Below are 280,620 nucleotides of genomic sequence, written 5' to 3'. Positions count from 1 at the left end.
TCCCAAAAGAAGCTTTTGTACTTTTTCAACCAACAAGCCTCAAGTGACACTGTGCTCAGGTGTTACAGACTGGATATAATGCCTGAATCACTGAATATAATGCCTGATGTGTGTGTGATAGCACTGGAAAGATAAAGAGAAAGTAGGTACAGATGGATCTACCCTAAAGTGATTTTTCTTTCAAATGATCAGATGCATGGTTGAAAAATAGTATACGCAGACCCCGTTCTGGTCTGTGGCTGCTGCCTCTCTGATAGTGGCAAAGGATACGCTCGTCAGATAGTAAATTCTTGGATGTGTAATGAGGAATGCCTGGTACAAAAGTTCATCTCATTTAAAGGACTTCATGGAACATTTAGTGGTTAAAAGTATCAAATACAGCCAACGCATTTTGGTGTAACAATGTCTCCTCCTTATTCAGGACCTGAACAGTTGATGGTAATAAAATCATGACAGAATACACTAGGGAACCTACAGTATGTTAAGTGTCAGCTCTGTGCCATACCTGCGTGATCCCAATGGAAGCTTGAAAAATACCGTAGCAGGCAATGCTGCTAAAGTCATCGCCACTTCCAGGTCCTGTGCTGAGCAGCTGCACTTCTGCTTACTAAACACAAGAGATAACCCTGATTTTCATATGAACAACCAATATGATTTGCATATGAATGGGTCATGAGATTTGCACCCACAATTAATTGATATGCATTTATCACCACTGGTAGGCTCTGATAGAGGGGCATTCTGACCTCAGAACTCATGTCACCCTGATTCTACTGCAACACTGATTTTAAAAGGAGGCTTTACAGGGACCTGTGTGGGAGGAAATATTTGTGGCCTCTGTGCAGTGATATGTATAATTACCTTTGATCCTGACATCACCATCTTAACAACTGACAGCAGTGCTAGGGGTTTTTACTGCAAACAGTGATGCTAATGCTGGAGTTATTACTGCACTCAATGACACAAATGCTGGGGGTAATTACTGCACCTACTGATACCAATGCTATGGTTTATTACTGCACCCACCAACACTGGTAGGTATTAATTCAACCACTGACACCAACGTTGGAGGTTATTACTGCGCCCACTGATATTAATGCTTTGGTTAGTACACCCACAGACACCATGCTGGGAGTTATTACTGCACCCACTGACACCAATGCTGGGGGTTATTAATGCACCCATGTACACCAAAGCAGGGGGTTATTACTACATCCACTGACACCAATGCTGGGGTTATTACTGAACCCACTGACAGCAATGCTGGAGTTATTTCTGAACCCACTGACACTAATACTATTGGCTATTGCTGCACCCACTGACACCAATGATAGGGGTTATTACTGAACCCACTGACAGCAATGCTGGAGTTATTTCTGCACCCACTGAAACTAATGCTGTTGGCTATTGCTGCACCCACTGACACCAATTCTAGGAGTTATTACTGTACTCATTGACAGCAATGCTGGGTGATACTACCACACTCTTTGGCACCAATGCTGGGAACTATTACTGCACCCACTGACATAAATACTATGGTTATTGTCAAACCCACTGACATAAATGCTATAGATATTACTACCCCCATTCACACCAATGCTATGGTATGACAGCAGTCACCAACACCAATGTCGTGGGTTATTACTGCTTCCACTGAAACCAAAGATTTGGTTATTACTTCACTTATTGGCACTAATACTGGGGATTATTACATCACCTATGAACACAAAGGCTGGGAATTATTACTGCACCCACTGAAACCAATGCTGTGAGTTTTTAGGGCACCCACTGCAACCAATGCTGGGAGTTATCACTGCACCCACTGAAACCAATGCTGTGAGTTTTTACGGCACCCACTGAAACCAATGCTGGGAGTTATCACTGCACCCACTGAAACCAATGCTGTGAGTTTTTACGGCACCCACTGAAACCAATGCTGGGAGTTATCACTGCACCCACTGAAACCAATGCTGGGAGTTATCACTGCACCCACTGAAACCAATGCTGTGAGTTTTTACGGCACCCACTGAAACCAATGCTGGGAGTTATCACTGCACCCACTGAAACCAATGCTGGGAGTTATCACTGCACCCACTGAAACCAATGCTGGGAGTTATCACTGCACCCACTGAAACCAATGCTGAGAGTTTTTATTGCACCCACTGACACCAATGCTGGGAGTTAATACTGCACCCATTGAAACCAATACTAGGAGTTATTACTGAACCCATGAACACTAGTGCTGGGGGTTATTATTGCACCCATGACACTAAATCTGAGGGGTTTTTAAAGCAGATGCTGGGGGTATTAGTGATGCCTGAAAAAGAATAAGGGTGAGAAAGAGACAAGTATTGAGAGAAACACTTTATAGGTAGATGCAAAACATCTATTATGATTTTCTTAACTGATGATATAAATGTGATGTCTTAGTGTTGTAGTGGGTTAGATGCATGGTGTACTGCATTGCATCACCTTCACAATAAAATTTTATTAAATTCCCACAATAAGACATGCATTTATCAAAAACGATTGAGGACAGTGTGCAGTAATCATTTTAAATGGAGGCTCAGAGGGCTGGAGGTGTGGCAGAGGCCTTGTCAGGTAGGCAGTACAGACTTATTATTTCTAATGAAAGTCCTGCTTAAGAACTTGGGGTGGTATCAGAAACATGTAGCATGGCCAAAGCATCTGCTGTTTGTGCTGTAGTTCATAGGCAGGAATGGTGCAGTCCCAATGTCACCCAGCGCCTTCCCCAGTGGCTAAGTGGCCAAGGCCAAGTGTGGCTCCTGTCTACCAGGCATACGAGTTGTACCACTTCATGGCAATATCTACCCTAGGACATTACAAAGGCTCTGGGAAGTTTGGGGGTACTGCTAGTTCTGAGGAGTTGTAGGAATGTTGACTGCACTGTAACCACCAGAGAAAACACGTGGTGGCACCATCAACTCCAGTGTTCTTTTCCATCCTGTATGTTTCCCAGGCAGGGATAGACTTCACAGCAATACAATGGTGGCTAGGGTACCTAGCACTATGGTGTAGCACAGGTCAAAAATGTATGGAAGAGGGCTGATTCCATAAGCCTGAATGATTGCAGTGACAAAGCCAGCAGTTCTGCCAAGCTCACATTAAGAACTGGGCATAGGGTTGATATAGGAACTTTTTTTCTTCAGCTCCATCAGCCCAACTGCAGGAATAGGAAAAGGTACGAAGGCTTGGTTAACACTTGTGCAGGTGCTAGAGCACACGTGTGTTTCCACCCATTTTCACATTCCTGTGCATCCTGCATAGGGCAGCCCATTTATTTTGCACTTCACCAAAATAAATGGTGCTGCAGCACAATGCATTTTAGCACATGGAAAACACACGATCAAATGTGTGTGCGCATTCCCAACCTGCATTAGTGTGAACCTAGCCTAACGGGCAGCACAGTGGCTAAATGGTTAGCACTTCTGCCTGGCAGTACTAGCGTCGTTGGTTCGAATCCCAGCCACGACACCACCTGCCTGGAGTTTGCATGTTCTCCCTGTGCCTGCGTGGGATTCCTCCAGGTACTCCGGTTTCCTCCCACTCTCCAAACACATGCTGGTAGGTTAATTGGATCCTGTCTAAATTGTCCCTAGTATGTGTATGTATGAATGTGAGTTAGGGACCTTAGATTGTACACCCCTAGAGGGTTAGGGACTGATGTGAATGTATAATATATATGTAAAGCGCTGCGTAAATCGACAGCACTATATAATACTTGAAATAAATAAATAAGTTTCTCAAAGAGACTAATAACTGTAGCTGACATGAGATGGCAGATGCCAGGAAAAAAAAAACATGCACCAATTGAAGGAGTGCAAGGCCAAATGATAAGTCTAAATTAATTTATTGGTTTACACTAAAAAAAATCCAACACGTTTTGGGGGCCAGAAAAAAAATCCAAATTTATCAGGGCTTCAGTTAAATAAGTCCAAATTAATTTATTGGTTTAAACTGAAAAACATCAAGCATGTTTCATTGGAAATAAAAAAAAACTCCCCCTTCATGAGGGCTTCAGTTAAAAAAAGAAACTGGAATGAACTCAAAATAGAGCTCTGCTGTGAAGATTTCTGTTGCAGATGCTGCTGGCTAATACCTTCTCTTATTCAGTAATTAACTTCCCCTCATGGATTCAAACAGGAAAGCCATATTTTGAGTCCATTCAAGCTTCTTATTTTAACTGAAACCCTGATGAAGTGGGATTTTTGTTCAAGCCCCCAAAACGTGTTGGATTTATTTGTAGTGTAAACCAATAAATCAGTTTGGTCTCTTTTATCATTTGGTCTGGCACTTCTTCCATGGGTGCATGTTTTTTCTCTGGTAACCTGCTGGGTATTCATAGTAGGGTAGCCATGTCTGTTGTGCATTTATTTACCGTGTATATTTTGTAAACCTATGTAAGTGTATCTAAACCTATAACAAAAATGTAATGTATTGCAGCTTACCAACCATTTCTTTTGCTTTTATTTTCACCTGGTGATCAAGACAGTAACGTACTTCACCTTAGTCTGCTTGCTCCTGATTTGGACTACAGAGAACCTTCCCATCTCCTCATCATCTCCATATAATACCGGAAAGTGATCTGTAATCCACAGAGGAGAGCAGGACAGGACAGTAACGGTGACTGGTATTTTAGTGCAGCAGAAGCAGAGAGCACAGGATGTTAGGAGCTCACTGAAATTCTGGCAGGATCAACAAGTATTTATTTTTTAGATCCTCCTCTTCTCGAGTTCCCCACTGGAGCTCCTGGCTCTTCCTTTCTGTCGGGTGCCCCCATAGCAAGTAGTTTTCTATGGGGCACCCAAGCAGTCATGTTACCGAGCCGCTGCTCTGTGTGTCCATTCACACTCCACTCCATGTGATTTTCAGTGAAGTTTATCACTGATATTCTTTTTTTGTTATATGCTTTATTTGAATGTCTCAGGTTTTTGACAGGTTTGCTTATAAGACGTGATCAGGAACAATTTTTTTGTGTGTTCTCAGTGCACTTCTGAGCTCCAGAGGTGAGAATCCATTAACCACTTGCCCTACTGAGGATTTACCCCCTTCCTGACCAGGCCATTTTTTGTGTTACGGAACTGCGTTACTTTAACTGACAATTGCGCAGTCATGCAACGCTGCACCCAAATGAAATTTGTGTCCATTTTTTTCCGCACTAATTGAGCTTTCTTTCAGTGGTATTTTATTGCCTCTGCGGTTTTTATTTTTTGCACTATAACAATAAAAGACCGACAATTTTGAGAAAAAAACAATATTTTTTACTTTTTGCTATTAAACATCAAATTTTGTCATAAATTTAGGCCAAACTGTATTCTGCTACATGTCTGCTAAAAAAAATCCCAATACGTGTGAATTAATTGGCGTTTGTGAAAGTTATAGCATCTACAAATGGCGGTACATATATAGAGATTTTTACAATTTTTTTTTACATTTTTGCTAGTAATGGCGGCAATCAGTGACTTATAGCGGGACTGCGGCGGGCATTCTGATACTGGGGGGAACTGACTTGGTGTCACTGACATCCCCAGTGACACCAATACAGTGATCAGTGCTAATAAAAATCACTGACACTGTACTAATGGCACTGGGCAGGAAGGGGTTAACATGTGTGGCGATCAAAGGGTTAACTGTGTGCTGTTTTACTCTGGGCTGTGTCCGTGTGCTTCACTGTAAGCACACTGCTTTGGATGGCTGTGTTGTGCACAGCCAACCAAAGCAGTGTGTACAAGCTGACAGGGAAGATAACTGTATTGTTTACATACAGTTCTCCTCCACGTCGGAAATGCTCATGAATCACCAGGTGCTGGCGACCCGGTAATTTACAGTAGCGGCTGCGATTGGCGGTAGGGATAGGGCATGCGCGCCTCCTATCCGGAAATGCATAATCACATATATATACGTGATTCTGCACACCCGTGCCGCCCTATAGCAGTGTATCTGCTATAGGGTGGTCACGTACAATGTTATTGTTTTTTATATATATATATATATATATATATATATATTTTTTATTTTTTTTTTGTTTAACCACCCTAGCGGTATTCTCGAGTGTAGCTCGGGGTAAAATGTCAGTGCCAAAAGCGGTAACCCCGAGCTACACTCGGGCTTACCATGTGGCGCTGCATAGGGAGTCCCTGCAGAGCTTACCTTGTCCTTCACTCCTGCGATGTGTCCCCTGCAGCTTCCCCGACCATCTCCTCCGGCTGATGCCGGCATTCGGCTTCTGTGTTCCGGTCCCTGTGACGTCGGGACGTACGGGCGCCCCCGGCGGTGGGAAATTTGAAAACTTTAAAAAATGTTATTTTTTTAAAAACAAATTTTTCATAGTAAAACATTGCTGTTTCAACCCATTTCACATACATATTGTCCCTAGTGCTTTGTCCTGTGCCCTGCCTGCATTTTGTCTGTTCTTTCTGCCTGGAAACTGAGAAACGTCCATGGCGTCCAAAAAGTGTCCCTTTAGGTCAAAAGCGGGTTTAGATCAGCTAGAGATCAGCGATAGTAAATCAGAACCACTTGCAGAATTGAGTGATAATGATTCGTGGGGAAATTCGTCATCAGACACTGAAAACGATTTTGCGACTTTGCTCAGCAATGTACGAACTTGGCGCTATATTTCAAATTTCAGTGTTTTCGGTTTGATTATATTATTGAATTAAATGTATTATTATTATATTATTATTTTTTATGATTATTTATTAAATTATAATTTATGATTTTGTGTTTCAAATTTTATCATACCCGGGATGTTTAATAGACTCTTGTTCGGACAGATTTCAGTGAGTTATTCCTAAAAATTACAGCCTACAATAAAAAAACTACATATTTCCATGCAAAATAATGGTACTGCTTTCAGCACCAAAAATCTGAAATAATCAGACCGCTAGGGAGGTTAATATAGTTATTGAAATGTTATGGTAAATTTGTTTCATAAAAATAATTCTGCTCCTTTTCAGCACAAACTTGCAATGCGGCATAGATAATAAATCCCCCCCCATTGTCATGACTAGACGGAAAGCTGGCGTGCTCTTTGAGGAAGGGAGGTAACTGTTCCTGGAGAAATTAGTGCATTTCAGTGACCTGTGCCAAAAAGATTGTATTTAACATCAACAATGATTATCAAAACTTCTATTCATTCTTAATTTTAATATTTCTTTGTTCTGTTTAAATTATATACTGTTTTCATAATATGAGGACAATGGTGGGTGTGGGCTCTGTTTTCAAATGAACCCAAATCATAGGTGCAAACAATCTATGCTGGATCTGTATTTTGTTTCCTTCAGAAACATACTATAAAAACTGAAGTAAAGTGGATGATACACTGGGAAATGTATTATCTTCTAATTACCCCTGCATGTGTAAAGTTCACTTGAAGAATAAGTGCCTGATGTGTGTGTGATAGCACTGGACAGATAAAAGAAAAAAACGGTTCTGGTGGATCTACTGTAAAGTGATTCTTCCTTCAAAGAAGCAGATCCATGTTTGCAGTATAGCTGGGGTGGACCCTGTTCTGGTCCTAGGATGATATCAGTCTGATAAATGGAGTTCTCGCCAACTGCTCAAACCCTAAAAAAGGGAAAATCATTATTCTCCTGAAATGTGTTGGCTGCATTTGTTGCTCTTAAACATTAAATGTTTCAAAAAGTCCGTCAACTGAGATGAACTTTGAAGTATGTAGCCATCCTACCTAAAGCAGGAATGTCTATTTAAATTTAGTGGTGCTAAACTGTCAGTTTAGCTGAATTAATTATAACAACTAGTAACCTGCGCTAGGATTACACCCTTGAGTGCGAAACGAATGCCTTCTCCTATTATTAATAATAAACCAATGTGCTTTTCCATGTACCTGGCTGCTGCTTCTACATAGGGTTTTGACCCTTAAATATGCTTGAGGTGACTGCAGCCGTATTAGTGCACTTGCAACAGAAACAATTGAGTACTGTACAGAATACTTTTTTTTATTTGCACTAACATAACATTTTCAGGACAAGCTTTCAGGGTATGTCCCCTTCTTCAAGGTCCAAGCAATACCACTTCACAAAGTTATAAATTCACAAACTGTATGGAAAAAGGGTAACGATCAGGAAACAAAAGCAGTGGTTGTTTGAAACCCTAACATCATTGGACCATTAACCATTGGAGCATTAACCAAATTAGGAATGAATTAGAAACTCTACAACGACAACTACGAAAACTTGCCGTGAATGGGAAGCAAAAAAACCTTCAGAAGCTACACCAAGAGCAGATCTTTTGGATACAACCTAAATGTAAAAGCAGCTCAACATCTATACCTTCTACTATCAGTGACCTGGAATCCAATCCAGAATCCAAGGTATCCCTTGTGTAAGTGCTGACCTGACCTAAAACTTTGTGAAGTAGTTCTGCTTGGACCTTGAAGAAGGGGACATACCCCGAAAGCTTGTCCTGAAAATTGTATGTTAGTGCAAATAAAAAAAGTATCACGTCAGTACTCAATGGTTTCTGACCCTTAAATATAATATTAAGGAAGCGCTGTCTGTTAAATCATAATTGAATCATTATAATCATATATATTTGAATCACACTCTGATGTGCTATACAATATAAACAAATTAAATCATTTTTTTTAAATATAAGTATTCTTATTGTGCTCCCCGTCCATACAAAATCGAAATAATGTGCCAAGTATCACAACATAAATTCCATGTGCACATTAATCTGTTAAAAAACAGTCTCTCAGTGTGCAAACGGGCCATCCTAAATAACGTGCAGAATTCTTGGTGCTCCCCACCAGCGGTCCCACTTACACACCGTATTACTGTGACCACTGAGCTGTTACCTGTGGATCAGGAAAGGAAATACACGTTGAGGAGGACTACAAAACCCAGCTGAATCTCCATAAGTCCATAAGCGTGATAGACTCTTATATAACATTAAGAGTCCATGTGAGTCGGCGAGTAAATGGGACCACTGGAGGGGAGTACCTAGAATTCTGTACTGTATTAAGAAGAACGGCACGTTTGCACACGAGAGACTGTTTTTTAACAGATTAATATGCACCTGGAATTTATGTTGTGATATTTGGATGGGGAGCACAATAAGAATATTTGTGTTTTTAAAAAAAGTAATTTAATTTGTTTATATTGTATAGCACATCGAAGTGTGATTCATATGTGTATGATTATAATGATTCAATTATGATTTAACAGGCAGCACTTCCTTAATATCCTTAGAATTAAAGTGGTAGTAAATAATTCTCCTCATCCTCCTCCCTCCTCCAATCTATAAAGATATTATCCCTTTTTGATTGCCGGTGCATGCACTCTGAAGGAACAGCATACCCGTGCCGTTCTTTCAGAGCACTGTGCTGTGGCCTGGGACGTCATCGTGGCTCAACCAGCCAGAGCTTGTGAACCTGGAAGGAAGATCCGGTGAAGATAGAAGCCCCGGGGAGCTGTGCCAGCGCTCTGCTGGAGGGCTTCGTTTCAAGGTAAGTCCTTCATAATGTGCTAGTATGCAATGCAATGCATACTAGCACATTATGCCTTTACCTTGCAGGGTTTTTTTTCTTTTTCCTTGGATGTGGTTTACTACCACTTTAATAGTTCAGCTTCTTTGGGTTTCTCCTGGGTCTTGGTTACTGTATGCATCCTTCTGTTGTCAGTAGACATTCCTGCCTTTGGAAATAATATGAGTGATTCATTAATAAGGGTTATGAATATTTATTTCTCCCTGGCCAACCAGTAGGGGTTTCCTGGCCACTGGTGTGTGCTGGGAGAGAGTTTAAGTGTTCAGGGAGTTACCTTGAGAAGTCTGTTCTCCCCTGGACCTCCTGCCTGCTGATACCCCTTAGGCCCTGCTGCCTGAGAAGGTGACCATGTGGCTGGACAGAGGCCTGGATTTGGGGCCTAGCCTGTAAAGCCTGGGGACTGAGGAGCCATGGATGACCTCTAGATGTCTTGAGCGCCCAAAAGAAGCTCGAGAGTGGACCTCACTGGAGTATGGTGTCTTCTACCCTTTTTTGTACCTGTCTACATGTTCCGCTATGCCTAAGTGATCTACCCATGAGAAAAATGTGAGCCTGCCTTGTCTCTGGGGGTTATCGTTATGGTTCCAGGGGTCAGGGGGTACTACAAGTATAAGAGCAGTATTCACAGAGGCAGCTAGCACTGGTGTGAATGACAGTGGCTGTAATCTGCCAAATTCTGCTGCTGAATCTGCCACATGTGAGCAGCTAACTCCAACCACTGAGCCCTGTACACTTCAATGACAGGTCTCCAGCAGTCGCAGCTATTTATGGCTATCCACACAGCCAGTGATTACCTGAGGTGATTGCTGCTGGACGCACTTTGTGACCATTCCTAGGCTTCCTTAGGCTATGGCACCTATGGCATGTACTGAAGGCATATCTGCAGTTTCCTATACCATGCCATTAATCTGATTATTGCCTGTAACATGTCCACAATCTTTGACCATCTCCTTTAGGCCTGGTTAACACTAGTGTGATTTCAGATGCGACTTGAGTAGTACAGAATCTTATGACAATGGAAATCACATTATTTTCAATGGTGCCCATTCTCATCAATGCGACTTCACGTGGAGAGATTTTGGAAAATGTTCCTGTGCTACTTTGGTGAGATTTACAGTGTGATTTGGGCCCATGGAATATGCAAACTAAATCCAAAATGCAGCCAATGTCACATCAAAGTTGCACTACATAATCGCATTGCAAATCATGTCAAAATTGCATAACAGTAGTGTGAACCAAGCCTTAAAGCTGAAGTGGCAATGTTTACATAGCTACACACATTGGTTCAACTTTGACCAATGTTAGCATGTTTTTGAACCTATGGAATCCCTGTGGAAGCTGGAAATCACTGTAGTAGGCACTGCAATACCAGTGATGTCCAGTAGCTTCAGGGTCCCATGCCAAGAATCTGTGCCAACTTCAGCATCTGACCAGTTTTTGACAGTTTCCTTTGAGTCCTCATGCCCACTGGACGTTTTTACAGCGGCTGTTTTTGGCTTTTGATGTTTTTTTCTACAGCCAGTAAACCCCCCAGCATGTTATCCTATGTGTCCATGCACACAAAGACTGTAATCAGCTTTTTTTGGCTGGAAAAAACCCCAGAACTAGTGGGTTGCTAGAGGAGTTTTTTAGCTGTAAAAACGTTCTAACGCTGAAAAATGCGGCAAAACGTGGTAAATCATGGTAAACTGGTGTGTTTGGACTTTTTATAAACAAAAAACTTTTTTTTTTCAGTAAAAAAAAACACTAAAAAACGCAAATGCAAAAAACGAGGCTAAACGCTAATGCAAAACGCTAAAAAATGCTGATAAACTCACGTTTTTGACATGACTTTACACAGCTAATGTTACCAGTGTTATTAAAACGCCCAGCGTGCATGGAGCCTGATAGTATGTGTGCAGTCCTGACGATTTTCTGTAGCCTTTCTGAAGTATCTTTCTTTGGACTAACTGGGAATCTTTCATTTCAGTCCACATATGGCTGTTCCTGTTCATAGAAGTTGATCTACCGATCAACTTCTCACAAGTGGGACTGCTGATTGGTGTATTTTGACAGCGGGGAGGCCAGGTGAATGAACTAAACTGATCCATGTATTGGCAGCTTAACACATCCAATTGAGAGGATTATGACCCCTTTCTGCTCCATGCAGGTTGACTCATCTCCTTAACACCCATTCACAATTCAAAGCAGTGCTTAAATCACTTTTTAAAAACAAAATTTCAACAGATAGCTTTTTGTGGGGAAAGTGATGCTGTATGTATCTTCTGCAATAAATGTTTCTTCTTTGCCTGCTAGCATTTTTAAAATAACTATGCAGCTTAGTGCACAATCTCAGTGGTGTGGATGATAAGTACATATAAATGGCGCCACAGAAAAGATCCTAATCTTATTAGCCAAATGGCCAATGCCTATTCTACCAGCTGCAAAATCCGCCCTATAATCATAAGGTGTTCAAACAAAAAAAACAAACAATTTGCGCTAGTAAAAAATCTAAATACAAATATATGTAAATAAATGTTCCAAACAAATATATATATAAAAAATAAAATGTTCAATAGTGTGAAAAAATGCATTGGAAAAAAAACGTGACAATCCACCACCAGATATACTAAATTAACTCACCAGAGCTAAATGCTGATAATATTTTAAATCAGCATAAAGCGCTATTTGCTCTGGGAGCAATGGTCAGCAGGCTGATGAAACAATACTTGGCTTTAAAACTTGATCTCCAGGGGGCAATACTCTGCAAAAACCAGTACTTGGCTAGCAAATCGATATCCAGGGAACAATACGCTGCAATCGGATGTGTCACTAGGAAAATTCACTTCTTATAGACACCACCATATCCATATCCATAGGGTATTAGACCAGGCACTCGGGAAAAAAACAATAGCTCATAGTGCAGTACCTTTTAAAAATGATTTGTTTAATATGCACACATCGCACTTACAACAAATGGTGTCCTATCTGACACCAGCATCAATAGCATGTAAAACACAATAGACGAATCCAGCCGCCCAGCACATGCGTCGTGGACCACCGGGAAACGTAATGACGTCACATCAATCAAGCCCCTCCCTACGCGTTTCGTCATCGACGTCCTCACGGTGGTGCAGGTGCCATGAGGAAGTATGCATGCATGGGAAAAATGTCATCTCTTGTCAGCCAATCAAAAATTACTGAAGACTCCAAACCTTGAGATAACAGGGAGAAGATGAGGAAAGTTAGGACGAAGCAACTAAAGGTAGGGTAGGCACTATAAGATGGGTACTGTACATGCACATTATGGTGAGAGCTCTGCAGGCTCATTGTAAAGTTCCGCTTTAAGTTCAGGTAGCCTGGTAGTCAGGTGGCAGGTCATCAGGAGGCATTTGCAGCCATTCAAATGAATAAGTTGCCTGTTACATACTCCCCTCCCCCACAAAACAGTGGTGGTAGTGGGGGGTGCAACACATTGGCACTGTGTCACTATGGAATGATGCAGTTGATGCCTGGCTCAGCAGTGAAAGGGTGATGGTCAAATGTAAAACTTAGGCCTCACGCATGCAGGACATTTTGCTATCTCTCCTAGAAGCCTTTCCTCCTGGCACCAGCAGAAAAAACACTGGATACTTGTAAAAGTGTGTAAGGTGTTTGGGTACATTTAGACATGCCAAGCACTTGGGCATAAATTCATTTAATTGCCCAGAATAATAATTTATTCTTGCCACTGAAATGAATTAACGTTCAAGCACTTAGGGCCAGTTCACACTACATGTGTTTCAGTTGCTTTTTTTCTGCATCCAAAGTGCACAGAAAGTAGGTTTTATGGTTGTCATATAACCTCACTGACAAAGTTCCTACCTCACTGACAACAACCTTCTTGACCCTTTACAGTCTGGCTTTCGCTCACTCCACTCCACTGAAACTGCCCTACTAAAACTCAATAATAACCTACTAACTACTAAAACCAATGGCCACTACTCTGTACTCTTACTACTTGACCTCTCTGCGGCTTTTGATACGGTTGACCATCCCCTCCTCCTCAAAAAACTCCACTCTCTTGGCCTCAGAGACTCTGCTCTTTCCTGGTTCTCCTCTTACTTATCGCAGCGCTCCTTCAGCATTACCTATAACTCTGTCTCCTCCTCTCCACTTCCTCTTTCTGTAGGGGTCCCTCAAGGTTCTGTCCTTGGACCCCTACTCTTCTCCATCTACACCTCCTCCCTTGGTCGCTTGATAAACTCCCATGACTTTATGTACCATCTCTATGCTGATGACACACAAATCTATCTTTCTACTCCTCACCTCACCCCTTCAGTCTCCTCTCTCATTACTAACCTACTAAGTGACATATCGGCATGTCACTCCACTTCCTCAAACTCAGTCTTTCCAAAACTGAGCTCTTAGTATTCCCCCAGCCCGTGCCCCCTCCCCTGGCTTCTCCATTAAGACCAATAATACAATCATCAGTCCCTCCCCTCATGCAAGGGTACTAGGTGTAATCCTAGACTCCCATCTGTCCTTTCAGTCCCAAATCCAATCGCTGTCCAAATCTTGTAGACTTCACCCCCACAACATTTTCAAGATATGCCCGTTCCTAACCTCTGAAACTACAAAGCAACTTATTCACTCCCTGGTTATCTCTGACCTTGACTATTGTAACTCCCTCCTCACTGGCCTACCTCATCGCAGGCTATCCCCTCTTCAGTCTATCGTGAATGCTGCTGCCAGACTCATCCACCTTACTAACAGTTCTATATCAGCCACCCCTCTCTGCCAAGCCCTCCACTGGCTTCCCATTGCCCAACGGATAAAATTCAAAACATTAACAACAACATATAAAGCCATTTATAGCTCTGCCCCAAATTACATCACCAATCTTGTCTCCAAATATCACCCAAACCGTACTCTCCGCTCCTCTCATGACCTCCAGCTCTCTAGCTCCCTTGTCTCCTCCTTCCATGCTCATCTCCAGGACTTCTCCAGAGCTTCCCCCATCCTCTGGAACTCTCTACCCCAATTTATCAGACTATCGCCTACTCTGCTCACTTTCAGGCGACCTCTGAAAACCTCTTCAGGGAAGCCTATCCTGCCCTCAGCTAATAATGGAATCTTCTATTCCTCCTACCAGTCCATCCCCCACAGTTATTACCTCTTGTACCACTAGCCCCTCCCTCTTAGATTGTAAGCTCCAAAGTGGCAGGGCCATCCTATCCCTCTTGTATTGAACTGTATTGTTGCGGTATTGTCTCCTGTTATATTGTAAAGCGCTGAGCAAACTGTTGGCGCCATATAAATCCTGTATAATAATAATACTAATAATAATTGTCAATGTCATAGTTCACGCCAGTGCTTGCAGTTCCAGTTGCAGAAAAAAGTAGAGCATGCTGCATTTTTTCTGCACAGAACTGTACTGGAATGCAGTAAAACGCATCAAAAATGCACCAGAACGCACCAAAAACTCACTGGAACGCACATGTCCCTATTTAAATTGAAGAAAAATAGAGGGGAAGAACGAACTGGAATGGATAAAAAACGCACTGGAACATGACAAAAACGCACATGCAAAAACACATCCGGACTGCCTTTCTATAGTGTGACCCGGCCCTAGCTTTAAAGACTGTTTACTGGCATCAAACATTTTTTCTGCCATGACGCCGTTGTTCCTGTATGCATTGGCAGTGTATTTTTTTGTCCCTCTAAATTCCCCTTCCTTTTAACGCCTTTGTGTGCATGGACACATAGGCTAATGCAGGCCATACATGGGTCGAATTCCGAACGATTTTTCATCCCAAAATCGAAAACGTCATTCACTCGGTGCCATCAATGATTTCGAAAATCGGCTGACCAAGTCATAAAGTTCCCCCCATATAAGAGGTGAAACTTCTGTTCCTTCCAGGTCACGGCTCATGCGCATATTCTTTTAGGAAAAACGATCGTACGATTTGACCATCATTGAATGGAAAATGGGTAATTTTTCATGAATTTTCCAACGTGGCCGATCACCGAAAAGGGGAGGAACCACAAAAATCGGCCAGTGCCATTGACCCACTAACAGAGCGAAAATCGGCCGATTATTCTTAGGTTGAAAAATCGGTCGAATTTCGACCCATGTATGGCCGGCATTACATGTAGGGGTATTTAGAGGCAGGAAAAAAACACGCCAGATGCCCCTAGGAGTAGCATCCAGTGTGCATGAGACCTTAGTGGAGGTAGTTGCTTGTGGACCTAAAAAAAGGGAAGTAGTATAGCCAGACATGGCTCCTTCTTAACTAAAACGGTTGTACCGCAAGAGGCAGTGCGTGTGTACAGAGATATAGCAGCATGTGTGTATTGTTGTTCTGGTCTGACGGCTGTAATGATAGGTAACTTTTCCAGAACTTCGCCTGAGAGTTTTGTGCATCCGTGCAGAAGCAGACTGGGGGTCGAAGTAGTCCATATAGCCTGAAGGCTAAGGTATTGCAGTCTGTTGGATGATATTTGTGTTTACTGCGCAAGCCGACTGGCAGCACCGATGGGCGGCATTGGTAGGCACTGATGGGTGGCACTGCTGGGCAGCACCGCTGGGCACTCATGGGTGGCACTGATAATCAGGGCCCTGATCAGTGCAGATCTGCTCTGTAACATTTGCTGTTACAGTGTGAGGAAAGTGCAGCTGATAACTGGCAACTGTATTTACTTTGTGATCAGTTGTGTCATTGGACACAGCTGATCACGTGGTAAAAGGCCGCTGTGATTGGCCTTTTACCTAGTCGCGTGATTAGCTGTGTCCATAGGACAGACCAATCACTTACAGCGCCGGGTGTGTGTGACTGGGGGTGCGTGGAGGGCATGTTCTGGGAGGACACCCTCCCAGAACTGGACAACCACGCTGTAGCCGATTTCTGGCTATAGAGCAGTTGTAAAGTGGTTAATTGAACAAGCTGAAATTAAAAGCTGATTAGCTACCATGCACAGCTGCACCACATTTTGCACTCTCTAGTTTTGGTAAATTAATCCCCATCTGTCTGATTACCTGTCAGGCAAAGTGACAGGCTGTCTTTAACCTCCCTGGCGGTATTCCCCAGTGTAGCTCGGGGTAAAGTCTCCGTACCACAAGCGGTAACCCCGAGCTACACTCGGGCTAACCATGCGGCGCTGCTCCGGGATCTGGCAGATGCCGGCATCTGTCATCTGTCATCTGGGTTCCGTCCCCTGCGAGCGTCGGGACGTACGGGGGACAGAACAGTGGGAAATTTGAAAATGACAAAAAGTGACATTCACTAAAATCACTTAAATCACATAGTAATACATTACTGTATCAAACCATTTCACATACATTTTGTCTCGAGTGCTTTGTCCTGTGTCCTGAGTGCATTTTTACTGTTCTTTCTGCCTGGAAACTGAGAAACGTCCATGGCGTCCAAAAAGCGTCCTTTTAGGTCAAAAGTGGTTTTAGACCAGCTAGAGAACAGCGATAGTAAATTACTATCAGACTTGCAGAATTGAGTGATAATGATTCGTGGGGAAATTTTCATCAGGCACTGAAAACGATTTTGCGACTTTGCTCTGCGACTTTGATGTGCGAACTTGGCGCTATATTTCAAATTTCAGTGTTTTTGGTTTGATTATATTATTGAATTAAATTTATTATTAATATATTATTATTTTTTATGATTATTTATTAAATTATAATTTATGATTTCATGTTTCAAGTTTTATCATACCCGGGATGTTTACTAGACTCTTGTTTGGACAGATTTCAGTGAGCTATTTCTAAAAATTACAGGCCTACAATATAAAACGCCAAATTTCCATGCAAAATAATGATACCGCTTTCAGCACCAAAAATCTGAAATAATCATACCTCCAGGGAGGTTAAAGAAACCCTGTACTGATAAAAAACATTGAGAATCCCATTGCTGATCTGAAAATACTTATTGTGTGTCTGTCTCTAGCTTCAATACTTCTGAGACATCACACAGACCTGGAACCAGCATTTAGCCAACAAAGTCAGAATTTCTCATCTACATATCAGGGGCGGCCTGACAACTCATGGGGCACCCTGGCAATAGGGGATCATGGGGCCCCTGTGTCCTCACCCACACCCAAAAACGCCTATGAAAAAGCCAATGAAAGGTACCAGGTGCATCTCATGAGGCCCCCTACTGACCCCGGGCCCTCGGGCAGTGCCCAAGTGCTCAAATAGTCAGTCCGCCCCTGCTACATACCCATTCTGGGTCAGTGATTTAGAAAGTAGTGAAACAATTGGATCAGAATGACAGTGAGGCACCTATGTTTTTCAGCAGCAGGAGTCAGTAATGGCAGGTGCCATGTTTCTCTTATTCGGTTTTTATTGACAGGTAATACTAATCTGTCTCTCTGATTTATATCATAATGTGTACATGTACTGGAATACAGATTACCAATGATCAGATTGTCCAGCAGCACTTCCACAACTCTGACACTAGATGGCAGGATTGGACATTTAGAAACATGCCTAAGAAATGGCTTCTAAAGGCTAAATGTGCATTTTGTAGGTACTGGCTGGCAAGTAAAGATTTGCATTGAAATGTATAACAACTCTTTACCTCTTACACCATAATGTTTCTGCCCACGTTGTAGGCCTTGTTGTCATTTTTCAAAGTTACATCTATGTGTCAGGTTAGACATTGCAAGCACATTGTAAGGTTGCCATCTTTTCTGGAAAAAAACTTTATGAATTATTCCCTATTTATAACACTGGCAACAAGTCCCATTTTTTTTACTGGCTACATGCCCTCACTATGTGGCACACCTGGTGCTTTATTGCATGCTTAGGTCTGGATTCATAAAGGGGCAAAGTGATCCAGGCCCCCCATCATAAGGGCCCCACCCATACAAAATGGACTGTGTTAAAACTAACTGCTCAGGTGACAAGGATCTGGAACTTAAAGAGGAACTTCAGTCCCCTTAAAGTAGCCTTTCTCAACCAGGGTGCCCAAACACCCTGGGGTGCCTTGAGGTTTCTTCAGGGGTGCCTTGGCAAATTGTCTAAAAATTGCCCAAAACTTGTATGCAAGCCAGCAGGTGGAACAATCGTGACATTTAGGTACACAAAGCCACAGGTTTTCATTGTGCACCATTATGACCTTCTAGCCACCGGCGTCCTAACAACCAATGACATCATCAGGCGATAAGAAGGATGTCAGCTGCATGCACAGCACCCTAGTTTTTTGACCCTCCCCTACCCTTCTCCATCAGTGCTGGGGTCACATTAGCTCAGTGAGGGAGAAAAATGGAGCAAGAAGAGAAATAGTGGAATACTAGTCAGTACAAGTGTGCACATGTGTATTTGCTTTGGAAGAATAAATCACCTCTAACGTTGGGTGTCCTACATGTATGGATGTTGCTGCATTATATAAAACTATTAGAATAGGTTTTCACATTTTAGAAAGGGGTGCCCTTTTAAAATTATGGACAGTCTAAAGGCACCCCATTTTAGAATGGAGTGCCTCAAGACTGTCTATAATTTTCAAGGGTACCTCAGGACTGAACATAATTGTAAAGGATGCCTCGACTGAAAAAAAAACACTGCCTTAAAGGATAGGTTCACCTTTTGACCAAAAATAATAAATGCACATTTTTTTGCAGGTTAAAATGTGTATTTAGTATTTTTGGTTGCAGAATCCTGCATACCATTGCACCAGTGATCAGCAGATCAATGGTTCCATGCAGGTCTCCTGCAGACCTGTCAGTATATCTGCTTACGGGATGTACAGGCAAGCAGATATACTGATAGGAAGACTCAATGAACTACCACAGCACCAAGGGCGGACTGACCATTTGGAAACTTGGGCATTGCCCGAGGGCCCGGGGTCAGTAGGGGCCCCATGAGATGCCCCTGGTACCTTTTCCATAGGCTTTTTTGAGTTTGGGCAAGGACACAGGGGCCCCATGATCCCCTATTGCTGGGGGCTCCATGAGTTGTCAGTCCACCCCTGCACAGCACTGTGGTAAGGCTGTCGGGACTTGTAGTTCATTCATTCACAGAATGCTATGACAGAATGACGTGGCTGTGTGGGTGGAGCCCCATGTGGCCGCACGGTTTTAAAAAGTGACAGCTAGTACAGGAAACTTCTCCCAGTACTTCTTTCACAGGGGATTGGGGGGGGGGGGGGAGCGTATCGGGCAGTGGCTGCAGCATTGGGAATATGTTACATGTTCCACCCAAGGTGAACTTATCCTTTCAATTTTAGCCCTGGCCCTCAACCCTGCACCACCATCTTTGAGTGTCTGGCAGGTGAGCAGATGTGCCAAAGGGCTTTGCCACATCCTGAAGACCAGGCCTTTTGAGTGAGGTTTCCTGCACATGCGCATGCAACACCAGTATCTGTGATCTTAGTACCTTTGGTACTTTGCTGTGATGCAACATTATGGTGAAAATCCAACACCAGTCTCCAAGGAAGCTGTTTCCTTTCCTCAACATAAGAATTCAGATGTGGACCTTTTGGTGTGTGACAGGTTCAAAGTCATAGTCACAGTGGCTAAATGGTTAGCACTTCCACCTGGCAGTACTCTGGTCGTTGGTTTGAATCCCAACCATGGCACCACCTGCCTGGAGTTTGCATGTTCTCCCTGTGCCTGCGTGGGTTTCCTCCCACACTCCAAAGACATGCTGGTAGGTTAATTGGATCCTGTCTAAATTGGCCCTAGTATGTATGCATGTGAGCTAGGGACCTTAGATTGTACACCCCTTGAGGGTTAGGGACTGATGTGAATGTATAATATATATGTAAAGCGCTGTGTAAATTGACAGTGCTATATAAGTACCTGAAATAAATAAATACAAATAGTCAACTTATGCTGCCTACCTAATGCAGAGATGAGAAATGAAGCTGAGAAACCTATCACTGCTTTACCTTTTGGTTTCAATATGGTGTTTATAGATGATATTGGCCTTTGCCAAACTCGGGCCATGTCTCACTCTCAGCCGGTGCTTTTACTCCATGATGAAGAACTTGATGATACCTTTCCAAGTGTTATTGTAGCTCTTAGAATACACTTAAAGCACTCTGGGCAAGAACTTCATTACATGTCCTTGTTGCTGATCTCCTACCTTCACTGAATATATCATCCATCTTCTGGTTCACCCAGTAGTTCCTCTGAAATAGACTATTCATTAAAAAAAAAAAACTTTAATTCTCTTTGGTTTCCTGTTTGTAAGACCAGTGGCTGCTATGCCTCTTCTTCCCCCAGGCACTGTCTTGGTAGTTCTCCAGGAAGCAGTGATGTACAATAATTTAGCCCCACTTGCAGTGGTGGGAGGAACGAGACTCCCAGACACATTCAACATGTACAGGCCTAGTGTACCCACCCACATACACTACAATTCCCTGTGGTTGATGGGAACTGTAGTTTCCTTTTACAGCAGAGAGAGAGGAGAGGATATGATGTAATCCCTTCTGTTACGCCTCCTCCTTGGCAGAGCAGATGTTGTTATCTTTTGAATTGCAGAGATGAGGTTATGAAAATTCAATTAGACTTTTCACTAAAATGGTAAGGATTTTCAAAATTTTATTAACTTAGTGTTGTTGAATCAGTAATGTTATCTATGGAAATGAAAGAGTACATAGCACAGCAAAGCTATATTCTTTATAATCTGTTTTACCTAAATTTTACTGGAGTTTTGCTGGCATGTATTTTCATGTTTACATGTATTTACTTTACATATATATTTAACTTGTCAGTTCCAATTATGTGCAATAGGTGGACTTTGATGTGTAAATTTGGTGATTTACAGTATATTTGAATTTCTGTGTATGAGGAGCCCATCGAATCTGAAGTTCCCAAGGTCCAGTTCCAGTCCTGGAGCAGCTTCATTAATTTTAAAGCAATTCCACACTATTAAAATGATGGCAATAACTCTCATTGTTAAGGCGCAGAAATGTATACTTTTAGTGTTAGCAGGACTTAGAACATGGGTACCTTGGTTGCCTGCTCACTCTAGGATTTGTATGCACTTTGCACTCTGCTTAGTCTTGCAAAGAAGTGACCTATTTAGTGGACCTTCACACAGTCCTTCAATTGGCACATTGTAGCAATGCCTCCAGCAGGGGCGGACTGACAACTCATGGGGCCCCCGGGCAATAGGGGATCATGGGGCCCCTGTGTCCTTGCCCACACCCAAAAAAGCCTATGAAACAGTCAATGAAAGGTACCAGGGGCATCTCATGGGGCCCCCTGTTGACCCCGGGCCCTCGGGCAGTGCCCGAGTGCTCAAATGGCCAGTCCGCCCCTGGCCTCCAGGAATATGTAGCCCCTGGAGGGAAATACAGAGAGCATAAAAGTGATGACTTTGAATAACAAATCTGCTGCAAAGGTGCACCGGTCTGCTACTCAAAAAAATGGAAACTCTATATTTGGTAATGTTGATGAGTGTATTACCAATTCATCAGAGGGGATGTTTGATGATAGGTCAACATTAAGAGGGTGAGAACACTATCACTGCAGAAATGTGTCCAGGGCCATCCTAATACCATCATGGGCCCCTGGGCAAAGTAATGCACTGTGGCCCCTACCAGTCTGCATCAGGTCCCTATCACAGTACCCCCATACATCAGGTGTCCCCATCACAGTGTCCCCACTACAGTGTCCATACACATCAGGTTCCCCATCACAGTATCCCCACACATCAGGTGTCACCATCGCAGTGTCCCCACACATCAGGTATCCCCATCCGTCAGGTGTCCCCTTTGCAGTGTCCCCACCCATCAGGTATCCCCATCGATCAGGTGTTCCCCATCACAGTGTCCCTGTACATCAGGTGTCACCATTACAGTGTTCCCGATTATAGTGTCCCCATGCATCAGATGTCCCCATAACAGTGTCCCCATACACTAGGTGTCCCCTATCACAGTGTCCCCTTAACAGTATCCCCATACATCAGGTGTCACCATCACAGTGTCCCCATACATCAGGTTTTCTCATCACAGTGTCCCCATACATCAGGTGCCCCAATCACAGTATCCCCATACATCAGGTGTCACCATCACAGTATCCCCATACATCAGGTGTCCCCATATTTCAGGTTTTCTCATCACAGTGTCCCCATACATCAGGTGCCCCAATCACAGTATCCCCATACATCAGGTGTATCCTTTACAGTGTCCCCCATCACAGTGTCCCCATACATCAGGTGTCCCCATTACAGTGTCCCCCATCATAGTGTCCCCATGCATCAGATGTCCTCATAACAGTGTCCCCATACCCTAGGTGTCCCCTATCACAGTGTCCCCTTCACAGTAGCCCCATACATCAGGTGTCACCATCACAGTGTTCCCATACATCAGGTTTCCTCATCACAGTGTCCCCATACATCAGGAGTCCTTATCACAGTCTCTCTATACATCAGCAGTCCCCCATCACAGTTTCCCCATACATCAGTTGTCCCCATCACAGTATCCCCATACATCAGGTGTCCCCATTACAATGTCCCCATACATCAGGTGTATCCATTACAGTGTTCCCAGACATCAGGGTTCCCCATCACAGTGTCCCCATCACAGTGTCCCCAGACATCAGGGTTCCCCATCACAGTATTCCCATAAATCAGGTGTTCCCATTTCAATGTCCCCATACATCACGTCTATCCATTACAGTGTCCCCATCACAGTGTCCCCAGACATCAGGGTTCCCCATCACAGTATTCCCATCACAGTGTCCCCATCACAGTATTCCCATACATCAGGGTTCCCCATCACAGTATTCCCATATATCAGGTATCTCATCACAGTATTCCCATACATCAGGTGTTCCCTTCACAGTATCCCCAGACATCACGTGTCACCATTACAGTGCCCAAATACATCAGAGTGTGCCTCCCCCCTTCCCTCTTGTACTAACAGATTACAAAGGTGTTCCCACTTTCCATGAACTCAGCTCTTCCTTCCTCTCCCTGCTGAGACTGAGGTGAGTTCTCAGTCTCAGCTCTGACTCTTTTCCACCCCCTGCAGGAAGGAGGAGAAAGCTGAATGCTCTCTCAAGCATTAGCCAGCCGCTGCTTCTTCTGACAGGTGTGACATCGCAGTTACTCCTGTCAAAAAGAGGGGCACCCCCCTAACATAGCGCCCGATCACCCCTGATCATGGTTGCCCTCCTGCACCTGGAGCCCCTGGTCATTGCCCAGGTGTGCCCGCTCATTAAGACAGCCCTGTCCGGGGAGTTAACCCTTATCAGGCAATCACCAATAATTATTCATATATCTTAGGCTTCTCCACTGATGAAAGGTACAGTATATACTAATAGGGAACATTGAGTAAGACTGAAAAATATCTCTAAGCCACATAGTACAAGCCATGTATCATTGAACAATAAAAAGAAGTCACAATGGAGTAGATTTACTAAAATTGGTGCACTCAGAATCTGGTGTAGCTGTTCGTGGTAGCCAATCAGCTTCTAACGTCCGCTTGTTCAATTAAGCTTTGGCAAAAAAAACCTGGAAGCTGATTGGTTTCTATGCAGAGTGGCACCAGATTTTGCACACTTCAGTTTTAGTAAATAACCCCCAGTGTGTCATCATGTCTGATACATTTGATGCTCTTTTCAATATGATTTTTGATGAGGAAGGGCTGCCAGGTTGTTACTCAACCCTTTCCATTAACATGAGCTTGGGACTGACATGCAGAATGTGATCACACACGTGCTTGTACACACATACTAGGGCCAATTTGGACAGGAACTAATTAACCCTCCAGCATGTGTTTGAAATGTGGGAGGAAATTGATAAGGGACAGGGACAACCTGCAAACTCCATGCAGAGTTGTCCTGGCCAATATTCAAACCAAGAATCCCAGTGTTCAGTGCATAAGTGCTAACCACTAACTCACTGTGCTGCCCTCATTTGCTGTTACCCATAGGTGTGCACAGCCTATTGCATTAGGTTGTGCATCCCAAACCTCAAAGCCCAAAGCTGCAGCGAAAAGTGGGTGTGGCCAAATTGCATTTACAGTGGGAGCTGCTCTCAGCACAGCCCCGCCCTCAGGATTTACTGAGGACATATCACTCCATTAGCCAGGGATGCCAGTGGCTGCAGAGGGTGGCAGCCAGGACTACAATCATAGTATTGGCAAATGCGGCCCATCCGCTGCCTGCACCCTGAAAATGAAAAAAAAAAAACAATTCAGTGGATGCAGGTTATGCCACATGGGTCCAGAGCCCAGGAAACTGTTTTTGACTTATTTTTATTTACTCCATGTAGGCAGTGTGTGTCAGGGCACAGTAGGCCCTGCACACCTTGCACATATGAATGATAGGTCACTGGCACATGGAGTGATTAGGGTGTGCCCAGGCACACCCCCTGCACATGCCTATGCTGTTACCTAAAATAGTGTTTATTATCAGAACTACAGTAGAGCCACTGGAATCAATTTTGTTCTTCCAGCATACCTTCTCTTTATACAGACCCCCTTCCCTTTTTTCCTTTCTTTTTATTCTGCCACGTTCAGCTGGCATTGTACTGTGGCAGCACCCAAATATTGCAGAGTTCCCCTTTAGGCCTTAACATTTCTAGTTTGCAAAAGTAAAGAACTAACTTTTAGCTCACTCCCTCCCCCACACATCCTGTGGAAATATCGCCAGTTAGTAAAATGAAACTGTTTAACCGCAAAATGCTAAATGTTATATGTTGTACTGTTTAGCACATATCTTAATGAGGACAAAGAGAAAATATATGCATTGTAACGTAATTGTTGGTATATACTGTATACCATGTAAGATGTTTTTGAACCTACCTAGCTTGTAGGCACAAGTCCTTGCTGGGTCCCAGCACTGGTAAAATAAACAGCATGTTTTCCTCAAGTTGGTGTCCGGAGTTTTACCTGGAATTCCCAAAATTGCTACTACAGTACTATGCACGCCATTTTTAGCAAAGTAACATCAAGGATGGCATGTAGTATTCCAATATTTTTCCATGCTATACTCAGCATAAAAAGTCTATTGTGGTGACAGGGTCTCTTTGAACAGCAGCAGTACATGCACTGAAGGTTACCAGTCGATTTCTCACAAGTGAGGTCTTTGGTAGTTGAAAGAAAGGTCACCAACTGGTGCAACTTCATAGCGAGTTGGAGTGTGGGACACTCAGAAACAGGCTTTTATTTTCTGTTGCAGATTAGGGGTATCATATCAATCAAAGATTAATTATCATTGGATGTTATGAGTTATGCAGGCCATAGACGGGTCGAAAATCAGCTGTTTCGTCCGGAAAAAAAATCGGCTGATTTTTGCACTGTTAATGGGTTTATTGGTCAGCCGTTTTTTGGGGTTTTGGCACATTTTTTTTATCGGTGAAGTTGGAAAAAAATCTGCCCATTTTTCCGATTGGCCGATTTTCCCGGCAATGATGAGCAAATCAGCCGATCTTTTTACCGATAAAAAATCTGCGCATGAGCCGTAGCCTGCAAGAAGAAGAAAAAGAAGAAGAAAAAGAAGAATTCCAGTCTGCTACTATATTTGACATGAAAAAGTATTGCGGTTGCAACAATGTATCTATTTGTATCCAAATAAAAACATCTGTATTCAAAATGGATACAAACAGATACATTGTTGCAACCGCAATACTTTTTCATGTCAAATATAATAGCGGAGCTCTCTGCAAGGAACAGAATTAAATACCTGCCGTAGACGGGACGAAAATCGGCCAATTTTTTTACTGTTGGTGGTAACATCGGCCTATTGAACGACCGATTTTTCTTTTTTTTAAAAAAAAACGGCCGGTTTTCGACCCGTCTATGGCCTGCATTACTTTGCAAATTGATTCTGGTGGTATTGAATTTCTGGTTAGTGACTTTGTTAGGTGGCTTTGCTTCCACTAGATGGCGTATTACTCAAACATATTATATATTCTGTACTAGGTAATCCATGGAAGAGGAAATGCAATAACATGATGTGGAAGCAAACCATATTAAATATACATTTGAGAACCTATAAACACAGATGGGTTAGAAATCCATCTTATTTATGTAGTGTGTTTGCTTTAATATGCACATCTTATCTAACAATATCTGGGTGAAATGCATACTTCTCAAGGTAATAGGATATATGTGTAATTGATATTATCTGAAAGGTTTATTATACTATGTGATATTGCTCTAGACATATTTACTCTGGCGCAATGCTTAAGAGTTCTACATTTACCTCAACTGAAGACAAAGAAATCTTTATTATTTTAGATAATATAAATACCGCATGATTTTAGATTCTGAGCAGATGTTTGCCATGAAAGAATATATCTATACATAACAATTCCCAACTCTGCATAATTCCAGTTGGCTTGTGTTTGTTGAGGTCACCTGAATGAACCGGTGTAAGCAACATGAATAAAAGTAGCAGAGTTGGTTCCTGGGCTATATACTGTCATATATATATATATATACACAGTCATGTGAAAAAAAGAAGTATAATCCATGGAAACTGTTGAATTTTTCAGCATATAGCATTTGAAGAGGCAGACATTAGAGCTTTATTCAGTGTCTACAGATAAAGTTGATGCACATACGACACACAAATTTGACATGCTTTATTCATTTGTATGTAGCACCCTCCTAGATAGGTGCTAGGAGTAGATAAATTTAGTTCTGGCTCACTGTATCCAGTGGAGCTGAATTTTTGTTGTTAGGCAAATTTAGTTTGACTCACTGTAATCAGTGTGGCTGCAATTCTGAGTTAGGCAAATTTAGCTCTAGCTCACTGTAGTCAGTGAATATGTATGTGATTGTTTAGAGTTTACTCTGTCTTACAGGTGCAGATTTGGTTGCTCTCACTATGTATTTTCAGATCCTTGTGGACAGTTTTGGAACATAGGTGTGGAGTAATGTAAATAGGCAGTATGGATATTTATACTGTCCCAGCCAATTATTGTGGGGCACTGCACAGGTGGCTGCTGGGAAATGGGTATAACTAGACTGAGACCTGTGACATTCTTGTCTTGTCCTGGAGAGAGGCGGTCCAGCCTGGAGGGCCTGCTACCCTCCAGGCAGTTCTGCCACGTGCTTGCTGGTTGTGAGGCCTCAGCTGGGCTACCTAAGGCTGAATTGAGGTTGTCATTTGAGGATATAGTCATAGGTCAGTGGTGTCAAACTGGCAGCCCCCCAGCTGCTGTGAAACTACAAGTCCCGTCATGCCTCTGCTTTTGGGAGTCATGCTTGTAACTGTCAATCTTGCAGTGCCTCATGGGGCTTGTAGTTTGGCAACAGCTGGAGGGCCGCTAGTTTGACACCTGTGTCTTAGGTTATTAGTAGAGGTGTCTGGAAGACTTTGAAAGGAGGCATCCATTCGTCTGAGGACATTTTTGAGTACAGTCTGGTGTGAGAGATCCTGTGGGCTACTGCCATCCCTCTGGTGCTAAAATGTCAGCTGTGTGCAAAGGGGATACCGGCAGGGATCCTGAAGAGCTTAGTCCAGCTTGCTTTGTGTCAAAGGGACTCTGCTCAAGTTGCTTAAAGAAGAAAGTTTGTTCCATCATCTGCTTCAACTAAGCCAAGTCCATTACTGACCCCTACAAGGACTGTGCTTAAAGTGCTGCAGAAGAAAGTTAGTGTTCTCATCTTGTACATAGTACCTATTGGAGCATCCCACTCATCCTCATCCAAGTTATTCCAAAAGAATAAAAACACTAAAAAAAAAAAACAAAACACCCCTGGGCTCTTTACTCAGCCAAAGAGTGACTGTGTTCGTGTGCCTGGTTATGGGGCAAACTTAGGGAAAATACCTAGGGACCTATCAAACTGCTGGCACCTACAGGGGTACTGCTACACGTGTTATCTAAATTAACAAAAATGCAGATTTGTCATGTAGAAAAAAGTATTTACCTCCACTTCAAATCCATGAAATTAGAAGAATGTGCTTCAGATTAGGTGCTAAAACCTCCTATGTAGGTGGAAACAATAAATAAGGCACTGGTGCTCTTTTTGTCATCATTTCAAGATGAAAGAGCTCTTTAGGGCCCTCAGAAAGAAGATTATGGACGTCCTTGAAGCTGGCATAGAGTTTAAAAAGATTATGAAATGATTTGAAAGTATTTTCAAGTATTTCACTGGGAGGAAAATAATCTACAAGTGGCATAGATTTGAAAGGACTGCTAATTTGCCCCGGATGGGATAGCCCAGCAAATTCAGCCCAAGATTCTCAGGCAACTCTTACAATAGTTTGTGTCAAAGTGCATCCATCTACAATCAGAAAGAGATTGCAACAATTGTACCAACCTTTGCTGTCCAAGAACATTATAGCCAGACTACAGTTTGGCAATGAACATATAGGCAAAGACCTTGCCTTTTGGAAGGCTGTGGACTGACAGACCAATGATAAAGTTGATTGACCAAAGTAACAGTGGATGTGTTGGGTGTAAACTGAAGACCGCATTTCAGGAGAAGAACCACATACCAACTGTGAAGCATAGTGGTGGAAATGTTTGTCTGTGGTTGCTTTGTGGCTTTTATGCATCGGCAACTTACAGTCATAGAGTCAAATATTAATTCTGTATCATATCAAAGTGTATTTGATGAGAAACTGATGCCATCTGTCTGAAAGTTGAATTTGAAGCAGATCTCAGTGGGATAATGATTTGAAGCACACTAGGAAACATACAAAAGAAAGGCTCAAATGAAAGAATGGATAGTTGTAGACTAACTTGTTTTAAGCCCCAATTTGAACCTTGTGCATTGAAATGGACAGTTTATATAAGGAATCCACAAACATCATGTGAACGAAGGAATTTTACATGAAGAAGTAGTCAAGCATTTCACCGAGTTCATGTCAGAGATTGGTGGGTAGTTATTCAAAACACCTTTCAGAAGTAATTTCTGCTATAGGGGGGCAGTAGCAGCCTATATATCAGCTATATATAGAAAATATATGGCCAAATGTTTGTGGAAACCTGACCATCAATGACACCTAACTATATGGGCAAAAGTATGTGACAACCCCACTAAGTTATCGAGTTCAGGTATTTCCAGTAATGGGTTCTGGTATGGATATAGTATACATACAGTTGTGTTCAAAATAATAGCAGTCAGACATCACTAACCTGATCAGTCACTGTTTTTGGTAGAAATGATATTTCTACATGGCAAATAATTTACTAGCAGGTGTAGTAGAGTAATAGAAATCCAACAGACCCAACAGTCAGGACATGCATGCTGCTGATTCTGTGTAACTGAATCGCTAATTGAAAGGGGCATGTTCACAATAATAGCAGTGTGGAGTTCTATTAATGAGGTCATTCAGTCTTTGAAAAACAGGTGGCAATTATTGCCCTTATTTAAGGAAGGAAGGCAGCAAATGTTGTACATGCTGGTTACAGTGCATTTCTCTCTGAAATTCTGAGGAAAATGGGTCATTCCAGACATTGTTCAAAAGAACAGCATACCTTGATTAAAAAGTTGATTGGAGAGGGGAAAACATATAAAGAAGTGCAGAAAATGATAGGCTGCTCAGCTAAAATGATTGCAAATGCTTTAATATGGCAACCAAAACCTGAAAGACGTGGAAGAAAGCAAAAAACCACCATTCAAATGGATAGAAGAATAGCCAAAATGGCAAGGACTCAGCCAACAATCAGCTCCAGGAAGATCAAAGAAGGCCTAAAGTTACCTGTGAGTACTGTTACAATTAGAAGACGCCTATGTGAAGCCAAGCTATCTGCAAGAAGTCCCCGCAAAGTCCCACTGTTGAAGAAAAGACATGTGCTGAAGAGGTTACAGTTTGCCAAAGAGCACATTGACTGGCCTAAAGAGAAATGACGCAACATTTTGTGGACTGATGAAAGTAAGATTGTTCTTTTTGGGTCTAGTGGCCGGAGACAGTTTGTCAGACGACCCCCAAACACTGAATTCAAGCCACAGTACACTGTGAAGACAGTGAAGCATGGTTGCGCAAGCATCATGATATGCGGATGTTTCTCATACTACGGTGTTGGGCCTATTTATCGCATACCAGGGATCATGGATCAGTTTGAATACATCAGAATACTTGAAGGGGTCATGCTGCCTTATGCTGAAGGGAAATGCCCTTGAAATGGGTGTTCCAACAAGACAACGACCCCAAACACACCAGTAAACGTGCAACATTTTGGTTCCAGACCAACAAGATTGACGTTATGGAGTGGCCAGCCCAATCCCCGGATCTTAATCCAATAGAAAACATCAAAAATGCAGTTTCTGAGGCAAAACCAAGAAATAGAGAAGGACTGTGGAATGTAGTCCAATCATCCTGGGCTGGAATACCTGTTCACAGGTGCCAGAAGTTGGTTGACTCCATGCAACACAGATGTACAGCAGTTCTCAGAAACAGTGCTTATACAACTAAATATTAATTAAGTGATTCAAAGGAAAGCAAAATCTTCAAACATTTTTCAGTTTATATAGTGAATGTTTGAGTTTGTAAAGAATACAAACACTGCTATTTTTTTGAACAGTCTAATATTCACTTTTCTTCAATTTTTTTTAGAGGAACAACACAAATGTGATATATTTTTCTTCATGTTTTGATTTGGAATAGAATGTGTAGTGTTCCCAATGCATTTGTGTGTATGGAAATAAAAGCTATTAGGATTTTGAGCTTTATTCACTTTTTTCAACACACTGCTATTATTTTGAACACAACTGTATATTGTGCCCTTCCAACCTTGTGATAACAGTTTGAAGAAGGCTCTTTTCTTTTCCAGCATGATTTTACACCTGTGCATAAAGTGAGCTCTAAAAAGACATGGTCTGGCAAGTTTGGTTTGGAGTATCTCAAGCAACCCAAACAAAGCCATGACTTCAAACTTTTGGGAGGAGTTTGAATGTTGCTTGCAAGGCAAATTTCTTATTCAACACTGGTACCTGACCACACAAATGCTCTGTTGACTGAATGAGCACAGAATGCCACATGCACACTCCAAACCCTTGTGGAAAGCCCTTCCAAGAAGAGGGGAGGGTTGCTCCATAATAATGGCCATGATTTGGAAATTGAATGACCAGCACATTCATATAGGTGTGATGGATCCTTTTGGCAGTAAATATTACTTTATATATAACTAACTAACTAGACTAGATTGTACATTTCAGCCCTGTTAAGAGTCAACAATGTAATGACATTATCTCACTCATGTAGATCTTCTGTTGCCAAGTTGTGTGGATGTCAGGTAACTACCAGACACACAACTTGTGGGTCTGATTTCCAAATTTTTTAAAGCATACTCATTTCATATGGTTCTACAGAGAAACATATTCTGTAGGTCCCAAAACAAAGCAATAGGTTTGCTTAACTACCCTGACACTGCTTAGATTTACTTTCCCTTTGCTTACTAGAGCAAAGAGAAAAAGCTAGATGTAAATTCCAAGTCATTGTGCCTGGGGAATACATAGGGCTAAGGACTTTCTCCCTATCCAAATTATTGACTACTCTGCACTGCATTAAAGCGGAACTTCATTCTCTCAATCAACATTAACTACTTTTAATCCCTATGCTGCTACCATTCGTAAATAGATAGGAAAGTATATTATATTTATTTGCTTTAAACTTTTTTTTTTATATATATTTGTTCAGTTACTTCCTGGTTTCCATGCCTAGTCAAATGATGTCATACATCCCAGGAGTCTTCAGGAGGGGAGAAGGGGCTTTCTCAGCTAAGGCAGATGGACTACATTTTCCAGGAATTAAATTAATCTGCCCTTACTTAAGATGGGTGTGGCCAGAAAGGCTAGGGGGCTGTTTTTCAAAGTGTTTTCTCAGCAAAATAAAGCATGAAGACATGGATGACTTTTGCTTTTAATATTAAAAATGAATTAAGTTGTGTTTTTGGTTTATGCTGCTCAGATGCAGTGTAGATTCTCTTTCAGGGATCAATAGAGTTTTCACATCCTTCCACATACCTGGATGTATTGGGTATTTCACCACCTCTGCAGCCAACAAATGGATCAGCAGGTGAGCACTGGTGTGGGACAGTTGTCACCAAGGTAGGATGTGAAGGATAATCACCAAAGGCTCAAAGCAATAAAAAAAAAACCCTTCTCCACTCTATATATAAAATGTGTATTTATTTCTCTCTTTTTTACTATTGGACAATTCCCCCACTTTCTGTTCTGATACTGTCTGATACTCCCAAATGAGCCACCAACAGCAGTAAAAACCTGACAGCGACATGATCCATGCTTACAGAATGGTAACACTTAAATGGGTTTCCAAAATGGCCCCATACACTGGGAGGGTGTATTATAGAACTCAAACTTATTGCATACAGCATGTAAAAATCACATACAGTATGAGCAGTAAGGGGTATTACAAAAATAGTCACGGAGCTATAGATTCTGAATGTGTGACAACTGAAAAATTTTCAATATTGAAATTCTGAAGGGTTCCCGAACATCCTGATATTATTACTGTCTCATTACATGCCACTTATTTACTAATCTGCTTGTCACTAAAACAGCCATAGATGGTCTCATTCCCAGTTCAATATATGTGACAGAACCAGCATACAGCACAAAATATAATTCATTTTTGGCAGTTGACAGTGTACAGAAAAATTATGGGAGTGTAAAAGAAAGAGTATGACCTCATTCAATGCCATGGTGAAAAATAATACATATCTCATAACACTAAACTATGATATTAAATTTGAAGTGGTTTGTGAATTTCTCATATGAACTCAGATCACAAAATGCATTGAGAAAAATGTTGAATGAACAGGAAATTGGAAATATGATGCTTGCTTGCTGTTAATTTTGTATAGGAAGAAAAGATAATGGATAGGAGTGAGAAACAATATCTATATACGATTTGTATAAGTAAGAAAAACCTAAATTGAGGACTTCCAATGGTGATGACATGCTGTCATAGATCTACAGGGGGTGTGACACATATATGTATAGATTTTTTTTTGAAAGTGCATAAAAACAATAAATTATTCCAATAGGCCAGACATACGCATTACATCTGCCTCCAGCTTAGTAGTGCTTCACAGTTGTGTTTTGTTGATCATCTTAGTATAGATGGGGTCTGCCTGTGTTAGTGTTTAAGACCAAGACATGCAGTCAGTTTTTAAAGGAGCAAACATAATGATTTTTGAACATTTGTTATTTAATTTTGGGAAAGAATCAATATATTTAATAAATAATAAAGGTGATAAGAACAAAGAACACATGTTTGAAATGAATAAAAAATGAAAAAAAACCCCCTTGCTTAAATAATTAAATCGGGGATCAGTGGGAAGAATGCCCCTTATACATTGGTGGTGATCGGCCATGAACGCCACCTTTACATAGAGTGAAAAAGATCATTAACTACAAATGGCTCTGCCAAGTGGTGCTGGACCTGAAAGTGTTCAGGCACCATCAGATGGGAGGTCAATGAGACAGCTTAAGGATCCTCTTACAACTACTGGAGCAGCCCTAGTTAGGAATGGCATACACTGGTATACATTAAACTATTTTCATTGTTTGATATAACTTGCTTAATAAATCCTTCTGTTGTGCTCCTCCACAGTCTGGCACCCAATATGTGAACCATTATTGCCAGGTCTTGGAAGTTGGGGTTTAGTGCACAATATGATCATTTCTAATATGCTTTACCTGGATTTCTGAGGCCAGTAAATAGCACACAGTGCTGCCTGAGTGTTTAAATAGGATTTAGACTCATGAAATGGGATGGAGACTCACATGAACAGTTTTTAATGAGAAAGAAGCTGCAGGAAGTCATGTTGCTTATGTTTCCTGGACCACAACCATTTAAATATACACTGCTTAATTGGGCAATCATGTGACAAATGAGGTTTAATGTTGATAAATGTAAAGTTATGCACTTGGGGGCTAAGAATATGCATGAATCATACATACTAAAGGGGGTACAACTGGGGGAATCAATGGTGGAGAAGGATCTGGGAGTTCTGGTAGATCACAAGCTTAATAATGGCATGCAATGCCAAGCTGCGGTTTCTAAAGCGAGCAAAATTCTCTCTTGTATTAAAAGAGGTATAGACTCCAGAGAGAGAGAGATCATATTACCCCTGTACAAATCATTAGTAATACCTCATCTGGAATATGCAGTTCAGTTTTGGGCACCAATTCACAAAAATGGACATTGGGGAACTGGAGAAAGTGCACAGAAGGGCAACCAAACTGATAAGAGGCATGGAGGAGCTCAGCTATGAGGAAAAATTAGGGGAACTGCACTTCTGTCTTGAGAAGAGGAGATTAAGGGGGGGATAAGGTTGACATGTATAAATACATAGGTGGTTCATATAGTGAAATTGGTGTAGAGTTATTCACTTTAAGGTCATCACAAAGGAGAAGGGGCACTCTTTACGTCTGGAGGGAAAGAGTTTTAATCTCCAAATATGGAAAGGTTTTTTTCACACTAAAGGCTGTGAAAATGTGGAATCGACTCCCTCAAGAGCTGGTTCTGGCCAGCTCAGTAGATTGCTTTAAAAAGGGCCTGGGTTCTTTTTTAAATGCACAGAATATAACTGGATACTAACATTTATAGGTAAAGTTGATCCAGGGAATATCCAATTGGCTCAGGTGATCAGGATGTATTTTATTCCCCTGCTGAAATATGATCATGTTGGATCATGATTTATTGTTTTTTTTTGCCGACCTCTGGATCAACTGTGGGTATAGGATTGTATACATTTTATCCCTTTTTATTGGCTGAACTAGATGGACTTGTGTCTTTTTTTCAACCAGACTAACTATGTAAAAAGTGAAGTAGTATTATGTTTTAAAGGTAACCTGTATCATGCAGATTTAATGGCTTTAAAATTTCCAGAGTCATTGAACTTGAACAACTATGTAGGTTATAAGTTTTGACTTTAGTCTGATGTGCTGCATATTTGTTCCAAGTCAGCAATGATGAGAAATTGAAAATCTGCATTAAAAAAAATGTATCAATATTCAATTCAATTGTTACATTTTTTGAAAAGCATTTTGAATACCCAATCAGACACTAATGCTTTTCATATGATTGAATAATTTTCAAATCAGCCTCAAAGTATTGAAATTGCGGGTCAGCATGACTCTCAGGCAAATGGCAGGTGGTTAGTAAAGGAAGCCTCCCTGTTTCTCTCAACACAGATTTTCTTTAAAGGAAATCATTTTGTCATGTGGCAACTGCCCATGCTCAGACTGGCCTGACCTGTCTTGTGGATCCCCGCTCCATATAAATACAGCACTTATTAGGCTGTCAATTACAAATCCTGGCCTGTGTCCCTGGACCCACAGTCCACCCAGCTCCATGACATTTCAGAGAGGCCTACTGATGTCACTGAGGTGCTGGCCCTCCTCTGAGTACCAGAGCAGACTGCCGATGTTAAAATTAGGGAACAGCCAAACACACCTGGGTTTGGTTTGTCCCAACATATCAAAAGTTTAGTTGCCGAACCTAGACAAAGACATTGAGATTTTTTTGGTTTGTTATTTATTTTAAAGTGAAACCCTGCACACAAAAAATGACCCTCTATACCAGATCCTTAATCTAAGCTTGGAAGGCCAAAAAAGGTATTGGAGTAAGGGGTACTCATTCACAAAAAGACAGTTGCAAATAACACATAAGGACACACAAGTCCTTTATTAACCCCCCCCCCCCCAGACCCAGACACACACACACACACACAACTCAAGTAATGACATTGTTCACATGTGTACTAACAACCCGTAAAAATCTGCTTACAGTGCCCCTCTTCCACTACCCTTGACTTCAGAGAAAGGAAGCTAATGCAGATAAGATATATTCATGAACATATAAACCAACTAGATAATAGTTGGAAGCTTAAATCCTTAACCCTTAACATTAGGACAAAGGAGGTCTATAATATGAGAGATATTCCCAGACAGGAAGTAATCTATAAAATACATATGATATGTGAGTTCTCGAATAGAAAATTAAAAGGAAGAGAGTATGAATGGAAGACGAAAAGAAACTCACAATCCTTAAAAAAGGAAAGACTGGAATGATAAACAACACCTATGGTAGGCGGTGTGAAGTTACATTTAAACACAAAAAGGTGAAACAAAATAGCTGCAAGATGAGAAAGAATTTATGCTAATTATACCCAAAAGAGTTTGAGAGTATGATAGCTACATTAAGCCCTGCCCATTAAAGTACAAAATATATAATTCTAGGAATTAATTGCAGGACTTCAATAAAACTCTAGATGTCACTTCTCTGATGATTTGGCCTTTTAAAATGGCCTGCAGCAGATTAAAATATCCCTGATGTCCATTTTAGTAGCTTTTCGGGCATGGGTGGCAGATTCAGGTAAATAGTGGTGCTGTTATTGCACCAGAGTTAAATTATTTTCTGCTGCGTAGCAGGCGGCATGTTTAACACCACTGCCCCCTCCTGATCTGTCACTGGTTGTTAAGGGCACTTTTCTCTTAGCAATCAATAAAGCTGGATGGATCACTAATACCCCATCAGGTCCAGTCTTTTCTTGTGATTGACAGCAGGCAGTGGCTGAAAAGTACAGCCAATAGATGTCTATTGGCTATGGATCCATCCACTAACTGCGCTCAATCACAAGGGGAAAGGACCTGAGAGAGAACTAGTGTCTGGAATGTGTATAGAAACTCTGCACCCAACAGGTACATTAATCTGTTGTCTGCACCAACATTTGCTGTGCTGAGACAAGATGGGAATTTAAAGAGTGTCTATGATACTCTTTATGAACTCTTCTGAATATATTTTGGTTTGTCAGTAGCAGAATCCACCACAGACAAATTAAGGTTAGAAATCTGTTTAGGAGTACAAGTAAAACGGTGAACGATGGAGAAGAAATCAGGTGCCATTATGGCTACTGGTTTACAATATCCCACCAAGGAAAAGGACCGTGGGATAATAATGTTATTTGTTGACCTTTCATAGAGATACAGCAGAGTTGGTAAATGAGGTTTCCTTGTAAAGAAGGACATATTATCAGGATAAGGAATCCCAATGCTCAAATTAAAACATTTTATTCAAGGAGATGAAAATGGGCTGCTTTGAAAAGAAGGTCAAGTATTATTCCCAGAGGGAGGTAAGGAATAATCCTTAATATGAGGAAAGACCAAAAATATTATTGGGAAATATGGAAAAAGGGTTTCCAAATTATGCCATATATCTTTTCAAGAAGGCAATGGAATTGGATACAGGAAGTTTAAATACTAGCTCCCTGTTGCAGGAAACTGTTAGGGTGTAGGACATGGACTATTCAGTGAAAATATGTAGAAAATTCCACTGAATGGAATAAAAAAATAGACACTAGGGAAAACAGTGTTCTGTGTCATGGTAAGAAGTATAAATTAGCGAAGTATAGCAAGATGATTCCTGTAGATTAGGAATTTAGGAAATCCTTAAAAAGATGGATAGGACTTGAAAAGAATCAAGCATCATACGGAGTAGAAACCCAATAACAGTTAAGAATTCCACAGTAGAGAGGAGTGCAGGAGTAAGTGAGATAGCACTCTCAAGGTCAGATTTCTATCCAGGAACAAATTTACCCAAGCAGTACTAGCAAAAAAGACACAAAGGAGTTCAAGAAAAGTTGTCGAAAAAATAAAATTAGGGTTTTCCACAGCACAGCTCAGCAAAAGGCATTCAACTTCCTAGAACACTAAGAAAGGTTCTAACTATACAAAGGTATAATGGTTGGAGATAGGGGTTATACGAGGTCTGACCTAACTTTTATTTTGTTTTAAAAGAAAGATACACTATATTGCCAAAAGTATTGGGAAGCCTGCCTTTACACACACATGAACTTTAATGGTATCCCAGTCTTAGTCTTTTAGGTTCAATATTGAGTTGGCCCACCCTTTGTAGCTATGACAGCTTCAACTCTTCTGGGAAGGCTGTCCACGAGGTTTAGGAGTGTGTCTATGGGAATGTTTGACCATTCTTCCAGAAGCGCATTTGTGAGGTCAGGCAATGATGTTAGACGAGAAGGCCTGGCTCACAGTCTCCGCTCTAATTCATCCCAAAGCTGTTCTATCGGGTTGAAGTCAGGACTCTGTGCATGCCAGTCATGTTCCTCCACCCCAAACTCGCTCATCCATGTCTTTATGGACCTTGCTTGTGCACTGGTGCGCAGTCATGTTGGAACAGAAAGGGGCCATCCCCAATCTGTTCCCACAAAGTTGGGAGCATCAAATTGTCCAAAATGTATTGGTATGTTGATGCCTTAAGAGTTCCTTTCAGTAGACCTAAGAGGCCAAGCCCAGCCCCTGAAAGACAATCCAACACCATAATCCTTCCTCCACCTTTCTTACACTTGGCACAATGCCGTTCTCCTGGCAAACTTCAAACCCAGACACGTCCATCAGATTACCAGACATAGAAGTGCGATTCATCACTCCAGAAAACACGTCTCCATTGCTCTAGAGTCCAGTGGTGGCGTGCTGTACACCACTGCATCCGACGCTTTGCATTGCACTTGGTGATGTAAGGCTTGGATGCAGCTGCTTGGCCAGTGAAAACCATTCCGTGAAGCTCTCTATGCACTGTTGTTGTACTAATCTGAAGGCCACACGAAGTTTGGAGGTCTTTAGCTATTAAGTCTGCAGCCAGTTGGCGACTTCTGTGCACTGTGCGCTTCAGCATGCGCTGACCCTGCTCTGTCATTATACGTAGCCTACCACTTTGTGGCTGAGTTGCTGTTGTTCCCAGTTGCTTCCACTTTGTTATAATACCACTAACAGTTGACCGTGGAATATTTAGAAGCAAGGAATATTTCACAAATGGATTTATTGCACAGGTGGCAAACTATCACGGTACCACACTTGCATTCACTGAGCTTCTGAGAGCGACCCATTCTTTCACAAATGCTTGTAGAAGTAGTCTACATGCCTAGGTGCTTGATTTTATACACCTGTGGCCATGGAGGTGATTGGAACACCTAAATCCAATGATTTGGAAGGGTGCCCCAATACTTTTGGCAATATAGTGTATGTTTGTAATGCATTAGAGTTGGGGTTGTGGAACCAGAGACCTTCAATCAGTCCAAGATCTTTTATAAGATTTATCAGTGGACGATTTACAGACTTTGATCAACTTATCGAAGATCCTGCAGTCCCTCGAAGAAGTGATACTTCATACACTGAGTCTGCTGAATCACCACAATAGCCAGCTACTCCCAACTCATTCCCTAGTAAATTTACAGATCCTGTTTAAGACGAGAAACATATAGATAGCAAAGTAGTTGACTCAAAGTGGAAGAGGGACCAAATCAAGAAAAACAAAACCAAGGCCTCACGAATTGTATGGATGCCTTGAATGTTGGCCAGAAATTGTATGAAGTTTCTGGGACTTCTTACATTTACCATTTTGGCAGTGCCCTGGGCCAGTTAGTATTGCCAGGTATTTCAGTTTAACTTACTTCAGCTTCTGTCAAGGATGGTCAGCAAATTGCTAACATGATGGACAGTGGAACAGAATTTGTTGTTAAGAAGGCTCTAAAATTCTGGGGGCACATTTTTACAGTTTTTATGCCCAAGGTTGTTGGCCTCGGCATGCACATGCTAGCTGCAATCATTTAAAGTTGAGGGCGGTACTTTCGGGTACAAGTAAGGGGCACATGAAACCTTACAAGTATTTAGAGATTTCTCATTGGGCAGAGAATTATCTGGAATATCTATCAGCCTGTTATCTGCTGGGGGACCATAATATTCCCCACCCCACCACTGCAGTATACCTGCTGATTCTCCTTTTCCCAGTCTGAGCTGCTGAGCTGTGCTGTACAGTCAACTGCAAGAAGCTAATACCATGTCATATTCAGGTAGTTACACTGCTTGCATTACAAAAAAATACATTTATGTATTAATGGTTCCATAACTGCATTCATTTGTACGTCTCATATCTGCCTGGAGTTAAAATTTTAAAAAGTTTCACAAGCCACAGTTTGAATCAATATAAGCATTTGGCTGCAATGTGTCAACATTCCTTGTTATTAAAAACAACACTCAAAGGAAAAAAATATCCACCACTTTGATAATATAACCTTACACTGGTAAGCAATATGTAAAATGCAGCAACTTGTTACAGCCAATCAGAAAAAATCTTTCAGTGTTCTGTACTATGAACCGATAAGCTCCAAAACCCAACTGGTTGCCAAGGGCTATAACTAATCTTTCAGTTATTTAATTCATGTCTTTGTGTCTGGTCAAAAAAGTGTTAATACACATTAATAATAAGTTACATATGTACAATTCAGTACTTTTAGTTGCTATGCTGTACCACATCAAAAGCACCTATTTCCATATTATATCAGCGCTGCTAGTGGTTTTTCAGCTACACAAAACGGCCACAGGTTGCTGCCATCCAGATGATCTCATCTCTTAAATATTTGTGCTGTTCAGATCCATATAGTTTATAAGTAAAATCTGTTAATAATTATTCAAATAATGAAATAGGAATATGCCAGAAAGTATACAGGATAGGAAAGTAACCCATGGCTATTTAGTTACAGAACTACAAGTTTCAGCAACTATTATGAACTTCTAGTACATATGTAGCACAATATGCTGCAAAGAAAAAAGGCTGACCATAGGCGTAAGAAAGTGGACATGCGGTCCTTGGCTATAAGGGGCACAAGCATGCAAGCTGGTCTCAGTCATATATAAAGTGTATAGAGAGGGGAGGGTCCCCGATACATTTTCTCCGATGTTGGTTTAGCTGCAAGGAAACAATGGTGATTGCACAAGGTTTTCAAACATGTCTTACCAACCCTGCTACCTGCAGTTGCTGGGGGACGTCTGAGTACCACACAAATGAAACAGCCACTAGATATAGGCATTTTTATCAAAACTAGGAATACTTGTTTTGTTCTTTATGTTTACTTAACTATGAACATTTTTACATATTTTGTAGACAAGCTTCTTCCATGCCAGCACATGCAAGCAAACACAATACTACCATTCAATTTTTTTTTCAATTTATTCTGAATGATTGAGCAGATCTGGATAATTTCCTTTTAAACAATCAATGTAATAACCCTTTTTAGTGCTTATAGTGCAAAAACATATAATCCCCCCAAAAAATGTAATTAAAGTCCACAAACTATACAATCTTTTGTAAATCGCCTTTTTGCGATTTACAAAAGATTGTATAGTTTGTGGACTTTAAGTAAATTTTTTGGGGGGATTATATGTTTTTGCACTATAAGAGCACTAAAAAGGGTTATTACATTGATTTTTATTTTCAAGGGTGAAAGGAAGACCTTTTAGTATAGGTTTCACAGGGTTTTATGTTTTTTGGATACCGATTTATAATTATTAATTTTTTTTTAAACAATACTTTCTTTAAAAAAAAAAAATCTAATTAAAATATTTAAATTAAATCAGTGTTACCAGATATCTTATCTGATAGACTGTAGATATGATTACAAACAAATCAAACTAAATAGGAAAAAAAAACTCTGATACACCACACACTTAAAAAAAACAGAACTCATGTAGGATCTTTTTTTTCTAATGAAACTGAGAAAAAAGTTTCAATACTATGATGGTTTTATTGCCATTTTTATCAACCTCAAAGAGAATATCGAATGATTGCCTGATCACTCCTTCAGTCTATGGCAACATAAACAGCCGAGAGACATAGGGGTTGATTTACTGTAACTGCCAAATCTGGTGCAGCTCCGCATAGAAACCAATCTGCTTCCAGGTTTATTTTCCAACCTTTACCCCCCGGTCACATCAAAGCTGATTTTGAAATTGTGCGACTTACAGTGAAGTCGGGTGAGCTGCCGATTTCAGTTGCGATTTGCAGATGTCTATGCAAAGCGCAACAAAAGTAGTGCATGCACTACTTTAGAAATTGGTGCGCCTCCGACCAAGTCGGAACCTCACCAATATGACTGCTCTACTAGCAAACAATAGGGTGCAACTTGGCATACGATTTGCAAGTCGCATGGCATGCAAATTGCATGCCAAGTCACATCCGTTGTGACCAGGAGGCTTAACTGAATAAGCTGAAGTTAGAGGCTGAGTGGCTGCCATGCACAGCTGCACCAGATTTTGCACTCTTCAGTTTTAGTAAATGAAATCCATACAGTTCTTGCATAGAGCTTAAACATGATATTTGAATTGCGCTTAAACACAATACTTACACAATTTATGTATACATTCTTCACCCTACTTCCCAGCATTAAATTGATTACTAAAGTAGGAGCGATCTTTATTGCTCAGCAACAGCGGGATAAGCAGATTTTATTTAAGCTTGTTGTAAATAATACTTAAATATTTAGAACTGCCACTGTTGATATTTTTATAGGCTGTCACCTTCAAGGCTGGTTTGATATTTTAAAGAAAGCCAGTGTAAAAATCAACCTTTTGTTTTTACTTATAAATTCCTCAATAACACATTTGGGCTGGTTTGCTAATGGAGTTGAAAATCTTTACAATAAATTATGTGACAATTAATCGAAGTTATCCTAATGTGCAGGTGAAAACAGTAAACATGAATTTGCTTTTCAAATTATTGGATAATTTAAATTAATATTCACAGTTTATTGTGTGAAGAGTCTCAGCTCCTTTAGCAAGTTAGCCTTAAAGTGCTACTAAACCCAGGACCCTGCATTCACTATATCTGGTCTCCCAGGACCCTGCATTCACTATATCTGGTCTCCCAGGACCCTGCATTCACTATATCTGGTCTCCCAGGACCCTGCATTCACTATATCTGGTCTCCCAGGACCCTGCATTCACTATATCTGGTCTCCCAGGACCCTGCATTCACTATATCTGGTCTCCCCGAACCCTGCATTCACTATATCTGGTCTCCCAGGACCCTGCATTCACTATATCTGGTCTCCCCGGACCCTGCATTCACTATATCTGGTCTCCCCGGACCCTGCATTCACTATATCTGGTCTCCCCGGACCCTGCATTCACTATATCTGGTCTCCCAGGACTCCGCATTCACTATATGCGGTCTCCCAGGACTCCGCATTCACTATATGCGGTCTCCCAGGACCCTGCATTCACTATATCCGGTCTCCCCGGACCCTGCATTCACTATATCCAGTCTCCCAGGACTCTGCATTCACTATATCCAGTCTCCCAGGACCCTGCATTCACTATATCTGGTCTCCCAGGACCCTGCATTCACTATATCCAGTCTCCCAGGACCCTGCATTCACTATATCTGGTCTCCCCGGACCCTGCACTCACTATATCTGGTCTCCCCGGACCCTGCATTCACTATATCTGGTCTCCCCGGACCCTGCATTCACTATATCTGGTCTCCCCGGACCCTGCATTCACTATATCTGGTCTCCCCGGACCCTGCATTCACTATATCTGGTCTCCCCGGACCCTGCATTCACTATATCTGGTCTCCCCGGACCCTGCATTCACTATATCTGGTCTCCCTGGACCCTGCATTCACTATATCTGGTCTCCCACAGTACACAGTGCAATTATTTCAGTAAATATAAACTGCTAAATACCTTTTCTCATCAGCAGTTAGAGCAGTCTTGTGACTTCTCTCAGTGTCCAGCATGCTTGTAGGTGGAGTTTTCATTTTGGTCTAGGAGGATGCAGAATCCCTGACCTCTGTCTGGACAGTGCTGATTGGCCCCGTGCTGATCACATGCACTCCCCCCCCCCCAAAAAAAAAAAAAAACCTCTCTAGCAAAACACCAAACTGATCATGTGCAGAGTGACTCCACACAATATGACTTATCAGGAGAAAAGATGGTAACACTGGAGAAGGGGAGGATCAGAGAAGTCAGGATCAAACAGCCTTTTTACAAAATGCAGAGGATTAACCCCTTAGGTTCCACATTGAGTAGAACAAGCATGCTTTACTGAATATACAGACTGATTTTACTGTTGTGGGTTTAGTAACATTTTAATGTATTTGTCCTCAGGTTTTCATGTCAATATCCCCACACAAGTTCAATAATCTACCATGCTGTAAGACCAACCTGTTCTCTTCTCACCACCTGCAACTCCCACAAGACCACCCTTGTACTGTACAACTGGGTCATCCTTTACCATTCCAGCTGGCTAAAACTGGTCCTCAGGGCTTGCGAACGTTGCTGATTCTACAACTCATTTTACAACATATAATAAAAATAATTATTATTATTTCATAACGTTTCTATAGGATTCTCAATATCCAATTTTCTTAGCTTATGTTCCCCGTTTACATCTTGGAACAGGAGGTGCAAAAAATACTGTGAATACATCATAGAAAACTGAATATAATGGGATATATATGTATGTAGACCCTGCATTTAGCAAAATGACAATTTGTTTTCTGTTTGCTATTTGAATACCTAGAATATTTAATGAGAAATAAAATAGTATTGCAACTTGGCAAAGAAAAAGACTTCATTCCAAAGTTTTTCTATTACATGAAAAAAACAACCACGAAGATGGATTTTTTTTGTGATAATCACTTTTCTTCGTGAGAAAGGATTAAAAACATTAGCTTTCAGCAACTCTCCTACAGTATACTGTTGCAGTACACATGCATTTGAATAGTAACTAAAATTTACTGTATGAATGTAAATAAAATGACTAACACCAATACAACAATCTTCCATTAATTTTTAAAATGTTTATTTCAATGTACATATGTGCTTGTCTCCTAGACAGATCATAAAGACGTCTTGTAAACAATGAAAATACAGTAACAGAATAATAAAGATTAATAAAAATAAAAACAATTTGAATAATGTTTTATTATACTTTATACATAATTTATTCATGCAAACTGTACTAAAATGAAACAGTACAGTTTGTGAAATGCTGAATCCAAACATTAGAAATAGTTACATACAGACGTGGTGACAAGTGAAATGGATTAAGAACAAAATCATTTACTTATTTACTTGCCGAACACAAATGCACATGATTTTTTTTTCTAATATTAGAACTAACACCATTCACCAAATACATTTTCTCTCCATACTTGCACAAAGTTTAATTTACAGCTGGATAAATTTATAATACAAAGAAAATAAGAAATGTATAAATAACATGAGAGTTTTCTCTTTCACAACCAGTAATTCACAAATGAACTATTATTTCAACAACAAATAAAAGATAAAGCTTTTCTGCAGAATTCACATTTTATGCAGCTGAAGTTAATTGGCATTAGACAAAGAAGAATGTACGGTATGCCCCTTCAGCTTAAAAATTAAAAAAGAAAATAAAAACAATAAAAAAAAGGTAGTGCATTGTCCTCAGCTTGGATTACTACAGTTTCATCCAGTGATTAATTTATGCTGACTCGCAGCAGTCCTAAAATATGACAGATGCAATTTGATTTAAATCTAGTTTGCATTTAGAACTCAATCTAAAACATCATATAAATTACTTCATCTAGATTAAAATATTTAATTCAGACAGGGTACATGACATTTACCATTTTGAGGAACGTAAGAAAGAAGTGATCACTGTTGCAGGTAGGCTGCAAAAGTTTTGATTATATACAAGAGAATTTTGCAAAGTGATCTGAAGTCACTTAAACACACTTTTAGTGATTCTTGTGAGATATTGCATTGTGAATCAAGATCGATAATGGCACATTGAGAGATAGGATTGCCAACGTTCCTACATGAAAATAAAGTGTTGAAGTTTGTTGGGTTATCAGCCTGTAGGAGTAAATAAATATCAGCATTTGTTTTTTTTTATTGTTATTTGGGGACTGCAAACTAAACAGAACTTGGTTAATGGATAATATGAATTGAAGCAAAGTATACAATTAGGACCTTTATTGTAACATCCATTCATTGACAAATAAAAAGTCAAATAATTTATGTAATAATTATGTAAAAATAATAATTTATGTAATAATTCTAATTCTGTTTTCTTCCAGTGCCTGGTCATATGAGCAGTGTTGGAGCACTAGTGATGTGGTCTCTACCAAGAGATCTTAAAGTCCGATTCTAGCCAAAACTCAAAAAAACAAAAAACTCAACCCCCCCCCAAAAAAAAGTGCCCCGGCAGTTTAAAGAAAGAGAAAAAAACTCTTCTTCAATTACCTGCTCTCTAGAACGGTTTTCACAGTAATTAATTTTTGCTTCTAGATTTACTCCGTCAATCCGGAAGACTGAGGACATCCTGTGAGTGGAGAAGGTCATGGACCCACCCTCTGAGAGGGCGACACCACGGCGCCCTACACTTACATACAATAGTGTAGAGAGATTATTCATTGAAGAGTGCCCACATTTAAGAAAAAAAAAAATACAATACAGCTGGGGGAAGGGGGCTTACAAGAGAAGAACTGGGGCAGACAGGAGGGAGACTAGAGTTTGGCTTTAAGGGAACTTGACCAGGCACTTAATGGATAGACACTATTACCGGATAAACATTTTTGTGTTCATTTACCTTTTCATAGTACGATGAATATTAAAATAAAGGTTGGTTATTGTATAGGTCTGCTAAAGAAAAACAAGGCTGTCCCTGTTGCAGAAAAAAAAAAAAGAAAAAAAAAAAAAAAAAAAAAAGGACAGTTGGCAACCCTTCAGAGAGGACTCAGTATCCTGCAGGCAACATTTATCATGAGAATGTGGAACTTACAATCGTCATTTTCCCCAACACAAGCTACGTTATGGAATGTTTGTTAATAAACGTATCTGAAATTGCAGTTTTAAGCCAGCATCACATCGAAGGCATCTCAGAACATTCAAGAATAGTTTGCTGGCTTAATCTAAGGGCTTCATTCTCTCTTCTGTAACCCCCCCCCCACCCCCCTTGCACTACTAACGCACACACTCACAACAAAAAAATTAACATTTCCAAGATACCGATTTGTTTATCCACAAGAAATGTATCAAGAGTTTGCTACAGAAAGATGATAGTGTTTACACAAGAATTAAGTACAAGTCAGCTTGCAAACACAGTGAGGAAAATATGTCCCAAGTTGTCTAATGTACCGTTGTTTTTTCAGGTTCTTTTTCTGGCAGTTACACTCATAGTAAACATACGTTGAGCCAGTGAAGCACATAAAGATGTGAATTTCCATAAACTATTCTACTGGTTACTAATAAACTAGCACTCCATGGTATGAAATATATTCACGATTTTCAATGCTTTCTCCAAAATAAAGTAAAAAAAAAAGGCAATGAAACTAAAGAATTGCACTTAGACTAGAACTTTTTAAAGTTAAAGAGCCAAGCATCTTTCATTTCCAGAGAAATATAAAATAAAGCAATGACTGTCCCAATCAAGAAGTTTGTAACTGTCATTAGGTCACAAACCATGTGCAATTAAAACAAAAACATTTAAAAAAAACATACATTTTTGTGCAAAAAACAATAAAAGTAAGCAATTTTCTTTTTTTTTTTTTTTTTTTATATCAGGCCCAGTGCCCAAAAACATTGATTAAAGATTAAAAGGGACTGTGCAGAACTTTGGTATAAATATCACATACAATTAGTATTACCATAACGCCTGCACTAGGTCTCAAAGGATGATCTCGATCCCTTTTTAAGAGTATAAATTAACAGTTTTAGCCCCATTTTAAAAAAATATTTTTGATGAGACAGGGACAGGTAAATTGTATGAGAACATAAAAAAAATCTTGTTCCATTGTGGCTAATGTGTAAAATGATCGGCTTTTATACCTTTAAGTCTGGCCTTTCATACATTTGTCATCTATGAGACAATGGTGACTCCTAGCATGGGAGATGCACTTGGGAGGGGCATTTCACTGCAAGTGCATTAAAAAATAGGTTCCTCTGCAAAGGAACCTGCCAGCCAGAACTACCCAATTAAAACTTTAAATGAAAGCAGAGGTCTCAGATGAAAAATTCTGAAAATATACCAGGAAGCCACAAACCACTTACAAAGTGCCTCTGCAAAAGTGTGGCCTCACTAGTGGAGTACAAACACCAGGACTTGTATAGGAGTGACCAAATTAAGAACAGACTAGCCTGGAAGGTACCCCAGCACTTCTTAAAAGGTACAGCAGGCACAAGAATACCAGGATCACCCCTCACAGCTGAAGACCTCTCACGTGCATGTACCAAATAGGCAGAAAGAGAACATGGCAAACAGCTCATCAATTTATAACTAGCAGGAGAGGTGCATGTAAAAGGGCAGTTAACAAGTGCATTTAAAAAGAGAGACAGTAAAAAGAGCCCATTAAAACCTTCTTCTATGGAGGTTTTAATTTGCCCTATTGCTGGCTCACAGGCCTGAGTGCTGGGGAACCTTTTTCTATAATGCACTTCTCTTCTCTCATCATCACCAATGGTTACAAAGGGTTGGTGCAATTGATAGGTTTGCGATCAGCTTCCTGAAGGCTGAGGAGGATTAGAAGGTGGCGCCACAGCAACATGTGAGGCAGCTGGTTCGGTGCTCTGGTCTGCCATTTGGGTGAGAACCGATGTTGCTATTGCTTCTGCCACTGAGGTGGAACTCACACCGTTGGAAGTGCTTACTGAACTATGTTGAATTGCTTCGGTCTGTGGGCTGCAGGGCATTGAAATGTCTTCGGAACTCTCATCTTTTTCGGCATCTAGTTCAGAAAAGGACAAACAAAATTAAATCAGCTTGGTCCAAGGAAGCAGACATCTAAAAAGGAAAAACTGTTTATTTAAAGAGACAAATTAAAGGAATATTTAGGCCCAAAAAACAAAAAGGAAATATATTTCAGCTTACCAGTCCTTAGATGTGGTGGCTGAATTTGTTTAAATTTTTAGGCTAACAGCATTTTCAGCAAGTACAAAACATGTCTGTTGATCTTGCCAGAAATGCAATGTCCTCATCACTTCCAGTGAGATGAACTGAAAGCAAAAACAAAGTTATGTTTCCATAAATACAGGGGAGAAAGTGAGCACAACATGGGACAGAAGTGTATTATTCACAGAATTAAAAGGTAAAAATTCAGGAAAAAGAAAAGAAAAGAAGGCTAATGCAACCACATCATCTAAGGATTGATAAGCTGAAATATATTACAGTTTTGTTGTGCGTTTAGATACACATTAAGCAATATGTGATGCACACTAGTATAAGCTTCATTTTACCATATTTGCATGGGTTAAGGATGACCATGAAAAATAGTGAGGGATCAGCCCAGAACTATGGGAGGAGCTTCTGAATGATCTCAAGGTAGTTGGGACCACAGTCACCAAACAAACCATTGGTAACACAATACGCCACTATGGCTTGAAATCCTACAGCACCTGCAAGAAGGCACATGTACAGACCCGTCTGGAGTTGGCCAATGAACATCTAAATGATTCAAAGAAGGATTGAGAGAAACACTTTGGTCAGATCAGACCAGAATTGGTATTAACTCGACTCGCCCTGTTTTGAGGAAGAAAAATGCTGACTATGACCATAAGAACACCATCCCTACAGTCAATCACGGTGGTGGAAACATTATGCTTTGGAGCTATTTCTGTGCTAAAGGTACAGGCCCACTTTACCGCATTGAGGGGCTAATGGACGGGAACATATACTGTAAAATCTTGGATGAGAACCTTCTTCCCTCACCCAGAACACTGAATATGGGTTGTGGTTGAGTCTTCCAGCATGACAAATGACCCAAAACATACCGCCAAGGTAACAAAAGGAGTGGCTCAAGAAGAAGCACGGCCAAGCCAGTCTCCAGACCTTAAGCCTACAGAACATTTATGGAGGGAGCTGAAACTTTGCGTTGCCAAGCGACAGCCAAGAAACCTTAAGAATTTAGAGAAGATCTGTAAAGAAGGGTGGACCAAAATTCCTCCTGAGATGTGTGCAGACCTGGGAACCAACTACAAGAAACGTCTTACCTCTGTGCTTGCCAACAAGGGTTTCTCCACCAAGTACTAAGTCATGTTTTCCTTGGGGATTAAATGCTTATTTTACTCACTGAACTGCAACTCAATTTTTAACATTTGTATCGTGTTTTTTTCCTGGATTTTTGGTTGATATTCAGTCTCTATCATTTAAAATACACCTATTATAAAAAATGAAAGACCCTTTATTTCTTTGTAAGTGGGCCAACTTACAAAATCTGCAGGGGATTAAAAAATAATTTTCCCCATTGTATAACTCTACAATCAGCAAAGCTCATGTTCCCTGCTGATTGGAGACCTTTCTCTCTGACCTGGCACACAGGGTGCATGCTTCTACACAGGGCAAGGGACAAGCTCTTGATCTTTTTAAAACTCTATATTTGTAGATTTCCTATGAATTTATGTCTCAATGATAATGGTCACCGAGACAAACAGAAAGAGTAAATCTCCCCCAGTGGGAACACAGACAACAACATAAACTCTACAAGAAATCAAACAAAAAAGTATTGGCTATATTTTTGGCTATACACTTTCAAGTGTATTTATAATTTTACAGTGAAATTGGAATAATACAGCTTTATATGTGTTACATGTTCCCATTAACATATCATAAATAGCATATTTAAAAGTTGCTGGTTACCTTTTTAAGTGCTTTTCACTTGCTTCAAAATTATTACATGCTCTCCCTACTTTGTAATGTTTAGGAGGGGGCTGTGGAGTAATGTTTAACAGAATTAACCCTGTCTGTACTGTGATCTTCATTATCAGCTACAAACTAGAAACTGTCTGCCCTAAGAAAGGATTAAACTGTTAGACTCCATGAACACTGGCTTAAAAAAAACTCCAGTGCTCTTGACAGAAAAAAAACACTTTTTTTTTGTACTAGGGTTTAAGAACATTTAGCATTTTTTTCTGCCAGGCAAATGCTCTCAAAAACGCAAAACAAAGGTTTTTTTTTCTGCCTCTAAACGCTGAGCTAAAAAATGCCTCTAGACTACCTAATGTGCATGGACACACAGGATAACATTAGTTGCTTCTACTCGTACTCCTCTACGAGGAGTGTGCATGGAGCCTTAGAACCTGCAATCTAAAAGAGAAAACAAATATATTTTTTTAAGGAATGCTGTGTAACTGGGAACACAAACATATAGTGGGGTTTTCTCAAATCTGACAGCAAAAGTAGAGATATGCTTTAAGCTTTTTTTGTACTTATGTAAGTAGTCATTTTATATGAAATAGGCATACAGAACATTAAATTGGTAGGGTAATAAGATAATAAATACTGCCCGGAACCCACTGAAAGGGAGGTAAAAGCATGACGATTACAGCCGGCAATATTACAAAATACCAAAGTGCCTGGAGAAGACCAGATCTGTAACAGAATCTACTGCATACTATTGAATGACATACAGACCAGCCAATAGTGCCTAAGGCCTCATGCATGCAGATCTGAGCTCAGAAACGGCAACTGACTTTTTTTTTCTACCTCTAAACACCCCTCTATGTTAACGTATGTGTCCATATACACATAGGAGTTTAGAGGCATGAAAAAAAGCCATAACTTGCGTATTCTGAAGAGGAGTTTTTGGGCTGAAAAACACGCAAACCTGCATAAACGCATGTTAATGCCAGGCCTGTTTATGCGCATTCTGCTGTTAATACATTCCAATGCCTAGAATAAATTAATATTCTGGCCAAAAGAATGCATTAGAGCCAAACTTGTGAATGCGCATAAAGACGCATTTAAAATCGCAGCTTACCATGTTTTTTCTGATGCTATTCTCCCTTAAGTCAAAAAGAAGTGTCTAAAAGAATACAATGTACATATGGCCTAAGATTGTTGTTTATAGGCTAAAGCACAGAAAGATCAACTTTTTTAAAAACTTGCTTGCAATTTTTTTTTCTTTTCATAAATTAATTTTTATTTGATTGCTGTAAATTATTCATTATAATTCCCTATCATAGCTTCCTCCCTCCTTGCCTGTGATAGCCCCCTCCTCTTCTGAGAGCCTTTCCTTACTCTCTTCATTAGCCAAGGCCCTCTACCCCTCTCTTTGAAACCTTTTATGTAGCTTTAGAGTGTGTCCTGAGTGACAGTTCTAAACCTGCTGACAAAACATCCAAGATGGTGCGCCCCACAGCAGTCTCAGGGCTTTTGGATGTCTACACAAGGGAGGCTTTTACAGATAATAACATGGGAAAAAATATATTAAATGCACATAATCATTCATTTTTTGTTGAAATGAATGGGGTGGTAAAAGGGACTCTGAGAATATGAAAGATTTGTCAATGAGAATGACTGCTGCTGAGAAATCTGCCTGCTCTCTACTGAACTATGTTTTGCTAAAACCAACTGATGTACACATGATGATGTGGCTCTTCTACATACCGTTATTAAAATATGACAATACAGGATGCTTGTTTCTTTTTCATGCCTGAACTGCAGGCTGAAAAAAGACAAGTATATCAAGTTCAACCAACAGCATAAACAATGAACAAATAAATAATTTGAAAATCTCAATATGCAGCACCCTATTCTCAGCTGATTGAGAGGAAGAAATAAAAATAAAGCATGGTCCAATTTACTGCAACAGGGGAAAAACATCCTTCCTAATCCCCTAGGGAAATCAGAGATTCCCTGGATCAACTATCCCTGGTGTTATTACGTATATACATTAACAGCCAGGTATATTCTGTGCATTTAGGAATGTACCATTTCATATATTAAGTTTAAACCACTTTTCTTCAGAATGCAGAATGCCCCCATGACCTTAAAGTGAATAGCTTTGCACCAAGTTCAATATATAGACCATTTATATACAGTATTTATACATGGTGGGCATGTTACTGTGTGTGTGAAAGTGATCAGGTGGCTTTACAAATGCCTAAATCACTTTCACTAAAAAGCTGACAAGTGGAAACTGACTCCCAGGTGTTATAGTAGCCAGGAGTCAGTTTACAGGTCAGTGCTCCCATTTATGTAAGCCTTATGCCAGTGGCAGAAAAGGGGTTAAATACCTATTCTCAAGGGAGAATAAAATCAGTTCAGTTACCCATTCTTCAAAGCTGAGCTCCTCCATGCTTCCTATTACTTTAGTTGCCCTTCTTGCACTCTCTCCAGTTTCCCAACATCCTTTTTGTAAACTGGTGCCCAAAATTAAACTGCATATTCCAGATGAGGTGTTACTAATGCTTTCAAGAAGGACAAGATTATATCTGTTCCCTTGAATCAATATCTCTTTTAACACAAAGCAATATTTGTCTTGCTTTGGAAATTGCAGCTTGGCATTGCATTTTATTAAGTATATGATCTACAAGATCCCCCCACCCTTGTACTCAACCTAGAATGCATGACTCATACATGTTTTTAGCTCCCAAGTGCATAACTGTACATTTATCAACATTAAACCTCATTTGCCACATAGATACCCAATCAAACAGTGCATTCAGGTCTGCTTGTAAGTTGGTGTCATCTTTTAAAGACTTTATTCTATTACATAGCTTGGTGTTATATGCAAACACTGAAATGGTATTTTTAAGCCCAAACTCTATATAATGTATAAATATAGTTACATAGGCTGAAAAAAAGACAAAAGTCCATCCAGTTCAACCATAAAAAAAAAAAAAGTTAAAATCCTACACCCACAGTTGATCCAGAGGAAGGCAAAAAACCCAGCAAAGCATGATCCAATTTGCTCCTGCAGGGAAAAAAATTCCTTCTGGATCCTCAAAGAGGCAATCGGATATTCCCTGGATCAACTTTACCTATAAATGTTAGTAACTAGTTATATTCTGTGTATCTAAGAAAGAATCCAGGCCTTTTTCAAAGTAATTCACTGAGCTGGCCAGAACCAGCTCTTGAGGGAGTCTATTGTACATTTTCACAGCTCTTACTGTAAAGGAACCTTTCCATATTTGGAGATTAAATCTCTTTTCCTCCAGACGTAAATAGAGCACCCTTGTCCTCTGTGATGACCTCAGGGTGAACAACTCTACACCGAGTTCACTATATGAACCACTGATGTATTTCTACATGCTTATTTATTATTTATTTATTTCAGGTACTTATATAGCGCCGACAATTTACGCAGCGCTTTACATATATATTGTACATTCACATCGGTCCCTAACCCTCAAGGGGTGTACAATCTAAGGTGTTGATCATATCCCACCTTAATCTCCTCTTCTCAAGAGAGAATAAATTCAGTTCCTCTAATCTTTCCTCAAAGCTGAGCTCCTCCATGCCTCGTATCAGTTTGGTTGCCCTTCTCTGTACTTTTTCCAGTTTCCCAATGTTCTTTTTGTGAATTGGTGCCTAAAATTGAACTGCATATTCCAGATGAGGTCTTACTAATGATTTGTAGAGGGGTAATATGATATCTCTCTCTCTGGAGTCTATACCTCTTTTAATACAAGAGAGGATTTTGCCCGTGGGTTAAAAAGGTTAAAAAGTAAGAGTCCCAACATTAAACCCTGGAGCACACCACTAATAACCATTCCAAATATGAATCAATAGTTACTACTCTCTGAATATGGTCAAATCAGGTTTTCTATCCATTTACAGTCTGATTTTTCTAAGATTACAGACTTCAATTTATACATTAGCCATCTGTGGGGAATTCTGTCAAATGCTTCTGCAAAGTCCAAGTATTCTATAGCCACAGTCACTCATTTGTCTATGGTTTGCTTACTTCCTCATAGAAAGAAAGTAGATTTGTTTGGCAGCTTGTCTTTCGTGAAAACATGCTATAACATTGTTTTCTAGCAAAAATTCTAAGTGGTCCTTTATCAAACTCTCAAGTATCTTCCCGACTATACAAATTAAACTTGCAGGTCTGTAGTTACTTGGTAAAGATTTTGATCCGTTTTTAAATATAGTCATCAAATTGGCCTTGTGCCAATCCATTGGTACCAAGCCTTGAAATGAAAGAAATAACTCCTTGAGGACATGTGGATGTATGCCATCTGGTCCAGGTGACTTATCCACCTTTATTTTGTCTATATGTTTTTGGACTATATCAGTTTTGAGCCCTTGTGGTTCATTAGAGGCTGTGGCAATACTATCTCCATTGTGGACTTGAGCAATCTCTACAAAGGAAACCTTTTGTCTTTCGCAACTCAACCTTTTTAAAATAAAGTACGCACTCAATATAAATATACTATAAAAGGGCTCTCCAGGTCTTCTCATGTATTTTTCCTTCTCTGCTTTTTTTGTAAAAACATTATTTATAGATTTGTAGATTACTTATATAAGTAATATCATGTAGCTGTAAGCTGTGATGCTATTTTAAAATGACCCTTGCTATTTCTGAAGGTATGCCATCTAAGGTTGGGTGCACATTGACGATTTTTGCTATAGCGATCATCACCTGTGATCACTAATCACTAGTGATTGCTATACATGCCAAAATGGAGTCTAGCATCTAGAAGCAATCAATCACTCAATTTTGGAGCACTCAGCTACTAATAGCTTTTAATTGTTACTAGGTGCTGCACTTCATTGTTGTCTATATGTAGCAATCACTATCAATCAGCAACTACCTGATAATCAGACCTTAATCCAAATTCATGTGTGTGCACCCAGCCTAAAGACTGTTACAAGCAATGAGACTATTGGACGAATGATCGTCTTTTTTTTGCATGCTAGTCTCTATATCAAAAATGAAGAGATTACTAAAGTTACAAAAAACTTGTACAACAGAATAAAAATTTGGATGTAATGTATTGTATTGTATTGTATTTTTGGATGGAAACTGTACTGCTTAAACAAAAATTGTGCGATCTGATATCGTATGAGAAAAAATGTTGTGCTTGTCCCACTAGATAATTTCGCACGACCTGCCCTGATTGGCTCTCGAAAGCTGTATACTAACAATCAGATTATTGTACAATTGCTTTGAAAGTGTTATTTTTTGTACAATTTTCTGATCGTGTGTATGGGCCTTCAGACTGCTTTCACACTCATTCATTTTTCTTCTGCTTTGTGTTAAAAAAAGCAGAAGAAAAACACGTGACCATGTAATCCTATGGAGCTCATCACAGTGATCTGTTGCGGCTTTGCTGCGTTTAGTAAAATCCTGCTTGCGGCATTTTTGGTGTAGATTTCATTCAGTAAAAAAATAAAAAACACACCTCCCCATTGAAATGCATGGAAAATGTGGCAAAGACCTGTGTTGCATTTTTGATGCATTTTTTGAGTCACGTGCCCTAAGTAAAACGCACCGCAAACATGGTAAAAATTAGGCAAAGACGCAGCAAAACGCATACCGTATATACTCGAGTATAAGCCGAGTTTTTCAGCACATTTTTTGTGCTGAAAAACGGCCCCCTTGGCTTATACTCGAGTCAACGTCTGCAGGTGTGGGCGGGATGACATGCCGTCCCTGTCATCTGGACACACCCCCGGGATCAATCCTCGCCGGTGATTGGCCGCCGGAACTGTAGCTCAGGAGAGGCACACAGGCGCCCAATCACCGGTGAGGAGGTGGAGCTTGGAGAGGAGGAGCCGAGCGGCACCGCGAAGATCGAGCGAGTGAAGAGGAGGAGAGCGGCCGGAGAAGGAAGACATCTGACCGGTAAGTGTGTACCATGGGAGAGGGAGGGAGGGAGCGAGCGAGCCCAGGCTGGAGCAGGGGTCAGCAAGGTAAGTATCATTCCTCCCCCCACTGACACCAACGATGGGGCACTATTCCTCCCCCCACTGACACCAACGATGGGGCACTATTCCTCCCCCCACTGACACCAACGATGGGGCACTATTCCTCCCCCCACTGACACCACCGGCTTATACTCGAGTCAATAGTTTTTCCCAGTTTTTTGTGGTAAAATTAGGTACCTCGGCTCATATTCGGGTCGGCTTATACTCGAGTATATACGGTATGTATTTTTAGCGTGTTTTTGCTACTAAGCAGTGTGAACGTTGCCTAACATTTTCCATAAATGAATACTATTGTAAGCTTCTTTTTGTGAAAATTCAGTGTAAAAAAATGACTTTTTTAGAAGCATTGCATTATTTTTTAGATCCTATTGGCAGTGCTGTAAAAAAAAAAATTCATCCAACCTGGCGAAAAGCAGTGATGTAATTGCATTTGTGCAGACTTCACTTTCCAGCTATGGACATCTGACTTCGGAAGGCAAAGTGGATTTTTACATTAAGCTTTCAGAGCTGCTATCTGGGAATTGCCGGAGAGTGTTGGCATGAGAGAAGGAGCAGTAAAAAGCTTACACCAGCCTATATATAGAGAAGTCTTTAGATAGGCTAGCATAATTAATGGCAAGGGACACTTTAAGTATATATGTTTTGCTGAAATATGACAGATAAGAGTGAAGCATTTAGCATTTTCACCAGCAGTTTGCAAAGCTGATACTTTTAAGGCAAACTGTTGTTAGCTGAGCAGTGTGCTGCACAACGTGCAAATGGGCATATGCATGATAGATTCAACTTAGGGTTTGTGTAGATAGGCGAATGCTCTCAGCTGCATTTAGCTTGCATTCGAGATTTGCTTAAGATGCTTCTGAATCCATACATTGAATCTTCTGACCACTGTCTAAGGACCTGTGTCAACGAGCTCTTTTTCGCTTCACAACTGCTTCTTTTCGCATAAAAGACAATAAGGTTGCAAAAGCAGCTCGAAGCAGGTTGATGGAGCTTAGGAGGTCACCCGCAGGTTAAATGGACCTGTTAATGATTACAGATGCATCCAAAACTGATATCAAATGCTGGGGAATAGGTGCATTTGCTCAACAACACATGCCCAAAGCCCATCAACATAGGTTGCATCAAGCTGCTTTTAAAATCGTGTTGACTTATTGCAAAGCAGTTCTGACACAACCAAAAGCTTGTCTACACAGGTATTTATTGGCCAGTTCTGCCTGCTTTAATGCAAACGGTGTATTAATTCAGTATAATTTTGCTTTTAAATTGGTTTAAGTAGAAAATCTATTTTTAAAGCAGGTCCCTCTAAAAGAAAGTGCCTTTAGATTTGATCTTATTGATAAAAGTATTCACAATGAGGACAAGAGAAAGGCTTAAAAAAAAATATTGCAACTGCAAATAAGGTTCTAAAAGCTTTGCCTTCAATAACAACATAAGATTTCTGAATCGGTAATATCTCTTACAGTACAGGTCTCTTTTTGGTTATTTAGAAATGTGAGAAACTGCTAGATAAAGTACTAGGAGGTTTATTAAAGTGATTCTAAAAGAAGGATAAAAAAAAAAAATGTTATACTCACCTGCTCTGTGCAATGGTTTTGCACAGAGCAGCCCCGATCCTCTTCTTTTTTGGGTCCCCCGCTATCGGTCCTAGCTTCTCCTCCCTGCCGAGTGCCCCCAATAGCAAGCCTCTTGCTATGGGGGCACTCAAGCAGGGTTGCTCCCAAGCCATGCATTGTGTATCCATTCACACGTGGAGCATGGCTTGGCCCCGCCCTCCGCTCTATCCTTTTTAACTGGCTGTGATTGACAGGAGCCAATTGCTCTAGGTGCTGCGTGAGCCAATGAGGAGAGAGAGAGAGAGAGAACCCAGAGAGCTGCTGCACTGAGGAAAAAAAACTTAAGGCTAGGTTCACATATATGCGGGTGGTGCCACTGTGGATCCGCACAAAACACTGTGCAGCCACACCACCCATGTGGAATGTGGACTCGCGGGCGGGTGCCATTTATTCTAATGGCATGCCATCCGCACTGGAAATCGCAACTTCACTGGGAACCGAGGCTCCCGTGCAGGCTGTGGTTTCCAAAGAAGTGCAGGGACTTCTTCCCTGCATGTCCCAGGGCACAGGAATCCAATCAAATGAATGGGCTCTCATGCCCGTGCAAAACATGGCCCACAGGAATGCACATATGTGAACCAGGGCTCACACTTTACAACCACTTTAAATTCTTGACTAACTGAACTGTTACAGCTTTCAAGTAAACAATTATGTGATCAATTTCACCTGCCTAAGACAGAATTCAAAAGAGAACTTGACATGATTTAAAAACTGTAAATGGCAGGAAAAAAAAATGTAATTATTTATCAAACTGTTGTTTTATCAAGTAGGCAAACCTATTACACCCTGTTCCAAACTATTATGCAAATTCTATTTAAGTGTCAAAAAGATTAAATATTTTGTTTTTCAGTTTAACTCATGGATGGCATTGTGTGTCAGGGCTCTTTTAATCACTGAAAACAATCTCGGACACCTGTGATAATTAGATTGGCCGGTGAGCCCAATTTAAGGAAAAACTACTAAAGGACAGTGTTCCACATTATTAAGCAGAGCACCATTTTCAAGCAATATGGGGAAGAAAAAGGATCTCTCTGCTGCTGAAAAGAGTGAAATAGTTCAATGCCTTGAAATAAGGAACAATCAATAAAATGCAGCGCTAATTGCCAGAATGAAAATCCAAATATATGACATAAATAAAGGTGCCCCCCAACTACTACAACATACCGCATGGCCTGTGTAGGACGGCCAGCGGTCATCTTTTGAATTTCAATGCTGTAAGTGTGTTTTTGTTTTTACTGTTATATTCATCAATAAAAACTTACTACACTATCAAAGCTTCTTGCCTGGGGCTCTTTTTATTATGGGAGCCCCGGCCTTTTGAAGGTCCTCATCTTTCCTGTCCATTGCTGTCTGATGATTGGGATGATCCCCCTGGTGGCTGATGCTGATACCCACTGAGCTCATCCACTGATTTGAGATACATGACATCTAGTGGCGAGATTTAAGATGACGACTACCCTTCCAGTGTCTCACATCCAGAGCACCAGGAGTATGTCTTAAATACTCCATGCATAATCTCCTTATGTATCCGGTTAGTGCAATCTACACCCAGTCTCACTACCATATGAGTCACAAATATTCTGCTTTATCAACTTTTGACGCATCACAGAAGTCACGTTTATCCTGCATTAATTTTTATGAACTTTTATATATTTATCTGTCTTAGTCCATACTTTATTTATGTCATATATTTGGATTTTCATTCTGGCAATTAGCGCTGCATTTTATTGATTGTTCCTTATTTCAAGGGGTTTCAGAGGTTTATTTTCATGCCAGCGGCTAGCCTTTCCTTCTTGTTGACATCTAGCGCTTGTTTTATCGTTTTTCTTTTATCAGTTCAATGCCTTGGACGAGGTATGAAAACATTAGATATTTCATGAAAACTTAAGCGTGATCATCGCACGCACTATTAAGAGATTTGTGGCTGATTCAGAGCACAGACGGTTCGTGCAGATAAAGGCACATTGAGGAAGATTTCTGCCAGATCCATGCATCGGATCAAGAGAGCAGTTGCTAAAATACCATTACATAGCAGCAAACAGATATTTGAAGTTGCTGGTGCCTCTGGAGTCCCACGGACATCAAGGTGTAGAGTCCTCCAGAGTCTTGCAACTGTGCATAAACCTTCTATTCGGCCACCAATAACCAATGCTCACAAGCAGAAACGGCTGCATTGGGCAGAAAAATACATGAAGACTAATTTTCAAACAGTCCTGTTCACTGATGAGAGGTGTGCAACCCTGGATGGTCCAGATGGATAGAGTAGTGGATGGTTGATAGACGGCCACCCTGTTCCAACAAGGCTGCGACGTCAGCAAGGCGGTGGTGGAGTCATGTTTTGGGCCAGAATCATGGGAACAGAGCTGGTCAGCCCCTTTAGGGGCCCCGAAGGTGTAAAAATGACCTCTGCAAAGTATGTGGAGTTTCTGACTGACCACTTTCTTCCCTGGTACAGAAGGAAGAACTATGCTTTCCGTAATAAAATCATCTTCATGCATGACAATGCACCATCTCATGCTGTAAAGAATACCTCTGCATCAATGGCTGTTATGGGGATAAAAGGAGAGAAAGTCATGGTGTGGCCTCTATCCTCCCCTCACCTCAATCCTATTGAGAACCTTTGGAGCATCCTCAAGCAAAAGATCTATGAGGGTGGGAGGCAGTTTACATCCAAACAGCAGCTCTGGGAGGCTATTCTGACATCTTGCAAACAAATTCAAGCAGAAACTGTCCAAAAACTCACAAGTTCAATGGATGCAAGACTTGTGAAGCTGCTATCAAATAAGAGGTCCTATGTTACAATGTAACGTGACCTGTTAAAATGTTTAAAAAGTTAAAATGTTGTTAAAAGTTTGATTGAAATAACTTTTGATTTCAGTAAATATGCTGCAAACACAGCAAATGACAATTTTCAGTTCTTTGCAACCTATAAAGTGTTTTGAAACTTACAGTACGTAATAATTTGGAACAGTGCATTGTAAGTTTTTTATGTTTAAAAAAAATCCTGTTATCATTAGGAGGTTTGTTCAATAAAATGTGAATTGTACTCTTAATAGTTGATAACATGAGAATAATGCTGACTGTTATTTACATCAATTATTTAGGTAACTGAGAAAAATATCATTTGCATAATAATTTGGAACACGGTGTAAAGCGGTAGTAAACTGCAAGTAAAATAAATAAATAAATAAATAAAAAATCCCCTACCAGGTAATGTTGTAATGTGCATCGCATCCTAGCACATTATGAAGGACTTACCTTAAAACAAAGCCCTCCAGCGGCGGACTGTCACTGCTGCAGAGGCTTCCATTTTCACCCGGCCTTCCTTCTGGGTTTGCAAGCTCCGGCCGCCTGATTGGCCAAGCCGCGATGACGTTACTCCCGCGCATGCAAGCAGGAGTCCCATGCTACGGCACAGTGCTCTGAAGGACCGGAACGAGTATGCTGTCCCTTCAGAGCACAAGAGTGAACATCTCCTAAATGGTGCATGTTTAGGAGATATTCATTTTACCTACAGGTAAGCTTTAATATAGGCTTGCCTGTAGGTAAAAGTATTAAAAAAAAGAGTTTACTACCACTTTCATGTTAAGCATTACACGTTTTCAGTTTATATATGCAGAGAGAAATCTAGTATTCCAGCCAACACTACATGACCACTGTACAATATCCACTGTGTATCAGAATTAGGTCTTTACTATTGTCTGCGATAGAAAATCCATTCATTTAGAGTTGTCACCAGAACAGGAGTTGAAGGGAAATCTTCCAATGGGGACATCTGCGTGAATAGAGATTTACTTATCCATCTTCATAACGCAGACAGCAGAAAAGAAGCTGCTCGAGGTCTGAAGAAGGAGCCTACTGACCATGCTCAGAAACGCATTACCACCCCCTTCACCTCCTACATCCGACGCTACGCTCCAAGCCTCATCTTTGTACGCAGACATATCCTAGCTCACACTTCTTGATCCCACGGACTGAGCTGCCGCTGGACGCCTCACCTGGATCTTAACACACCACACGATGAGTCTTTTTACCTATTTATCTTGTAAGTGCAATTCATCTATTGTTCAATAATAAATTGTCTATACTGCACTTAGAGGCGCCTTTCTCTCTTTTTCATGTTTACTGCATTAAAGCCTTGCTTCCACTCTAAGAAGAACTGCCTCAGTGTTAGTGCTCCCATCCATCCATCTCTGTTATCCATCTGGCACCTTTATCCTACAGCTACAGAGGTTGGGCTCTAACAAGCATGCCTATATAATATACATTTTTTGGGTATGCATACACTTTAGAGGCAAACTTCAGGATTAGGTTAAAGGGGGAGGATGAATGCTAATTTTAATAGGTTAAATCAGAATTCCAGCCTGCCCGTCAGTTCTATGCAGTTGTACATGCTCCCCTCCCGTATAAAATTACTTAGTCTAATTTCACAGTGAGAAGATCATAGTGTGCATTAGAAGCTGCAGCGAGTCCAATAGAACCCACCTCATTTCCTGTCTGGAGAGCCTCCAGCATCATCTAACCCTTTTCATCTCCAGCCAGCTGACCCTGGGCCACCCCTTTTATTCACTGGATTTCATTTATTTGAGTCATAGAAGCTCAGCATTACATGTCAACATTTTCTTGGACAGTCTGTGTACAAATCCACCCATCAAGACATACTGAAATTTGCATAACTCCTCTCAAGAGCCAAACCACAGCTTGCATCGGGACTGAAGTCTCTCAAGAGAAGTACTGAGGCAGGGTGCTGCAATGTTTTTACAAAGCCATTCTCACCAGTCATGACCTGATGCAATGCATGGGGAATGAAATCATTTTGGGCGGCACAGTGGCTTAGTGGTTAGCACGTCTGCCTTGCAGTAAATGGGTCATGGGTTCGATTCCCGACCATGGTCCCTCCTTCATGGAGTTTGCATGTTCTCTCTGTGCTTGCGTGGGTTTCCTCCGGGTACTCCGGTTTCCTCCCACACTCCAAAGACATGCTGTTAGGTTAATTGGATCCTGTCTAAATTGGCCCTATTATATGTATGTGAGTTAGGGACCTTAGATTGTACACCCCTTGAGGATTAGGGACTGATGTGAATGTTCAATATATATGTGTAAAGCGCTGTGTAAATTGACAGCGCTATATAAGTACCTGAAATAAATAAATACATTTTATTTAGAACATGAATTAGCATGCTGATGAGGGGGAAGAGAGGAAGCAGGAAGACAAAATATAAGCAGATTAAACTTTGGCTTTAAGGTTAGGAAGAAGGATAGTATTAACCACTTGTCTACCGGGCACTTATACCCCCTTCCTGCCCAGGCAAATCTTCAGCTTTCAGTGCTGTCACACTTTGAATGACAACTGCGCAGTCATGCAACACTGTACCCAAACAAAATGTTTATAATTTTTTTGAGACAGATAGAGCTTTCTTTTGGTGGTATTTAATCACCACTGGGTGTTTTATTATTTTGATAAACTAAAAAAGACTGAAAGTTTTTTTTAAAAAAATTTTTTCCTTAGTTTCTGTTATAAAATTTAGTAAATAAGTAATTTTTCTCCTTCACTGATGTGCGCTTATGAGTCTGCAGTGATGGGCACTGACAGGCATCAATTGTGGGCATTGAGAGGCATCATTGATGGGCACTGAAAGGCAGCACTCATATATGGCACTGATAGGCGACACTGATTGGAACTGTTAGGCGGCACTGATAGGCGGCACTGACAGTTGGCACTGAAAGGTAGCTCTGATGGGCACTGATATGTGGCATTGAAATGCACTGATGGGCACTGATATATGGCATTGATATGCATGGATGGGCACTGGTATGTGGCACTGATGTGCACTGACAGGTGGCATTGATGGGCACTGACAGGTGGCACTAATGGGGCTACACTGATCATCAGGGCATTGATCATCAGTGCCCTGATGATCAGTGTAGATGTGCTCTCTGAGGAATACCGCTTGCCAAATCAGCACAAGGAGAGGACTGCCGATAACCGGAAATTCCTTGTTTACATGCGATAAGCTGTGATTGGACACAACTGATCACATGACAGAGCCGACGTCATCAGCTCTTTACTCTGATCAGTGATCCACTGTGTCCCAGGGACACAGCGCACCACCAATCACCACGTGGCACGCCCCCGGGGGCATGCATGCGCAGTTAGAGTGGGAGGAGTCATATGACGTCCTCCCAGAATGAGAACCGCCGTCCGGCTGTCATTTCCTTATATGGCGGGCAGGAGGCGGTTAAAATGGTTGTAAACCTCAGATATGAAATATGAAAAAACATCCTTCTATACGGTGTACTTGTCTCTATCCAAAGCAACGAGTGTGATTTCTCTCTGCTGTCTTGTTGCTCTGTTATCTGCTTGAGTCACTTTTGGACAGGTGACAAGAGGGGAGCTCCAGCACAGAGCCTGTGATTGACAGCCACAGCTGTACATGTTTCCCATGTACTGTGAGAAGGGGGTGGGGGTGTCCCTTCCCTCGAATAAGGACTCTTTTCACTGACTTCTGCAATGTGAGACAACAGATCCCCATCCCCTGCTTTTCAGAGGTGAAAGATGATGTGTAAAATGTGTGTTTTGGAAGACTGTGGAGGAGAGAGGGCTGCAGATAAACATACACAACTTTTATAGGAAGATTTGATTAATATTTGTACATCACCTGATGCTAGTCACTTCAATGGGTATATGTAAGGGTTTAAATTACTTTAAGCATATCATAGAGGACAAGGGTAAGGGTGCTAATTTTTTTTTTCATCCACCAGTTGAAATCGCCACATCAACTGGGCTAGGCTCCTGTTGCCAAAAACCAAAGTACCAGTCTGTGCATAGCTTTTTTTCCTACGGTTTCAGGAAGCTCCAAAATAATTTAGTTTCACACAGGAACAACGTGGTAGATCTGTAGATGGAAGCCAAGTAGATGGCATCATGTAGTGAATATGCTAGAGCAAGATTTTTATTTTTTTATCAAAATGGGCTGGCCAATACAATAAAAATAATTGAGCTATGTATAGATTTTTTATGTATTTTCACAATTTCAATAATAGCCTCCTTTAAATATTAACATATTTCCTGCACAGGCTGAACTATAAACATATGGCACAGCTAGGCCACACACCATCAAAGTAAATATATGTACTAAATTGGTACACCTCCCGCATTTCTGCTTTCCATCCTAGATGGAAACTAGACTGAAATTGTAATAAACGGTCTTCTCTGTGATCTCTATTATATATTAACAGGCGCAGTGTTGTTCTTGAAATTTTCTAGTGTAAACAGTTTTTAATTCAACTAATGCAATATAATTATAGATGTGATGTAAACACGCATTGCAATGATTCTGTGGCAAATAAAGATGATTTTTCACATTTATGGGGCTGCCTTTCCATTAAATAGCTCATGCGATGTTTCCAACACCTGACTGTAATGGTGTGCACTCAGGAGAATAAGCACTATTTAGAGTCTAAATGCCACCAGCTGTTCCAGAGATGTACAAATTAATTGGGCTCAGGACACGAAAAACATCCACTATTGCATACACTGAATCTAATAATTTAGCAATTCCGAACAGATCCTAAAAAGATAATTAAGACAAGGAAGAAAATACATCACTGTAAATTGTACATGGCAAATGTGCAAATTGCTCTGCCAACCAACAAACATACTGGAATAGTAAGATAATGATGATGATGTTTTAACACATAGAAGAGTTAAGGCCGATCGCTATGTTCTGAAGAGACTGGCAATCATGATCGGAGAGGTTATTAGTGAACATGTTTTCTACTAATGTCCTGTGTAAAGGTGGTTATAAGGACACCCCAACTTTTACAGCAGATGTTTTGATCTAGCCATTAGCACAGAAGATTGATGCTGAATAAATGGAAAATCACCATACTGGCTACGCGTTATGGCTGCTTTCATTTAAAGAGCACTTGTAGGTTTGGACAAAATTATTTACAGGAGGCTAGGAAAAACAGGCACTGTCATTCTTTTTCATCTATGAAGGTTTTAGTGAATTTTAAAAGGGCAATATTAAAGTGATTCTAAAGGTTGTAATAAAAAAACAAACACAAAAAAAACAAACAAACATGTTATAATTACCTGCTTTATGCAATGAATTTGCATAGAGCAGCCCTGATTCTCTTCTTTTTGGGTCCCCCACCAGCGGTCCTTGCTCCTTTCCCCTGTCGAGTGCCCTCAATAGCAAGCCTCTTATGGGGGTACTCAATCAGCCTCACTGCTCTCCTGTGAATGGACATTGTCCACTCACACACAGAGCATGGCTTGGCCCCACCTCCCGCTCTCTCCTCATTGGCTCACTTGTTGTGATTGACAGTGGTGGGAGGCGATGGCTCCCACCGCTGTGTGAGCCAATGAGGAGAGAGAAACCTGGGAGAGCCGTGGCTCCCATACACATCACTGGCTTGAGATGAGGCTCAGGTATGTATAAGGGGGGCTGAAGGGGGAGCTGCACCCATAAAGTTTTTTTTTTTACCTTAATGCATAGAATACATTAAGGTAAAAAACCTTATGGGTGCAGCCCTCCCCAATATATACCTGAGCCAAATCTTGATCCAGCGATATGCATGAGAGCAATGGCTCTCTGGGGTCTCTCTCTCCTCATTGGTTCACACAGCAGCAAGAGCCACTGGCTCCTGCTGCTGTCAAACACAGCCAGTGAGTCAATGAGGAGAGAGCGGAGGGTGGGGCCAGGCCATGCTCCGTGTATGAATAGACACACAGCGCATGGTTTGGGTGCAAGCCTGCTTGAGTGCCCCCATAGCAAGAGGCTTGCTATTGGGGGCACTTGGCAGGGAGGAGGAGCCAGGACCACCAGCGGGCGACCAAAAAAGAAGAGGATCAGGGCTGCTCTGTGCAAAACCATTGCACAAAGTAGGTGAGTATAACATTTTTTTTTTTTTTTCACTCATTCCTTTAGAATTGCTCTAATAAACCTAGTACTCTTACAATTTTCCACATTTCTCCATAACCAAAAAGATATGTCAGAGCTATTACTGATACTGGTTTTCTTTATTCTATTTTCATGTGGTGATTCAGCCTGTAAGTCTGTTGTTTTTCAAAAGAACAAGTGCTCCAGCAGAACGTATCAGTTACAGAGATGAGACAAACCATTTAACATTAACAGGGGTGCTTGCAGTGATCAGCTTTTATCCCAAAAGGAAAAAAAAACTGCTTGTGGTTAATGATTATAAAGTATTAGCTAGGGTTTGGTTTAAACGTGTCAGTGTATTTAAATCTGCTAGCACATCTAACACTCTACGTCTCCTATATTCAAAATGCTGCTGTCCAAAGGTGCCTTCTGTGCTCATTCATCTAGTATGGGGGCACTCTAATATAGAATGTGTGTTACTGGCCAGGTCACCAGGTGAAAACAGAGGGGAAAAAAAGGCCTAAGATAAGCAAATGAATGCAGCCACCACATATAGTGATTGGTAAGCTGCAATATATTACATTTTTGGTTTTGGGTTCAATACCACTTTAATTAGATACTGTACCTCTCAAGTCTACCAAAGTGTAAAAACTAGCATTAATGGCCGAGAACAGTGCTTGTCTTTACTTTCTCCATGCCTGGGAAGGTCCTTGTATCTTCTTTCTGAGCCATGATTAAAGGATAAGTTCACCTTTCAGAACATGTTACCTATTCCACCGGTTCAAAGGGTGAAACATGTAACATGTTCCAGCTCTTGCAGCCTATCCCCCCCAATCCCTGCCTCAGTGCGACAGTAGGCGGGGGATTCTCTTTCTGCACCCACTGTCACAATTTAGCATGGCATTGTGGGATTTCACCCACCCGTCCACGTTTATGGACAGCTTTAGTATCTAGGACTGGACATATTCACTCCTATGTTAGATGCAAACACATTGCTAAGCCAAAAGGAGCAAGTCCTGTGACATGATAAATGAAGTCTGTAAAGGCAATTTTAAAATGACCAGAATCTTACAATAAAAGAATTATGGAAAATTTAGGATGACAATATGGTTGAAACTGAGTTTTCTGGGCAGGGGTCATTTCCTTAGCTTATTTTAATTATCTATTTGTGTTGTCAGCTATAAATTATATCAGGTTGTGCACGCCAATCCTTAGACAACATATTAAAAAAAATGAGATTGGATTGGGATGTGGCCACTTTATCTGCCATCAAAAGTCAACTATATATAATTGTAAAGTATGTGCTGGGCCTGACTGATAAACACTGTATTGTGTGGGCAAATATCAGCATACAGTAATTATTCCATGCAACCCAATTCCACAATATGACAGTGCGTTTAGCTATAATAATTGCACAATGCCACAAACACATTCACGGCCGGATTAATATACATGCGGCTTGTTTACAAGGATATGGGAAGCACATCAAAGACAAACAGAGCGTACAATGCCAGATCTCGGGAACGTCTCTCTGACATTATGTGGGTTTATCAGATGTAAAGGATAATAGCCTCATCCTCCCTGCAATCATTGTTAATACCAATCTCCAACATATGCCTATACCCATCCAATTTACTGCAAAATGTTATTCTGCAGCCCTGTCAAATGACTGCGCATCCATGGAGTAAGATTTATCAGCTCAGAAATGACAAAATCAGCTCTCTCAATATATATGGCAAATGGAAAGTTGCCTTTACCGCTCAATTCTTTTAAATTAAAAAATATTGCCTGCTCTGATAAAACAGCTTAAAATGACTACAAGTAAAGATGGAGGCTATTAAGTTTTATCGCGAGCACCTGAGGAACTGTTTGCATGCAATACAAAATGTTTCTTTATCCTCCTGAATTACTGACACTAGCAAATTAAAATGAAGTGCTTGCATATGGCAGGGACAATCTTCACATTTACAAATATCCCGGAATATCATTAAATCATAAAGGAGAAAGCTGTGGGTTATATATTATGAGTGTTGCCTAATGCATTCCCAGCTTTGTTATTTGTTAAAAATTTGTGTACCAGGGACAAAAATTGGCCATTTATTCAGCAGCAGCAGCTGGTTGGAACATTGTACATCACAGCCAAAAACACGAGAGAAAAAGAAATGGGAAGACTCAATTAACCTTCCAAATGTCACTGAGGTGACTAGTCACATCTTGATGTTAAGACATGTGACAACTATTTATGCACTGTGTATACATGAGGATTATGTAGGGATAATCATGCATTGGATAATGGTACCATTATGAAGGTAAATTAGACAACAGGAAAAACTCTAAAATTAAGCGGATTCATTTTCCATGTCTGGTCAACTGCTGTGTTGCTATGGCTATTTTAGTGATTGGTATAGCATAAATATAAGTAGAAGCAGGGTTTCCTCTATTCATAAACTAATGAACTCGCTGGACTGGTTCATGAAGCTCAGGACAGGAAATGAGGTTGACAGGAAGTAAGGGGAAGGAAAAAGACTTGAACACAGTCATGTGGTGAACAAAGGAAGCACTAGTAGTTTTGCAGGACTCCAAGAAGCATGGAGCAGTCTGTCAAGATTCTGCATAAAAGGAAGAAGATTCCAAAACTAGGAAAAGCCAAACTAAGTAACTTTTTAGTGTTTGCCTATCACATACATTGTGAATGCTTATTTGCTAGGAAGGATAGATAGCTCGTGCATGTTGTAGGCATATTTTGTAATACTTTGTATGCCCTGAATAGTTTTATCTACAACTGTATGTGCAGCATTTTTGTTTACGAAAACACCTTAATATACTACAGAGGTTTTTACTGTTGCTTTTACTGCAAAGAACCTTAAAAACCACAAAACAAAATAACTGCAACTTAGGCCTTTGTATTATAGCATATACACAGACAAAGGCTGAGCTTGCCCACACAGGGATGAACAGGTGTTCTGTGCATCCCCATGCAGGCAGTCCCAATAATTTAAATTGGGATGCAGAGACTGCATGGACACAGCTACTGCTTGCCTTTTAACAGCTGTGTGGGTGCAGGTGCACAGTCCCAAACGCACACCCACCTCAAATGAATAAGACCGCCTGCATGTGGATGAACAGAACACGTACGATATAGTATACCCGTGTAAAAGAGGCCTTAAACACAAATGTAACTAATGAAAAAAAATCATTATATTGGATACCCAATTAGATACGAAACTGCAACAGTGTGAATCCAGACGTCAATGCACCTGAGCTGCCCAACGCAAAAAACACATAAGTAGCTCAGCGCATCACAAGCATGAGTGTGAATGAAAAGTCTTAAAGGTAAAAGGTGTTCAGAAGCACAAGGAGGTGGTGGATATGAACGTATTGCACAGCGGCATGTTTAGCAGCTGGGTATCCTCGAAATATCTATGCTTACCCAAGCATACATAATTAAATGAACTGAGAGGGAGAAACAACCCTACCCAGACAGATGCATACAATCATTTATTTTTTAGGGAATAGAAATGATTGGACAAAGTGTTCAAACTTGTCCTGTCCATCTTTCCTTTCCCTAATACAGCTGGTCCTTTCCTTAATGCAGTTGATGAGAAGCATCAATTAGCATAAAAAAACCCAAACTTTAACATTTACCTTGCACCATTAATCCATTATTTAAAAAAGTTTAAAAAAAAACAAAATATATTTACCATATAATGGAAAGAATTTGGCACAATGGCAGCCCTGTAACCAAAATCTAATCTAGAGACCAACTATCCAAGGGACAATTGTAAATCAGATTCATGACAAAAGTTTATTTTTCTATGGATTTTTTTTTTTTTTAGAAGAATGACAAGAGGAGAGCTATTAATGAAAAAAAGAACATATCAAACCCTATCCGGATATTATTAAAAGGCACGCAGGAAACACAGAAAACCTATGGAAATAAATTGTCCTGATCTAAAAAGGCCAAAATAACATTTTGGGCATGGCACAAAGTCTTTAGACAAGATGAATAAACCCAAATACATGGCATTTCTAAGGCAATCCTCTTCCAGTCTTTAAGAGACCTAAATGTGGGCTGAATTTAAGCTTCCAGTATGAAAAAAATTGACACGGGTATAAAATATTTGATAATTTCCCCAGGGGTAGCACTTTCCCCTGTTTAAATCTGTGCTACAGTTCCTAAACAGCATTGCCGGATAGCTGGCCAATCCTCGCTCAATTTTTATCCAACAACATTGGAGGAAGGAGATGCCACCAGGGGCTTGTGTAGTGTTTTATGTACACGTAAGGTAGCAGAGGAGGCATAGACAGAGCAATATTACATGGAGGGCTGCAGAATATAGAGGATGAGGGCTTTAATGCTGGTGTACTCTCCCATAAGAACACCCATGATTTGGGCTTCAGTCTAGGAAAGAGCTACAGCCAGCCCTGACATTAAAAAAAAATGTCATTTTTATACCTAACCACTTTTCAGATGAGAACGGCGAGAAGTGCGATGTGCACTGGACCCCCTGGGGGATTTAACAAGCATTTTATACTTGTGGCAATACCCTAAAAATAAACCTGAACACATAGCCAAATCTACACCAGAGTGGCTAAAAAACAGAACCTAGATGTCTTTTAATGGTAAGCCAGGATCCATTCCAATCTAACTTCTATGGCAAGATTAGAAAATTAATGTTCACCAACAGCTCCATTCAAACCCAAATGCAAAATAAATTTTTACAACCAAGAAGGGGCAAAAGTTGATTGCAGTATCCAAATATGCAAAGCTGGGAAAGAGCCCAAAACACTTGCAGCTATAATTGCAGGCAAAGGTGGTTCTACCAAATTTTACCTATTTGGGTGAATGCTTATACAACCAACAAATGTTTTAATTTTTTTCAAAATTAACTTGCTGTATCACATTAAAACGTTGTTACCAGTTTAAAATGTTAAAGTGTAACTATAGGCAAAACTGCTTTTTTCCATTTTGGATAGAGTAAGGAGAGGGGGGGGGGTTATAACCCTCGTCATTTTTTTTTTGTCATCTGTGTCCCATAGGGGAGATTTCCCTTCACTTCCTGTCCCATAGCCAAAACTGGAAGTGAGAGGAAATCCCTCCAAAGTGAGGCAATCCCAGTGTGTCACCAAGGTCACCAGAACAAGTATCTCTATTAGAAGATTTCCCCTCTATTAGTGTTCTGGTGTCAACCCAAAATTTGGGATTTTCTTTTACTTTCAATAACAGTAAAGAGGACAACTAGAGAGAGTGAACCTACCTAACAGGGACACAGACAGCAATAAAATATATCAGGTGTTCTAATCCCTCTCCACTCTATTCAAAACAAGAAAACTGGAGACAGACTGCCAGTTACAGTACCAGAAAAACAGATGTGGAGGAACTTGTTTATTATTTTTTCTCACAGCTTAAAAATTCAAACTTTAGTCAAAAAAATAAAAGAAATATGGATTTAAAAGAAAAAAAAAAAAAAAAACACCTTATACTCACCTAGGTGGATGCAGCATTGATCCGTTGCTGCATCTCTCCCCACTGGCTCTTGTCAAAGACTGTAATTGCTCAGTTCTCCACCTTCGCTCTGAGAAGAGTGGGGGCTGTCAGTCTCCGGCTCTCTGCTCTGCCCCTCCGGCACTCCACCAGGCTGTGGTAGCGGGGAACGGGGGCTGGCTAAGGCTCTCAGCGGCTTACTGAGAAGCTGAGCCAGGTGCCAGTCTAGGGTTCAGGGTGGATCCCATCCATATGGTTGGGATCTTTCCAAAGCCTGGACCGGCTCTGTGACCTCAGCCAGCAGCCCACTGTTGGCTGAAAACAGGTCACAAGACTGCACTCCTGTGATCCATAGAAGAAGTATAGACAAAAGAGCTTTGGCTATACTTCACCTTTAAGTCCTGCTAGATCACTTCAGGCTGGTCCGTTTTGCGGGTATAGCTATGTAAAACATTAAAAATAAGTGCCTATACGGTTTAAAATCCAGTAATACACTGTCTCATCCTGCTCTGCACATGCTCAGTTACTCTCTATTTTTCGTCACTGTGCCAAAAATGTAGTGGCCGATCTGCTGACATCCTAAAGATTTAATGCTGCTCAGGGGTTCTGGGCTTCAGCAAAATGCCAGCCTCCAGTAAGAAGAAACAGGAACAATGCTGGAGGAAATTTACAGCACACACTTATTTTCGTAGCATAACTATTAATGTGAAATGTATGTTCCTAGCTAAAGAACATTATTTTTTTTTATCAAGTTGCTATGAGAAAGTTCCGCTTCAAGTCATACTTGGATCCATCAAAACTCCACTCAGATCCACCCAACAATGCCTATATTTGGGCTATACTTTAACAAATTTTCCGTAGTAAGCAAGAATTAAAACAGCTGTAAGCTATGACATCAGTTACCTCCATACCAGCCATACATCAAGATTCTGTTCACGTATAACTGAAATATTACATTTTTAATTTAAGGCGTGGGAATAAATTTCTTGTTCAAGCAGCCTGAATCCAAAACCAATGAAAATAAACTTTCAAAATCCACATTCATATATTTTTATGCATCTTTTTCCAGACACTGGAGAGGTTTTTGAGTGTGTTCTGCATATGTTAATCATACTGTACATCCCATAGCTGAAACACAATAGCTTAAGGGATTTTCCACATACAGTACTAATTAAACCGCATTCATTGAAAAAAAAAATGTTTAAGAGCTTAAAGTGCTAGAGACATACAGTGGAGTTAATCAAGTGCAGCAAAAAAAATTACTCAGAGGACAGTGGAAATTAATTCTGTTTAAACAGCATCTAAATGTAGCAAGCAATAACCTTCCCCTATTTCCAATATTTAATGTTAAACACTAGAAGTGTATGTGTACCTCCCTGTATTAATAGAAGCGTGGTTCATTTTGGCAGTATTTCACCGACGTAGCCCAAGGCCATGGGTAATGGAACATTACTCACTATGATAGCCAGATTTCTTCTGCATGGCGGTTACAGGGCAATCTTTATGAGCCAGAAGAAGCTGTTTCAGCTGTGCCACTTCATTTCTCAGCAGGGTGACTTCATTCTAGAGGTAAAGGGGAAAACTTTCTCTTTAGAAGCGAATGGAAGAAGTTCTCAAAGTTCACAGAAAAGTGCTAACATCCATGCAGCGAGCTGATGCTTTTCAAAAGAACTTTGCAGTATTCCATATAACTTTATTAGAGCAGTTACAGAATAGGACTTCACAAAATGTACATATTTCTTTACAGACAGAAAGTCAATCTACATTTAGACTGAATCACCTTCTACTCGTGAAAAAATGAGCGCTAAGATTGATGCAACTCCACCCATCTACCAAAGCTTTTTTGAGGGTGACCTGTTGTCCCTGTTATTTTTACTTTTATTTTAAGGGCTTGTCCAAACCAGAACACAGTGTGGGAAACCCATGTTCCAATACCACATTCAAAATGCACTGTTTGTGCGACTGCTGCAGGTGTCAATGTAATCCTAACGACGCCCCATATGCAGATCGCAAAAGCAATGCGCTTGCCTATACCAGATCACATGATACTGCAGTACCATATGATCCAGTGCAAGTGCGTTTTTGAAAGGTAGTGCATGCACTACTTTTGGTGCAATCCAGTGCGATTTCAACCCATTCAAGTGAAAATCGCAAACCGCTGAATCACACAGGAATGCAGACTGTATTCCTGTGTGATTCACGTGTAAACTGGCCCTAAACGTGAACAAAACTTTCAGTTGAAATCAGCTAAACTGTTTCCAGGTGCATCAAAACAAAGGGGGTGTAAAGTCTCAAGCTAGGTTCATACCTGTGTGGGTGGTTGTCGCTGGGGGACCCGCACCTTGTACCACAGCTGCAACTGCCCTCACAGTGAAACACAATCTGCAGGTGGGTGCCATTATTCCTAATGGTACACAGCCTGCACTGGAAATTGCACCCGCGCTTGGATCTGCACTGTACTTGCGGTTCCTGTGGCTGTGATTTGAAAAATTGCAGGAACTTTTTCCTGCATTTCATGAGGCACGGCAGACAGTGGTGTATTTAGGTTTTGTGCTGCCCTAGGCAACACAAAATTCACCCCCACCCGGAGAGAGCCTCAAACAAACAACACCACTGACCCCCCCAGAGAGCCTTCCACTACCATCGCCCCCATACACCGGCCACTCCCCTCCCAGCGAGAGAGAGAGAGAAAGACACTCGCCTTCACAGCATTGGACATCCCTGGGAGTGAGAATCAAGCAGCCCGCAGCCTCTCTCAGATCCCACCTGGTCCCCAAGCCGCATGTTTCCCCTTTTCTGGAGGGGCGGTGCTGCCCCTCTGAAAAATGCCGCCCTAGGCAAATGCCTTGTTTGCCCTGTGGTAAATACGCCCCTGACGGCAGCCCATTCAAATGAATAAGCTGCGGTGCCAACGCAAACTGCGGCTGCACGGGCCACATAGATATGCCTTAGAGTTTGTTTTCTTTAGAAAACAACCACAGCCTGAATCGGAAAAACTGTCCTCTGCCACCAAACTGCAGAGAAACACCCTTGCCTTATGTGTGAAAGCAGTGGTCTCTCTGCAGAGATCTGATTCGCTATCTGCCCAGTCAATTTTATAGCTCTCCCTGCTAATTGGAGAGCTCTTGCTGTGACTGAACAGGTGGCATCAGATCTCTGCACAGAGACCAATGCTGCCATGCTAATAGCAAGGGTCCTACTCTTCTGCATGCCAACAAGGCATTGGCTTTACTACTCAGGCTGTACTGCTTTCTTTAGAAAACTGTAAGACTTTGTATAACTTTTGTTTTGTTGCACTTAGAATGTATTGAGCCGATTTAAATTACTAGTTCAGTTGGGCTTTACATTATAAGAAATAAAGGATCTCCTCTTATTACTCTAGAAGAGAGAGAAAGACCTGTGGTGGCAAGATACAAAGCTAAAACTCAAGGGGATGTCATGCCAGTTTTATAAGATTCAGCCCACTTGCATCCATTGATAACGGAGATATCAGTTTTGCACAGACTGACCCTTTAGGAATACATAATGTTAATACATAATAGAGCTGCAAAATTGTCAGCAGTCAAAAATCCAGTGTGTCCAAAACAATTGCTTTGCTTGATTATTTTGAGCCATTCCTATAAGCAGTGAAAGGATATGATGGCTATTTAAGGTAAACGGTTTTCTCCTAGATTAGACAAACCGACCCTGTAATCTACATCCATTTTTACTATCCTGCAGCAAGGCATACTTCTTAATATCACCTGAAATTAAAGCATATGGAAAACAGAATGTAATGCAAAAATACATTATAATTCATAATCATGTACAGTATTTGCTCATTTCACATGGTACTAAACTGATATACAGTATACAACCTGAAAACCAGCGACAGCAAATAAATAACAATAAATAAAAAGAAGAAAAAACAATAGTAATACTATCATTGATAAAATTAATAATATAAAGAAAAGTATTTTATATCTGCAGTAAAAAAAATTACACCTGCACCCAACACCTTCACTTTCTCTAAAGTTAATTGTTATAAATGATACCTGTTGTGTCTGAGAAACACATATTTACCATTCCAAAATAAGATGCGGATAGTTGCTTTCAAACTTGCTTTTTGCTAATAATAGGGATAAAGCATGAGGCAAGAATCTTACAAAAGCTGTAAGAGATGACACTTCAGACTTGCAGAGCCGAGTACACCAATAAGACTGTATGGTAGTCAAGAGTGGAGTAATCCCCTCCCATAAAATGACCATAATTAAAGACCGAAGAGGAAAGCCCTTTTAACTCTCCTGATATTGAATCATAATATTACTCAGCAGTTTCTATTTTTTCACGTTCTAAAATATTATCCGTGCTTTAGTTCTTTTTTCCCTATGATTTAAAAACATATACATCAGAGGTCTCCAAACTGCGGCCCGGGGGCCGGATGTGACCCTTTGCCTGCTCTTGCCCTTGGAGCACTATTTAATCAACTGACACCAACTAATTCCTCCCAATGATTCCAACAATGGAGCGCAATTCCCACCAATGATGGGGCACAGTTGATCCCAATGATACCAAGAATGGGGCCCAATGACACCAAAGATGGGGCACAATTTCTCCCAATGACACCATCGATGGGGCACAATTCCTCTTACTAACACCAAAGATGGGGTATTGTTTAATACCACTGATGCCGGGACATTTTCCGGTCCGGCCCCCCTAAAGTCTGCAGGATGGTAAACTGGCCCTTTGCTTAGAAAGTTTGGAGACCCCAGATATACAGTAAAAAAAATGCCTTTTCCTTTCCCAGAAGGTGCCTATTATAGGGAGACGTGTCGGGTGGAGCTGGATTGGTGATGTCAACATGCACTGGTGCACTAGAATGTTCCGCGGCCGTGCTTTGTGTATCTGTACACTGCTTGTTACTTCTCATACACTGTAAGTGCAATAGCCATTCAATAAATGGTATTTAATGATGCTACACTATGAAGCTTTTCCTTTCTTCTGGTTTTAAATATTCCTTGGTCTGAACTGTGTGGAGTCTGAGGGTTGCTGAAGTGATTCCTGTGTGGGGATACCTTTGCTGCAATACACTGACAGGGTCACAGATCCCCCTGGAGTATACACAGTGAAAACTGGTTTCCGTGGATTGAAAAAGCGTGCTTGATCTCTTTTATTTAAAGAGCAAAAGGATGAAAACTGACCACACAGGCAAAGGTTGGCTTCTGTACTTTGTGTGTTCCATTCAGAACAAAGAAGAAAGGTGACTGTCAGGATCAACCAGGTACTTCAGATGGAATAAGTACATGGAAGCGATAGAGACTATGACTTATAAGATACACATGTTAACACAAACAGGAAAATAAAAATTAAGAGTAGCATACACTTTAATACCTTCCTGCCTGGCCTATAGCAGACTGATGGCCAGGCGGGACTCTCGCCGTTGTGAGTGGGCGTCATGACGTCCTGTCAAAACGAGCCGCTCACGCGGCATGGGGCCGCGCAGCACACGGGACACAGCCGATGACATATCACTACACTGGCCCGTTGCCAGTGTCATGTGACCGCTGTGACCAATCACAGCAGATCACATGTCAACTGTATACAATGGATGGCTTCATGCCATGCCATTCATTGTATACAATTGTGTTGTTAGCTGTGACTGGTCAAGGCAGTCACATGATAAAGACAGGACCAATAACAGCCCATCTGTATCATGTGATCAGCTTTGCCCAATCACAGCTAATCACAACAAAAGACTGGATGAATCAGTTTCATTCAGTAACAATGATTACAAATATCAATGAAATACATTGGTATTAGCAATCAGAATGTGTTAAAAAAATAAAATCCTGACCACTTGCCCAGAGTAGTTCAATGTTAATATTTTAATATGGTAACATAAAATTTTATAACAGAAATAAAGAAAAGTGCGTTTGTTCTCAAAAGTTTCAGATGTTTTTGTGTGATTAAATACCACCAAAGGAAAGCTCTATTTGTGTGAAAAAAAATGATACAAATTTCATATGGGTACAGTGTTGCATGACCGCGCAATTGTCATTCAAAGTGCGACAGCTCTGTAAGCTGAAAATTGGCCCGGGCAGGAAAGGGCTATAAGTGCCTGGTATTGAAGTGGTAAAGCAGAGAAAGCATAGCTTAGTGTTCTGGGATTAGCTAATTACATTTGTTCTTATCCCATGTGCATACTTAGGCCTTCTGGGCTTCAATATGTATAACAGCAGTGTGTACAGAAAGCACTTGCAAAGCTTTCCATAAGATTCAGCAGCTTTGTTCAATAAGCAACCTTCAGCTCCCATCTGAGGTTGTTAAAACACGGATCGGAATAGGAGAGCTGGCTGTCACTTTAAGGAAGCTGCTAGCAGGCTTTATCAAGCTTCAGCTCTTCTTGAAGCTTGATAGTGACCTCCTAGCAGCATGTTTAAACTAACAGCTATCACTTCAAATTAGATCTGTTTAAAATCCTCAAACCAAAGCTGAAGTGTACATGAGTTTTCATGCGCATTTCAGTGAGATTTATACACCTGTGCAGAAAAAATCTGAACGTGATACTAGTGTTGTAGTGTGAACAGGGCACATAGAGAACAATTGATTTTGCTGTGTCCTTCCAGAATGCATGCAGAAAAACTGACATCTCTGCAGCATGGTGTGAACAAGCCCTGAACCTTGAAGCTTGCTGAAAGCTTTGCAAAAAGTTCATAATAGATTTATGTACACACTGCTTTTATAAAAGTTGCAGCCCTTGTGAACATGGACTTTTTTTTTTTTTAACTAAACAACCTTACCAGGGAAAGCTACACAAAGGGGGAGATTTACTAAAACTGGTGCACTCAGATTCTGGTGCAGTAGTGCATGATAGCCAATCACCTTCTAACTTCAGCTCGTTCAGTTAGGCTTTGACAATAAAACCTGGTGGCTGATTGGTTTCTGTGCACAGCTGCAACAGTTTTTGCACTCTCCAGTTTTAGTAAATAACACTCAAAGTGTCCATCATTACTTTAACTAGCCAAAAAAGGCTCCTCTTTATTACAGTTAGGTCCATATATATTTGGACACAGGCACAATTTTCATACTTTTGGCTCTGTATGCCACCAGACTAAATTAAAACAAAACAATCCAAATTAATTTGAAGTGCAGACTTTCAGCTTTAATTCAAGGAGTTGAACATAAATATTAAGTACAAATTTTAGGAACTGCAACCATTTTTATACACAGTCCTTCCATTTTCAGGGGCCCAAATGTAACTGGACAAATGAATATAATCATAAATAAAATGTTCTGGGTTTCCTCCTTTATGATACTTTGCCAGGCTCTAATTGAAGCTCTCTTCAGTTGTTTGTGGGTCTTTCTGCCTTTAGCAAGTGAATGGCATGCTCATTTGGGTTGAGATCAGGTGATTGACACGGCCATTGCAGAATATTCCACTTCTTTTCCTTCAAAAGCTCCTGAGTTTTTGCAGTGTGTTTTGGATCATTGTCCATCTGTAACGTGAAGTGCCATCCAATCAACTTTGCTGCATTTGGCTGAATCTGGGCTGATAGTATCTTTCTAAACACTGCAGAATTCATCCGGCAGCTTCTGCCTTCCGTCATGTCATCAATAAACACTAATAACCCATGCATTGCCATGCCATCACACTGCCTCCACCATGTTTTACAGATGACGTTGTGTGCTTTGGATCACGAGCTGTTCCAAGCCTTCTCCACACTTTTCTTCCCGTCATTCTGGTACGGATTAACTACTTGCCGTCTGCCTGCTGTTTATAAACGGCAGGACGGTGGCACTCCAGGGGCGGGTTGCTGTTCGTAAACGGCACCTGCCATTTCTAGCTGTGCGTGCTCCCTGGGAGCGTGCAGCACCGCAATCCGGTGCCCGCTGTGTCCTCCGGACACAGTGAAACACCGATCGTCGGACAGGACCTCTGTATGAGGTCCCGATCATGTGATCACTGATAGGCCAAGCAGTGATCACATGCAAAGTAGTGAGCAAGATGTCACTTGTGACATCATTGCTTACTACATGTGAAATCTGTGAATGATCACAGAGGTCACGTGGTACAAGGCTATTCACAACAGCCTTGTACCATGTGACAAGCTGTGACCAATCACAGCTCACTCAGTATTTCTCAATGGCTGCAAGAATGCAGACAGAGAGAAAGAGAAATGATTGCTTTTACATCCTATATGGGTGTAAAAGCAATCACTGTAAAAAGAAAAAAAAAAAATCTTCATCACCCCCCACAAGTAGTACAGTGTCAGCATGGTGACACTGTACTGCTAGGGTGACAGTATGTAAAAAAAAACAAAAAAAAAAACCCATAAATAATAACAGAAAAAAATAAAAATTAAAAGAAAATGTTTAAAAATTAAAATTTTTGGTTATAAACTAATTTGGCTTATTTTTTTTATTACTAAAAAGATAACGGAATACATTTTGGCCAAGATTTATGATGAAAGATTATTTGCAAAATTTTATAAGAAAAACACTTTTTTTCAAAATTTTTGAACATTTTCATTTACATGGCAAAAAAAAATAAAAATCCCAGCGGTGAATAAATACCACCAAAATAAAGCTTTATCTGTCTCAAAAAAATGGTAAAAAATTCATATGGGTACAGTGTTGCATAACCGCGCAATTGTAATTCAAAGTGTGATAGCGCTGAAAGCTGAAAATTGCCCTGGACAGGAAGGGGGTAAAAGTGTCCGGACAGGAAGTGGTTAATCTTAGTTTCATCCGTCCAAAGAATGCTTTTCCAGAACTGGTCTGGTTTTTTAAATGTTTTTTGGGAAAGTCTATTCTGGCTTTTCTATTCTTCAGGCTTATGAATGGTTTGCACCTTGTGGTGAACCCTCTGTATTTGCTCTCATGAAGTCTTCTCTTGATTGTAGAATTTGACAATGATACACCCACCTCCTGTAGAGTGTCCTTCACTTGTCTGGATGTTGTGAATTTTTCTTTACCATAGAGAGGATCCTGCGATCATCCACCACTGTTGTCTTCCATGGATGTCCATGCCTTTTTATGTTGTTGAGCTCACCAGTGCATTCTTCTTTCCTCAGAATGTACCAAACTGTTGATTTGGCCACTCCTAATGTTGCTAACTCTCAGATGGATTTGTTCAGTTTTTAAAGCCTTACAATGGCCTGTTTCACTTCCATGGACAGCTCCTTTGAACGCATGATGTAGGTTCACAGCAATGGATTCCAAATGCAAATACCACACTTTGAATCAATTCCAGACCTTTTACCTGCTTAATTGATGAAGAAATAACGAACGAGTAGCCCACACCTGGCCATGAAACAGCTTTTGATTCAATTGTCCAATTACTTGTGGTCCCTTAAAAAGGGGGGGATTTCTATACTCTTAAGAGCTGTAATTCCTAAACCCTTCCTTCAATTTGGATGTACATACCCTCAAATTAAACCTGAGAGTGTGCACTTTCAGCCCATGTTCATTATATAACTATAGCTTGAACATGTTTTGATAAATACCTTAAATATATAAAATTGTGCCTGTGTCCATACATATATGGACCTAACTATCTTCACTTTTTTGCCAGTAACCTGTTTTTCCTGCCTGATTCCTGATTAATAAGGGGGTTCTTTTTTGCCACCAAAGTGCTCTTTTATAAGGCCATTTTGCAGTGCTTAGCCCAAACGTTATCTGAGTCAGACGCCTATAGCAAAGTGAAGGGGCCGTAAAGGATAAAATAGTATTAACAGACACCCTGCTGTCCCTACTGCTTAATATCCAACTTTGAATCCCCCCTACCTCTTCCTTAACTGGCCCCCACCAGCAATATATTGTGCTTTTACTAAAGCTGGAAAATCTGGTGCAGCTCTGCATAGAAACCAATCAGCTTCCATCAAGCTGATTAGCTGCTATGCACAGCTGCACCAAATTCTGAGTGCTTCCATTTTAGTAAATCTACCCCACTGAGTCCTCATCCTCCTCACAACGAGATGTCATGATGTCAGTGACCCTTTGTGCGCCATTACACAGCGAGTGCAGAGAGCCATGGCGATTCCCGCTAACGGGGACGATCCATGATACCCTACAAGCCTGTCTCCCAGGTTGAATGACACTGGCCACTATTTAACCTAGAAGATGAAAGACCTCTTGTGGCAAAAAGCAGAACTGTCAGAAACAGTGCTGAAGAGGAGGTGGGTATTGCAGCTGCCTTAAAATTTTAATCCTGGCCTGAGGGACATTAAAAAAAAGCCTGGAGCTGTTTTTTAAGTGGGACTTTTAGTTTTAAATGTTTAAAATGAAGAAAAACATGCATAAAGTAAATGTATTTTACTTTAATTGCCCGTATTGAAGAAAACTCATACAGAAATACAGTATAATATTTTAAAAGTGTATTTATGGCCTAAATGACAAGCACACAATGAGGTTACTGCCTTCAGTCTGACTAAATTTGTACTAAACATAGCCATATAGCCACTACTTTCAATGCCTACTTTAGTTTTTTCTAAGTAGTAATTTTAACTAAGAATCCTGAACTAAAGATCACCCATAAATTCCAAGTTGGTTAACACCTTCTGAGCCTGCACAGCACACATTGCAATGCAATTAATACACTGGATTTCAAAGAATACAGATTTTTAATAGGCTTAGCTCCAATGGGTTAACTTTCACATAAAATCTTTATGAGCTGTTGAGAACTGGCTGCAAAGTGAAGGTAAATCATTGCAGAATATGGCAAATGCATTGAAAGTGGAATAGACTGTATAGGCTGAGCAGTAAAACTAATGTATTAAATAATTCAGTATAACCATGGACAGAAACTATTTAATTTACATTTTTGTTTTTTTGCACACATTTTAAAGTCCAACTATTTGCACCTTTCTGGCTGCTTTTGCTGTGTAAAACAGAAGAGCAAGTTTCTAGATACTTGATTATGATTTTTTAATTTATTTGTGGTTGCAAAGGCTCTTGATCACTTGATTATATTTTGTTTGTGACCATGCGCTATTTGTAGAATTGATGTAAATATTAGTGTATTCACAACTGAATGTGGGCAATGGGATACAGATTTTTGACAGACAAACTTTAACCTCCCCCCCTTCCCCCAGCCCCCTCTAACTAACCACTGGTATGAAAAAAAAAATATCCAAACTTACATTTTACTTTCCTGAAGCCACGGTGGAATGAAAGTCCATCTCTCTTCTTCAACCTACTTCATGGGGTCCTTCTTTATGCTATGGTAATTTCCTATTGGTAGAGGCAACACTTCCAGCAGCCAGATCCTCTCTCATAGGCTCCAGAGGCACCAGACCTCACAGGGGAGGTTAGTGGAAGTGCCCAAGGGCATGGTCCACAGGGAAGGAAAATAGCTTGGTTCATACAGGAAACTGCGACTTTGATCCATGACACTGACGGATGACTTAAGCTAAGGTGTTTGGAATCAAGATTGAGGAGTAAGGTAACTCATGCACAATGCACGATTTAAAATTCATTTTTGCTTGGAATTTGGCTTTAAACATTGCCTATTTGTTACAACAAACAGTATATTAGAGATTGTAGGTTTGAGATGCCAGATTCATCGATGGTCTACGTTGCAGTGTACTGTGACTTTGGTTAGGCAGCTATCACACACTGAATGGCATCAGAAAGGCACTTCAGATCAAATCCATTGGCTACCAAGAAAAATAAAAGACCACCACACCAATAGCTGTCCAGGAGTATTTATCAGGGTTCATGGTGTAGGTTAAACTAATTAAAAATTAAGAATAGCTTTGGTTAAATGGAGGTTTCAACAGCTGTTTTCTTCTATGGCTTCTGGACATACACAATAAATATTAAAAATTTGCTGTTTAGTTGACTGGGCCAACAACAGTACCTAAAAACAGTTGTCGTCTGTTGGATTTATTTTAATCTGAAGAATCCTAAAAGCACAGAACTTAAATCCCACACATGAGCCTTTTCATTTTGTCAAGTAGTACAGTCACAAGCAAATAAACATTAATTTAAATTTGATTTAATTCAGATTCATATCTTGGATTGTGCAAAGCAGATCCACTTTTTCACCATGGCTTCTGATGTTTCCTATTGAGGTCCAAAGTTCCTCATATTGTTTGGGGTAGGGGGCTAGTAACAAAGTATATATATTATATTATGACACCATGGCCATGGCTATTTAACTGGTGAGAAGAAATGTGGTAGAGTAAGGTAAGAGCAAAAGAAGATTGTTACACAATGTAGAGTGAACCTATGCCTTGGCCATGAAGGGCAAAAATCAGCAGTCTCATTTTAACCTCTCTATCAAAAGGGATGAGTGGAAAGCCCTGTCTATGCAATGAGCTGATGAGGTTATAGCATGCACAGGGCTATGGACTCCCCATGTGACTGTACTGACTGGTCCAGCACTCACATGGAGTGGGTCACATTCTCTGCCATACCAGATTCTTACTTCAGCTCCTAGCACTCAGTGTAATGACAGGGGAGTGAAGACAAATAAGTATATGCTGAGGAAGGGTAGGCAATTAAAGTAAAACCTGTTGCTTTTCCCTAAATGAGCAACAAGTTTTCAAGCCTACAAACCTGATAAAGATACTGTATCTTTAAAATAGAGAATCTCTACAAAAACATAAGACTGTTAAAACCTAAACCTCTTACAACAAGATCAAGCCACCAAGCTTATAATATTAAGCCTATATTTTTTGTTTCCACCTGGTAACGTGTGGCATAGATGAACTGCCTTTCACCCACGCCAAGCACAATTATAACATTAAGCACAATGTGAGCCAGTCGAAAACTGTTTGTGGTCTCAACTGGCACACGAAAGGCAGACCTCCAAACGTATTACTTTTACTATCAAATGCAACGTAAAAGTAATCATGGGTCATTACTGCCCACTATGCTGATCAGCTCTGCCAGCATGTCAAGTGAAGAGTTATTAAGGAAAGCACAGGATTGATTAATGTGCGCACATAAAGAACGCTTTAATTATTTCTGTGACATTCAATTTTCTTTACAAGTCATTCTGTTCTTCACAGCCGACGGTTTTGCTGTTGGCAGACAAAGACTTTGTTCTCTTGAAATCACCGCCAACGTGGGCATTTTAACCCTTGGTGGCTTGCTAGTTAGACAAAAAACAGAAAATGCTTTATTCAGTAACATTGCTTCCATAAATATTCTATAGCCAGTGTGTGTGCTGTATGCATGAAGAATAGAACTGGAGCTATTCATAAAAGCTGGAAAATAGAGATAATAGGCCTTTTGCTCCTGGGAACCAGTCAGATGTTTGCTTACTTTTTCTAACCTAAAGAAGGTATCTAGTTGGTTGCTAACAGAAATGTCTCAGCTTTCCATTTCTTGGGTTTTTAAAAATCAAGCATTTATGGGTGTAGGGCACTCAGCACACAGATGTCAAGGTAGCACCATTTATTGCAGTAAATGACCATAAATAAGGGCCTCAAATAAGTCATTAGTTATGCTCATCCTGCTTGCTTTCCCACGAGTGCTGCTATGAAGGGAAGGACAGAAGGTGGACATCAAGACACATTCAGGAATGGTTTTACTGTATGTAAAGATAAATGTAATTTGTAAAAGCAATATTCAGCTGCACATCTTTTATATATCTTCCTGGAATTCAGCTTTAAAAGAGTTGATAGGTCTTAAAAGTACAGTTATCCTTAAAAGTACAGTTGGTTATGCACAATATTATTATAGTCTATTACTAGCAGAAGGCATTGGAGGCCATGAGGCTAAATAAATACTTCACACACTTTTCAACACTGCTCCCAAAAACACTTCCCTTTACTTCCTTTGCTCTTTTTTCTGGACTGAATGAAGTCAACAGGAAAACGCCACTCAGGACCCACTGCTGTGGGATTCTAAAAGCCTGAGTGCTGTGGTGATCATTAGTTGTGCCTATGCACATAGGCACAGCGTATGATCACTACATTGCCTGTATTAGGATTATCTCTTATTATCATCTGCTCTAGCAATCTAGCAGCCATAATGCGATATTTTCTGAAATACCTCAATCAAAAAATACCACATTATGGCCATTAGATGGATCATAGATAATAATAATAATAATAATAATAATACAGACAATTTGGTTTTGTTGTATCTGTACAAACGCCAAAGAAATTGGCTCGACAATTTTTTAAATTTATAGAGCCCTTAATGTCCTTAATTGTTTAGATGTCAGTGTTGGCCGGATGCGTTTTTCATGATTTGAACAGGACTCTGGCTACTGACAGTGGTGAACTGTTGTAATAGAAAGGAGTTTTCTTTCCCAGAGCAATGCAGTACAATCCTTCCTCAAGATCAAGAAGAAGCTGTTTAGTAGCTAATGTTCCAACCCCCATCAGACACTGCCATTATCAATGACAAAATGTCCCACAGCAGTGTTTGGGTAACTGGCAGAGGATCTAAGGTAGTTTTCTAAAACTGTCCTTGAGTGCCACCAACACTTCATGCTTTACACATATCTACGGTATGCTGATAATTAAAGTATATTACCGAGACACTCATTACTTTACGTGTTCGAGGACACCTAAAATTCACACTGCCGGAGGATCTTCACAGGTTTGGGAAACACTGATGTGAGACATTATCATTGTGTTTTACCAACTCATTCAACTTTTTAGATTATATCTTTACTGAATAAATGATTTAAACTAGAACTCTAGACAAGAATTTTTTAAAGTTCTGGGAAGCATAAGGAGGGGTTAGAATCTCTTTTGCATTTTTATTCTTGTGTCCTACCAGAATTCCGAATTCCCCTCCCAAAAATTCAAAATTTTTTCAAACTTCAATATTCAGTAACTGTGAATCCTCCTTTTTGTCAATAACCTCAGCTAAATTTTACATTACAAATACCTTGATACTGTGCTGTAGAATATATAGATATACAGTACCTCTATTACCCTAGAGGTTCACATGCCTTTTCAATCAATTATCTTCATTAGATATACCCTTTGTTTTCGGTAAAATGATGTGCAATTAGCTTGTTTAATGAGACTGAATTTTTTGATACGTCATAAATGATATAGATAACACTTTAGAAGCTGTTCTCTCATACAGAAATCTACAAATGTCTTAGGGGTTCACAAATTTTTTTTTTTTCAAACTATACTATAAACTGGTGCTTACATGTTTAACTTCTTGTGACACGTATATTATTAAGCAATGTTTATTTCGTATTAGAAGATAAAAAGCGAGAATATAAAATGTTCATTTGATTGAACATTTGTTTACAGATCTGGGCTAATTAAATAATCTGCCCGTCCCAACTCCCCATCCTTCAAAGAAAAAGTCAAAGTAAAACAAAACTCTTACACAGCTGCAAAAAAATAAAGTATATATAGATGCAAGCCAATGACTTTGTATGTAAGACAAATCTTAATAAAAACATATCAGCATATGGAGAAAGGGGGGAGATTTTTGGTAAACAGAGCCCTTCTGGCAGCCATGTAAAAGAAAGACATGCCAGCTCACTGCCTATTACAACACATTAAGAATACTTTTTCCAGCTTTAGTTCCAGTAAGCGATTTCTCACACATAAGGTGAGCATTGTTTAAATGTGAACACCTGTAGAAATACACACTATACTCAAAAGGGTACATCAGTGTATGGTTTCCATAAGGGTTCTCCAATAAATAAATATCTGGAATGCATACCCCATTACAGCAATTCCACCCAAGTGACCTCAGTACAAGGCGATCACTACAAATCAAACTAATTCAAATTCCTAATTGTAGCATCTTATATCAAATATAATTACATATTTAACTGATTATTAGGTAAAATGAACCAATGAGTCATATAACTTGCCTTGCTGCAAAATAAGAAAGAGACTAAACAAGGCATATATGCCAGATTAGGAATGACAGGGTTAATATAAGGCAGTCTCTTAAGTAACCATATGGCTCTTACATGATTTCCACATTGTGCTAGAATTTTTATTGGCAACAGCTTGTCTGTGTTTCTCCTTAAGGTTTGTTCTGCCTGAAAACCGCAAGGTTTAAATTAAAAGTCCTAAGTTCTCTTAAGAATTTACCAGCCTCCCAAGATGATCATGTGTTATGAGAACAGATTTCTATGTCTCCTGAGCTATATCCTTAGAGTCTAATACTCAAGGTCTGGTATATACTGTCCTAATGTTCCTATAATGGGTGATGCTGCAGGAACCAACTGATGAAACTGGAAAATGATAAAGCTAGAAGGGGCTCTGGCACTATTGAATATTTATATTTAGGCCTCATTCACAAAGGTCTATTGTTCCATACAACCATGCAAAAGGCCGTCTTTACCTGCACAGGAGGAACCGGTGTTCCCTGCAGCTGTGTGTCAGCAGCCTGTACGAATCAATGACAGGCAGACAGTTGCGTGGATCTCCAACTGCATTCCTGACTATGGGTATTTATGAAAGATGAATGCACAGATCTGCCATTGATTTGAACAGGATACCTGCACATTGTTGCTCGGAACACCTGTGCCTCCTCTGCAGGTACAGGTGATATATAATCTATAATCTTAAAGTGTAAGTTCAGTCAAAATTTAAGGCTAAACCTACTTCCACCCCCATTCTAAGACTATTCTATCTACCCCGTAAAAGAATAGATGCCTATACTTCCCTATTCTGAAGCCTCCGGTCACATGATCGGCTGTCAGTGGCGGCTTCAGCTGCTGCTGGAGAGATCATGTGACCGAACTGGAGCGGTTTCAGAATAGGTAAGTATACTCTTTTCTTTTATGGGGTAGTTAGAATAGTCTTAGAATGGAGGTGGGAGTAGGTTTAGCCTTAGGTAGAGTTTCATTGAACTTACACTTTAAGGCTGCATTCACACCTAGGCGTCACATTGCGGTTTTTTTTAAGCGTTTATCTTAGCAGAATTGCACATTTTTGCAGCTTTTGTCAGTAATTTTTAGAGGCGTTTTCAACTAGGCATTTGGAGTGCTGCTGAAAAAGGGGCAAAGAGCTGCTCTTTGAGCAGAAACCGCGCAACAAAGTACTTAAAAAACCGTTACAAAGCGCTCATGACGTGCTTTTCAGACGTTTCCACTGAAGTCTATAAGCACAAAAACGCTTAATTCTGCCTGAAAAGTAGCTTTTTTATTTTTTTGAGCAACATGTATTCTGCTACAAGCAACAGGACGCTCAGATGTGAACAAGAGCTATTGATAACTACAGGTTTTTGCTTGTTGAGTGTTTTTGAGCTTCGAGCTACGAAATGCTCAAGTGTGAACAGGGTCTTAAGTTTTAGCTTTATAAATGTAAGCTATTTTTTAAATGCACCTGCTGTCAGCAAAATTCCTATTTTTTTGTACAAAATAGCCTCATTTAATAAATTATCTCACAAACCTTATGACCTATGCAAGAATCATATGCATCCCAATTTAACAACAGTAATTAGTATAGAAGCTGGAACCCCCCAATTGGTAATATATATATATATATATATATATATATATATATATATATATATACACATACACACACATTTACAGTGCTCAGCATAAATTAGTGCACCCCTTTTGAAAAGTAAGATTTTAATCAATATCTCAATGAACAATTTCCAAAATTGACAAAACTATAGTTTTTGAGTTCTATAGCTCATTACATGAAAGTAAGGTTAATAATATAACTTAGATTACAAAATCTTCAGTTTTACTCAAATTAGTTGATGCAAAAATGAATCCACCCCACAACAAAAACTACTACATCTAGTATTTTGTATGACTTCCATGATTTGTAAGGACAGCACCAGGTTTTCTTTGTAAAGTAACACCCTTTTATAACCAACTGTCTGCTGGACACCTGTTTAATGAATAAATAGACTCACCTGTAGTTGAATTCTTGTTAATTAGGATTTTGTTGCGTAAAATTTAGTTTTGCCCCTAAGGGCTCGTTCACACTAGGCTGTTTTACCAACGCTTGCCAAAGGCCCCTATAGCGTTTGGCAAGCGTTGGTCCGGCGTTTGTGGAGCAATTTATAACGCTTGGCAAACGCTCGGCAAATGCCGCATGCGTGGTTTAGCGGCGGTTGCTAGGCGTTTGCCGAGCATTAATAACGCCCCACAAACGCCTATAATGCAGTTTGAGTGGTGTTACCGCTCCGCAAACGCCCCTCAACCGCGTCGCAACCGCACTGCAAACGCCGGCCGGGCGTTTGCGAAGCGGCACCATAGACGAGAATAGGAGGCTTCAACGCCTCCTGACTCGACCAGAGGCGTCCGTTTTGCCGCGACGCAAACGCTCCCGTTAGAACAGCACCATGTGCTGTAATGTGCAGAATTGGCAGAGGCATTTGGGAAGCGGTAAAAACGCTTCCCAAACGCCTCTCTGCCGCCTGCACACAACGCTAGTGTGAACGTAGCCTAAGACTTTCATTGGGGTGTATTTATTTTTGCAACATGGTCTTGAATGAATTTGTTAGGAAATATACTTTTTTGTGTGTGCAAATTTACAAATCTTGTTTGCAATCAATGGCCTGCATTTGTGGGAGTATTTTGTAGTATAGTGTCCCCTAGAAAATGTAGATTCTGAGAGTAAAGTAAAGGTCTTCTGACAAATCTGTTGGGGTGTATGTATGTATGTATGTATGTATGTATGTATGTATGTATGTGTATATATATATATATATATATATGTGTATATATATATATATATATATATATATATATATATATATATATATATATATATAAATAAATAAAACTATTGCCTGCAAAAAAGATTTGTAATTATATTCAGCCACTACTGGTATTCCGGTACCACTGTCAGACCGCAATTCTGACATAGCAAGGTCAGACCTCAATTCTCTCTTGTTATGGTTAAATATTACAACTTAATTATTGATCTTTCCCCAGTCTTTTCATTAGTCTGTGAAGCAACATCAGGAGATTTGAGCCATCAGTCTGCTTTCTCCTCATGTCAGCAAGCCCCCAATCTAAGATTTACAGCACTGTGCAATGAAGTAGCACAGCTTACTTGCTTAAATTGTTGTTCCTCTGTCTTCTAGTCCTATTAGCACCATTCAGGGAATTAGAGCTAATATGTAGAAAGATTTAGGAACTTATACTAGCTTTTTTTTTTTAATGACTTTTAATGCATATATAACTGGACAAAATGATGATCTTTATAACTGTCTAGAGCAGCCTTTCTCAACCAGGGTGCCCAGACATCCTGGGTGCCTTGATTTTTCTTCAGGGGTGCCTTGGCAAAATTTCTAAAAATTGCCCAAAACATGTATACAAGCCAGGGGGTGGAACAAGCCTGCCTTTTAGTTACACAAAGCCACAGGTTTTCATTGTGCACCATTACAACCTTTTACCTGCCAACGTCCTAACAACCAATGACATCAGCAGTTGATAAGAAGGATGTCAGCTGCCTGCACAGTATCCTAGTTTGACCCTCCCCTGCTCCTCTCCATCAGTGCTGGGGTCACATTAGCTCAGTGATGGAGAAAAACAGAGAGAGAAGAGAAACATTGGAATACTAGTCAGTACCAGTGTGCAAAAGTGTATTTGCTTTGGAAGAATAAATCCCCTCTAACGTTGGGTGTCCTACATGTGTGGATTTTGCTGTCTTATATAAAACTATTAGAATGGTTTTTCACATTTTAGAATAGGGTGCCTCAAGACTCTCTATAATTTTAAAGGGTGCCTCAGGACTGTCCATAATTTTAAAGGGTGCCTTCACTGAAAAAAGGTTGAAAAACACTGGTCTAGCGTACAGCTTTCAGTTTTACATCTGTATTCTAGGAAGATATAAAAGCCACAAATGAACATGTTGCAGTGCTTGTACAGCAAAACTCAGAGAGGGGGACACTAAAGCAGCAGAAGAAGTTTGCAGGGTGTGTGCAGTGTAAGGAGAATGCTGACAGAAGCTGGGATCAGAGCAACGGCAACAAGAGTTCATCAGTGTGCTGCTTCTTGTTTTACTGTCCAGTCACAAGGTGGGGAATAGGGAAGAGACCTGTAAGCGACTGTTAATATGCAGCAGAGAAAGAGAAGGTCTCCTCTGCCAGGCTGTACTGTGCTGTGTAGCAAAGTTGTGTAAACCTAAGGACTGAATGGCCAAAAATATAAATCTATTGACAGGTAAAACAGCTCTCATATATTGTATGTATGTCGTGTATTTTGCAGTTTGTCTCGAGTTCAGCTTTAATGCAAGGACTTCTGGATCTTACATTTAATTAAAAAAAATTGTTCCTGGACATTGTTGGATATTATGCAACTCATTCTTTCTCAATTCAATTCAATTTCCCCTTTAATATTTTAATACGTTTTTTTCTCTTTTAGCTGTCAAAACTATATATAAAGTTTGTTGATGCAAGACCATGTTATAAAAGAGAAAAAAGACTGTTTAATGAACCAAAGATGTCTTTGATTATAAATCTGGCTATCGTAACTTCAGAAACGTTCAATTATATTTATCTGCACAAGAAACAATAGAATAAAAGTGTGAATTATTCAAATAAAATTCATACAAAAAAAAATCCAAATGGTTATATTTCCCTTCTTTGCGTACAAACGTCTGCGATAACACAGCAGCATGACGGCACAATGAATTCCATGAAATGATTAAAGCATCAGTGTTTTATAGCATCCCTAAGAGGCATCTCTCTGTTTGCTTTCAGGATTGGAATATGTTTCATTTAATGAATGGAATAAACTACGCGGGTTTTAATTGCCTTGAAAAATCCTTTCAAGTACACTTGTCACTATCTGTGTGTGAAGATGTTGTTCCTTCCTTGGCAATGCCCCAAAATAAGTTGCAGCTGGTTATGGCTTGAATTAACATAATGATCCCCTATCCAAACTACAGCTTGGGGAACACAGAAGGCTACAAATACACATACAGCTGAAATGACAACTGTCATCAGCACTGCCGTCTAATTGTAAGATTCATCATGTAAGGCATTTCATGAAACTGCAGACCATTTAGGTAATGCAAACTTTTGCAATAAAGTTTATAGTTCCAAAATGTCACTAGATAACATTAAATCTGTTTTTTTCTTCTTCGATGTATCTGGTGATTTTACAGCTAACCTTAAAAGATGGGTATGATTTTAATACAATATTATAGGGCTACTATACTTAAAGTAGAACTATAGGCACATTTTGTTTTTCATTCTGGACTGAGTAAAGGAGGGCTATAACCCCCGTAAGGTTTTTCTTTGCCATTTTTGTCCCATTGGGGAGCTTTACAATCACTTCCTGTCTCAAAGTCAAACAGGAAGTGAGAGGAAATCCCTGCAAATTAAGGTAATTTCTTGGGGACCCCAATGTCACCAGAACTAGTGTACTTATTGGAACATTTCACCTCTACTACTTTCTTTTCTGGGGACAACCCAAAATCTTGGATTTTATTTTTTTTTCACGTTTGATGATGATGGTAAACAGGACAAACAGAGAGGGTGAATTTCCCTAACGGGGGCACAGACAGCAATAAAAACTGACAGGTATTCTAGTCCATCTCCCCTTTAGCCAAAACTAACAAAACAAATTACATGTAGTTATGCTTTAAATTACATAATATTCATTAATGTTCAGTTCTTAAAAGTTAATGGAAACCCATACTCAACTATTAATATAAAGCTCTGATAAATAAAAAGTAATAAAAGAGGTGAAACACTTATGTTTCCTAGCAAAATGTTGCTCCAGACAGATCCCCGTGCTGGTCATGTGGCCAGGAACCTAGGCTTGATTACATGATCTCTGTGGAAGAGAAGAGCCTAAACTTTGACCATGTATTTAAACAGAGATCACATTAAGTAGGCCTAGGCTTTTTGTCATTTGAACAACCTTTCAATCATTGTTTGAGTATCTCTCCCAGCTAGGTGTTTTTTGGCCAAAAATAAAAAAAAATCCCCCCTCCAACTCCACTTTTACCCGTTCACATAAAAAGCCCCTTCCTAAGTCCCTTTAAACGTACCTAAATTCACAATCATATGATCCTCTGCTAAACCTTATTTTTCAGGAGTGAAGACTGGTGATCTACTACTGCAGTTTGTCCCCTCTTCTGACTGTGCTTTATGTGACATCACATCACCAACCTGCCACTAAACTATAGAGGACCTTGTGCCAATGGACTGAATGGCAAGTGTCCTCCTCTCTCATCAACATACTAATTACATTTTTAAATAAAACCTGAATTACATATGTTATTTCAAATCCAGTGATCCTCCTTAGGTCTCTGTATGTCTTGTTGCAATGAAAGAAGCTCATGGCTGGTGGTAGAGGACAACAGGGAGCTATACAAAGCTTCCTGAAAATAGAAAGCTATGGCAGCACCCACATGTGATGGTGAACATTGTTGAAGGAACTGAAATACAATAAATGAAAGGGGTGAGCCAGGGACAGTCAAGCTGGAGAGGAAAACTAGTCGGAAGATGCTGGACATTGTCCAGCCAGGAAATTAAGGCTCCATTTACATCTGTGAGCTGTTAATGGCACCTCAAATGCAGCCTGTGTTTTTTTGAGTGTGACAAATGCAGTATAAAGAGGAGTAAAAAAACACATTCAAATGAATCAGTTGCCCTATGCGTGTTGCCCAAAAACATGCTAAAAAAAAAAAAACCACAGTCAGGTTTGGAGGTTTGAAGGGGCCTGAGAAGACTGTCTGACTTCCTGCAGCTTCTAACGTACATTGTGAGATGTTTAAAGTGTCCAGTGCAGTAAGTCATTTCAGTACAGAAGAGTTTGCACAACTGTGCAAGACTAAAAAGGTAAGACTAAAGAAGTTCAGCTCTAACTCAGCTATAAGTTAACTGATAATAAGCAAAGATTTCCACTAACTTTTTACCCATGACACCAGGACATGAGGGTCAATAGGAAAGGAAGAGGTAGACAGTAGAGATGAGACTGGGCAAACTTCACACGCATCTCTACCTGAACTTCTTTTTAACTATAATGAGCTGCGGGCCAGGTCATTCCAACCCAACAGCTCTTTGTTTGCATGAGCTGCAGGGTGGGAAAGACAAATTACCTAACCCGCAGTTCATTGGACTAAAAAAAATAAAGCACGAGTTCGGGTAGATATGAGTTCAGAGAATGCCTATACTCGTCTCTAGCTGACCCAATAAAGCCTTTTCAAATGCTGCTATAAAAAAAGTATTTTTGTTGCGGTTTCTGTCCCCACTGGAATGATTTTCCATCACTTCCTGTTCGCCTGACCCCTTGTCACAGCACCCTTTTCCCATTTATACAATCAGTATTGGGGCTGGGACTGACATTGTGACTTTGACTGCTGACACACAGGTGATTAGACTCCTAGCCAGCAGCACAATTGCTGAAAAAATCTGCCTGTGTGTTTCTATGAAAAAGCTCCCTCCGTAGCTATACGCTGCAAGATGCTAAATCTTCCCTAAAACATTAGGGAGCAACATCTCACTGCCTCAGCTTCAGAAGGAGCAATTCCATAAGGACAATATAGGCAGCCTCCTAGCAATCATGCCACTGTTGATTTTGACAAATTGTCAGCAGCAGGATTGTTAGCAGCAGAGTTACCCATATGTCATAAGCCTAAGTATTACCAAAAAAATTACACTTTGTAGTTACATTGTTTATGGTTATACACTTTGTATTTGTTTTATTGTACAGATGGGGAAATGGAGTGCTATTTAGCCATTACACATCTAAATATGTGCACTGTTAATATTTATAAACAGCAGCTTTGGTGTTATCGTCATATGATAACTTGAGTCTCTGTCTATTCAGATCTTATTGAAGGTAGGATTAGAGAACATTGAACTGTGGAAGTTGTCAGAAGCGCCTACACCAGTCAGCCACAACATTATGACCACTGAGAGGTAAAGTGAATAACATTGATTATCTCATTACAATGGTATCTGAAAGTCATTGGGATTTATTAGGCAGAAAATAAATATGTTTTCCCTGATGCTGATGCGTTGAATACAGAAAAAATCACAGTCTGTCGTGTATGGGGCTGAGTAGCCGCAGAGCACTCACAGTGCCCATACTGACCTGTGTCCATGGCCAAAAGCACCTACAATGGGCATACGAGCATCAGAGCTGGACCAGGGAGCAATGTAAGAAAGTTCCCGTCTGATGAATCATGTTTTTTTTTTTTTTAACATCATGTGGATGGCCAGGTGTGTGCGCATCTCTAACCTGGGGAAGAGAAGAAGGTAAGCCGAAGGAGGCAGTGTGATGCTTTGAGTAATGTTCTGTTGACATGTACCACCTACCTAAATATTGTTGCTGACAAAGTACACCATTTTATGAAAATGGTATTCCCTGACGGCAGTGGCTTCTTTCAGCAGCATAATGTGCCCTGCCACACTGCAAAAATGCTTTAAGAATGGTTTGAGGAACACAACAATGAGTTTGAGGTGTTTACTTGACCCCATAGTCTCCAGATCTCAATCCAATCGAGAATTAGTGGTATATGCTGGGAAAACAAGTCTGATCCATGGAATACCCACCTTTCAACTTACGGAACTTAAAGGATCTGCTATTGCCGGCTTGCTGACAGATACCACAGCAAGCCTTCAGAGGTCTAGTGACATCCATGCTTCGACAGGTCACAGCCGTTTCAAAGGCAAAAGGGGGACCTACTTATTATTAGATGGGTAGTCACAAAGTTATGGCTGATCAGTGTATATTTTTACATATCAGACCAAAATTTAGAAACTTGCAGGTCTTATAAGATTAAAAAACAGCCAAGGCAAAAAATCCAAATATTTCACCTTACAAAATTTTGAAATATACCCGTTCCTACTATTATTCTACAACACCATAGTTACATTGTCCATCATAGCTGTGTGCTATCGAGAACCGGTGTGTAAATATTAGTTATTGTCATCACACTTCATACATGATATTGTCTCATTTTTGGGGCTCACAAGTTATGATACTGCCTAAAACACTTTTATTTAAGTCTGTTACCTGTAGCTGTACATTAAATGAACTTAGGTCCTCTGCTTTCTTTTCCAAGGACTGCACCCACACTTTCCTCTTCTGCCTGCACCTGGAAGCGGCTGCACGGTTCCGTTCTAGAAATTTCCTCCTCTTCTCATCTGGGTCATCGCTTGCTGCTTTTCTCCGGCGCCCCCCTGTGCTTTGTGTTTGTGGTGCAGGGGGAGCTGGAGATGCCTAGAAAAACAAGGGCAAAGTAGTTGATCTCTCACTGATCTGTATCAAAAACTTATCCAAACAGCAAACTGACTGAGACGCTGTAAAGAGAAAAGGAAACTTTAAACAAGTTCTACAACAGCTGGTGAAGTAATCTCCCAGAACAGCCTTCTGTTCAGTAAATGCAGAGGAAGTACACGGAACAGAAGTATAAAATCGCTCTTTCATTGCTGAAAAGCAGCATGTGCCATTTCAGACACCATAAAGCAACAGTAACACATACGAATCACAATTGTTCCAATACATCTCAACAACATGTACTGTAACTACTAAAAAAATATTTTAGAAACTCTCAAAGGAAATATGATATCCATATATTAAACCAACAATCAAAACACAGTTATTAAAGGAATGCATAATCTTTTTCAATTATTTGTAGACATAATAAAGGTAAATTAATGGATATCCATTTGTGGTAAATTGTTTTATCAACGTATTTTTTTTTTCTTAATGGCTCAACTCCTGGCTAAACAAATATAGTCTAAATATAGAGGCATGTGAGACTTCGCGCGATTTATGTATTTCTTCCAGATCTGTGCAATAATCCAGTTTCCTGTAATGCAGACCAGTCACTGCAGCTCTCTCTCCTTGTGCAGGGTGACTGGGCTTTTATCTGCCCCCGTTGTTTTCTGCAGGCAGACTGCATTAGGAGGTTCAAATAGACATGTAGAGAAATGTCATTTTCCCAAGCCTGTATAAAATATCCCCCCCCCACACACCCGCCGCCTGTAGAATATTCCTTCACCTCTGGAACGCCAGGTGCTGACCAGAAGGAGTCCAACTATGCTCCAAAAATTCAGCAGGAAAGCAGGAAGTCACAAACCAATGATGTCAGACCACTGCTCAGCATGGGACCTGACAGTTAATGATCACTATATTGGCGGTGCCTACTACATCAATTTCCAGTTTATAGGGAGATCCCACAGGTATGGTACATGCAAACTTACGTTGATCCAAGCTAGACTATGCAAAAAATTTTTTGGTGGCTTTTGCAAAACTTCCAAAACCAAGTTCAAGTCCCAAGGACACAAAGGCAACCTGACAGGAGGAGCCATACTCATAACTCCTTGTAAAAAAGTGTGGACTGAACAGTGAGACACAATGGGCCTCGGGAAAAAAATATGTAATGCTGAAATCTGGTTCTTAATGGTACCAACAGCTAAATTCTGCCAATCACATACTTTCATGGGTGCCATTTGTGAACATCACACCAGGCAAAGTAAGCCTTCCAGGTTCTGTAATAAATGTTCCTAGAAAGTTTCTTTCTAGCACCCAACATGATGGGGATGAAAGAATCTTACACTCCCCTGTCCTTTAGGATATGGGTTTCAATAGCCACGCCATCAAATTTAGCGACCGTAAAGCTGAGTGCAATATAAGACCTTGAGGCAACATGTCTGGCCAATACGGCAGGGCTCATGGCCCATCTACTGCCATCTTCACTATGTCTGTGTACCAGGCCCTCCTGGGCCAGGCCAGAGCAATCAGTATCACCGGAATAGACTCCTCCTGAAACCTGCATGAGAGACGTGGCAGCAGCTGGATCACAGGAAAGGCATAAATCAGTGAGAAATGGTTCCCCGGAATCACTAAGGCATCTACCCTTGCCTTGTGAGGGTCCCTTACCCTGGACACAAAAGACCAACCTTGTTGTTGAACCTGGATGCCAATAGATCTACATCTGGGCAACCTCATCACAGGCACATTTCCTTGAAAACATTGGGATGCAAAGCCCATTCCCCTGGAATCAACTGCCGACAACTGAGATGATCTACCTGACAATTTTCCACACCTGGAATGAACACTGCTGACAGACTTGGAACATATCTCTCTGCCCAGGTCAGAATGTAGTTCACCTCCTTCTGAGCACCTTGACTCCTGGTACCGCCCAAGTGGTTGATATTTGCAACTGCTGTGACATTGTCGGACTGTATCCTTACAGGCCAACCCTGAAGCCTGGATGTCCAGCCTCACTGCTCAAAGACCCAGGACATTGATGGGTAGAACCCTTTCCCACGGAAGCCATGTTCCCTGAACTGTGGCCTCCTCAACCTGATAGGCTTGCATAAGTGGTTACCTACTTCCACACCAGTGGCCGAAAGGATCTTCCCTTCTCCAAATTGTGAGTTATCAACCACCAATTCAGGCTCTGCTGCACCTCTAGAGACAGAAATATGCAGTAACCCAGGGTCGGAATTTTTTTGTTCCAAACAGACAGAATGCACCTTTGCAGTGGTCTGGAGTGGAATTGAGCTTAGGGAATAGCCTCGAACGAGGACATCATTTTCCCCAGCTACCTCATACAGAGGTGAATTGAAGGATACCTTTTGGCCTTCAAACTGTAAACCTCACTCCTCAGGACGCAACGTTTCCCTGGAGGCAGAAAGAGTTTTGCCTTAACTATGTCTAGGACCATCACCAAATACTCCAGGCTCTGCACTGGTTCCAGGGCCGACTTCTTAAGGTTGAGCACCCAGCCCAGCTGTTCCAGGATCTGTATCGTAAGGACCACATCCTGCTTCAGATCTAGCACCGACCAATTTCTGAGCAAGAGATCGTCTAGATAACCTGTGACCGAGACTCCCCGGGTTCTGAGTAGCCCCAACATTGGAGCAAGAATTTATGTGAAAACTCTGGGAACTGTGGCCAGCCCAAACGGTAGTGCTTTAAACTGGAAATGCTGAGCCCCTACTGCAAACCGCAGAAATCTTTGGTGTGGAATGAATATTGATACATGCAAGTAACTGATTTAGCCCCTTGAGGTCCCAAATGGGCCTTACATCCCCGTTTGGTTTTGGGACTTTAAACAGGTTTGAATAAAACTCCTGAAATCTTTTGCCTGCTGGAACCTCCGTGATTACGCCTTGAGCCAATAGGCAAACAAGTGCCTGAAATAAAGCTCTTCTTTTCTCTGGATTCATTGGTACATTGGATCTTAGAAACTGGGAATAGGGAAATACCCCAAATTCTAGTCTGTACACTAGAGTAATTGTGGAAATGACCCATTTGTCTTGGATTAGAGCCCTCCATGCAGCCACAAAACTCAAAAACCTCCCCCACACCTGAACAAGTGGGGCACCCCTTCATGAGGAGGTGGACTTTGGATCTGTGTTAGACAACCTATGCACCAAGGGCCTCCGTGGGTTTTGATTCTGAGATCTACCCCTCGAAGCTGGGACTTATGTGTATATGAAGCCCCTGGCACCTCAAAAGAGTGGCGTTTGGATTTCCTCAGAGGGTAGAAGAGTACTTTTACCCCCTGAAATCTTTTGGATATTATTGTCCAAAACTTCCCCAAACAGCTGTTCCCTATGAAAAGGAAAACCTGTCAACAATTTTTTGCATGGCAGTTCTGCTGATCTATTCTTCAGCCACAAAACCCTGCGCATGTGCACTGATAAGAGGGCCAAGCGAGAAATTTGCTGAATTGAATCCTTAAGAGCATCAACTGTGAAACACAAAGCACACAGAACATCCTCCAAATCCTCGGCCTAGCATCCCCCCTGCACTGATTGTCTTCCAATCCGCTGCTTGACATGGTCAAAAAGACTCTGGCAAATGCCAATAGCTGCCACAGATGGCTGTGCGGCAGAACCTGCCAGGGAGAAGGAGGCCTTAAGGAGAAACTCCAGCTTCTTATCTGCTGGGTCCTTGAAAACCTGTACATTTTCCACAGGACATGTTAAAGATTTATTCAGGGATGAAACAGCTGCATCCATTACAGGCAACCCCCATTTCTTAAACTTTTGTTCCATGGGGTACAAAACAGAAATATCTTTGGTGGAACAAAAACCCTGTGTGGGTGATCCCAGTCAGCATACATAATTTGCTTCAGAAGAGGATGCATCAGGAAAGCCTGAGCACTCTGTGAAGGCTTCAAAGAGCCCAGGGAAGGCTCTGGATGCAGCTGTTCGGCCATGGAAACCCATTCCATGATGATCTCTATGCACTGTTATGCTAATCTGAAGGCCACACAAAGTCTTTAGTTATTGACTCTGCAGACAGTTGGCGACTTCTGCACACTTCAGCATGCGCTGACCACGCTCTGTCATTTTACGTGGCCTATCACTTTGTGGCTGAGTTGCTTCCACTTTGTTATAATACCACTAACCTAACAGTTGACCGTGGAATATTTAGTAGCAAGAAAATTTCATGGATGGATTTATTGCACAGGTGGCAACCTATCACAGTACCACGCTTGAACTCACTGAGCTCCTGAGAGCAACCCATTCTTTCACAAATGTTTGTAGAAGCAGTCTGCATGCCTAGGTGCTTGATTTTATACACCTATGGCCATGGAGGTGATTGTAACACCTTAATCCAATGATTTGGAGGGGGGTCCCAATACTTTTGGCAATATAGTGTATATTTTATGAGAGCAGAGTTCCTGGAGAATAATAAAATAGTGGTAGTTCCAATTTATTTCCTTCAAACCATTTTTTATTGAACAAACTTTTCTTAAACAAAAGAATAAAGCATACATGTTTTCATACAAATGCATAGTTTTCCAATACCCCCCCTTACCAAAAAAAACCCCACCCAAAATAACCAAAAATAACGCAATGCACTTTATTTAATATTCCCAACTGCAAGTACCAGTACAGGAGATCCAACCCATGATTTCTAAATTTCAACTTAACCCACACATCCCCGTCTTTCATAGGCAGCCTTTTTTCTTATTAACATATTAACCACTCTCAGCCAGTCAGCTTAAGAATGCGGTGAAGAGGCTATCCATTTCTGGGCAAGTAATTTTCTGGCTTGGTAGAGACATATCAGTACCACGTTCTGCTATCTGTGTTCGGGAAGGAGTTGCCAGATGCTCCATATACCCCAGCACACACAGGTTGCAGCTGAGGCTGTCAGTGGAAACCGTTATTCCAACACAACTGCCATTGTTTGAACAGAAAAAGAATGTTTTTTTCTGTCGTGAAGCAGAGAAGAAAGGCCAAGAGGAATTGCACAACTATTGTGATTTCAGAGATTTAGTGGGACATTACCAGTGCTTTAGTGGTGTGACCCTCCTGCGCTCCAAATGTGTGTTTAAACAATTAAACAAAATAAATTTATGTATGAACCCCAAACAGCTGCTAGCATTAAATCATATACCAGTGATCAAGTGAATATAAACCATATAGAATGCTGCGCTACATTCAAACTAATTTAAGTGAATGTGGAATCCAATATCTCAAATCAAAATAGTGACAATAATAATAAAAATATATACGTGCTTACTGATATCAAAATTATCAAATAAAAACACCCAAAATGATGAAAAACACAAACTTAAATCTATACGCATGTGCATGAGAAATACACATACATATAATTACATCACACGTGCAAAATGTGAAGTGAAATGTTGACTAAATAATAAACGCAAACTCAAAGTCCAATATTGGAATGTTGAAGGTGAACAAAACTGTAAACAGTGTTTCCAATAATACTATAAAGTGACCACAGGTGAAACAAATCGTGCAGGTATCTGGGTGTAGATAGAGCTTATAAATCCAACCACCTTCTGGATTAGCCTCTCACCTCATCACTTCGACCCTTGCGGATCAAAGAGCAGTAATGGATCCCTCTCACAGATCCTCCAGGCACCAAAGCACTCCAAAAACGCTTTTCAGGATTTAATATTCCCACTCAAGCTCTTCTCCAGGTATAGGTGAAATATCAATCTCTCAAAACAAAACAGAGGAATCCTCCCATAGTGTAGTATATTTATTATACCATAGGAACATAAAATCTTTGGTAAAATTGAACTTACGTAGCAGCCAGCCAACATTAGACCCTCATGCTCTCAGATGAGGATATATCTATGTTTGTTGGGTGTACAGCTGAATACACAGGTGTACCAAGATAGGCGTAGCGCGGTGACGTATTTCCGGCGTGGCGGCCATCTTGGTACACCTGTGTATTCAGCTGTACACCCAACAAACATAGATATATCCTCATCTGAGAGCATGAGGGTCTAATGTGGACTGGCTGCTACGTAAGTTCAATTTTACCAAAGATTTTATGTTCCTATGGTATAATAAATATACTACACTATGGGAGGATTCCTCTGTTTTGTTCTGAGAGATTGATATTTCACCTATACCTGGAGAAGAGCTTGAGTGGGAATATTAAATCCTGAAAAGTGTTTTTGGAGTGCTTTGGTGCCTGGAGGATCTGTGAGAGGGATCCATTACTGCTCTTTGATCCGCAAGGGTCGAAGTGATGAGGTGAGAGGCTAATCCAGAAGGTGGTTGGATTTATAAGCTCTATCTACACCCAGATACCTGCACGATTTGTTTCACCTGTGGTCACTTTATAGTATTATTGGAAACACTGTTTACAGTTTTGTTCACCTTCAACATTCCAATATTGGACTTTGAGTTTGCGTTTATTATTTAGTCAACATTTCACTTCACATTTTGCACGTGTGATGTAATTATATGTATGTGTATTTCTCATGCACATGCGTATAGATTTAAGTTTGTGTTTTTCATCATTTTGGGTGTTTTTATTTGATAATTTTGATATCAGTAAGCACGTATATATTTTTATTATTATTGTCACTATTTTGATTTGAGATATTGGATTCCACATTCACTTAAATTAGTTTGAATGTAGCGCAGCATTCTATATGGTTTATTACCAGTGCTTGCTGACATGGATACAGAAGGAGAGCCTGTTGCTGGTCCTCAATACTCATGATAAGGCATTACTTGACCTTAACTGAGGTAAATTTTTTTCTGGTGAGCGATTAATTCACTTATTGTCTGCATGTGGTGAAAGAGCATATTTTTTGGTCTACGGGACTACATCTTCATTGGACTGTCACCATAATATAATATGTTCACCATTTATCACATTTTGTTTAGGAATATCATCTGTTAGATGTTATTGAGAGTTCACTTTATTATTTGTTTTAATTTTTTTGACACATAATTATTGCTGCGCCTACCTATTCACGTATTCATTTGTTCAAGTGTACTTCACTTTTTAGGGACAGCTGTCAACCTTTTTGCCGGCTTAATGCGGGCAACATATATTATTGTTTGGACATTCAGTCACCCTATATTTGCTGTAACTGAGCCACCAAGAAATAACTCCAAGGATGTGGAACCGCCAGACCCCCCCCCCGTCTCTTGGCAACTGCAGTGCATGAAAACGTATCCTGGTGATCAGGGGCGGACTGACCATTTGGAAACTCGGGCACTGCCCAAGGGCCCAGGGTCAGTAGGGGGCCCCATGAGATGCCCCTGGTACCTTTTTCATAGGCTTTTTTGAGTTTTGGCAAGGACATAGGGGCCCCATGATCCCCTATTGCCCGGGGGCCCCATGAGTTGTCAGTCTGCCCCTGCAACAATATCATCTTAATCAAGCTACAGCATCCCACTACTGATAAAGGAAGATGTGACCTCATCTTACATCTTTCTTTAAATATTGCCAGTAAAGGCACTAGGTCATTCATTATATTTCATTTATGGCTTACGGTTATATTTATTCCCAGATATTTAAAGCTTTCCATCACCTGTAAGTGCCTAGCATTATCAGGTAGTGCTTCTTCTAATTCATCCACTAGAAGTAGAGTATATTTATCCCAATTAATGGACAAGCCAGAAAAAGAGCCAGACCTCTTCATAGTATCCATTACTGTAGTCATCGATTGGCCTGTACCCCCCAAGAACAAGAGGATATCCTCTGCATATATCGAGATTGTTACCTCATCTACTCCTCTTTGAAAGTCTTTTATGTTTCCAGCTGCTCTAATGGCTATAGCCAGGGGTTCCATAGCCAGGGACAAAAGCAAGGGCAACAAGGGGCACCCCTGCTTTGTTCCCCGAGCCAATGAAAAAGTCTGATAATCCCTCAATTATCCTCACCCTAGCTTTAGGGACTGTGTAACATAATCTCACCCACTTCACAAATTGTGGGGCAAATTCAAACGCTGAAAAAGACCACTACAGATAATGCCACTTGATGCTGTCAGATGCTTTGGCAGCATCAAAGGTAATTTAAAAATATTTGCAGACATTGATCTTCCTGGGATAAACCCAGATTGATCCGGACGAATCGGGGTATGTATTATTTTGCTCAATTTAGAGGCCAAGACTTTCGCCAGTAACTTAACATCCGTGCAAAGCAGAGAGATGGGTCTATACGATGAGGGCTTAAGGGGGTCTTTCCCCTCTTTATGTAGCATTATAATTGTAGCTTCAGTCATGGATAGAGGTAGGTGGCACTTATCAATTGCCCAATTTAGCACTTGCAACAGCTCTGGTATTTGTATTTCCTCATAATACTTCAGTTGGCAACCCATCAGGCCCTGATGTTTTATGACTAGCTGAGTTTAACAGTGCACATTAAAGTTCCTCAATAGTATTAGAAGCTTCCAACATATCTCTGTCTATATCTGAGAGGGATGGGTATTCTAGGCCACGGAAGGAGTCCCCCACCTCTATCCTCCTCCCCTACTTTTGATATATGCAAGTCTAAGTAGTAGTTTTTAAAAGACATCCATTATATCATCAGGACACCTAGTGATTCTTCCAGATCCAGTCTCAACAGATGTTATGGAGGAAGAGGAACTATTCTGAGACCTGACCAAAAGAGCCAACATGTGTCCTGAACCTTCCCCCTCTTCATAAAAAAACCTTTAATTTTCAGCCTTCATCAAGGAAATTATGCTGCATTTCAGACTATTCATCTGAGGTATCTGGGGATGGATCTTCTATATACTTTTTTTCCTGCCTCAGCCACCTCTTTCATAACTGACAACTCTCAATCCTTAGTAGATTTTTTTCCCTAGAAATTTTCTGGATTATAAACCCCCTAAAATAGGCCTTACATGCATCCTACACCATTCCCTGAAACGCTGATGCTTTATTATGCACTATAAATTCTCCCAGGGTATCTATCACATTCTTCTGAGATACAATCAACAGTAAACAATAAGGATTGACCCTTCCATGCCCTGTGTTGATGACACCCTTCCAACCCCATGGTCAAGACCAGGTAAGAGTGATCCGACAATCCTCTGGCCATATACCTTATATCTTTTACTAAAAGTAATAGACCATCGTTTCCAATCATCAGATCTATTCTAGAAAGTGAAGAATAAGTACCATAGCAACACAAAAAATTTAGTCTGCCGAATGCCGCTTGTGCCAAATATCCTCAGTCCTGCCTCTAACAATACCTTTTATAATAGAGTATATGAGCCTTGTCCAGCTCTCTTCCCTGGGGAGAATTTATCCATCTGCACATCACCATATTGAAATCCGCTACCACCAAAACTGGTATCCTTGGCTTGTCGGCTATAAATTCTAACAGATACCTAATTACCTCCATCTTAAAAAGAGGAGGCACATACACATTTATCAATATACATGGAGTCTCTGCTAATGAGCAATACATAAATATATACTGTCCTCCACTATCCATCTTTACCTGTCTGCAGGAAAAGGGCACTGATCTATGTACCAAGATATACTTGAAAAAGAAGTGTACACCGAGTGATACTGATGGGAAAATCCCTTATGTTTCAATCCCGTCACGGTTTCTTTAAAAAGGTGTGTTTCCTGCAGGAAAAGGACAGAAGCCGTGAGAGTGGAGACCGTCTTAAATGTAGCTATTTTTTTAATGGATCTCCCAATCCCCTTACATTCCAACAGACTGTCACAACTCTACTCATCTGAAAATATACAGTACAAGAAAAACATGTACTCAAAATTATAATCACCCCTATACAAGGCAAACCACAAGTATTTGACTCGCTACCTCCCCATACCACCAAATATATCTCAAAAGTGTTATCCTTATCTTTTGTTGTGCCATCATGTTTAAATCTCTCCTTATTCCACACCAAACTATTTTCTTCCCAGTCAAGGTTAGTGTGTCTATATTTCATCACTCCCTACCCAAAAAAAAAAGGCCCTCCATGCGGCCTTGGAAGTGAGCCCAGTGTCTACTTTCTGTAAAGAGCAAATATTTGTTAGTTCCTATAATTTGTGCCAGTGCACAAAACTGACTATCTAAATAATTATGTTACGTTAACCTTTACCACTACATTGCTGCTCCTAAAGAAAAAAAAACAAAACAAAAAAAAAAACGGGGGTGGGGTGAGATGTGGGGGAAGGGAGAGATGTGACGGAAGAGGTGGAAGGGAGGAATGTGGGGGGAATAATCCTGGTATGTCCCCTGTCAAACTCCATCTGTAGGCATGAGAAGGGGCCAACAGCGTTAGTCTTCACATACCAGTAGAGCAGGTGAAATATTTTCCAGTAAAGCCATATGCGCCTGAAATTTTCATCCTTCCCCAGTAATATTTTACATATGATGGATTTCAGGAATCTTGAAGATGCACAGTGTGAGTGACGGTGGAAGTAATAGTTATAGGGCAGTAATACACGAGGTCACTCAGCATTGTTTTCTCGTATCTATATCTAGGAAGGTGTGAAATATGTAACAAATATTTGGTTGGATCAGTCCTCAGATCCCAGTCCATCAATTGTTTAATAAAGGTCCTCACCTGGGCCAAGAAGCCTCGAAGTTTGTTGCATGTCCAAAATACATAAAGAAGCATGGCCACTGCTTTCCCACAATGCCAGCACAGGTTGTATGACTGGGGGAACATTTTACATAGGACTGATGGGACTTTGTATCATCTGGTCAGGACCTTAGTTCCTGGACTTTTTTTTGCTATAGAGGAGTATTGATTGATATGAGCAGAAGAAAATGTGTTTTCTAGGTCCCTTTCCTATTCTAGCAAAAATAGGGGTCATAAAACTATCTGATGGCTGAATCAATAGTTTAAATTTGGTCGAGACTGTATGTGAAGATGGACCAGCGGCCACAGGATTTCACGCTCAAGGCTGTCCCTCTCCTAATGATGGAGGTCAGGTAATGGCACAATTTCTGAAAGCGCCACATATCCAAAGGAGAGTCAAATAACTGTTGGAGAGCGGAGTTGGAATTCAGGCCCAAAGCACAGTGAAAGCCTCTAAGTCTATAGGTATCAGACTTCAAGAAGTATCTGAAGCATCTGACACACCTGGTGAAAATGCTGGGTTTCCTAGCATTGTCCAGAATGAGGCTAGTTGGTCATTGAGCCATTAAAAAAGGACTTGGAGTTTTGAGCCTATAAGGGGGTGACTCCTGAGATCTGATATTAAATTCTGGTCAGACCCAGGGTAAGCAGTATAGAAGGCTATCAGAATAAGTGTGTTCCAACGATGTCCATTGTTTAAACTCATAAGCTCTACACCAAGCTATCACCCTGGATTGGTGCATTGTCTAAGAATATTTTATGGGGTCAGGGAGTGCTATTCCCTCTCGCAATTTAGGTGTGATAAGGTAAGTATATGACAAACGCTGACATGAACTGGCCCAGACAAAGTGGAGGAACTCCCTGCTCAAGTGTTGTGGCATGAGTGTCGGGAGTTGGGTTTCAATGATCTTCTGTCATTTTGGAATGGAATATTTTAAAGGAAGCATAAGCATAAACAATTTTCTTTGTTTCTTACCATGTTTACACTCTCAACTCACAATCTGTTCTTGAATAATAGCAAAAATCCTCCCAGAACCATCCTGTCAGTCTTTTCTATCTCTGATAATTACTAACAAAACTGACTGTGGCACAGCCTAAAATAAAGAGGTGGGTATAATAGATAATTGACCAGGGAAATGTTCCTAAGTGAAATATGATTATTAAACATTGCACAGCAAACATGAAACAATGTGAAGCAGTGTCAAAAATGTATTTAATAAATGTAGCAATAATTTACAATTAAAATCACGGAAGACATACATTATTTTACGGTTATTCTGTATGAGGAAATAACAGCTGATGTAAGACATAAACCATAGTACTCTTAACACTCACACTTACCGGTGTTTCAGTAGTTGAAGTGGCAGGCTGCTGTAGTGACTGTGGATGGGCTTCTTCTGCCTGAATTTTTGCTACTCCGCTACTCTGTCCCTTGGTAGTTTCACCATTCGTTACCTGAGGATGCTGCTGGGTTAAAGCAGCTTTTAATCTCTGAATAAAAAAAACAAATTAATAACCAAAGGAAGCCAAAGTCAATCACATTTTAAATACACAATTTCAATCAAACATAATAAAACTACACACCAATAAGTGCTGGGGGGGGGGGGGCAGTATTACACGCCTGCCTCTAGTGCAGAGGCTGATCCATTCTGACCAGTGTGTAACTAAAGCTCTCTTCAATCAAGACATAGTTGGAAGATTGTTCTTTAGAAGTATCCATATTATTAGAGTATCCATACACACCAAAAACTGTGCAATTTTCATGCTTTTTTACATGCGCATTTACAGTTTAATTAGATTAACCCAATAGTTTGGGGTTTTTTTCAATTGTGATTATAGTATACGGTTCTGTTAATTTTATAAATTTATTCAATAAATAAAATTGAAAATACTCAGCAAATGGACCAAGCATAAGTCCATGAGGGCATGCACTTATAAAAGTCAATATTTGTATACGGAATATATATATAATGTTCATACTGTGCTGATGTCAAGGTTTAAGAAAGACCAGGAACATCTTTTCCACCATAAGCCAGAGGTCTTCTTTTATTAAGACACTCTCACTAGAGATATGGGGTTATTTCTCTATGACCTTTCTCTCATTATTCCTATTAGCTGACATACAGGTTTTCCTGTGTTAGGAAGACACATTAATCTTATAAATGGTCATTAAGTTCAAGTTATGCTAGTACAGGTACGTGTACAATGAACAACTTCCTACAGGATCTCTAATGCCCATCATACAATGGCAATTAGGGCAACCACATCCTTCTACAATACCAAAAACTGAAGGCCAAGTGAATAATTGGCGCTGTTCTACAGAACTGCCATACACACACACGATCACAATGCATCATCTTCTAAAATTAGTTCATGCAGTTCTGTAAAGCATTTTAAGGAGGAAGGACTGATGATAACTGTGTGGAAAAAACAACTGCCATTTGTAATTATGGTATCTATTAATATTAGTACATCATATTATGGGAAAATGAAATATATCGCAAACCTAAGCAGGGAAAATAAATGCCCATTTGTGCATACTGTCCCTTCTCTCCACAGCATTTAGAAGATTGCAGCCCCAGGTGATGCCAAGGTCAAGAGTAGACACTGTGGACAAGACCAGGCTGACAGGGACAGAAGAGGTACCTGCCTGGGAAGAGGCAGCAGGACAGAAGAGGATGACACAGTTTGCAACTCTGAGCCTGTTCTCATAGTATAACTTACAGGGCTAAGTTGTCAGTTTGACAGTCACGTTCTGTGCTGTTTTTAGAGCATTGAACAGTGGTTCCTATATGAATTGTTACAGCATATTAACTATTACGTATCCTCAGCTTGAGGGGAAAGAGATGGGGTTGGGGACACATCACATCCTGAATGCTAAAATATTGTGGCTCAACATTGCATGGGTCAAATTAAAAACCACATCATTTTGGCAGATTTTTCTTTACCTTATTATTGATCATTACTAAAGTCATGTGCTTTATAAGTCCACTTACCCTACTAGGTTGTAGCACTATGCTCTGACCGGTCTGCCTATAATTTTAGGAACTGTGTACCCATATGTCTTATGATAGGTTACATTGTAGATTGTTTTCTACCATTAAGTCTACTGTATGTTATAAATCTTGGAGATATAAACATTTTTATTTCCTCTCCACTGCACATTGTCTACACTACAGGTTCTGTACACCTCAGTACTACTGACATCATGTTTGTTTGTTTTTAAATGTTTTATCTTATCCTGACTTTTGTACGAATTAGAAATGTTGCAATAAACAAAGATTATGAATAAAACTACATATAAGCTTGTTGATTAGGCAAGTACTTGTATTACAATGTATTTAATTGATTTGTGGTCTTAAATTGGTTGTAAACCCTCACATACAGTTAGGTCAGTGTTTCTCAACTCCAGTCCTCATGGACCCCCAACAGGTCATGTTTTCAGGATTTCCCTCAGATGAAACAGCTGTGGTAATTACTAAGGCAGTGAAACTGATCAAATCACCTGTGCAAAATAATGAAAATCCTGAAAACATGACCTGTTGGGGGTCCATGAGGACTGGAGTTGAGAAACACTGAGTTAGGTCCATATATACAGTCAGGTCCATAAATATTGGGACACGGACACAATTCTAACATGTTTGGCTCTATACACCACCACAATGAATTTGAAATGAAACAAACAAGATGTGCTTTAACTGCACACTGTCAGCTTTAATTGGAGGGTATTTACATCCAATTCAGGTGAACGGTGTAGGAATTACAACAGTTTGCATATGTACCTCCCACTTGTTAAGGGACCAAAAGTAATGGGACAATTGGCTTCTCAGCTGTTCCATGGCCAGGTGTGTGTTATTCCTTCATTATCCCAATTACAGTGAGCAGATAAAAGGTCCAGAGTTCATTTCAAGTGTGCTATTTGCATTTGGAATCTGTTGCTGTCAACTGTCAAGATGAGATCCAAAGAGCTGTCACTATCAGTGAAGCAAGCCATCATTAGGCTGAAAAAACAAAACAAACCCATCAGAGAGATAGCAAAAACATTAGGCGTGGCCAAAACAACTGTTTGGAACATTCTTAAAAAGAAGGAACGCACCGGTGAGCTCAGCAACACCAAAAGACCCGGAAAACCACGGAAAACAACTGTGGTGGATGACTGAAGAATTCTTTCCCTGGTGAAGAAAACACCCTTCACAACAGTTGGACAAATCAAGAACACTCTCCAGGAGGTAGGTGTATGTGTGTCAAAGTCAACAATCAAGAGAAGACTTCACCAGAGTGAATACAGAGGGTTCACCACAAGATGGAAACCATTGGTGAGCCTCAAAAACAGGAAGGCCAGATTAGAGTTTGCCAAACGACATCTAAAAAAGCCTTCACAGTTCTGGAACAACATCCTATGGACAGATGAGACCAAGATCAACTTGTACCAGAGTGATGGGAAGAGAAGAGTATGGAGAAGGAAAGGAACTGCTCATGATCCTAAGCATACCACCTCATCAGTGAAGCATGGTGGTGGTGGTAGTGTCATGGCGTGGGCATGTATGGCTGCCAATGGAACTGCTTCTCTTGTATTTATTGATGATGTGACTGCTGACAAAAGCAGCAGGATGAATTCTGAAGTGTTGCGGGAATATTATCTGCTCATATTTAGAGATGAGCGAATCGAAGTAGCCGAAGTGGAATTCGAGTCGAATATCGGAAAAATTTCGATTCGCGCCGAATCCGAAAAATAGCCTACTTCGGACGCGCGAATCGAAATTTTTCCGAAAATGGCGGCGGACATGTGCGGCGACGGAGCGGGGATGTCTGGGAAGGCGCGCAGACAAGGCGCGCTGACCCATAATGCATTCCTCAATGACATGTGATCGCATCAGCCAATCAGCAGCCAGCCAGCCAGCACTGTGTAATGGTCGAGCTATAAATAGCGGCCATTTTGGAATTCTTCATTTGCCTGCAGTCATTGAACAGAGGCAGACCGCTCTGTATTAGGGACAGAGTTAGGGCCACAGAAACGATACTTGGGGACAGAAAAACGTTACTTAGGGACAGAGAACCATTACTCAGGGACACAGAATTGTTAGTGAGGGCCACAGAATCGTTACTTAGGGACAAAGAAACGCTAATTAGGGCCACAGAATTCTTACTCAGGGACAGACAGAATTGTTACTGAGTGCCAGAGAATTGTTACTTAGGGCCACAGAAACGTTATTAGGGCCACAGAATTGTTACTCAGGGACAGACAGAATTGTTACTGAGTGCCAGAGAATTGTTACTTAGGGCCACAGAAACTTTAGTTAGGGCCACAGAATTGTTACTCAGGGACAGACACAGAATTGTTACTGAGGGCCACAGAACTGTTACTTAGGGCCACAGAATTGTTACTCGCACAGACACAGAATTGTTACTCAGGGACACAGAATTGTTACTGAGGGCCACAGAACCGTTACTTAGGGCCACAGAATTGTTACTCGCACAGACACAGAATTGTTACACAGGGACACAGAATTGTTACTGAGGGCCACAGAACCGTTACTTAGGGCCACAGAATTGTTACTCAGGGACACAGAATTGTTACTGAGGGCCACAGAACTGTTACTTAGGTCCACAGAATTGTTACTCGCACAGACACAGAATTGTTACTCAGGGCCACAGAACTGTTACTGAGGGCCACAGAACTGTTACTTAGGGCCACAGAATTGTTACTCGCACAGACACAGAATTGTTACTCAGGGACACAGAATTGTTACTGAGAGCCACAGAATTGTTACTCAGGGACACAGAATTGTTACTGAGGGCCACAGAACTGTTACTTAGGGCCACAGAATTGTTACTCGCACAGACACAGAATTGTTACTCAGGGACACCGAATTGTTACTGAGGGCCACAGAACCGTTACTTAGGGCCACAGAATTGTTACTCGCACAGACACAGAATTGTTACACAGGGACACAGAATTGTTACTGAGGGCCACAGAACCGTTACTTAGGGCCACAGAATTGTTACTCAGGGACACAGAATTGTTACTGAGGGCCACAGAACTGTTACTTAGGGCCACAGAATTGTTACTCGCACAGACACAGAATTGTTACTCAGGGACACAGAATTGTTACTGAGGGCCACAGAACTGTTACTTAGGGCCACAGAATTGTTACTCGCACAGACACAGAATTGTTACACAGGGACACAGAATTGTTACTGAGGGCCACAGAACCGTTACTTAGGGCCACAGAATTGTTACTCAGGGACACAGAATTGTTACTGAGGGCCACAGAACTGTTACTTAGGGCCACAGAATTGTTACTTGCACAGACACAGAATTGTTACTCAGGGACACAGAACTGTTACTGAGGGCCACAGAACTGTTACTTAGGGCCACAGAATTGTTACTCAGGGACACAGAATTGTTACTGAGGGCCACAGAACTGTTACTTAGGGCCACAGAATTGTTACTCGCACAGACACAGAATTGTAACTCAGGGACACAGAACTGTTACTGAGGGCCACAGAACTGTTACTTAGGGCCACAGAATTGTTACTCGCACAGACACAGAATTGTTACACAGGGACACAGAATTGTTACTGAGGGCCACAGAACCGTTACTTAGGGCCACAGAATTGTTACTCAGGGACACAGAATTGTTACTGAGGGCCACAGAACCGTTACTTAGGGCCACGTAAACGTTAATCAGGGACAGACACAGAATTGTTACTGAGGTACACAGAATTGTTACTGAGGGCCACAGAACCGTTACTTAGGGCCACGTAAACGTTAATCAGGGACAGACACAGAATTGTTACTGAGGTACACAGAATTGTTACTGAGGGCCACAGAACCGTTACTTAGGGCCACATAAACGTTAATCAGGGACACAGAATTGTTACTGAGGGCCACAGAACCGTTACTTAGGGCCACATAAACGTTAATCAGGGACACAGAATTGTTACTTAGGGCCACAGAACCGTTACTTAGGGCCACAGAATTGTTACTCACGGACAGACACAGAATTGTTTCTTGAGGGACACAGAATTTTTACTGAGGGCCACAGAACCGTTACTTAGGGCCACAGAAACGTTAATCAGGGACACAGAATTGTTACTGAGGGCCACAGAACCGTTACTTAGGGCCATGTAAACGTTAATCAGGGACACACAGAATTGTTACTGAGGGCCACAGAAACGTTACTTAGGGCCACATAATTGTTACTCAGGGACAGACACAGAATTGTTACTGAGGGACACAGAATTGTTACTGAGGGACACAGAACCGTTACTTAGGGCCACAGAATTGTTACTCAGGGACAGACACAGAATTGTTACTCAGGGACACAGAATTGTTACTCAGGGACACAGAATCGTTGAATTAAAGAGTATGTCAGACAACATGCAGAGGAGTGGCAGAGGAGGCAATGTTTTAGGAGCGAGCAGACGTGGCAGCAGAGGAAGGGGTCGAGGCAGCACTATTCGCAGCCAGAGGCCAGTGCTCCCGGTGTCATCCAGCGGTCGTGTCTCCACCGACAACCCTGCCGTCATCGATTGGTTGGCTCGGTCGTCTTCCTCTTCCCAGGTCACCTCTGACACCTACAGCCAACGGTCGGTGGGTACGTCAGACACAACCGTTAGTTGGCATGGCCCGGGAGCAAGCCCACTGAAATCACGTGTCCTCTACCTGCCCCTGTCCTTTGGTGTTCCCTCACCAAGCGAAGTATCGCATGCTGTGGGCTCAGCCCCACTGTACAGTGAGGAAGAGCTAACAGAGGGCGGTCAGGAACGGGGGGAGACATCCGCCTTTTCAGCAGCCAGGCAAAGAAGTAGTGGCGAGGAGAGTGGCCCGCTAGCCGGTCTAGAGACAGGTCTGTCTCCTGACCCAGACGCAGCCGAGGGGGCTAGTAGTGAGGCGGAGACCCTACTTGATGATGAGGAGGTTGATCGCACTTGGCAGCCTCGTCGTCATCAGGCAATTTCTTCCGCATCATCAGGAGAAGAGGGTGGCAGCTTGGCAGTGAGCGAAACAGTCGGTGGGTTGCCCAGGAGACAGCAGCAGGGTCGCAGCAGTGTCAGTGGAAGCAGTGTCAGTGGAGCCAAACGGCCACGGAGTAGAGCACCAGCTCCACTGCAGCCTACCACCACGGCCAGTAGTGGTGCCGGTGTGCACGGAGGAAGCAGCAGTCAGCCAGTGAGGAGTATCGGGGGCAAAGTTTCCTACTCGGCGGTGTGGCAATTTTTCGTCAAGCCGCCCGAGGAAGTAAACGTAGCCGTATGTCGACTATGTGGCCAGAAAGTCAAGCGTGGCCAGGGGGCCCATGTTGGGACTACAGCGTTGCGGCAGCATATGCAGCGTCGCCATTTGGTGGCCTGGGAAAACCGTGATAAAGATACGGCGGTTCTGCCCGCCCCAGCCCCCGCTCCATCACCCGCTCCGTTACTTGCTCCGTCACCCGACGTCAATCGCCCTCCATCAGCCAGTCAAGGCTCCAACACCTCTGCTGAGGGGAGTTGTCGCTCGTTGGCATCTTCCGCTCGTTCAGATGCTCCTTCTCCTGCTACTCCTCTTCACGGATTCCGTCAGCAGTCTTTCTTGGAATCCGTTTCCAAGAGACAACAGTTTGCGAGCACGCACCCGACGGTGCAAAAGCTGAACGTCCTCCTGTCCAAGTTGCTGGTGCTGCAGTCCCTCCCTTTCCAAGTGGTGGACTCAGCACCTTTCAGAGAAATGATGGCTTGTGCCGCGCCGCGGTGGAGAGTGCCAAGCCGTCATTTCTTCGCCAAAAAGGCAGTGCCAGCCCTGCATTCACATGTAGAAGACATGGTGGGCCAGTCTTTGAGCATGTCGGTCTCTGCCAAAGTGCACGGCAGCGCCGACGTGTGGAGCTGTAACTACGGTCAGGGACAGTACATGTCATTTACGGCCCACTGGGTGAACGTGGTGCCGGCACAGCCGCACCAGCAACTTGGACAGGTCACGCCGCTTTTGCCTCCACGTTTGCACGTCCTTGGTCCGGCAAAGATGTCCGCCTCTACCACCTCTTCTTCCGCCGTGTCCTCAGCCGCCACCCCCGTGCCAAGTCCCATTACCCGACCGGCATATCACATGTGCAGGGCGCAACGGTGTCACGCTGTTCTGCACCTGGTATGCCTTGGCGAACGTAGTCACACAGGGGAGGAACTTCTGAGTGTAATGAACAGAGAAATCGACAGATGGCTGTCTCCGCGCAAACTGAAAATCGGAACCATGTTGACCGACAACGGAAAGAACATGGTGTCTGCTCTGCGTCAAGGAAGGTTGTGCCATGCGCCATGCATGGCTCACGTGTTCAGTCTGGTTGTCAAGCGGTTCCTAAAATCCACCATCCCACTGCAAGACATCCTTAAAATGTCACGTAAACTTTGCATGCATTTCAGCCATTCCTACACCGCAAAGCACACCCTCCTTGAGCTGCAGCGGCAGAACGGAATTCCACATCATCGCCTGATCTGCGACGTTGCAACAAGGTGGAATTCAACCCTACACATGTTAGACCGCCTTTACGAGCAGCGAAAGGCCATCACCGATTTCCTGATGTTACAAGCGGATAAAGGTACTCCCCTGTGTAACTTTGATGTCAGCCATTGGCAGCTCATGCGTGACACCTGCCGCTTGCTCAGGCCCTTTGAGGAGGCCACGCTATTCGTGAGTCGGCAGGACTATGGGATGAACGACGTCATTCCTCTGTTGCACGTCCTTAAACAAATGCTGTTAACAATGGCTGGTCAGGGTGCGGTAGACGTGGCGCACAGATCTCAACGCCACATGACCCCTGTGGGGGCAGGACAGGAAGAAGAGGAGGAGGTAGAGGAGGACATTTGTGCTCAGGAATTATTGAGTGAAATGGGTGGTTTTTCCACTCAGCAGACAGGAGTGGAGGAGCAGGAGCATCTGGTAGAGGAGGAGGAGGAGGAGACAGAGGACCCAGACGCACCGTGGCAGTATGCTGTGGAGATGGAGGCAGGGAGTCCCTCGCATTCCTTGGCACAAATGGCCCATAGCATGCTCGCTTGCTTGTGTAGCGACAGCCGAATAATAACCATCAGACAGAGGGATGACTTTTGGCTGTCCACCTTGTTGGACCCTTGCTACCGTTCAAAAATGGTGGCCTTTTTCACACCTGCTGAGAGGGAGGCCAAAATAACGTACTATAAAAACCACCTATGTAGTCAGTTGGTCTCTGCCTTTGTGCGCCAACGTCCATCCTCAGACACTGTGGGCCCTGTGCGCTCGCGTTCCGCTGCCATGGCAGCAGGGGAGGGGTGGGGTGGTAGGAGCAGTGGCAGCTCCACCAGCAGCGGCTGCCTCAGTCTGCAGTCGATGATGAGTAGCTTTCTTCACCAGCGCAGTGAGGAAACTACTAACCAGCCGCAGCAGCAGCAGCATCAGGTGGACCTGGAGCAGGACCTCAAACAACAGGCTTGGGCCTACTTGGACAGCACCCTGCCAACCGAGGTAGACAATCCCCTTGACTACTGGGCAACGAAACTTGACCTTTGGCCCCAACTAGCTGAATTTGCCCTTGAAAGGCTGTCATGCCCGGCCAGTAGCGTGGCATCGGAGCGCGTGTTTAGTGCGGCAGGAGGTATTGTAACTCCGCGGAGGACACGACTGTCCACCCAAAGTGTGGAGAGACTCACGTTTGTGAAAATGAATCAGGCGTGGATTAGTCTGGATTTCAAACCACCAGTTCCTGACACAACTGACTAAATCCGCCATGAATCATGCCTCAAACATGTGCCACTTTCAGGTCTCCTCACACACTGCTGGTGTGTTCCATTTTTTGTCATAGGGTGCTGGCAGATTACGGGCCTCCCATAGCTGCTGCCAGGCCCCTAATCTGCCATGGGCCCCTATATACCGCCTCCTCATGCTGCTGCCAGGTCCAGAGTCTCTCATGGGTCCCTATATGGCCTCCCATTGCTGCTGTCTCCATCGCCACACTCTGCCATGTGCCACATTCAGGTCTCTTCACACTGCTTGTGTTTTCAATTTTTTGACATAGGGTGCTGGCAGATTACGGGCCTCCCATAGCTGCTGCCAGGCCCCTAATCTGCCATGGGCCCCTATATACCGCCTCCTCATGCTGCTGCCAAGTCCAGAGTCTCTCATGGGTCCCTGTACGGCCTCCCATTGCTGCTGTCTCCATCGCCACACTCTGCCATGTGCCACTTTCAGGTCTCCTCACACTGCTGGTGTGTAAAATTTTTTGACATAGGGTGCTGGCAGATTACGGGCCTCCTATAGCTGCTGCCAGGCCCCTAATCTTCCATAGGCCCCTATATACCGCCTCCTCATGCTGCTGCCAGGTCCAGAGTCTCTCATGGGTCCCTGTACGGCCTCCCATTGCTGCTGTCTCCATCGCCACACTCTGCCATGTGCCACTTTCAGGTCTCCTCACACACTGCTGGTGTGTAGAATTTTTTGACATAGGGTGCTGGCAGATTACGGGCCTCCTATAGCTGCTGCCAGGCCCCTAATCTGCCATGGGCCCCTATATACCGCCTCCTCATGCTGCTGCCAAGTCCAGAGTCTCTCATGGGTCCCTATACGGCCTCCCATTGCTGCTGCCTCCATCGCCACACTCTGCCATGTGCCACTTTCAGGTCTCCTCACACACTGCTGGTGTGTAGAATTTTTTGACATAGGGTGCTGGCAGATTACGGGCCTCCTAAAGCTGCTGCCAGGCCCCTAATCTGCCATAGGCCCCTATATACCGCCTCCTCATGCTGCTGCCAAGTCCAGAGTCTCTCATGGGTCCCTATACGGCCTCCCATTGCTGCTGTCTCCATCGCCACACTCTGCCATGTGCCACATTCAGGTCTCTTCACACTGCTTGTGTTTTCAATTTTTTGACATAGGGTGCTGGCAGATTACGGGCCTCCCATAGCTGCTGCCAGGCCCCTAATCTGCCATGGGTCCCTATATACCGCCTCCTCATGCTGCTGCCAAGTCCAGAGTCTCTCATGGGTCCCTGTACGGCCTCCCATTGCTGCTGTCTCCATCGCCACACTCTGCCATGTGCCACTTTCAGGTCTCCTCACACTGCTGGTGTGTAAAATTTTTTGACATAGGGTGCTGGCAGATTACGGGCCTCCTATAGCTGCTGCCAGGCCCCTAATCTGCCATAGGCCCCTATATACCGCCTCCTCATGCTGCTGCCAGGTCCAGAGTCTCTCATGGGTCCCTGTACGGCCTCCCATTGCTGCTGTCTCCATCGCCACACTCTGCCATGTGCCACTTTCAGGTCTCCTCACACACTGCTGGTGTGTAGAATTTTTTGACATAGGGTGCTGGCAGATTACGGGCCTCCTATAGCTGCTGCCAGGCCCCTAATCTGCCATGGGCCCCTATATACCGCCTCCTCATGCTGCTGCCAAGTCCAGAGTCTCTCATGGGTCCCTGTACGGCCTCCCATTGCTGCTGTCTCCATCGCCACACTCTGCCATGTGCCACTTTCAGGTCTCCTCACACTGCTGGTGTGTAAAATTTTTTGACATAGGGTGCTGGCAGATTACGGGCCTCCTATAGCTGCTGCCAGGCCCCTAATCTGCCATAGGCCCCTATATACCGCCTCCTCATGCTGCTGCCAGGTCCAGAGTCTCTCATGGGTCCCTATACGTCCTCCCATTGCTGCTGTCTCCATCGCCACACTCTGCCATGTGCCACATTATGGTCTCTTCACACTGCTTGTGTTTTCAATTTTTTGACATAGGGTGCTGGCAGATTACGGGCCTCCCATAGCTGCTGCCAGGCCCCTAATCTGCCATGGGCCCCTATATACCGCCTCCTCATGCTGCTGCCAAGTCCAGAGTCTCTCATGGGTCCCTATACGGCCTCCCATTGCTGCTGTCTCCATCGCCACACTCTGCCATGTGCCACTTTCAGGTCTCCTCACACACTGCTGGTGTGTAGAATTTTTTGACATAGGGTGCTGGCAGATTACGGGCCTCCTATAGCTGCTGCCAGGCCCCTAATCTGCCATGGGCCCCTATATACCGCCTCCTCATGCTGCTGCCAGGTCCAGAGTCTCTCATGGGTCCCTGTACGGCCTCCCATTGCTGCTGTCTCCATCGCCACACTCTGCCATGTGCCACTTTCAGGTCTCCTCACACACTGCTGGTGTGTAGAATTTTTTGACATAGGGTGCTGGCAGATTACGGGCCTCCTATAGCTGCTGCCAGGCCCCTAATCTGCCATGGGCCCCTATATACCGCCTCCTCATGCTGCTGCCAGGTCCAGAGTCTCTCATGGGTCCCTGTACGGCCTCCCATTGCTGCTGTCTCCATCGCCACACTCTGCCATGTGCCACTTTCAGGTCTCCTCACACACTGCTGGTGTGTAGAATTTTTTGACATAGGGTGCTGGCAGATTACGGGCCTACTATAGCTGCTGCCAGGCCCCTAATCTGCCATGGGCCCCTATATACCGCCTCATGCTGCTGCCAGGTCCAGAGTCTCTCATGGGTCCCTGTACGGCCTCCCATTGCTGCTGTCTCCATCACCACACTCTGCCATGTGCCACTTTCAGGTCTCCTCACACACTACTGGTGTGTAGAATTTTTTGACATAGGGTGCTGGCAGATTACGGGCCTCCTATAGCTGCTGCCAGGCCCCTAATCTGCCATAGGCCCCTATATACCGCCTCCTCATGCTGCTGCCAAGTCCAGAGTCTCTCATGGGTCCCTATACGGCCTCCCATTGCTGCTGTCTCCATCGCCACACTCTGCCATGTGCCACATTCAGGTCTCTTCACACTGCTTGTGTTTTCAATTTGTTGACATAGGGTGCTGGCAGATTACGGGCCTCCTATAGCTGCTGCCAGGCCCCTAATCTGCCATGGGCCCCTATATACCGCCTCCTCATGCTGCTGCCAAGTCCAGAGTCTCTCATGGGTCCCTGTACGGCCTCCCATTGCTGCTGTCTCCATCACCACACTCTGCCATGTGCCACTTTCAGGTCTCCTCACACTGCTGGTGTGTAAAATTTTTTGACATAGGGTGCTGGCAGATTACGGGCCTCCTATAGCTGCTGCCAGGCCCCTAATCTGCCATAGGCCCCTATATACCGCCTCCTCATGCTGCTGCCAGGTCCAGAGTCTCTCATGGGTCCCTGTACGGCCTCCCATTGCTGCTGTCTCCATCGCCACACTCTGCCATGTGCCACTTTCAGGTCTCCTCACACACTGCTGGTGTGTAGAATTTTTTGACATAGGGTGCTGGCAGATTACGGGCCTCCTATAGCTGCTGCCAGGCCCCTAATCTGCCATGGGTCCCTATATACCGCCTCCTCATGCTGCTGCCAAGTCCAGAGTCTCTCATGGGTCCCTGTACGGCCTCCCATTGCTGCTGTCTCCATCGCCACACTCTGCCATGTGCCACTTTCAGGTCTCCTCACACTGCTGGTGTGTAAAATTTTTTGACATAGGGTGCTGGCAGATTACGGGCCTCCTATAACTGCTGCCAGGCCCCTAATCTGCCATAGGCCTCTATATACTGCCTCCTCATGCTGCTGCCAAGTCCAGAGTCTGTCATGGGCCCCTATACCGCCTCCTCATGCTGCTGCCAGGTCCACAGTCTCTCATGCCATGTGCCACTTTCAGGTCTCCTCACACTGCTGGTGTGTTGAATTTTTTGACATAGGGTGCTGGCAGATTACGGGCCTCCCATAGCTGCTGCCAGGCCCCTAATCTGCCATGGGCCCCTATACCGACTCCTCATGCTGTGACGTTGCAACAAGGTGGAATTCAACCCTACATATGTTAGACCGCCTTTACGAACAGCAAAAGGCCATCACAGATTTCCTGATGTTAAAAGCGGATAAAGGTACTCCCTGTGTAACTTAGATGTCAGCCATTGGCAGCTCATGCGTGACACCTGCGCTTGCTCAGGCCCTTTGAGGAGGCCACGCTATTCGTGAGTCGGCAGGACTATGGGATGAACGACGTCATTCCTCTGTTGCACGTCCTGGAACAAATGCTGTTAACAATGGCTGGTCAGGGGGTGGTAGACGTGGCGCACAGATCTCAACGCCACATGACCCCTGTGTGGGCAGGACAGGAAGAAGAGGAGGAGGTAGAGGAGGACATTGGTGCTCAGGAATTATTGAGTGAAATGGGTGGTTTTTCCACTCAGCGGACAGGAGTGGAGGAGCAGGAGCATCTGGTAGAGGAGGAGGAAGAGGAGACAGAGGACCCAGACGCACCGTGGCAGTATGCTGTGGAGATGGAGGCAGGGAGTCCCTCGCATTCCTTGGCACAAATGGCCCATAGCATGCTCGCTTGCTTGCGTAGCGACAGCCGAATAATAACCATCAGACAGAGGGATGACTTTTGGCTGTCCACCTTGTTGGACCCTCGCTACCGTTCAAAAATGGTGGCCTTTTTCACACCTGCTGAGAGGGAGGCCAAAATAACGTACTATAAAAACCACCTATGTAGTCAGCTGGTCTCTGCCTTTGTGCGCCAACGTCCATCCTCAGACACTGTGGGCCCTGTGCGCTCGCGTTCCGCTGCCATGGCAGCAGGGGAGGGGTGGGGTGGTAGGAGCAGTGGCAGCTCCACCAGCAGCGGCTGCCTCAGTCTGCAGTCGATGATGAGTAGCTTTCTTCACCAGCGCAGTGAGGAAACTACTAACCAGCCGCAGCAGCAGCAGCAGCAGCATCAGGTGGACCTGGAGCAGGACCTCAAACAACAGGCTTAGGCCTACTTGGACAGCACCCTGCCAACCGAGGTAGACAATCCCCTTGACTACTGGGCAACGAAACTTGACCTTTGGCCCCAACTAGCTGAATTTGCCTTTGAAAGGCTGTCATGCCCGGCCAGTAGCGTGGCATCGGAGCGCGTGTTTAGTGCGGCAGGAGGTATTGCAACTCCGCGGAGGACACGACTGTCCACCCAAAGTGTGGAGAGACTCACGTTTGTGAAAATGAATCAGGCGTGGATTAGTCTGGATTTCAAACCACCAGTTCCTGACACAACTGACTAAATCCGCCATGAATCATGCTCCAAACATGTGCCACTTTCAGGTCTCCTCACACTGCTGGTGTGTTCCATTTTTTGTCATAGGGTGCTGGCAGATTACGGGCCTCCCATAGCTGCTGCCAGGCCCCTAATCTGCCATGGGCCCCTATACCGCCTCCTCATGCTGCTGCCAAGTCCAGAGTCTCTCATGGGTCCCTGTACGGCCTCCCATTGCTGCTGTCTCCATCGCCACACTCTGCCATGTGCCACTTTCAGGTCTCCTCACACTGCTGGTGTGTTCCATTTTTTGTCATAGGGTGCTGGCAGATTACGGGCCTCCCATAGCTGCTGCCAGGCCCCTAATCTGCCATGGGCCCCTATATACCGCCTCCTCATGCTGCTGCCAAGTCCAGAGTCTCTCATGGGTCCCTATACGGCCTCCAATTGCTGCTGTCTCCATCGCCACACTCTGCCATGTGCCACTTTCAGGTCTCCTCACACTGCTGGTGGGTTCCATTTTTTGTCATAGGGTGCTGGCAGATTACGGGCCTCCCATAGCTGCTGCCAGGCCCCTAATCTGCCATGGGCCCCCGTACCGACTCCTCATGCTGCTGCCAGGCCCGTAATCTGACATGGGCCCCTGTTGTCGCTTGTTGGCATATTCCGCTCGTTCAGATGCTCCTTCTCCTGCTACTCCTCTTCACGGATTCCGTCAGCAGTCTTTCTTGGAATCCGTTTCCAAGAGACAACAGTTTGCGAACACGCACCCGACGGTGCAGAAGCTGAACGTCTTCCTGTCCAAGTTGCTGCTGCCAGGCTCGTAATCTGTCATGCGCCCCTGTACCGCCTCCTCATGCTGCTGCCAGGTCCAGAGTGTGTCATGGGCCCCCGTACCGACTCCTCATGCTGCTGCCAGGCCCGTAATCTGTCATGGGCCCCTGTACCGTCTCCCCATGCTGCTGCCAGGTCCAGAGTGTGTCATGGGTCCCTGTACGGCCTCCCATTGCTGCTGCCAGGCCCGTAATCTGCCATGGGCCCCCGTACCGACTCCTCATGCTGCTGCCAGGCCCGTAATCTGTCATGGGCCCCTGTACCGCCTCCTCATGCTGCTGCCAGGTCCAGAGTGTGTCATGGGTCCCTGTACGGCCTCCCATTGCTGCTGTCTCTATCGCCACACTCTGCCATGTGCCACTTTCAGGTCTCCTCACACTGCTGGTGGTTTCCATTTTTGTCATAGGGTGCTGTATGGCCTCCCATTGCTGCTGCCTCCACCGCCACACTGTGGCTCCACACTCTGGTTTTGGCCCCGTGACTGCCCAAATGAGTGAAGTGTGCGGTGATTCTAAGATCGACGGCACTCATCTGCATGTCATACTGACTGACAGTATTATTTCTCTTCCCCAGCAGACTCCAAGGGCATTTAAATTAAAGGTACAGTGTTCTGCACTAATATTAAGTCTCTCTGAAGCCTAGAAACACCCTTTTTTAAGTTAAATTCACAGCGAATTTATTCGACTCGAATCGAATATTGTCCACGAATTCGCCGAATCAGTCGAATCGAATTTTTCATTTCTTCGCTCATCTCTACTCATATTCAGCCAAATGCTTCACAACTCATTGGACGCCGCTTCACAGTGCAGATGGACAATGACCCAAAGCAGACTGCAAAAGCAACCAAAGAGTTTTTTAAGGGAAAGAAGTGGAATGTTCTGCAATGGCCAAGTCAATCACCTGACCTGAATCCGATTGAGCATGCATTTCACTTGCTGAAGACAAAACTGAAGGGAAAATGCCCCAAGAACAAGCAGGAACTGAAGACAGTTGCAGTAGAGGCCTGGCAGAGCATCACCAGGGATGAAACCCAGCGTCCGGTGATGTCTATGCGTTCCACACTTCAGGCTGTAATTGACTGCAAAGGATTTGCAACCAAGTATTAAAAAGTGAAAGTTTATTTATGATTATTATTCTGTCCCATTACTTTTGGTCCCTTAACAAGTGGGAGGCACATATGCAAACTGTTGTAATTCCTACACCGTTCACCTGATTTGGATGTAAATACCCTCAAATTAAAGTTGACAGCCTGCAGTTAAATCACATCTTGTTCGTTTCATTTCAAATCCATTGTGGTGGTACATAGAGCCAAAAATGTTAGAATTGTGTCCATGTCCCAATATTTATGGACCTGCCTGTATTTGAACACAGGCATAATTTTAGATTTTTTCAGGTATTTACCAAAACATATTCAAGCTATGGTTATATAATGGATATGGGCTGAAAGTGCACACTCTCAGGTTTAATTTGAGGGTATGTACATCGAAATTGGAGGAAGGGTTTAGGAATTACAGCTCTTAAGATTAGCCATCCCACCTTTTTCAAGGGACCAAAGTAATTGGACAATTGAATCAAAAGCTTTTTCACGGCCAAGGCTGGGCTACTCCATGATTTCTTCATCATTTAAGCAGGTAAAAGGTCTGGAGTTGATTCTAAGTGTGGTATTCGCATTTGGTATCTATTACTGTGAACCTACGTCATGCGTTCAAAGGAGTTGTGCATGCAAGTGAAACAGGCCATTGTAAGGCTTCAAAAATGAAACAAATCCATAAGAGAGATAGCAGAAACATCAGTGGTGGCCAAATCAACAGTTTAGTACATTCTGAGGAAAGAAGAACACACTGGTGAGCTCAAAAACATAAAAAAGGATGGACGTCCACAGAAGACAACAGTGGTGGATGATCGCAGGTTCCTCTCTATGGAAAAAAAAACGTATTCACAACATACAGAAAAGTGAAGGACACTCTCCAGGAGGTGGGCGTATCATTGTTAAAGTCTACAATCAAGAGAAGACTTCATGAGAGCAAATACAAAGGGTTCACCACAAGGTGCAAACCATTCATAAGCCTGAAAAATAGAAAAGCCATGATTAGACTTTGACAAAAAACATCTAAAATAGCCAGAGTAGTTCTGAAAAGCATTCTTTGGACGGATGAAACTAAGATTAATCTGTACCAGAATGACGGGAAGAAAAAAGTGTGGAGAAGGCTTGGAATAGCTTATGATCCAAAGTACACAATGTCATCTGTAAAACATGGTGGAGGCAATGTGATGGCATGGGCATGCATGGCTTCCAGTGGCACTGGGTGATTGGTGTTTATTAATGATGTGACAGAAGACAGAAGCAACCAGATGAATTCTGCAGTTTTTAGAGATATACTGTCAGCCCAGATTCAGCCAAATGCAGCAAAGTTGATTGGACAGCACTTCACAGTACAGATGGACAATGATCCAAAACACACTGCAAAAGCAACCCAGGAGCTTTTGAAGGAAAAGAATTGGAATATTCTGCAATGGCCAAGTCAATCACCAGATCTCAACCCAATTGAGCATGCATTTCACTTGCTGAAGGCAAAACTAAAGGTAGACAGACTCACAAGCAAATAACAACTGAAGGCAGCTACAGTTAGAGCCTGGCACAGCTTCAGAAAGGAGGAAACCCAGTCTTTGGTAATGTCCATGGATTCCAGACTTCAGGCAGTCATTGCCAGTAAAGGATTCTCAACAAAATATTAAAAATGAACCCTTTATTTATGATTATATTCATTTGTCCAATTACATTTGAGCCCCTGAAAATGGAGGGACTGTGTATAAAAATGGTTGCAGTTCCTAAAATTTGTACTAGATATTTATGTTCAACCCTTTGAATTAAAGCTGAACGTCTGCACTTCAAATTCATTTGGATAATTCCATTTTAATTTATTCTGGTGGCATACAGAGCCAAAAGTATGAAAATTGTGCCTGTGTCAAAATATGTATGGACCCTACTCTATACCCATTGAAGTGACTGGCCTCAGGTGATATACACAGATGAAACAAATCTTCCTACATAAGTTGTACCTGTTTATTTGCACACGTTCTTCTCTACAGCCGTTCAAAGTACACAGATCAAAAACTATTTCTGAGCTTCCAGAAGGCTGGGGACAGGGATCTGATGTCACACACTGTATTGCACACAAAACAGCTGAGTGTAATCCAAGGCCTGAATGGAGGAAATAGACACATTGCTCTGTGCACAGTCTTATAGGGAAACATGCACAGCTGAGGCTTTCAATCACTTGCTGTGTACTAGGGGGGGGGGGCATCTCCTGGGGTCTGCCTGGTGGCCAAAATGTTCAAACGACAAAGGATTTTCAAATCTTGTGATTCAATACCACATTGTTGAGAGCTTCCCGCACTCAATATGTTTCTTCCTATTTTTAGCATGGTTACTGTTGCATATGTGCACTGCTGCAGAGTACTGCATCCACGGAACATGGTATTCTAGTTTTCCAATGAAATGCAATCACTTCTATCTCTGTTGTCACTTAAATTGGAGAACTGTATATTCCCATTAGATCTCTGTATACAGAGACAAGAAACTGCCATAAATATTCCCTTTTGGATGTTAGGAACATGCAGAATAGCCAGGGTACCAACTAGTTACACTGTATTTCTGTCAGGGCTCTGTCCTCTGCAGAGGTGTTAGGAGACCTGGCACCCCTGCCAGTACCTTGCATGGCCGCAGAAGTTCACATTGGCTCAAATTTGGCGCCAAATGGCCTTTATAAAAAGCCCTGCACTACTCTCAGGTGCTGGTTGATCTCTGGCTCCCTAGTACCTTTGTTCCCTTGCTATCCTGACTTGTGATTTCCTGTTAACTTCTCGGCATGCACCTGGACCTGTCTGCTCTGTTTAACCCTGACCTGACCCCAGCTTGTCTAATGGATCTTCTCACCTGCTCTCTGTGTATGACCTTGGCTATCCCTTTTGACTACGTCTGCTCCGATCCCCACCTGGTATCCGACCTTGGCTTGAACTGGTTATCCTGTGATCCTCTGTTCTCTGGAAGACCTGCATACCTCGCACAGGCACCCCCTGCCTGCATACCCCATCTCAGTGCATCAGCCGTGCTCCTGGGTGGACTACCAAACAAGCACTCCCACAGGCGACCTGTGCTACTCTGGGCCTGACTCCTGTTGTCCCACCTTCAGGGGAGTCTGGAACTTAGCCGCAAGGGAAGCCCTCTCTCCATTGGCCTCTGTCACCAGGTACGTGATAGGTTCTTGGACCAAAGTGTTACAATCCTGTGTCCACAAGTGAGTGCCTCCCAATGGCCAGCACAATTAGTCACCATCTGATGCTGGCTACTGTAAGACTATTTGGCCCCATCTGGCTTAATTTTCCGGGACTCAGCATTTTGGCTTTGCGCATGTACTACGCTGTACCTTTATGAACTTCTACCTGTTCTGGATAAGCTTGTGACTTCTTTTGCCCTGCATTCCGGTCTGACTGTGCTCTGCCCTATTTCCCTGATTACATTTCCCTCCTGTCCTGTCATATGCATACAGTTAGTTTTTCATTTAGTTTTCACTGCCTCACATTTTCACAAGCTTCCTTGTAGTCGTCATTGCTGTTTTATGTCACATTTTCTGTCTTTTTGGCTAAACTATCTTATTTGCACTAAAACTGGAGTGTACATCTCAAACCCTTCCTCATTAAACCCCAATTTTAACTAACTATGTTTGTGTTGTTGGCAGACAATCAAACCATTGCTACAGCATGGAAGAAGCCATTTGTTCACTTTACCGAGGTCAAACAACAGATACATCTGTTTTTCATTAATAAGAAACTAACAAGCATACTCATGGACACCCAGAAGAAATGTCTTATTATATGGTCCAGATGAACCCAATAGACCCATGGATCCCTTCTGACTGATAGCTATTCGTCTTTACAAGCATCCATATCAGTAGGGACATTTAGATTCCGTATTTTTCTTCCCCCCTTCCAACCTCCATTCCCTCTTTCCATGTTCTTGTGACCTCTTTTCCCCAGGCAAATCACTTCTTTTCTTGTGTTCCTTTCTTTACAGTCCACCCTACTTTCTCTTTTTCCTCTACATGCAGAGTGTACTGCGGAGCACACGCCCTTTCTACATTAGTCAACCTCCTTGTTTCATTCACAAGCATATAGTCTTACAGTATATTAACATTTTCATTTTATTGTAAACCAGCCAAAGGTGGATGATATTAATGTATGACTCTCTTATACAGTGGCGTCCCTAGACAGGTGGGGGTGCGCGCCGCACCGGGTGACACCTACCGCACGGGGAAGGGTGACACTGGACCCACTCCATGAAAAGGTAAGTTATAAAGTAAGCTGACGATCCCTGCAGGATGGATTGGATCTGCGGAGTCCGATCCATTATGCTCCCCAATCCGAAGATTCGATCCATGCTGCGGGGATCATCGGCTTGCTTTACAACGTACCTTTTCGTGGAGCGGGTCCGATGTCACCCCGTATAGGTTGCATGCTGACGATCCCCGCAGGATGGATCGGATCTGCGGGTTGGGGAACAAAATGGATCGGACTCCGCGAAAAGGTAAGTTGCAAAGCAAGCCGACGATCCCCGCAGGATGGATCAGATCTGCAGATTGAGCATAATGGATCGGAGTCTGATCCATTATGCTCAATCCGCAGATCCGATCCATTCTGCGGGGATCATCAGAGGGGGTTTCACCAAGTGTTATCACCAACCCTAGGGACGCCTCTGCTCTTATGGAGATTTACTAAAACTGGAAAGTGCAAAATCTGGTGCAGCTCTGCACAGAAACCATTCGGCTTCCAGGTTTTTTTGCCAAAGCTTAATTGAACAAGCTGAGGTTAGAAGCGGATTAGCTACCATGCACAGCTGCACCAGATTCTGAGTGCTCCAGTTTCAGTAGGGCTCCATTCACACTTGTGTGACTCTACACTACAACTTTACACTCTCTGGCACTAAGTTGCATCAAAGTTGTGCAGAAAGCTTTTCAAAGTTGGTGTGACTTTAAGTCGCATAGATATGAATGGGTGCCATTGAAAACAATGGGCTGTAACTTGTCGTGCAACTTTATGTGTCCAAAGTCGCATAACAAGTCACACAAGTGTGTGAATGGGGCTTCAATCCCCCCCTCTGTAACCTTGTTGAAAATGAAAAGTGGAGTCTAGTATCCTTTAGTGTAGTTGCAGGTCTCCGGTCACCCCAGGTTGCAGGATACCAGCCATTAGTATCCTGAAAGTGGTCTGCATTGTGGCTTACACCTTGTTATCCCTGGAAGAGGTGGAGAATGCGCATAAAGGGTGCCATCATTCATGCATATCTGCAGCAGGCCAATTTCTACATATGACATTCATTCAGCCTTTGTACCGGTTCAACAAACCTCAACAAGCTCTGTAGTTTAGGAGCAAAATAAAAAAAATATCTGGATGCTATACATACAAGGCAGTGTAAAATACATAAATATCATTATTGTGAAGAATGACTGCCGAGTGAGACAGCAATCTCATGCAAGGCAAGCAGAGCCATGATATCTCATCATCTCCTCATGTGCCCAGAACACACAGCATATACCGTATGGTCTCACAGACATGAGCAATATGTCACAGTCTCACACAGTTTAAACTAACTGATTAGGTGTGACTTAGCACTGTAGGGCAAAAACAAGGATACTGTTTATTCCCCTCTAGATTTGTTAAATGAAATAAATGTACACATTGAGATTTGCTTAATCTTTACACCCCTCTAGAGCAATATGTTGCTGGTTCTTTTGGGAACAGTTGAGGGTTAATGGTGCTTACCAAACTGTATGTACAGTTTAATACAAAACAAAAAGCTGCCAGAAGAGAACAATGGCTAGATTAGTCTAAAGAATGGCACTTATTTTCTTCATTCTCAATTTACAAAATTATACTGCCACAAACACATCTGGTAGGACTAACATAAATCAGCATGACGCAAATAAATACAAATCTGTACACCTAGAACATACAGTTCTGCTCTACTACAACAACATGGTTAGAGTTATTTCATTCAGCCGGCGAGTCAAATGAAAACAATCAACATATTCCTCCATCCACACTATACTGCTGCTATTAGTTCTGAGAGCTGGCACCAGGGGTTGCCAGAACACCTGAAAAGTGACTGCATTTGATTGGACTGCATTTGATTGTTCGCCCGACAATTTAGCATACAAATTCTTTGATTTTTCAATTGAAGAATGGCAGGCTGGAGGGGTGGGGACAGGGCCACCCACATAGTGAATTTTGCCCAGTTCATCAAGAACTGGATGAAATTTGCATAATGTATAGCCAGCTTAACACCAGAATCCTAGTGCAAACACTCCTGGCCTGGTATAGAACACGACTATTATATACCAAATTAGCTGTCTGGTTATCTTTACTGAAGGAGGAAGCTAGCCTACCTACTCTGCACTTCCAACCCATCTCAAGCCAAAAATTTAGAGCATGAAGGTTAATCTGGCCGTACACCAAACCAACAGACCTCTGTGGGTGTCCTTGTCGGCACCCTCCTGCCTGACAACCTTTGATTGACCAAATTAGCTGTCTGGTTATCTTTACTGAAGGGGGAAGCTAGCCTACCTACTCTGCACTTCCAACCCACCTCAAGCCAAAAATTTAGAGCATGAAGGTTAATCTGGCCGTGCACCAAACCAACAGACCTCTGTTGGTGTCCTTGTCGACACCCTCCTGCCTGACAACCTTTGACTGAAAAATTAAGCACCTAGGCAGAATCTGTTAAAATAAGTCAGCAGTTACAAATAATGTAGCTGTTGAATTTTAATATAAGGCACTTACCTGTCCAGGGATCCAGCAATGACCTCACCGAAGCAGATTCTTCAATCAGTTTCAGATGGAGGTGCCGCCATCTTCAGTAAGCCGGTTCCCTACTGTGCTTGTGCGAAGCGCACTGCATTTTGTGGATGGTCCCCCAGTCTTCTGGGAACTGTGAAGTGTTCTAAAAAGACTGCGGGGGAGGGATGACTTCTGGCTCAGATCATCACGGCACATCTGATCGGAAGAGGGAGTGACTATCTGTCAATACTTGGTACCCATCCCCCCCCCAAAAGTGCCAAATGTGGACGTAGAGGGGGGGGGGGAGAAAAACAAGTGGAACTTCCCCTTTTGGTGGAAGTTCCGCTTTAATGTGGAAGTTCAGTCAAAATATCACTAATGCTAAACCTACTCCCAGCCGCATTCTAAACCTAATCTCACCCTGTAAAGAAGAGATTGTTATACTTACCTATTCAGGAGCCACTCTGGTCCAGTCTCACACTGAGCTGGAGACCAGACCAGAGCGACTTCAGAAACGGAAAAAAAAACAAAACTGTCTTTTCTTTATAGGGTTAGATAATTAGGCTTAGAATGGGGCTGAGAGTACGTTTAGCATTAGTGGCGTTTTGGCTAAGCTTCCATTTTAACAAAAACATCTATCAGCGGATGCTCAGCTTTATAGCCTCAGAAAAGTTTTTATTACGATCTGTGTCCATACTGGGGAGATTTGCCTTCACTTCCTGTTAGTACAGAAATTGATAGAAAACAATAGGGATACAGACAAAAACAGATTTTAAATAGAGTGTGGAAAAGATAGAACTCCTGATAAGGTTTATATTGGTGTCTGTGTCATCCAGTCCCAATGGCGTCTACAACCCCCATTGGTTATACGAGCATCGTGATGAGTGCTAGTGAGGAATAATCTCTCCAGTGGAGTCACAGTCAAAAACACTGACAGAAATGTTCGCTCTAAAACTAAAGAAGAGCTGGTGTTGAGTTTTCAGTTTTTCATCCAGGCATTGATATCCTGTGCAAGGTCACCCCACTCCTATCTGGTGGTCTAAAGCACTACAAAAAACACAACAAGTGATATCCATTATTCTAAGAAGGTATAAATTTTGATGCGGCTACCTTGAGTTCTGGTTATAGGTGGCGTTATACCAGTTTTGGTGAAGTTAGCACTTCAACATCAGACACACTTTTGGGTCTTTCGAATGCCCGGTCAACCACTGTGGTTCCTTCTGGCCTCTATGTCACTATGACGTAGGGTGTCAGCAGACAGAACCACAGAACGCAGAAGAGGATCAGTCATCCACAAATCCTGGAAACATCAGATGTTGAAGGTTTATCAGCTTGAGTAGTGCTTGAGGACAGCGGAGATCAGTTTTTTTTTCTTTTTTATTTAGCAACAAAGCCATTTTATTCAGAGAAGTTGCTCATTGTTTCTTGTATCTTTTAAAACTCATTAAGATCTCTTCACCCCTATCACATGGATATTTTGCATATTTTACTGAGCAAGAATTAGCAGGATAAGTTTGCTGGATTCGTTGTGGCTAGGGGGGAGTGGGGCATAAAAGGGTTGGGAGACAAACCACTCAGCAGGCAAATATCATTCATAGGACCCCCTCCATAAAACAATACAGGCCGGAGGGTGTCATAGCCAGTAAGCATCCACCCATAACAGAAATACAGATTTCAGAATGTCTTGGGAGCCTTTATTTTTTACAACACCATAATGCATACATATAGTAGATATCGACACTATAAAAGAATATAGCACAGACATGTATTTCCATTAACGTCTATCCACCCAGACTTCTGTTAGTTGTGTATTTTGTACCCTTGAAAACAATCCCCTCAGACATCTGTCAAAATTTGGTAGGATTAGGTCGCTCCATCATCAGCTTCTAGAAACCAGGTACTAGTCTCTAGGAAGAACTTATGAAAAAGTCAGATCCATATTTCATATCTGCCACAAAAGCTCATCAGAGTAATAACCCTCCTTCTCCTGGGTGTTATCCGACCATCTGCTACTCTATTACTTATCTTTATTTTGCAACTAATTAACAGCATAATCTTCTAAATTCAGCAAGTTAATTATCATTATTGTGGTCTTTGCAGCATCATCAGTCCTCATGAAGTCTTGTCTCTCCTCCCCCAGAGGACACGGGGAAATGAAGTAGGCTTGGAAAGGGTCTGTTTAGAGGGGGGCTCATTAGGTGCTTGCTGATGAGCTTGGCATGCAGAGAGGCAGGTCAGGAGAATTCTGCTGAACACAAGGTTCCATGCCGGGCTCAACCAAGTTAATGTAGCTTTCTGAATAGTTGCCAGCCTGCCCTCTGTCAGCTCTCAATAGAAACCTCCCGCAGTAAACCTACTGGCTTCATACCGTGCAGAAAGATAACTCACAGTTTGTCACAAAAGTCTTTACATGGCGGATCCCACCGGGTAGAACTTGCTTTAATGTTCTCTTGATTGTGCTTCCCTCCCCTCCAGCTCTTTCAGTTAGTTTAACTAGAGCACTCCAATATAAAGTAGAGTTGTGCGCTGAAACGCATTACACAGGAAGGGACATGTACAGAACTATGAAATGCCCCATAGTTATATGGATACTCTTAGAAGTAATGAGAAAAAATGTAATAAGCTCATGAACAGAATTTAATGAAAAGTTAATTGATTTAAAACTGGTATTTCAGTTATGGGTGGACACAGATATCACCCACTGGCTACGTTTATCTTTCTAGGAGTCAAGCTGCAAGATCATCATGCCAGAATTCCTGACTGTGACCTTGTTTATGGTTGCTGTGAAGGAAGGGAGTCTCACTTCTCATGCTATATTTCCTAAATTGTTAAATAAGTTACAAATGAAGCAGCAAGACCTAGCCATCTTAGTGGCTGCAACAGCAGCTGGGTGCAGGAAGGAATTTAGGTAGAGAAATGTATCCAAGAAGCTAGCAACTGATTCAGCACTCTGACTTTCACCCAAAACTGAAATGAATTTTGAGTGGACAAAGGGGCTAAAGATGTCAGTAAAACAAAAATATATACTTTCTAAAATACATTTCTACAACTTAATGTGGCGTCTAATTTAATTGATTTATACCCAGTGATCCTGCCAGTGACCTACTCTTGGTGGTGTTAGTGATGGCAAAAACCTACTGTACAGGGCCATCTACCATCTGCAACGTTACCATGGTTTGTGGAAAAGAACCCTGTCTAGTTCTTTCTCTGCCTTGCTTTATTTGGATCCAAAGAGACTGCGTTCAGATCTGTGCATCAAACCCACATGGATGTACACTCCGGAATGCACTTGGAGATCCATGCAGGCTGTGCATCACGTGTGTGATGATGCCCCTTAGATCAGTATGCCCTGGTGAATGACCTGTATCAGCAAGCTTTGGCCTTCTGTTTATGGCATCAGCTAGAAAGGCTTCAGAGATCATTCAGAATAGGTGCATTTGACCTGTAGTTGACCTGCATATCACCTGCTTTAGGGCTGGTTCACACCATGCCCACATCTGAATGTGCTGTGCGTTCCTGTGCGATTCAACCTGCATGCAAGATGCACTGCTTTTGCAATCTGCAGTGGGTATCAAAATATTAAGGACACCCCAAGCGCAGGTCGCACACACAATGCTTTTGCCCACACCTGCCTGCACTGAATCGCATGGTATTTTTACAGTGTGTTTTAAAAAGTAGTGCATGCACTTCTCTTGGCGCAGTGCGGTGCAATTTTAGCCCATTCAAAATAAATGGGCTTGAAATCGCACCACACAGAGCTGCCTGTGAATCGCACAGGAATGCGCTATGATTCAGCCCTGGGCATGGTGTAAACAGGTTTAGCATTCCTATAGACTTATACTGGAAAGCAAACACCTGCTTGAAGCAAACAAAAGCCCATGGACACAGGTCCCAAAGTATCCTGTAACAAAAAGGGTGGATAGAAAACTGTTGGTGGCAGGTTGCATTGATCTATTTTCTAACTTAAGGCTAATCAAAGATAATTTAAATTGCTTAAAAATAGTTTTATGTATAGGGGCCCACAGAGTGGGCATAACCATGTAAAGTTTCAATCAGATTTATATTGAATAGCTAAACTGAACATTCACTTGGATCTGTAGAGTTTAAAGTAACCACAGGACTTTAGGCAAACACCTACCATATTTATCTATACTGTATTCTAAATTATGCTGAACAATGATTTTTTAGAGGGACTAAAAAATACATGCATATTCCCATTAGGCAATCTTATGTCCAGCCAGCAGGTGGAGCTTTGGGCTTCCTTTCACATGAGCTCAGGCTGAATTTACACACACAAATGAATGAATCCAAACAATGACTCATTTTCCTCTCATCTCACCTTCTGTATATGGTTTCAATGAGAAACAATGACGGTGAAAGCAAGGGGCTTTTATTTAGCTTCTTTTATGCTAGTAGAAAATCTTTATCAACACTCAGTACGATCTATGGTATCTATTTGCCTTTATGTAACTGTGCAAAAAAGATATGCCAAAATGATCATCATTTTTAAGGGATTGTTATTTTCAGCTATCACTGCTAAAAAATATTGCCCTCCGCCCTATAGCACAAATACTGCTGCAGGGCTGCGTAAAATCACATATATATACGTAATTTTGCATTTCTGGGTAGGGGGCGCCGCCATTGGCAGCCTCAGCTGTCGATCACCGGGTCCCAGCTGGTGATTCCCCACTAGCACCCCGCGATCGCGAGTATCACTGATGGGGGAGAGGTCTGTATGTAATATACAGATCTCTCCCCTGTCAGCTCCAGTACACTGCTTTGTATTGCTCTGCATATTAGAGCAATACAAAGCAATGTGCTGACACTGTAAAACACAGCACACAGTAAAACACACAGTTAACCCTTTGATCGCCCCAGCTGTTAACCCCTTCTTGCCCAATGTCATTAGTACAGTGTCAGTGCTTTTTATTAGCACTGATCACTGTATTAGTGTCACTGGGAATGTCAGTGACAGTCAGTTCCCACCCAGTGTCAGAATGCCCGCTGCAGTCCTCCAGTCACGCTATTAGTCGCTGATTGCTGCCATTACTGTATAAAAAAATTTTTAAATTCCAGAGTGTGTATATTTGTGTATATATATATATATATACATATATACACACACACACACACACAAACTGCCATTTGTAGACGCTATAACTTTCACATAAACCAATTAATTTGCATGTATTAGGGTTTGTTTTTTTTTTTAGCAAACACATGTAGCAGAATACATTTTGGCCTAAATTTATAACGAAATTTGATTTTTTAATTTTTTTACTGGACATGTTTAATAGAAAAAAGTCCAAAGTATTGTTTTTTTCTCAAAATTGTTGGTCTTTTTTTGTTTATAGCACAAAAAATAAAAAAAAGCACAGGCGATCAAATACAACCAAAAAAAAGCTTCATTTGTGGGAAATAGGACATAAATTGCATTTGGGTGCAGCATTGCATGACCGTGCAATTGTCAGTTAAATTAACGCAGCGCCATATCGCAAAAAATGGCCTAGTCAGGAAGGGGGGTAAATCCTCAGGAGGGCAAGTGGTTAATTGCCCTTGCAAACAACACGTACATAATAGCTCTGTCCATTGAGCCTAATATCTGCATCTATAACACAGAGGGTGCTTGAACAGGGGAGGTTAACTTTGTTTGGTTGTTATCCCTACAAGCGGTACACTGAATCTGTAGGTTAAACTAAACATTAATTAAAATGATTTAAGTGGGTGCTATACTATTGCATTGTTTTATGACTCCTTTGAATCTACTGATTATTGTTTACTACTACAATAAGTTTGGTGCTCATCCCTGTTTTTTAACAGTAACATTTTATTAAAAGTTTTCAAAACTAGACATTTACATGAACATCACCACATCTTAGATACAATATACATATGTATTGAAAAAGAGTACAACATAAAGAGTCCTCAAGTAAATGTGAGTAACAGTGTTGCATTCAACAAAGGTGGTCATTATCAATGTTTTGTTCCCATCAATGGCTTACTATAATGTAGTAGTAAAGAAACACTTGAGGGTATGCACTTAGCCCTCAACTATATACTATATTGCCAAAAGTATTGGGAAGCCTACCTTTACACACACATGAACTTTAATAGCATCTTAGTCCGCAGGGATTAATATTGAGCTGGCCCACCCTTTGCAGCTATAACAGCTTTAACTTTTCTGGGAAGGCTGACCACAAGGTTTAGGAGTGTGTCTATAGAATGTTTGACCATTCTTCCAGAAGCACATTTGTGAGGTAAGGCACTGATTTCAGATGAGAAGGCCTGGCTCAGTCTCTGCTCTAATTCATTCCAAAGGTGTTCTATCTAGTTGAGATCAGGACTCTGTGCAGGCCAGTCAAGTTCCTCCACCCCAGACTCGCATATCCATGTCTTTATGGACTTTGCTTTGTGCACTGGTGCACAGTCATGAAATCGTCCAAAATGTCTTGGTATGCTGACGCCTTCAGAGTTCCCTTCACTGGAACTAAGGGGCCAAGCCCAACCCCTGAAAAGCAACCCCACACCATAATCCCCCCTCCACCAAACTTTACACTTGGCACAATGCAGTCAGGCAAGTACCGTTCTCCTGAAAACCGCCAAACCCAGACATGTCCATCGGATTGCCAGACAGGGAAGTGTGATTCGTCACTACAGAGAACACGTATCCACTGCTCTAGAGTCCAGTGGGGGCGTGCTTTACACCACTGCAACCAACACTTTGCATTGCACTTGGTGGCTTGGATGGAGCTGCTCGGACATGGGAACCCATTCCATGAAGCTTTCTAAGTACTAATGTTGTGCTAATCTGAAGGCCACATGAAGTTTGGAGGTATTTAGCTATTGATTCAGACAATTGGCGACTTATGCGCACTGTGCACTTCAGCATGCGCTGACCCCGTTCTGTCATTTTACATGGCCTACCACTTTGTGGCTGAGTTGCTGTTGTTCCCAGTTGCTTCCACTTTGTTATAATACCACAAACAGTTGACTGTGAAATAGTATCAAAGAAATTGCACAAATGGAAACCTATCACGGTACCACGCTTGAATTCACTGAGCTCCTGAGAGCGACCTATGCTTTCACAAATGTTTGTAGAAGCAGTCTGCATGCCTAGGTGCTTGATTTTATACACCTGTGGTCTGGAGGTGATTGGAACACCTTAATCCAATGATTTGGAGGGGTGTCCCAATACTTTTGCCAATATAGTGTATGTGCAAAGGTGTCCTGCTGCGGTGACCCTGGATGGATCATGGATAAAAAAAGGAAGGGAGATGTGAAGGGGTACAAAGGGAGGGGGGTGTAGATTCAGGTAGAGTGTATCCATGTGGAATAAATGTTGTCATACTTTGCTGGGAAGCCTCTGTTCATATACAGTATGTTAGTAGGTGCATTGGGAGCACAATTCAAATAGTTGAGTACCAGACACTGTAGGGCGGAGGGTAAGGAAGTTTCCATTGGAGGATTAGCCCCTGACTGGCGTAAAAGGATGCATAGAGAAGCAATAGTTTAACATGTGTTTGGGTCAAAAGACTATCCAGGATGCCTAAAATAACACAAAGAGATCCATTCTCAGTGGTAGGCCCTACATCACCGCAATCCAAGCTGTCATCTGGCACCAATAGTCAGGAACCAGGGGACAACTCCATACTAGAAGGTAAAAGGTACCAACATCACACTAAAATTTGTTGCAAATACGGGAGAGGGCTGGGTACTGCAATGCAATCGCTGTGGAGTATATTATATTTTATGGAGAAATTTCAGTTGAACAAATTGGTTTCTGGCAGAGATCATCAGTTCAGTGTATTGTGTTACCCTGTCATCCAAATCTTCCTCAGAAAGGGTTGGCATTTTTCTCTTCCAGTTATGGCATTTTGGAAGCTCTGGAAGGTTATGAGAAGGAAAGAAGTTTTAGGAGGCCCTGTGTTCTCAACAAGGATTTAAGAGGGTTTTGTTGAAGAAAGAGTGGGTGTGAAAACTAAGCTCTAACAGTGTGTTTCACTTTTAGCTATCAGAAGAAATTCCAATTAGGAAGTCCGTATTGCTTTTTTAAGGTCTCAAAAGCTCAAAGTTCACCTGCATGGAAAAGTTGGTCAATAAGACAAATATGTGCTCTGGTCCATATGGTGATGTCTGGCATCATATTCAAATGTTGGAGTGTGGGCTTTTTACACAGGGGCTGTGAGGGGACCAGTGGTTTGGACCATTTAATAACCATTGACCAAGCTCCCAGTGTTGTTTTCGTGGGTAAAGTGAGAGAAAAAGAGATAAAGCAACCTCAATATACTAGGGACTGTAACATTTGTATGAAACCCACTGCAATTGCCTCTAAATTTAAATTACCAGAAGGGAGGGTAAACCTCTGACTAGTAGTGGCCATAAGTGATGCCATATAGCAATATTGCACATAGGCAAGCTTAGGCCTGCCCTATCTGTGGGGAGTTGTAGAGTATTAAGTGCTATTCTAGGGGCCTACCTGTCCATGTGAACACAGAGTATTGCGCCTAGTGTATCTTCTGAAAGATTTGCTAAGCAATCCAAATGGGGGATTGTCTGAAAACATAGGTATATTTAGGTGGGAAGTTCATTTTGACTACATTAATTCTACCCACTCTGCACAGGGAAGAAAAGACTGGGACTCAGCTGCAAGATAATTGTGGTGATATTAAGCTCCAAAAGAAGTTGAGATCAAGTACGATTTTAATTCCTAAGTATTTTATCACCCAACAAACACAAATTCAAATTACTAATCTAGCGGCCTTCTCTCTTCTTCCCATGCTCACCTCCGAGATGTCTCTAGATCCTCTCCCATATTCTGGAACTCCCCAACCCAATCTGTCTGGCTCTCCTATTCTTCCAATGATCCCTGAAAACTCCCCTCTTCAGAGACGTCTATCCCTTCTCCACTTAACTACTGAACTTTTCATTCTTCCATCAGCTCGTCCTTCACAGTTCTTACCTTTTTTACCCCTTGCCCCTCCCTATATGATTGTAAGTTCTCACAAGCAGGACTCTCCTAACTGTGCAGACAGTTGGTGTTTTATAAATCCTGTATAATATTTAAAACTCTGCAAAGGGGTAGGACCTGCTTGCAGTTGCGCATGCTTAGCTAAAAGGGAAAAGTGTAGATTTAGACCAGTTTATCTTACTACCCGAGAAGTGTCCAAAAATATAAAAGGTCTGTAGGATGGTCGTCATGGAAGATTGAGCATCATGTACACCAATGCACCATCTGCGTATACGGATAACTTTTCCTCCAATGCCCCCTCTCACAGAACGTGGTTATTTGAATTAGTGTGAATGAACGTTGCTAGGGGCTCCATAGATAAAGGGAAAAGACCTGGGAAGAGCCAATCCCTTTCACACATACCATTTCTATCATATAATGGATGATTATGTAAGCACCCAAGGAGGGGTTCACGTAGCAACAAAGTGCTGTACATTACTGTGATGTAAAGTAAACTGGATAACCTCACATGGCAGAAAGCCACGTGAATTGGTTTGCATATATTGACATGGCCTGTGTTTGACCATAATGGCCATTCTTTATTTATTACTTTATTAGGTACACCTGTTCAATTGCTTGATAACACATATTGCTATTCAGCCAGCCAATCACATGGCAGCAACTCAATGCATTAATGCATCTAGACGTGGTGAAGATGACTTGCTGAAGTTCAAAATGACCATCCAAAAGGGAAAGAAAGAGGATTTAGGTGACTTTGAACGTGGCATGGTTGTTGGTGCCAGACGGGCTGATCTGAGTATTTAAAAAACTGCTGATCTACTTGGATATTCAACCCAACTAATTCTAGGGTTTACAGAGAATGGTCCGAAAAAGAGAAAATATCCAGTGAGAGACAGTTGAGAAGAAAATGCCTTGTTGATTTCAGAGGTCAGAGGACATTGGGCAGACTGGTTCGAGATGATAAAAAGGCAACAGTAGCTCAAATAACCACTCGATACAACCAAGGTATGCAGAATACCATCTCTGAATGCACAACATGTCAAACCGTGAATCAGATGGGCTACAGCAGCAGAAGACCACACTGGGTAGCAAGGTGTACATAAAAGTGGCTGGTGAGTATATGCAATAATGTATTTTAAGTATCAGGGTGGGCCATATGTAGCCCAGTTATTGACAGATTTGTGCAATAATGATCTAATGTTCTGTATGTAATTAGTATGGGCAAAGGCACCGTTAGTGCATCATATTCAGGTATGACTGCAGGAATGAGATCTGCCATCAGATGGGGATTTTACAGTGATCACAATGATTCAGCGATCCGCATCCATTATCTCCTGTGCTTTGGGAATTGTGACTGACAACATCAAAATGAAAGCTCAGCAAAAGCCAGCTGATGTAGGGTCAGCATGCATAATACATATTCATATTTTCCCCTGAAACATCCCTTCTCATGTCACCATCATAGAGCACACTGAGCTATGTCAATTTATACCTCAGGTGGCCAAGCATTAGTTACCATGGTTACTCATTTGCATTACATATGGCCACAGGAATAAACTGCACTACAGTTCTGTCTTTTACAGTTTTCCTCTAGTCAGCAGGATACTGAAAATATGAATATATATAACTAAATAATTATGATTTACAAGCAATACCTCTTAAGATGTGATCTGACAAACAAGATAACCACTTTCATAAGTGCATTCACATTATAACACCAGGGAGCACAGCCGCAGCCTATATAAAACCCTACAGGGCCAATTTAGTACAAGATTGTTCTCTTTAAATTTTGGTTTTGCTGTTTAGTGTTGGTCAAGGTAAAAATTATATTGCTAGAGGAAAGAGAATATTGTCAAAAAGGCTTGGAGCAGGTATACATACACACACCAATCCGCCATAACTTTATAACCATGGACAGGTTAAGTGAATAAACATTGATTATCTCGTTACAAGGGCATCTGATAGTCAGTGGGCAGTAAGTAAAAATGTTGTCCCTGAAGTTGATGTGCTGAAAAAAGCCTGCGTAGCCTCAAACCTGTCAGGATGCCCATGCTGACATATGTCCACAGCCAAAGCTGCCTATAATGGGCATGTGATCATCAGAACTGAAAGAGCAAAAGATCCGCTCCAGGTGAGTGCCGAATCTGTATAACCCCCTCCACAGGCAGGCAGGTGCTGGAGCAATCCGTGATCACAGATGCAATGGAAAAACAGAATGGTTGGCCGCACAAACAACGATGTGGTGGATGAAATCTTTTATTGGAATCCTTTACATGCAATATGATAAAAACATGACAGCTCCAAGGCAGGGCAAAGGAGCAGTAGACTCATTTCACATGAACACGTGCTTAGTCATTACTTAGCATCAGAACTGGACCACAAAGCAATGGAAGAAGGTGGTCTGGTCTGATTAATCAGGTTTTCTTTCACATCATGTGGATGGCAGAGTGTGTGTTTGTCGTTTACCTGGAGATGCAGTATGGGAAGAAGGCAAGCGGACAGAGACAGTCTTATACTTTGGGCAATGTTTTGCTGGGAAACCTTGGATCCTAGTATATCTATATAGTCCTCCCGTGCTCAGAATGTCAATCTCTTTATACAGCCGCCAACACCCTACCACATACCACAATGGAAAATTGTTGAATATAATAATTTGGTGCTGCACTAATAATAATATATCCCTTAAATCACAAATTCATAAACAACAGAAAACTTTGCAAAAAGAGCATATAAATTTCAAAATATATAGAATAGAATGCACATGAAAATTCAAAGTCATATATAACAGTGGAACCCCCCAAAATAATGAATCTAGGGTGTAACCTAAGTACACCATAAATAGGTGACTTATAAGTGACAATCCTTATTATCCATATATAGTGCCAACATAAATAGTGATAAAATAGAATCCCAACACTACTGTACTAAATTGCACAAAAATACTTGTGATGTGAAAATATACCTACAGGTATCCACATGGATACCACATGTCCTGCCATCCATATGGATGTTACTGTTACACATACCATCTACCTAAAACAATGTTAGTGACCAAGTACACTCCATAAGGGAAACAGTATTCCCTGATAGCAGTGGCCTCTTTGAGCACGATAATTCACCTTGGAGGACACAACAAGTTTGAGGTGTTGAATTGGCCTCTAAATTCTCCAAAATTCAATATAATTGAGCATCTATGGGATGTGCTGGAAAAACAAGCCTGATTCATGGAGGCCCCACCTCACAACTTACAGGACCTATAGGATCTGCTATTGACGGCTTGGTGCCCAATACCACAGCATACCTTTAAAGGTCCAGAGACGTCCATGCCTCGACTGGTCAGGACTGTTTTAGCAGCAAAAGGGGGACCTATTCAATATGAGGTAGGCGCTTACAAAGTTATGGCTGATCAGTAGGTATATAATTATAATTCATTAAGCACATCTAATTTTAGTCAGGCTGATTAAACAGGAATGAATTTGCCTGTTTTTTTTTTTGTTACCAGTAAAGTGCTGCAGCAAGAGTAAAAGAGCTGTGCTGGCAGCTCTCACATATGAGCAACATCCCAGCTCTCCAACACAACCCACTGAACTCTGCTCTATACAACAGCTCTGCTGAGAAGGAACGCGGAGGAGCTTCTATGTGAGAGACAAAAGCCGGCTTGCCCATATAGTAGTAGTATAGGGGCTATACAAACCCTTGCTGCAGCACTTACCTGTATAAAAAAAGGTAAAAAAAAGTCAAATTTATCAGTGTATGTGCAACCTGACTGCATTACAGTAATAAATTAAGAAGGTTCAATTAGCCTTTAAATACCAAACAAAAAACTGCCCATATATCTATATAAAATAGACACAATATAAAAAAATGTTGCTTGTATGGAAAGTGATAGGGAATGTTACAGTGGTCACCAGAAGAGGAATAGAGTATAAATATTCCAATGGGGACACCTGTTCCCATGACAACTGTCTAAGGGGAATTTCCTCACTCCTTCTGACAGGACACAGACAGAAAGGAAAACTTTCAAAGCTTCTATCGATTTTCCAGCCAAAACTACAACAAAAAAAGTTTTACCAAGAAATCTTAATAGCTATTGATCAGAGAAGTTAAAGATTGCTAGTTAACATGTTTAATATGGAAATTGAAAAAGGATACAGCAGTACTAAAAATTTGCATCAAGTACAAAATGTCTTTAAATTTGACATTTCAGTCAAAATTAAAAATGAAGCCTTGAAATGCATACAGGAAACACAGCCAAACTAATCAGTCCTTCAGAGTTAGATCCAGGCATTGTGAAGGGTAGTTAACACCACAATCCCCTCATTCAGTGGGGGTTATTCACTAAAAGTGGAGAGTACAAAGTCTGGTACAGCTCTGCATAGAAACCAATCAGCCTCCAGGTTTTAATGTCAAAGCTTAATTGAACAAGCTGAAGTTAGAAGCTGATTGGCTACCATGCACATCTGCACCAGATTCTGAGTGCTGCAGTTTTAGTAAATCTCCCCCAGTGTGTGCTACTGCATGCACATTTACACACATTTTTTCATATCTTGAAAAATAGTTATTTTAGGAGTATGCTAGCATTTACGTGCATTCCGGTGCAAAAAAAAAAAATGCATGCTGCAGTTTTTTAAAGCACTGGAACTGAATGCAGCAGTTTGAACTAGGGTGAATGGGAACATTGATTTTACTTTGCATGCGTTCAGGATTTAAAAAAAAGAAAACACACCTGAAAGCATCTTGTGTGAGAAGCCCTAAACCATTTGTAAATTGTGGTGTGATGGGCAATAATGTATGTACTTAAACGTCCATTGTGGTGCATTGGCAGCCCAATAATTTTGAATGATAAGGTGCACATAGTAATTCACCGCAAAAGTCTGAACTTGGCTTTAAAATAAACCTGTGATGATACAAGCATTAGGGCTGCAATTGTGCTCCTTCTCAAAATGCAGCCACTTAAGGTTGTTGTAAACCTCAGACATGAATGAACAAGGCATACCCTTCTATAGTGTGTACTTGTGTTATGCAAAGCACTGAGCGTGATTTCTGTCTACAGTTTGGTTCCTGTGCTATCTGCAGGAATTTCAAGTCAGGGAAGTACACAGGCAGTAATTGACAGCCTCAGCTGTGCATGTTTCCGTGTGTGTGTGTCTGTGTGTGTGTGTGTGTGTGTGTGGTGTCCTTCCTCCACTCCGGTCTCAGATTACACTCAGCTCTCCTCTCTGAGCTGAGCAGTGTGTAACATCAGATATCCACCCCAGCCTCTGGAAGCCCAAAAAGCTATGTAAGCTTTGGACTTTAAATGAATGTGGAGAAAAGATGGCTGCAGACAAACAGGTACAACTTATGTAGGAGGATTTGTTTCATCTCTGTGTATCACCTGAGGCTAGTCACTTCAATGGGTATATGTAGAGGTTTACAGTCACTTTAGTGACATCCCAAATGCTTTGTCTTCCATGTCTGTGATGATAAAGCGCCAAAACCAAAGGATCAGCACAGTGGCCAGGCCGCTAGAATTTTAAGAGGCACATCAGTATTGGCAATCCCTGTGTTTCTTATAACAGGTTTCCTTTAAAGACACATTCCAGCTAGCCATGAAAATGTAACTTCTAAGTAGACACAACTGCATACAGACTATGATTTAGTGGTTATGTATCGATTCCAGTAGTGGCTGGAGCCACAACCTCCCATGTCAAAATCTCACCAATGAAGCCCCTACGGGCTATAAGGAGTTACTGAGTGATCAAACTGATCAGCTGCCATCCAAACTTGAAATCTCACTTTAGGTGGACTGACCGTTTAATACATCATTCGTGTAATTAATCTACACCCTGTCAACAATAGTAAGTAACAAGATTAAAGAAAATGCATTACCAGCTTTGCCTCTGACTGGACAGGTGGTGGAGATGAAGGGCCTGGAATCCCTGGGATAGTAGGCACCACGGTGACGGGTCTGACAATCTGCAAGTGTAGAAAACATATTTTATCCACATGTCTATTTTATCCACATTACTATCAAAAACACAAAGCTAAATGTACCAGTATAGCTTACTAGATGTTTGTAGTGTACCAAAGAAAAAACTAAAACATAAAGGACACTTGTCATTTTGGCTTATGATTATTTTGGCATACTATTAAGACTTATGGCTGGGTAGATGAATAAATGGCTCATTAAAACTTAGAAGTAGTAAGACAGCTATCCATCCAATTACCAGAGCATTGGGACCCACTACAATCTTCTCCCATAGAGACAGAGGAACTCCTAGACTGTCAGGTTTTACTCCCATCTACAGGAGAAAAGGACACGAACAACAAAAAAAGCCATTGGCCAGCATAGGATAACCCTGACCACAACCATTATGCATCAGTTTTGTAGCAAAGTAGTACTGAGCGCATGAAAATAAAAACAGAAAGGGGAACCTGTGTCTTTTAATGAGCTCCAGGAAAAGGATTTTATGGTAAGTAGAAAAAAATCCTACTTTCTTGTCCATTGACAGACACAGGAATTCTTAGATTATTGAGACATCCAAAAGAAGTCCAAAAGAGGAGTGAGCAACATAGCAACAAAGTCTAACAAGCCCAAGGATAAACAACAGAAACCTATGGAATGCCTGAAGCTCAAATAGCTGCCTGAGGAATCCAATGCCCATAGCTGGCCTGAATAAGGCCTGAAAATCCGCCTGGTAGAACACAGAAAACAAAAACAGAAGCCCAGGCTTTAGCCTTGCAAACTGGGAAAAGTTGCATAATGCCAAAAAAAGGCAGAGTGCACCTTCAGAGGAATGTGTTTCCACAAGACCATACATTTGGATGATGGTCTGCATGAGTAACCTAGAGATGGTGGACCAGGAAGGAGACATAGCCTTACAGAGTACAAAATTAAATCAGTCTTCCTGAAGAAGCGGTGGCTGAGAGATAAACTCTCACAGCCTGAACCACATCCAAACAACGTAAAAAAAAGGTTCTTTTGGTGAACTGTAGCCAGACAGAGGGATAGAAGAACAATGTCTTGGTTAAGTTGAAAGGAAAAAAACTACTTTACACAAGGAGGAAACATAGGGGTGATGGCTAAAAGAAACATAACCCTATGGGCAACAGTAGAGAGAGGAATGTGTATAATGGGTTCACTTGGTGATCTTTGAAGGACAAAGAGAACTAGGCTCTGACCCCATGAAGCCACTGGGGAATGAAGGGCAGGAGCTATATGGGAGACTCCCTCTACAAAGATTCAATTTGAGTTAAAAACGGTCTCTGAAACAAGACAGACCTGACAGATACCTGGCTCTTGTAAAAGCTAAGAGCCAAATGCTCGTTCAGACCCAGTTGCAGGAAAGAAAGGATTTGTCCCACACAGAAAGTCCTAGGGTGGAAGCCCCAAGACTCACACTACATGAAGTACTGTATGTCTTCCATTTACATTACTAGCCTTCCTACCTGTTAGTTTTGTAAAAAACCACACACACACAAAAAATGAAAAAAATGCTTAAACAGATATGCCTTAAAAGCCAGTGACCATGAAATAGAATGGAACAAAGGTCCTTGGGACAGAAGATCCTGGGGATCTGACAAACCTGAGGAAGACCCATCTATTCTCATGAGGATATTAGCAAAAAATGAGGTATGATGGTTGTAAGTGGGGTAACTCTGTGCTGGTCAACAGCTTCTTTGTTGCCACTGAAAATGTTATTATCCCTCCATACACCTTTCTGAAGAACTTACAAGATGCTCTGATGTTCTATGCTTAAAGTTTGAAATTTTAATAATATATTTCTCTTTTTAGTTTTACTTCTTTATGGTCTGGTAAATAAACAATTGAAAGCATTTTGTTATATTTGCTAAACATAGCAAAACTGCAAAAAAAAAAAATTCTGTAGCTGTTCATCCAGCTGATAACTTCCTGTGCTCTCTTCCTTCACAGACATTTGTTAGTTAGCATTGTTCCCAGCTATGTCCATTGGCTACAAAACACCTCCCCCTACGTTATAGAGAGGGAGAGGTGTTATGTAGTCCTACCACACTTCCTTTTTAGGGTAACCATGCTGCTACTCATAGACACAGTACAGGTGTCACCCTAGAACAGTATGAGTGCTGTGAGGCAGGATCACAGAAGAAAAAAACAAAAAAAAACAAAAAAACAGCATTCAGCCACCACATCTAAGTAAAGATAACCTGCATTACATATACATAAAAATGTGTTAAGCTCTATGAAGTCTGATAATCACACTGTCACTGAAAAAAAAACTACTTGAATCAATTGAACCACTAACTTTTTTAGACTTTTTTTTAAGTCTTTGGTTCAGGGAAGAAAGATAAAAGTAAAAGCTGAATTCTGAAGACACATGTAAATACATATATAAGGAAGCCGTTTTTCTGCCAAACAACTTGCACATCTATCCATTCAGTCTTCGAGATTTACACAGCACATGTGCAGCACAATGGCAACTACAAATAAAACAGAGATCAAGATGGCAGCTTCCTTGGCTGTAAAGGATAGAAGAGTTTAGTTCTGCTTAAACGGGTAGATCACACGTGGGCAGGGTCAGCAAAAACACAGAAGCCACAGAGCTGTACACAACACATTCCACAGCCTGGATGTTCTGTTACGAATTCACAATCAAGAAAATTCTAGTGATCAAACAAATTCATGGGTGTTGGGGGGCATGGCCAAGCAATAGAAGAGTAGGATGCAGCACTCAGGAGCAAACAGATCTCAATAAATGGTGATCGCATGTCCCTGCACCCTACAGCTCATGCCTGGGAGAGGGAGAATCCAAGGTCTGTTCAAACTAACCACATGTTCAAATTTAATTCACTTCTTTGCACCATAAGACTTTGCTACATCCTCTATGACTGAGAAGTTTGCCTGGCGTTGACACCCCGGCAACCTCAGTGGCAAGTAAGAGGAAATCCTCCTCTACACAAAAACTGCAAGCAGTGGCGACATGCACCTCCAGCCTGGCATCCTCCTCAATATACACACCAATTGACTTCCCTGTCAGCAGAGTCTTCATGTATGGAGATAGAACTAGGCCTTAGCCTGCACAACATCATGATCCCCCTGCCCAACAAACAGTACGTACAGGCCTTAGTCTTCCAAACAGAAGGCGCCCTGGGCAAAGAGCTGAAGGAAGTTAAGCCGCCTACAATATCAGTGGACTCCACAGAATGCATTTCTTAGGTGCATCACTCAGCTGTACCTCAGCACTGAGGACAAACAGAACAGACAACAATGTAGCAATGTGCAAATAAAGGAGAAACCAGAAGCAACTGGTAGTTCTGACCTTAAAGTCATGGCCACTGGGCTTTTCAGTCACCCTTGTGGTCAGATTTTTCCCTTGTGGTCAGATTTTTCCAGGCCCAGATTCAATTGAGGTGTAACATTATTACCATTGGTTCTCAATGAGACTTACACCAGTCAACTTCACTCACCTTTACCTCTATTTGCGCTCTATAAATTACACTGGGTTTTGAGGTGACTACACTATATTCACTTTAAATTCCATAGACCTATCTCTCATAGAACCTGAGCAGTACAGATCTTCTTCAGGGCACAACCACTATATTGCTCTCAACAAGATCATCAGACCAATTTTGTTCTCCAAGTGTGATGGATGTCTACCTAATGAAAGCAACAAATTATAAATCTGGAGGGACATAAATAAATACACATTCTGTTCTTCAGTACATCTTTAGCTTTTTTGGTCCTTGACTTCTTTTCCTTCCCCCGAAGATTGTAGCATATACCACCCATGGTTGCTTTTTTTTCCCCCATCTTCCTCCCACGCTGCCCTACATTGCTCATACCCATTCTCAACTTGTTTCTTCAACAATCTGAGCATGTTGTCCCTTCTATGTTACAACAGGACTTCCTCCTTCTCCTACTGGACTTCCATAGCTGAAGATGCCCCTCTGGAATATATGAGTGTGCCATGACTGGAAAATTCTCTTCAATCTAATCATAGTAATTGTATGTTATCAGATAAATTTGATTACTTTTCCTAATTTGTCATTTGTGGGGGCATCAAACAGAGTTGTTCTATAGGAGCTATTCCCCTTGTGTTCTAAAATGTGATTTGAATGCTTTAGTAGCTGAGTGTAACCCGGGTCTGCTGTTGTTCTCTATTTATATTTGTGTTAGTCCACCTGCTCAGATGCCATTGATTTTGAGGTGAGGTGACCTACCCCAGTCAAACTTTTGCCAGGAGCACACGGCTGACATGTGTCTCTTCCTCCAGCACAACACTCAGATTAGAAATTCCCTTGTTATGGTTGTTATAACACGTGGTCTCCTGGTCCCTTTTAGGGACATGGGAAAATGTATTAACCGATATCGTGAGAAGTGCATAAGTTTGCTTATCACACATATTCTACTCTCTCAATTGTCAACCTGACAGAGGCTTTGCACATCTCTTCTGCTAAAAGATAACCCTGTCCCCCTGCTTTCCTAGCAATTTTAAAAGAGAGCACAAGTGGAGTGCAGTGTACACCATGGCTCATCCACGATACCTGTTAAATGCTAAGAATGCAACAAGGTCCCAGGGACAATGTAACATGTACACACATACATAGGATTTACATCAAAAATAGCTGCCCAATAGGAGGAACTGAGTGACGTGGTAAGAAGTGGCAGAGACGATGGTGGTGCCAGAGAATAGAATAGTGAAGGACTGCTTTAATCTGTGAGGTGAATACAGTTCCACTTTAACAGTTGAATGATGGGCAGGATTTGGGCAGAAGTCAAAGCCCTATGTGCAGCTTAGGCCCAATATCCATAGGTCTTAACAGGGACATAGGGATTGTTTAGAAGTCTAGCACTAGTCCTTTCAGGAACCACAAGTGATCTGAATTTTAGCAGTATTGTTTTGAAACGTTTTAGTCCAGTTCAGATTCACTTCAGTTATTATCTATAGCCAACAAAAATTTGGTTAGCTCAAATAACATGCAAACGGAGAACACCAATTACATTTAATGCACAGTAACTACAACCTTTTAATGTGTTATTGGTTTAAACATAAATATGCATAGGTTATAAAGTACAAGTCGAATCAAATTCATTATTCTCCATATTAAAAGTATAAATCTAGCATATACAGTGCTCAGCACAAATGAGTACACCCCAAAAGATTTGTCAGAAAACCTTTACTTTCCTTTCAGAATCGACTTTTCTATGGGACACTATACTACAAACTACTACCACAAATGCAGGCCATTGATTGCAAACAAGATTTGGTAATTTGCACACACAAAAAAATATTTTTCCTAACAAATTAATTCAAGACCATTTTTCAAAAATGAATACACCCCAATGAAAGTCTTAGGAGCAAAGCTAAATTTTAGACAACAAAATCCTAATTACCAAGAATTCAACTACAGGTGAGTCTAATTATTCATTAAACAGGTGTCCAGCAGACAGTTGATTATAAAAGGGTGTTACTTAATAAATAAAACCCCTTCCCTTTTTATGTTGTCAATGGGACCACATGTCACAGGGTCTGAGAAAGAAAATAATTTATTTACACAAAAAAAGGTGAAGGCTATAAGAAGATCAGCAATGCTTTACTCATCAGTCAGAATACTGTAGCAAAAGTGATAGAAAAATTTAACAAAGATGCAACTGCAACCATCTCACAGAGACGTCCAGGCCATCCATGGAAGTTGACATATTGACAGGAGAGTCTTCTGATGAAAAGGGTTAAAGAAAATCACCATGCAAGTTCTCTGCAGTTAGCTAGAGAAGTAGAAAGCCAAACTGGGGTGTTTCCTGTGACACTATATGGCATACACTGCAGAGGAATGGAAAATGGTAAAACGAGCGCTGGGTGAAAAATATTGGTGAGTGGTAAGGAGCTGCTGGCATAAAAGGCAAAACCTCAAAGACCTCCTCATAAAATACTTGAACATAAAATATGCAGCGCAAAAAACAGAATATTAAAGTATGTAATAAAGTGTACATGATATACGTGTGCAAATGAGCAGAAAGACTTGGTGCCGAAACCAATGATGTAAAGCAATATTGGATTAGAAAAAAGTACATATAGTGACAATGGTGCCAAAGTCAATCTATCCGTTGGTGTTGCAAAATGAAAAGAACAATCCGTGACATCTGTGGTATAGAAAGTGAATGTCGATTGCACTAACCAGATAGCACAATTTATTACTCCAATGCGCAATAAATTGCGCTATCTGGTTAGTGCAATCGACATAAACTTTCTATACCACAGATGTCACGGATTGTTTTTATCATTTTATCATTTTGCAACACCAACGGATAGATTGACTTTGGCACCATTGTCACTATATGTAATTTTTTCTAATCCAATATTGCTTTACATCATTGGTTTCGGCACCAAGTCTTTCTGCTCATTTACACACGTATATCATGTACACTTTCTTACATACTTTAATATTCTGTTTTTAGCGCTGCATATTTTGTGTTCAAGTACTGCAGAGGAATGGCATGCATGGGTATTGTCCACAAAGAAAGCCTCTCTTAAAGCCCATGCACAAAAAAGCCCACCTAGACTTTGCCAGGGCCCATGCTGAAAAACAAAAAAACAAGACTACTGGGACCCTGTACTCTGAAGTGATGAGACCAAGATAAATGTTTTTGGAACTGATGGCTTCAAAACTGTATGGCGTTTATGGAGTACAGAGAAAAATGCATGGTGCCTACAGTGAAACGTGGTGGCAGTGTCCTTCTGTGGGGCTGCATGAGTGCTGCTGGTGTCAGGAGCTGCATTTCATTGATGGTATTATGAATTTGCAGATGTACTGCTCTATACTGAAAGAAGATGCTACCATTACTCCGTGCCCTTGGTCGTTGAGCACTTTTCCAACATGAAAATGATCCAAAACACACATCTAAGGCCACTGTTACATTTCTTAAGAAGAAAAGGGTGAAAGTGATTCAGTGGTCAGTATGTCTCCTGATCTGAACCCAGTCGAACACATACGAGGAATTCTGAAGAGACAAGTTGAGCATCACTCTCCATCCAGCATCCAGGCTCTAAAAGAGGTCTTTTAGAAGATTGGAAAAAGATCGATGTTGCAATATGTCGCCAACTCGTTCACTCCATGCCTAGAAGACTTGGTGCTGTCCTTACAAATTATGGAGGTCATACAAAATACTAGGTGGAGTAGTTTTTGTTGTGGGTTGTATTCGTTTTTGCATCAACTAATTTGAGTAAAACTGAAGATTTTGTAATCTAAGTTATATTAATAACCTTACTTTAATGTAATGAGCTAAACAAATGTTCTATAAAACAGCTTTGTCAAAATTTTGGAAATTGTTCTTGTGTTCATTGACATATTGACTAAAAGCATACCTTTCAAAAGGGGTGTACTCATCTATGCTGTACACTCCAATAGAGTAGGAGCAGATTAGAAAATCTGTCAGTCATTTTACGTTAGTGGTCTTTGTGTCCCTATTGGGGAGATTACCCCTCCCTTTCCAACATGCTACCAGGACAGGAAGTTAGGGAAAAGTTCTTTAACAAGGACTTGCAGTTTGGGCACTTTTTTTAAATTATAAAGGGTAAGAGTTAAAACCTTTGTTTAGGATTTTCGTGCAGTCTGTGTGTCTGTTAGTTCACTTTCACACGGGTGGACCGACTGGGTCCGCCTGTCTGTTTTTCAGACAGACCCGATCGGACCCTCCATTGCACTCTATGGAGTGGCGGACATGTGTCCATCTACACCTGCCTGCATCCGATCGATAAAAATAGACGGATGGGGTATCTGTTCCCAATCTGTTTAGCGGATTGGATGAAAGTCAAATGTAAATGGACAGGAGGTCAGTTTACATCCGACCTCCCCATAGAGGAAAGCGGGTTGTGTCCTTGTCCGCTCATGCATCTGCTGGCAGAGTCCACCCTGTGTGAAAGGGGCCTTAAGGCAGATTCCACCCTTAGGGCCTGTTCACACTGGGAATCACACAGGAAAGTGCTGTGTGTTCCTGTGAAATCCACATGCAATTCTGTGCAGTGCAATTTCAGTCTATCCATTTTGAATGGGCTGAAAACACATCATATCGCACTGCACCAAAAGTAGATCATGAACTACTGGTGCAATCTGGTGCAGGCAAACATACTACGTTTTGAATGCAGTGCAGGAAAACGCACTAAGAACGTGGGTTTCCTGCACCATGTTCTAGTGTGAGCTGGCCCTTACTTCTTGCTCTGCTGACAATTGTAACTGGGGCAGAAAGTGAGTGTTTATATAATAAGAGTTCATCAATTAAGTTATACTTTTTTTAAATTCTAACACATATAAAATATTCTACACTAGCAGTATGCAGTTGAAAAATGCATATGTGAAGGGATTAACCTCCTATATATTCGTAATTCTGTCCGCACACTCCTGTGAATCACAAATCTCTCAGACTTTCTATAGAAAAGTATACAGACAACAAATTTTATCCTAGGATCGGGCTTTAACCATACCCCTATCACCCTGATCCACTGCTCAAGACCCCCACTAATACTTGGACAGGGCACCTGGCTACTCAGGTACCCAGTGCTGAATGATGGAAGGCAGAGGCCTTGCACATATGCACCCTGTTCCCTGAACTACAGTTTTTAACTTGAGGCTCCAGTGACAGATAGAGGTGATAAGTTGGAAGCACAGATAACATATGTGCTTGTAATAGAACCTTAGTATTGCATGCTTTTAGAAGAACATGCGTATGAACAGATACATTGATTGATAGATAATTATGTATTAAAAAAAATTTATTTTTTATAATGGATAGATTACACAAAATACAGTTTTTCTTTATATTCACAGGAGTTTTCCTTTAAAATGCAATCATTTAAACAATCATATTGTTCACATTTTCAGTAAAGCCTTTAAAAAAGTCACAACAAATACGGAACAAAATTTGCTCTGGAAACTGCAGTGATAACAAAAGAAAAAAAAACCCAAAACAAAACGCACACAAAAAAAAAAACAGGTCACACCACTAGAGGGCGAGCTTTACAAAGAAGAAAAACGATGGCAATGCATTGTCTCAAGATGAGATAAAAAAAAAAAACACTTATTGCTGTTTCTGTAATCCAACTCAATATTATTGGATTTGATGACATAATGAAATGAGCATCACTGCAAAAAAGCACACCGCAACCAATCACATCTGAAAAAGCCAACTGCAAGAGCTAAATGTGATCGTTTACAAGAAAACTGTAAATGACTTACTAAAGTGGTTTTCCATATTAGCTGTGAAAAGGAGTAACTCCTTGCTACAGACCTCACCTTCTAAAAATAAAGTTCCCTTTATTTCACTAATCTTGAATACAACTGAGGAAAATAACCAATATGTTATTTGTACGCCAACAGTGGACTTGAGTTTCATGCATGCAAGTTGCAAAGTAAGCTCTTGGTGCGATTTCATGTTTCATTGAGTTGGTAAGTTCTGATGATCTCTTAGGCTCCAGGTACACTAGCCTAAAAATAAGCTCCTATCAGCTACTGATGAGCGTTTTTTTTTTTTTTTTTGCCTCATTAAGCAAACAGTGTTATCCTATGTGTCCATGCACACTGTTGTAGTCTAGAAGTGTTTTTGAAGCTTCATCTTCTAGGAGCAAGAAAAAAAATATATATATATATATATATTGTTTGCATTTTTGGGAGCAATTTGCCAGCAAAAAAAAAAAAGCTAAAAGCTCCTAAACGCTAAGAGCAGGGTTCCAGTGGGGTTTTTTTTTTTTTTGTCTTAGCGGAGGCTGCCAGTGTCCTTACCAACCAATAAATAGCTGGTTGTCAAGGAGCGGGTCGGCAAGCTGGCCACAACCTTAACAACGGATTACTCATCAGCTGTCAGCAGAGTTTCCTGCTGACAGCTGAATGTAAAACAAAAGAATCTCCAACAATTAAACTTTGAGAGAAAAAAAACAGCTCTTCAGGTCTGGTATGGATTAGATTTGAAGGGGAACCCCATGACATTAAAACAAAAGAAAAATGGCTTGGAGTCCTCCCCCCCCCCAAAATCTGTTCCTGATCCTTAGGTCTGGTATGGATTTGTAAGGGAATCACACACCAAATGAAAAAAAAACAAAATTTTTTTTTTCCAGGTGGGCAGTGTTGTTCATGTTAATTGACGCTGGATTTACTGTGGGGTACACTCTTTTTATTTATTTTTTTAAATAATGGACTGTTAAAAAATGTTTCTAGCTATACACCGCCAAATACCAGCAAAACATCTGCACGCAGCTGTATGTGCTGTGAACTGGCCCTGACACAGCAGCCTGCAAAGCATTGCAGCAGGGATCAGTGAATTACTGGTGTAATGCCTGGCTCATACAGCTCCTTACCCATACAGAGGTTAGGGGTTTGGTTTGGTTAGCAACATGTTATATGTTAAACCATAAATATGGGTAGAACATGTAACATGCTGAGAAGGTGGAATTAGCCTGTAAAGAAGAACTCTCGTGTGCATTTAAAAAATTAAATGCAGGTTCACATGTGTATGCCTAAACACCTGTAAAAGCATCTTCAATGAAACAGCACTGAAATGTGAGAAAAATTGGATTTTTGGCTTACCTGTAAAATCCCTTTCTTAGAGTACATCACAGGACACAGGAGAGTTCATTCCTAGAACGTTGGATTATTCTGCACCTCAAGGTGACTGGACGCTAGCAAATAGCAATGTTTAACTTAGCCCCCTGCATAATCTTTGCCACTCCAAGCAAGTTTTGTCAGCAAGTAATATCAGAGTGAAAAAAGAGGGGAGGGACCTGTGTCCTGTGATGTACTTAAGGTACATGACTTTAGAGGTAAAACATCTTGTTTTCCTAAATGTACAGAACAGGATAGAGAAGAGTTCATTCTTAGACCAATGGAACAGAAAAAGCAATCCCATCAGTGGCAAGCAACAGCAACCAACAAGTCCACCAAGAAAACCTATTAACAAGAGGCTGGCATCTGCTGAGGCCTGAACATCCACCTGGTAAAACATGGCTAATGTAAATGTAGAAGACCAGGTGGCAGCCTTACAGACTTGGAAGACAAGGGCCTGATGCTGAAAAGCCCGCCAAGAACAAACACTTCTGGTGGAGTGAGCCTTTACAGGAAACGATCAACCTTCCCATTCAGGTTGTACGCCTAATTAATAATCTGCCAAACTTACCATGCAATTGTGGATTGAGAGGCACTCTGTCCCTACTGGGATCCCTCAAGTAATAAAAACAGTGTCAGACTGACAGATTGAGGACATGGGTGAGAGACAGACTCACACAGCCCTAACCACATCCAAACAGTGGAGAGCAATCTCCTTAAGATGCTTAGGAGCTGGATAAAAGGATAGCAACTTTATGCCCTGATTTAAATGACATGCCGAGACCACCTTAGATAGAAGGGAGGTTTGAAGTCTCAAAACAACCTTGTCCTTGTGAAGTACAAGAAACAGTTCATTACAGGAGAAGGCTGCAAATGCAGACATCCTCCTGATTGAGGTTATGGCACCAAGAAAGGCAACATTGTAGGAAAGAAGAGGGAGAAAAATTTCCTGAATTGGTTTAAATATTGTCTTCTTATGGGTCAACACCACCAGATTGAGGTCCATCAGGGTCAATGGAGATGTACTGATGGTACAGTGTGAGCCACCCGCTGGACAAAAAGCTCTGACCAAAGAATGAGAAGTTAGCTCTATCTGCAAAAGTACTTTCAAGGCAGAAATCAGACCTTTAACAGGGCCAGGGAATTATTCAAGCCGAACTGAAGGAAAGATAAAACCCATCCCACTGAGAATTTCCTGGAATTAAAGCATGCACTATGTGGTAAACCTTGTGGGGCGACAACATTTTAGCCTTCAACAAGATGAAGATCACACACTCTGGAAGTCTCCTGTCATTCTGAATTGGGCATCAACAGCCAAATAGTTAAAGGCAGTGATGGAACACAGGTTCCTGAGCAAGAAGGTCCTGACAATTCAGTAGGGCCCACGGACAGTCTGCTATGTCCAAGAACTATGCCCTCTTGGGCCCAATCAGTGCAAACAAATGTTATAACTTCTCTATCTTCCGCAGCAAGTGAAGCAGGAGTTTGAGAGGGGGAAACACAAAAATCAAGTTAAACTGATCCTAGGGTGTCACAAGAACATCCACTATGAAGGATCAAGGATTTCTGATGCTGAACACAAACCTGTCCAGTTTATGGTTGAATCCAGCAGATCTATGATGGGCATTCCCTACCTGAGACAGAATGACTGAAACACCTCAAGGTGGAGTGATCCTGCTTTGGGATCCAGGAATTCAGCATGTCAATTTTCCATACCTGGAATGTGCACCTCAGACAGGACTAGAACATAAAGCTCTGCCAAAGTCAGAATAAGATCCATTTCTCTAAGAGCAGCCTGATTCTTAGTACCGCCTAGATGATTGATTTACGACCATGGCTGTGGCATCGTCACAGTAGGCCCTGACTGGAAGCCCCTAGAGCGGGTGTCGGCAACCCGCGGCTCCAGAGCCGCATGCGGCTCTTTTTCACCTTTGCTGCGGCTCCGGAGCACACTGCCCACCAGGTGACAGGCAATAGGGTTGCCGTAGCTCAGTGGTCGGCAAGCCGCGGCTCTTTACACATTTTAATGCGGCTCTTCTGTATGCCGGGCGCCCGCTCCCCTCCCTCCTCTCGGGCGGCCGCCCCAAAAGTCAGGACTCTGCAGCTAGCCCAGCAATGGGCAAACTACGGCCCGGCGGACCTTTTAATCCGGCCCGCGGAGCGTGGCAAACATTGGCTGTCAGGATGTAGGCGGGGCAGCATGACGAACTCCTCTCCTCTCACAGTCCGCCCTGAAGACCGGAACGGCGCGGGAACACGGCGAGAGGAACGCGCGGAGCAAAGGTAAGTGAATTGACACAATATGGGGAATGAATTACTATAGGGGGGATGAATTACTATAGGGGGGATGAATTACTATATGGGGGATGAATTACTATGGGGGATGAATTACTATATGGGGGATGTATTTTCAGTTTTAAAAATGTGGCTCTCAAAATAAATTTCAATCGTGGTTTTGGCGAGATTTGGCTCAGTTGAAAAAAAAAGGTTGCCCACCACTGACCTAAGGCTATGATTGTGATTATGACGATACACTGTGGCCCTGATTAACCCTTTGCTTACTGGGCCCTTAAACCCCCTTCATGACCAGAGCGCTTTTTGCAATATATGCAGTGTCGGATTTGTTTTAAATGTTGCAATGGTTTTGCGGCTCCCAGTCTTTTTTTCCCTTCGGAAACGGGTCCAAGTGGCTCTTTATGTCTTAAAGGTTGCAGACCCCTGCCCTAGAGCAAAAGAGTTCCATTAAAGGGTAAGACAAATTGTCCTAAGTCCCAGGATGTTGAGCGGTAGCTGGGCTTCCTCTGATAATAACATCCCCTTAACCAACCAGGAAATTCAGAACTCTCCCCAGCTTGACAACCTGGCGTTTATACCTTCCATTCCATCCAGGGAAAGCACTTTCCCAAGTCAAGCAAAGAGTTGGACAGTCACCACTCCAGGGCATACCTTGTCTTGGTGCTCATATGGATGGGGTGGTCCAAGAACAGATTCTGTTCGCCCCAGGCTGTCAGGTTGTTGAGTTCCAACAGTCTGGACTGAAGCAGAGTATAGTGGACCACCTCAAAAGAGGCCATCATTAAAGGGTAACTCCACTTTCATGGAAAAAAATATATCAAATAAAAAATAACAAAGCATATATAGTTATTACAAAAACCATATGTAAATGTAATATTTTTAAAAACTACAGTACCTTTCCATTTCAGTCTTCAGAACTCTAATTTTCTGTACAATTCAATGCATAATGGCAACCTGGAGGCCTTCTGTTCACCACTGGTGTACAGATCACTTTCTGCTTGTGTGATTGGCTCACTGAGTTTCTCAGAAGCCTGCTCTAAGATAAGTCATATTTTAAGCATCCTCTGCAATTTTAACATTTGGTGAGTTGCACCCTAAGATTTAATACTTTTCTCATCAGAATAAAGAGAGTACACCAGTTGATTGTACGCCCTTTTTTGGTCCCAGACATAGATGATTCTTGCTCCGTTGACCTCTGTGGCTTCTTTAGAGGTAACAGAGTACTCTTACCTTCTGCAATTCTCTGGATAAATATATCCAAGGCATTGTTGAACAGGCATTTGCCCTTGAAGAGCATACATTCCCGCTTTTTCTTGCAAGAAGGCTCCGCTGTGTAGCATGTCAGCCATAGCACACATCTCAAGGGAACTGACATAAGGCCAAAAGCAGAAGTGTAATGTTTCAGGAAATAATTCCATGTGCTGTTTTGGGAGCACCAGGTTCCCTAGTAAGACAGTTTGCCTAAATCAAAAATGCTGCACTCACCAAAGAGAAGAACACAAATTTTTGGTTCGCATGGACCTAAAAGACCAGTACACCATCAACTGTAACCATAAGCATATTATTCAGATACCGCAAAGTCCACGTTGAGGACCATCCAATTCGTAAGGAAGTCGTCAGCCAAATATTGTTGTGTGAATGGCTTGGGGGCACTAACAGTGTGTCGTGGTGTGGCCAGTCCTTGTACAACTGCTCCTTAGCATGAGGATATAGGAGATTTGGCTGGTTTGGGGGTCTTCCAAGACGCAAGACCTGTCACCTTAGCCCCTGGGGTTCTGGTAATGACAGTCTTGCCGCCAGCATCCTAGCACCAATGATATGACAGAGGGGATGGTGGAACAGGAGAATTGAGATGATCTCTTCCCCAGCATTCCTACTGGAGGCTCTTGCCTCAGACAATCATATATAAAACTCAAAACTCATTAGTTATTTGTTTCCTTGCTTGCTGTGTGGTTGGACATTGGTGAGGGGTGTGATGATGACCACGTTAGTTCAAGTTGGAGGCCATGTAGAAAGATACTAAATGCAGTTTGTCCCCTGGGGGACAAATAAAGGTTGGTAAGTCTTCTTTGAGGTTAAGTTCTATGAAGGATAGACTTGGCAAATATGTTAAAAGCTCAATTTAGGGGTTAGGGTCAGATGAACTGTTTAGGCATAGTGGGACACAATTGTGGGTAGCTGTAGACAATACTTGGGTAACTGGAGATAGTAGTGAGGGCTGGGGAGCATAGAGGGGAGACAGTAGTGGGGGAAGATGGAAATGGTAGTGAGGGTCTGGAGCCCAGCCTGATTTATACAGAGTATCAGGTAATATAATGGAGTCCAAAACGTAGATCACCACAATTACTGTGAAAGAGCATCCCTAAACCCAGGGTGCATACGGAAACACAGGATGGGGACAGTAGCTGCAATGTATATTTAATCATATTACATCATACAATAAAGACATACAGTAAAGCAAAATAATAACATGTGAGGGTAGCTGTATTTAACTACTAACCTCTCAGTCATACAAACAGCTGTCTCTACACACTCTGAAATCATTTGTTGATAGTTGTCTTCATGTGTCATATATTAATATTTGTACTTTATGTATATATTGCATTATAACATAAGCTACTCTGGACAATATTATTGCTAACAGCATGAGCATTACAAGCTTCAGACAGCTTCCCTTTTCCCCTCTTTGTGGCACATGAGCCTGCTGTGCAGATGTAAGAGGAGACAATAACAGCAACACCATGTTCACTTGCTATGGCGATAAAAGGTGAAAATATGACTCCCATTACACTGTGGGCAACTCCATCCAATCCATCCACTTTACAATTACAAACAACTCCTAACACAACATACAGTATTGTTTACTTAAGACTTTGAGTGATTTTCCAATTTTAACAGTGGGAGATCCCTTTGTTTTAGGAATTCTGGTCAAAGGCAGAGTCGTGACCCTTGGACCCCCACTAGTCAGCTGTTTGAAAGGGATTTTGAGCAATAAAGAGTGAATTTAGTGGCGTCTACAATGAAAACTGCATTATATAGAAAAATAAACCTGAGCAGTTTTAAAACTTCCTAGACCCTACAAGTTGTTTTACCCGTTAAAGTCCAAGGGTGGCCACTCCTGCCTTTCAGAATGTTCTCCAACAATGCGCTTGCACCCTTAGTTGAGGACAAGTAAAGTCCCCTTAAAGAAAATTTCTTAGGCTGCAGGAGCTCTTCAAGTATCTTATATACAAAAATAACAGTTTTCTACTCTTGAATATGTGGAAAAGAAAGTAATAGTAAAATGAGATGAACACAAGGGAAATGAAAAAGTATACGATGAATAGTTCACTACACATATCTACACATCAACACTACTAGGAGAATCCACACACATGCAGACTTACTGGGACTGAAGCAGGTATGTGTACATTGGAATTGGTGATTGAGGCAGGAATAGCAACAGGCATGGTTTGTCCATTAGGTAGATGTAACAAGAGAGGAAAAGGACCTGGAACTGGTCTGAGGATAGAAAAAAAAGCAGGGTTCTCACCTTAAAAACAAGGTAACCACAGGCATGAGAAATAAGGGAAAAATAGAAACACATATATTGTGGCCATTTATGCCAGGCATAAAATGGGTGTTAATTAAAAGATACCTATTAGATATATTTTTCTAGTGTACAGGTGATAATAAAACAAAATACCCCTACATTTTCAATTAGTTTGTTTTCATAAAAGAGAGACCATTAGAATTCAAATGCTATGTACATAAATCACCAATAAGATGTGTGAGTTTTACATTACCAACTCAGAGAAAGCTATTCTTTTATTGGCAATACAAATAATATGTTTTTTTGTTTTGTGTTTTTTTTTTAATCGGTTTCTGCAGAGTGGACATGGACAAAGCCCACTCCTCTATGGGCAGTTGGGTTTACATGGATTCCACAGTCTGTTTACACTTGATTACCTTCCGATCCGCCTAAATGGAAGAGGGTGGATCTCCTTCAATTTTTTTTTAGCAGACCTGAACGGACCCGTAGGTAGGCGGGTGTAAACAGAGACAAGTCCGTTTACACCCACCTATCCATAGGAATATAGACCATCCAATCAGGTCCCCCTGAAAAACTGATAGGCAGACTTGAACAGACACAGTGGGGTTGATTTACTATAGTTGGAGAGTGCAAAATCTGGTGTAGCTGTGCATGGTAGCCAATCAGCTTCTAACTTCAGCTTGTTCAATTAAGCTTTGATAAAAAAAAACCCTGGAGGCTTATTAGTTTCTATACTGAGCTGCAACAGATTTTGCCCTCTCCACTTTTAGTAAATCAACCCCATTTCAAAATGTCGTAAATGTTGCTTACGTTGAGAATTGCTACTTTGTAATGCAAAATGAGTTTTTGCATGAAAAAGTCTGTTTTTACCTAAAGTGAAAACAGGGATTGCTGAGTCAAGATGGCTATGGTTTGCTCTGACAAAGTTCTAACAGAAGCTGATGACTATGCCCTCATTTTGCACAGTCTGTACACCGAAATACAGAGCAACCCAGCTCAGCACACTGGACATTCCTTAAGGGCATTGATTTGCAATGCTGGGATTCCACACTCCCGATTTATCAAAATGGCACAGCTGCTGCAAAACACACTCTTCCCAGGGTAAACAGGGGCTATCATATTTGTTCTTACCTGCTGTTGACAGTAAAGTGCTTTATTACTGTGAAACAAGATATTTAGAAATGCTTCAAGAAGTGAACACTGTACATCATAAAAGTGGATCTAACTTCAGAGCTATTTGTTTGTCATGTGAATACATGCTAAATAACATATCCATGTAACATCTGCAGGTATTTTTTTACATCTCTAAGGCTAGCCATACACAAATAGATTTCTCTCTAAAATAAATTCCTCCATCTGCGCTAAACAGCATGGATGGAGTAATCTCCCCTGTAAACTACTGTATTTAAAAAGTTGCAGCACCATCAGGTGTCTGAATACCCAGAACAGTGACTACATGTGATAGGATGCAGTCACTGTTCAGCCGATGAGTTTCCACTTGGCTACTTGATTTTTCAGTCAAAGGTTTTCTACCCAGGTGGTGCATACAGGGCCAACCACAAATCACTCTGGCCTTTGTAATTAATTATACTTTACTATCCTAAACAAATTACACGTCTTTACAACCATTAAGCATTCTTTCTTCTGCCAGGAGAAGGAAGCCTAGGAATGTGGGCCAAAGCATCCAGTGTGTATGAGGCCTAAGATTTAACCACAAGCCAGCCTTTAATGCAGTAATAAATCCAAAACCACAAATGCAATATATTGCAGCTTACCAATCATTAGATATGGTGGCTACACAATCACTAATTGACCCAGAGATCTGGCCAGTAGCATACCTTCTGTATTAGAGTGCCCCCACTCTGAATGAAGGAGCATAGGGGGCACTTTTGGAAAGCATCATTGTTAATCTGGGGGAAGAGGAGTGTTAGATGTACTAACAGATTAAGATACACTAACAAATTGAAGCTAAACTCCAGCTAACAATTTACAGTGAAAGAATTAAGTATGTGATCCCCTGCTGATTCTGAATGTTTTCCCACTCACAAAGAAATGATCAGTCTAAAAATCAAATGGTAGGTGTATTGTAACACAGAGACAGAATAGCAACAAAAAATACAAAAGAAATGCATTTCTAACAAATGATGCACTGATTTCCATGTTCATGAGGGAAATAAGTATTTGATCCCCTATCATTCAGCAGGATTTCTGGCTACCAGGTGTCTTTCATACAGGTAACAAGCTGAGATCAGAAGCAGTCTCCTAAAGGGAGTACTGCTAATTTAATTTTGTTACTTGTATAAAAGACACCTGTCCACAGGAGCAATCAAACAATCAGACTGCAAACTCTCCACCATGGCAAAGACCAAAGAGCTGTCCAAGGATGTAAGGGACAAGAGTGAAGACCTACACAAGGCTGGACTGGGCTACCAAACTATTGCCAAGCAGCTTGGTGAGAAGGTGACAACAGTTGGTTCAATCATTCGCAAATGGAAGAAACACAAAACAACTGTCAGTCTTCCTAGGTCTGGTGCACCATGCAAGATCTCACATCGTGGAGTGTCAATGATCATGAGAACAGTGAGGAATCAACCCAGAACTACACGTGAGGATCTTGTCAATGATCTCCAGGCAGCTGGGACCACAGTCACCAAGAAAACAATTGGTAACACACTACGCCGACAAGGACTGAAATCCTGCCGTGCCCGCAAGGTCCCTCTGCTCAAGAAAGCACATGTCCAGGCCCGTCTGACGTTTTCCACTGAACATCTGAATGATGCAGAACAGCACTGGTTGATAGTGTTGTGGTCAGATGAGACCAAAATCGAGCTCTCTGGCATCAACTCAACTCACCGTGTTTGGAGGAGGAGGAATGCTGCCTATGACCCCAAGAACACCATACCAACTGTCAAACATGGTGGTGGAAACATTCTGCTTTGGGGGTGTTTTTCTGATAAGGGGACAGGACAACTGCACTGCTTCAAAAGGGACAATGGACGGGGCAATGTACCATCAAATCTTGGGTGAGAACCTTCTTCCCTCAGCCAGGGCATTGAAAATGGGTTGTGAATGGGTGTTCTAGCATGACAATGGCCCAAACCACACAGCCAAGGCAACAAAGGAGTGGCTCAAGAAGAAGCACATTAAGGTTCTAGAGTGGCCTAGCCAGTCTCCAGACCTTAATCCTATTGAAAATCTGAGGAGGGAGCTGCCAAACCTCAGCCACCAAACCTTAATGACTTGGAGAGGATCTGCCAAGAGGAGTGGGCCAAAATTCCTCCTGAGATGTGTGCAAACCTGGTGGCCAACTAAAAGAAACATCTGACCTCTGTGATTGCCAACAAGGGATTTGCCACCAAGTACTAAGTCATGTTTTGTGAAGGGGATCAAATACGTATTTTCCTCATGAACATGCAAATCAGTGCATCATTTGTTAGACATGGATTTCTTTTGAATTTTGTGTTGCTATTCTGTCTCCCAGTGTTACAATAAAGCAACCATTCGATCTTTAGACTGATCATTTCTTTGTGAGTGGGCAAACATTCAGAATCAGAAGGGGATCAAATACTTATTTCCTTCACTGTATAAGCAGTTACAGCAAACATTTGTTTTCCATTTTGGGATAAAGGTTTTACATAAATAAATAAAAGCTGTTCAATGTGAATACCCCTCACACTAGTAAATGGTTTAGCTCAACCCTATAACTGCTACATCTACAGGACAGCTTGTTCTGTTGAAAAATAATGGACTTACTGGCCAGATCATCAAGTGAAAATAGAGAAAAGAAAGCCTAAAAATGAAAACTAAAGCAACCATCACATCTAAGAATTGGCAAGCTGCAACATAACAAATGTTTGCTTTTGGGTTCATTTAAAGAAACATTATTGCAAAAAAGATTCCATTCTGATAACATGTTAATGCATGTAATTCAGTATATGAATCTCTATACAGTGTTATAGTTTGTCCCAAATGCTGTCACAGTCCCTTTTGATGGACAGCTTATCATTCATGTAAATGTTGATAAAGAGTTATAGTATAAATAAAAGCATATTAAAGAAAAAAAAGAATCCAGTCCTGAAAACTGTCATTTCACCCATATGTTCTTACTTTTTCTTCACTCCCTGACTGCTACGTTTGGTCACTGGGAATGAGGAGAGATATCCATATATGGGGCGGTACCTGTTTGGCATCTGGTTGAGCACCAGTGTTGTCCCATGGGTACTAGGAGAAAGTTCTAAAGCCGGCCATAGACGGTTCGAAACTCGGCTGGTTCTGCAGGGACTGGCCAAGACTCGAACCTTGTATGAGCAGGCTGATTGTAATCAAGTTGATCGATTAATCATCTTGGGTACAACCAGCTTGTCAGATTTTACATGAGATTATTGCTAGCTATAATCGCTGTGTTCTCCCAGCGAAGGCGGCTCCTCTCCCCCCCTCTGGGAGAAGAAAATAGCTCAGGAGGAGGGATTCCCCATCAACACTGTGTTGATGGGGGAATCAAGCAACTTTCTTTCCTGCAACCCATGGTTGCAGGAAAGAAATTCACTCTGTCTATGGCTGGCTTAAGACTTGTGTAAGCTCTGAGCAGACTGATTTGAGCCTTACACAGGCTTATTATCTTCACTACTGCGGGCAATTAGAGGAGAAGGGGAGTGAATGGAAGGTTAGTATAAGACCCAAGTGAGGTAGGCTCTTCAGGTAATCTATTGTTTTACCTTGTAAGGAGAAAGCACAAATTCACTTTAACCCATAATCTTAACCCCTGATACTAAACTAACATAACCTAACTGATTCCATAACACTGAATTATGTGGGTATAGATAATAGACAAAGGATTGTAAAGTTTACCTGAAAGTAATATTTTCATGTGACTTTCACATTTTTAGTTTCCTGCTGTTTCATATTTTCATGATGGTATTTCATAGGCAGAGTTGTAGATTCTCCCTCTAATGGCTATTTGTATATCAGGCAGTGAAAAAATCATCTTTGCTGGGTGACTGCTGAGACAAAATCAGTTACAAAATAAGCTATCTAGATTGTACTGTGTTCAGCAGGTCATCATAGGTCTAAATAGACCCAAAGACTTGCTTTAAGATACAAACTGCAATTACTGTGCTGTGTTACTAAGTGGGAAGTCCATTATATATATATATATATATATATATATATATATATATATATACATATATATATTTATTTATTTATACAGGAGGGCTGCCATGTTTGCTTGTTACAATATATATACACCGTATTTTTCGCTCCATAAGATGCACTTTTTCCCCCCAAAAAAAGGGGGAAAAATGTCAGTGCGTCTTATGGAGCGAATATGGAGCGGTCGGTCCGGTATTTCCACCGCCGCCGTGTCAGAATACCGGGCCGGCCGCTCAGCTCTGCAGCAAGACCTTACCTGTTCCTCTATCCAGCGGCACGCTGTCTTCCCGGCTTCTGTAGTGTGGGCGCTCGACTTGACAGCCGGGTGCCAAGTGCGTATGTGCAAGAAGCGGTGCTGTTTGTGAATGGTAAGGCGGCACCTGGGACACATGACAGGTCCCAGAAGCCGCCGGACCAATCACAAAGCGCAGCGCTTCTCGCTCATGCGCACTGGGAACCCGGCTGTCAAGCCGAGCGCCCACACTACAGAAGCCGGGAAGACAGCGCGCCGCTGGATAGAGGAACAGGTAAGGTCCCGCTGCAGAGCGGACACTAACTAAAGAACAACTCCACGGAAGTAAGAGCGGGTACCTGTCAAATCCAGGTACCCGCTCCCCCCCCCTCCCCAAAGGTTAGCAGTCATCTCCTGTACTATGTCCGCAGTCTCTGGTCATCTCCTGTATAATGTCTGCAGTCCATTGGTTCAGAATATTTTTTTTCCTGTTTTCTGCCTCTAAAACCTAGGTGCGTCTTATGGTCAGGTGCGTCTTATGGAGCGAAATATATATATATATATATATATATATATATATATATATATCAAACATGGCAGCCCTCCTGTATAATTAAAAGTTTTTCTGATTCTGAGATTATTAAGGCCTCGTTCACATGAGAGTTGAGACCCGTACCACATGAATAAGGCTTCTACTTGTGAGGCTGGAGCTGTGTGCAGGCAGCCTATGTAAGTGAATGCAAATGCAGTGGCTTTAGTGACACAGCTGCCACCCTAATTTGACAGTTGTGCAGATGTGGGTGAGCAGCCCCGAATGCAGAGTGTGCATTTACGCCATGCCCCAGCCCCTGCATGCTTGTCATATTAGGATGTGCAGCTCTGTCTGTACGGCTGTTGCATCTGCATTCACTTATGTAGGCTGCCTGCACACAGCTCCAGCCACATAAGCAAAAACCTCATTTATGCTGCACAGATCTTTGCTCCCCTGTGAATGAGGCCTAATATGAAAATAAAATTCCAAGCAAAATTCATTTAAAGTTTATATATGTACTGTTACTGGTTTACATGTCTACGGATCTGAAATTATCTACAGCCAATCTTGTAATTTCCACTCATTTCCACACTGTAATAGCCAGATGGGTGATACATATAGTTCCAGATTAAGTAATTCATCTTTCTTGTTCAGCAGACAAAGCAAGTAGTAATACTAAATCCAAAGTTATAATTCTTTTTTAATGGGAAACCCTTTTATTTTTGGTAGATATAGCATTAATATGATCAGTTTAAAGTAAATATTAGCCAAAACAAATGTTTTTTGTTTTAAAGTGGAACTTTAGTCAGAAAATTAAGCCCTGTTATATAATTTCAGACCGGCCCATTTTGTGGGTACAACTATGTAAAACATTAAAAAAATAAGTGCCTATACTCTTTAACCACTTCAAGTCCGGACACTTTCACCCCCTTTCTGTCCAGGATAATTTTCAGCTTTCAGTGCTATCATACTTTGAATGACAATTGCGCGGTCATGCAACACTGTACCCATATGAATTTTTTAGCCTTTTTTTGAGACAGATAAAACTTTATTTTGGTGGTATTTAATCACCACTGGGATTTTTATTTTTTTTGCTATATAAATGAAAAAGTCCAAACATTTTGAAAAAAAAAAAAAAAAGTGTTTTTCTTATAAAATTTTGCAAATAAATAATCTTTCTTCATAAATCTTGGCCAAAAGGTATTAGTCTATCTTTTTAATAAAAAAAACAAAAAACAAAAACAAATTAGTTTATAACCAAAAATTTTTATTTAAAAAAAAAAACTTTACATTTTTATTTTTTATAATATTATTTATGTTTTTTTTTAACATACTGTCACCCTTGCCATTGAGAAATAATGTGTGAGCTGTGATTGGTCACAGCTTGTCACATGGTACAAGGCTGTTGTGAATAGCCTTGTACCATGTGACCTCTGTGATCATTCACAGATTTCACTAGTAGTAAGCAATGATGTCAGAAGTGACATCTTGCTTACTACTATTCATGTGATCACTGATTGGCCAATCAGTGATCACATGATCAGGATCTCACACAAAGGTCTCATACAGCGATCAGTGTTCCACTGTGTCCTCCGGACACAGCGGGCACCGGATCGCGGTGCCGCACACTCATAGGGAGCGCGCACAGGGCGGGGAGGATGTTTATAAACGGCCACCCGCTCCTACAATGCTGGTTTAAAAAAAAAGCAGTTAAGATCCAGTAATGCACTGTCTCACCCTGCTCTGCACATGCTTAGTTGCTCCTTATTTTTCAGCACTGTGGTGAATATCTAGAGGCTGATCTGCTAACAGCCTAAAGATTTACTGCTGCTCATGGGCTCTGGGCTTCAGCAAAATGGCAGCCTTTAGCAAGAAGATACAGGAACAATGCTGGCAGCAGTTTACAGCACACACTAATTTTGGTAGCATAATTATTAATGTGGAATGTATGTTCCTTGCTAAAGAACATTATTTTTTATCAAGTTGTTATGGGTAAAGTTCTGCTTTAATGTTAGATAATATATGTAAGGGTTAGAATTTCTGTCAGGCTTTAATTGTTGTGTCCCTGTTTGAAAGATTTCCCTCATAGAATTAAAGGGACATCTCCCACAAAGGGCAAACTGAAGTGATTAAAAACTTGGCAGTAGATCTTACTCTTCCTCACTCAACTAATAGCTATATTAGCAACTTGTGTCCCTGATGGAGAGATTTCTCCTTACTTACGGTCTCTGTGATCACTTAGGAAATGACAAAAAATCTCCCCAACAGGTCCACAAACAACAATACCTTTCCTCAAGGCTTTGTCTGACATTCCACTGTAATGTAAATAACCATTTATAGGAACATGAGGGCAGACACACCTACCATTCACAGACTTTGGCTGTGATTACTACATAGCAGGTCTATACAGTGATTCTGGTTTACTCTTCTCCTCTCTCTCAGTGCAAGCCTATGGGTCTGCTTGGATTGGCTAATAATCTCTTAACTCATCAGATCTGCAGCAAGGATAGAGACAGCCACTAGGAGAACTGAAAAATCTCTGTATAAAATACCGCCATGAATAAACAGCAAGTACGTACAAATGTGAAAGTCACCTCAAGAATTACTTTCAGGTAACAAGTCAAAATACGATTTATTCAAAGCAGCTCCCCCTTAAAAAGTGGAATGTCTTTTAATGAAAAAGTTGGACCTCCTTCCGCCTATGGCGTATCCAGAGGCAGGGCTTTGCAGCAAACTACCAATCATCAGAATTTATCATGTTTGGATTCCGCAACATCTCAGAAATGCACAGTAGTAAACAAACTCAGGCATAAAATTCTGTGCAACACTTAATTTATATCAGGCTGATACAGCTGCACATACAGTAATGTTCGGGATTGCATAATCTGTTTTTTTCTCATATACATGAATGCCAAAATTCGCTTTGGAATGAAAACCAATTCAGTGATAACTCTATCCTGTTCAGCTGAAAGATACCCAATCTCTGCATCCGGATATTGCTGGCACTGCCAGTGGTCCTATGAAGAGTCACTTGTGTTGGGCCTGGCCATTGAATGGCAGTCATACTGGACGCATAGGCCAAGCTTGAGACAGATATTTCCATTATGCTCTATGGCTCGACCAAGGGAATACATGACATTTCAGAAGACAGCAGTCTGAGGCAATGACATGGCACATTTGCCCAAATCAGTAGTTATCAGTGCCAGAGTATTTGCTTTTGGAGTGAACTGTGTATATTTTGTCCCTGCCAGCTCAGGTATTTGAAAAGGCAAGTAGCCTGTAGAAGAGGTGAAGGCAGTGTATACTGTAAAAGGTTAATTTAAAAGCAAACTACTGCACTGGATCTCAAACTAGCATAAATCCAGCAGCATCCAATGTTTTTATTTTGCCTTACATAAATGAGAAGGATAGATTTTGTCCAAATCCATGGTTGTTCTTAAAATAGTCTAATGCTACAAAACATTATTATGAAGGCAAAAGTTGGATCTTTCACTCCGTTTACCTTCCAAAGTGCAGCAGAAACTTTTTTTGTTTTAGGTTTGGAGGATAGAGCCTATGACAAATTTTTAATGCTGTCTGTGTCCCCACATGGCCCTCGAACCCCTCGTGTTTTTGTCTTTTTACTGTATTGTCTCATGTACTGTCCCCCACTATAATGTACAGCGCTGAGCAAACCTTTTGGTGCTATATAAATAATATATAATAATAATAATAATAATAATAACAACAACATGGGAGTTTTCCCCCTACTTCTCGTCAATATGACAAGACCAGGAAGTAAGGGAAAAATCTTCTGACATCCAATTTGACAGGTGTCAGAATAGGACGCATTGGAAATGGAAATTGTCCCCAATGGGGACACAGGCAGCAATAATATTACATTCTATAGTAGAGAGAGATAGGTTAAGAACCACCACTAGGATTTCATTGTCTGTACGCCCACTGGGGAGATTCACTCTCACTTCCTGCTCAGGAGATGTGTGTCAGAACAGGAAGAGATACAGAATTTCCTCTTTGGAAAAGGTGTATTTATCACACAGATCTCTCCCTTCCAATCTTCACAGTCATCAGTTAAAAAAGGCCAGAACTCTATGAAAGATACATTGTAGATCTTTTTGCTGCAAGCAGTAATCATTCATGCACGTTTCGAGAGCACACAGGTCCACTTTGCTAAGGCATGCCTTTACAAAATGCACCTGTGTGCCCTCAAAGCATGAGCTGGTAATGGCTGTTTGTGATAAAAGAGTTATTGCTCACACGAAGTGAGGGCTTATTTCCCATAAGGGGACACAGACAGCATTTAAAAACTGACCCTAAACCCTTTCTCTGGCAGGCAAGTTCATTATGCTTCGGGAGAATCCTCTTATCCTAGGATTCTATTCTGTAATAGCCTCGCCTCATGCTCTTTCGCTGTGTTTTTAAAAGGCACATTTACACAATTAAAACAATGTGCTGTTGCAGATTACTCACACTATGGGCCGGTTAGAAGGTGGCGCTTGGGTAATTACAGAGCTGGAAGTTGGGGAAGGTACTGCTGGTTGAATAATAACACTTGAGTCCGAATTTGTAAGCAGCACATTTGGAACCTGAAGAGATGGAGGTCGAACGATGGTAGATGTGGGCTGTGCGGTTGGCAATGGCACTTCCTAGCAATAAAAAAAAAAACAAGACAACCTGTTATGAACACATACATTGCCCATGGTACAATGATAATAGAAATCTAATTCATTCTCAGAATCACTTTAATAAAGCGTTGTTGAGCGTACAATAGAAAAAAAAAACATAAGCAGAGGTGAATTTCAGGTAATACTGCATACTGCTAAGTAGATCCAGAAATACAGGCTACTGAAATTATAGGCAAGTCTCCTAAAAGCCAAGCTTGACCTTGTCTTCCTACTGGTTAATGAAGGTATGTCTCAGGAGGTGAGAATCCCCAAATCCCACAAGATTCTCCAAATAAATATATCTACAGTTTATGTCTACCTGTTACACTGTAAGCTCCAGTGATTAGCCAAGAAATGCCCGATAGAGCCATGCCATGGGACCAGGGAACGTCTGCTCTCTGGGATCCATGAGGAATTTAAAGTGCAATTTCAGGCAACACCAAAACAGATCAGTATGCTACTGATAACCAACAAAACCGCAGCTGGACTAAAATCAGAAAGTTTGCTCAGTTTACCTCAATCTTAGTGCTGTATATTCCATTCCAGCCAGAATTCAAAGCACATCTCACAGGGCCATTTGGAATGTACCTTCTGAAGCCTGCACTCTATAACTTCCTTTTCCTCTAATTATTTTATCACCAAATCACATTTAGTCTTCCAAGGGGAGCTTTGTCAATCTACTTTCCCATTTTTTAAAGATCCCATTTTTTCTTCAGACTTTATGTATGTGAGAAATCATAAGAAGCCTGCGGTGGGTGTGCTTGAGAATTGCTCTCCTGAATCACAAGCAGTAGTTCTCAAAAAAGAGGCAAGAAAAAAAAAAAAAAAAAAAAGACAATAGGGAGTGGAGTGGGCTGAACCAGCAAAAGCGGGCGCGCAAACACACACACACTATATATATATATATATATATATATATATATATATACACACACACACTGCTCAAAAATATTAAAGGAACACTTTTTAATCAGAGTATAGTCCAACATTTATTTCGACTTCTTGGATTGCGGAAGCAAATGGTGGTTACAGTTAAGTAGCAGAGGGGGTTGTTAATCAGTTTTTGCTGCTTTGGTGTTAATGAATTACAACAGGTGCACTAGATGGGCAACAATGAGACGACCCCCAAAACAGGAATGGTTTTACGGGTGGAGGCCAATGACATTTTTTTCCCTACTCATCTTTTCTTTTTTTCACTGGTTTTGCATTTGGCTAGGGTCAGTGTCACTACTGGTAGCATGAGGCGATACCTGGACCCTACAGAGTTTGCACAGGCAGTCCAACTCCTCCAGGATGGCACATCAATATGTGCCAGTGCCAGAAGGTTTGCTGTGTCTCCCAGCACAGTCTCAAGAGCATAGGGGAGATTCCAGGAGACATGCAGTTACTCTAGGAGAGCTGGACAGGGCCACAGAAAGTCCTTAACCCATCAGCAGGACCGGTATTGGCTCCTTTGTGCAAGGAGGATCAGCATGAGTACTACCAGAGTCCTACAAAATGACCTCCCGCAGGCCACTGGTGTGAATGTCTCTGATCAAACAATCAGAAACAGACTTCATGAGGGTGGCCTGTGGGCCCAACCATTTTGGTGGTGGGTCAGTGATGGTCTGGGGAGGCATATCCATGGAGGGACGCACAGACCTCTACAGGATAGGCACCCTGACTGCCATTAGATATCGGGGTGAAACCCTTGGACTCATTGTCAGACCCTACCCTGGTGTAGTGGGTCCTGGGTTCCTCCGGGTGCACAACAAAGCCCAGCTCCACGTGGTGAGAGTATGCAGGCAGTCCCTGGAGGATGAAGGAATTTATACCACTGAATGGCCCCCACGCAGCCAGGTTGCACCTCAGACTGTCTAGCTCAGTGATGCCCTGGTCCAGATCTGGGAGGAGATACCACAGGACACCATCCGTTGTCTCATTAGGAGCATGTTCCGAAGTTGTCAGGCATGCATTCAAGCACATACAAACTACTGAGTACCATTTTGAGTTGCTGCAATGACATTTTAGCAAAATGGACTAGCCTGCTACATAATTTTTTCACTTTGATTTTCAGGGTGTCTTTGAATTCAGTCATCTGTAGATTGATAATTTTCATTTACATCAAATGATGGGGCATTCTTATGTTCCTAACACATTACTAAGTCCATATCAGTATAGATATCCAGCATATTTTTCCCCATTGAGAACTGATGTGTTTTCAAAGTGTTCCTTTAATTTATATATAGTTTGCTAGTTTTGACTGGAGTGTAAAGAAAGATCTCCTGGGAAATCAAACATCACCCTGCTCCATCCATACACAATGCATGAAGGGGTCAAATATAAAAGCCCATAATCTATGTGGACCTAAAGTAATCCATGCATAAAAATACAACTCTGTTTCATCCAGTTACTACGAGATCTAACAAATATGGCCAATTTGTTTGGAAGACAACAAAATAAATATCACAGCCACATACACACATCAATGTTGCCATTTAACAACTGTATGAAGGTAAAAAAAAAAAGTGTGCAGCTCCCCCCATACCCCCCCCCCCTTGCTTACCTGAGCCTGATCTTCATCCTATGTGCATGAGAGCCTTGGCTCTCCCAGGTGTCTCGTCTCTCTGCTTATTGGCTGAGGCACAGCAGCAGGAGCCATTGGCTCCTGTTGCTGTCAATCACAACCAGTGAGGAAGGAGAGGGAGCTGGACTAAACCACGCTGTGTGTGTCCCTTACACATAGGAGGTTTGGGAGTGAGCATGCACGAGTCACCCCAAGAACAAGCAGCTTGCGCTGGGGACACAAGGCAAGGGGAGCGCAGAAGAGGAGGATCTGGCCTGCTATTGCACAGAGCAGATAAGTATGACATGTTTGTTATTTTAAAGAAAAGAAAACCTTTAAAAGCATTTTAAATAAAGAATAAACCCATTTTTTTCAACGGCGATGTAATATAATCACCTTTTGTTTTAAGAAAGCACTTCTGTTAAGGAGTGAGTTAATAGAAGGATTTTTAGTTCCTTTAAGCCACCTCACTATAACCCGTCCAGTTACACTTTCTCAGTGTAACCATCATAATTTATCACACACCAGGAAGAAAACATTAAGGTGTTTAACAATCTTACTGACCTTTTCGTCACTTGTGGTAGACTCAGGATGAGGTAATGGACTGTCTTGATGTGTTGTTTCAACAATAGCTGGCTCTTCAATTTTACTTCTTATAACAGGAGTTACAAGAGGAGAGAGATCCAGGGGCATCTAAAGTAGAAATTGTAATATTATTAGGCAGACCCCGGAGAACACTTAAAAAGTGGAGTAAAGGAATATGTTAGGGGAGGTAAACACTGTAAATGTTTTTTCTAAAAATGAAGGCTTTTGTATATTTTGGAAGCGTCATATTTAAAGAGCTGCTCTACTCCTGTGTGCCTCCATAGCAAAGCTTGTGGGACAGTTACACATGGCCGGCTAAGCTGTTCTTATTCAGAGCATCACTAGTGCCGCCTAACCCTGTGAGTTTGCCAAGAAACCATGCATATACAGTGGATATAAAAGTCTACACACCCCTGTTAAAATGTCAGGTTTCTGTGATGTTAAAAAAATGAGACAAAGATACATAATTTCAGAACTTTTTCCACCTTTAATGTGACCTATAAACTGTACAACTCAATTGAAAAACAAACTGAAATAACTTGGGGGGGGGGGGGGGTTGGGGGAGTAAACATAAAAAACTAAAATAATGTGGTTGCATAAGTGTGCACACCTCCCTAACTGGACGTCCCTCCAAAATTGATGAAGAAAATAAAACTGGTCTGGGGAGCTGCCAAGAGGCCTACAGCAACATTAAAGGAGCTGCAGAAATGTCTGGCAAGTACTGGCTGTATGATACATGTGACAACAATCGCCCATATTTTTCATATGTCTGGGCTATGGGGTCGAGTGCAAGATGGAAACCTATACTTACGAAGCTAAACATTCAAACCCAGCTAAATTTTGCAAAAACACATCTGAAGTCTGCCAAAAGCACGTGGGGAAATGTGTTATGGTCTGATGAAACCAAAGTTGAACTTCTTGGCCATAATTCCAAAAGGCATGTTTGGCGCAAAAACAACATTGCACATCACCAAAAGAACACCATACCCACAGTGAAGCATGGCGGTGGCAGCATCATGCTTTGGGGCTGTTTTTCTTCAGCTGGAACTGGGGCCTTAGTCAAGGTAGAGGGAATTATGAACAGTTCCAAATACCAATCAATATTGGCACAAAACCTTCAGGCTTCTGCTAGAAAGCTGAACATTACATTACATCGAGTTTATATAGCGCCAAAGGGTTTGCTCAGCGCTGTACAATGGGGGGGGGGGGGGAACAATACATGAAACAGTACAGCAACAACAAACAGCACACGAGGGGTTAGGTGGGCCTTACTCTTTCGAGCTTACAATCTAGGAGGGAGGGGATAGTGGTACAGGAGGAAGTGGCTGTGGGGGATGGAGTGGTAGGAGGAATGAAGGAGAACGGCTGTTAGGTGAGGGTGGGGTAGGCTTCCCTGAAGAGGTGGGTTTTCAGGGAGCGCCTGAAGGTGAGGAGAGAAGGTGACAGTCTGATGGATTGGGGTAGAGAGTGCTGTAATAAAATCAAAAGGTGCTTCAACAAAGTATTAGTTTAAGGGTGTGCACACTTATGCAACCATATTATTTTACTTTTTTGTTTTTACTTCCCTCCACCTAAAAGACTTCAGTTTGTTGTTCAACTGAGTTGTACAGTTTATAGGTTACATTTAAAAGGTGGAAAAAGTTCTGAAATGATTTATCTTTGTTTCATTGTTTTACATCACAGAAACCTGACATTTTAACAGGGGCGTGTAGACTTTTTATATCCACTGTATGAAGGGATTGCAGTAAATAATTGCCTCATGAGGCTGCATGTGATAAAATGAAATCTCCATAATGGTAATAAAAATAAAATAAAGTTTAAAAAAAGGTGTGCAACCAACTTCATTAAAAGGAATCATTTGACAAAATTCTAGGGAAAAATCTGGGAAATTGTGTAAATACTAATTAGCGATGTTTGGTATTTTGCTATGATGTGTCATTTATATCCACTATTGTAACCCACTGCTGATCTATCCCTGTATTTTCTAGTCTGACTATATTTTACTCCTTCGTCTACTGATCTTCCTTCTTGATGTCATAATCTGGTTCCTACTTAAAATCATTTTTAAACAGACTTGCAAGTTCATTAAAAAGACCCACTTGATTGTTTTACCTTCTTGATGTCATCATCTGAAGCCTTCTTAAAATCATTTTCAAACGGACTTGCAAGTTCATTAAAAAGACCCACTTCTTCACAGTTCTTCAAGAATCGAGTTGGTGTCGGCGTTTGATCTAAAATTCAAGACAGAAAAACAATAACAAATATATGAAGCACAATCTGACTTTATGCTGATAGCCAAAGTTCAGTACACCAAAAAAAAAGGGTAAATACACAATTTTTACTAGTGGGTTTATTAAAGGATAAGTTCACCTTTTAGAAAAAAATGTGCACTTATTATTTTTGTCTACAGGACTCTGGAAAGCATTGCACAAGCGATCAGTAGATTGCTGGTGCCATGCAGGTCTCCTTTAGACCTGTCATAATATCTGCTTGCCGTATGGGATGTTTGAGGAAGTAGATATTCTGACAGGAAGCTACAATGAACTATGAAAACTACAAGCAGACAGCCACTAAGGCTGTTGGGACTTGCAGTTCCCCATACTATCTGTCGGGGGGGGGGGGGGGAGGCCTACACGTCTACAGCTATGGGAACATGTTACATGTTTCACCCTGAAGACAGGTGAAACATGTATCATGTCCCCGTGAAACATGTATCATGTCCCCAAAGGTGAACTTATCCTTTAAGTGTTTAGTATACCAACAGTGAACATAGGAGGCCTGAGGCAGAATGAACATTAAACAATGAAGATTGTTCTGTAATGTTGAAGACATGTTTGTACTCATTCAAGTAACCTTCTCAGCTTCAACCTGATAACAAATCAATAACTACGATCTCATAATAATGGGGGACGTGTTCCTGTACTAGCTAATGATCATCTCGTTTTCTCTGTGTCCCTTTGCTTGCCTTTATTTGGAGCACTATTCCTCCTGCTGATATGGTGCACTACTCTTCTCACTGACACTAACACTGAGACACCATGCCTTTCTCTGACACCAACAGTAGGACATTATTCCTCCCATTGACACCAACAGTGAGACGTCATTCCTCCCAATGACAGCAACAATGGGGCACCCAAATGATACTAATAATGGGTACTATTCCTCCCACTAATACCAGTGATGGGCCATTATTCCTCATCCGACTACTCATAGGTGAGGGGCACTATTCCTTCCACTGACACCAACGATGGGGCACTATTCCTCCCACTGACACCAACAATGGGGCACCCCACTGATACCAACAAATGTACACTATTCCTCCCATAAATACCAGCGACGGGGCACTATTCCTCCTCTTACTGACCATACATGGTATATAATTTTTGTAGTCCCACTGACCACCAAACCTGTGGCATTGTTTATTCCCACTGGCCACAGTCTGGCACACCTAAGTCTGAAGGACATTATATTGGTCTTTTGTTTAGAAAGTTTGGAGACCCCTCAACTTGTCTAATAATGCCTCGTTCACACTGGTAGTGTCAAACCCGCATTTATATGCATTTGAAGACATTTCTAAATACATGTAAATGCATGAAATAATACTTTAATGGCAACATTCACACAGTACATTTTCTGCGTTTCGGTGCAGTCAGTTTAGCTGTGTTTAATCGGACCTTGGATCCACAGAATTCTATCTCCTCTAGACACTCTAAGAGCAGCTAAATGCATGTAAATGCAGGAACATCTAAAAGCGCATACTGCCTGCATTCTGGGCATTTGTCCCAAGGTGCATATTGCCCTAATTATTTCTACCGCTAGGTGCACTGTCTAAGTCCAATCCAGCTGTAGTGGCTTACAGCCTCTCAGAGTCTTATGGGCTGCTGACTAGGGGGCTGGACAGTGCACATGTGCTTCAACCCACACTAAAATGCCAGCATCTCATGCATTGGGGCTAAATGCCAATTGTACATGAGACCTAATACTGAGCTGTAGACTGTTCCTCTCGTCCCCTAGCAAGAATTGCATTGTTTCACTGCCAACAGCAAAAATGGTTGAAAAAGAGCCCTGTAATTTACATACTTGCATCATAAACACGGATATTAGGAACACATAGGTAAAGTAACTATACAGTATATTGTAAAATAAACACACAAATGAAGCAATACAAAGACAACAAGATACTTTTTCACACAAGTACATTGTGCAGCAGACACATATCAGGAATATGAAATGTTGGGTTTACATATTCTTTAACATATGCAAAAGCTAATGCAAAGGTGCTAATGTAACTATGAGTATAGGATTTCAGAGTAAGTAATCAACACCTCTCATGTAAGTGTAAATTAAAGCAGAATACTCTCCCTTAGGAATACCAACCTGCAACGATTACACTGTCATTGCGAGCAGGCCCAAACTTCAGTGTCATCTCATGTTTATGCTTGTGTACAGCCAGATGATCTTCATTGGTAAAACGCTGTCAATTAATGTGAAAAAAAATTGCTCATCGAAGAAAACAACAGATCACGATATACTTTTACTATAGCAGCTGCAGCAAAAGAACAAAACACACAGTTTTCATATGTGCTGCTAGTGACCCAAGCATTACCAGTGAAAATATTTCCAACCTTTGGAAATGATGCAGAACTCTAGCTTTTTTTTTGGGGGGGGGGGGAATGCAAAGACTAAGGAAAAGGCTTTGCCAGCCTAATAATATTTGTGTGCCATTTGCCAAGATTTCCACAGGCTGGATTCCATATTGATAAAGGCAACAGGGACAAGAAGATAACCCTTTCAACCATCAATATTGTTTTTAATGTTTTGAATCTTGAATACGTGAGCCAACAAATGAGCTTGTTAATGTTCACAGACATTTTCCAATATCCTGCAAATCTCACTAACCAATTAAACGATCTGGCCACCTGAAGCTGATCTTGCAACTCTGGGCATATGCAACTGTGTTGAATAGCCCTCTTTTCCACAGGTATACATTCCATTTACTTATATATAGTAGGAGATTAGGTTGTGGAAGAATCTGGTTTTACAATAATGGTTTAAGATGTTGAACATTAAAGTCTGTCGCACCCAGTGCCTGTAAAGTCTTTAGATGGAAATGATGCCAAGGTAAATGCTAATGCACTTAGAAATGTTTAAATACAGTAAAATCTATCACTGAAAGAACCAAGCTTACCATTCATATCTTATAACCTCTTGTATGACAGCATTAGGTTTTTACTTAAAGTGGTAGTAAAGTCTTGTTTATTTATACCTACCTGTAGGTACTGTAAATATTTCCTAAACATGCACCATTTAGGAGATATTTACTTTAGCAGCGCTGTTGATGTCACCGGCGCATGCACACTGCGCTCTCAATGGATGGCACTCCATCCATTGAGAGAGTCGTGCTGCGGCCATGGCATGTTACCGGTCAAATGGCCGAAGCCCACGAACACAGAAGGAAGAATGGGTGAAGATGGAAGCACCAGGGAGCTGTGACAGCACAATGCTGGAGGGCTTCGTTTTCAGGTTTTTCAGAATGTGCTAGTATGCAATGCATACTAGCACATTATGGTCTTAACTTGCAGGGAGAAGATTATTTTGTTTTATTTTTTTTGCAGTTTACTACTGCTTTAGGCAAAACTTTTTTTTTCCATTTTGGAGTAAGGGAGGGTTAAAATCCCTGTCAGTTTATTCTTTTGCCATCTGTGGCCCATTGGGGAGATTTACCTTCACTTTCTGTCCTATAGCCAAACAGGAAGTGAGAGACCCCCAGGTTTCCAGAACTAGTGTCCCCATTGGAAAATTTCCCTTCTATTGGGGACAACCCAAAGTTTTGAGTTGCTTTCAACTTATGATAATGCTAAACAGGACAAATACAGAAGGGTGAATCTCCCCAACGGGAGCACAGATGGCAATAAAAAAACCTAATAGGTGTTCTAGACCATCTCCAGTCTCTCCAACACTAAAAAAAAAAGTTTGCCTTTAAAGTGATACTAAATTCTGTGTTTTTTTGTTTTGTCTTTTTAAATATCAAACATACTCCCTCCTGTCAGGTGCCCCCATAACAAGCAGCTTGCTCTGGGGCACCCAAGCAGGCATGCTACCGAGCCACGGCTCTGCATGTCCATTCACACAGAGCCGCAGCTCGGCCCTGTCCCCTCCCTCTCCTGTTTGGTTCCGGTGATTGACAGCTGCTGCCTCAGCCAATTAGGAGTGAGAGTCCATGAAAACCAAGGCTCTCGTGGACATCACTGGATCGGGATTGATCTCAGTTAAGTGTGGGGGGGGGGGGATGCTGCACACTGAAGGTTTTTTACCTTCATGCATACAATGCATGAAGGTAAAAAACCTTGAGCCTTTACAACCACCCCCTGTTGTATTCAAAGCTTCCCCTGTGCTCCAAGAACCCCAAGTAGTCTTATGCAATATTGAATATCGATTCCACGGCAGCGGAGGTGCCTCTTGATGGGTCTCAAATTGGAGGCACTCTGAAGGTAGTATGTGTAGCAATCGTGCGCACAAATATGGACGCGGACGTCCATGTTGCTAAAGATCCTCCATCTTGTGTCATTCTCACTCCAAATCAGTCCCCCCCTCCCTTCCTGTTGAATGGCATGTGGTCTGGTGTGGCTGAGTTTAGGAGTGCATCGGGCACCGCTGGATACACTTCATGGTTAAAAACCCAATTAGCTGATTCCAGTGTGTCTGGCAGACTCTTGCTCTGAGCTGCTGGTAAAGCTATAAACCCGTCAGTCACTGGACTTGATAGCATTCCGGAATAGCAGTAAAACCTTTCAACCCATTTGAAACCACTTTTCCATACACTTTCATATTTCCCGCAGGAAAAACTTACAATGAAACAAAACATATATTCAGACAGATCAGTTTAATGCGAGTCACCTGATACCTTACATCCCTAGATTACGTCTACCCGAGAGCAGAAAGCGATATCTCCTTAACCATCCCAAGCAAATATGTCATATTTGGTGTCTGGACATTCAGAATATCATTCTGCATATTATCTTACCAGTGGATAGGATGCTACATGTACCTATGGAAGGTTATTGAACAGGGTATAACTTAAGAGGGATTTGGTTCTAGCCTGGGTCTCCGCCTAAACCCCCCTCCCCAAAGGAGGCGATTGACCCTTAGCTTCAGTAGACACCCCCTGCTGGTGGATTAAAAAAGAGGCTGTCAGGCCTGAGAGAAAAGATGAAGAGACTCTCCCTTGTAACATCAGGAACCAACTTTGGGAGAAAAGGAACCCTTTTGTTCGGAAACTTGAACGCTGCATAAACCAGGACTTCTGACAAGTACTCTACCTCTCTAAACTTCTGTTATCTCTCTGTTGTGTTACTGCTCTCTGTATTTATTTATTTTTATATATATATATATATATATATATATATATATATATATATATATATATTGGCTACATCTTTTTCTGTAAATGTTTTTATTGCACCATTTTGACCTTTTTAGTGATAAATCCTATTTTCTGAAAAGTGTTGAACTGTTTCTAAAGCTCATTAATGCAAACTAAGAATCCGTGTCTCTGAAGAGCGCTACTATGTGTTTCAAACTTCTGCATACATCTGCCTGCGGTGACAGTGTGTATACAGACGCTTATTCAAACATCATAGTGTTACTGCTAAGATTGGTGAGTTTCCTCCTTCTCCGTACAAAAAGGCGGTGGTGGCAGTGTGAAGGGTTAATTGCGTAATTAACCTGACCCAGTAACAATCACTCTCAGGCTGTGGCACAAAGATTGTGGTCCAGTGAGCTGGAAAATCTTTGTGCAGGGTGCAGCTGAGCGTGGCATTGTTACGCAACGTGACAGTGCGGTTTTAGATTGGCTAGTCCTTCGGTCACAAGTTGGTGAGAAGGGCTGGGGGTCTGACGCCGCGCCCGTCACAGTATGGGCTTTACATAAAGAAACTGTATTATGTTTGCCTCAGATACAATTTACTTCTTGTGAATTTTTGCTTAGTCTCTTTAAATGGGTTGAGTCCTACCTGGCCACATCCAGGGGCAGTGCATACAAATGGTTTATCATCACTCATATTCTACAGGTCCTTGTTATTACCTGCCAGGAAAAGAAATACATTATCACATATCTACGCACAATATATCTGTACAATCACATACATTTGTATATAAAAATCCTGTTCTCTTTGCCAATATGTGTATGCATTGCATTTTGTAATTTTCTCTTGTTACAAACCCCTAACAATGGTAAAAAAAATAAATAAAAGCGTGTAGCTTTCAACTATTCCTATAAAATCATTAATAACTGAAACAATGTATATGTTTACAAACTAGCCATGTCATTAAGTAGACATATACTGCAAAAGAAGTATCCTTTTTGATTTGTAAGTCTTGATGGCTTATACAATAAGGTAAAGAGCAATGTCCAACAGGCTACTGCAACCAGTCATGATGTAGTCATAAATGATTATGATAAACAGTAACCTGACTGCTTGATTATTGCAGTTTGTATGTCATCACTGCTCTAAGCACTGCCTTAAAAAGTCCCAGTGCAGACAGGAAACCCACAGTGCTGTGATAGCTTCAAATAAGTGTGCAAAGGAACTCTGGTCACTGCAGTGTGCATATGTAGACTAAAACCAAGTTCCATTTTTTCATGATACCCACTAGGCAATCATGAGCTAGATCATTGAAACACACATTTAAGGGGGATGGTGTTGTTACTTTCTTAATAGAACTCTGTATGTATCGTACTTTATGCTTAGACTAGTAGTTCCCAACATTCAGGTTTTATATGTGTACAACTAAAGGGTAAGGACTAAACTTTGCACTTTGAACGGATAGGAACAAAATCAAGCAGGTTATACAAGGTGTAAAAATGTAATCATTATTCACTTGCAAATACTTAGGAATCATTCTCCCTTTTTTAAAATAAAAGGAATGACGTCTTTACCTCGTGGTGTGCATGTCTTACAAATTCAGCATTGCAGCAGATCCATAGGAGCATATATACATTGTTGGAGATTCATACAAGCATATATAATTATTATTATTATACAGTATTTATAAAGCGCCAATAGTTCGCTCAGCGCTGTACATTACAGAGGGGGACAGAACATGTGACAGAACAATACCAACACAATGCAAAACATGAGGGGATCGAGGGCCCTGCTCTTTCGAGCTTACAATCTAGGAGGGAGGGGATGGTGGCACAGGAGGAGATAGCTGTGGGGGATGGAGTGGTAGAAAGAGTGGAGGAGGTCGGCAAGTTAGCAGGGGTTGGGGTAGGCTTCCCTGAAGAGATGGGTTTTCAGGGTGAACCTAAAGGAGAGGAGAGTAGGTGATAATCTGATGGGTTGGGGCAGGAAGTTCCAGAGGATGGGTGACACCCTGGAGAAGGCCTGGAGGCGGGCATGGGAGGAGGAGACCAGGGAACTAGAGAGAAGGAGGTCTTGTGAGGAGCGGAGTGTGCGTGCTGGGCGGTACTTGGATATTAGGTCGGTGATGTAGTTCGGGGCAGTATGGTGGACAGCTTTGTACATCAGTGTTAGGATTTTAAATTTGATCCGTTGCGCAATCGGAAGCCAGTGGAGGGATTAGCAGAGGGGGGAGGCGGAAACGGAGTGGTTGGAAGGGTGAATGAGTCTGGCAGCCGTATTCAGGATCGACTGAAGCGGGGATAGCCAGCGGCGAGGCAGGCCAGTGAGGAGGGAGTTGCAGTAGTCGAGTCGTGATATGATGAGGGAGTGGATGAGCTGTTTAGTGGTTTCTGGAGTTAGGAACGCGTGTATTTTGGCGATGTTGCGGAGGTGGAGTCTGCATGAGTTTGTTAAAGATTGGACTTGGGGCTGGAAGGATAGATTGGAGTCCAGAATGACACCATATACAATATACATTCACATACAGTATATGGCTATAGCCTTGTAACAGCTTTCCAGGTATACCAGCACATGTACAGCCCGCTGCCACTTCATCAACGATAAGAGCGGACTGGTTCACATTTCTTTAAAGCATCAAACAGTACGTGATGTTTAGTGCTGGAAAGTTGTGTGTGTAAAATGTTATGGGGAGCTACCTACAGTAGATTTCCTGACACTAGAGGAAATGTCAGAGCACCTGCTCCTGTTTTACACAAGTTAATATTGGAGGAAGATCAGTTAATGAAATGTGAGATAGAAGTCCAGAAAGGCAAGGACTTAGGATGTAGAGAAGACTGCAGTAGTTGGTAGGTGTGTCAGAGAAAGTGGAATAAGGTGGTGCAATGGTGGAACAAGAATGACAAGAGCCGGCCACATATGGCTCATAATTTGGGCAGTTCAGCAGGTTCAGTTTTGATCCATGTACGGGCAAGCAGGTTGTACAGAAGTCAAATTACCAATTGACTTTTTATACAGCCAGCCGGTCGGATTTTCCCAGCTCGATCAGCGCAACAGGCTACATCATGCAGCACTGGCTGTTGGCAGGACACAGCCCTTTAGGGAGCCCTTAATGTGCATGCCTTTTAGGGTTTTTACAAACTGCTCTGCCTATTCTAAGGTTCAAACAGCTAGTTAAAGCAACAGTTTTGATTCTGTGTCTCCCTGAAGGTTTAGGTATGCTATCAGTTCAATCATGATTGCATGACAAATGCGTCAAGGGAGTGGCCGGATAATGTCATAACATTAGGCGGAACCAGAAGTCGGCCATCTTGGATAGGTATCTGAAGTCAAAGTTTTATCTTAACGGGATAATGCTTGTTTAAAGAGGCAATCATTTCTATGTGCACTAGACGAGGAGCCTTTGTATATAAAAATCCTGTTCTCTTTGCAAATATTTTTATGCATTGCATTTTGTAATTTTCTCTTATTACATGGTCTGGGTAGGCATATCCATGAAGGGATGCACAGACCTCTACACACTAGACAATGGCACCCTGACTGCCATTAACTATCAGGATGAAATCCTTGGACCCATTGTCAGACATTACGCTGGTGCAGTGGGTCCTGGGTTCCTCCTGGTACACAACAATGCCCGGCCTCATGTGGTGAGAGTATGCAGGCAGTTCCTGGAGGATGAAGGAATTGATACCATTGAATGGCCCCCACGCTCACCTGACCTAAATCCAATAGAACACCTCTGGGATATCATGTTTTGGTCCATTCAATGATGCCAGGTTGCACCTCAGACTATTCACAAGCTCATGGGGGCCATATAAGCTACTGAGTACCATTTTGAGTTGCTGCAATAAAATTTCAGCAAAATGGACTAGCCTTATGCATTATTTTTTCACTTTGATTTTAAGGGTGTCTTTGAATTCAGTCCTTTGTAGGTTGATCATTTTCATTTCCATCAATGATGGGGCATCCTTACGTTCCTAACACATTACCAAGTCCACATCAGTATAGATATCCAGCATATTTTTTCCCATTGAGATCTGATGTGTTTTCAAAGTGCTTCTTTAATTTTTTTGAGCAGTGTACATGTGATGTTATTTTTATACATATGTGCATCTGCTCAATGTGATCTAGTTTTATCATCTTCTGATTGCGTGGAGTTTATTTTTATTTTATTGTTTTTTGGTGTGGGGAACACACAGCAACAGCTGTTGCAAACACTATTTTGGTTTATTTTACATGTTGATTTTTGTGGTAGTGCAAGAGATTTTGGCATGCTATCGGCTTGGCATTGTCTGTGTAGACCATGTTCTCTCTCCCTCTGATCGGATTCTGAAGGGCCTGAAAAGCTTGGCCATCTGCTAAAAGAGATCTTGAATTGGATGACTTCTTGCAGAGATTGGAATCCCATGGGTCCCAAAACTGTAAGGAGCTCAATTTCAAGCATGTACTTGCACTGATAGTAATTTTGTAAGGATTCCTCTGAGCCCAACATGTTCCTCTCTGGAGGTTCCTGGGTCCAAATACCAGTTAAGGCTCTGCATTACTGCTGGGGATAGGGTAGTCTAAAGAATTCTCTTTTCTGTTCCACAACATGAAGAGAAGGGCCTGCAACCTCCCGGGGTGAAGCTGAGCCCAAGGAATCACTGGTCAACATAATCAACCCTAACAGGCTTATCACCTGTCTTAGAGATTATTGTGATACCATAGCCCCCCTAGTTAGGGCAACCATCTTTAAGATTTTCTCTTCTGTTAGAACAGCCTTCTGGGAAAAGGCTATTTGGTATGCCAAATAGACAACAGATCAAGTTGGATAAAGAAAGAATTTTTCTAGGTTAATCAACCAATCAAAAACTGCAAGAGTTTCCAGAATGAACTGGAGCGCCAAAATTAATTTGGCTTTTGTCTGTGCAAAGACTAGGAATCCTGCTGGAGTCTCGGATACACTATGAATCTGGCCATGATCTTGGTAAAAATTTTTGTTGCTGTTGAGAAGCCAAAATGAAGACGAGCTTGAAATTGCAGATGAGTTAGACCCTCCTCATCTAAGCAGAACATTTGAAAGATGAACTAAAGCCATTGCTTAAACTGTTTCCAAAACCGTTATATTCAAGGCATACCAAGAATGACAATGTTCACAGTTGCTTATGCTCTCTCTCTAAACTGTCAAGCCATCAAATGGCTGGTGTCAAATCTGATCAGATGTGCAGCACCATGGCAACTGCAGCTCAAACAGAGGATGCTTTATTGCCTATAAAGGATGGGAGGGTTTTATTCTGCTTTAAAGTAGAACTACAGGCAAAACTTTTATTCATTTTGGAAAAAGTAAGGGAGGGTTATAACCCCTGGCAGTTTATTTTTTTGTCAACGGCGTCCCATTGGAGAGATTACCCTTTCACTTCCTGTCCCATAGCCAAAACAGGAAGTGAGAGAAATTCCCTGCAAATTAAGGGAATTTCTTGGGGACCCCCAGGTGTCCCCATTGAAAAATGTTCCCTCTTTTACTTTTCTGGGGACAACCCAAAATTTGGGGTTTTCTTTTACTTTCACTTTTGATGATAATGGTAAACAGGACAAAGAGAGGGTAAATCTCCCCAACGGAGGCACAGACAGCAATAACAACCTAATAGATGTTCTTATCCCTCTCCACTCTGCCCAAAACTAAATAAAAAAAAAGTTTTGCCTATAGTTATGCTTTAAAGAGGAGTTCTGCACCCCCCCAAAAAAAAAACAAAAAACACAATAAAATCCATCAGCTACAAATACTGTAGCTGCTGACTTTTAATATTAGGGCACTTAAGTGTCCAAGCACCAGCAGTGTCCATTCTTCAATCAGCTACCAGGCGCTGGCGCTGCCATCCCGACTAAGGTAAACCAGCAGTGAAGACTTGTGGCTTCACATCCAGTTTCCTACTGCGCATGTGCGAAGTGTGCTGTGCTTTGTGAAGGGCCACAGTCTTCTGGGACCTGTGAAGTGGCTGCAGTGGAAGGAGTGGGGGGGCAAACTTCTGGGTCAGATTGCTGCTGCGAACTGAGCCGGAAGTGGAAGCGGTGCCTGTCAAAACCAGGTACGTGCTCCCCCCTCTCCCCCAAAAGGTGCCAAATGTAGCAGCGGAGGGGGGGGGGAGGAGGCAGACAAGTGGATCTTCCCCTATTGGGTGAAACTCCGCTTTAAGAAACCTTTCTTCATCCTCAGAATTAAAAAGGAATCTACTAAGTTTCCAGCACGTAGGAACACGTACACACTCAAGTTCCTGCCATTCTCTGGTAATCAGACCTCTCAAGGATTGGAAAACTTACTTTTGTTCCCCTGTAAACCTCTAAATATGTGATCTTCAATGGACGGAGTCCGAGGAGAATGCAAGATTGCTCAGTAGCATAAAAAGCTTTAAGCAATGTTTCTGTCTCCTCAGAGGGAAAGAGAGATCTAGGAGTGGTATCAGTATCATCTTCCCCTCTTTACGGGTTATTTTACACATTCACAACCACGTACTTTGTGATTTAGCCACATTCATTTGAATTGGTTGCGTTTCATAGGCAGGGGTTGAACACTACATGGGGTATCATTTTTTCAGTGCCACAAAGCAAAGCATCGTGGCTGCAGCAAGTACCCTGTCTGGCTGCCTTTGCAGCTTAAGGAAGGAAAGCGGGAGAACAAAAATGCAGTTCAACTGCCTGTTTTCAGCCCCCCAACTGCAAGTCTAAATTTAATCTAACTGAGCCCCCCAGAAGAGTCTTTAATGGTGATTTCATCCACCTGCTGATTTACCAATGCAGGGGTAGGTGTGCCAGCTAGCATGGTCCCATCAAAGATAGGGAAGTGTAAAATTATTCAGATCTCTTGCTATTCATGAAATCTCTCTTGACTACTGCAGCTTCCAAGCCAACAATCCTATGTATACGTACCTCACACAAAAGTCTGTGAAAAGAGGTAGATAGTTGCAAACTCAAAACTTTCTTCTAGGTCTAGCAAGAGAGGAGCAAGTGGAGGGCATCTCCAAAATAGTTGTTTCATCAGGCAAGCATCATACAGATAGCAGGAAAATAACATGAATATGCCTATTGCATGATGTACCCTGCCCAGAGTAAGTAATAGGAACATGGCACACTAGGACTCAACGACTTTGTTGCAGGAGCTGCTGATAACTAGCCAGAAGTAGTGGCCACCTCATCCGCTGCATCCCCACTGTTGTCCAAATTGAGGACAGAAGTGATGAGGGAAATGGCATTGTACCACCTTCCTTTGTGGAGACTGCACTGCCCAGGGAGGCAGGAAACCATGTTGGAACAGGATGCAAGCATGCTTAGGCTCCCCCCTAGGAAAGGGGGTACCCAAGCCACTGCACATGGTCCTCCGGACAGAAACCAGGAACAACAGGCAGCCAGCCCCAGAGTTACAGTATGCTCCTGCAGCCCCCAGCCACCACTATAGTAATTCTCAAACTCCACCAGGGAGCAAAGAATAGCCAGCCCTCCTGTATTCAGCCCCGAGATAGGGTATCATGGCATCCTGAGTTACTCTCATGCCTCTTCAGGGTACAAGGTCAGAGGAATTAAAAAAAGATAGAGAAGACCCACCAGAGACACTAATGGCTTCACCCTGGTTAGAATACCATCCTTGGAGGAGGAGGACTGCTGAAAGACTATCTATCCCGTCAAGGAAAAAAAAAATACCAAATGTTCGGTTGTATCCTGGAGGAATGGAAGCACAATTAAACTGAGGATCATGGGGGTGGAAGGGACTGTAAAGACTAGGTTGACATTTGGGAACATGTAGCATGTTCCCACTCCTGCATCCTCTCCCTGATCCCCCTTCTTACTGTGACAGTAGGCCAGTGATCTTCTCCTCACACCCACTGTCACAATTTGAAAAGTATGTGGCCGTGTGGGGCTCCGCGGCAGCCAGGTCATTCATTCACAGAGTAATGTAAATGAATGGACTACAAGTACAAACTGCCTTTGCAGCTGACGGCTTGTAGTTCTCAATGAAATACCAGGATGCCAGAGAGTAGATGCACTGCCAGTCTGCAGAAGCCTTGAGGGACAGGGCAAATGGCATTCATTATTACTAAAAGACACTGGGCAAGATCTACAGGTTGGACTGCTATTCAGTAGAAGGAAGAGCAAGGATAGTCAAAGGGACTGTAGACAATGTTAACACAGCAGGCTCTTATTGGACAGTAAACATACCAACAAGGTAAACAAAATAGGCACCCCTTTAGTATGGGCAGTAATGTACTAAACTAAAGTGACAGCTGCTCAGTCCAATTTTTTCAGCTGACAACTCTAAATATTTGCACATAGCAAACTATGATATGGAATAACTCCCTCACAATGTAAGAGGGCATTCTCCTCCCAGTAACCACCAATTTAGGGGGCCATGCTTTCTTCCACTGACCACTAAGATAAGGGGCATTTTTCCTCCCACTGATGACCAATGTAAGGGGGCATTCTAACTCTTGATGACCACCAGTAAGGAGGCATCCTTCCTCCCAATGACCACCAATGTAAGGATCCATTCTACCTCCTAATGATACCAATGTAAGGATCCATTTTACCTCCCACTGATAACCAGTGTAAGGGGCATTCTATCTCCTAAGTAACATCGATGTAAGGGGCATTCGTGCTCCCACTGGCTACCAATGTAAGGGTGCTTTCCAACATTCGATGACCATCAATGTAAAGGGGCATTCTACCTCCCAATGACCACCAATGTAAGGGAATGTTCTTCCACTCACTGATAACGAATGTAATGGGGTATTCTCCTTTCCACTGACCACCAATTTAGCATTATTCCTCCTACTGATAAACAATTTAGAAGGACATTCTTACTACCACTGGCCACTAATGTAAGGGGGCATTACTTCTCCTTTGACCACCAATATAAGAGGGCATTCTTCCTCCTCTGACTACCAATGTAAGGGGCATTCTTCTTCCCGCTGACCACCAATGTATGGGGACATTCTACCTTCCAATGACCTCCCACTGGCCATCAATGGTCCTTCTACTTTTCAATGATCACTGATGTTAGGGAACATTCATCCTCCCACTGACCAACAATGTAAGGGAGCATTCTATTTCTCAATGACCACCAATGTAAGGGTGCATTCTGTCTCCCATCATTTTTGCTCCCAATGGCCACCAATGTAAGTGGACATTTTTGCTCCTCTAACCACCAATGTAAGGGGCATTTACCTAACAATGACCATCAACGAGCATTCTACTTTTTAATAACCACTGATGTAAGGGGGCATTCACTTCCCACTGACCAACAATGGTCATTCTACTTTTTAAATGACCACTGATGTAAGGGAAGATTTATCCTCCCACTGACAAACAATGTAAGAGGGCATTCTAATTCTCAATGATCGCCAATGTAAGAGGGCATTCTAATTCTCAATGATCGCCAATGTAAGAGGGCATTCTAATTCTCAATGATCGCCAATGTAAGGGGGCATTCTTCCTCCCAAAGACCGCCACTGTAAGGGGGTGATCACCCTCCCAAAGAACACCGTTCTATCTCTTGATGACTACCAATGTAGGGGGCCATTCTTCATTCTGAGGACCATGCATTTAAGGGGAGGTATCATTTCTGCTGCTGACTACCAATGTAAGGGGCATTCTACCTGCGACAACCACCAATGTAAAGGGGAATTCTGCATTCCACTGACCACCAGTGTAAGGGGTCATTCTTTTTTCTGCTACCGGTTTCAAATAAACACTGCCTAGTTTAGGATAACTGTTGGGGTTAGGAATTATGTTTGATGGGCTATAGTGAAGATTCAACCAAAATTTTTTTTTCTAAGCTTGAATAGAGTGTGGAAGGGTATCAACATTAGAAGATATCTACTGCTGTCTATGTTAAAAAAAAATAGCACATGCCCTCACTTAACTAAACTCTTCACTCACAGGAACATAACCCCCAAATTGAACCCTTACAAGAACCTCTATTTAATAAACACCCTTTAAAGTCTCACTGGCCATAAACTAAAACTCCAGCCAAAACTAATAATAGTTTTTAGACAGAAGGGTTATATTATTTTTTTTCAGGCTTTTATTCACTCTAAACTGCAACTTCAACAATGCATAGACTCCTGCTATCCTCAGAACAAATAGTATATATATTTTGTCTATGTTGATTAGTTCTCACCTCTTGTTGCACTCTTTTTATGACTGTGGCCTGTGTCTGGTCTGTGTTTGAGAAACATCCCCTCCAGTTCATGTGATCCTTATCAGTTCCTAATTGGGGCGGAGAAGAGTGCTCATTTGACCATCTACCTATAAATTTAGGTCAGCTCATGGGGGGGTGGTGGTCACAGATGGGGTGCTGGTTTCTGCACGAGTGCTGTTTTTGATGGAGTGCTAAGAAGCAGTTGAACACAGCAGTTGAACTAAAGCAGGATAACTCAAGCAGCAGGAAGATACAACAACAAGAAACTCTACTGCATGCTGGATAGACTGCAAGCCAACAACCTGGGAAACATCTCCACAACTCTGAGTCCCACTCTGTGTACCTTGTACTATGTCTCCTCTACTCCTCCTTTTCATATTACTATCCTGCGTTCCCAAAATCTCACTTCTTTACCCCTCTGCTCCACCACAAAACTTGTACATCTCACCCTCACTACTACCATCTCCCTACTACTGCTCTCATCACCTCCTGCTGATACTTTATTCTCCCGCTGACCCAAACACCAGGACTGGAAGGCATGTACACTTGTGTACATCCCGCTCCCATGTTACTTTCCTCACCCTTCTTCTTCTCCTAACCTCTGGGAATATCTCCACAAACCCTGGTCCTCCAGTATCTCACCCCCACACCAGGCACCCTACTTCTTCCAGGAATAGCCACAATCCCCTCAATTTAATATCAGTCCCCGTGCTCCCAAAAACCACACTCCCTTTTTCATGTGCACCCTGGAATGCCTGCTCTGTCTGTAATAAGCTCACCTCTGTCCATTACCTTGTCTCCCGCTCCCTTAACCTACTAGCAATTATAGAAACCGGGCTTCAAGCATCAGATTCTGCTTCTCCCGCAGCACTTTCCTATGGAGGCCTTCTCTGGACCCACTCACCCAGTCCCAGTGGTCGGAAAGGTGGTGGAGTTGGTTTGCTTCTATCCCCACTGAGCACCTTTCAAGTCCTCCCTAACCCTCCCTCTCTATCCTTCTCTTCTTTCGAGACTCACTGCATCCGACTGTTTTCTCCCATTTCTCTGAGGATTGCAGTGATCTATCGGCCTCTTGGACCGGTGTCCCGCTTTCTTGATGATTTCTCCGCCTGGCTACCCTACTTTCTCTCCTCTGAACTACCCACTATCATTCTCGGAGATTTTAACATCCCTATTAATGTCAACAACCCGGCTACATCCCAACTCTTCAACTTAACCTCATCTTTTACATTAGCACAATGTATACAGTCCTCCACTCACTATGATGGGAATACATTAGACCTTGTTTTCTCCCATCTTTGCACTCCCTACAACCTCAAAAACACCCCCTTTCCTCTCTCTGATCGCAATCCCATCACCTTCACAGTGTCCTTGTCTTCAAACACTTATCCCTCCAAGCAGCAAACAATTACCCGCAGAAACCTTCACAACTTGAACCCTGCTCCTTTCCACTCTGCAACTGACTTCCTCTATGACAGAATCTCTCCCCTGTCCTGCCCTGGCCTGGCCACTGCTGTCTACAACAGCTCACTTTCATCCACATTAGACTCACTTGCTCCTCTAACAACACGAAGCATCAGGCCCCGACCATTACAACCGTGGCAGATGGACACCAGAAATCTTCAGCAACATAGTCGTGCGCTGGAGCGATTGTGGCGTAAAACCAAATCTCAACAAGCATTCACCCTATATAAATCTGCTTTCTTAACATACAATTCCTCCCTCCATGCTGCCAAACAAGCCTGCCTACTTTGTCACTCTTAATAAAACCTTGTCATCCAGTCCTCGTTGTCTCTTCTCTACTTTTAACTCTCTACTTTCTCCACCTCCACCCAGTACCTCACTCACTGGTCACAAGATTGCAAATCATTTCAAAAATAAGATTGACACAATTCATAGGGGCATCGCCACTGCACAGACATCCATCCCACTTAGCATACCTTATACTAAACCTCCCTCAACATTTTCCTCTTTTGACCTTGCTAAAACCGAAGAGGTCACTAAGGTTTTCTCAGAAGCCCGTCTCACTACGTGCCCTCTGGATCCTGTCCCCTCACAACTACTATGGTCACCCTCTTCTTCCATCCTATGCTCCCTCACTCACATCTTCAATCTTTCGCTCTCTACTGGTGCCTTTCCCTCCACTCTAAAGCATGCACACATCACTCTAATACTTAAAAAGCCCTCCCTGGACCCCACCAACCTGAACAACTTAAGGCCCATCTCCCTGCTGCCATTTACCTCTAAACTCCTAGAACACTTAGTCTACAATCGCCTGAGCTCCCACCTCACTGACAACAACCTTCTTGACCCTTTACAGTCTGGCTTTCGCTCACTACACTTCACTGAAACTGCCCTACTAAAACTTACTAATGATTTACTAATTGCTAAAACCAATGGCCACTACTCTACTCTTACTACTTGACCTCTCTGCAGCTTTTGATATGGTTGACCATCCCTTCCTCAAAAAATTCCACTCTCTTGGCCTCAGAGACTCTGCTCTCTCCTGGTTCTCCTCCTACCTATCGCAGCGCTCCTTCAGCGTAACCTTTAACGCTGCCTCCTCCTCTTCACTCCCTCTTTCTGTAGGGGTCCCTCAAGGTTCTGTCCTTGGACCCCTTCTCTTCTCCATCTACACCTCCTCCCTTGGTCACTTGATAAACTCCCATGGCTTTAAGTACCAACTCTATGCTGATGACACACAAATCTATCTTTCTACCCCTCACCCCACCCCCTTCAGTCTCCTCTTGCATTACTAACCTACTAAGTGACATATCGGCATGGATGTCACTCCACTTCCTCAAACTCAATCTTTCCAAAACTGAGCTCTTAGTATTCCCCCCAGTCCATGCCCCCTCCCCTGACTTCTCCATCAAGATCAATAACACAATCATCAGTCCCTCCCCTCATGCCAGGGTACTAGGTGTAATCCTAGACTCCCATCTGTCCTTTCAGTCCCAAATCCAATCACTGTCCAAATCTTGTAGACTTCACCTCCACAACATCTCCAAGATACGCCCGTTCTTAACCTCGGAAACTACAAAGCAACTTATTCACTCCCTTGTTATATCTCGCCCTGACTATTGTAACTCCCTCCTCATTGGCCTACCTCATCGCAGGCTATCCCCTCTTCAGTCTATCATGAATGCTGCTGCCAGACTCATCCACCTTACTAACCATTCTGTATCTGCCACCTCTCTCTGCCAATCCCTCCACTGGCTTCCCATTGCCCAATGGATAAAATTCAAAACATTAACAATAACGTATAAAGCCATTTATAACTCTGCCCCAAATTACATCACCGATCGTGTTTCTAAATATCACCCAAACCGTACTCTCCGCTCCTCGCAAGACCTCCTGCTCTCTAGCTCCCTTGTCTCCTCCTCCCATGCTCGTCTCCAGAGCTTCCCCCATCCTCTGCAACTCTCTACCCCAATTTATCAGACTATTGCCTACTCTGCTCACTTTTAGGCGATCTCTTCAGGGAAGCCTATTCTGCCCTCAGTTAATAATGGAATCTTCTACTCTTCCAACCAGTCCATCCCCCACAGTTACTACCTTTTGTACCACAAGCCCCTCCCTCCTAGATTGTAAGCTCTAAGGAGCAGGGCCCTCCTATCCCTCTTGTATTGAACTGTATTGTCTCCCATTATATTGTAAAGCACTGAGCAAACTGTTGGTGCTATATAAATCCTGTATAATAATAATAATTATTATTGCCTTGGAAAGGTTTCTGCTCAAATCCTGTCCCAGAAACACAACAGGTCTGTCCTGCTGCTTAGTGAACAGAATAGATCGCTCACTCCATACGAGTGCCATTTAGGGAACACTTTGCTTTTTCTCAAAGAATTCAAAGCATTCTGTAAAGCGCTGCGCAAACTGTTGGCACTATATAAATCCTGTATAATAATAATAATAAATTCTCTGATTCAGTGACATGGAGATCATGACATCACTGCCCTGCCTCTTCACTTTGTCCAATCAGAGAATACTTTGAATTCATTGAGAAAGTGCACACTATATGGCGCCTGTGCCAAATGAGCTACCCCCTGTCAGCGCAGGACCCAGAAGCTAACAGCTGTGCCTACAACAGTGATTTCCAGCTTCAAGGGGATCCCACAGGTATGACACATACATACTGTACTTACATTGGTTCAAGCTGGACCAATGTAACTAAGCAAATCAGTCCATACCTAAAGTATAAAAACGCAATCACTAAGGGCCCATTCACACCAGAAACTGCATTTTTGCATGCATGGTGACGTGCATTTATTGCGTGTTTTTACGCACATTTTCATACATGTGCGTTGCATTTTTCCTAGGCTTGCATTTTTCCTAGGCTTGCATTTACTTAGAAGTCACTTCCATCATTTTTGGACTTTTAGGAACCATTCACACCATAAACTGCAAGCAACTGCATGGTTTTTCCTCGTATCTATGCATTCATTTGATGCGCGTTTACATGCAGTTGACACGCATTTTTCTAAATGCATTTGTCCTATGAGGTCACTTACTTCTTTCCTTGGGCTTTTAGGTGCAGTGTGATGCGTTACAGTGGGTTTGCATGTGTTTTGCACATTTGCGGTGTGGAAAAATGCAGCATGCTTTACTTTTCTGCACTGCACTGCAAACTATGCCCAAAGATAGCCTGGATTTTGGACTGTCTATGCAGTTGCAGTGCAGTCCAACATGCATCCAACTGCATTCAATGTGAAAGGGCCCTATAGTGCGCTACACTGTGTTGCAGTGCATTTTCACGCGTTTACATGTATTTGCAGGCAACTTGCTGTACTTTTTTTCACTACACTGCACTGTAATTGTGTGAACTATGCCCATAGGATAACCTGGATTTTATACTGTCTATGCAGTTGGAGTGCAGTCAAAAATGCATTCCACAGCATCTGGTGTGAATGAGCCCTAATATAATAATAATTAGCATTAACATGTTAATGCAATTAAAAACATTTTCAACCATTTTAAAACTGCAGCTTTCATTACAAAATCCCATGCTGGCATCTTCTCCCTTGGAGCCAGGTTTTCGATTGGCTGGTGGAGGATAACATTATCACGAGCATGTGCATGGGAGTCAGTCATTCTGGCACAGCAAAAGAATGTGCCGGGAATGCATGCTGAGCTGCGCATGCACAGCTCAGGATACATTCAATAGAAAACTGCAATCAGGCAGATGAGTGTGTATTACTGCAGCGGAGACATTGCATGCCTCTTCTGCAATAAACTGCTGCCTGCTTGCAGTTCTCTACATGCTAAGTGCATATTTGATCTGCAGTTGTCATGAGTCTGCACATGTGATGAGTTATGACCCCAACCATTTGATGGATTGGCACTTCAGTTGAGAGCAGAAGCAAATGTGACAGTATCATTTACAGCATGCCGTGAATGTAACCATTTTGGGAAAATGTTAAATTGATGAATTTAGTTCTATTTAAAGTGAAACTAGCCCCTCCTAGCCTTTACAACTGTGGGAGCTGCCATCTTAGCCTATGTATGATTTGCAGTTATCATGGTGCTGCACATGTGATCAGTTATGACATCAACCATGAGGGCTTGACAGTTTGGTTGAAAACAAGCAAATGTAACAGTTATCAGTCACAGCATGACTTGGATACAATGATTTTGGGAAATTGTTAAAGTGCTTCTAAAGGCAAAAGGTTTTTTGAGAGAACAAATGCAATCAGCCACAGTGCTGGATCAACGTAGGAAAAAAAGGACAAAAAACTGATTAATTTATGTCCATTGAATGATTTATCATTCGAAATTCTGTCATTACATGATGCAATATTATTTGTTCTCACAACCATGTGTTTGTTTTTCAAAAACCCATTCAAACAATTTTTCGACCAATGTATGGCTAGCATTAACCTCTGTTTGAGTTTCAACTGCCATGATGCTGCACATGTGATCGGTTATGACACCAGACATTTGATGGTTTGACAGTTTGGTTGAGAGCCGAAGCAAATGTGACAGTTAGGATTTCCTGCATGACAGGAATGTAACGTTTTTTTAGAAACTGTTAAATTGATGGGTTTAGATCTGCTTTAAAAGTGCAAATATACCCGTGATTACTGGTTCCCAAAACGGTCCCATTCCAGGCATGCAGTGACTAACTGTCACAGCTGAACATCCTGACTGAGAGGATCACAGGGTTTAGTTACACTTTAAAGGATAAGTTCACTTTTTAGAAAAAAATAATAAAATGCACATTTTTTTGCAGTTAAAAAAAGGTGCATTTATTATTTTTGTCTACAGGAGCCTGGAAAGCATTGCACCAGCGATCAATAGATCGCTGATGCCATGCAGGTCTCCTGCAGACCTGTCAGAATATCTGCTTGCTGTATGGGATGTATGGCTAAGCAGATATTCTGATAGGAAGCTTCAATGAACTACCATGGCACTCCACAGCGCCGTGGTAGTTCATTGAAATCTACAAGCCTGCAGCCGCTAAAACTGCCGGGACTTGCAGTTCATTCATTGATGGAAGCCCATGAATGAATGACGCGGCCGTGCGGGCGGAGCCCTGAACGGCCACGATTTCAAATTTGACAGATAGTATGGGGATAGACTTCTCCCCGTACTATTTGTCAGAGGGAGGGGGCCGGCGGCTGCGGTTATGGAAACATGTTCTATCCTAAAAATGGGTGGAACATGTAAGATGTTCCCAAAGGTGAACTTATCCTTTAGGGCCTCGTTCACACCATACATGCAGAAAAACTGATGGAAAATGACACGCAGATTTCACTTGCAGAGACATCAGTTTTCATGTGAGCTTCAATGAGTTATATACATGTTGCAGATTCCTGCTCAATAAAAAATATTCAGATGATACTATTGTTGCGGTGTCAACAGGGCACATAGAGAACAATTGATTTTTTTGTGACCATTGCAGAAAGTGTACAGAAAAACTGACGTCTCTGCACCATGGTGTGAACGAGCCCTAAAGCAAAACTATACTCACTTCAGCGAAGCAAAGTGATGTCCTGGAACTCCCCGCCCAGCCGCTGACATATTCAAGTTGCTGGCGTCCGGGTCTCGATCACCAGGCTGCTGTCATTGGCTGGGCACGGAGGACATCACTCCCGTGCATGCGTGGGAGTTCAATCAGATTTGGCAGTGACAAATTCGTACAGTGAGCGGCACATGCACAGCTCGTTGGACAAGAGCGGTCAGACAGGAAAGTAAATTTAAAGCAGAAGAGACAAGACTGTCTCTTCTGGATTAAAAATCTTGCCTGTTTGCTCTTTTTTTTATTTTAAGCATAAAGTTCCATCTTAAAGCGGAGCTCCACCCAAAAGGGGAGGTTCCACTTTAAGGACCACTCCCCCGCTCCCCATTAAGGATTGGCACCTTTGGGGAGCGGGGAGGGAGCGGGTACCTGAATTTGACAGTTACCCACTCTCACTTCCAGTCCGATCGCCTAGGCGATCGGAAACAGAAGGTGTCCTCCCTCCCTGTAGCCTTTTGGGACACGTGACAGGTCCCAGAAGACTACAGGACCATTCACAAAGTGCAGCGCTACCTGCACATGCGCAGTGGGTACCCGGCTGTGAAGCCGCAAGCTATCACAGCCGGATGCCCATACTGAAGATGCCAGACTCCTGGAATACAGGACGGCTGGTGAAATGAGCTGCGGGGGACACACCACGGGACCGAGGGACAGGTAAGTGGCTGTTTTTAAAAGTCAGCAGCTACAGTTTTTGGAACTGCTGACTTTTATTTTTTGATAGGTCGACTGGAACTCTGCTTTAAGAACAGGACATTTATTCACCATTAACAAGTGATGACCTTTCATTGTCACTGAGGACCCCTTCCCCGCACCTTAGTGATATCAGTTGTCTAAGGAAGCCTTCAGTGGTGCTGAAACATCACCACTTGTTGGTGGTGAATCCATGCCATGTCCTTAATTCCCTGTTGTGGCGTGCTGGTGGCATCTTACTGATCATCCTGTCACATGCTCCACGACTACAGGCGGCCATTCTGACATGCACTGCGCAGGCATTGTCCACCATCGTCACTGTCAGAATGATGTGGAGAACACGCATGTAGACAGGAAGTGGCTGACAGAGGCTGCAGGAGATCAGCAGCAGTAAGATGCCTAACGGTGAGAAGGATGGGCAGGTGTTTATACCAGAGGAACTGTCACCCAGCTGTGTAAACACACACATCGGACGCCAAGGTTTCCCAGCTGGCATCGCACAAAGCACTAACGCTCCACAGTGGCTGCTTTAGTAAATAACCGCAGTGCGTTAGCGGCCAATGGGATATTGGCTTGGCGCTGCTCTCAGCCCTTCGGTGTATCTGATATTTTCATGCAGGACGCATGCGCAGGAACATTGGCCGTGTATTCGCTCCTTTCCAGCCTTTAGTACTACAAAGGTTGGGGAATGAAGAGAGGATGTACAGGATGAGCTCATTCATTGTTGACAGCTGGAGGTGGCAGGGAACATTCTAGAGACAGACAGACAGGGGTTGCTATGGATGTCAGTGGAGTGTGTGGTCCAGGGGGCTCCGGAGAAGGATGCTGCTGCCTTGGTAACCAGACATGACAGACAGACAGACAGACAGAGCAGCACCTTCCCCCTCCATCCTACCTGCCTGGGGAATGGGGGGCTGCTGTCCTTGCAGGTCCTTCAGCAGCTCCAGCCTGACAACAATGGTTACGGTAGTGCCCGTTCCGCCATGTTAGAGGGCAGCAGGCATGCCAGTCCCCGTTCTACCGCCGCTCTGCACCCTCCGTGTTTACAAACTTACCCCCCAGAAGGGCTGAACCTTGCTCAAGGCCAAATCCCACCAGCTCTTGTCAGGTTATCGCGATATCTCGCTTGACAGCTGGGCGGGGGGAATCTGTTTGCCATCCGCTGCTCCCGCTGTGGGTGAGTGCTGGCAAAGGGATGACGTCATCGGAACGGCTATGGGACTGCCAGGAATGGCAATGGCGGCGTCGGAGCTCGGGTGGGTGGGGCTTTAGCGGTAGGGTACCGCCTTGTGTGTGGGCTCCCGACAGAGGCTTCCCCGCCCACTTGCCAACGTCATGGGGTGTAGGGTGGGCGGATGACGTGGCTGGTATTGTTACCTGAGCGATCTCTGGGAAGAGGAAGGAATGGTGCTTGGTGTCCATAACAGCCAATCAGATTCTACCTGTCATTCTGAATACCATTTAAAGTATATTTACAAAGAGAGCGATACATACGATTTGTCCGCTCAACGGAGAAAGTGGAGATTGGCTGTATGCAGAACAGTCATATTCAAATGATCATATACACAGCTTCCAACTGTTCTTTATTAATTGTTTGACCCCCAGGCCAATTCTGCCTTTCCTCTCCTACATGTAGAAATCAGCATTTTTGTTTTTTGGCTAGAAATTTATAGAACTCCAAACGCTACATTTTTTAAGTAGAGGCTCTAGAGTATAAAATGGTGGGTGTTGCAATTTTTGGGACATACTAAAAGGAATGACAGAATGGAATGTCCATAGACTTTAACAGGGCAGTAGAATGTCCATAGAGAATAATGGAACAAAAGGAACAGCCCATAGACTTGACTTGAAAAATGACAGTTATATTTTGACAGTTGAAAATTGATGGCCATTCCCTTCTGTCATCCACCTTTCTCATTCCATAGAAAGTAATGATAATCCCGCTTAATCTCAATTTTAAACATCACCACTGATTGTGAATAGTATGTCTGCTAAGGATTTGACAGTTGAAAAATGACAGTTAATTTTTGATTGTGGCAAAAAAATGACAGTTAATTTTTCACAGTTGTAAAAAATGACTTGAAAAATGAGTTATTTTTTGGCAGTTGAAAAACGATGGGCATTCTGTTCTGTCATTCACTTTTCTCTTTCCATAGAAAGCAATGATAATCCTGCTTAATCTCAATTTTAAACATCACTACTGAACGTGGAGAGTATGTCTGCTAAGGATTTGACATGTGAAAAATGACAGTTATTTTTTCAGTTGAAAAATGACTGTTAATTTCTGGCAGATGAAAAAATGACAGTTATTTTTGACAGTGGCAGAATATGACAGTTAATTTTTTGACAGTGGCAAAAAAATGACACTGTCAAAAATGAACTGTCATATTCTGCCACTGTAAAAAATAACTCATTTTTCATCTGCCAGAAATCAACTGTCATTTTTCAACTGATAAAAAAAATAACTGTCATTTTTCACATGTCAATTCCTTAGCAGACATACTCTCCATGTTCATAGGTGATGTTTAAAATTGAGATTAAGCAGGATTATCATTACTTTCTATGGAATGAGAAAGGTGGATGACAGAAGGGAATGCTCATCATTTTTCAATTGTCAAAAAATAACTGTCATTTTTCAACTGTCAAATTCTTAGCAGCCATACACTCCACGTTCAGTAGTGATGTTTAAATTTGAGATTAAGCAGGATTATCATTGCTTTCTATGGAATGAGAAAGGTGGATGACAGAAGGGAATGCCCATCGTTTTTCAACTGTCAAAAAATAACTTCATTTTTCAAGTCATTTTTTACAACTGAAAAATTAACTGTCATTTTTTTGCCACTATCAAAAATTAACTCATTTTCTGCCACTGACAAAAATAACTGCCATTTTTGAACTGACAAAAATTAACTGTCGTTTTTCAATTGTCAAATCCTTAGCAGACATACTCTCCACGTTCAGTGGTGATGTTTAAAATTGAGATTAAGCAGGATTATCATTACTTTCTATGGAATGACAGAGGTGAATGACAGAAGGGAATGTCCATAGAATATATTGAAAAGCAAAATATGAATGTATTTGCAGACAAATCTGTGTCATGTAGCAAATTAACCTTTCCCCAAGTAGAGTAGCAGATGTAAGAATGAAATTATTTGGTTTTATAGCTGTTTTCTATTGAATGACAAAGGTGAATGACACAAGAAACTCTCCAAGTTTAGTGGTTTAACCCTTTGCCTACAGGGACCTTATAACCCCCTCCTGCCCAGGCCAGTTTCCAGCTTTCAGCGCTGTTGCACTTTGAATGACAATTGCGCGGTCATGCAACACTGTACCCATATGAAATTTTTATCATTTTTTTGAGACAGATAGAGCTTTATTTTGGTGGTATTTAATCACCTCTGGGTTTTTTATTTTTTCTTAAACAAACCAAAAACCACTGAAAATTTTTTTAAAAAAAATAGTTTTTGTTATAAAAGTTTGTAAATAAGTGATTTTTCTCCTTCACTGATGTGCGCTAATGAGGCTGCAGTGATGGGCACTGATGGAAACTGATAGGTGGCACCGATGAGGCACTGGTAGGTGGCACTGATGGGCATTGACAGGCATCACTGATGGGCACTGAAAGGCAGCACTCATATATGGCTCTGATAGGCGGCACTGATGGGCATTGACAGGCATCACTGATGGGCACTGAAAGGCAGCACTCATATATGGCTCTGATAGGCGGCACTGATAGGCAGCACTGACTGGCACTGATAGGTGGCACTGATTGGCATAGATAGGTGGCACTGATTGGTAACACTGAAAGGCAGCTCAGATAGGCACTGATATGTGGCATTGATGTGCAGTGGTAGGCACTGATATGTGGCATTGATGTGGCACTGAAGGGCACTGGTAGATGGCACTGCTGGGGCTATACAAATCATCAGGGCACACTGACCATCAGTGCCCTGATGATCAGTGTACATGTCCCCTCTGAGGGATGCCAATTACCGGCTCTCCTCTCGAGCTGTCAGCGTGACAGCTCGTAAGGAGAGAAATGCCGATAACCGGCATTTCCCTATTTACATGTGATCAGCTGTGATTGGACACAGCTGATCACATGACCGAGCCGACATCTTCGGCTCTCTCGTTGATCGGTGATCCTCTGTGTCCGAGGGACACAGCACCGATCGCCACACGCTCCCGGAGCCGCGCATGCGCGGTTAAAATGGAACGATGTCATATAACGTCCTCCCAGAACGAGACAACCACCTCGCTCCCGTCATTGTGCTATATGGTGGGCGGGAGGTGGTTAAAATTGAGATTAAGTGGGATTATCTTTGTTTTTTATGGAATGACAAAAGGGAATGCCCATAACATATAATGGAAAAAAAAAATATAAACTCATTTACAGGCAAATCTGAGAAACATAGCAATGTATCCTTTAAAGTATAGCAGATTGTAAAAATAATATGATATGTCTAATGGTTCTAATGTCAAGTCACATCTTACTTACCATTATACCCTATCGACATTCCATTCTGTTATTTACCTTTGTCTTTCCCTAGAAAACCGCTATAACCCAAGAAAATTTCAATCTTGCAATCAGCTACTCTACTTGGGAAAACCTCTGAGAAAGGTGAAATTGCTACATGGTACAGATTTGTCTCCAAATACACTATATTGCCAAAAGTATTGGGACGCCTGCCTTTACACACACATGAACTTTAATGGCATCCCAATCTTAGTCCGTAGGGTTCAGTATTGAGTTGGCCCCCCCTTTGCAGCTATAACAGCTTCAACTCTTCTGGGAAGGCTGTCCACAAGGTTTAGGAGTGTGACTATGGGAATGTCTGACCATTCTTCAAGAAGCACTTTTGTGAGGTCAGGCACTGACGTGGGATGAGAAGGCCTGGCTCACAGTCTCCGCTCTAATTCATACCAAAGTGTTTCATTGGGTTGAGGTCAGGACTCTGTGCAGGCCAGTAAAGTCCCTCCACCCCAAACTCGCTCATCCATGTCTTTATGGACCTTGCTTTGTGCACTGGTGCACAGTCATGTTGGAACAGGAAGAGGCCATCCACAAACTGTTCCCACAAAGTTGGGAGCATTAAATTGTCTTGGTATGCTGACTCCTTAAGAGTTCCCTTCACTGGAACTAAGAGGCCAAGCCCAACCCCTGAAAACCAACCCCACACCATAATACCTCCTCCACCAAAGTTTACACTTGGTACAATGCAGTCAGGCAAGTACTGTCCTCCTGGCAACCACCAAACCCAGACCATGTCCTTCGAATTGCCAGAGAAGTGCGATTCGTCACTCCAGAGAACAGTCTCCACTGCTCTGGAGTCCAGTGGCGGTAAGCTTTACACCACTGCATCGGAAGCTTTGCATTGCACTTGGTGATGTAAGGCTTGGATGCAGCTGCTCGGCCATGGAAACCCATTCCATGAAGTTTTCTACGCACTATTATTGTGCTAATCTAAAGGCCACACAAAGTTTGGAGGTATTTAGCTATTGACTCTGCAGACAGTTGGAGACTTCTGCGCACTTTGTGCTTCAGCATGTGCTGACCCCGCTCTTTCATTTTACATGTCCTACCACTTTGTGGCTGAGTTACTTCCACTTTGCTAGAATACCACTAACAGTTGACCATGGAATATTTCGTAGCAAGGAAATTTTAGATGGACTTATTGCACGGGTGGCAACCTATCACGGTATCATGCTTGAATTCAGTGAGTTCCTGAGAGCGACCCATTCTTTCACAAATTTTTGTAGAAGCAGTCTGCATGCCTAGGTACTTGATTTTTTTTACACCTGTGACCATAGAGGTGATTGGAACACCTGAATCCAATACTTTTGGCAATATAGTGTACATTCCTATTTTGTTTCCATTGTATTTTATACGGGCATTCCCTTATGTCATTCACTTTTGTCGTTCCATAGAAAAAAAAATAATAATTCCACTAAACTTCAATTTTAATCCATCGCCCCTGAACTTGCAGAGTATGTCTGCTAAGGCTTTATGTGATATGTCTCATGGTTCTGACTCCTGATTGCAGCTGCAGCCATGACCCTGGTATAACCGATCAAACCCAACGATGTAGAGGTACATCTTCAGGCGACAAGTGGGTAAACCAAATCCCTAAACCAGCCTTTCTCAATCAGGGTTCCTCCAGAGGTCACGCAGGGTTCCTTGACCTCACATTTCGTGATTGTGCGCCCAAAGCCATTTGGCAGAACTAGCTGTATGATGCCAATATTCTTTCAGTTATTTGTAAGGAAGGCATTCTGACCACCACTGGGGGGGGGGGGGGGGGATTCTTCTGATTAATTGATTTTCCCCAAGATCTCAAAATTATTTTGAGGGTTCAACTCAAACTTTTCCTCTTAATGAGGTGATGTAGAAATTCTTATACATATGAACCATTTAGCTACCAAAAGCATTAGACTGCAATAAACCTTTAGTCCAGGCTCACACCTTTACGTCTGATTTTCCTTTTTTTGTTTGCACTTCTGATGCACGTTTTCATGAGTTCTGAATGTTTGACAGCAAATTAAACAAGCCAGCCGAATGTATGTCTAGGGGACACCACTGCTCTGACCTTCCGGTAGTCAGCGTACCTTCCATGATAAGTGCCGACAGACCAGAAGTCCCACCCCTACGTATTATGACAGTGTGCACTTCCTGATGACGTTTGGCACACTGCCAAAACACGCAGGGGCGGTATTTCTAGTCTGATGTATTCCGTATTGTGGAACACACACTAGCTCCTGGGAGGTACCGCAGTCCTCTGGACATGCATTCAGCTGGCTGGTTTAATTTGGTGCCAATACAAGGCACCTAAATGTAAGTGCATACATACTTGTTTTTATTGGGAACATTTGAATAAAGAAGTACACAGTGATTTCTGGTCTGTGTCCCTATATGTGTATGACAAAGATCTCATTGTGCCCAAGTATATTTTGGTGATCTGCGGGTCTCAGCCCTGTTTAACAGGCTGAGACCAGTGGCATTCCAAACATCTGTGTGGACACCAAAGAACTGTAATATGCAGAGCAGTGGATGGGGAGTCTTGTTCCTGACCTGATCCATCACTCCTTACAATGTAAACAGTTCACCCCACAGCGCAGGCACAGTAGATAAGCTATTTTTTTTTTGTTAAGGCTGTGCAAGTATGTGTACACTACTGTTAAACCTGACCCACAATCATGTTTTTGTTTTTTTTCTATAGTGGGACTACTTTTGTAGTGCTCCTTCAAAATAGTGGCAATAACAGCTCCTCGGAAATGCTATACATGCTTAGACTTTTCAAAAGGTATTGTGTGGGTCATGAGGAAGCAATGCATCACCTCTTCAGCACCTCTTAACTCTCTAAAAACATAGCACTACCATGCCCCAACTGCATGTGATGCACATAGATGCAGCATGACCCCATTCAGCAGAGGGGCCAAACAATGGTGGGGGGTACCAATTCCCGTTGTGGCTGTAGCACATGTACAAGCCTCTGCAGCTAAAGAGGGAGCAGTTGCAGGGTGGTAAAACACAGTTCAACTGCATTTTCAACTCCCCCCAATCCCACATACAAATGAGTGGGTACCTTAAAACTGAAATTACTATTAAAAAGTCACCATGACCAGGAAAAAAAAAAGAAATTGTTCTAAATGCAGCCTAGTACATAGATCAAGCAATAAAAAGGTGTCCCCCCCCCTCTTCCTAGCTGATTGGGGGGTGAGGATGAAGTCAATCTCCACAAGGCCAGTGCTCAAATGTCACTTCCAGGGTTGGCAAGCAAGGTCCAGTCATAACATTCCAAAGTCAAGATGACCCACTGCTCTGGCTACCTTCCATCATACCAGCTATGGCTAGCAGAATCTTTATTGAAGAGGGGAAAAGAAACCATGGGTAGACCTCTTTTTGGGGGGGGGGGGGACACACATCCATGCTCCTGGGAAAGGGGGGGGAAAAAAGAAAAAAAAGGCAGTGAGACATGCCAGTTGTTCAAGGTGTTATCCTTGGCTTGTTATAGATCATGTTTACCAATGTCCTTCTACAGGTAGCAGCATAACCTAGTCCCTAAAACAAGAACACTTTTTATTTTTGAAGAGCAACTAAACAGTATTACACTCCACCCATCAATAAAAGCAGAACTTATGATAGGTGTTTTATATGTTCTTCAGCCAGGACCATGCATTCCATATTATGCAAACAAAATTAGTGTGTGCTGTAAATTGGCTCCAGCATTGTTCCCATTGCTTTTTGCTGGCAGCTGCCATTTTGTTAAGGCCCATAGCAGCAGTTAACCTCTTGCCGACCGCGCATAGCCGAATGACGGCTTCACCGCGGCCGGCCAGTTCTGGGTGGACGTCATATGACGTCCTCCCAGAACGCGCTCTCCTGCGTGCCCCAGGGGGCGCGCACCCGGCGATCTCCGTGATCGCTGTGTCCTACGGCCACAGCTGATCACGTGATGTGGTAAAAGGCCAATCACAGCGGCCTTTTACCACGTGATCAGCGGTGTCCAATGACACGCTGATCACAGGGAAATGCAAGTGCCAGTTCTCGGCTGCACTTTCCTCACACTGTCAGATCGTGAGGAAAGTACTGCCGAGAACCGGCAGTTGTCAGAGCGGGGATCGGCACCGATCATCAGGGCACCGATGATCAGTGCCCAGCAGTGACACCCGCAAGTTCCGCCCAGCAGTGTGCCCACTAGCTCCGCCCACCTGTGCCCAGCAGTGCACCCACCTGTGCCCAGAAGTGCCACCCACCTGTGCCCACCCACCAGTGCAGTCAGTGCCCAGGGGTTGTGCCAGTCAGTGCCACCAGTCAGTGCCCAGCAGTGATGCCAGTCAGTGCCATCTATCAGTACCCATAATCAGTGCTGCCTATCCGTGACCCCTAATTAGTGCTATCAGTGCCACCTCATTAGTACTGCCTATCAGTGCCCTTTAGTGCTGCCTATCAGTGCTGCCTCATCAACGCACATCAGTGAAAGAGAAAAAATACCTGTTTGAAAAATTTTATAAAAGAAACAAACTTTTTTTTTCAAATTTTTTGCACTTTTTTTTATTTATAGCGCAAAAAGTAAAGCGCCCAGTGGCGATTAAATACCACCAAAAGAAAGCTCTATTTGTGAGAAAAAAAATGATCAAAATTTCATATGGGTACAATGTTGCATGACCATGCAATTGTCAAAGTGCGGCATCACTGAAAGCTGAAAATTGGCCTGGTAAGGAAGGGGGTATAAGTGCCTGGTAGGCAAGTGGTTAAGCTGGCACTACACAGATTTTAGTTTGAGAATTTTCAATTCAAGACTATTAGTTTGAATTTTCTAATAGTTAGTGGGGTGAAATTGATGTTTGTTTTCAAATCATAGTGATGCGAAGATTTGAAGAGCCAGGAAGGAAAATGTCTCAAATTTTCAGCCAGTATATCTGGTTATTGTTCAGAAGTTGCATTCCTTTAAACTCAAATGTTAACACAAGACATATTTTTGACCATTTGTCTATTCACCAAAATGTTCAAAGAATTTTTGTATGATATTTGTACAAATAGTCTCATCTGAAAAGCTACAGATGTATGGCCAGCTTTAAAGCAGAACTAAACCATCCTATCCTTTTCAGCCAAGGAAGCTGCATCTATTTGAACTGCAATTGACATGGTGCTCAATAAATGACAGTTGAGAACACAAGCAAGTGAGCATTAGCATTCCTTGCATGCTAGGAATGCAACTTTTGGAAACTGCTGGGTTTAGTTCCATTTTAATCTTCAGACTGTCAGCAGATCAGCCTCTACAATCTCAGAGCCTAAAAATAAAAAATGAAGCATAACTGAGCACATGCAAAGCAAGGTGAGAGTATTACTGGATTTTAAATAGTAAGGCACTTTTACCATTTTACATAGTTATACCTGCAAAAAAATTACCAACCTAAAGTGGTCTAGCAGGACTAATTTTCTAACTAAAGTACCACTTTAAACATTAGTGGATGGTCTGGTCTACCCCAGTGCATAGCATACTCAGTGCTAAAAGCCAGAAACAAGATTCACCTGTCTTGGGCACCATGCTGGGGTGCACAGCTGAGCCAGAAGCCATATCTGGCCCCATGAAACTCCCCTATCTTGTCCAGTATGCAGGACTGATCTGGGAAACAGCTGACTCCTCTGCTGTCAGTACAATGACAAAGCAAAGATGCCCACATTTAAAATTGGGTCAGTTTTTCCATTAAGCTAGCTAAACAACAATCTGAACTCTGGCTGACTTTAGTTTCTTCCAGCTCAGTCCTTTGCATATTAAAGTGATAACTTGTTTGTTTTGAAAATAATCATAATTACCCTGCTCTGTGCAGTGGTTTTGCACAGAGCAGCCCTGATCCTCTTCTCCAATCCCCCCCACTAGTGCTCCTAGCCCCTCCCTACTGCTGCAGCTTTGCATGTCCATTCAGAGCTGTGGCTTTGCCCTGCCTCCTCCCAATTGGCTCACCAGCCATGACTGACAGCAGCAGGATCCAATGGCTCCCACTGCTGCCTTAGCCAATCAGGGCCAAGGCTCTAGTGGACATTGCAGGATTGAGAGGGGGCTGGTATACAGGTTTATTTACCTTCATGCAGAGAAGGTAAAAACCTCCAGTCTTTAGAGCCACTTTAAGAACGTTTTGCACTGCACCACAGGTACTGGACAGACAATTGCAATCATTTTGGGGATAAGATACTCAATTCCTGTTAGCCCTAAACAAAAACAGAATACAAGAGCATATGCCATAGTAAATTTTAGTGACGAGCATATTTTGCTCTGCTTGCTGGTCACTTCCTTTACATTCATGTTATAAAAAAAAAAATGAACATTCTAGCAACTAAAATTGTTGATAAAAAACAGATGTACAATGGAGCACTACAGAGGGGGAAACACCACACCTCTCCCTAAAACAAAAGCTTACTCCTTAGGCATGCAGTTTTGTTTACTTTACAAAATGTTATGAGTAGGGGCACTAATCTTTTCAATTGGCGAGTACTGATATTTTTGGTCAAGTACTCACTGATACTCTGCATTCATACAAGATGAATGGATGCAAATTGCACCACAGAACATGCAATTTGAACAGGAATGTAAATGTGTCCAATTCACATGCATTTCCCCCACTGCTCCTGTGAACCCAGGTTTGTCATAGCCTGAGTTCACACAGGAGTGGTGTGAGAAACCTCCCTGCACATATCCCAATGTTAATCAGAAAGGGCATGTTGGGATGTATACCTTGGTGGCAGATATTCTGGATTCTCAGCTACAAGAGAGGAAACCATGGGGATTTGAAAACCCTGTGAATCTTTGAGCGATGACAGCTCAGGCTAGAGAGGCTTTCAGCAGTCACATGGACAGCACTAACCAATCAGAAGCTATCTAGCCTGTACAGTCATCCCTGCAGACATAATAGAAAGCTGCATCACAGGTTGATATTTTAAATCCGTGGCTCTCCTCTCCGTGTAGGTTGCATCATGACTAGTCCTCTTGCTGGCTCTCAATTTGCAGGTTTACAGAAAATTAGTAAAACCTGTCAAAGATTCAAAATGACAAGCAACTTTGCTACTAGCAATCCTGCTGCAATCAGCTATCTTGTCAAAATAGACAGCTGCAGGACTACCAAGAGGCTACCTGTTTTGCCCTGTTGAATAGATCCCTCTGTAGCTGAGGCAGTGAGATCTCACTCCCACTGTTGACCACTGATATTCAGCAGTATTTTGACTAACAGCACCATGTCACTAAATGAGACTACACAGAGGGAGCAATTCTATAGGGACAATGGCAGCATTTTTAGCCATCCTGCTGCTGGAGATTTGTCACAATTACACAAATAGTTAGCACCCCAATAAGATCCAAGTTGGTTGCCGAAAGCAACCTGGTTTTCCCTTTCCAAGTACCAATGTTAGTAGAGGGAAGAAAGGCTCTCCAGTGTCAAGACTTTCCATTATGCAGGTATAAAGAACTGTCAAAGCTACAGACTATATAAACCCTCATTTGTTTATCATTCCTATATATGAATGCCTTGTGAACTGCCAGCATACCTGAAGCCCACAAATAAGACCCTGTCACCAACAAGCCCCAAAGAACTGAGTAAAATGCAGCAAGAGACTATTGCATAACCAGGTAGTAGTGAGACAAGTCACATCTCCAGATATTGCATTTCACTAGTACCAGAGGCCCCCCATCACCAGAATTACTGTCTGCCCCTGAAACACTTCAAGTGGAAGCAGCACAGAAGAGCCGCAAAAAAAAAAAAAAAAAAAAATCCTTTAACATCCATGCCACCAGTTGGGATGAATGTCTGAAGGCTGGAGCACTCTCCACCAACTCTCCCTCCACCTGAGCAGCTTCATAATCAAGACATGCAGAACCAAGGAAGCAACATCCCACCTGTAAATGGCACCAGACTCTGCTGTTCAGAGCTCCACCTGGCACATCCCTAGACAGTGCTGTAATCACAGCCAAAGGAAGTGGGTGGAGTGCAGATAACACTTACTAAACCTTCAGCCAGGTTCAAAATGATGCACAGTCTCTGTATGGGAGGGAAAAACCAAACAGACCAGTTCTGTAAATATCATTCCTTTTAAAAGTTTGATAATGCATGTCCTTTTCCTGGTAGGAGAAGCACTCACATGCTGTCTTGGATTTTGCAAATTGTGGTCCAAGGCCTGTAGCACAGTATGTATGCAATTAGATTAGGAAAAAGAACCACAGAAAAGGAAGACAATTTATTTACAGCACAGAATATATGTAACCATCTGGATATTTTAATGGATTTTTGCAAAGTGGCAGGGTACATTTTTAAAATTAGTGCTTTGAATACCCAGGTGGCTCTTCAGTTATTTATATATTTCTAGATTACAGCATACAGTGACTGAAGAAGGCACATAAAAACAGTACAAACTTCTGTATCTAAGTTTTACCATTTTTAATGAAAACTTTGGAAATATGGTACACTTTCTTGACAACACAACATTTCTTGGGTGCCACAGTAAAATGTTTACAGCCGTTCACTGAATGTCGACATTCCCAGCACCATTTACATGGCGAATAAGATCAGGAAAGCAACCATCAAACAAAACAGACCCATAGCTTCAGACAGGGCAAATCCCAGGATGGCGTATGAGAACAACTGCTGCTTCAAGGAAGGATTTCTAAAAAAGGAGGAAAACAAAACTGCTATTAGAACATAAACATGAAAAAACCCAAATGAGATGAGTTTGTCCTTTATTCTATTATAAAGCTCACATTCATTTTGAGCCTGAAGCATGACCTACATCTTTAGATCACAGCAGGTGCTATAATGGGCAGCCTTACACCTTTCAAAAGCCATGACAACAGCAAAGCTGGCATGTTGCAGCTGTAGATTAACAAGGAGGGTTTTATACAGTATAGGTGTAAAAGGTTTTCTACATTGTGGACTTTTACCCCTGAAAATTGCCTGTCACTTGGCCCATTCAGGCCAAAGACTGGTTCTTAGCAGCTAAAAAAATCAGGCTGAGACTAGTAAATGGGGGAGGGGAGGAAAGCACAGGAATTAGACTGGACCCTAGCAGGTGAACAAGGTTGACAGAGGCACATACGGCTGAAGAATTTAAGTACAAATAACTGGCACCTTGTAGAAAGCCTTTACACAAAAAAACCAAAAAAAAACTCCCTCACCTACAAATGCCAGTTATCCGCTTGTGCAGGCCATTGATATGACCGCCAAAACAATCAAAGCTGACTGATGCACCTACTCCCCCTTTCCATGTCAGAGTCCATACTGCCTGGGCAAAGATATAGAACTTGCTGGAGACCCAAGCCTGGCCATTTCCCCCACAGCTCATGAGCCAACAGGAAAGTGTTGGGGGCATGAAGATGGCAAACACTGGTACCTCCCAGAAATTTTTGCCTGTTCAGAATAGCCTGGCATTTGGGCACAGACAGGACTTCTCCTAAACACATACAAAATCTCCAAATATTTTGTGCAAATACCTTACGGTATCAGACAGATCATTTTCCAAAAAAGTAATACAATATGCAGTTTAGGTACTTGTTGCTCAGATTTAGTGGGTTGCATGAAGGGACTAGTGTGCACTTCCACCCAAGGTTCTTAAACTGATACATCCTTACAGCTACTGTCATTTTTAAAACTGGCATGGTTGTGTTCTGCCCAGTCATTCATAGCAATCTGAATAACCCAAGTCCCATCCACTACCGTGGCAGACAAGTAGTTTTCAATGAACTACAAGGGTACGGAGGAGTGCCTCAGTTCAGTGTTATTGCCTGTACGTCCATGCTGGCTGTCAGTTTGAAAGATGAAGTGTCTGAAGGCTTCAGACATATGCACATCAAAAGTGCATTTTAAAAAAAGGTAAAACTTTGCCTGACTGGCAATTTATATTTGCAAATGTGGCATTTATCTGATAACCGCTTAAAAACCTGAATCACCCTTTAAAATAAACCTGTAAAGCTAAGAAATTTAGTATAGTAACAATTGCCTATTCAAAATTCCTTACTTCTGAATGCAGCCCACCTGTAAGCTCCTTGCCTTCCTCTCCATCTCAGTGTTTGCTGTGCAGCTCTGCTTGGTGCTACAGTCTCTGCAAAGAACATTCATCCTGGCCTGGTCATGCATATTCCATGGCCCCACTTCTTTCTAAAGGCAAGCTGTGGTCAAGGTGGCTTCCGGTCATGCAGGGTATAGCCCATACATTGTAAGAAATAGGACCATGGTGCACAAACACTTGGAACTTTTGGTTCATAAAGTTGAAGATAAAAAAAACAAAAAAAAAAAAAAAAACACTGAAAGTGCAAGCTGCAAGATTTGACATGTTAGCATTTCCCCATTGCTTGAGTCACTTGCTGGAGGTATGTTCCTTTGACTTCAGGCCAGAAAATTCCACCAGTACACGAAGTCCTGATAGGGATGCACCAAAAATGTTGGCAGCTGAAAATACCCGACGGCCTTTGACAGATATGAAAATGGGAACAGATACAGGCGCAGAGTAGCCCCACCCCTGCTGCCCCTCAGAGTTGCTGCCCGGTGGTTCAGTCTTACCCGAGAACCCATCCAACAATCCCAGTGCTGGGCATAGACAGTGACGGAAATATGGCCTCCACTCATCTCTATGCCCTTGGAGGACCAGACCAACGTCATTACATCACTTCCGGCACCATGTAAACAAGGTCATTTTTTTCTCAAATCACTAAATGCTTTTTTGATCTAATGCTGTAGATTTTAGAGATGGGGGGTCTTAATAACCCCAAATCTCTGTAAGGTGGGCCTGCCTGTCACTGTTTATTTCTATCACAAGGGATTTTTACATTCCTTGCGACAGGAAAAAGTGCTAAAAAGAAAAAAAAAAAATGTAAGCAACAGTGTAAAAAAAGTGTAATTAAAGTTTTAAGTGCCCCTGTGCAGTGGTGAACATATACGTAGGCCATGCCCACATATGTACATGGTGCTCAAACCACATGTGCGGTATCACTGAATGTCTACTGGTAGCCTGTAAATTTTTTTTAAAGCATCACCCATGGAGATTCTGGTAAGTACTGTAGTTTGGCACCATTCCACAAGCATGTACAACTTGACATGTTGGGTATCCATTTACTTGCAATAATTCATTAGAGTGTATCCCGCCCCCCCCCCCCAAAAAAAAGGAATTTAAAGTGGTTCTAAAGTCTCAAGCTTCTACCTTAATGCATTCAGGTAAAAAACCTTCTGCAACGATTTTCCCCACCATAACTTACCTGAGCCACATCTCAATCCAGAGATGTGCATCACAGCAGCAGCTCTCCCAGGTCTCACTCACTGACGTAAGATACAGCAGCAGGAGCCATTGGCTCCTGTTGCCATCAATCACAGCCAGTGAGCAGGGGTGGAGATGGGCCATGCTCTGCGTGTGAATGGACAGAGCAGGGCTCAGGAGCGAGTCTGTATGAGTGCCCCCATAGCAAGTGGCTTGCTATGGGGCACTTGGAGGGGAGGAGGAATCTCAACAAGGGACCCAAGGAAGAGATCGCGGCTGCTCTGGTCAAAGCCATTGCACAGGAGCAGGTAGGTAGAAAAATTGTTAAAAAAAAAAAAAAAAAAAACAAACACTAAATTTGGTATTTTACACTGAACAAGCAATTTCAGTAAAGCACTACAAAGAACCCATTCACATTAAACTTATGACCTGTGCACTACATGCATAGTGTGCATATTTAGTATGCACCAGAAAAACATTTGGGACTGAAACCCACACAGGTTTCTGAAAGTTTTTCGTAGCAACGCTTGCCACAATGAATAAATCCCATGCATAACAGCTTAACATTTAATAAATCTAACTCAGACACTCAAACAAATGTGGACAGAAGGCAAGCTTTTTATTTAGTTTAAAAGCACATTAGTAAATGAGAACAGATAAAGACTAATTGGTTTTGTTGCCATATGTGCCCTTTGTAGGTTTCCCATAGTGTCACCAAGACCAAGTGATGAGTGCTGCATAATTTATTAGTGCTAGGGTAATCTACATTAGGAGCGGTTTTACATTTTTTTTTTGGTATTTGGCATATAAGCAGTTTCTACTACGTTTAAAACTGCTCTATAGGCAACCCAACTAAAAGCAGGGTACCTGCAGAATTATAAATTTTAAGCACATTAAACTGCAGCTTAAGCTGAAATGATTTGTTCTATAACAATCCACCAAGAGCAAACTTAATACTAAATGGTGATACTAACAAGGCACTTACAGCAAATACACTTACCTGGCATAACCAATAATGAGACTTCCAAAAACTGTTCCAATACCAGCACCAGAGCCAGCCACACCAACTGTGGCAGCACCAGCACCAATGAATTTAGCAGCAGTATCAATGTCCCTGCTGACTGCACTGGTCTGAAATGCCCTTAGTACCAGCTGGGTGCATGGGTTTTGTGTCCCACTGAGTGTGTTTCCCTAAAGGAACGAAAAAAAAAAAAAGTACATAAAAATGAAGTAATGCAGTGTCATAGGAACATGTAGTCTACCAATCACATTTCCTAAAAATCTATAGGTGAGCCTTTGAATTATAAGAGGCTGAAATGTCCTTGAACTATCCCAATGACCTGTAACAGAATGCCCTTCAAATAAAGGCCGACAGTATAACTGAAGGCCACATTGTCAGTGTTACCGACTATGAAAGCTACTGAAATGCCAAAGGCCAGCAGGATTGCTACTGTTTCATTCAGGGTGAGCACATTTTGCAGGTTATACTCGGGTGTGACAGTTCACAAAGCACTGTGATGTATTAGTACAAGACCTAATGATCTATATGTATGAGTACAACACCTGATGTATATACTAGTTTAAGACCTGATCTATGTACTCGCAGAACACCTGACTACCCAGAAGTTACTCAAGGACAAAGACATTTGGACAGTTACCTCTCCAGTTCGGACCTCTGGCCGAGACAAAACTGATGCAGAAATTGGTCTATACAGAGCCCTGGACCCAGCACGGACCTAAAGACATAAAAAAAAAACTTCCATTTATTACAGGCATTTATATAGCACAGATCTACACTGCTTTACATAGAGTCCATTCATATCAGTCCCTGCCCTCAAGGAGCTTACATTCAAAAGTCTTAACATGCCATACTAGGGCAGGAGCCAGTTAACCTACTGCATGTCTATAGAGTGGAGAAAAAAAAAAAAAAAAAAAAAACTAGCAAACCTGGAAGAAATCCAAACAAAGCAGAGGGAACACATGCAGACTCCATGCAGACAGTGCCCTAACCAAAATCCAGACCAAGGACCCCAGTGCTGTAAGGCACTATGATGCAAACTCCATGCAGACAAGTGTAGTGCACTGACAGGGATTTAAACCAAGAACTCCAATGCTGCAAGGCACTGATGCAAATGTAATGCAGACATTGTCCAGATAGGAATTTAAACCAAGGACCCTTCTGCATAGCACTAGAACATAAAACGCCATGCAGTGTCCTGACAGGGATTTAAGCCAAAATGACAATGCTGCTGAAGGGCATTATAATGCAAACCCCATGCAGACAGTAGATTTGATAGGAAATTTAAAAAAAAAAAAACAAAAAAAACCCCAAAACACAGTACTGCAAGGGAGCACAATGCAAATTCCATTCAGACAAGTGTCCTAACCAGGATTTAAATGGCTGACTGCAGTGCTGGAAGGCCCTATAATAAAAAGTCCATGCAGTGTCCTAATAGGGATTACAAAGCAAGGATTCTGGTGCTGCAAGGCAGTTTCATGCACCTCCATGCAGTGTTGTGACACAAGGACCCCAGTGCTGAATGGCATTACAATGGATCCCCCATGCAGTGTCCTGATCAGGATCTCAGCCAATGCCCAGGGTGCTGCAGGCCCTATACTGCATCAATGTCAAAGGGAGCCGACAGCCCAGCCATCAGCAGCAGGCAGACAGGAACCCTCGGGATGGCACAAATCATGACTATAAAATATGAGAAGCTGTAGAGCTCACATGGTGACCGCAGCCAATCACTGTCCGGCCATTCATCCGGGGAGTGCAGCCTGCACTGCCATGTCCTTGGCCGGGGCCTCCTGTAGGTCACAGCCCGGCAGTAGGCCGGCTGTCACTGGCAGTCAGTCTGCAATCCTCCATAGACAGGCCCGGGTCACCTCTGATGATAGGAGGCCGGAAGGACGCTGGGCGGCCTCTGCACAGGAAGACATTGACTTTGACCTACACGGGCCGGACTAGGCCCGGAGCTCCGTACTCACCAGAGAGGGGGTAGAGACGAACTTCGCACAGGCGTACATGATGGAGGGAGGTGTGTGTGTCCTTAAGCGGGGAGTCGGGTCACGGCTCAGCCCCTCTGCGGAGAGAGAGAGAACGGGGAGAATGACTCACAGAGAAATACATACAACTGCCGGCTAATATCATCCGACAACCGGACACTGAGGGGGGGCTCTACCGTTGCCCACCACGGGAGGACCCGGGGGAATCCTGGGAGGAAGGATGGCGGTGGATTAACCAAATGTCGGGGCCTACCTGCCTCACTGTGCTTACCGGCACCAGAGGTCGAACTGAACGGAGAACACTACGCAAGCGCGCTACGCTCTTTATAAAGCGAACCCGGATGGAGGGAGGAGAACCCACTCAAGGTCACTTTGTAACAGCTTTATTGAAACACCAGGCCGCGCACACAGCTCTTCCACTGGCTGAGACTGGGAGGACTGGTGGGAAGTGTGAGTGACCTTACTGTCACATGAATCCTGACACCGAGCAGAGACTTCCATTTCCTGATACATTGTCACCATTATACACCGCAAGGACAATTCCAGGCCCTCCTGTATAATGCTAGGAAACTATGTTGCAAAGTTACTGAGAAGCAATGAATTTAGATACTAAAGTTCCATCAAACTACAAATAATAATATGGATCAGCTGTGCACAGCAACAAATCTGCTTCTGCCGCCTGCTTCTTCAGTTAAAACTTCAGTTATAGTAATTCATCCCCCCTATAGTAATTCATCCCCCATATAGTAATTCATCCCCCCTATAGTAATACATCCCCCATATAGTAATTCATCCCCCCTATAGTAATACATCCCCCATATAGTAATTCATCCCCCATATAGTAATTCATCCCCCATAGTAATTCATCCCCCATATAGTAATTCATCCCCCATAGTAATTCATCCCCCCTATAGTAATTCATCCCCCCTATAGTAATACATCCTCCATAGTAATTCATCCCCCCTATAGTAATTCATCCCCCATATAGTAATTCATCCCCCATAGTAATTCATCCCCCTATAGTAATTCATTCCCCATATTGTATCAATTCACTTACCTTTGCTCCGCGCGTACTTCTCGCCGTGTTCCCGCGCCGTTCTGGTCTTCAGGGCGGACTGTGAGAGGAGAGGAGTTCGTCACGCTGCCCCGCCTACATCCTGGCTGCCCCGCCTACATCCTGACAGCTGCAGAGTCCTGACTTTTGGGGCGGCCGCCCGAGAGGAGGGGAGCGGGCGCCCGGCACACAGAAGAGCCGCATTTAAGTTTGTAAAGAGCCACATGTGGCTCGCGAGCCGCGGCTTGCCGACCACTGGCCTAGGAGATCGCAGCAGAAGTGGGAGCGGGTACCTGTCAAATTCAGGTACCTGCTCCCCAATGGTGCCAATCCTTAATGGGGAGCGGGGGACAAAGGCTTAAAGCAGAACTTCCCCTTTTGGGTGGAACTCCGCTTTAAAAGTCAGCAGCTACAAAAACTGTAGCTGCTGACTTTTAATAAACACACACTTACCTGTCCCAGGGTCTAGTGATGTACTCACCCGCGCCGTCCCTTCTCTGCCTCATCTTTCCCTGGCGCCAGCATCACAACTGTGGGTACCAGGCTGTGACAACTTGTGGCTTTACAGCGTGGTGCCCACTGCCCATGTGTGAGTCTGCTGCACCTCCTGATTGGTCCAGCAGTCTTCTGGAACCTGTTAAGGTTCCCAGGAGATTGCGGGAGGAAGGAGGGGGCCAAACTTCCGGTTCCTTCGCTGTGGTGAACTGAGTTGGAAGTGGGAGCAGGTACCTGCCAAAAACAGTTATCCGCTGCCCCCTCCCCCCAAAAGGTGCCAAATATGGCAGTGGAGGGGGGGGGGGGGGGGAAGGAGGCAAAAAAAATGCTTTAAAAGCAAAAGTCAATTTTTGAACATCATTGATCCATTCATCGACTGTTCAAATAATTTTTGTGCGACTTTTCTTCCAAATACACGTGTATGGCCAGCTTTAGTAAATCCCTCTTAATGCATTTTGGTAAAGTTATGCGAATAATACATATATTGATATTATTAAACCCCAAAAACAAAAATGTAATATATCTTAGCTTACCATTAATTAGAAGTGGTGGATGCATTCATTTTCTTTTTTTAGGCTTTTTCCCTCTGTTTTCACCTGGTGATCTGGCCTCTAACACACCTCCTGTAGGCCACTCTGGATGAAGGAGCACAGGGGGCACCTTTGGACAGTAGAATTGTCAGTCCTAAGGGGAGGGGAGTGTTAGATGTACTAGCAGATTTAGATACACTAACACATTGAAGCCAAACTTTAGCTCACACTGCGGTCAAACAAGCAATTACAGCTAAATGTGGTTTTTTCTTTGCACAGCACACAATAACAGGGCCGAGGCTGTCAATCGGTTGGAAATCTCTCCCTGTCATCATCTTTCTCCTGGTGTCAGGAAAACTTATCAGAAGTGATTCATGCTGATAGCAGAGGAATGAGGCAGCAGAACGAAATGACACTTAGCCCTGGTTCACACTGAATCCTACTTAGAAATGTCAAAGTCACAGATCAGTGCAATTTGTACCTCCAATTTCACTGAGGCTTGTGACTTCATTTAACAGAAATCAATGCAAGTCGCAATGAAATCGGATAAAAGTAGTGCAGGAATTCTTTTTGAAATTGTGCTACTTCAAATCTCTCTGATTAAGACAGTGGCATAGAAATACATTAGATGTGACTTCAGGTACGATTTGTAAATTATATGTCGCACCTGAAGTCACACTGGTGTGAACCATGGCTTAATGCTCTGCACTGAGACAAATACACACTATAGTGGAGTATCCTTTGTTCATATTTCATGTCTGAGGTTTACAACCAATATAACTTTATTGCTATCACAAAGGATGAACAACATCCCTTGTGCAGTGACAGGCATTGGGGGGCTGTAAAGCGGCTCGGATCACTTTTACCAATAAAACAGTCGCCAGATGTAAAAACTGATACCAGGATCATACCAGCCATGGTCATGATATAACTACCCGCTCCTGAGTACATCCTAAAGGCTTGAAATGGTTAACAAGAATTTAACTCTTTTTGTGTGGGAGCGCCCCACTAGCTGGAGAGGTTTTTGCAATTCCTAGATTTGGACTTTAAAGTAAAAGACACAGTGAAGAGTGTTTTTTTCCTGATCCTGAAGACAAGAACAAACTGCAGAGGGTTTTTTTTTTTCATTTTACAGAGCTCCACAGTGCGGTGCTTGTCAAATCCCTGTGAACAAAAAAAATTAACCGTGAAATCATAGCGCACAAAAAAAGTGCAAGAGGGTGCAGAATAGGTCCATCCTCCAAAGAGGAAAAGCTTGCATCCCTGAACCCACCCCCTGCTGCCAGGGGCAATGTGTTCTTGGCTCACCTAGACCAAATCTAGGTGGACCCTGCTCCATAGGGACTTGCAGAAGCTGGTGCTCCAGGTATTTGGTGAGGGCTCTTCCAAAGCTAGATCCCCAGTTGGGGAAAGGAAAAAGGTCCAAAAGCCACAGATTCCCCAACATGGTAGTCCCCAAAAAACCTGCACCTTCTGTCTCTGAGATGAGAAAAATAAACCACACGTGCAGTGTAAGTCCCCGTAATAAATAAAAAAAGGAAGGTGCCATGTGAAGTACACAGGGCAGACCCTCTATCTGGTATAAAAATTGCTCTGAACCAGCCAAATGACCTGCCCAAGAGATGTGTGCAAGGAAGCAAAAGAGATGTAACAAAGTGCAAGTGAAACTCAGTGGGGTCCCAAAACCATACATTTTTTTTTTGCACCCCTGGAATCCCCGCCCCGGAGGCACATCACCAGCAGCTCCTTGCAGTTTCCAGTCCCTGTCAAGAAAAATGCAGCCCCATTCCTACTAGAAAGGCATTACTAAGGGAGGGACCGCCTACCTCCAGGGATAAGCCTAACAAACTAGTCCAGATTCAATCTAGGTGGAAAGGATCCTTCTCCCAGTAACCATCTTATTACACCAGGAATTGCTAACCAGAGTTAGGATGACGCCAGTGTTCTGCTCCTAAAAACTGGTAAGAACAGGTAATATACTTGATCTTAGACAAAATGCCAATGTAACGCGCTCTAGTGCAAGTAGTTTTTTTTGTATAATTAGAGGCTTGCTAGAAGCCTGGGTGTGAGTCAGCAAGCTTACTTTAGGCTAGGAGAGCTCTACAGGTGAGTACTCTGCTACCTTCCCTTGCTCTAGAAACGTGGAGAGGTTTCTAGAAGCCAGTGGGTGGAGGTGAGGAGAGGCTGATCTGCATATTTATGGGAGTCTGACCAATCCCAGGCAGGAGGCCTGGCAGTGTGGGAGATCATCCCATAAATTTGGCAGAGCCTTGCCAGCAAGGGGTGTCTGGTGGAAGATGGAGTGAAAAAGTGCTACTGATTTGGAGCCTGGGAGCAGGCTCAGTAAAGGGAGGTCTGTCTACAGGCTGGGAACTGGAAAGAGGGACCTACACTGTTCCACAGTCTGTCGGGGAAGGGCAGCCTGTCAGCAAGGGAAGAAGCCAGCCTAGTTTAAGGCCTGAAAGCAGCTTCACCTTTTAAAGGTATAGGAACAGGACATTGTGAGTACCTTTACATCCCCAGGCCTACAAGGGAGAGGGTGCCATACCCAACTACTTCTCACTTTGACAGCATTCTTATGTGTCTTAAAATCCCTTGCCCTGGGATACTCTTCATTACAGCCAGGTATATGAGGAGATTTCCATCTGGGGTCTGAAGAAGATTCACTTAAAGGGACTGAATGCTCATAAGAAGGACTGTGTACTGATCCATTAAGAGACAAGAACCACTTCAGAGGGAGTAGAAAGTCCAGGATCGAATTTTTCTGCTTTTTGTACATAGGACACTTGTCCTCCAGGTTGTTTACCATTGGGCATCCCATATACCCCTAGACTCCATCCCAGTTGTTTAACCCCTAATAAAACAACAAAACCAAGCTCATGGACTGTTTACTGACTTTGGATGCAAGTGAGGAAGATGTGTGTTTCCTGGCTGTGCAAATGGGGGGACCCAACACCAGAGGCTCTCAAAAAGGTAGCACTACACCAAGAAGGTGAACCAGGTAAGCATTAACCACTGACAAACTGCAAAGGTGTTATCAAATCAGAAAAGAGCCTTGAATCTTCTCACAAGGGTTTACAGTGTGTGGTCCATCTCACCTCCTCTGCTTGTTAACTGATGGCCATGGACAGCGTCTCCATCATCCCCCTTGGGAAAGACAGATTAGCTCGATCAGTCCAATGTTTGTTAGTGCAATTATGTACAGTCAGGTCCATAAATATTGGGACATCGACACAATTCTAACATTTTTGGCTCTATACACCACCACAATGGATTTGAAATTAAACGAACAGGATGTGCTTTAACTGCAGACTGTCAGCTTTAATTTGAGGGTATTTACATCCAAATCAGGTGAACGGTGTAGGAATTACAACAGTTTGCATATGTGCCTCCCACTTGTTAAGGGACCAAAAGTAATGGGACAGAATAATAATAACAAATCAATCTTTCACTTTTTAATACTTGGTTGCAAATCCTTTGCAGTCAATTACAGCCTGAAGTCTGGAACGCATAGACATCACCAGACGCTGGGTTTCATCCCTGGTGATGCTCTGCCAGGCCTCTACTGCAACTGTCTTCGGTTCCTGCTTGTTCTTGAGGCATTTTCCCTTCAGTTTTGTCCTCAGCAAGTGAAATGCATGCTCAATCGGATTCAGGTCAGGCGATTGACTTGGTCATTGCATAACATTCCACTTCTTTCCCTTAAAAAACTCTTTGGTTGCTTTTGCAGTATGCTTTGAGTCATTGTCCATCTGCACTGTGAAGCGGCGTCCAATGAGTTCTGAAGCGTTTGGCTGAATATGAACAGATAATATTGCCCGAAACACTTCAGAATTCATCCTGCTGCTTTTGTCAGCAGTCACATCATCAATAAATACAAGAGAACCAGTTCCATTGGCAGCCATACATGCCCACGCCATGACACTACCACCACCATGCTTCACTGATGAGGTGGTATGCTTAGGATCATGAGCAGTTCCTTTCCTTCTCCATACTATTCTCTTCCCATCACTCTGGTACAAGTTGATCTTGGTCTCATCTGTCCATAGGATGTTGTTCCAGAACTGTGAAGGCTTTTTTAGATGTCGTTTGGCAAACTCTAATCTGGCCTTCCTGTTTTTGAGGCTCACCAATGGTTTACATCTTGTGGTGAACCCTCTGTATTCACTCTGGTGAAGTCTTCTCTTGATTGTTGACTTTGACACACATACACCTACCTCCTGGAGAGTGTTCTTGATCTGGCCAATTGTTGTGAAGGGTGTTTTCTTCACCAGGGAAAGAATTCTTCGGTCATCCACCACAGTTGTTTTCCGTGGTCTTCCGGGTCTTTTGGTGTTGCTGAGCTCACCGGTGCGTTCCTTCTTTTTAAGAATGTTCCAAACAGTTGTTTTGGCCACGCCTAATGTTTTTGCTATCTCTCTGATGGGTTTGTTTTGTTTTTTCAGCCTAATGATGGCTTGCTTCACTGATAGTGACAGCTCTTTGGATCTCATCTTGAGAGTTGACAGCAACAGATTCCAAATGCAAATAGCACACTTAAAATGAACTTTGGACCTTTTATCTGCTCATTGTAATTGGGATAATGAGGGAATAACACACACCTGGCCATGGAATAGCTGAGAAGCCAATTGTCCCATTACTTTTGGTCCCTTAACAAGTGGGAGGCACATATGCAAACTGTTGTAATTCCTACACCATTCACCTGATTTAGATGTAAATACCCTCAAATTAAAGCTGACAGTCTGCAGTTAAAGCTTGTTCATTTCATTTCAAATCCATTGTGGTGGTGTATAGAGCCAAAAATGTTAGAATTGTGTCGATGTCCCAATATTTATGGACCTGACTGTATAGTAATAAATTCCTTTGTTTTTACCCCACTATGCTTGTGCACTCTGTTTCCTTCTCTTTTAGGTGTCCTTTTATGAAACAGAGATCAGTGGCGATCCTAAGGATTGTTGCTGATCTCAGATCATTAGTGGTTTAAGAAACAGAGATGATCAGCGGAGAACATGTTCTCCGCTGATCATCTCAGCACACAGATGGTCAGTGTATGAAGGAGCGATGTCAGCCCTTCACTGGCGATCTGTGTTCTCCCTCCAGATTCTCCAGCCCAGACCTGGAGAATCGGGGGAACCACAAACGAAGCAGTGGTAATTTACCGCTGCTTAGTAAATGGTGTTTGACTGATCTCTTACTGTAATCTCACAAGATTATAGTAACAGCAGCTGTTTTCCAGCGTTCAAAGCGTTTGTAGATCCCTTCTCTCTTCATTCCAAGAAGCGATCTACACCACTTCATAAAAAGGCATTCAGAGGAGAACTCTCTCCTCTGAGAATGCCAGAGAACTGAGCAGCTGTCATTTCTGTTTCCTTCTCTTTTAGGTGTCCTTTTATGAAACAGAGATCAGCGGCGATCCTAAGGATCCTAAGGATTGTTGCTGATCTCAGATTGTTAGTGGTTTAAGAAACAGAGATGGGCAGCACAGTGGCTAAATGGTTAGCACTTCCGCCTGGCAGTACTAGGGTTGTAGGTTCGTATCCCAAACCACCACCTGCCTGGAGTTTGCATGTTTTCCCTGTGCCTGCGTGGGTTTCCTCTGGGTACTCTGGTTTCCTCCCACATTCCAAAGACATGCTGGTAGGTGAATCGGATCCTGTCTAAATTGGCCCTAGTATGTGTATGTATGAATGTGAATTAGGGACCTTAGATTGTACGCCCCTTGAGGGTTAAGGACTGATGTGAATGTACAATATATATGTAAAGCGCTGCATAAATTGACGTCGCTATATAAGTACCTGAAATAAATTTACCACTGCATGATAAAAGGACACCTATGTGTATCAGATCACCTCTTCTGATTACCGCATTGATCAACCAGATATTGTGACTGTACTACACATCACTATTTGTTCAGCTCTCTCCTGCACAACACCTTTCTTTGATTTTATCTGTAGCATAAATAGGGTATTACCTTTTTCATCCGTTATTATTATTATTGTTATTTTTGTTTGAATGTTTTATATTGTCAATATTTAATATTTCACTTGTATATCTTATACATATTCTCCTGGATATTATTAATTGACTTCTTTTCCATTTTTTTCTAACTCTGGCAGTGATGAACAACGACACTTGGGTTTATAAGCCAGCCTTTTTTCATATGCTGAAAATGGTTGATACTGACAAATCTCCTTCATGGTATTCGTATGTTGTGGGTCGATACAGACAATTTTTGTTCACATGTTGTAGGTGGCTATGATGCCTGGCACCTCCTATTGATTCTTCATTTTTTTAGAAGTATGAATTAGACCATCACATTTGGTGCAGTGTTAAAGTAGATTTTTTTAGATTTGGAAAGGGGCTGAGGAGTTAGAACCCCTGTCAAGTTTTTATTGTTGTTTGTGTCCCTGATGGAAAGATTCACCCTCTAAAACTGTCCTGATCCAACAATGTCACCAAAAATACAAGTGAGGGTAAATCTAAAATTTTGAGTTGCCACCTGAACAGGAATATATGACAAATATTCCAATGGGGACTCTTATTCCCATGACAACTGTCTTAATCCTCATATGGCAGAGACATATTTCAATTGGGTAAAGAAGTGTACTATGCAAAGTGTGGCAGGATGCCTCATTGACTGCTGGGTATGGGAAAAGGTAAGTTTTGCTAAAGGACATGGTTTAGGCCTCTTTCACATGGACGTTCTGACCAGGTCTGCCTTCCCGTTTTGCACCCGATCAGGACCTCCATTCTCCTCTATGGAGCGGTGATTGTAAATGGGCATGTGTCCCACCATGTGTTACTGACAGCAGATCCTGTTTTCAAGTGGTAGTAAAGTCTCCCTTTTTTTACTTGTACATACAGGTATCCCTATAATAAGGCTTACTTGTAGGTGCAGTAGATATCTCCTAAACGTGCACCACTTAGGAGGTATTTACTTTAACGAACATCTTTGTTTCCTTTGCAAAACTTTACTTCCTTCAAGTAGAACTATACGCAACACTTTTTTTTTACATTTTGGATAGTGTAAGGGAGGGTTATAACCCCTGTCAGTTTTTTTGCCATCTGTGTCCCATTGAGGAGAATTCTCTTCACTTCCTGTCCCATAGCCAAATTTCCCTTCATTTGCAGGGATTTTCTTTCCCTTTCTGTTTTGCATATGGGACAGGAAGTGAAGAGAAATGTCCTCAATGGGACAATATCCTTGCATTCCCTTGGTGGTGAAATTTCTACAAGCAGCTATGAAGAGCAGACCTCCTGTCAAACCAGGAACTTCCTCTGGTGCTAAACAGCCTAATTCAGAGCCATTTTCCCAATCTTCTTTTGTTTACTTTGGCATCGCTCTTTCTACTGCCAGTGTTCCTCACAGCGATCTTCTTGGTCTGCAAGGTTTTCTGAGCTCCAAGCCTAGGACTAAACAAGAGAGGAATTCACAGGAACATTTTGCCATAACAACCTAACCAAGAACTGTTGCTCATAAGCCATGAGGCTGCTGCTGCCTTGCCCTACGCGGCAGGTCTGTGCCTTCTCTGCTAGCATCCAGGACACCATTTCAAGCACCCAAGCAGCCCTGCTACTGCTAGCTGCCAATGGCTATTGCAGCTAAAAACAAGAAAGGCAAAGTGAGTGCTACAATGAAGCTGCTGTGACACCAAAAAGGTACCAAAAAATCCTCCTAAGTCAATAATAAAATGAAGTAGGTGCAGTGCTGAGATCCAGGATATGAAATAGAATTAAAGTGCTACATAAACAACAGAATGCAGAATCATTCAAAATCAATTGCCAATGCTATAAATAATAAAGTGCCAGGAGTGCTATTGGTGAACATAAATGAAATCATGAGATATAAAGTGACAAACGTGCTTGTGTAATGATTACGTACAAAAGTCCAATAGGTGATCAAATGTGTATGAATCTGAGGAGAGCCACTCAAGGTGGCTACAGTGCTAATAAAGTGAAAAGTCCAAAATAATGAACGTGGGGATCCGTCAAGAGATCTCAGGATAGGTGGTTGAGACTCCTATCTCCAATTCATAGGTGGTATATCTGGTCATAGAAAAATTGCACACTCACCAAATGCGCAATATAATCACGCATTTAAGAACACAACTGTCTCATCGGGTCGGCCAGATATTCTTAAGGTATGTACAGCCTGGTCGCGGTTCCCCTCTGGATGGGTAACAGCCTCGCGGGGCTAGGATCTGGCTGTGGAAGTTCCTGGATTATTTTCATTGTAGTTGGAGGATCAGATTCCTTGGAGTTCGTGTGAGGATCAGGAGATGGAGAAAGATAGATGTGCTGTTACCCACGAAGAAAAGAACTGGGATATCTTATTAACTGATCCGGTCTTAGGTAGGATCTTAACAGAGAAACCAGAAATAGTGTTCCGGAAAGCGACCTCTATGAGACATAGTCTTGCACCCAACGTGGTTGATCCCCCTAAGCCTATCACATTGTTTCCGGACCGGAAAGGTTTCAATCCTTGTAATAACTGTGTTATATGCACTTGTAATAATAGCAGAAAACGAAGGGTTGACTCATTTACCTCGCATGTGACTGGCAAAACTTACACCATAAATAGCTTCATTTCCTGTTACAGCAAGTATGTTGTATACTTACTCCAATGCCCATGTCAGAAGCAATATGTAGGGCGAACTACTAGGAGACTGCGAGATCGTCTACGGGAACATGTCTCTAACATCAAAAAAGGATATAGAGAGCATTCTTTATCCAATCACTATAGAATTCACCATAACAAAGACCCCACCTCTCTCAAATTTACAGCTATCGATATTATCACTCCCCATTGGAGAGGTATGAATAAAACAAGGGAGGTCTCTCAAGCAGAAACCAGATGGGTATATGAGCTTTGTACCCTACACCCTTTGGGTCACAACATCCAAATTGATGTCAATTGCTTCATTGCTAACAGTTAGATACACATATTCTTTATTTCACCATCTGTTTTATTCTTTTGGGTTTTACATACATTTAATCGATAATTGATGTTTATACCATATTGAATTTTAATATACATTTCAGCATATATTTATTATCCTTATTGGTCTTTTACATATATGTAGCCGATTTTTTAGTATTACCTCTACTATTTATGTATTTGTTATACATCATTTACCTATTTATTTGTACATGATGGTATGGCTATCGTACCATTAATATGTATTTGGCTGACGAATTTTTCATGTTTTTGCCACTTATTATCTTTGATTTTATTTATTATTTATGTATTTATACTTTATGATATTTCCCCCCCCCCCCTTTTCTATATCTGTATATTAAGATATTGTTATTTTTTACCATTTGGCTGGTGATCTTATTATAGTCCTCTTGCCATAGATGCTTATCTTATGACTTTTTATTCTCCAATATATTACACAATTCTAAGCACCCTATTATTCTCCTATACAGTCTTAATAAGCATTGAATAATCTTATTGTGTATTTATTCGCATCTGTTACATGGAATTTCATCCTGTGGCAATTGATCTGTTTTACCACCTGTGGCTGAAAGCAACATTGCCTACATTTCCCTGTAATAGGGAGACGATATACTCATTTTTCCTATGGCAAGATGGTGCCCGCCGAGTCGCACATGCGCACTCCACGGACTTCAACAAGATGGCGGTGCATGATCGCCGCACTAGCTCATAAATTAACTGGAGGTCAGTCATGCTACTGTTGGCCTCCCCTCTGATGATGTGCTCTGCACGAAAGGCCTTAGGAGGAGCCAACAGAGCGTGATGTCACAGCCGCCCGGAGCAACGAGAAGGCCCAGTGGCCATCTTAATTAAGGGTCAGTATCACTCTGCATACTTGTATGACATTTGTAGTGTATACTACCCTGTTTTACTTTGCACAAATAAAAATTTGAAATACTACACTATGGGCATGTGTCCTTTGGTTCCCTTTAGAGCCTACTAATTTTCAGGACACCTCATATGATCCACCACCACCAGAGGGAGGGAGCCCTGTATCCAGGCTGTTTACCTGTCCAACCTTAAGGGGACCTCTGGACCTAGCAGTTTAACCATACATCACCAAGATTTGATGATCTATCCTGGAAGCTCACCAATTCCGCCTGCCTAAGTGATCTTGGTGGATACTGATTACATGCGCTTTATTCATGCGCGTACGGTGAGTGCACATTTCTATTATTTGTTCCTGCCTCAAATCCTGGTATCTCTGCTATAACAACTGGACCTTACTATATGAACTGTTCATCCTATATCTTCAGTGTGGACATTGAGATCATATTGAGATCATTTAGCGCTGCACTTTATTTATTGATATATCCATACCTGCATTGGGGGAGTTCCATCTAAACCTGGTGATTGGAGGCTGTATTGATTGGGTCTAGGATTCCAAACAATCCATAAATAAGGTGTTTTTTGCACCAATATCTGGTGAGTGTGGTATGTGATCTGAGCACTAACGGGTGTGAACATGGGTCAAGGGTCTTTTGGATAAGGACTTTTCAATTTTATTCTACTCACCATATTCATCTCAATAATTATTTTTGGAGTGGGACTATTCTATTTATTATTTTCAATATAAGTTTTTTGTATTATTTCTTTATTATATTATTTTTTTTGTGAATATTTATTTGCGCTGTTTGATGTTTTTATTGCCAGGGATTATAACTCTCCCTTTTTAAAAAAAATCCAAAATAAGGAAAAAAAAAGTTTTGCCTATAGTTCTACTTTGAGCCTGGGTTCACACTGATGCAGTGCAGAATTTGCACCGTTTTCTATGTGATTTCCGCACCGCATCATAATCGCACCCCGTTCATACGAACCACTGCGGGTGTGTATTTTAAGTTAACAACACCCCGAAATCAGTTTGCAAAATATGGTGCGATGTGCAGAATCGGATCGCATGGGTGTGAACACCCATGCGATCCAATTCTGGTGGGACCAAAAAAGGGTCCTGCACTTTTTTAGTGTGCATGCGGTGTGATTTTAGCCATACAAAATGTATGGCTCAAATTGCACCACACAGAAATCGCATGTGATTTGCACAGCAATGCGGTGCGGTTTCTGTGCGAATCACGTGTGATGTGCCGCACCACATCAGTGTGAACCCAGGCTGAATATGACCAGGATCTTGCACTGCAGCACACTTTGTATTTGTTTGGTGACATTGTTTTGTTTAATGTTTATATTATACTCTACCAAAAACAGTTACTCTGCCAGTTATATGAACACATTCCTCTGTAATTTACTTGAAGATGCAGGCTCTATTTTTTCTGTTTTGTTTTTCAATAGAACGTTATACAGCTTGTCTTTAATTAAGAAACAAAGCATTTTAGTTATAACTTTATATGCCGTGCGGTAGAATGATTGTGTATATTCCAGGCAGTAAAGGTTATGTGCACATAATTTTTGTTTAGTATGTCTGAAGCAAACTCTGTTATTTAAATTAACTAGAGCAAACTGAACTAGTAAAACAAAGTGTAGTAATCCATAACATCATAAAGTGAAGCATAACAATCAATCTGCAGCTATTGCTGTATGATATCAATAATCTAATTCGGTATTCTCATGAAATGTTTTTGTTGACCGCCCATGAATACAGCGACAACTTTGGATATAGGTGACTAGTGAATTTACTATTCATTTATATATATACTATAAAAAGAGAAGGCAAGGAGGAGTATCAGGAACGTGGAGCACCGCCTACTGCATAGCTGGAAATGTAAAATATTTAATATTGTGAACATAAAAGACCCAAGTACTGAACATATATACCGTACGTACATTTCTCTTCCCTAAAGAAACAGACAAACTGAGTCAGGTGGACCTTCAGATAGTAGCATTTTCCCTCTGAGGGGCTGCTGAGAATATGCCCAAGTTCTCCCAAATAGTACAGAGGCTTTCAGTTACACAAGCACAGTCCCATGCACACCAACCATTCAGGCTCAGTCTAGGCCTAGGGGATATCATTATAGTATTCATTGCTGAAGAACTTTAATAGGAGAGAGGTTTAGGGTCAGGATACTCAAAACAGTCAGTAGCAGCAATAGGAGGATAAACTTCTCTCTCAAATCTTCCAATGCCAGCTTTCTGGAGGTAGCAGGGAATGGCCAGTATATCTAGGACCCTACAGCAGCTGACCATATTGCAATCTCTGGCACTTAGTTCCCCTCTGGCACTTGCACACCTAACAGTCCCCATCAAGGTCTTTACTCACTGTGTCCAAGGAGCTTTCTGCCACCCAGAATTCACAGGTAGATCCTAAGTGAGGGAGATAACAAGATCCTTCTCCAGACCCAGGACTTCAGTGCGGTACCCTCCAGGAAATGTAATCCTCCAGCAATCTTCTCCAGGCTCTCAGCCCAGCAGCAGCTGAGGCCCAGACTGAACTTTTTTGTCTCTTTGACTATCTCCCAGGGGCAACAGCCCCCAGGAGACTGAATCCCTCCCTGGAGAGTAAACAACAATCTGCTTAGGCCTCCTGTACATTTATTACTTCCCCAGCCACCTTCTGGACACCTTTCAGGGATTGGCTGTGACATGAGGAATATAAACCTGATAATTGGAATCTCCCAGCCCTATGCTGTGGAAACGTTTTTTAGGGACTGGTGGGAGGAATCAAACCCTCAACTCAGAAAACTCTGAACAGACCTACATAACCAATCACTGCTCCATACACTACAATGAAGCCAACAAATATTTTACCTAACAGCCTAACTAGAGGAGGGCAGTACATCATTATAAAAGGTCTAATAAACTCATCACTCCTGAACCTCCAGGATCTTTGGGGTTGCGGCTTCTCTAGATTGGTTTAGATTTTCTTGTTGCCTAGGGTGAATGACAGCACTATTAAACCTTTGACCATCAAGGTTCAACTAAATTGCACCAAGAGGAGTTCTGGGTGTGATGATCAGCAGTTCTAGAGTTAGGCCCCCTTTCACATCCATTTTTTACCTGTCTGTTTATGGATGAAAAATGTACACCACTGTATTTCTATGGACTAGCGGATGTAAACGGATGATCATCTATTTACACCCATTAATGTCTGCATCCTTTAACATGTTTTTTTTTGAACAGAAGAAAACCCTATTTTTCTTCCATTAAAGAAATGGAAAGGATGAAAAATGGATGTAAATGGACAAAAACAGATGTAAACTGACAAAAAACAGATGTACGTAAATGGATGCAAACAAACAAAAATGGATGAATACGGATGTAAAAGGATGAAAAACAGATGTAAATGAATGAAAAACTGATGTGAACTGATCTGTTTTTTCTTGGAAAAAACATGACTGAACTGTCGAACAAAATGGAACGCCCGTGTGAAAGGGGCCTTATAAAGGTAACTGAGGCTATGGCTGGCCAAACAGCAGCAGAGTTTAGTTCTAATTGTATTGTTTCAAGAATGTTTGTTTAATTTTCTAATTGTTAGTGGGATCAATTCGGTGGTCGCAAGATGGAAGATGTTTCTTGATCAAACAAATTTCTAACAGTGGATGTGGTTTTGTTCAGGAAAGCCCATTCATTGCAAAATCAAATGTTAAAAGCAAACTAAATTTTTAAGCACTTTAAACAACATCTGTCAATCATTGAATGTACTGAGAATATTCACACGAATGTTCATACATGTATTAGTTTGAAAATCTACTAGTGTTTGGCTAGCTTTAGAGTGATTGTCGGCGCTAAAAGGACACTTTATATTCTGAAGGACCAATTTAATTGGGAAAACAACAATACACTGAATGGGCCAATTCACACTACTGTGTTGACCTGCATTTTAGCGCAGCTGTAAAATGCAGATCAAGGCAAGGGCACCTAGAAAACAATTGTTTGTTATGTGTCCTGTTCACACCACAACTCTCTGCTGACCTGCGTTGTGTTGTGCTAAAATGTGATATGTAGCACAATGTCGGTCAATGCATGAAAAATGCAGGTCACAATGCAACACAAGTCAAGAAAAAAAAGAAAAAAGTTTGCTTTTTTATTTATTTTGACCCTAACCTGACACTCACCCTAACCTTAGATGACCCTCACTAACCCTGATGTAACCCTAACTTGGCCATACCTCAAACCCTAACTTAACCCCAATTTCCAAAACTGCCATTTACTTTCATGTTGTGACAGCAATGGATGTGCCCAATAGCATCTTCTTGCTTGCCCTAATCTCCTTCTATGCCTCCTACTCCTCAGTATAGCTAGTGTTATCAAAATAATTACTGCGGTTGTGCTAGAGAAAAATATACACAAAAATTCTCTACAAATTAATGTCTTCCTGAATACTCCTCTACCCACTGCAGTGATGTCAAGGGAAATCCTGTAAAAAAAAAAGCAGTGTACATTAACGCGCACTAAAACATGCATCAACGCACCTCAGAACGCACAACAATGCATGTCAACATGTGTTAAAACATGACTAAAATGCATGGAAACGTATGTGCATTTTCTATGTATTTTAGCTCAAGTCAGTGTGAATTCCCCCCTTTTGGGGGAGATTTACTAAAGCTGGATCACGCAAAATCTGGTGCACCTGTGCATGGCAGCCAATCAGCTTCTAACCTGAGCTTGTTTAATTAAGCTTTAGCAAAAAAACTGGGAAGCTGATTGGTTTCCATGCAGAAGTGCCCCAGATTCTGAGTGAACCAGCTTTAGTAAATAAACCCCCATACAGTATGTCAGTAATGGCATATAGCAGCGGTCTCCAAACTTTCTAAAGAAAGGGCTACTTTACTGTCCTTCAGACTTGAGAGGGGCTTTATTTTGGTCGTTGTGAGTAGAAAATGTCCTGGTATTAGAGGGAGTGAACAATGCCCTATATTTGGTATTAGAGAATGGTGTTCCATCCTTGGTGTCAGTGGGAGAAATAGCGTCCCATCATTGGTGTCTGTGGGAGGAATAGTGCCCTATCATTGATGTCAGTGGGAAAGATAGTGCCCCATCATTGGTGTCAGTGGGAGGAACATTGTCCCATCATTGGTGTCAGTGGGTGAGATATTGCAGCATCATTGGTGTCATTGGGAAAAATAAGGCCCCATCATTTGTGTCAGTGGGAGGAATAGTGTCCCATCATTGATGTCAGAGAGAGGAATAGTGCCTCATCGTAGGTGTCAGTGGAAGGAATAGGGCTTCATCGTTGGTGTCAGAGGGAGGAATTATGTCCCATTGTTAATGTCAGTGGGAGAAATATTCCCCCAAGGGCCGGATAAAGGCAAACTAAGGGCTGCATCTGGCCCCCAGGCCATAGTTTGAAGACCACTGCAATGTAGTATAGTCCACCGCTCTGAAATATTAGCCTATTTAAGCCACATAAGTAATACTTGAGTGAAGGCAAATTTAATACTGTGATCTTGCTGCTCCTAGCACAGTTCCAGGAAACAATCTGTAGACATGAAATAGAGTAAACAGCAAGGCTGCAGGATCAATGTTTGCTTATATTTATTACAAAAATGAAATAGCACACTTACATGTAAAATTACTTTATGACAACCGGAGGAGCAGGAGGGGAACACTGTGCAGTGGATGACACAACCACATTAAGACCGGATCAATGGAAGAAAGCTGGCAGTGTGTCAGTCCTCCCTCATACACCTGACAGATACCTCCATTGTCAAACAGGACAGGCGGACCACTGTGTGTTTCAGGGGCCCACCCCCTTTGTCAAGCTGGTCCATGCAGCGGACTGAAGCCGGTTTTAATGCAGTGGTATTCACGGCTATACAGAATGGATGCAGTGAGAATGGCCCGCTTTACATAACAGTGGAAGACAAGCTTCGGGTAGAGAAGAGAAATACTTATAGCTACATAGTAGCAAAGAGTGATACTTAAGAGAAACACATTGTTACTATTTACAACAAATGAAACATTAATAAAATTACACAGGAATAAAAATAGGCAAATTAAAAAAACATGTGTAGAATAAATAAGGCTTTTAAAATCAGACACACAATTAAACATATTCTAAAATAATAATAAAAATAATGAAATACGTAAAACAACAATTATACATATATATATATATATATATATATATATATGTATATATATATATATATATATATATATATATACACACAGTATATACACCCACACTATATTGCCAAAAGTATTGGGACACCACTCCAAATCATTGGATTCAGGTGTTCCAATCACCTCCATGGCCACAGATGTATATAATCAAGCAATTAGGTATGCAGACTGCTTCTACAAACATTTGTGAAAGAATGGGTCACTCTCAGGAGCTCAGTGAATTCAAGCGTGGTACCATGATAGGTTGGGACCTGTGCAATAAGTCCATCCGTGAAATTTCCTTGTTACTAATATTCCACGGTCAACTGTTAGTAGTATTATAACACAGTGGAAGCAACTGGGTACAACAACAATTCAGTCGCAAAGTGGTAGGCCATGTAAAATAAAGGAGCAGGGTCAGCGCATGCTGAAGCGCACAGTGCGCAGAAGTCACCAGCTGTCTGCAGAGTTAATAGCTAAAGACCTCCAAACTTTGTGTGGCCTTCAGATTAGCACAACAACAGTGCGTAGAGAGCTTCATGGAATGGATTTCCATGGCCGAGCAGCTGCATCCAAGCCTTACATCACCAAGTGCAATCCAAAGCATCAGATGCAGTGGTGTAAAGCACGCCACCACTGGACTCTACAGCAGTGGAGATGTGTTCTCTGAAGTGACAATCATGCTTCTCTGTCAGGCAATCCGATGGACGTGTCTGGGTATGGAGGTTGCCAGGAGAACGGTACTCACCTTACTGCATTGTGCCAGTTTAGGGATGGCCCCTTCCTGTTCCAACATGACTGTGCACAAATGCACAAAGGAGGGCCATAAAGACATGGATGAGTGAGTTTGGGGTGGAAGAACTTGACTGCCCTGCACAGAGTCCTGACTTCAACCCGATAGAATACCTTTTGGATGAATTAGAGTGGAAACTGTGAGCCAGGCCTTCTTGTCCGACATCAGTGCCTGACCTCATAAATGCGCTTCTGGAAGAATGGTCAAACATTCCCATAGACACACTCCTAAACCCTTTGGACAGCCTTCCCAGAAGAGTTGAAGTTGTTATAGTTGCAAGGGTTGGCCAACTCAATATTGAGCCCTACGGACTAAGAATGGGATGCCATTAAAGTTCACGTGTAAAGGCAGGTGTCCCAATACTTTTGGCAATATATTGCTTGGTAACACAAATTGCTATTCATCCAATCACATGGCAGCAACTCAAAGCATTTAGGCATCTAGACTTGCTGAAGTTCAAACTAAGCATCAGAATGGGGAACAAAGGGGATTGAAGTGACTTTGAATGTGGCATGGTTGTTAGTGCCAGGTGCTGGTCTGAGTTTTTAAAAAACTGCTTATTTACTGTTTTTTTCACGCACAACCATATCTAGGGTTTACAGAGATGGTCTGAAAAAGAGAAAATATCCAGTGAACAGCAGTTGTGTGGAGGAAAAGACCTTTTTGATGGCAGAGGTCAGAGGAGAATGGGCAGTCTGGTTCGAGATGACAGAAAGGCAATAGTAACTAAAATAACCACTTGTTACAACCAAGGTATGCAGAGTATGATCTATGAAAGCACAGCACATTAAACCTTGAAGCAGATGGGCTACAGCAGCAGAAGACCACACCGGGTGCCACTCCTGTCAGCTAAGAACAGGAAACAGAGGCTACAATTTACACAGGCTCATCAAAATTGGACAATAGAAGATTGTAAAAACGTTGTCTGGTCTAATAGGTCTCCATTTTAGCTGCAACATTCAGATGGTAGGGTAAAAATTTGGCATAAACAACATGAAAGCATGGATTCATCCTGCCTTGTATCCTGCCTTGTATCCTTGTTCATGGATGTGCAGCCCACAAATTCAGAGCAACTGCATGATGCTATCATGTTATTATGTATCAAAATCTCTGATGAATGTTTCCAACATCTTGTAGAATATATGCCATGAAGAACTAAGGCAGTTCTGAAGGCAAAAGGGGGGTCCAACCTAGTACTACAAGGTGTACCTAATAAAGTGGTCGGTGAGTGTGATATGTATGTATATACAGTCATGGCCGAAATTGTTGGCACCCTTGATATTTCTCCAGGAAATCATGTATTTCTCACGAAACGTATTGCATTAACACATGTTTTGCTATACACATGTTTATTCCCTTTGTGTGTATTGGGACAAAACAAAAAAAGGGAGGAAAGAAAGCAAATTCGACATAATGTCACACAAACCTCCAAAAATGGGCTGGACAAAAGTATTGGCACCCTTTCACAACTGCGGATAAATAAGAATGTTACAAGCATGTGATGCTCCTGTAAACTCACCTGGGGCAAGTAACAGGTGTGGGCAATATAGAAATCACACCTGAAAGCAGATAAAAAGGAGAGACGTTCACTTAACCTTTGCATTGTGTGTCTGTCTGTGCCACACTAAGCATGGACAACAGAAAGAGGAGACGAGAACTGTCTGAGGACCTGAGAACCAAAATTGTGGCAAAATATCAACAATCTCAAGGTTACAAGTCCATCTCCAGAGAACTAGATTTGCCTTTGTCCACAGTGCGCAACATTATCAAGAAGTTTGCAACCCATGGCACTGTAGCTAATCTCCCTGGTCGTGGACGGATGAGGAAAATTGATGAAAGATTGCAACGCAGAATAGTCCGGATGGTGGATAAGCAGCCCCAAACATGTTCCAAAGACATTCAAGCTGTCCTGCAGGCTCAGGGAGCATCAGTGTCAGCGCGAACTATCCGTCGACATTTAAATGAAATGAAACGCTATGGCAGGAGACCCAGGAGGACCCCACTGCTGACACAGAGACATAAAAAAGCAAGACTACAGTTTGCCAAAATGTACTTGAGTAAGCCAAAAGCCTTCTGGGAAAACGTCTTGTGGACAGATGAGACCAAGATAGAGCTTTTCGGTAAAGCACATCATTCTACTGTTTACCGAAAACGGAATGAGGCCTACAAAGAACAAAACACAGTACCTACGGTAAAATATGGTGGAGGTTCAATGATGTTTTGGGGTTGTTTTGCTGCCTCTGGCACTGGGTGCCTTGACTGTGTGCAAGGCATCATGAAATCTGAGGATTACCAAAGGATTTTGGGTCGCACTGTAGGGCCCAGTGTCAGAAAGCTGGGTTTGCGTCCAAGATCCTGGGTCTTCCAGCAGGACAATGACCCCAAACATACGTCAAAAAGCACTCAGAAATGGATGGCAAAGAAGCGCTGGAGAGTTCTGAAGTGGCCAGCAATGAGCCCAGATCTAAATCCCATTGAACACCTGTGGAGAGATCTTAAAATTGCTGTTGGGAAAAGGTGTCCTTCCAATAAGAGAGACCTGGAGCTGTTTGCAAAGGAAGAGTGGTCCAAAATTCCGGGTGAGAGGTGTCAGAAGCTTATTGATGGTTATAGGAAGCGACTGATTTCAGTTATGTTTTCCAAAGGGTGTGCAACCAAATATTAAGTTAAGGGTGCCAATACTTTTGTCCAGCCCATTTTTGGGGTTTTGTGTGACATTATGTCATATTTGCTTTTCTGCCTCTGTTTTATATTTGTTCCAATACATACAAAGGGAATAAACATGTGTATAGCAAAACATGTGTTAATGCAATACCTTTTTTGTGTGAAATACTTGATTTTCAGGAAAAATATCAAGGGTGCCAACAATTTCGGCCATGACTGTACATATCACATGAATAAATAAATGGATAATTAATTACTAGTCATGGTGAAACAATCCATTTAAAAATATAGTAAATAAATTATTGAATGTTGAAAATATTTATTAAATAATTTCTAATAGCTGAAGTTTCAACAGGATAAAATAATTAATATGTAGACTCAACTAAACACACTAGTAAACGCAAAGAGGGAGGTACATGAGTGCCTGGAGCCAGCACCTATGCACCCGCATACACCATTACATGCACGTATGAGTAAATAGCACCCGCACATACCCACATTTGCCAATGTAAAGAAACTAATCTCACACATGATATTTGTGTGAAAGGACAAAATGTTCATAATCCATAAATGGTGTGGTATAAATTAGGAACTATGGACCTGATGTGAATAGGCAGGTATGTGAAAAGGTGATTACAAAATATTCCTTTTAAATTATAGTATGGTATGGAACTCTATTTACTCATTTAGCTCTTTTGGGGTTAACGTATTGAGTACAAAGATCCAAAAGGTTTTACTCCTGCACAACCTTTGGAATCTACCTGCACAGGACGTGCCTCCAGGTGTGGACTCAGTCACCCAACACAAATTCACCCATTCCCTGACTGGTTGGCTGCATTAATCAATGATACATGTACAGTTGTCTCTAGCAACAGCAATATAACATAGGCTAGACAGCAACGCTATGCTGGACTAAAATGTACTATATCTCCTCTAACAGCCCCCTAGTTACAAGCCCTATTCTTTGTATATGCCATGCAATGCACCACTTAATAGAGAAACTTCAGGCCAAGCATTGAACAGTTTACTGGAACTTTACTGAAGTAACACAATCATACAGGAACAGTTCTTGTCAGGCTACTTCTCATATACAGTGTTGTACAGAGGTGCTTTAATGCTCATAGCGTAATCATACCTGAACAGCAACAAAGCGTCCTTAGAGTCCATTAAAGACAGAGTCTATGATTGGCAAGTAATTCACAAGAGGTGGAAATCCATGTTTTGACAGTAATTCTCAAAAGGCAATCAGTCCATCTGAGGTACCCCAAAGTGCAACAAGTCTCCAGGTTCCATTCAAGGAACCCCAGCTATCCCCAGGCTGAGGCTTAGCCCAGAAACATAACAGCCTAAATTCTGGCAATGGTTAAGCAGGCAGACCTCTCCAGGAGAACTCTCTGTGGTGCAAAAGAGACCCTGTGTATATGTACACAACAACTTTGTAAGAGTTTCACAAGAAAGACAGCAGCCATGACCCAGATAACTGAAAAACTTGAGTCAGCATAGGAAAAAAACATGAACCCCTTGGAAGCATCTGCTTACAAGTATTTCACTTCTTCTCTGCCCGATATTTGTCTTCTGCTGTTATGTAAAGCTGGCGATTCTGACTGCAGCCATTCTATATGGTCCCAAATACTGCTGCATAAAAATCAGCTTGTATGGGCCAGCTTGACAAAGGGGGCAGGGCCCCTGAAACATAGCGGTCTGCCTTTCCTGTTCGATGTTGACGGTACCTGTCATTGCACAAGGGAGGTTTGAGATGTCAACAGCTTTCTTCCATTGATTTGGTCTCACGAAATACTTCAGCAGCTCCACTGTGGTTTTGTCATCCACTGCACAACATTCCCTTCCTGCTTCTCTGGTTGTTATACAGTAATTTTACATATAAGTGTGCTATTTAATTTTTTGGAATAAATGTAAACAAGCACTGATCATGCACCCTTGCTGTTTACTCTCAGTTTAATTGGGGAGTCTGTGCCCTATAAAGAAGGTTAGGGTGAACCACAATATTGTATGTGAGCAACATTGAGGCTCCATTCACACTAGGATGTTTCAAATCATGAGCGGAATTGCCATGATTCTGATGTGAAAACACGGTGCGGTGTTACCGTGATCACAGCACATTTTTCCATGTGACAAACGTGGCGCAATTGCGCAAAGTCACACGTCATGCCATTTTGTTTGTGCCACAATCACGCCACATTTGTTTTAACTGCATTGCATTCATCTTTTTTCTCCAGTTTGTCTGAGGATTGCAATAATTTACTGGCCTCCCAACCCAACTTTCTGCAATGATTTCTCTGCATGGCTACCCTACTTTCTCTCCTCTGAAGTACCGCCATTATCCTCAGTGACTTTAACATTCCAATCAATGTTAACACCTCAGCCACTTCTAAGCTACTCAACTTCTTCTTTTAACCTAACACAATGGACACAAATCACCACTCACTCCAATGGCAACACCCTCGACCTCGTATTCTCCCACCTCTGCACTCCCTGCAACCTCTCCAACAACTCTTTTCCTCTCTCCGATCACAACATTATGAGTTTCACACTCTCTCTGTCTCCTACCTCCCATGCCTCCAACTTGAAAATGGTTACCCGCAGGAAACTTCACCACCTCAACCCTTCCCTTCTTCATCCCACTACTGACTGTCTTTATGATAAAATTACACCCCTGTCTGCTCCCACCTGGCCACTTCTGCCTACAACAACATACTGTCACCTTCCCTGGACACACTCACTCCTTTCTCTACACAGAACCAATCATGATCAGATATCCAGCGTCCAGCTTTCTCCCCCAACCAACACACCAGGTCCAACACTATACTCAACACTTTCCTCCTTCAGCCCCGTTAGCACTGAGGAAATTGCCATACTCCTTTCTGCTGCCCACTTCACCACTTGTCTCGTGGACCGTGTCTCCTCACAGTTACTGTGATGACCTTCCTGCTCCAACCTAAACTCTCTAACCCACATCTTCAACCTCTCCCTCTCCTCCGGTACCTTTCCCTCCCCACTCAAAAATGCACTGGTCACCCCCATATCTAAAAACGCTCACTGGACTCCACCGATTTGAATAACTTAAGAACCATCTCACTGCTCCCATTTGCCTCCAAGCTTCTTGAATTCCTTGTCCACAACTGTACCTCACTGACAACAACCTTCTTGATCCCCTACAGTCTGGCTTCCTCCCACAGCATTCCACTGAAACTGCCCTACTAAAACTCACCAATGACCTACTAACTGCTAAAACCAATGGTCAGTACTTCATACTCATACTCTTAGACCTTTCTGATGCCTTTGACACAGTTGACCACCCGCTCCTCCTCAGCAAACTCCACTCCTTTGGCCTCTGTGATTCTGCTCTTTCTTGGTTCTCCGCCTACCTATCTCAACGCACTTTCAGTGTCACAAACAGTTCCATCTTCTCTTCCACTTTCTGTTGGGGTACCCCAAAGCTCCATCCTTGGGCCCCTCCTCTTCTCTATCTATACCTCTTCCATGGGCCAGTTGATAACCTCCCACGGCTTTTAATACCACCTCTATGCTGACAACACCCAGATCTATCTCTCGACTCCTCAACTCACCCCCTCAACCAACTTACCCCCTCAACCTCCTCATCTATCACAAATTTTCTGAGCAACATATCAGTATGGATGTCACACCATTTCCTCAAACTCAATCTTTCTAAAACTGAGCTTGTAATATTTCCTCCTCCCCGATCCCCTCCTCATGACTTTACCATTGAGATCAACTGCACAACCATTGGTCCCTCCCCACATGTCAGGGTGCTAGGTGCAATCCTAGACTCTGACCTCTCCTTCAGCCCCCACATCCTATCACTCGCTAAATCTTGGCACCTTAACCTCTGCAACATTTCCAGAATTTGCTCTTCCTGACTAACGAAGCCACACAACAACTTTTTAACGCCTTGGTTATTTCCTGCCTTGACTACTGGAACTCCCTCCTCACTGTCATAACCTTACACAGGCTATCCCCCCTTCAGTCTATTATGAATGCTGCTGCTAGACTAAAATAACTTACTACTGATCCATGACTGCTGCTCCTCTCTTCCAATCTCTTCATTGGCTTTCCCATCCCCATTGTATAAAATTCAGAATACTAACTACAACATGCAAGGTCATCCACAACATCACCCCCAGCTACATCACCAACCTCATCTGAAGATATCGCCCAAATCGTCCTCTCTGCTTCTTCCAAGGCCTTCTGCTCTCCAGCTCCCTTATTACCTCCTCCTATGCTCAACTCCAGGACTTTTCCAGAGCCTCTCCCATCCTCTGGCACTCCCTGGCACTCCCTGCTCCAGTATGTCCAGTCAGCTCCTACCCTGTCCACCTTTAGGCAATCCTTGAAAACTAATTTATTCAGGGAAGCCTACCCCACCTTCACCTCCACCTAAGAAGAACAGTGCTTGAGTCACCTCCATCAGATCATCCCCTACAGCAGTGGTTCTCAACCTTCCTAATGCCGCGACCCTCAGTTCCTCATGTTGTGGTGACCCCCAACCATAAAATTATTTACCCAGTAATTATAATTCATGAAGTGTCGTTTTACCTCCAATACTGCTGCTTTCAACACAGTAGCTGCTTTCAACACAGTAGCTGCTTTCAACACATTAGCTGCTTTCTACACAGTAGCTGCTTTTTACACATCGGAAATATGTGTTTTCTGGTGGTCTTAGGGGACCCCTGTGAAAGGGTCGTTCGACCCCCAAAGGGGTCGCGACCCACAGGTTGAGAACCACTGCCCTACAGCTATGACCTTTTGTAGCACTTCCCCCTCCCTTTAGATTGTAAGCTTCATAAGCAGGGACCTCCTATTCCTTCTGTATTGAACTGTATTGTAATTGTTCAGTCCCCTTTATATTGTAAAGCACTGCGTAAACTGTTGGCACTATATAAAACCTGTATAATAATAATAAACCTGACAGGTGTCCTACTATTTTTCCATTCTATCCAAAATAAGGTTTTTCTTTTAGTTATACTTGAAATCTGATTCTGCTGGATTCTCCACTTTTCCTGGTCTCATTCTGAAACTAGAAGGACCTAGTTTGTAATCAAGCTGTCAGCTATTTTAGGCTAAGCAAAGGTTTTTGAATTTACAGTGAAAGATAAGGCTAACTATAACTTTTCTCAAAAATGTTTTCTCCCCCCTTTTTCTACCTGTCCTGTCTACACTGTATAATAAAAGATTTGTGTACTTACCTATTCTTAATCAACTTTGGTGTGATAAGTGATCCTGAAGCTCTGTGTAACGGAGCACTCGACAATGGCTCTGAATTCTGGGAGCCTTGACCACACCCATAGTCTCTCATTGGCCCAACCATTATCATTGGCCCAACCATTAGCGCTACCTCCTCTCCGTGCAGCAGCCTCTCACTGACACAGGGGAGCCAAAGCTGCGGGATCACGTGACCAGACCCCAGTGGATTAAAAATAGGTAGGTTTACACATCTTTTTTTTTATACAGGTTAGACATGATAGGTATGAGGAGAGAACATTTTAAGGATAGATATAGTTAGGCTTTCGGTTTCACTTTAAGGGAAAAAATGGGGTCTCCTATACAGGACTGGTAATATAGCCTTCCCAGGGTGTACCTTTGAGGCCAGGGCCACATCCCCAGTTCCTAAGAAGACCCAGAAGTAGATTCAACTAAAATGTAAGTTTCTCAGTAGATGTTTTCTATTTAGCTGTGAACTGCAGGTGTTTCTAGATGTCCATGCAGAGATGCATGTACCTGTGTTTTTTTCGGGCAAGGAGGTCCACTTTGAGGCTGAAAGATTAGTAAACAAAGAAAAAATGCATTATATCAATATATATATATACAGTGGGAATCGAAAGTTTGGGCACCTCAGCTAAAAATTTGTATTAATGTGCATAAAGAAGCCAAGGAAAGATGGAAAAATCTCCAAAAGACATCAAATTACAGATTAGACATTCTTATAATATGTCAACAAAAGTTAGATTTTATTTCCATCATTTACACTTTCAAAATAACAGAAAACAAAAAAATGGTGTCTGCAAAAGTTTGGGCACCCTGCAGAGTTAATATCTTGTACTGCCCCCTTTGGCAAGTATCACAGCTTGTAAACGCTTTTTGTAGCCAGCCAAGAGTCTTTCAATTCTTGTTTGAGGTATCTTTGCCCATTCTTCCTTACAAAAGTCTTCCAGTTCTTTGGGATTTCTGGGCTGTCTGTCACGCACTGCTCTTTTAAGGTCTATCCATAGATTTTCAATTATGTTGAGGTCAGGAGATTGTAAAGGCCATGGCAAAACCTTCAGTTTACGCCTCTTGATGTAATCCCCCGTGGATTTCGAGGTGTGTTTAGGATCATTATCCATTTGTAGAAGCCATCCTCTCTTTAACTTCAGCTTTTTCACAGATGGCATCAAGTTACCATCCAAAATTTGCTGAAATTGTATTGAATCCATTTTTCCTTCTGCTCGTGAGATGTTCCCTGTGCCACTGGCTGCAACACAAGCCCAAAGCATGATTGATCCAACCCCATGCTTAACAGTTGGACAGAGGTTCTTTTCATTAAATTCTGTGCCCCTTCTTCTCCAAACGTACCTTTGCTCATTCCGGCCAAAACGTGCAATTTTAACCTCATCGGTCCACAGAACTTGTTTCCAAAATGCATCAGGCTTGTCTATATGTTCATTTGCAAAGTTCAGTTTTGTGGTGAGGACATAGAAGAGGTTTCTTCTGATGACTCTTCCATGAAGACCATATTTGTACAAGTATCTCTTTATAGTGGAATAGTGTACCACAACTCCAGTGTCTGCCAGATCTTTCTGGAGGGATCGTGCAGTCAAACATGGGTTTTGAATTGTTTTTCTCACAATCCTGCGAGCTGTTCTGTCTGATATTTTTCTTGGTCTTCCAGATCTTGCTTTAACTTCCACTGTTCCTGATGACTGCCATTTCTTAATTACATTCCGAACAGAGGATATTGACATCTGAAAACGCTTTGCTATCTTCTTATAGCCTTCTCCAGCTTTGTGAGCGTGAACTATTTTCAGTTTCAGTTTTCTAGACAACTGCTTAGAAGAACCCATGGTGCTGATTGTTGGGGCAAGGTCAGATGAGTCTGGGCATTTAAAACCTTTGAGATTGACATCACCTGGTCTTCCCAGACGATGATTGAGAACAATCCATGACACTGGCAGGTCTCAGCTTTGCAAAGGGGGCAGTGCATGCTATAAATTCTGCAGGGTGCCCAAACTTTTGCAGACGCCATTTTTTGTTTTCTGTTATTTTGAAAGTGTAAATGATGGAAATAAAATCTAACTTTTGTTGACATATTATAAGAATGTCTAATCTGTAATTTGATGCCTTTTGGAGATTTTTCCATCTTTCCTTGGCTTCTTTATGCACATTAATACAATTTTTTGGCTGGGGTGCCCAAACTTTCGATCCCCACTGTATATATATTTATATATGTACCTTGAATCTGTTTTTTGTACTGTTGTACGATTTCAATAAATGCAACTAAAAAAAATGCATTATATATATATTTTGCTCTTTACCACTCAGTTTAATAAACATTTGATTATTGATTACTGGTCAGGAAGTGATCTTTATGTAAGAATACGTCACTCTGCAGGATGAAACTTTATCTTAGACTTCTATAGTTCTGTTAAACACTGGAAATCCTTGCACATACAATTGGTAATGTTACAAATTGCTCTTTTATGTAACCCAGATTGTATGTGATACTATACTTGAGAATGTCAAGATAGTTGTCTTTTTATAGTTCACAGTAACAGTTGCAGAAAGGGTAATGTCATATAGTATTAATACAAATAACTTGCCCTACTTGCTCTGGAGTTATGGATCATTTAGTAGGAAAGAAGGAAGTATTCAATTAACAACAATACAAGTGTGCACAATGTGATCTTTTGACATTTCTAAAGGAATAGAATATGTGTATCAGCATTTTGGAGATATATAAGAGAAGCATTTTCTGTCTACACCACAAGAGGGAGTTGTACGGTTCATTAACAGATAGTTCTTATTGAATCTTTAATGTTGGACATTCTGTGGTTTGTCCCCAGAAAAACAATGTGTAAAGAAATAAGAGATCAACTTATGTCTTTAACTTATTGTGGTAGATTTTGCCATTATGATCCATAATTTGTGTAAAGATATTTAGTGGTCCACATAGTCATTTTCTAACGTACGCTGATCTCCAGTAATCCAAATTCCAGTGTTAAAATAGGTATATAGGCTGCAGCCAGTTAAAGGGGCTCATTCACATTGGCATAAAACAATGCTGCATTCAGATCCATATAGCATAGTTCTTTACAGATCTGAACTCAGCAGTATTTTATATTATGGGCTTCATGCACACAGCTGCATTGTGCACAGTAATCTTGTGCTGTGTTCAGCTGTGTAAAATAAAAGTAGAAAATTTGGCATCCATGATCAGTCATTCTGCATAATTTTTGCATAATTAAATGTAAATGCATTTTCATGATTTCAAACTGAGCTAGAGGAATAGAAGAGGAATTTTGTGGATTTGAACATTTACGTGTGTAAACAGAAGCAATGAATTTTGTGCACATGGTCTTCCTGCCAAAATTAAAAGTATTACATTTATTGCAACTTACCAATTTTTAGATGTGGCACCTGCATTAGTGTTCTTTTCCTTTATTTTCACCTGGTGATGGGCAGTGAGTTTGTTATTTTTCAACTTACTTTAACCACTTGCCCTCTGAAAGGTTACCCCCTTCATGACCAGGGCATTTTTTTTGCTATTCAGTACTGTGCTATTTTAACTGGCAGTTGCTCGGTCATGCAACACTGTACCCAAATTAATTTGATATTATTTTTTTTCACTCAAATTGAGCTTTCTTTTGGTTGTATTTGATCACCACTGTTTTTTTTTTATTTTTTATATAAATGAAACAAGATGAAAAACCTTCTGTTAGAAAACATATCCAATAAAAAAATATAAAAAATAAAATGTCTTTCACATTTAGGCCAAAATGTATTCTGCTACATGTCTTTTGGAAAAAAATCCCAATAAATGTATATTGATTGCTTTGTGTGAAAGTTATAGCATCTACAAACTACAGTTTATATACTGGCATTCACGCAGCTATAGATGCTATACTTGTAATGGTGGTGATCAGCAACTCAAAGTGGAACTGTGATAGTGTGGTGGGCAACTGGCACTAACAGACCCTCACTGGGAGGTAAAGTAACTGATTAACTGACACTGACATTACTGGTGACACTAATACAGTGATCAGAAATAATACTGTACACAGTACTAATGACACTGGATGGGAAGGGGGTAACATCAAGGGGCACTCAAGGGGTTAACTGTGTACCTAACAAGTGTAATGTGTGCTGCTTTTACTTACAGATCTGGCTGCTTTTTCTCCTTGCTTTTTAGGGAGAAGAAACAGCCAGATCTGTGTACAGAGTCCTGTGTGTTTGTAAATACAGCCTATCAGCAGATATACAGCCACAATCATTGGCTATAACTTGTTTACAGACTCAGGCTGTGGCCAGTCAGCAGGTGGTGATTTACATGTACATTGTCATGCCTGCACTTGCCACCCGCTCTTAGAACATTTACTGAGTGGGTCGGCAAGTGGTTAACAGACCAAAGTGTCCAGCAAAAATGTCAGTTAGAAGGTTGAGACAAACCTTTTAACACTGACAGGTGTGCTTACAATTGTATTCATTTATGTAAAACCTTTATCCTAAAAGAGAAAAACTGTTTGCTGTAATATCTTATAAAATGTTAGTTGGAGTTTGGCTTTAATTTGTTAGTCAAGTCCATCAAATCTGCTGGTCTAACATTACCCTCTCTCCAGATTGACAATGCTGCTGTCCAAAGGCATCTCTGTTGCTCCTCCATCCAGAGTGGAGACATTCTAAGACAGGAAGAGTATTACTGGCCGGATCACAAAGTGAAAATAAAGGTAAAAAAAACCCCTAAAAACAGAAAACTAATGCTTGCCCCTTAAGGATTGGTAAACTTCAATATATTACATTTTTGTTTTGGGGATTAATACTGATACGATTTACACAGCCCTGGCAAACAGCACAGCCAAGCTGGTGATCTGACTGCCTTAAAGTTGAATAGCTACAGTAGGTCACTTCCATGTGTCCAGTTTGTGATTGTACAGTGAAGGAGCAACAGCACCCTGATAAGCTCATCCCTCTTCTTTTCAACACATTTGTTTTTTTCAGTATATGTGCAAGCAGCACATCTGATTGGCTCTTAGTGCTGCCCAGCCCTTTCCCAGTCAAAGCTCCACTGTACAGGCGATAGAAGAGGCTGATAGCAAGTCACATTGAGATACTTACACTAGTTGCATTTAAAAACACATTTAGTTATTTTTTATGAATACATAACCAATTTCATTCAATGTTTTCTACATCTTAATGGAGTTCAACTTTAAACTCATAAAATCCATAATTAACTTTTCTTCTGACACTGTCCTTAACACGGGACTCCAGCTTCTCCCCACACCCCACCCTTCTGTGAGTTCGGGACAGTATTACCATAATATGATGTTCAGCTTTTAATTCTAGGTAACTGAAGGGTTGCTTCCTATATTATGAGTGGTTCCCATTTTCATTCTAGCATTAATCTTGTGCAGCTAGATAATTTTTATAGTTAATTATATCCTCATCTTCTAAATAGCCCTGAGGGAATGGTTATCCTACAAAAATGTAGGGCAAAAGATCTGACTTTAAAAGTGTGCCTCTGGGTTGTTTGAGTAATTTGAAGGGCATGTATAATGGTTGTACATGTATATTATTTATTAAAATTAAATTATTAAAAATTAAAATATAAAACCTTTTTTTTATGTAATAGTTAACTTTTAAATATGTATATTGTATAGTACTTTTCCCAGGTGGAGCTTTAAGCTTCTTTCAACATGATTTGTAGTCTTGGCTTTACCACAATGTTTTAAAAAATCTGTTGTTTACAGACATCAATAGCTTAAGCTGAAATTTACACATAGCATGGAAAGAGCCATAGGAGTGACTCATCCATTATTGGAGAAAAACAGGAGCTCAAAATCCCAGGGTGCTCTATAAACCAAAACTGCAGATAGAGCTTGCATGGTTGATATGGAACCTCTTCTCATTGCCTGTACCTTCTGTAATGGTTGTTCGCATTAGGCAAATGAAAGCTGTAGGCAACATCCATCTTGTTCAGGTCATAAGTCTTCCATGCCATTTTATCAGAAGAGAGAAATGGCCACAGTGACCTTTTCTTCTCTCCCACCTCCCTCCTCCTTTCAGCTCATACAATCCACAAAATCATAGTTGCTGGCAGACACCCCTTATCAGCCTGGTAATAGGACTAGCAGGATCTAAGCCCCAATATATACATCACAGGGCCCATAAAAGTGTCTGATGTAGCCACTTCAATGACCAGAATGTTACCAGACATTGGGTCATAAATACTTTAGTTGGAAGTCAGGAGAATACACATCCCTGATGGACTGGTTATCAGCCAAGACTCTAAAACTTCAGCATATTTCATAACTCATGAAATAATGACAGCAAAGCCAGAATATAGACATATACACCTTCATCAGTTATTAGGTAGCATTTGAACCCAAACACTCCTATGCAGGAGGTACCAGAGTGGATTAGGTTGCCACACCCCCTCCTATGAGACACAGATATTCGAGACCTGTCATATCTCTATCCATTTTGAAGCTAATTTCTTGCTAGAAAATAACATGAATGGAAGCAGACTGTATACAGTAGGTATTTAGAAATATGAATACTTACAAGAAAGTGTATTTAGGACTTGGTCATAAAAGTGGTGACCTCCCAACACCCACCCCTTAAACTGGATGATTGGTCAGATGGTGTCTGTCAACACCCCTTTCGTCACATGCCTGATGAATCTGAAACATTGCTTTGCTGTAACTATGTGAGTGCGAATTAAAGCTTCAGAACCTTATTGGAGATCCGTGGTGTGCTGATGACATTAATTTTGCTTTGACTTTCTTGGTTTCAGCCAATGGTCACTGCAGCACCCATCTAAACATACTGTACATAATACAGTGCTGTGTTCCGGCAGGGGGATGGAAACTACCTGTCCCGCTCCTGGAGCAAAATCAAGTCATGCTGAGTGCTGCTCATCCATTCACAAGAAGCTTTGTATTCTCTGAATGAATGCAAAGCTTCTTCTGATTGACTGAGGCAGAGATGTCATCATGATGTCATTCACCTGCTTCTCTGTCTCAGCCAATCAGAGGAAACTTTGTATTAATTCAAAGAATACAAAGCTTCCTGTGAATGGCTGAGCAGCACTGAATACAACCCTGTGCGAGGGTAGCCTGAAAAATTCTTGGCTCAACAGATATGAAACTTTATTACTGCACCAAGCCACGCTTCCATATGTTCACTGCTGAAAATGGCGCATGCACGCTATACAGTTTTCATGTGCTCTTTGCATATAATTGGCCCCCTGTAGTCAAGTTGAAAATGGAGAAATGATAGAAGAAGGCTTGAAGTGTTCCATCAGCGGTGGATGGTGGTGATGGCAGCAGTCTTCTGGGATCTGGGTATGCAGGAGACTGTTGCCATTACTTTGCCTTCTAATTGAAAACCTTATAGCGCATATGTGCCATTTTCATCACTGAACATCAGGAAGAGTGGCTTGGTGCAGTGATAAAGTTTCATGTCTGTGTGGTCACTCTTTCCGCATTAGGCCATGAAATAGTTTGTTTGGCCTAAATGAACAATTTAAACTCACAGTAAACATGAAGTTAGACTTTAACCACTTCATGTCCGGACACTTTCACCCCCTTCCTGTCCAGGCCAATTTTCAGCTTTCAGCGCTGTCACACTTTGATTGACAATTGCGCAGTCTTGCAACACTGTACCCATATGAATTTTTTATCATTTTATTGAGACAGATAAAACTTTATTTTGGTGGTATTTATTCACCACTGGGATTCTTATTTTGTTTGCTATATAAACAAAAAAAGTGTTTTTCTTATAAAATTTTGCAAATAAATAATCTTTCTTCATAAATCTTGGCCAAAATGTATTCAGTTATCTTTTTAGTAAAAAAAAATAACCCAAATTAGTTTATAACCAAAAATTATAATTTTTTTTTTTTTTACATTATTATTTTTTTTTACATTATTATTTATGTTTTTTTTAACATACTGTCAGCCTAGCAGTACAATGTCACCATAATGACACTGTACTACTTGTGGAGGGTGATGAAGATTTTTTTTTTTTACACTGATTGCATTTACACCCATAAGGCCTTTAAAAACAATCATTTCTCCTTCTCTCTGGCTGCATTCTTGCAGCCATTGAGAAATACTGTGTAAGCTGTGATTGGTCACATCTTGTCACATGGTACAAGGCTCTTGTGAATAGCCTTGTACCATGTGATCTCAGAAGTGACATCTTGCTTACACCTATTCATGTGATCACTGATTGGCCAATCAGTGATCATATGATTGGGACCTCACACAGAGGTCCCATACAGCGATCGGTGTTCTGCTGTGTCCTCAGGACACAGCGGGTACCGGATCGCGGTGCTGCGCACTTCCAAGGAGCATGTACAATCCTAAGCACCGTCTGGCCGTTTATATACAGCGGCTGGACGGGAAGTGGTTAAGTAATGGATAAATATGAATTATTTTTGGAGAATCATGAATCTTATTTAGTGTCAGTTTACAATCAGAATGCTTCCACCAAATGCACAGGTTTGCTTTAAAGTGTTACTAAACCCACAACAGTAAAATCAGTCTATATATGCAGCAAAGCATTCTTGGTATACTCACTGTGGAACCTAAGAGGTTAATCCTCTGCATTGTGTAAAAAGATTGTTTGATCCTGACTTCTCTTATCCTCCCCTTCTTCCAGTGCCCCCCTCTTATCTCCTGACAAGAGATATTGTGTGGAGTCAATCTGCACATACTCAGTTTGGTGTGTATCGCTAGAGAGGTTTTTTTTTTTCTTGGGCGAGTGCATGTGATCAGCAAAGGGCCAGTCTGCACTGTCCAGACAGAGGTCAGGGGTTCTGCATCCTCCTAGAGCAGAAAGAAAACTCCTCGTACAAGCTTTAACCAGTGCTCTGCTGGACATTGATAGAAGTCACAAGACTGCTGTATACTGCTAATGAGAAAAGGTATTTAGCAGTTTATATTTACTAAAATAATTGCATTTCCATGTTCTGTGTACTGTGGGAGACCAGATATAGTGAATGCAAGGTTTTGGGTTTGGTAACACTTTAAGGACCACACTGTCAGGCAGGCAAGTTGGCACAGTTTGGAGTTCGGTGATAAAAATCTATAGACATGCCCAGGAGCACCATGCAATGCATACATCCTTTTCTACCTGGCATTTGGTGCCAGGTATCATGGGCAGCTCCAAGCTCTAGGTAGGATCCCTGTGATGGTAGCCTTAGAGATCCTTGAGTAGTGCGCATTCTTTTTCTAGGTTGCAGTATTACATATATGGTATCATGGTGTGTGATGTCACTTTGTATATTGTTAGCAGACCTGCATCGTGAAATGCTTTGAAGTAAGGTCAATTTGGGTGAGACATGTCTAGTCACATTAGAGGACTGTACTAATTCACTGTGCAGTTAACAACACACACTAAAATTAAATATTTTACTGCACCTGTAACAATGTGTAAATGATAGCCCTTTGCGTTGCTTTCCTTCACATTGTTCAAGGTCATTTAGATTTATGATCCAGTTGCTTCAATGCCTTTAATAGGACATGTTTGAAGCTGATTAAAAAAAAATCACTGTAGATTTATTAATGAAATGTGTTTGACCTTTCTGCATATGTAACAGAACTTTACTGTTCCTTCATAGCTGTCATGTTACAAGCTGCAAGAATTTGCATATCTTGTCTGGAGCAAATTCTGTTTCTAGGACGCTGATTCTTTTTTTTTTTTCCTTCTGCACAGTGTGTTGGTTATCTTTTTTGGGGCAGGAGCTGTGAGAGGTTTAATTGGTTAACCTACATCCTAATGCGGGCTGCTCATAAACCTCAGCCTTTGTTGTAGGTCCAACAGCTGCATTATGTCAGTCACAACTGAAAGCATTTGCAAAGTTCCGGAATGCAGAAAGACATTTTATGGGTGCCACAATAAAAAAAGCAAATTGAATTCACAAAAAGATGCATTTCTCTGTGATTACAATCTTACAGTGTTAATTAAAAACTCAGGGTAGGTGTTGCCACACAGCGAGAGGTGAAACGGAGATTATGGGCAAAAGATTGGCAAGAGGAGTCAGTGACTAAGAGGCCTTCAGATTTAACACACCATTGATGTCCATTGTAAATTTATTTAAAGGGTTTGTCCACCTAAGATAAATAGTGAATTCCAGGCAGATGGCAGCAGGCTGAACCACCCATCGTCACTCTGAGATTCTTATAATGAGATCTCTGTTTTTGAGCTCCCAAGCTGGCCCTCTATTGACAGCTGCAATGGTCCCACTGCCTATTAAATATTTATTTTATTCTATGTTACAAGCAGATTAGGACTGTGCAGTGGAGACTTGCCGCAGAAGGAGAAGTGGGACTATGCAGTGGGGATACTTGGCTGTAAGACTGCATTTGGAATGCCAGAGGTGTGTATAAAGTTAATTAGGGATTCATCAGAAGGCACTCTTATATGAGATGTGCAGTAACTCAAAGCAACCTAATAAAAACTGTTTTCATTACTTTTGCATTGATTATAATATTATAGGCTACAATTGTCTTTTACTAAAAGCACCGATAAACAAATATTTCTTTTTTTATTATTTTAACTGAGAGTGAGGATAGAAAACTGAGAGCGGTTTCATACATGTACAGTGAGGATTGCAGCTCAGGTTTCACAGAAAATTGACACAGTAGCTGCTCAGAGGTTCATGTCAGGTTTACATCAGGTTCAGGACAGGATTAAGTCAGGATTTTATCCTGTTCACACATGTGCAGTTTAGAAATGGTTCCCATAGACATCAATAGCCTGTAATCTGCACCTGAACCTGACGGCACTGCCCAGAAATTGTACAGGACTCTTTTTCAAACCGCACTGAATCCACACCGCCAGTGCAACGGACATATGTGAACAGGCACCATAGGAAGCAATGTTATTCACATGTCATAAGGATTGGATGCAGTTCAAACTGCATTCAATTCGCATATATGTGAACCGACAATCTGTATGTGATTGTTTAATTTGATATGACATAGGGCATAATTTGGTAAATACCTCTCCTTTAAGGAGTGTACTAACTTCTTATATATTAAGTGAACCAAAAACACCTTTGAAGTGAGTTTCTTATTAGCAGTAGTTTTCTAGTCAGAGTATCTATTTAAGCTGTAACACAACCAATGAGTTTCAATTAATTATAAAATCATATGATTTCTAAGAAATTAAAGTGTATTATCAGCTAGTTTATTTCTTACTATGTATGCAAACTGTTAACCTGTAATTGGCTACTGCTTATGTGTATTTTAGCCAAAAATCTAACTTAACGCAATAAAATTTTGATACTGAGTTGATACATCACAAATGTCTGTGTTCTGTTGATTCTCCTTTTCCAAGCTCAGTGATCAGATCAAGTAGACGTTTACAGCAGATTTAACCCCTGAGGTATTATCAGAGTAACCCAACAACCATCAACGGAAATCTTTGGGACATTTTAGATACTATACTTAATATACTTCAACAAATTAAAAACAATGTATTTGTCTTTATTGTATCTTGAGTACATTTTTTTCCTTAAAAACAATAAATACAATGTTATTGCTTTCTGATACACATATGTATTTTCCATAGAGCTATACATTATATGTCCGCTAGTACAGGGGTCATCAAACTTTCTGAACAAAGGGACAGTTTACTGTCTTTCAGACTTTAGAAGGTCCAGACTGAGGCAGTGGAAGCAGAAAATGTCCTGGGAGCAGAAAATATCCTTGGAGTAAACAGTACCTCATTTTTGGTATTGGGAGGAAGAATAGTACCCCATTGTTGGTGTCATTGGAAATATTAATACCCCATCGTTGGTGTCAGTGGGAGAAATTATGTCCCATTGTTGGTGTAAGTGCCCCAAGAGCCAAGTAAAGCAAGGGGCCGCACTTTGGAGACCACTGCATTTGCATATACTGTAGTTTCTGAACATCAACCTAAATTTGCTTATAGCATATAGCTATACAATATCATAATTTACAATACAATATGTTATCCTTTATCAGCTTGGTTGATGGAGGAACCTCTCAGTGTGTTTCCTTGACCTGTCAAGATGTTGAATAATAAAATCCAATTTTGTTATGTATTCAGGCAAAACATATTCCCAGCATTTAAGAGGATTTGTTTCCCATTGTTAAGTGCTAAAGTGGAGATACAAAAGTTCATAATCAAAATGTGTTCTTTATATCTTTCCTGTGGCTCTCAAAAGGAAAGGAAGAGCTCAAATCCCTCAAAATATGTAAGCTGTTTGTTTAGCCTGATTACTAAATAAAGATACATCTTAAGGTGGCCATAGATAGATCGAAATTTGGCCAGTTTTACAGGGATCTCTGGGCAGGCTGGTTGTACTGAAGTTCATCTACTTCAGTACAACCAGCCTGTCAGGTTTTTTTTTTTTGCAATCATTACCATGTGTAATAGGCACTAGTAGTGATCATTGGATTCTGATGACAGGGAAACCTCTTGCTTTCAGAACACAATAGCATAGCAGGTGGGTTTCCCCCAGCAACACTGACTGTGTGGATGGGGAAATCAAGCGATTTTCCAAAGTCACCAATTACCAAAGTCATCTGAATCCTCATGTCCATTATGCATTGAGGTCCCTAATAACAAAAAGAAACTCAGCTATATGGCTAACCAATATTAGCATGTTCTTAAGCAGGACTTGAGAACTGAATTTAAAATGTTTAAACTGGCCTCACTTTAAATATTTCATTTTATTATCAAGAAGTATAAGTATGTCTGAATAAATATGTATACCTGTACATCAGCCCACAACAGCGGCTCCTGCACAGTTAACAGGGAGCGCACCCAGGAGCCCAGTGATCGGTATATCACCCAGACACAGTGAATCACATTACCACTGTGTCCGGGCGATTACATGGTGTTTTACCATGTGATTGCTGTGTGCAATCACATAGTAAGAAATGCAAAGTGAAACTAAAGATCTCTTCTCTCTGCTCTCACTGTGAGAGCAGAGAGAAGCGATGCTGCAGCCTGTGAGCATACAGCAGCCTGTCAGGCTGCTTGTACACTCACAGACTGTAGTGCAAGCTACACCAGTGTCCCCGATCACTACCACAGTGTAGAGACAATAAACAATACAGCTAGCCCCTGTCACCTGTCCTGGTGTGCACAAAAACACCAACACACACCATACCAATGTCCTGATCACTGCCATACCAGTGTCCTGATCCCCACCATACCCCATACCAACACCCTGATCACTGCCATACCAGATACAATCATCATGATCACTCCACACGCCATACCAGCATCCTGATCACCCCATATACCATACCAACGTCCTGATCACTGCCATACCTCATACCAGTGTCCTGATCACTGCCATACCCTGTACCAGCATCCTGATCACCAAAATACCCCACACCAGCATCCTGATCACCCCATGTGCCATACCAACTTCCTGTTCACAGCCATACCCCATATCAGCATCCTGATCACTGCCATACCCCATACCAAAGTTCTGATCACTGTCATACCCTATACAAGCATACTATTAACTGTGATACCCCACACCAGCATCCTGATCACTGCCATACCCCATACCAGTGCCCTGATCACCCCCATACCCCATAGCAGCATCCTAAATCACAACCATACCAGTGTCCGGATCACCACCATACCTCATACTAACATCCTGATCATCACCATACCCCATACCAGTGTCCTAATCACTGCCATATGTTATACCAGCATTCAGCATTTTAGGGTCTGATCAATTTTCAGATATATATATACACCATAGTTTGTAGACTTTATAACTTTCACACAGACTAAATAATATACACTGTTTTGAGTTAATTTTACCCCCAAAATGTATCAGAATACATTTTGGCCTACATTTATGAAGAAAGATTATTTATTTGCAAAATTTTATAACAAAAACTAAGAAAATTATTTGTTTTCAACATTTTCAGTCTTTTTTAAATTATATAGCAAAATATAAAAAAAACCCAGTGGTGATAGAATACCACCAAAAGAAAGCTCTATCTGTCTCAAATAGTGATAGTGATGAAAGCTGAAAATTGGCCTGGACTGGAAGGAGATGAAAGTGTCCAGACTTGAAGTGGTTAATAGGGATACTGATTTGGACCGACTGGTTCTTAAATTCTTATTAACTGGTCAACAAACACTTTGCACAATATGTCTGAAGGTGGGATTTTTTTATTCTGAACCTCCTTAAAATAGATATAAACCCTAAAAGAATATTTAGTTTGCTAAAGCATCGTGTACCATAAACAACTGCCATTTGTTTTTCAAATAAAATGCTTCTTTTCACCCTTTATCATAATTTTTTACATCTCAGTGCTGCTGATTTTCTGCAGCTACTTATCAGCCACCTCTGGTTTATATGCACTCTAAAGATGATTGGGTCACCAGATATTGTTTTAATGAAAGCTGCAGATTTGAAAATATTGTGAAATTTTGATAGTACATTAACATGTTAAACCTTATATGAATATAACTGATTGGATTTGTATATTCTTTATTGATGGCCTTGCAGGGGAGGTTGTCATTGGACTCTGTGATAGATGAAATGAGGTGACATGATGGATACTTCAGCTCACCAGTGGTCACCCAGACCAGTACTATTCCCTTCTGGGTAGAGATGGCCTTTAATTTCCATTACATTTAGTTTTTAGCCATAACTGAAATGTAAAATTTATCACCTTTTAGGATAAATTGGCATAAACAGAAAATATACTTTAAGTGAAATTGGTTAATTTTACGAGGTGAATACATTTTTCTGCCTGTGACAGATGCAAGCAGTCGTGCGCTATACCCCCTTCAATGACCCCTGGTTATTTCAAGGTAAATCGCTTTTGAAAAACAAAATATCTCTGTCTCCTCTGGGAAGGATTTGTGGTGTCTTTTGTTCTATGAGCATTTGTTTTTCTCTTTTATTTTACTGTTGAAAAGTTGTTGACATGGGTTTAATATAGATTCTCATCATGTAGTGGGGAGTGATAGAAGTCAGAAGCATTCAGCAAGTAGTGGCACTCAGGACATTTCCCATAAAGCTGCGAGCATTATAACCCTCTAATACTTGCAGAGCCAGACATTTCACCACTGAGGACCGGGGGGAATCTGGTTTTGATAATTTTTCTGACAAGGAGGCTGCAGAGCCAGCAGGCCAGCTCCCTGAGGCTGCCATAAAGAAATGAAGCTCTGATTTTTCAACCTTTGACACCTACATGTGGGGCAGTTAAAGGGATCTTTGGCAGGGGAAACCAGTCTTTTTGTGGCCATCATTTCTTAATAGGAAGAAAAAAAGTAAAGACTACAATTCCCAGGATGCTTTTGTAAAACAAATAACAAAAATAGTTTCACTGGATAAACTTGCTTTTAGTTTTGGCATTGAGACAGAAGACTGCTTATACTAAAAACATGATCTGTTTACAAATATTGAATATGTTAAAAACATTTTTTTTTAAATATTTTATTTGTTACAGAAATTTATATAGTGCCAACAAATTATGCATTGCTTGCATATTTTACAATCATATCAGCCCTTGCCCACAAGGTGCTTAAAATATAATCTGCTAACACTGATGTACAAAGCTGTCCATAATTCTGCCCCAAACTACATCACCAACCTAATATCCAAATACCACCCAAAACGCACTCTCCGCTCTTCACAAGACCTCCTCTCTAGTTCCCTGATCTCCTCCTCCCATGCCCGCCTCCAGGACTTCTCCAGGGCATCACCCATCATCTGGAACTCCCTACCCCAATCCATCAGACTATCACCCACTCTCCTTTAGGCGCACCCTAAAAACCCACCTTTTCAGGGAAGCCTACCCCTCCCTCTGCTAACTGCCGATCTCCTCCACTCTTCCTACCACTCCATCCCTCACAGCTTTTCCTCCCGTACCACTATCCCCTCCCTCCTAGATTGTAAGCTCCAAGGATCAGGGCCCTCGAACCCCTTGTGTATCACACTGTATTGCTATTGTACTGTCTCATGTATTGTCCCCCATTGTAATGTACAGCGCTGAGCAAACTGTTGGTGCTATATAAATACTGTATAATAATAATAATAATCTGCCCATCTCACATGCTTTCCTTCAGCTTTTAGGGTTCTATAAACCCGATGACCAGCGCTTTCAAAGTATACACTTGTTTATACACTTACATATATGGTTGCATGTGTATACTGCCTGCCAATCGCGATCCATTGAAGTAAATGAAGCCACTTTGCAAGCGCCCTGCAACTGCTCACTTCTGCGGGGTCCAAAGGGTTAAAGCAGGCGGTGAGAAAGCAACACAGCGCTGCCTGCTTTACCCCTTGTTTGCTGTACTGCACAAGATCACAGGGCACTTGCAGAGTGGCCTCATTCACTTGAAGGAGTCATGCTTGGCAGGTGCTACACCCACCAATCATGACAGGGAGTACACTGTAACTCAAGCTGTGGCTGCGACATGTGTACATTCCTGGCAACTGCAGCTAAAGGGGGTGAGGTTGGGTTAGGGGTGGTAAAAACACATTTTAACTATGGGGTTTTGGTACCCCCTGAATTACAAATGTAAGTTAACCCTTACTGTTCTGAGCCCCCTACAAGGCTGCTTTCACACTGATATTCTGTGGTTTACCTACATTGCCAGTGTATCTGCGATTTTCCTGGGTTAGCTACGCTTTTCCGTAAACCTCTATTATATCCTGCAGGTGTGGTGCACTTTCTGAAAGCGCACCAAAACTTCTGCATTCAAGAGTTTTGGTGTGCTTTCAGAAAGTGCATTACACTTGCAGAATATAATAGAAGTCTATAACAAGGCACAGCTAACCCAGAAAAATCACAGATGCACTGCTCTGCACCCACAATGCAGGTAAACCGCAGCACATCAGTGTGAAAGCAGCCTTTACTATTATGCCCAGTGTATTGCTTCACACTGACCTGAAGATCTCTTCTCTCCTGCTGCTGGCACCACTCTGGAGACTGCTTGCCGGGATACGGGGTGGAGTGCAGTTGGTATCACTCTGCATGAGACAGGAACCAGCACTACAGAGGAGACATCAACTTATGAGGCTCTTGGCAATGGCGGGTCAGCAAGTGCAGACCGCAATCTACTAGTCACCTGGCCTCGATCTACTGATGGATCATGATCTACGGTTTGTTGACCCCTGGGATAGATCAAGGGAGGGTTATAACCCCTGTCATATTTTTTCACCATCTGTGTTCCATTGCGGAGATTTGACTTCACTTCCTCTCCCATAGCTCAAGAAGAAGTGAGAAGAAATCCCTGCAAATTAAATGAATTCCTTGGGGACCCCCAAGTCACCAGATATAGTGTCCCCCATTGGAAGATTTCCCTTCTATTACTTTTCTGGGGACAACCCAAAAGTTGTTTTTTTCTTTTCCTTTCAGTTTCAATAATAACAGTAAACAGGACAAATTAAGAGGGTGAATCTCCTTAATGTGAGCGCAGACAGTGATAAAAACTGACAGGTGTTCTAATCCCTCTTCACTCTATCTAAAAGGAAAAAAAAAGGTTTTACCTTTAGTTATACTTTAAAGTGCACGTATATTCAAATTTATGTTTTTAGTGTTTGATAAAGTAGAGAAGGATTTAAACCCCTGTAACGTTTTTGTCTGGTCCCCGCTGGGGAAAGTAGGGTATACCTGTTTGTCCTATTGACATGGAAACATAGAAGAGTGACAGCAGAAAAACGCCCAGTGGTCCATCGAGTCTGCCCCATGTCTGCCGATCTTTGCTGTTCTAAAAACACTGACTAAAGTAGCATCAAAACCCAACACTTCTGAGAGTGTCATGTTCCTGGTCCCCACTGCAGGCTGTGGTTTTTTTCCTCCCTCTCTTGGTGAATAATAATGAAGAGTAAAGTTCAGGTTGTGTAGCATTTACCCTGTCTAATTCTTGTTGCCATAAAAAAGCTTGTGAGCGTGTGAGAATTTGAAGCAGACAGATGAGAAAAAAGTAGTTGGTCATTGGCTCTTGCTACTGTCAATTACAGCCATTGAGGAGGTAAATGGCGGGCAGGGAAGAACAGTGCTCTGTGTGTCTATGGACACACAGAGTTGGCACTAGAGTGAGCCTGCACCATGGGGGTATTTGGCAAGGAGAGGAAGAGCCAGGAGAGCCGGAGGGGACCCGAGAAGAGGAGGATTGGGCACCTGAGTACAGAGTAGGTAATTATGGCTGGTTTGTTATGATCAATTTCCTGGAAGATGGCTATATTAGTTCTAGTTTATTTTATTTTATTCTATCCTAATGTATTCTATGTTTTTCTTTTCTTTTCTATTATTTTATTTTCTATTATATTCTGGTCTATTCTATTCCTTTATTTTCAATTCTATTTTATTATTTGCTATTCTATTCTTTTCTGTTTTAGCCTTGTATTTTCTATTTTATTATATTCCTTTATTTTCTGTTCTATTCTATTCTTTCTTTTTTTTCTATTCTGTTCCTTTATTTTCTGTTCTATTCTTTTCTGTTTTATTCTATGTTTCATATTCTATTCTGTTCTATTTTATCCTATTCTATTATTTTCTCTTGTATTCTATAAAGTAGACATCATCATCTTATTTCAATTTTATACCTTACTGTATTTATTGCAAAAAGTTTCCACTTCAAATTTTATTTTTTTTTTAATTTTAATTCTTTTTGTGAATTCAGATAATTTGTTATAATTTGTTTTGGATTTGTTGAAATTCATTACTATTGTGATTCAGAAATTTGGATACATCTGAATCTCCGAGTAATGAAAATTTAACCTGAATTTTGATTTGTAATTAAATGAATTGCACATATCTAGTTTTGTATCTTATTGCTGCTTCCTCAGAGATTTATAAAGGGAATGTATAGTCTTTTCTGTATCTAATTGCCGGTTCTCGTCTGCACTTTCCTCACGCTGTCAGATTGTGAGGAAAGTACTGCTGAGAACGGGCAGGTGTCAGAGCAGGGATCGGCACCGATCATCAGGGCACTGATGATCAGTGCCCTGATGATCGGTGCCCAGCAGTGCCACCCACAAGTTCCGCCCACCTGTGCCCAGCAGTGCACCCACTAGCTCCGCCCACCTGTGCCCAGCAGTGCACCCACCTGTGCCACCCAGCAGTGTCACACACCTGTGCCCTGAAGTGCCACCCACCAGTGCCCATCAGCGCAGCCCAGCAGTGCTGCCAGTCAGTGCCACCAGTCAGGGCCCAGCGGTTGTGCCAGTCAGTGCCCAGCAGTGATGCCAGTCAGTGCCACCTATCAGTGCTATCAGTACCCATCATCAGTGTCGCCTATCAGTGCCGCCTATCCGTGACACCTCATTAGTGCTGCCTATCAGTGCCGCCTATCAGTGCCGCCTCATTAGTGCTGCCTATCAGTGCCCTTCAGTGCTGCCTATCAGTGCCCATCAGTGCTGCCTATCAGTGCTGCCTCATCAACACACATCAGTGAAGGAAAAAATTACCTGTTTGAAAAATTTTATAATAGAAACAAAAAAACTTTTTTTTTCCTCAAATTTGTTGCACTTTTTTTTGTTTATAGCGCAAAAAGTAAAGCGCCCAGCGGCGATTAAATACCACCAAATGAAAGATCTATTTGTGAGAAAAAAATGTCATATGTGTACAATCTTGCATGACTGCGCAATTGTCAATCAAAGTGCGACAGCGCTGAAAGCTGAAAATTGGCCTGGTAAAGAAGGGGGTATAAGTGCCCGGTAGGCAAGTGGTTAAAGCCCAACTCCAGGATAAATGTAACTCTCCTCCATCCTCTCAGATCTAACTCTCACCCAGGGGTGACCTGACCATTTGGAAACTCGGGCACTGCCGAGGGCCCAGGGTCAGTGGGAGCCCCATGAGATAACCCTGGTACTTTTTTCATAGGCTTTTTTGAGTTTGGTCAAGAACACAGGGGCCCCATGATCCCCTATTGCCTGGGGGCCCCATGAGTTGCCAGTCCGCCCCTGCTCTTACCCCTCTGTCTAATAGCTGAGTTAACAAATTAATCATTTAAATCCCTGTTTTCTCTTACCTGAAGCTGCAGTCAGGCGATCATCCAGTTCTGGGTTCTTCTCTCACTGCTTACTTCCTGGAGCAGTCCTTCATTGTGGACAATACCCCTTGGCCAGCCAGTTGAGTGGGCCTTTTAAGATTCTGAAGAGAAGTGGCATTGGACTGATTGGAGTGAAGGGGACCAGGCAACAAGATTAAACAAAGTGGCGGAAAATTATCCATCCCAGTAAGAGGAAACAGCATCAGTGAGCTACCTGGATTGGGGGACTCATATAACAACAGGTAAGGAAAACTTTACACTAGGCAGGATGGATTAGAAGTGGGAATAATAGGCCCAAAAATTTTTGGGGAGGAGTTGGGCTTTAAGTTTTCATTGTTGAAGCTTTTTATTATGCACACAGGCAGGGCCATTTTTAATGGGGCAGCTGCCTAGGGCCCAGTCATTGTTGTGGGACCCAAAACAGCTGTCCCCTGAGCCCGTGCTGCCCACCAGGGTGTTTTTTCAGCCTTAAATCTGCCACCTCCAGCACTGCTCACTTCTGTCACTTGTAAATACAGAAGCACTGCTTCTGTATTTACAAGTGACAGCGCTCCTCTCCCGGCGGCCGCTCAGAGCCCTCCCTGCTCTACACATCAATCTCCGTAGGAGAGCAGAGGAGGGAGGGGGCAGGCAATCCACACAGGCAAAAGCTCCTCCTCACCGGCAGCCGGCATGGATATACTGTAAGTACTCCTCTGCAGCCCCACTCTGAAAATTTCTAGGTGGTGGGAGAGGAACTGGGAGGGAGAAAAGCTCTCTACTGGAAGGTGTGTGTGTGTGTGTGTGTGTGTGTGGGGGGGGGGGGTGTTGGTGGGTGAGCTCTGAACTGAAATCTGTTAGAAAGAGTGCTTTGTACTTGGGGCGGGGGTACGCCTCTCAACCCCCTGAACTCCACACGCCCATCAACCCTGCACTCCGCACACTGCATCCCTCAACCCTGCACTCCACACACAGTGCATCCCTCAAATCTGCACTCCGCACACCCCTCAACCTTGCACTCCGCACACAGCGCATCAATCAACCCTGCACTCCGCACACAGCGCATCCCTCAACCCTGCACTCCGCACACCCCTCAACCCTGCACTCCGCACACAGCGCATCCCTCAACCCTGCACTCCGCACACCCCTCAACCCTGCACTCCGCACACAGCGCATCCCTCAACCCTGCACTCCGCACACCCCTCAACCTTGCACTCCGCACACAGCGCATCCCTCAACCCTGCACTCCGCACACAGCGCATCCCTCAACCCTGCACTCTGCACACAGCGCATAACTCAAATCTGCACTCCGCACACCCCTCAATCCTGCACTCTGCACACAATGCATCCCTCAACCCTGCACTCCACACACAGAGCATAACTCAAATCTGCACTCCGCACACCCCTCAACCTTGCACTTCGCACACAGCGCATCCCTCAACCCTGCGCTCTGCACACAGCGCAGCCCTCAACCCTGCACTCCGCACACAACGCATCCCTCAACCCTGCACTCCGCAGACCCCTCAACCCCGCACACCGCACACAGCACACCCCTCAAACCTGCACTCCGAACACAACGCATCCCTCAACCCTGCACTCTACACACAACGCATCCCTCAACCCTGCACTCTGCACACAGCGCATCCCTCAACCCTGCACTCCGCACACAGCGCATCCCTCAACCCTGCACTCCGCACACAGCGCATCCCTCAACCCTGCACTCCACACACCCCTCAACCCTGCACTCTGCACACAGCGCATCCCTCAACCCTGCACTCCGCACACCCCTCAACCCTGCACTCTGCACACAGCGCATCCCTCAACCCTGCACTCCGCACACCCCTCAACCCTGCACTCTGCACACAGCGCATCCCTCAACCCTGCACTCTGCCCACCCCTCAACCCTGCACTCCGCACACAACGCATCCCTCAACCCAGCACTCCGCACACAACGCATCCCTCAACCCTGCACTCTGCACACAGTGCATCCCTCAACCCTGCACTCTGCCCACCCCTCAACCCTGCACTCCGCACACAACGCATCCCTCAACCCTGAACTCCGCACACAACGCATCCCTCAACCCTGCACTCCGCAGACCCCTCAACCCCGCACACCGCACACAGCACACCCCTCAACCTTGCACTCCGAACACAACGCATCCCTCAACCCTGCACTCCGCACACAATGCATCCCTCAACCCTGCACTCCGCAGACCCCTCAACCCCGCACACCCCACAACCCTGCACTCCGAACACAACGCATCCCTCAACCCTGCACTCTACACACAACGCATCCCTCAACCCTGCACTCCGCACACAGCGCATCCCTCAACCCTGCACTCCGCACACCCCTCAACCCTGCACTCTGCACGCAGCGCATCCATTAACCCTGCACTCCGCACACAGCGCATCCCTCAACCCTGCACTCCGCACACCCCTCAACCCTGCACTCTGCACACAGCGCATCCCTCAACCCTGCACTCCGCACACCCCTCAACCCTGCACTCTGCACACAGCGCATCCCTCAACCCTGCACTCCGCACACCCCTCAACCCTGCACTCTGCACACAGCGCATCCCTCAACCCTGCACTCTGCCCACCCCTCAACCCTGAACTCCGCACACAACGCATCCCTCAACCCAGCACTCCGCACACAACGCATCCCTCAACCCTGCACTCCGCACACAACGCATCCCTCAACCCTGCACTCCGCACACCCCTCAACCCTGCACTCTGCACACAGCGCATCCCTCAACCCTGCACTCTGCCCACCCCTCAACCCTGAACTCCGCACACAACGCATCCCTCAACCCAGCACTCCGCACACAACGCATCCCTCAACCCTGCACTCCGCACACAACGCATCCCTCAACCCTGCACTCCGCAGACCCCTCAACCCCGCACACCGCACACAGCACACCCCTCAACCCTGCACTCCGAACACAACGCATCCCTCAACCCCGCACTCCGCACACAACGCATCCCTCAACCCTGCACTCCGCAGACCCCTCAACCCCGCACTCCGCACACAGCATACCCCTCAACCCTGCACTCTGCCCACACCTCAACACTGCACTCTGCACACAACTCATCCCTCAACCCTGCACTCCACAGACCCCTCAACCTTGCACTCCACACACCCCTCAACCCTGCACTCCGCACACCCCTAAACTCTGCACTCCGCAAACAGCGCATCCCTCAATCCTGCACTCCGCACACCCCTCAATCCTGCAGTCTCCACACAGCGCATCCTTCAACCCTGCACTCCGCAGACCCCTCAACCCTGCACTCCACACACAGAGCATCCCTCAACCCTGCACTCTGCACACAGAGCATCCCTCAACCCTGCACTCCGCAGACCCCTCAACCCCGCACTCCATACACAGCACACCCCTCAACCCTGCACTCCGCACACAACGCATCCCTCAACCCTGCACTCCGCACACAGCACACCCCTCAACCCTGCACTCTGCACACAGCACATCCCTCAACCCTGCACTCCGCAAACAGCGCATCCCTCAACCTTGCACTCCGCACACAGCACATCCCTCAACCCTGCACTCCGCACACAGCACATCCCTCAACCCTGCACTCCGCAAACAGTGCATCCCTCAACCCTGCACTCCGCACACAGCACACAGCACACCCCTCAACCCTGTACTCCGCACACAGCGCATCCCTCAACCCTGCACTCCGCAGACCCCTCAACCCAGCACTCCGCACACAGCACACCCCTCAACCCTGTACTCCGCACACAACGCATCCCTCAACCCTGCACTCCACAGACCCCTCAACCTTGCACTCCACACACCCCTCAACCCTGCACTCCGCACACCCCTAAACTCCGCACTCCGCAAACAGCGCATCCCTCAATCCTGCACTCCGCACACCCCTCAATCCTGCAGTCTGCACACAGCGCATCCTTCAAACCTGCACTCTGCAGACCCCTCAACCCCGCACTCCGCACACAGAGCATCCCTCAACCCTGCACTCCGCACACAGAGCATCCCTCAACCCTGCACTCTGCACACAGAGCATCCCTCATCCCTGCACTCCGCAGACCCCTCAACCCCGCACTCCATACACAGCACACCCCTCAACCCTGCACTCCGCACACAACGCATCCCTCAACCCTGCACTCCGCACACAGCACACCCCTCAACCCTGCACTCTGCACACAGCACACCCCTCAACCCTGCACTCTGCACACAGCACACCCCTCAACCCTGCACTCCGCACACAGCACATCCCTCAACCCTGCACTCCGCAAACAGCGCATCCCTCAACCTTGCACTCCGCACACAGCACATCCCTCAACCCTGCACTCCGCACACAGCACATCCCTCAACCCTGCACTCCGCAAACAGTGCATCCCTCAACCCTGCACTCTGCACACAGCACACCCCTCAACCCTGTACTCCGCACACAGCGCATCCCTCAACCCTGCACTCCGCAGACCCCTCAACCCCGCACTCCATACACAGCACACCCCTCAACCCTGCACTCCGCACACAACGCATCCCTCAACCCTGCACTCCGCACACAGCACACCCCTCAACCCTGCACTCTGCACACAGCACACCCCTCAACCCTGCACTCTGCACACAGCACACCCCTCAACCCTGCACTCCGCACACAGCACATCCCTCAACCCTGCACTCCGCAAACAGCGCATCCCTCAACCTTGCACTCCGCACACAGCACATCCCTCAACCCTGCACTCCGCACACAGCACATCCCTCAACCCTGCACTCCGCAAACAGTGCATCCCTCAACCCTGCACTCTGCACACAGCACACCCCTCAACCCTGTACTCCGCACACAGCGCATCCCTCAACCCTGCACTCCGCAGACCCCTCAACCCTGCACTCCAAACACAGCACACCCCTCAACCCTGCACTCTGCCCACACCTCAACACTGCACTCTGCACACAACGCATCCCTCAACCCTGCACTCCACAGACCCCTCAACCTTGCACTCCACACACCCCTCAACCCTGCACTCCGCACACCCCTAAACTCTGCACTCCGCAAACAGCGCATCCCTCAACCCTGCACTCCGCACACCCCTCAATCCTGCACTCTGCACACAGCGCATTCTTCAACCCTGCACTCTGCAGACCCCTCAACCCCGCACTCCGCACACAGTGTACCCCTCAACCCTGCACTCCACACACAGAGCATCCCTCAACCCTGCACTCTGCACACAGAGCATCCTTCAACCCTGCACTCTGCACACAACGCATCCCTCAACCCTGCACTCCGCAGACCCCTCAACCCCGCACACCGCACACAGCACACCCCTCAACCCTGCACTCCAAACACAACGCATCCCTCAACCCCGCACTCCACACACAACGCATCCCTCAACCCTGCACTCCGCAGACCCCTCAACCCCGCACTCCGCACACAGCACACCCCTCAACCCTGCACTCTGCCCACACCTCAACACTGCACTCTGCACACAACTCATCCCTCAACCCTGCACTCCACAGACCCCTCAACCTTGCACTCCACACACCCCTCAACCCTGCACTCCGCACACCCCTAAACTCTGCACTCTGCAAACAGCGCATCCCTCAATCCTGCACTTCGCACACCCCTCAATCCTGCAGTCTGCACACAGCGCATCCTTCAACCCTGCACTCCGCAGACCCCTCAACCCCGCACTCCGCACACAGAGCATCCCTCAACCCTGCACTCCACACACAGAGCATCCCTCAACCCTGCACTCCGCAGACCCCTCAACCCCGCACTCCATACACAGCACACCCCTCAACCCTGCACTCCGCACACAACGCATCCCTCAACCCTGCACTCCGCACACAGCACACCCCTCAACCCTGCACTCTGCACACAGCACATCCCTCAACCCTGCACTCCGCAAACAGCGCATCCCTCAACCTTGCACTCCGCACACAGCACATCCCTCAACCCTGCACTCCGCACACAGCACATCCCTCAACCCTGCACTCCGCACACAGCACATCCCTCAACCCTGCACTCCACACACCCCTCAATCCTGCACTCTACACACAGCGCATTCTTCAACCCTGCACTCTGCAGACCCCTCAACCCTGCACTCCACACACAGAGTATCCCTCAACCCTGCACTCCACACACAGAGCATCCCTCAACCCTGCACTCCACACACAGAGCATCCCTCAACCCTGCACTCTGCACATAGAGCATCCCTCAACCCTGCACTCTGCACACAGAGCATCCCTCAACCCTGCGCTCTGCACACAGTGCATCCCTCAACCCTGCACTCCGCAGACCCCTCAACCCCGCACTCCATACACAGCACACCCCTCAACCCTGCACTCCGCACACAGCGCATCCCTCAACCCTGCACTCTGCACACCGCGAATCCCTCAACCCTACACTCCGCACACAGCACACCCCTCAACCCTGCACTCCGCACACAGCGCATCCCTCAACCCTGCACTCCGCAAACAGTGCATCCCTCAACCCCGCACTCTGCACACAGCACACCCCTCAACTCTGCACTCCGCACACAGCGCATCCCTCAACCCTGCACTCCACAAACAGCGCACCCCTGCACTCTGTACACAGCACACCCTTCAACCCTGCACTCCGCACACAGCATTCCTCAACTCTGTACTCCGCACACAGCGCATCCCTCAACCCTGCACTCCACACACAGCGCACCCCTGCACTCTGTACACAGCACACCCTTCAACCCTGCACTCCACACACAACGCACTCCGCACACAGCACGCACCTCAACCCTGCACACAGCTCACCCCTCAACCCTGCGCTCTGCACATAGCACACCCCTCAACCCTGCACACATCACTCCCCTCAACCCTGCACGCAGCACACCCCTCAACCCTGCACTCTACACACAGCGCACCCCTGCACTCTGCACACAACACAACCCCTCAACCCTGCACGCAGCACACCCCTCAACCCTCAACCCTACACTCTGCACACAGCACCCCCCTCAACCCTGCACTCTGCACACAGCACACCCGTCAACCCTGCACACAACACACTCCTCAACCCTGCAAACAGCACACCCCTCAACCCTGCATTCTGCACACAGTGCACCCCTCAACCCTGCACTCTGCACATAGCGCACCCCTGCACCCTGCACACAGCGCACTCCTCAACCATGCACTCTGCATACAGCGCACCCCTCAACCCTTCACTCTGCACACAGTGCACCCCTTAACCCTGCGCTCTGCACACAACTCAACCCCTCAACCCTGCACGCAGCACACCCCTCAACCCTGCACACAGCACACCCCTCAACCCTACACTCTGCACACAGCACACCCCTCAACCCTGCACTCTGCACACAGCACACCCGTCAACCCTGCACACAACACACTCCTCAACCCTGCAAACAGCACACCCCTCAACCCTGCATTCTGCACACAGTGCACCCCTCAACCCTGCACTCTGCACATAGCGCACCCCTGCACCCTGCACACAGCGCACTCCTCAACCATGCACTCTGCATACAGCGCACCCCTCAACCCTGCATTCCGCATACAGCGCAACTGTATGGGAATTCCTGTGAGATGGCTGGCGAATAGACGTGCGCATGTGCACAGAAATGCACAATCATGCACACGCACATGCACACACACGGCGAAGATTGGCGCCAGACGTACTATTTACAAGGTGCCTCTGCCTGTGCTGAGTTCTGACTGGTCTTCAGCTGTTCCCTGTTTCCTGCTCGTTTCCTGTGTGATTTCCTGTTGTTGACCTTGCTTGTTCCTGACCTGACTCTGATTACTCTCCTGCTTGATACTGGTTCCTGACTTCGGCTCTGCTCCTGGCTTTGGCTTGCTTCTGATTTGGTACCTCGCTGTCCACCCGTTGATGACCCTGGCTATTCCTTTGACACTGCTCCTGTGTCCCATCCCAGCTTCCTGCCTTGCTCTGGTGCACACCTGGTGATCTACCATACCAGCTCTGCATATTACTACTGTGCCTGAATCGGAGGTTTATCAGTCTTCCAAGGTCACCAACCGCAAGAGCTGCAAATAACATCTACTGGTGCTCTTGTCCCCCTGGTCCCTAGACACCCTCTATTCCACCTCCAGTGGGGTCAGGGCTAGTGACACAAGTGAGGCTGACCTCATCATTTCAGTCTCCTATCAGGTACGTGACAGCACCTCTGCACTCCACACACAGCGCACCCCTCAACTCTGCACTCTGCACACAGCGCACCCCTCAACCAATCAATCAGTAAACATTAATGATCTGTTGCAATCTCTAGCAACAAATCAGTGAGCAATAATAACGTGCAGTTCTAATTTTTAGGGACTCTTTAATGACTGGCATAGTACCACTGGATTGGTGTAAGGCCAATTGTTGCAAATATTTAAAAAGGGTCAAAATCTTTACCAAATAATTATAGACCTGTTACAGGCAGCATGGATTCATGAAAGACAGAAGTTGTCAAACAAATCTGATTTCTTTTTATGAGGAGGTGAGCAAAACCTTGGACAGAGGGGTGGTGGTGGATGTGGTATACTTGGATTTTGCAAAAGCGTTTGAGACAGTTCCCCACACACGGCTAATGTGTAAGGTAAAGTACAGGCTTCGAAAAATCCATATGTAAATAGATAGAAAACTGGCTAAAAGATCGTATTCAAAGAGTAGTGTTTAATGATTCATACTCTGAGTGGTCTAGGTTTGACAGTGGTGTACCCCAAGGTTCAGTGTTGGGACCCTTACTTTTTAATATATTTATAAATAATATAAGGTGTGGGATTAAAAATACCATTTCAGTCTTTGCAGATGACACCAAGCTGTGCAGTGGAATAACGTCCTTACAGGATGTCTCCAATTTATAAGCCGACCTCAATGCACTGTTTAATTGGGCAACTATGTGGCAAATGAGGTTTAATGTTGATAAATGTAAGGTGAGGCACTTGGGGACTAAGAATATGCATGCATCATACATACTAGGGGGAGTACAACTGGGGGAATCAATGGTGGAGAAGGATCTGGGAGTTCTGGTAGATCACAAGCTTAATAATGGCATGCAATGCCAAGCTGCGGTTTCTAAAGTGAGCAAAATCATCTCTTGTATTAAAAGAGCTATAGACTCCAGAGAGAGATATATCATTTTACCCCTGTACAGGGGTGGACTGACCATTTGGAAACTCGGGCACTGCCTGAGGGCCTGGGGTCAGTAGGGGGCCCCATGAGATGCCCCTGGTACCTTTTTCATAGGCTTTTTTGAGTTAGGGCAAGGACACAGGGGCCCCATGATCCCCTATTGCCCAGGGGCCCCATGAGTTTTCAGTCCGCCCCTGCCCCTGTACAAATCATTAGTAATGCCTCATCTGGAATATGCAGTTCAGTTTTGGGCACCAATTCACAAGAAAGAACATTGGGGAACTGGAGAAAGTACATAGAAGGGCAATCAAACTGATAAGAGGCATGGAGGAGCTCAGCTATGAGGAAAGATTAGAGGAACTGAATTTATTCTCTCTTGAGAAGAGGAGATTAAGGGGGGATATGATCAACATGTATAAATACATCAGTGGTTCATATAATGAACTCAGTGTAGAGCTATTCACCCTGAGGTCATCACAGAGGACAAGGGGGCACTCTTTACGTCTGGAGGAAAATAAATTTAATCTCCAAACACGGAAAGGTTTCTTCACAGTGAGAGCTGTGAAAATGTGGAATAGACTCCCTCAAGAGTTTGTTTTGGCCAGCTCAGTGGATTGCTTTAAAAAAGGCCTGGATTCTTTCTTGGATACACAGAATATAACTGGTTACTAACATTTTTAGGTAAAGTTGATCCAGTAAATATCCGATTGCCTCTCAGGGGATCAGGAAGGAATTTTTTCCCCTGCAAGAGCAAATTGGATCATGCTTTGCTGGTTTTTTTTGCCTTCCTCTGGATCAACTGTGGGTATAGGATTATAACTTTTTTTTTAATGGAAGAACTTGATGGACTTTTGTCATTTTTCAGCAAGACTAACTATGTAACTATGCAGTAACCTCTAGCAACCAATCAGTTAGCAGTAATGATGTGCAGTAACCTTTAGCAAACAATCAGTAGTAATGATGTGCAGTAACCTCTAGCAACCAATCAGTGAGTGGTAATGATGTGCAGTAACCTCCAAGAACCAATGGGTGAGCGGGAAGGATGTGCAGTACCCTCTAGCAATTAATCAGTGAGCAGTAGTGATGTTCAGTAACCTCTAACAACCAATCAGCAAGCAGAAATGATGTGTTGTAAGCTCTAGCAACTGATCAATGAGCCGTAATGTGTGCTGTAACCTCTAGCAACTAGTCAGTAAACAGTAATGATATGCTGTAACCTTTGGCAACAAACTACTGCCTGATCTGCTGCAGTAAACTGATTTTGAGTCTAGCTGCTATTTATTGTATGTCTCAGAGTGGGAGCCTGGAGGGAAGGGGGCTGGGGGGGGCCCAAAAAATGTTTGCCAAGGGTCCAATCAGTATTAAAGATGGCCCTGCACACAGGTAGTTACCTGGAGTATCTTTGTATCTTTTCAAAGAAAGCAAGAAGACTCTGCTTCCTGCTTTTCCTACTCCTTACCAAAACACAAGTCTATGGGTCAGCCAACAAACAGAGAACAATGCTATGCCTATGTGGTTATAATATATCATATCTGAACAGTGAGGCAGATTTTCATGGCTAATCTGCTTTTTTCACTAATGGAGTATACACAAAGCTTTACATTTAAAGTAGAACTAAAGGCAAAACTTTTGTAACGGGGTTATAACTCCTGTCATATTTTTTACCATCTATTTCCTATTGGGGAGATTTCTCTTCACTTCCCATCTCATAGCCAAAACAGGAAGTTGGAGAAAATTCATCCAAAGTGAGGGAATTCTGGGGTGTCACCAGGGTCACCAGATCTAGTGTTCCGATTGGAAGATTTCCCCTCTATCACTGTTCCAATGTCAATCCAAAACTTGGGATTTTCTTTTACTTTCACTTTCAGTGATAAACAGGACAACTAGAGAGGATGAATCTCCCTAACGGTGCACAGACAGCAATAAAAACAAACAGGTGTTCTAAGCCCTTTATGCACTTTCCAAAACTAAAAAAAAAATGTATTTAGTTATACTTTAACAGTTGCCTATACTATCCAAAACTGAAATTAAACTTTAAATAATATCTCAATCTATCTTTGTTTTAGCCTCCTGTATTATTCCTCATGTCAGCATTCACATTGGGAAAGGAAGAGACAGCACTGTAAGTCATTTAATGCTTTACTGCATTGCGCAGTGCTTTGAATTTAACAAGTGGAGATTGCTAATTGGAGGGGAGAGCATAGAGATGATTTAATCAGTGGGCTGGTGTTTCTTAATTTTCTATTTATGGTCCTGACCATACTACACCGCTCAAAAAAAATTAAGGGAACGCTTTGAAAACACATCAGATCTCAATGGGGAAAAATATCATGCTGGATATCTATACTGATATGGACTGGGTAATGTGTTAGAAAGATAAGGATGCCCCATCGTTTGAGGGAAATGAAAATTATCAACCTACAGAGGACTGAATTCAAAGACACCCCGAAAATGAAAGTGAAAAATTATGCAGCAGGCTAGTCCATTTTGCTAAAATTTAATTGCAGCAACTCATGACAACATTGGGGTGTGCTCCTAATGAGACGATAGATGGTGTC

The 280,620-nt window shown here is 42.4% G+C and overlaps 2 protein-coding genes across 6 annotated transcripts; both read right to left on the bottom strand.

Moving 5' to 3' along the window:
* Positions 1-45,023: 45,023 nt before the first annotated feature.
* ATF2 (activating transcription factor 2) lies at positions 45,024-204,661 on the bottom strand. 3 transcript variants are annotated; one of them, XM_089690469.1, is made up of 12 exons: positions 204,517-204,661; positions 186,234-186,304; positions 182,599-182,695; positions 180,334-180,452; positions 178,201-178,329; positions 174,898-175,073; positions 164,367-164,481; positions 148,009-148,095; positions 109,862-110,011; positions 97,735-97,941; positions 74,321-74,426; positions 45,024-48,952 (listed from the first exon to the last, which is right to left on the bottom strand). In XM_089690469.1, the coding sequence occupies exons 2-12, from the start codon at positions 186,279-186,281 to the stop codon at positions 48,723-48,725; spliced, it is 1,464 nt and encodes a 487-aa protein (XP_089546595.1). In that variant the 5' UTR covers positions 186,282-186,304; positions 204,517-204,661; the 3' UTR covers positions 45,024-48,722. The 3 variants fall into 3 exon arrangements, with proteins under 3 accessions (XP_089546595.1, XP_089546596.1, XP_089546597.1); XM_089690470.1 differs by lacking the exon at positions 204,517-204,661 and adding an exon at positions 204,357-204,510; XM_089690471.1 differs by lacking the exon at positions 45,024-48,952 and having other exon boundaries at positions 74,313-74,426.
* An 11,712-nt stretch (positions 204,662-216,373) lies between these two features.
* On the bottom strand, positions 216,374-222,616 carry ATP5MC3 (ATP synthase membrane subunit c locus 3). Of its 3 annotated transcripts, none has more exons than XM_089690466.1 (5): positions 222,472-222,616; positions 222,183-222,277; positions 220,853-220,930; positions 220,195-220,385; positions 216,374-216,614 (listed from the first exon to the last, which is right to left on the bottom strand). In XM_089690466.1, exons 2-5 carry the CDS (start codon positions 222,219-222,221, stop codon positions 216,500-216,502), a joined length of 423 nt encoding a protein of 140 aa, XP_089546592.1. In that variant the 5' UTR covers positions 222,222-222,277; positions 222,472-222,616; the 3' UTR covers positions 216,374-216,499. The 3 variants fall into 3 exon arrangements, with proteins under 3 accessions (XP_089546592.1, XP_089546593.1, XP_089546594.1); XM_089690467.1 differs by having other exon boundaries at positions 222,458-222,566; XM_089690468.1 differs by having other exon boundaries at positions 222,454-222,478.
* Positions 222,617-280,620: the final 58,004 nt, after the last annotated feature.

Source organism: Staurois parvus, unplaced genomic scaffold, assembly GCF_062004578.1.
Source record: "Staurois parvus isolate SC_StPar_1 unplaced genomic scaffold, SC_StPar_1.0 ptg000530l, whole genome shotgun sequence".
NCBI lineage: Eukaryota > Metazoa > Chordata > Amphibia > Anura > Ranidae > Staurois > Staurois parvus.
This window is presented reverse-complemented; position numbering and strand designations above follow the sequence as displayed.

What these genes read in the sequence shown, in the direction of transcription:
- ATF2 (XM_089690469.1), bottom strand. Translation starts at nt 186,281, where the DNA reads ATGAGTGATGATAAACCATTTGTATGCACTGCCCCTGGATGTGGCCAG. An exon ending in CTGCCCCTGGATGTGGCCAG is followed by an intron (nt 182,696 to 186,233) that starts GTAGGACTCAAC and finishes ATTAATTGACAG; the next exon opens with CGTTTTACCAATGAAGATCA. An exon ending in TGACAGTGTAATCGTTGCAG is followed by an intron (nt 180,453 to 182,598) that starts GTTGGTATTCCT and finishes CTTGAATTTTAG; the next exon opens with ATCAAACGCCGACACCAACT.
- ATP5MC3 (XM_089690466.1), bottom strand. Translation starts at nt 222,221, where the DNA reads ATGTACGCCTGTGCGAAGTTCGTCTCTACCCCCTCTCTG. An exon ending in CAGAGGTCCGAACTGGAGAG is followed by an intron (nt 220,386 to 220,852) that starts GTAACTGTCCAA and finishes TCGTTCCTTTAG; the next exon opens with GGAAACACACTCAGTGGGAC. An exon ending in CTCATTATTGGTTATGCCAG is followed by an intron (nt 216,615 to 220,194) that starts GTAAGTGTATTT and finishes CTCCTTTTTTAG; the next exon opens with AAATCCTTCCTTGAAGCAGC.